Genomic DNA, 288,358 nt, shown 5'->3' with positions numbered 1-288,358 from the left:
ATGGGGAAACAAGAATTGTGTCTAAGGAACAACTAAAGAATAATTTTGAAGTAACCTAGGTCAGTCAATGAGTGAGTATGATTAAGACTAACCCTCACCCATCCCCATCATTTCCCTGACTTTAGCCACAAGGGAACTGGATTCCCTGGCTGGCTTGCTAGAACTCTGCTACCCCTCACCTGGAATCTCTCTCCCCCAATTTAGACAGCTAATTCAAGCCTCGGGTGACAGTCACTCACTGTTACTTTCCCATTACTCAGTTCAATTGAACTAAACTTGACATTCAGATAGGTCCTTTCTAGGTATGTCCCTGGTTTGTCCCCAGTTTCCCCAAGGCTTTCAGCTAGATCTTTTATGCTGCTGTCCTTCCTTGTTAGTTTGCACAGACTTTTACTTCCTCAATTTAGAACCAAAGCTCAGGAATCCCTGTGAAAACAGGATCCTTTCTGTCTGGCCCCTAAGGCCTGCTTTCCCCATGATCACCAAAATCACAACTCAGGAACTCTGTCCAAATGACTTTCCTGCACTTGGCCTCTCATAGACTTCTAGAGCTGGAAGGGATTTAAGAGATGCTCTAATGCATCCCCCTCCCCATTTTACACATGGGGAAACTGAGGCCCAGAATGAGGAGTGGAAGGGCTTTGTCCAAAGCCATGCAACAATTACTCAGTGATAATGCCAGGACTGGCATTAGGTCCCCTGTCTCTCAGTCTGGGCTTTTTCCTCACTATACCAACAGTTTCTATGTTCTAACCATGAGATGTTCTGCTCCTTCACTGGGGAATTGTTCAGACCTTTGTAGCTGAACCATTCTCTCCTACTTCCTTCTATAGGACTACTCTTCTAATTTGGGGGAATCTAGAACCCCAGGCCCATGACTTTGGGCCATGCCATTGGGTTGGCCTTACAGCTAATCTCATTCAGACCTAATTTCTTTCTTTTCAAAAAAATAAATTCTAGGAGGCAATTGGTCAGCTTGGTGGATTGAAAGCCAGGCCTAGAGAGGGGAGATCCTGGGTTAAAATCTGACCCAGACACTTCCTAGCTGTGTGACCCTGGGCAAGTCACTTGACCCCCATTGCCTAGCCCTTACTGCTCTTCTGCCTTGGAATAAACACATAGTATTGATTCTAAGTTGGAAGGTAAGGATTTTATTAAAAAGTAATAAGAAATAAATTCTACTGTTACCTTTTGTCTTTACACAAGTGAGATTTCCCTGTTATCCCTCCCCTACCCCCTCAAAGAGCCGTCCTATAGAACAAAACATTTTCTAGCTTTATTATATTATTATTATTATTAGTCACCATTTCTCTAGTATTTCCATGTTTTCAAAGCACTTTCCTCACAGCAGCTCTAACACATGACAAATAGTTCAGGTATTGCTATCCCCATTTGAGAGAGGAGGTGATTAGGGCTAAAAGATAATGACCGCTTCTAGAGCTAGAGGTGACCCTAGTGCAACCCCTTTATTTTACCCAACCCCCTTGTTATTTTGGACCTCTGAAGAGGAAAGTGAAGCCCATAGAGGGAACTAGGAAAATGATAGAAACAAATAATAAAAGCAACAACAATAAAAATGGACACTTACTATGCGTCAAGCACTTTACAATCATTATCTCATTTTGATCCGTACTGAGAGATATTTTGGTGAAGGGAAAAGAACGTTGATTCTAGAGTCAGAGGACATGGGTTCTAATCCTCTGTTTGACACTTACTGCTGTGTATCTCTAGGCAAGTCCCTTACCTCTTACTCTCTCAATCTACTTAACCTGGGCCTTACCTTCCTCATCCATAAAATGAGGGCACTGGAGGTCTTCCCACTTCCCACCTGACTGTCTTCCTATAGACTGATCTGGTTTCAGACCTACCTGCCCATTCGTGTTGGTGTCTTGCTTTGAACAGTCCTTAGACTTGCCACCAGAGGTACTGTGGAGTGGTGGAAAGAGCCAGATTGTAGCTGAGTGACCCTTAAAACTAGAACAACAACAACAAAAGTAGAACCAAAAAAGCTCGTTCCTATACATTGTGAAACAGGGATAATAGTGACACAAGAACATAATTATATGTAGGATAGTTCAAGTTTGAATACTATAACCACTCCATAGGATTCATTATTCATACCATTTGGGACCCAGTTGTCCTTGACTCACAGGATTATTGTAAGGATAGTACTTTTATCTTTATTATTAATATTATTTTTAATATAAAATAAAAATATAAAAAACAATAATAAAAAATAAAATATGTTTTCCTGATTAGAAATTTTGTGGAAGAGAACTTGAACAAAAAAGAAAAGAAAGTGAAATATAGTATATTTTGATAAAAGACAGTACTTTTAAAATCTTAAAATGCCATATAAATGCGAGTTTTATTATGCAGATATTCCTGACCTTCTGCCAGCTTTGGGAGTCTGTCTGGCGGTTCACTTCTGGCTTCCCCCTCTATTTCAACCTCTGCCTCTACTTCCTGACTCTCTTTTTGCCCCTCCAAAGTCCTAAGCTAGTTCACACCATTCTAGTCCACAGTACTCTGCAGGGAGGTGGTCTTCAGAGGAGGAGGCTGAGGCTAGGTGAGGATCTAGGTGTTATGTATTTATGGCCACTCTTTTTTTTTTAAACCCTTACTATATGTCTTAGAATCAATACTGTGTAAGGGCTAGGAATGGGGGTTAAGTAACTTGCCCAGGGTCACACAGCTAGGGAGTGGCTGAGGTCAGATTTGAACCCAGGACCTCCCATCTCTAGGCCTGGCTCTCAATCCACTGAGCTACCCAGCTGCCCCCCTTATGGCCACTCTTGACAGCCCAGGAGGCTCCCATTGGTGTCACAGAATCTGACAGTTGGATTGGCCCCCAGTTATCAGGGGACTACTCAGATTTTACTCTTAGCCACATTTGTCAGGGAGGTCTGGGGGGCTGAGGCTAATCATGTGGGTTCTAGGACCTGGCAGATGCAATCAAAAGACTCAATACAGGGAAGAACTTTGATAATGAGAGCTGACCAGTGATGGAGCAAGTTGTCTCCTGGCATAATGAGCTCCCTGGCATTAGAAGCATTCAAGCAGCCTCCTATAATCAAGGAGATTCTTGAGTGGGCTGAAAGGATCTTGGTATCATAGATTAGAACTGGAAAGGAATTTAGGCCAACCCCTTCCATTTAATGAGGACCAAACTGAGCTCCAGAGAGGTTGTTCAGACTCACAGGTTTGGATGAAGTATTTCTAAAGTCTCTTCCAACTTGGAGAATATATAATTCTGGGATGATTTATCTGGGTGAGGTAGATGAATCTAGAGAAGTCATGTTCGTTTATTCATTGGAGGGAATCATTTGATGGAATAGATCTCTTGGAATCATTCTGAAGCCCTCTCAGGATTCCACCACCCAAAGGTCAGAAACTAGCATACTCGGCCACATGGCCTGAGCCACATTCTCTGGGCCTAGTCCAGATCTCAGCGGACCCCTCCCCCTAAATCTCTTGGTCCTGAGTTGCCTCTAAGGTTCCCAGCATCTGGCACCAGCCTGGAGATGGGGTGGGGCTGAGATGGGAAGAGAAGGGAAGTTCTGGGGCCCCCACCCTGCTTTAACATCTGGCCTCAAGCCCTCTAATATTCTGGAGCCTTTAACCCATAGGTTGTGTTAGGAGCTTGGTGTGTGTTCAGGGAGCAGCTGACGGAGGACTCCAGATGGCATTTTTGGTTCTCTCCTTCTGTCCTGGTGCCATCTGTTTAGTGTGTCTGAGCCAGGTGACTTTCAGGTAAAGAGAAGAGACTCACCACTATAAGGAATTCAGTCAGGTCCAGATTCCTACAGGCTGCTGCACTAGGTATCATGACTTCTGTCACTCATTCCTTGATGAGCGCCAGGGTCAGCCTCAAGTTCTCTGTCATCACCTATGCCCTGGTCCAGTGGTTTTTTTGGATGAGAGTTCTAAAGTTGGAAGGGACCTCAAAGGACATCTATTCCAACCCCTACTTGGTTTGCCAAAGGGAAACGGAGACCCAAGGAGTATCAGAGGCTGGATTTGAACTCAGGTCTTCTGGATTCAGTCATGGATCTTTCCACTGCATCAGTCTCTCTCCAAGTGGAGGTTCTATTCATTCTTATGACCCATTTACCCTCTACTGTTTGGGTTTGTTTTTTTTGGTAGAATACCTAATGCCATTCTTCTCATCCTTCATTCTGTTCATCCTTCAATGTGGTTCTACAATTTTTGTAAAAGGGATTCTGTATTTCTTAGGTGGAGTATTGGATAGAGGGCTAACCCTGCAGTCAGGAAGATTTGAATTTAAATCCTGTCTTAGATCCTCACTAGTTGTGTGACCTAAGTAACTAATCCTGTCTGCCTCAGTTTCCTCAATTATGAATTGGGGCTAATAACAACACCTACCTTATTTGTAAAATGCCTGGAATAGAAGGAACTCCATAAAAGCTTACTCCCTTTCCCCCTTCATTGACCCTGAGTTTCTCTAAAGAGCCCCTCTGTGTCTCTTTTTTATGCTTAGCTGCCTCCTCAGAGCACTACACATCTGGATCTTTCTAGCTTCCAATCATTCTTCCCCTCCTCCCCATAGGAAGTAACACATACCAGGGGCATGCTTCCTGGTCTCCCGTCCATTCGGCAAGAACATTAGCATTGTAAAAGACTAATTTACATTTTGATTATTCCTACTCCAGCCAGCAAAGCGGCTCTCAAATACACAACCATTTTGGAAAGTTTTTGTTGAATTTGCATTTTTTTCTTCATGCCTTACCTATATGTCCTTCTTACCAGGATTCCCAGAGTGTATGGGGTGCTCAGGGAGGGGTAATATCTCTGGTATGGAGGGCTTGTCGTGCCCTCCTAGGGCAGCTCTCCAGCCTCTGACCCCCACCTGACACCCAGCTCTCACTTGTGGCTCCCAGTAGCTGCTAGCATGCGGCAGCGGCCACACCCCGGTCCGGTGGAACAAGCAGAAGAAACCAACAAGGTTCAAAAGTCCAAAGGCTGAGAAGGCGACACAGCATCAACTCTTCCAATTAAATCTCTTTCACCCACACGTATCTTTGTGCACACTCATCTAGGAGAGTACAACAGTAGATGAGAGTGCACAAAGACAATCATCATTCTCGGCTTCCGAGAGACTACTACTACCAGGATTCCCTCTTACTTAGGGCAACCTAGTGTCTAGGAGCCACCTTGCTATGTGGGAGAATTGTTCCTCCCTTGGCTGGGGGCCACAGCGGGACTGGACTGGAAGGAGGCCACTGTGGAATCCTCTGAGTGGAGGAGCTTTAGATCTCAAAAGGATTGACTTTCATCAGCCTTGGACTGTTTAGAAGCAACTTGAAAAGTGCACGAGAACAGATGGGACACTCCAAGTGGACACATGCAAACCAGATGCAAACATTATGCAAATAATATGTAAAATATCCCATCCATCCCCAAACTCTCCTCTCTTGCCCCCTTCCCCCAACTCTTGCCTACACCAGATGTGTCCCTTGAGAAAATCCTGGATGGGATTTGGCTTTAGATTCATTTTGCACGAAAGCTCTGAAATGGATTCAGTCCTTTGTTTCTGGAGTTCATTGATATCATTCAGGACCTAAGCTGCCTCCTGAGGCTGCAGTCTTGGGACTCAGATATCTCCCAGAGAAAGTCACTACAGCAGCTCTTTTGGGGCCCCACAACAGCTGTCCTGTCCTATAACGATGAAGTCAGGGCAGGATGGCACTGCTGGTCATGGATCAGAGCAGAGACCCCAAGGGTCCAACTGTAATAATTAAATTATGAGACTTATAGTAGCCTAATAACTTTATTAAATCAAAGTAATAGGAATAGTAAAGAGAGGGAAAGGTAGGAAAGAGGTAGAGAGATACTTAGCGTTCTAATCTATTGGCCGCCATGATGGGCCTGTGGCTAACTCCTACAACGGTTTCTTCAGCTCTCCTCGATCCAACCAGAAGACTCCTAGTCTGACCTTATAAATCTTTTTCTCCACTCATTAACTCTCACATGTCACATCTCTGGAACCAACCATAGTTTCTTAATTTGCCTGGGCCTGTGGAATCAGTTTCCCTTCTTGTTGGTTCCTTGGTTCTTTAATTTCCTTTCTCTGAGAGCTTATCTATACCTGAATTTACTCAGTGGTCTTTGAGCTCCAGGTCACTGAGAGATGACGTTAAAAAAGGTGACATAATGGAAAAAGAAATTTGCTTCCAACACAACTCAGGAGATTTATGTGGGTCCAATTTCTGGCTGGCCTCCCTTCTTTCTTCTCTCCTCCTGGTCTGAGTTGGCTAGATCCTTGCTGCCTTTTTGTCATCCCAATCTTCTCCAAAGTAAAACTCCTCTCTAGGCTAACTGATCTCTTTTTACTCCTCTCAGCTTGTGCACTGAGTTCTCCCCTGGTTTGACTATTGTCTACCCACAGAGCCATTTACTGCCCCTTGGAGACTGCCCTGTACCTGCTCTCAGCTCCCTGCTAGAGTAATTTACAGAGACATAGGAAGCAGAGGCTCAGTTGCTCCAGAAAGAAAGACCACACAGAATGCCGACCCTAGTGCAAGCTCATCTACTGTAATTCTCAGTAGCTGACCATCCTTTAGCCTCCTTTACCCTCCCTGCCTCAACAGTAGCTTCTTACACCTTATTTCCGTTAACGTTTTCTTTAATGCAATATTTGTCTTCCATAGAGCTTTGCATTTATTTCTGGGCTGGATAGGAATTACCTTATAACAGACCAATAACTAAGAATTCTAGGCTAAATCATTTGAATTGAAAAACAGGGCTCATAATGCAGATACAAATGTCCAAAATCTCACTTCATCTGGCATGTAAAGCAATCTCTCTTGAGACCTGGGAAAGACGTAGCATGGATTCCCAAGCCTGGAAGTGGTATAAAGTGGTCTGGCCACTGAAGACCACCCACTCCAACTGAGTGTAGTCACATAGGAAGTTTGACTTTCTCCCACACACATACACATATTATATGGCTAATTATCCCAACACCTGAGAAGAGGTAGAAAGGGGCATGAGCAGTATCAGCAAGTAGGAACCCTTGAGATGGTGGGTTCCAAGAGAGGAGTGTGTGATTATAGGACCTTGGAGGTGGTGGCAGGGGGAATAGTCCCAAGTGGAGTTGTACCAGGATTGCAAGGGAGACGTGGCTTGCCCCTAAATGCTGGTGTCCCCTTACAAAGCCTCAGTCATCTGACTTTATTTGTGTGAAAAATGTTTTGTAATTGTGTTCATATAATTCCTGTGTTTGTCTTGGAAAGTAGATTCTCAGGTATTTTGTATTGTTCAGAGTGATTGAAAATGAATTTCTCTTTCTAAGTCCTACTGTTGGACTTTGTTGGAGAAATGCTGATGATTTATGTGGATTTATTTTGTATCCTGCAACTTTACTAAAGTTATTAATATTTCAACTGGTTTTTTAGTTGTTCTCTAGGATTCTCAAAGTATACCATCATATGTTTGCAAAGAACAGTAGTTTAGTTTCCTCATTGTTTACTTTAATTCCTTCCATTTCTTTTTCTTCTTTAGTTGCTAAAACTAGCACATCTAGTACAATATTAAGTAATTCTGGTGATAATGGGCATCCTTGCTTCACTCCTGATCTTATTGGGAAGGCTTCTAACTTATCCTCATTGTAGATGATACTTGCTGAAGGTTTTAGGTGTATATTACTTATCATTTTAAGGAGTAAACCATTTATTCCTATGCTTTCTAGTGTTTTTAATAGGAATGGGTAATGTATTTTGTTAAAGACTTTTTCTGCATCTATTGAGATAAAATCATATGATTTCTGTTAGTTTGGTTATTGATATGGTTAATTATGCTGACAGTTTTCCTAATATTATACCAGCCTTGCATACCTGCTATAAATCCCACCTGGTAATAGTGAATGATCCTTGTGATATATTTTTGTGGTTTCCTTGCTAGTATCTTATTTAAAATGTTTGTATCTATATTCATTAATGAAATTGGCCTCTACTTTTCTTTCTCTGTTTTTGCTCTTCTTGGCTTATGTAACAGAACCATATTAGTTTCATAAAAAGAATTTCATAGGATTCCTTTTCTGACTATTTCTCCAAATAGTTTATTTAATGTTGAGATTGTTTGTTCTTTAAATGTTTGGGAGAGTTCTCTTGTGACTCCATCTGGCCCTGGGATTTTTTCTTGGGGAGTTCAATGATGGCTTGTTCAATTTCTTTTTCAGAGAAGGTTATTTAAGGTTTCTATTTCCTCTTTTGTATTTTGGGGTCAATTTGTATTTTTGTAAATATTCATCCATTTCACTTAGATTGTCAGATCTATTAGCATATAGTTGGGAAAAGTAACTCCTAATAATTGCTTTTATTTCCTCTTCACAAATGGTGAGTTCACCCTTTTCATTTTTGATACTGATTATTTGATTTTCTTATTTCCCTTTTTAAATCAAATTAACCAATGCTCTGTCTATTTTACTTGTTTCTTCATAAAACCAACTCCTAGTCTTATTTATTAGTTCAATGGTTCTCTTTCAATTTTATTAAGGAAGTGGGATTTAACCCAGGTCTTTGGATTCCAAATTCAGGGTTCATTAGTTCCTCACAACACTCTGCAAAGAAGACAGTTGCTATCTGATTCATAATGAAGGAAACCAAAGGCATGGAGAGGAAAAATGATTTGCCCAATGTCACTTGGCTAGTTTGTGGCAGAGCCAAGATTCCATTCCAAGTGCTCTAAATCCAATAGTATTCTGGTAGATGTTTAACAACCAGCTTTAGGAAAAAAAAATTGGAAGGAAGCTAGGCAGTCAGTAGATTGGGATCCAGGCCTGGCAATGGGAGGTCCTAGATTCATATCTGGTCTCAGACACTTCCTAGCTGTGTGACCCTGGGCAAGTCACTTGACCCCCATTTCCTAGCCTTTACCACTCTTCTGCCTTAGAATCAATCATAGTATTGATTCAAAGATAGAAAGTAAGGGATTAAAAAAATTATACCTATGATATACTTTTAAATTTAATCTGCATTAACATTTTCTCCATCTCTTTCGTAAGTCCAAACAACCAAAAACTCCTATATGATTTATCACGTGTTTATATGGCTATATGATGTGGGGTTTTGGTTTTAAAAGATGACTTTATTACAAAACGAATAATATGGGAATTGGTTCTGAGTGATAGATAATACATGTATGACCCAGTGGGATTGCTTGTCAACTCTGGGAGGGGGGAGGGAAGAGGGGAGGAAGACAACAAGAATCATGGAATCATGGAAAAATGGAAAAACAAAAGAAAATTTAAAAGAAAAAAAGTCTTAATTTGTAGCGTTTGCAGGTTTCTGAGATATAAATGCTCACGAAGAACATTTTAGTAGTTGGGTCTCTCGAGCTAATACAAGTTGACTCCAGTATGTCCTAGCCCAAGCCTCAGATGAAGTTGGAAGCAGTATGGTTCAATGAAAAGGATTTTTAGGTTTGGGGGAAAAAAAGTCTGTTTGAATCCTGACTCGGCTCTCACTCTCTGTGAGACCTTGGGCAAGTCCCTTAACTTCTTTGGGCCTCTGGTTCATCATCTACGAAATGAGGGACCTACAAGGTCCCTTTCAGCTCTAAATCTCTGGCCTTTCCCAACCCCAAGGCTGCCTCTTGGATCACAGCCTCCTTACCTTCCCTGTCCCCTACTGCACATCTGGCTTTGACTGTATCACTGTGACTGGAACAGAGAGGAGAGGGTCACGCATCTCCCCCTCTCCCCCATGTCGATCCCAGGACAAGAAGGGTTGGAGGGCCATAGGAAGCCTCTCAGCTACTTGCTTTGCCAGAAATGGAGCCAAGACTGGGAGCTGGCAGGAGGAAGGGAGGGAGGAAGGGGGGAGGCTTAGCCTAGAGAGCTCAGCTTGAACCCAAGCATCATACCCAGCCCAAGCAGCGTCCTGCAGTGATGCCCTGCCCATAGAATGGCACTAAAGTCTTTCGCTGAGAAGAAAAAACATGGTTGTCCCTCTCTGACCTCCCCCAGGGACGCCCCCACCCCACCGCTACAGTCTGGTTTCCTGCCTCCTTGGGGTTAGATGGGGACCAAGCAGCCCTCCTCCCGGTTCTGGATCTCAGTTGCCCCGATGAGCATCCTGGCCCCAGCCTGGCTCCAGACCTGCTGTCCCCAGCCCACTCTGGGGGTTCTGGAGAGGGAACTCTCCCACATCAGGCACGGAGGCCTGTCTGCTTCTCTGAGGAGGGCTCTGGGGTGACTCCCTCCCCTGCCACCCAGAGAGCTTCTGACCGCATGTATCGTGGTCCCTTTATAGCCCAGGCGTCCTCGCCTGCTCTCCAAAGCTAGCCTGGGCAGCGCTGTTGGGACCGGCACATCTAAGCAGTCGGAGACACTCAAAACTGCACACGGATCTTCAGAAACACATTTGTACAAACACATTTATCATCTCTCAGTCCTCCTATGCACTCCTTGGCACTCATGGCCCCCTAGGCATTTTTTTAAACTCTTACCTTATGTCTTAGAAGCAATATAAAGTATTGGTTCAATGGTAGAAGAGTGCTAAGGGCTGGGCAATGGGAGTTAAGTGACTTGCCCAGGGTCACACAGCTAGGAAGTGCCTGTGGTCCAATTTGAACCCAAGACCTCCTGTCTCCAGACCTCTTTCTATTCACCAAGCCACTTGACTTCCCCCCAGTTCTAGCATTGTTTTTTTATTTTAATTTTTGAAACCCTTACTTACTGTCTTAGAAACAATACTGTATTTTAGTTCTAAGACAGAAGCGGGGGTTCAATGACTTGCCCAGGGTCACACACAGTTAGGAAATATCGGAGGTAAAATTTGAACCCAGGAACAGTCTATCCACTATGCCACCTAATGCATCTTAAACTTAACATGTCCCAAAGAGAATTCATCTCTCCCCTCTCCCTTCACACCTACCCTACTCTACCTTCCACCGAACCTCCTCATTTCTCTTTTTCCAGAAACTCACATTTGCAGCCTCAAGAGTCATCTTCAACTTCTCTCCTTCCCTCACTCATAATACCCAATCAGGATCTTATCCTGATTCTATATTCAAAATATTTCCTGCCTCCATCCCCCTTCCCTCTACTCATACCCAACCACCCTTGTTCAGGCCCTCCTTTATCATCTCATGCCACAATTACAGAACCTCCTAACTGGTCTCTGCCTCTGGTTTCCTTTTTCCAATTGGTGCTACCCAGCTGCCATATTGCTAGTTCTAGCCTGGCAGCCCCAGTTCAGAAGCTCTGTTGGTTCTGGATTGTCCCCTGGATCAGGCACAAACTCCTCTGTTCAGCCCTCAGAGCCCTCCCAGTTTGGCTCCAGTCTTTCTTGCTAGGCTGGCTGAATATTATTCTCCTTTGCACATGGTATTTTCCAGCCAAACTGACCTGTTTTCTGCCCCTGTACATGACATTCCATCTCCCATCTTCGTGCCTTTCGTGCTTGTCTCTCCTGCCTGGAATATACCCTCTCCTCACCTCTGCTTCTTTCAAATCCCTGGCTCCTACAGACTCAACGAGAGATCCTGGCACCCCCAGCAGCTATCCCTTGCTTCTGGTGCCCTCCTCCCTGCAAAAATGATCAGGTGTCTATTTTCTGTTGACTTCTCTGTGTTCAGGTCGTTTTCCACTTGAGTATAGTAAAAAAAGTATCCACTTTTATTTTTTGTCTTTGTATCACCAGTGCTAGGTCAGTGCTTGACCCTTAGTAGGTACTTAATAAATGTTTGCTTAATGACTGGTCCTATTAATCACGTACTGCTTAGAAGTTGAGTTTTGTTTTGTTTTTAAACCCTTACCTTCCATCTTGGAATCAATACCATGTATTGGTTCTGAGGCAGAAGAGCAGTAAGGGCTAGGCAATGGGGGTCAAGTGACTTGCCCAGGGTCACAAAGCTGGGAAGTGTCTGAGGCTAGATGTGAACACAGAACCTCTTGTCTCTCAACCTGGCTTTCAATCCACTGAGCCACCCAGCTAACTCTGGAAGTGAGTTGTTTAATTTAATTTATTTATTTCCCTCAATTACATGAAAAAATAGTTTTTTATATTTATTTTGTTTGAGCCATATTCTTACTCTTCCTCCCCTCTTCCTTCCCTGAGATGGCAAACAATCTGCTATAGAGTCAAGATTAGCTATTTTAAAATGTAATCTAGTGTAAACAATATGTGTCTGGCTTCACAATATGAAGAACAGGGAAATAATTATTAATCTATGTGCAATCTATATCCATGTTGGTGAACTTATGACACACATGCCAAAAGGGGCTGCTCCCCTCCCCCTCTCCACTGTACCTGAGGACATTTCTCACATCACTCCACCTTCTGCCCAGCAGCCCAATGGGAGTCCTTTCTCCCTCTCCTGTCTGGAGTAAGGCAGGGGGCTCACATGTAGCTTGAGGGTTGCAGTTTGGGCACTTAGTCTCCAAAACGTTCACCATCACTGACTGATAGCATATTACTTATTTTCTTGGGGAAGAAGGGAGGATGAGAGAGAAGATTAAAAAAAAAAGATGACATCAATTTTCAGATAGAGCTAATATAAGAATTTGTTTCTCTCGGAAAAGCACATTTATTATAATTTATTACATATTGACAATAAATCACATACATAATACTATTATTATACTACATGTTATATTATACTATATATACAAATAAAAATCAATGGTAACTTAAAAATGTAGTGATGTGGAGCCACAACCATTCTGAATACTTGAGGATAAGCCAGCAGGGGCTACCCCATGGAGCATGCATAGTGCCCTGTGTATGTTCTGCTCACTTCAGTAGAGACCAGTTCTTTGCCTCTTGTGCATCCAGAGGTCTCTGGTTGATCCTTATGTACTTTTTCCACACTGCTCACCCCCATTTCCCTATAAGGAAGGTTTATGTCAAATGCTGGTCACTGAGCAGCAAGAGAAACCCACTCAGGAGACTTTAAAAGGAAAGACAGCTTCTGCTCTTGTTCTTTTCTGACAGATTTCCTCTGGACTTCGTATGGGGGAGCAGGGAGGGAATTTCTCCCTCTCTCTCCCCACTTCCAGCTCTGGTGGCCAGGAACACATGATCCCACCCAGTGAAACCAGGGAGTGCCAAGGGCCTCAAACCAACCTATTGGCTTTTGCTTTGTCCCTCTCCCAACTCCACTGTCCACACCCCATCAGGGCTACCAGTTGGAAGGAGGGACATGACTGCTTATGTTGCTTGGGTGTGAGAGAATCAATAACTAATTCTTTCAGTGTGTTGAAGAGCCACCAGACCTTGGCATTTGCTTTCCAACTGTATCCTAAAGTCCTCTAGGCCTAACTATTCTCCGGTACATCAGATCCCTTCTGCCCCTAACAGATACATGTACCATCATCTGAACCCCAAAGGAACCCTGCCATCCACCCTGCTGCGGCTCCCTCAGGCACTGCATTCACCCTGTTTTTATGTTATCCACTCCAGCTGAGAGCTCCTTGAGAACAAGGACTGTCTTGGTTTTTTCCCCTTGTATCTTGAGCACTTAGAGCAAGGCTTAGGGCATAGTAAATGCTTAATAAAGGTCGTTTCATATTTATTCATTTTGTCCATGGCAGCACATATAGGCTGTTTAGACAAGCCTGTGACTAGACTTCAAATCTCAGACTGTTTCTCCTGTTTTGTGTTGCTTTCCATGAGCAGGGGTGATCAGTCCCAAGACTGCTGTTGCTAACCTTGGAAGCCACCTTGTGGATATGAAAGGTCAGATGCTCCTGTTCAGGGGCTGGTTGCTCAGAAGAAGGAGCAGAAGGTAATCAGCAAGTCAATGCTGTGCTTACCAGAAGATATGGACATTAAGTGATTTGTTTGGAGAATGCAGAGTTGAGGTGAAAGTAGGGTCCTTGAAGACCTCAAGTGAATGGTAACCTGCCCCTTCCTGAAGAAGTCCCTTTCACATGGTCATCTCTCATTGTTGAGGAAGTTTTTTCTCATATCTGGTTGAAATCAGTTTCCTTGCATTTCTCCTTTGTTGTTGGTCTGTTGTTTCAATTGTGTCTGATTCTCTGGGACCCCATTTGGGGTTTTCTTGGCAGAGGAACTGGAGTGGTGTGCCATTCCTTCTCCAGCTCATTTTGCAGATGAGGAAACCAAAGCAAACAGGACTAAGTGACTTGCTCTGGTCTCACAACTAGGAGGTGCCTGAGGTCAGATTTTATCTCAGAAAGATGAATATTTCTGATTCCAGGGCATAGCATCCTACTTTACCACCTAGCTGCCCTCATTGTTCCTAGTTCTGCCCCCAAAGGAGAGGTTGGATGCTTCTTCCCCATGAAAAACATTCAAATTTAGAGATAGCTATCATGTTTCCTCCTTTCCCTCCCCACCCCCAAGTTTTATTTTCTCCAAGACAAATAAATGCCATCCTCATTTTTTCAGCCAATCCTTCAGGTCCCTTCACCTCTTTCGGAGACTTTCCAGCTTGTCAAAGTCCTTCATGAAATATGGTGTGAAGCATTAAAACAACAACTCCAATGTGGTCTGACTAGAGCAGAGTAGAGTGGGATTATCACCTCCCATGTTCTGGAACAGTGTCTCTCTTTATACAACCTAAGAGTGTGTTCATTTTTTAAATTTAGCAGCTAGACCATGTTGTGTATAACAGAGGAAGTCTATGTTAAAGCTAACACAATTCTGAGCTCATTGAAGGCTCAGTTTTCAAAGTATCCATCCACAACAGGAAAATAGCAAAAGAATTGAAAAAAATAGAACCTTATTATTAACAAAAGGAGACAAGAGAGAGAATATTAATAATGAACCAACCATATGTCTGCTTTCCCACTTGTGAAAAAAAAAATTTAAATGGAAACAGTCTATAAAAAATTTCAAACATCAATGATGAAAACACAAGAAGGAAATGGGCAAACTTTAGGAACAATATTCCAAAACAAAATTTCTAACTGTGCAATTGACTGAAAGATGTTGAGAATATAAGACTCTGTAGTGCTTGCCTGTAAACTATAGTAAAGCATTTGATTTCATAGAGAAAAAATGGTGCCTTAAGGGCCTTTTCCAACAGTGTCACCCATTTACACATTAAAAACTGTACGAGATTCTGTGCAAGTACCTCTTGATCCTGTAATTCCACTACTGGATCTGTATCCCAAAAAAATGATAAAAAAGGGGGAAAGGACCTACATGTACAAACATATTTATACTAGCTCTTTTTGCAGTGGCAAAGAATTAGAAAATGAGAGGATGTCCATCAATTGGGAATGGCTGAACAAATTGTGGTATATGTTAGTGATAGAATATTATTGTGCTGCAAGAAATTATAAGCAAGATGATTTCAGAAAAAGGTGGAAAGATCTGCAGGAATGAAATAAGCAGAACCCGGAGAACATTGTACACAGTAACAGCAATACTGTACAATGATCAACTGTGAAAACTTGGCTATTATCAGCAATGCGATGATCTGAGACAATTATGAGAGAGAATGCTATCCACTTCCAGAGAAAGAACTATTTGAGTCAGATGGATGTGGATCAAAGTAAACTTATCTTTAACATCAGTGCATTTGTGGTTTTATTTAGGGGTTTTGGTTTTATATGAGCATGCTCTTACAACAGTGATCATTATGGAAGTGTGTTTCACATGCTAATACATATATGGCCCAGATAAAATTGCTTATCATCTCCAAGTGGGGGGAGGGAAGGAAGGAAAGAAGATGGTTTGGATATTATAATTTTGGAAAACATATGTTGAAAACTATATTACATTTAATTGGGAAAATAAAATATCTTTACATTAAAAAGATTCCAGGAAAGATATAACCAGAGATAATTTATTCAAGGATTTCTTTATACTTAAAAAGATATTTTACTGATATAATTTGTTTTTTACATTACCAGGATTCCCTCTAGTATCTCTCCCCATCATTTCTTCCAGATAGTCAGTTGCTATAACAAAAAAAAAAACACTTTTTTTTTAAAGAAAGGAGGATACTCATTTCAGTAGCACATATACAAAAATTGGAATGATACGGAGAGGATTAGAACAGTTTCCATGCAATTGTGACACTTAAATTTGTGAAGTGTTTCATATTTTTAAAAGCAAGGAGGAGGAGAAAGAGAAAGAAGAAGAAGAAGAAGAAGAAGAAGAAGAAGAAGAAGAAGAAGAAGAAGAAGAAGAAGAAGAAGAAGAAGAAGAAGAAGAAGAAGAAGAAGAAGAAGAAGAAGAAGAAGAAGAAGAAGAAGAAGAAGAAGAAGAAGAAGAAGAAGAAGAAGAAGGAGGAGGAGGAGGAGGAGGAGGAGGAGGAGGAGGAGGAGGAGGAGGAGGAGGAGGAGGAGGAGGAGGAGGAGGAGGAGGAACGAATTAATTCTTTGAAAAAGTATCAACAAATATGCAAGGTACCACATCTGTGGCTCTCTTACCTCTGTGAAGGAGTATGATTTCTTCTTCTCTCTCTTCCTTGGGGCCATTTTTGGCCTTTATCATTTTTTTGACATTTATTTTTGAGTGTTTTGTTGTTATTCTTTCAATTTGCATTGCTTTAGTCATTGTATATATTACTTTCTTGATTCTGCTTACTCTATTTTGCTTCAGTTCATGCAGATCTTTCCCTACTTCTGTGTATTTATCACACACATCATTTCTTATAGCACTGTAGTATTCCATTACATTCATGTACTGCAGTTTGTTTAGTCATTCCAGAACTGATGAGTATCTACTTTAATTCCAGTTCTTTGCTATCCCAACAAGTACTGCTATCAATATTTTGATGGATATGGAGGTGAATCTCTCATTAATAACATAGAGCAGAGGATAAGACAGGGAGACATATTTGCTAAAGGTACTCTCCAATGTCATGGAGAAGGTCCAGCATAGAGACTAAATTGAAGGGGTATTCTCTATAGATGGTGAGGTCTTCTTGGTGTTCTTGTTTACAGTCAACATTATGCTGATTATTTAAAGATTTTCCTAGATGAGATCCATAATCACTGAAAAATTTGACAACTATCCACACAGGAAAAAACCAAATAGATGGAGAATTCCCAACTCTGTGTGTGTGTGTGTGTGTGTGTGTGTGTGTGTGTGTGTGTGTGTGTGTGTGTAAATGTGTGAGGAAAGAGACAGGTAGACAGAGAGAAAAACAAACAGAAAAGAGAGATAGAAAGAGAAGGAAAGAGAGAGGAAGAGGGAGGGGGAGAGAGAGAGAGAGAGAGAGAGAGAGAGAGAGAGAGAGAGAGAGAGAGAGAGAGAGAGAGAGAGAGAGAGAGAGAGAGAGAGGGAGGGAGAGAAGAATTAGAGACAGACAGAGAAGGAGATGGGGAGAGGAGAAAGACAGACACAGATACAGACAGACACAGAGGCAGGCAGCTATCACAAAATGTCTAGAGAGCTAACTTTGGGTCAGGAAGAACTGGATTGAGTCCCAAAAAAACATACTGTATATGTGACCCTAGGCAAGTCATTTAACCTCTAAGGATCCCAGGCAATTCTCTAAGATTATAAATTACTGGAAACAAGAATGTGCTGATGTGCATCAATGAAGGGAGCTTCCTTGTGGGAGTTCTCTAAACAGATGTAATGGCACATTTAGTCCAAATACTTATGCTTCTCTATATATATTTAACACAGACCCTGAAAATAGCTGGGTCTAGAGTTGAATAAGAATAGAATAGGTTTCATTGACTTTAGAAAGCTTTGTAGTTTGGGTTTTTTTTAAACCCTTACCTTCTGTCTTAGAATCAATATTGTGTATTGGTTCCAAGTCAGAAGAGCAGTAAGGGCTAGGCAATGGGAGTTAAGTGACTTGCCCAGGGTCACACAGCTGGGAAGTGTCTGAGGTCAAATGTGAACCCAGGATCTCTTGTCTCTAGGTCTGACTCTTCATCCATTGAGCCACCCAATTGCCCCCTCTGCAGTTTTTTTTTTAATAACTCCAAGCTTTTCCCTGAAGCAAAGGTTCATCTTTGAATACCTCTATTCTTCTGGTGAAGAGGGCTGCAAGTTCTGTTCTATCATAGTCTCCAGAGAATTTCGGTTTAGGATCACCTAAAGGCCAATGGAGAGGCACTTGGTGGGTGTGAGCAAGCTGTAACCCATCATAAACAAGGAATTAAGCAAGAGAACCAGAAAATCACAGGATCTGAGAGCTTAAAGGGACCTCAGAGGTCACACAGTTCAACTCATACCTAGACCTAAAAAGCAATCTCCACTCTTAACCTAACCAACAAGTGGTCATTTGGCTTCTACTAGAAGCCTCCTCTCTGCAATCTTCTTCACCTTTGGAGATTGCCAACAGGGCAGGGTGAGGGCAAGACTTTGAACAGGCAGATCTCCCAGAGGCTGAGTGGTGGGGTGAGAGGCAAATGGTAGGAAACAGGACTGGTTTGGGCGATGACCAACTCCTGGCACTTCCACTTAAGTGGAATGGCTCCCAGGCCAGCCATTTCTTCATTTCCTACCTGACTACCTGCTTTGAGCTTCATCATGTCCCCATGTTGGCTTCCCCTCCCTACCCCCTTTCCTTTTGTATTTTGTTTCCCCTCATTAGATTGGGGGCTCTTTGAGGGCAGGGAGTCCCTTTCTTTTCCATATTTGTATCTTCAGCACTTTGCACAATGCCTGACACATACATAGTAGCTGCTGAAAAAAATGTTGATCGATGTGATTTTTAAATTCTCTCCATCTTGCTTGGTCTAACACCAAGGAATGTGCACACCCACACTACACAGGCATGTGCTAGCTAATGACAAATCAGAAACAACTAACTGTTCCCCTGGGCTGTTCTAAGCCAAGCTTGAGCCACCATTGGCACATGTGAGACGCAGGAAGTGAGGTAGAGAACAGCCTCTGGAGTTCTTGTCACTTCCTGTGGAGAGGGCTAGATGCCAGTTTGATCCTGGAGCTTGGAGGAGCCCTGCAGACAGCTTTCCTTCAGGTCGGTCACATGAGTGATAAGGACTGACTCCCTTCTCTGCCTTGGCTCTCCAAGGCCTTAAACTCCGGCCTTGGCTCAGCCTGAGCCAGAGCAGTTTTAAGTTAAACTTCTTTCCTTCTCTCCCCCTCTCTCTCTCCCTCTAATAATTTCTTCCTCCTGTTGTAATTAAATCACCATAAAAACTCCATTCTGACTTGAGTGTTTCATTTAGGATTTTATAAAATCCTTGGCAACCAATAATTATTATATTCAGTCTCAACCCCTAAATTTAACAATAACATTGACCAATCCACCACAAATGCTGGGGCTTTGCTGGAGTTGACCACAGATAGAGGCCAACACTGTGCCATGGTAGCATTGGTAAACACACAAAGGATGTGACTAAAAAAGCTGCAGGACTAGAAAAAGACTGTCTGGACACATAGTAATGGGGAAGGATAACCACTGGACAGTCTATGTGCCCTAAGGATGTCTACCCCATGCCAAACTAGCACAAGGAAGACCAATGGCACTTTAGGCAAAGCTGCTTTAGAGGGATTATAGGAGGACATGGCCAAGAGTTACACCAGATAGGTAGGTACTGATAGGTCACAGTTGGCATCTATCCATGTTGATAAGATCACAGATCCATTAGAATATTAGCATATAAATGTCACCAAGAAAAATGATGTTGAGGGGTAGTTAACTGGAGGAACCATTCTCCTTCAGTAGTATCTGTATCCAGGCTCCACCTTGATTTCTTTAATAACTCTTAGGCTAGGGGGAGTGGACAGAGGAATCAGGTGGAGCCAAAAGATTTGAGTTCAAATCCTTAGTTGAGAAGAGATTGGCTATAGGTGAAGATTGAGGCATAAATAAGACAGGGCCAGTGTCTTAGGTTGTTTTGCTTAACTTTATTTCGTTGTTTTGGTGAAGGATTCTAGGAGAGGGAAGGGGTAATGGAGAAAATGTTGGAAAGTGAGAATGTTGTAAAAAAGAGGCAACAGTAAAATGTTTAATATAAAAAATGAAAAATGGCAAATTCCAACTTGGAAAACAAAAATGTGAAAGAACAGTCCTCTCTTCCTTTAAAGGAATGAAGACCTGCCAGGGCAGGGTAAGGGGATGTCTCTTCATCTAAACATTTCTTACTCTCAGACTGAGCATATCTAAAACTAAAACTAAAGCTCACCTTCCCTGCTAAGCTAGTTGCTAGAAGCTTCTAGAATTTCAGTTCTTATCCCCTGGTCTCCTCATTTTAGATGAAAAACAAACAAACAAACAAACAAACCCAAACACTGATACCAAATCAGGGAAATGACATTAAATCATATAGCAAGGTTTGGGCAGAATCAGGACTAGAAACCAGGTCACAAACTATCTTTAGACCACACATTTAGAGTTCATGTAATCCACTATCCTCATTTTACTGAAGATGAAACTGAGACTCATCATGGTGATCATAGATTTTGGGCTGGAAGAGATCAGATTTGGTTCTCCAAGCATCCTGGGGGATCCCTAGGTAGGGGAGGTCTCCAGACCCTTTCACCAGGGTCTTTGAGATCAAAACTATTTTTTTATAATAATACTAAGATGTCTTAGTATCTAATTATGGTAGATAAAATCTTCAGAAACAAAAGTTCAATAATTTTTAAGAGTGTAAAGGGGTCCTGAGACCAAAAGGTTTGAAAATTGATGACTGACCCTCATTTCACAGAGCAGGTAAGTGAAGTTCAAGAGTTGCCCAAGAATCACACAGGAAATAGCAGAGTTGAAATTTGAACCCAGATCCCGTGACTCAGAATCCCATGCCCTTTCTTCCATGCCTGCCTCATGAGTCTGAACTCTTTGCTCTGGCTGTTTTCATCTAATAGAATGTAAGTTCCTTAAGGGCACCAACTGCTTCATTTCTATTTTGTGTTCTAGGAACTTGGAACATTGCCTGAAACAAAGTAAGCACCTGATAAATGTTTGTTGATGGAATTATTGATAATTTTTATCATAGAGTCTCATCTATCTTACACTATCAAGTCCTACATCAAGTCAAACTGGTCAGCTCATTCTCTCCCAGAGGCATCTTGGTCTATCTCTCTCTCCAGCACCCCTTCCCCAAACAAGACTCTTTGCTTATCTCCCCTCCCCTCCCCTCCGCGCCCCAGGAAAGGGAAAAAGAGCACTGGGTTTTGAGTTGGAGGATCCGAGTTTGAATTCCGATGTGCTATTGTGTGACTGACCGTGAGCATATTTCTTAACCTCTCTGGGCCTTACTTTCCTCAGCTGTGGAATAAGGGGTTGAACTCAGTGATGTTTTCACCGTACCTGGGAGTCCCCGGAAGTCAGCCTGTGGGCTCTGCGTCTTGGCAGCCGCCTGGGTTGGGCTGGCCCGGCTGGCCCACTGTGGGTCTCAGTGGGCCTGGGAAGAGCTTGCTGTCGTCCCATTCATCCACCCACACTAACCTGTCTATTCAAGAGCACTGGAGTAAAAACCAGACGGGATTTCCCAGGCGATGGAGGAGTCAGGCGTGTAATTGGCCCGGAATGAAGCTGCCAGACGAAGTCCCCGGGATGGGGCCCCTGCCCAGAAGCCGTGTCGATGGCCAGGGCGGCGACAGCCAGCGGGGCATTCACTTCCCACCGAAGACGCTGATTGGGACGAGGACGCAGTGTCGTCCCTCTCTCCTGCCCTGTGTCGCGCCCTGGATTAGGCATCTGGACTTGTACGTTGTCCCTGTATTAAATTCTAAGATTGGGAAAGTCAGGCGCCTTGCCTCACCTACACTTAGTGCCCAGAACCCAGAGGCAATTAATAAAGCTGTCTGAGCAAATGAATGACCGTCCTCCCCTCGGCGCATCACGTCCCCCTCCTCGGGATCACACTCTGCCCCGCACCTGCCTCTCCACTCTCTCTTTTCCTCGCCCTATTCCCCGTCGCTGTCTCTGCCTCTTTTCCTGGCCCCTGTTCGGCTCGCTGACCTTCTCCGTCAATCTCACTCTCTCCATCTTTGTCACTCTCCCTGCGCCGTCCTACTGGCCGCAGTGTGTCTCCAGCCTGAACCGTGATGCACAAGAAGTAGCAGCCAATTCAAGACTCGAGGCTTGGAGAGGCCATGAGCCCCCTTTTCCTCTCCAGCTCCCCCCTCCCAGCACCAGTCCCTGGACGGCCAAGGTGAGGGCACGCTGCCACATTCTTAAGGAGAAATCACATCAAAAACAATTTCTTCTTCTAAAAATGTAGCGGTAACGGGTTCCAGATGTCAATTGTTATATAATGGGGTTTGTTTTAATAGTGTTGACTTCCAGATGTGCAGCCTGGAATCAAGGAGCCCATCCGTCTCCTGAGGGAACTGGCCAAAGCAGCCAAGTCAGGCAAGCCAGGAGCCCCCCTTGGGAGGGAAAGGCAGAACCAGAGGGCCACCCCCACCACACACACAGATGGACAGAGGGAGATTCAAGTCTGTAGCTCTCTTTGGATACAGGCTTCCCTTTTGCCTTGGTCATTTTTCCATGGCGGCATCTTATATCCAAAAGTAGATAGTAAGTTCCTGGAGGGCAAGGACCATTCTTTGACCCATCCTTCTGCATTCCCTACAGTGCAGAGTTATACCTTGCATTATAATAAGACTCGGCTGGGGATACATTAAGGCGGAAGGAGGAGAGGGAAGAGTCTAAGGTGATTCTGAATTGGGGAACATGGGTGACTGGAATGATGGTGGTACCCTTGACAAAGGGAAGTTAGGAATAGGGTGAAGTTGGGGGTGAGGGGAGGACAGAAAATGAGAAGGGATGAATATGGAACGGCAGATGTTCAGAGCTGGAAAGGATCTAACCTTCTTCCCAGTGTAGAAGTCTCTTTATAACATCTCTGACAGATAGCTTCTCTGACTCTGTTTGACCACCTCAAGGGACAGGGTGCTCACTATTCAGTAAGGCAGTTTATTGCTTCACCGGACAGTTCTGGCTATTAGAAAGTCTTTATATTAAGCTGAATCTTGAGCCTTAATAACTACCACCCACTGGTCTTAATCCTTTCCACAGAAGCTACACAGAACAAGTCTGATCCCTTTTTCACTTAAATAGCATTAAGTATTTGAAGACAAAGAGCACATTCTTCTCTCCATCTTTTCTTCTCTGGACTAAATATTCTCATTCTTTTAATTGAACCTCTCCATGGCAATATCTTTAGTCACCTCCTCATCTGAGTCTCCTCATGATCTGGCTCTCCCCTCTTTGAATACATTCAGTTTATAATTTTTTCCTTCTAAAATGTAACACTCAGAATTGGACCTTGTGGCTTGATTATGTGATCTGAACAAATAAGAGGACAGCAAGACAGTCATTTCTCTTTTTTTGGACACGAGGATTCTACTAATGCAGGCTAAGCTCCCATTAGCTTTAGGAACAGCTGCATTATCCTACTATTGGCTCATATCCTTAGCCTTCTAATCTCTTCTCTGTACTCTCCCTTGGTCAACTTGGCCCCAATAATGGTTTCAGTCTCTATGTGGATGACTCCCTAGTCAACTTGTCCAGCTCCATTCTTCCCCCAGACCTGCCGGCCTAGATTTTCAGATGGTTGCTGGTCAGCTGCATTTATTTCCCACAATGTTCTGAAACCAAACATTCAATTTATTCAAATTGTACCTAGTGCTCCCCTAAACATGTCTGTTCTTGCCTTTGTTCATACTAATCTCCTCACCTGGAGTGCTTGCCCCCCACTCTCTACACAAAGTCTACCCATCCATCCTTCAAACTCAAAGCCTTCTTAACTAGCCTGGCACACATTGATCTCTGAACATTTCAGCACTTATCAACTCTATTACACATTTTAGGACTTGATTATATATTTCATCTTCACCCAACTTCATTACCTCTCTTGTCATGGAGAATGTTTTTCTCAGGATCTGAACAAATTTAAAATTCCTTATCACTTCCACTAGTAGAATCTTAATGTCCAAAACAAAATAAATGACAATCTTGCTGTCCTGTTGGTTGTTCAGAGAATATATGTAGCACAAAGTTGAATTTCTCTAGGGGTTACTTTTTGCTGGTTATATTCTATTGATTGCATTCAACCCTGAATACTACAAGATCTTACCAATAAGGCCATAGGAAATCAAAAGAGGTAAGCCCAGTCAATCATACTAGAAAAACCAAGTGGATGAAAACCATCATTGCTCATGTCCCAATAACATGTAGTTGGATGGGCAGTCCATACTGAGCTGGACCAAGCACTGAAGAACGGAAGAGGCTGGAATGCATTGTGGCAACAAATAGATTGCTTGTATGCTTCGCAGGTATGTATAAAATATCAAAGGAACCAGAGGAAGACCCTGGCATGTTGGGTAGATCCTCCATGCATTGGTAAATCACTTATCTGTGGTATCCAGCTAGTAGCTGAGCATCAAAGACATCATTCAAAAATTCAGTTTTCCCGACTCTAGCAAGCTATTTACTACATAATAATGCCCCTCATTTAGGAACTGAGATATAGCACCTGGGCATAGCTTACTTAAAACTTTGTTTTCTGAAAATAAGAGGGGAGAGAGAGGGAGAGAGAGAGGGGGGGAGAGAGAGAGAGAGAGAGAGAGAGAGAGAGAGAGAGAGAGAGAGAGAGAGAGAGAGAGAGAGAGAGAGAGAGAGAGATGAGATAAGATGAGATGAAGCAATGAAGGAAGGAAAGAAGAGATAGAGGGAGGGAGAAGAAAGGAAAGAAGAAAAAGGAAAGAAAGAAAGATAACAGCTAGGTGACTCAGTAGGTTGAGAACTAGGCCTGGATATGGGAGTTCCTGTGTTCAAACCTGTACTCAGATACTTCCTAGCTGTGTGACTGCACAAGTCACCTAACCCCCATTGCCTAACCCTTTTTGCTCTTCTGCTTTGGAAACAATATTTAATATTGATTCCAAGAAGGAAGGCAAGGGCTTTTTTTTTTTAAAAGGAAGGAAGGAAGGATTATAAACCCATGATCCATCATTGTGTTCATTTTGCCTCTATTGTTAATGAACTACCCTTTATATGAAACCTCTGCACTCTTTCTGAAAATTACATTGTCTATCCCTTCATCTGATTTAGCCAAGACCCTTTGGTAAGCAGTTGGGCCATGCTGCCTCAGTGCTGTCGACATAGGCTTTCTTTAAGTTCTGCCTTACTGTTTTGCCCTCAGCTTTTACAAAGGGTCTACACTTGCTCTATTCTTCCTGAGTTGTGTCAGCATCTTGTATATCCTTACCCAAGGATCCATAGTAAATTCCTACTTGATTCAAGCTCCAGATAGAAAAGCTTGTCTGTGGAGGAGTTTTTTTTTCCACTCTTTTTTTTTGTCAGACAATGAAAACTTTTATTCCAATGATTCTTCCTGTAATTTGGGAAGTATATCATCAAATTTATAGCTAAAATGCTACTATCTCAAGAAGGGTCCCTGTAAATATCAACTCATTCTGTTTCATCTAGAAGACCTCTTTTCTGTTTTATGTCTTTAAATATCTTATGTTTCATTCCGCCTCGATTCTTTTTTTGTTTTTAACTGTTACCCTCTGTCTTGGAATCAATTCTAAGGGCTAGGTGATTAGGATTAAGTGACTTGTCCAGGGTCCCAGAGCTAGAAAGTATCTGAAGCCAAATTTGAAACCAGGTCCTTCTGACTCTAGACCTAGCTCTCTGTCCCCTGAGTCACCTAGATGTCCCCTAACTGCCTCAATTCTTTATAAGTATTTCTTTAAGCAGAGCTTAAATAAGAAGAAGAGGAGGAGGAGGAGGAGGAGGAGGAGGAAAAGAAGAAGAAAGAAAGACTACCCAAATTAATTTACTTATTTAGTGCCATACCCATTGAACTACCAAAAAACTTTTTTACTGAATTAGAAAAAAACATAACAAAATTCATTTGGAAGAACAAAAGATCAAGGATATCCAGGGAAATAATGAAAAAATGCAAAGGAAGGAGGACTTGCAGTCCCAGATCTCAAACTATATTATAAAGCAGTGGTTATCAAAACAATTTGGTACTGGCTAAGAGACAGAAAGGAGGTTCAGTGGAATAGACTTGGGGTAAATGACCTCAGCAAGACAGTCTATGATAAGCCCAATATTCCCAGTTTTGGGGACCAAAACCCACTATTTGATAAAAACTGCTGGGAAAATTGGAAGACAGTATGGGAGAGATTAGGTTTGGATCAACATCTCACACCCTACACCAAGATAAACTCAGAATGGGTGAATGACCTGAATATAAAGAAGGAAACTATAAGCAAATTAGATGAATATAGGATAGTATACTTGTTAGATCTTTGGGAAAGGAAAGACTAAAACCAAGCAAGAGCTAGGGAAAAAAAATCACAAAATGTAAAATCAATAATTTTGATTACATTGAATTAAAAAGGTTTTGTACAAACAAAACTAATGCATCCAAAATTAGAAGGGAAGCAACAAATTGGGAAACAATCTTCATAACAAAAACCTCTGACAAAAGTCTAATTACTCAAATTTACAAAGAGCTAAATCAATTGTACAAAAAAAATCAAGCCATTCTCTAATTGATAAATGGGCAAGGGACATGAATAGATAATTTTCAGTTAAAGAAATCAAAACTATTAATAAGCACATGAAAAAGTGTTCTAAATCTCTTATAATCAGAGAGATGCAAATCAAAACAACTCTGAGGTATTACCTCACACCTAGCAGATTGGCTAGCAAGACAGCAAAGGAAAATAATGAATGCTGGAGGGGATATGGCAAAGTTGGGGCTTTAATGCTTTGCTGGTGGAGTTGTAAATTGATCCAACCATTCTGGAGGGCAATTTGGAACTATGCCCAAAGGGTGCTAAAAGACTGTCTGCCCTTTGATCCAGCCAGAGCACTGCTGAGTTTATACCCCAAAGAGATAATAAGGAAAAAGACATGTTCAAAAATATTCATAGCTGCGCTCTTTGTGGTGGCTAAAAATTGGAAAATGAGGGGATGCCCTTCAATTGGGGAATGGCTGAACAAATTGTGATATATATTGGTGATGGAATATTATTGCATTCAAAGGAATAATAAAGTGTAGGAATTCCATTGGAACTGGAACAACCTCCAAGAAGTGATGCAGAGTGAAAGGAACAGAACCAGGAAAACATTGTACACAGAGACTGATACACTGTGGTACAATCGAATGTAATGGACTTCTTGAGTGATCAGGAACAACCTGGAGGGATCTATGAGACAGAACACTATCCACATTCAGAGGACGAACTGTGGTAGTAGAAACACAGAAGAAAAATAACTGCTTGATTACATGGGTCGAGGGGGATATGATTGGGGATGTAGATTCTAAATGATCAGTGCAAACATCAACAACATGGAAATAGGTTCTGATCAAGGAATACCCAATGAAATTGAGCTTGGCTGTGGGAAGGGTGGGTGGAGGGGAGGGAGGGAAACAATGTGATTATTGTAACCAAGGAACAATGTTCTAAATTGACTAAATAAACTAATTCAAATGAAAGAAAGAAAGAAAGAAAGAAAGAAAGAAAGAAAGAAAGAAAGAAAGAAAGAAAGAAAGAAAGAAAGAAAGAAAGAAAGAAAGAAAGAAAGAAAGAAAGAAAGAAAGAAAGAAAGAAAGAAAGAAAGAAAGAAAGAAAGAAAGAAAGAAAGAAAGAAAGGAAGGAAGGAAGGAAGGAAGGAAGGAAGGAAGAAAGGAAGAAAGAAAGGAAGAAAGAAAGGAAGAAAGAAAGAAAGAAAGAAAGAAAGAAAGAAAGGAAGGAAGAAAGAAAGAAAGAAAGAAAGAAAGAAAGAAAGAAAGAAAGAAAGAAAGAAAGAAAGAAAGAAAGAAAGAAAGAAAGAAAGAAAGAAAGAAAGAAAGAAAGAGAGAAAGAGAGAAAGAGAGAAAGAGAGAAAGAGAAATCAATAGACAATAGGTTTAGAGCTAGAAAGGATTTTAGAGGTTATGGAGTACAACTTCCTCTGTTTTCAGATGAAGACCCTGAGGCCCAGAAAGGTTGAGAGATTGCCTAAAGTCACATAGATAGTAAATTCCAGAGGTAAAGGGGTCCTCTTGGTAAACAGAAATAGTTCCTTGGCCAGTGAGCTTGGAGCTGTCTAAGCTTTCCCCAAGCATGACTAGTGGGATCTCAAAGCATTTTAGTACAGATCCCAGTTGTGTGGAATAGAGATAGCATGGACCTCTCTCAGGGAAGTACATCTGGTTCCCAAAATAAGCTAGAAACTGAAATTTAAGAGCAGTATATAACCTTCTCTACCTCTAATTGTTTGAAAAAAATTATTATGCAGATTGTGCTTTACTCTGATTGGCTAGGACCAAAAGAATATTTGGTATAATGAGGTATTGCTGGCTTACGTTCTGATTAGCTAATATTGGTTGTAACTCTTCAGTGACAGCCAATGGTGAATGAGGGGAGGGACCATCTTGGTTTCCAGGATCAGGATAAAAGGAAGGTTGTGTGCTCACACTCACTGACTGGAACTCTTGTAACACTGATTTGTTACATCGTTTGAGAGAATGAAATTTGTCTCCTTATTTGGGAGAATTGGTGCCTAAAAGAGCTTCTACTATACCGCAAGAGTGGCTGAAGATTGTGGTTGCCCCATTCACCGGTGATGATCATAAACTGGATCACAGGCTCATGGGTTGAGTCCAACCCCCCTCATTTTACATATGAGGAAACTGAGGCCCAAGAATTTAAGGGGCATGACCCACATCATCTAGGAGCAGTGTCAAGGGGTGAACCCAGAACCTTTGCCTCTAAAGTCCAAGGCTTTCCCACTGCAGCAGGCTGCTTTTTCTAGAAAACAATTTTGGGACTTATTAAGAAGTGCCATGAACATGACCCAAGAAAGCAGTGACGCCACCTTCTTGTGGGAGCTGTGCTCATGCTCTGGGAGAGGAGAGCTGAAGGAAGGGCAGGGAAGGTGGAGCCAGCCTGGGTGCACTGGCTAGTTAGTGCTGAAAGTGAGGGTAATTTATAAAGATGGGCCAGAGAATTCCTAGATATAGGCCAGCCATGGATTACCATTCAAGCAAAAGCAGGAATACTATTCGGCCTGGGCTCCCTCTGAGGCTGTAGCGAGCGAGTCCAGGTTGTGGCCAGGGTCGGGGCTCAGGCCTGACTGTCGGTGATCAGGTTGATGGAGTCAGTCTGATGCCCAGGACCAGGATCAGTCCGCCTCCCTGACACCTCCCCCTGGAGCCTCAAGCCAAGCAGTCCGGATGAGGAAGGGGAGTTGGGGCCTACCGGGGGGGCGGAAAGCAGCTTGGGTCTCATTCAGCTTGGTGGGGAGGGAACGAAGGAGGGGTGTGGGGGCCGCCCCGGGGCTGGCGCCTGTTGCGCCTCTCCTAGAGGCCGTCATCCTGGGAGAGAGGCTCCAGCTGCTCTGGGGCCTGGCACAGACAAAGGACCTTTCTTTCCCTGCACGTGGCCAGGTTCGATTTTTTCTTGGGATCCAAAACCTTTCATGAAAGGAGCCAGTTCTGGGCCAGGCTGGGCCTGGAGAAGCAGTGCTGAGACTGTTGAATTGTACTCCTGTGAGCTGGGGTGGGGTGGGGGTGGGGGTGGGGCATGGCATGGGGCACACTTCCTGCTTTTTGGATCCTTCCCAACGTTCCTTTGTATGTGTCTATGCGCATGCACGTGCTCCTGCAAAAGCATATATATCTACATATGTGTATATGCCAGTGTGGGCTGATCCTCACTCTCTCACCCTCAGATCCTGGGGAAGAGCTGGGGGGAAAGGTCGGGTCAGAGTGTGGCTTTGAGTACCAAAGTAAGGGACTCCCCATCTCCTCGGTAACTTGGGAGGAAAGGCCTGGTCCACTCTGATGTTAAATATATTCGACTGTAGCAAATGCTTCTCCTTCTCCTTCTTCTCTTTTCCCTGGTGTCCTGGATACCGGGGCAGCTCTGACCCTAGGATGGAGTGGGGGATTGAGTAAAGGAAAATCCTCCTGATTAACTATAAACTAAGAAGGATTCCACAGGTATCTGTTTGCCTCTGTTCTAACTTGTGTCTATATTCATTCATTATTTCAACAAATATTGATCGTCTTTATTAATTTTTTTCAAACACCAAGCATCTATTTTTTTCTCTCCCCACTGGAAAAAAACAAGTTTTATTTTTATTTTTTGAAGTGAAAATTTTTATTTAATTAATAAATTCCACTGGATTTTACTTAATAAACAAGTTTTAAAAAGGATAAAATCCTTGTACCAAATGAACACAATCAAGTGAAACAAATTCTCCCCTTGGCAATGCCCACTAACATATGCCTCCCTCAGTGTATTGGTCCATCCCCTTTCTGTCAAGGTGACTGCACCATTCTTCACTTTCCATTGCTCCTCTGGAATCACAGTCTCTGCACGGATCAGAGTCTTTAAGTCTTTTGAAACTGTTCATCTTTCCAATTCAGCAAACACTGATTAAGTACCATAGGCAGAGTGTAGCGCTGGGTGCTGGGGCAGAGGCAGGATTTCTATAAGACACAACCCCTTCCTCTGTGGTGCTGATTGTTTGGTAAGGAGAGGAGGGGACAGCTGGCTGACACAGTGGACAGGACGCCAAGCCTAGGGTCAGGAAGACTCAACTTTAAAAAAAAATTTTAATTAATTCAGAATATTTTTTCATGGTTACATGATTCATCTTCTTTCCCTCCCCTCCTTCCAGCCCCCTCCCATAGCCAATGTGCAGTTCCACTGGGTTTTACTTGTGTCAGTGATCAAGACCTGTTTTCATATTATTAATATTTGCAATAGAGTGATGGTTTAGAGTCTACATCCCCAAACATATCCCCATCAAATCATGTGATCAATCATAAGTTTTCTTCTGTGTTTCTACTCCCACACTTCTCTCTCTGGATGTGGATAGCGATCTTTCTTACACCTCTTAGAATTGTCCTGGATCATTGCATTGCTGCTAGTAGAGAAGTTCATTAAGACTCAACTTCTTAAGTTCAAATCTAGCCTTAGGCCCTTCCTAGCTGGGTGACCCGTGAAAAATCATTTAACCCTATTTGTCTCAGTTTCCTCATCTGTAAAATGAGCTAGAGAAGGAAATGGCCAACCACTCTAGCATCTTTGTTAAGAAAACCCCAACTGGGGTCACAGAGTTGAACACAACTGAAAAACGATGGAACAACACAGGGAGAAGGGACATTTTCAGATATAGCATTATATGATTAGAATGTTAGAGAGCTACAAAGCAGAAGCTATGGGACGCCTGAGCGGAAAGGCTATTATTGGCAGAGGGGGTTCAGGGAAAGCTCCCTAGAGGAAGTAGTCTTTGAAGTGAGCTTTAAAAGACAGGTAGGCATTCAACAAGAAAATGTTGTCCCTGGATCTGTGTATGGGTGTGCAAATCCTAGACTCTTGGGCTGTCAGTCAAGAGGAAGCCCAGAAGATCTCTAAAGCAAAACCTGTACCTAAGCAGGAATCCATCCTCCAATATCCCTAATAGGTGACCTTGTCTACATGAGTATCTGTGAACGTATTTATAAATACATACAGAGCACATTGTACACAAACGTCACCTAATGCTGAATGCATGTATGTGTGTATGAGCCTTGACCAGAGCCATAACTAGTTTACAAGAATCATCCCTTTATATCTGAGTCACTTCACTGACCACCCCAAAAGCTCCTGAGTCTTTCCCGTCCTGGACGTGGTCTCTCCCCAGCCTCCGAGAACCCCCCTCAGCAATGCTCTCCCAAGTCAGGGTTTTGAATATAATAAAAACTTTGTTTCTGATGGGAACAGTCCCAGAGAAAAACCCAGTGTATATAATAAAACTGTGTCATTTATGTTTTGTTCAAAGTACAGTTCAAGAGGGAAAAGGCCCAGACCTTGTAAGAAAACCCCTTTTAGATGCCCATCAATTGGGGAATGGCTGAACAAACTGTGGTATATGTTGGTGATGGAGTACTATTGTGCTAAAAGGAATAATAAAGTGGAGAAGTTCCATGGAGACTGGAACAACCTCCAGGAAGTGATGCAGAGCGAGAGGAGCAGAACCAGGAGAACATTGTACACAGAGACAAACACACTGTGGTATCATCGAACGTAATGGACTTCTCCATTAGTGGCGGTGTAATGTCCCTGAACAACTTGCAGGGATCCAGGAGAAAAAAACACCATTCATAAGCAAAGGATAAACTATGGGAGTGGAAACACCGAGAAAAAGCAACTGCCTGAATACAGAGGTTGAGGGGACATGACAGAGGAGAGACTCTAAATGAACACTCTAATGCAAATACTATCAACAAAGCAATGGGTTCAAATCAAGAAAACATCTAATGCCCAGTGGACTTACGCGTCGGCTATGGGGGGTGGGGGGGGGAGGAAAAGAAAATGATCTATGTCTTTAACGAATAATGCTTGGAAATGATCAAATAAAATATATTTAAAAAAAAAAAAAGAAAACCCCTTTTAGAGAAGCATCTGGAAAACTTAATTATTGAACAGAAAGGTTAATTTGGTCGAGCTTTTCATTATCCATTAACCAACAGTTGGGAAGGAAAAAGGGAAGAGATAAGCACGTCAAGGATGCAGGCAGGGCACTGTTCCTCTTGGGGGATGTTGCATATAGCTATGGCCTCGATGCTGTTCTTAGTAAGAACATTTATTCAGTTTCTGATTCAGAGAGTGTGGTACAATGACAAAACAAAGCAAAACAAAACAATAGCTTTAAAATAAGAGGACCTGAGTTTAAATCTCAGCTTGGCCACTTACTCTCTTTGTGAACTTGGGCAAGTCATATTCTTCCTCTTGGCCTCAGTTTTCTCATCTGTAAAATGAGATTAGACTAGATGTCTTTTTTTTTTTTTAGACTAAATGTCTTAAGTTCCCTTCCAGATCTAGATTCTACTGTTATTGGAGAATGGACTCAGTACTGAAGGATATTGGAGATTCCTCAGGAAACAGAATAGACAGATCAGCCCTTGGGCAGAATAAATCTATTCCTATTTCCACAAGACCACCTTTCAGATACTGAAAGATAATTATTGTGTCCATTTCTCAACAAAAATTTCAAAGCAAAAGACTCCCATTTTCTACAACGTGTCCTCATAATAGCAATAGAAAAATGATTCAAGGACCTATGATTTCATGGTACAGAGGTACTAATGAGGATCTTAGCCCTTTCTATTGAAAAAGAAATTGCTATAAATAATATCTAACCAGCCTCTGACCACTGAATCCACAAGTATGCTCTTTAGTGGACTGTCACATCTTTCCTTTTTGAAGCTGACATCTTTACCTCATCATCTATGGTTGTAAAAGACCTACACAGCTGACGGTCCTATTCACATGGAGCCCAGATCAGGGGCATCATTTTACCCAGGAATATGGCTATTGATGGTAGATGGCATAGTGGGAAGAGTCTCAGATTTAGAGTCAGAGCATAGAGGTTCAAAGCCCAGCTCAGCTACTTACCACCTATGTGACCTTGGGCAAGTGATTCTCTGGATCTTTCTGGACCTCTCCAGATCTCAGTTTCCTTATTTGTAAAACAGACTGACTACTATCTACTACCTATAAATCCTGTGACACTATTAAAATGTGAAGACGTACTCCCTTTAATTTGTTTGGTTTGTCTTAAATGTGATTGGGTATTTTCCCCTCCTCTCCTCGCCTTCTTCCCTCCCCTTCCTTTTCCTATCTGTCTGAACTCTTCTGACATAGCCTTTGAGAATCCAAAGTCATCTCTGGCTCACCATGAGCCATCTGAAAAGGACTTTGATGGAAACATAATAAGGATAATGGTGCTGGTGCTAGTGATATAAATGATGCTCTGATGATGCTCTTTTTCCTGGGGATGGTCCATTTGCTGAGAAAGTCACGGAAGTACTCACTTAGAGTTAATATGAAGTCAAAAAGTTGTTAGCACCATAGCCAAGAGTTATTGGAATTGTTCTTTGGAAGCGTTGCTTAACTTGATGGAACTTTTAAAAATAATTTAAAATTTAAATTATTTTTAAAAAATTCTTTTGGGTAACTGGGTGGCTCAGTGGTCTGAGAAGCCAGGCCTAGAGATGGGAGGTCTTAGGTTCAAATCTGACCTCAGGCACTTCCTAGCTATGTGACCCTGGGCAAGTCACTTAACACCCCTTGCCTAACTCTTACTGCTCTTCTGCCTTGGAGCCAATACACAGTATTGATTCTAAGACAGAAGGTAAAGGTTAAAAAAATAGCAATTTTTTATTAAACAAAATTGCATTTGCTTAACTGGGCCGTAGCATCTGGTGGAGCCACTGATCTCTAAGCTTAGGATGATTTCCTGCTATATTTTGTCCCTGTGGCATCAGGACTCGGGATCCAGCGGTACATTATAACCGGCATTCTTGGCTCCTTATACTTCTCCTCTATGGTGGAGATTTCTTGATGCATGCATTCTCCATGCTTAATACTGATTGCAATAGGTTTTCCGGGAAGAAGTCCAAATGCAAATCCCAGAAATGTATTTTGAATGAAATGTTAGTTCCCATAACGCTATAGGCTTTGAGGAGATCATTGACAATTTCTTGGTAATTTTCTGCTTTATAGTTTCACACACAAAAAAAGAGGTTCTGGTTACTCTTTAAGATGATTTCCATGCAGCTCCTTTAACTTCATTCAACTGTTTTTTCAAAATGTTCTTATTTCACAGACAAGTAGAGTAGAGTTGCAACACCAAGAGTCAGCTGTATGTGGGAGATGGAGTGCTGGGGTCAGGGAGCCCTGAGCTCCACTCTTCCTCTGACATTTATTGGCTGTGAGATCCTGGGTAAGTCATTTAACTTTTCTGAGACTTAATTTCCTCATATGCACAGTGAGGGAGCCAAACTCAATTATTCTCTAAGATCCCTTTTCAACTTGAAATTCATTCTTTTAAATGAATTTTAAGAGTAGTAAGGGGCTGGGCAATCAGGGTTAAGTGACTTGCTCAGGGTCACATAGCTAGGAAGTGCCTGAGGTCGGATTTGAACCCAGATCTTCCCAACTCCAAGCCTGGTTCTCTATCCATTGAGCCACTTAGCAGCCCCTTGGGATTAATTTTTTTACTTAAAAAAATTTTTTAGATTATTTTCCCATGCATGTAACCATAGAAAAATATTCTAAATTAGTTAAATAAAAAATTTAAAATAAAAAAGAATATTTTCCCATGCTTACATGATTCATTTTCGTCTCTCCTCCTTCCCAGAGCTGACAAGCAATTTCACTTGTTTATACATGTCTTATTATTGAGATTCATTTTTAAGAAAGCTATATGTTTGAGAAATTCAGGGCATCCTAGACAATCCTCTTTTCCTCCTAAGTTTTGTATAATGGAATAGTTACGTTTGGTGGTAATTCAAAGTAAAAATAAAATTGAAAACCCCCAATGTTGATCTTTTATAATTTCCCTTCTTCAAGGACCCACAAATATTCTATGATTTTAGCTTCACCATTTCTTAGAGATTTATTTTTCAGATAAAGAAAACCCACACGATTTTAATCCATTGCCTTGACAAAGATTTTCATTAAATTAAATTTAAGGAGCAAATGTGGCATGATTATCTTTTTTAGGATTAGTCAGTCAGTTGTTACCACATTTTTCTTTCTTAGATTCAGTTCTTTCTACTGAGGATGGCATTTTTAAAAAATGTAATATCTTTTTCTGTCTCTTGTCTTATTCACAACTAAAGCAGTATTTGGTTTATCAAAGTAATCTCCTAGTAAAAGAGCAGTCTCCCACTACCAATCTGCCAGGAATATTGTTTGCATTGAATTCTTCTTAAGAAGTTTCATGGTTTGAACATATTTTAGAGTCTTCTTGAAGAAGACTGCTTGCTTTTAGCCTAGAGATAGGTTACATGTTTAGCATGATTTTTTTTAACCCTTACCTCTCATTTGGAATCAATACTGTGTATTGGTTCTAAGGCAGAAGCACAGTAAAGGCTAGGCAATGGCAGTTAAGTGATTTGCGCAGGGTCATACAGCTAGGAAATGTCCGATATCAGATTTGAACCCAGGTCCTCCAAACTCTAGGCTGGGCTCTCAATCTACTGAGCCACCTCGATGCCCTCTAGTGAGATTTTTGTCAAGTCAAGTCAAGATCCAAGAGGTGATTTGGATCTGCTTGAGTTATTTTTATTTTTATTTATTTTTTCTATTTTCCTATATTTTTTCTATTTCATATTTCTATTTTTATTTCTTTTTCTTATTTTTTAATTCATTTTTCAATCCATTAAAGTCTGCCCTCTATCCCTTCCATCTACTACACCCCTTCCACATAGAAAGCAAGAAAAGCAAAACCTCTGTTATAAATATGTATAGTGGGTAGGTAGGTGGGTGGGTGGGATGGTTCCAAGTTGGTCATTTAAAGAAATTAAATCCCAATTCTTCGTCTGCTTTCTGAGTCTCTCATCTCTCTATTCAGAAGTGGGTAACAGGTTTCATCATGAGTCCTCTTGAATTGTGGTTGATCATTTCATTGGAACAGAGTTCCTAAGTCTTTCAAAGTTGTTTGTCTTTGTAATATTTTTGTTACTGTAGAAATTGTTCGGTTCTGCTCACTTCACTCTGCATTAATTCCTACAAGTCTCCTCAGGTTTCTATAAAAACCATTCCCTTCATAATTTTTTATAGTGAAATAGGATCCCAGCATATTCATGCCCCATCATTTGCAGTCATTCAGCAGATGATGGATGCCCTCTAGATGTCCAATTCTTTGCCATTGCCAAAAGAACTGCTCTATAAATGTTGGTACACACAAGATCCTTCTTATCTTTCTTTGATTTCTTCCAGATATAGACCAAGTAGCAGTGTCACTGGGTCAAAGAATATTCTTCTTGAGTGGTAAAATTAGGATTTGAGGATGGAGAGCCCACTTCAGGAAGAGAAATGATCTCTTTATTGTTCTCCTTCCTTGTTATGCCAGGTCTCATGAGTGCAATTTTAATCATCAGGTTCTTTTATTGTTATTATTATTTCAATCCTAAACCTATGTTTTTGGTAATTTCATTGGAGGTAGTTATTTACTGAATAAAACAGGTTTCATAGCTGATGTAGATTTGGATATTGTCCTTTAAGGTTACACTTTGTGGCAGCTAGGTGCCTCAGAGTATAGAGTGTTACAGCTGGAATCAGGAAGACCTGAGTTCAAATTCAGATTCAGATACTTTAGTAACTGTGGGATCCTGGGCAAATCACTTAATTTCTGTTTGCTTCAGTTTCCTCATCTTTAAATGGGGACAAAAAAATGGGGATAATCATAATGCTTATCCCCTAGAGTTGTTGGAAGGATTAAACAAAATAATATTTGTAAAGTGGGGTTGTGGGGGCAAGTGAAAAGTGTGACCCCTAGGTTCAGGGGGGGAAATGGAAATGGGGATCGCCAGACCCAGGAAGCAAGAGAAAAAGGGGATTGCCTGGCTCTGGTGGCCAAAATGGACAGTGTCAAGGAGGGAAGAGAAGGAAGTGATGATCTTTCCTCTCCAGTATGTGTTCAATGACTGAACAGTATAAGAGGTGGCTTCTTGTGCTCAGGACAGCAGTGGGGACAAAAATAAAAACATGATCCCCTGCCCTCATGAAGCTTGATGTTAAATAGCTCTGTGGTTCACAATTTAATTGCTTTGGACATTCATAAAGATGAATAGGGGACAAAGTAACCAAAGATTATTTTGTGGAAGAATTGGACTTACACTGCCCTTAAAATAGTTTTCTGGCTGCTGGGAAAATTGGAAGACAGTGTGGGAGAGATTAGGTTTGGATCAAGACCTCACACCCTACACCAAGATAAACTCAGAATGGGTGAATGACTTGAACATAAAGAAGGAAACTATAAGTAAATTAGGTGAACACAGAATAGTATACATGTCAGATCTTTGGGGAAGGAAAGACTTTAAAACCAAGCAAGAGCTAGAAAAAGTCACAAAATGTAAAATAAATAATTTTGATTACATCAAATTAAAAAGTTTTTGTACAAACAAAACCAATGGAACCAAAATTAGAAGGGAAGCAACCAATTGGGAAACAATCTTCATAACAAAAACCTCTGACAAAGGTCTAATTACTCAAATGTATAAAGAGCTAAGTCAATTGTACAAAAAAATCAGTTAATTCCCCAATTGATAAATGGGCAAGGGACATGAATAGGCAATTTTCAGTCAAAGAAATCAAAACTATTAATAAGCACATGAAAAAGTGCTCTAAATCTCTTATAATCAGAGAGATGCAAATCAAAACAACTCTGAGGTATCACCTCACACCTAGCAGATTGGCTAACATGACAGCAAAGGAAAGTAATGAATGCTGGAGGGGATGTGGCAAAGTAGGGACATTAATGCATTGCTGGTGGAGTTGTGAACTGATCCAGCCATTCTGGAGGGCAATTTGGAACTATGCCCAAAGGGCGATAAAAGACTGTCTGCCCTTTGATCCAGCCATAGCACTGCTGGGTTTGTACCCCAAAGAGATAATAGGGAAAAAGACTTGTACCAGAATATTCATAGCTGCGCTCTTTGTGGTGGCCAAAAATTGGAAAATGAGGGGATGCCCTTCAATTGGGGAATGGCTGAACAAATTGTGGTATCTGTTGGTGATGGAATACTATTGTGCTAAAAGGAATAATAAAGTGGAGGAATTCCATGGAGACTGGAACAACCTCCAGGAAGTGATGCAGAGCAAAAAGGGCAGAGCCAGGAGAACATTGTACACAGAGACAGATACACTGTGGTACAATCGAACGTAATGGACTTCTCCATTAGTGGCAATGCAGTGATCTTGAATAACCTGGAGGGATCTATGAGAAAGAACACTATCCACATCCAGAGAAAGAACTATGGGAGTAAAAACACAGAAGAAAAAAACAACTGCCTGATTACATGGGTTGAGGGGATATGATTGGGGATGTAGACTCTAAATGATCACTCTAGTGCAAATACCAACAACATGGAAATAGATTCTGATCAAGGACACATGTAATACCCAGTGGAATTGCTCATTGGCTACAGAAAGGGCCGGGGGGGGGGAGGGGAGGGAGGAATAGAATATGATTTTTGTAACCAAGGAATACTGTTTAAAATTGAACAAATAAAATTTTAAAAAATGTTACAGAGGACTGAACTAGGGACTTTATTTTCCCTAGAAGTAGTACAGTTAAACTACCAAAAAAAATTTTTTTAAACCCTTACTTACTGTGTATTGGCTCCAAGCAGAAGAGTGGTAAGGGCTAGGCAATGGGGGTCAAGTGACTTGCCCAGGGTCACACAGCTGGGAAGTGTCTGAGGTCAAATTTGAACCTAGGACCTCCCATCTCTAGGCCTGGCTCTCAATCCACTGAGCTACCCAGCTGCCCCCTAAACTATTAAAATTTAAACTACACTAAAAAAAAAAAAGAATTTGTCTGTGAGGGGAAAAAATAGTTTTATGGACTGCAAAACTTCTACTGCTTATGACTTTTGGAGGAGGGGGGATTGTTGAGGAAGGGATGAATATATTTCAGATTCTTAGTAAAAGTTTAATATTGGGAGTTCAGAATTGAGTTTAAAAGAAACCAGTTGGAAAGATGAATAAATGTTGAGTTCTTATTAAAAAGGTGTTTTTTTAAAGCAATAATATCCCCAGCGCAGCATTTATTTTGTCCACTGAGTTCCAAAATGTTTATTTTAGAAGTCTGCTATTTCACAATCATCTACCTCGATCGACATGGGCTGACACATGCACCCACTGTCAGAATACACAAGGACTACAGCCAAAGAGTTACCAAAAAATATACAATAACAATGAAAATCCATGATTCTGGAATAATCACAACCCCCCCAAAAGTTACAAGCATCAAAACGTTTAGTGGCAGAGCACTGAAAACAAGGTTTGTGATTGTAACTTAAGGAGGCAGAAACAAGGCATTACCGAAAGCTTACATCTGAGGCAGTTTGTTGTGAACTGATGGAGAGGATCAAGTTGTCTCTCAGTGTATCAGTAAAGCCCAGCTCCTGGCACATAATAAGAACTATGTAAATGTTAGCTATTATGGGAGCTATTATTAATTCCTGATATACTTGTTAAGCCAAAATAGCAATCTATTGAATTGCCTTTTTGTTCTCTCCAAAAACAGGGACTGCAAACAGCATGGCTGAGATCCATGAAGTCAACCAGTTAGTATTCCAACGCAAGCAATTCGGCAGAAGTGAGGGGCCCAAGTCTGATTCTGGACGTCCATTTTGCAACCAAAATCGAGTTCATATGTTTCTTTACTAGAAGAGTGAAATCTAATCTGTATGATTTAAAAGTTAGCTCATAGCGTACATAACAAAAACTATTCGGATGATTGACACCCTGATGAGATATACTGAAAATTTAAGTGATGTGCACCAACGTGTACAAAGTACAAACACTGGAGAAAACAGAATTTTGAAACAATAATGGTTTTTACCAAGCAAAGCCTGGCTCAAATTAATAGAGTAGCCCGAGAGTTTCATTCAGGACTAAGCGCATGCTAATATGTTCTGGCTGCCTTACCACATAACGCCTAAACCAGACTTCACACAACATAGAAGAAAAAAGTCAACTGCTGGCTTCTTACCACACCATCTCTCTGCCTCCCTCAACCATTACTGCCTTATTTCATATTATTTCTATTTTTAAAAAATCACACCATCAAAGAAAGATGGGTGGCAGAAAAATTGCATTTGCCTTTTTGAATTCACCATAAAAAACACATTAATATATGGCAGTTCCATGGGGAAAATGTGTATTTAACACTATAAGTAGTTAATAAATAATAATAATAATAAATAAATGAGTATAATAAATGAGAGTTAGAAACTACCCTCTGAAAGGATTGATCCCATCATGTATTTCTTTTGAAACTTGTTCTTTAAGTTATTTCTATGCTATTTATCTTTTATAGAGGTTTCACTAAAGTGTTAGTGGATTCCCCATCTCAGGGTAAAGGGAGCCATTGTTTCTTGGGTAGCTAAGTTTAGAGAAGGGGAGTGAGATAGCTCAGGGGATAGAGGGCTGGGCCTGGAGTCAGAAAGATTCATTTTCCAAGTTCAAATCTGGCCTCAGATACTTACTAGTGTAAAAATGGAGATTTGAACCCCAGACTTCAATCCCCAGAAGTCCTTGGTACTTCCCATAATTCCCTATAATCTCACCTGAGTGTGAGAACACAATTTTTATTTAAAGGGCTCTCTGCCTCCCAAGACTCTCTTCTTCCACTTCTAAGCACACGTGTCTCTCTACCTGGCAGGCAAGATGTAGTTGAGTAGGTTGTGAATGGGCTAATGTGCCCTAGGCACGTGCTTTTCTTATTTTGTATTTCTTTATCCTTGATTTCTAATAATCTTTAATAAACCTCATAAAAAATAATACTTTTTAGTAGAGAAACTAATGTAACTGTTACACTAGCTATTGGACAAGTTGCTTTACCCAATTTGCCTCAGTTTCCTTATTCCTAAAATGAGCCAGAGAAGGAAATGATAACTCACTCCAGTATTTTTGCCAAGAAAGCCAGAAACAGGGTCGTGAAGAGTCAGACACAACTGAGATGACTGAACAACAAGAGGTTTAGAGAAGCTTAATATCTCATTTGCCACAGGAACTCACAGAGACCTAGCAAATTATCGATGATTTGAGTCAATAGAAGTAGTTAACAGTGTGCCAGATGTTTGAAGTAAATATTTTTTGTTTGTTTATTATTTATTAAGATGAAAAATATACTTTTCATATGCTGCTATTTGTTCTTTGTTTTCAAAGAGGGTGATTTCTTGACTTGTGAATGAATTAGATTTAAGGGAGGCAGAGCTGCACAAAGCCATCAGTTTCACTCTCTCTTTCACAGTCATCCAAGTTCAGTGACAAGACACCAGTGAGGATGACTGGGGATGGCCCAGGATGCATTGGATGACCTTGATGTCCTTGACGTCTAACCAGGCTCTAAGGGCTCCATGGAGCTTGCTTCAGTGGCCTTCGTGGCCATTGGAACAAATGTTCTCATCTGCCCATTCTGCCAGGGGAAATCTTCACATGCATTCTCCTAATTCACAGATGGGTTTGAGGCCTGTTGGTTACCCTCAGCCCTTCTGCTAAGATGGTTTTATGGATGTGTCCACTGAGCATGCTGTAGCTTCTTGGAGCCACCGGTGAGAGTGGAGTGACAGGTAGACCCCAAAGGTGAATGAGCAGCCCCAAGAGGGTTCAACAAGCCTTCACAACAGAGGTGCTAGTCCTCCCTGAACACCCGGTATACCCTCGATTTTTCCATATAATTCAACCCATTGTTCATATAAACAACTTATTAAAGGATGAAAATCCATGACCATTTACCCATACCTGCAGTAAATTAATCCCCTGGATCTAAACTAGTCACCAACAACCTAGAGGGGAGCTACTGGAAATGTGGGCATAACCATCTTCTGGAGAATGAGGCTTGCAACCCCAGGCTAGTGTACCAGGTACTATGTCCAAGAATTGGTATGGCTTGGGAAATAGGTCTTACTTAACTGCCCCTCAGGTCTGGGCAACCCTATTAGGCTCAAGATCCCTGGTCCTCTCTGGTTCTCCTCTTATTTCTTGCTGAGTTTCTCTTTGCCTCAATGGAGTCCTAAAGAGGGGTGAAGTTAAGTTATGAGTCCAGAGTCTCTTGGTTACAAGGACCAAAGTAGGGATTTGAACTTGGGCCCTTTGACTCTGAGCTTAGGGCCCTATTCACTATACCCCAATGCCTCTCTTATTCACTATATGACTGAGTAAGTTACTCCCTTTTCTGAATCTGTATGTTCTGATCTGAAAGATGAAGGGATTGGGCTGCATGCTCTCCGAAGTCCCTTTGGACTCAAGACCCCAGATGTTACATCTAATCACCCTTTCCCCTCTGCAACAACATAACCTAGACCAGATGATTGTAGAGCTCAGTTAGAGGGGACCCCTGGCTGTAGGAAGGACACATGGAAGAGAAGAAAGATGGAGGGAAGAGTGTGGTACAGAAAGAACCCAGACTCTGGGACACAGCCAGATTCACATTCATTCAGTCAATATATACTTGTGAAGTAACTCCACATCCCTCATTATTGAACATCGTTTCTCCTTTTTGATATTTAGTGTGTGGTAAGATGAGCAAGCTGACCACCAAGATTCCTTCTACTTCTTAGTCTATGATCCTATGAACTTATAATTTAAAATAAAAGCTCTCAAGGAGCTCACAGGCCAGTAGAGGCATCAGATAGAAATGGAGCTAATTCTACAGAATAGATGAGCCTAAACATTGTTATTCTCTGCTAAACCTCTCCCCTATCTCCCTCACCCCCAACCAAACCCCATGCACTTGGTACTGAGTGGACATTGTTCTGATATTGGCCATGTTTCTTTAGCAAAGCTAAAATCCCTTGCACAAGGTGAACTCCTTGAGGTGTGAATTCCCGAGGGACCACTCTAAGGAAGATGAATGATTAATGGACAAGAGCAGAAAACGACAGACAGAAAACACCAAGAAATAGAGGTGGTGGATTCCCTCTGCAGGTGGACCAAACGGCAGAGCTCCTGGCCCAAGCAGAGTCAGTGGCAGGAGTCGTGGAGGGTCAGACTTTGCCCTTCTTTCTCCCTGTGGACTACAGGGTTTATACAGGTTCAAGGGAAGGGCCCCATTCTCAGGCAAGCCAAGTGTTTGTCTTCTTTGGGGAGCCTCTACCTCAGGGCAGAATATTAAGTCTGAAGGTTTCTGGGATGTGGAGGCCCATCCAAGAGGGAAGGCCAACTGCCCTGGCAGTTTATGGGCCCAAGAATAAGTCTTCCTACCTTAATTTTTCTCAGGTTCATTTGAGTCTCTCCTATATATGCATTGTTGGCCTGAGTGCTTATATGGGAATGGAGGACACTTTTCCTAGCCAGAGCCAATCCCGGGGTGGAGGTGGGGGTGGGTGGGTGGAGGGAGAATATATTAAAAAGGAGATCTTGAGTGAGAAACCCCATCTGTGTAAGTCCTTAGTTTTGGTTCTTGGCCATGGGTTTTTGGCCACAAATAATATACAATGCACCATTGTAAGTCCATTAGAAAGGTGCAATGTGAAATCCAAGGAGAAGGATCAAGGAAGGGTTCGAGGACGAGAAGGATCTTTGTGTCTGGGCTAGGTTCCTGCCAGAATCATGACCTCATGTCCTGCCAGGGCTGGGCAGGACAAACAGGACTCAGGGACAAGAAGAAGTCCCTAAGATCTGCTGGTGGAGAGATGCATTTGCCAAGAAGGTGTCAGAGTCCTAGGCAGACGCTGAGAGGTATTCCAAGTTCTCCATCAAAGCTTCCCACTCCTTTCCTGGGTTCTTTCCCTGCCCTCTGAGGTCTGGGTGTAAGCAGTGAAATTCCACAGCCGCCTCCGACCAGGAAACCAGGCAGCTGACTGCTCCTTGGAGCTGGCCCACTCTCTGGCTTTTTCCCTGGGGGTCTTCGCTTCTTCCTCCTTGTCTGCCTCCTGGGAAAATCTGGTGCTTAGAGGAGGGAGATTGGGAAGAACAGTCACAGAGTATCAGCTAATGGGACCTTAGAGATGAAGCTCCCATCTTTCATTTTATGATTGAAGAAACTGAAGGCCAGATAGGGGAAGGGACTGGCACAAGGGCACACAGCAATTAAATGCCAGAGCCAGAACAGAAGCCAACAGGCTCAGGCTCCTGAGGGAAGGTCCTTCCGAGAGTCACGTCAATGTATGTCCAACACGTGTTTTTCTTTGGAGGCCTCTTTATCCCACCAGGACATGGTGGAAGAGGGGGAGAGGGACAAGAGTGAAATCACCAGAGACATTCTCTGCCTCCTGTTCCGTGCCCGGGTCGGAGTCCACATTTCTTACAGGTGACACCATGAGTCATGACAAGCTTGTTTTTCCTACCTAAAATGACCACTCAGTTTGCCAAGTGGGATTGGTGGTAGGTAGTGTTTGGGCAAGTCATTATAGTCCTGGTCTCTGTTGGGAAATTGGACCTATGTGAATTCCAGCTGGTTCTACCCCTCTTTATCCACTTTGGTGGCTTATGTAGGAACTAAATCCACAAAGATAGCAGATGAGAGGGTCAAGTCAAGAAGAGAAGGCCAAGCTCAGACACCAGGGTCATGGGGATGATCAAAGGTGCATCGGGACAGACCTGGACACCAAAGCCATTGCTGTCTACAGGTAGAGTAGTCAAGTCAAATCAGCAAGCATACATTCAGGAAATGCTTACAAACCCTGGGCAAATGAAGAAAAGCAAAAAAGCAGCTTTTGTCCTTAAGGAGCTCCCATGGAAGGCCACGTGTAAATGGCTATGTACAGACAACATCTAGATGGAGTAAACTGGAGCCAATAGAGGGAAGGCACTAAAATGTAGGGGATTGGAAAAGGCTTCCTGGAGAAGGTGGGATTTGGCTGGAACTTGAAGGAAGCTAGGGAAGCCATGGGGTGCACATGAGAAGGGAAAACATTCCACAAATGGGGGACAGTCAGAGAAAATGACCAGAATCAGGAGAAGCAGTGTCTTGTGAGAGGTTAACAGTAAAGAGGTCAGTGTAGAATGTGTGGAGTCTAGAAGGGTGGAAGACTGGAAAGGTGGGAAGGAGCCAGGGTCAAAATGGCAAAGAGGAGAGCTAAGGCCATAAATGAGAGGTCCTGGGTTCAAATAAGACCTCAGACACTTCTCTAACTGTGTGATGCTGGGCAAGTCACTTAACCCCCATTGCCTAGGCCTCACCTCTCTTCTGCTTTGGAACCAATACACAATAATGATTCTAAGATTAAAAAAATTTAATCTAGAGCATACAGACTTGGAATTGGGAGGATCTAAGGTTCAAATCTAGCCTCAGACACTTTCTAGCTGTGTGACCCTGGGCAAGTCACTTAACCCAATTGTCTAGCCCTTGCCACTCTTCTGCATTGGAACCAATACACAGTAATGATTCTAAGACAGAAGGTAAGAGTTTTAAAAAAAAAGACAAACAGGATTTCTTGTATTTGATCCTGGAGATATTAGGAAAACATTAGAATTTATCGAGTTGAGGGGAGGGGAGAGATGATATGGTTAGTCCTGAGTTTGAATTCCAGAGTAATAAAAGACCTCTGGGGTCACTGAGTGCACCCTCCTGCCTGACACTGGGATCCTCTCTTCACTGTCTTAACCAACTGGACCTTTTTAAAAACTTTTTAAACTTAAAAATTTCAATGACATACAGAACCAATTTCTGACAATTGTTTTCTGACAGTTTCTGAGCTCTTGTTCCCTCATCTCCCTCCACAACCCTAAGCCTTAAGTAGTCTGATAGAGGTGAGACCAGTGCATGTAGCCTCTTCTTAAGCATTCCCGTTACCTCTGAAGCTCCTTCTATTGATGGGCAGCTCTCATTGCTAGGCTGGAGGGACAGTGGGGAAAGCCCTCTTCAGCCACTCACCACCTGGCTGGTCTTGGGCAACAATCTGAACTTCTCTGGGTCTGTTTCCTGGTTTAGAAAATTAAGGAGCTGGACTGAGTGGCCTTTTGGGTCCCTTTCTGGCTCTCAATCTATGATATCCTTCATATTGGGCTGACATCTGCACTTTTCACCATTGCTTTCCTAGTTCAGCCCTCTGGGGTAAAATTGAACCCCTCTTCCATGGAATAGACATTCAGACAATAAGTGGCACAGTATATAGAGTGCCAGGCCTGGAGTCAGGAAGACCTGGGTTCAAATCTGGAATCAGATACTTATTAGTTATGTGACCCTGGACATTTAGCCCTGTTTGCCTCAGTTTCCTCATCTGTCAAATAAACTGGAGAAGGAAATAATCCACTCCAGTATCTTTGCCAAGAAAACCCCCAATGGGCAATCCTGAGGGATTTATGAGAAAGAATGCTATCCACATCGAGAGAAAGAACTGTGGGAGTAGAAACACAGAAGAAAAATATAGGATCAGTGATGTGATTATCTGGGTATATGATCTGGGGTTTGGATTTTAAAGGATTGCTCTATTACAAAAATGAATAATATGGTAATAGGTATCCCTAGTTTTTTCACTAGAATCTGATGTGAAGGGGGCTTGCTTGAGGCCAACCACCCTTCCAGCCCTTTCCCCAGAGTTTCGGGGTCCTGGCATCCTTGCCTCCTCCTAGAGGCTGGTATTGAAGCCCTTCTGTCTATAGAGCTCCCAGGAAGTGGAGGGGGAGGCCCCCGGGGCCACAGGGTAGCAAGAGGATGCTCCTGAATCCGAGGGTCCCATTATTGCTTGCCAATAACCAGTCTGGTGTTGTCTGTTTTTCCTCAAGTCTCCAAGCAGCTGGGAAGGCTCATTAGCAGTGGTGTCAAATTCAGACAGAAAGGGGAGCCACAACTGTAGAGAAGGGCTTCTGCAGGTCTCATACTGACTTAGAGGATGACACATTAATTAATATCATCTATATTCTATTCTATTATTTTATTTTGTTAACTATTTCCCACTTATTTCTTTCTAAAAAAAAAAACAACCTCTTACTTTCTGTGTTAGAATCAATATTGTGTCCTGGTTTCAAGGCAGAAGAGTGGGAAGGGCTAGGCAATGGGGGTTAAGTGACTTGCTCAAAAGTGTCTGAGTTCAGATTTGAACCCAGAATCTCCCATCTCTAGGCCTGACTCTCTATCCACTGAGCAACCCAGCTCCCCCTGCTCATATTATCTTTGATCATGAGGCAGCTAGTGGTACAGTGGATAAAGTATTAGGTCAGGAGTTCAAATTCTACTCTTGACACTGAACAGCTCTGTGACCCTAGGCAAGTCACTCAATCTCTATTTGCCATGGTATTCTCAAATGTTAAATGGGGATAACAGTACCTGTCAGGTGTCATTCAAGTTATTGGTGGGTTGAGAATGGGGATAAGAGAAATGGAATTGGAATCAGGAGGGTCACAGACAGTCTGACAGACGGACTTCTTGCTGATCAGTAACAACATTTAATGATTTGGGGTACATTCTTATAGAGAAAGTGACATAGGCTAAGGGATCAGGTAAACCTTTTGTAGAGACAATGGTTAGCAATGATTTCCAAGATAGAGACAATGGATTTAGATTACCTCAGTAGCTCTAAACAGAGTTTTCTATAGGTGATAATTCAATTTGTCAATGTGTAACCATCTAACAGTTTTTCATAGAATTCCTGCATCAGTAATTTCTTAGAAGGACATTTAGTATTTGGGGAGGCATTGGATTGAGTTCTCATGATGAAGGGGCAAGCTATGTGTCTAAACTATGGACTATGGTTGTGTTTTTACTGGGGCCTGCTCTCACTACTGGGGGGCTACAAGCACCTACCTTTCAGGGTTATAATGAGGATCAAAAAAGAAAATATTTGTAAAGCACTTAGGACAAAGGTGCTAATAAATCATAATGGTAATAAATGTTTATTCTTGTTCTTTTCCTCCAACAAGCTGAGACTCTGGGAGAATGTAAGCTCTGCTTAGAACACTTCTGAGCACATCTAGAACAGGGGTTTAATAAATGATTACTGATTAACTGAGGAAACTGATCTACAGAGATAGAAGGACCATTCCAAGGCCATCCAGATGGTTAGAGGTAGAGGACACAGATACTCCTACTCAAGTTGGAGTGCCCCTACCCTGGTATTCTGCTGACTCTCTTTCCTCTGTCCTGGGGTGCTTTGAGGGATTCTGTCTTGATGCTACAGAGCCATGGGGATCCCTGGCTTGACCTAGATCAAGAACCAGACATAGATCTAGAGAAAATCAATCAACAAGCACTTGTGTGGGGCCAGGGCCAGATGCTGGAGACAGAAACACAAAAATGGAACAATCCCAGCTCTCAAGAAGCTTTCATTCTAGTAATGAAGGAAACACACCCAGACCTTTCACCAGCTGGTTTTTTTTTTGTTGTTGTTGTTTTATTTTTTAAGACTTTCTTCATCACCCTGTGAATGGGAAGTACATTTTTACTAGAAACATGGAGGAGTATGGACCAACCCTCAGTTGTAGCTTTGCCATAGAAAGATCTGGGTTTGTAGAATAAAACATGAGAGCTGAAAGGGACTTTGGGAGTTTAGGATTAAAGTCTGACTCTGCTCTAGATTTCTGGGCTTTTATTTCCTCTATGAAACAAAAAGAGCTTTTATTTCCTCCCCAAAACACACAAAAAACTATGTAATCTCAAAGATCACCCCACCTCCCTTCTAAAGCCAATGATTCCAGGGCTCAATGGATTGAGAGTCAGGTCTGGAGTCCAGAGAACCCGAGTTCCAATCTGATCTCAGACATTTCCTGACTGTGTGTCTCTGGGCAGGTCACTTAACCACAGTTACTTTACTGCTCCTCTGCCTTGGAACTGATACTTCCTATTGATTGGAAGACATATAGTAAGGGTTTTTGAAAATGAATAAAAATTAAGTTTGTGACTGGGGGCTTTATGATTTGTTCCAAATCACAAGGGCTTTCCAGCAGAAAGAAACCTGACATTCAATTTCACCCCCAAATCTGGTTCTCTCTTCATTGCATCCCACATGCTATCCTACTGAATCTCCTCCTTGAACTAGTGCCTGAAACACACTGAAGGGAGAGAACTATCTTTCCCAGAAGTCATGAGGTCTCTCACTGGAAGAGACCCTGCCATTCACTTCATTCAACTCCCACATTTTGCAGATATGAAAAATGAGATCCCAAAGAGATTAAGCTCTAGGTCAAAATTGTAAGTCTCAGAACAGAGACCAGTCCTCTGACTACAAATTTAATGCTCTCTCCACACTCTGCATTCCATATCTGAGCAGGGGACAAAATCTTGTGCCAAAGGAAAAAAGTTCTAATGGTGGAATTTGGGGCCTCAAAGAGATGGGTGAGGGAGGGAGGTATTTTGGGGTGACACGTTCAGTCTTTTCCCTTGGTTCCTAGGACCTTCGACCCTACTATTGATCTTATTTATTTATTAAAAATAACTTAAACCCTTACCTTCTGTCTTAGAATCAATAATGCATTGGTTCCAAGGCAGAAGAGCTGTAAGGACTAGACAATGGGGGTTAAGTGACTTGTTTAGGGTCACCCAGCTAGAAAGTGTCTGAGGTCAAATTTGAACTCAGGACTTCCTGTCTCCAGGTCGGACTCTCAACCCACCCAACCACCCAGCCACCCAGCTACCCCCTTTGCTATTTATTGTAAGACTAAAAAGCAGTCAGTTCTGCTGGATGGCTGGAGACTTGGACTCTTGACTAATCGCTCTGGGATCCAGGTGTCCTGGGGATTTAGGAAAGAGCCAAACATAGGAGGATGAAAATGTAATTCTCTCATTGCATAAGCTGGAGTGGAGGTCAGGAACGTCTGTGCCAGGCTGGGGTACCAGCATCAATCAAGGGCCCTTTTGGGCTGTGCCCAGGGTCGGTGATGGTTCGGTGGAAATAGCCAAGGAGATAGAATTTGGTTCCGGCTCTAGCACTGCGTGACCCTGGGCAAGTCTCTTCGCCCTCCGTCTCCCTTCCCATTAAGCCCGGAAGGCAGGGGACTTTCAGGGACTCCCGCCACAAGAACCACGCGGGGGGCAGGAGACTCGTGGTGTGGGGTGGAGAGCGTGGGGCGGGGTGGCAGAGAGCTCCTACTTCTATTGGCCACTTGACCGGTCACTCAGTAGTACCGCCTCCAACCAGAACGGCTGTCCCCTCCCCTTTTCCCTCTCTTCCCCGCCCCCTCCCCTCTTCCCGCCCATGGTGTGTGTCTGAGGCGGCCCCCGGGATTGGTTGCTTGGTGGTCGGACTCGGTCCGCTCCCTCTAGTTAGGGACAAGTGCCCCATTGTCCAGGCCGGTGCGGGCCTTAATTACATCCACATGCCGGGCAGGCGGGGCTGCTTCTTGGCTCTGGTTTGGTGACGGTGGGGTGGGGTAGGGGGTAGGAGGGAATGGGAAAACAGCTTGGCTGTTTTCATTGAGCCCCTTCCCCCCATCCCTCAGATCCTGTAGGTCCGCTGGCCTACTCTCGGGAGCTGATGGAGCGGGGAGCGTACAAATGCTTCCCTTGGTGGGGCGGAGGGAGCAGGGCTCCGCATACCCTCCGTGGGATGCTGGCCCAGCCAAACCCCACCCCCAACCCCGCCGCCAAGGAGGGGAGAATAATTGCTCGCGTTTATACGGCCTTCCACTTAAAGGCTTCTTCTGATGCCTCCAACAGGGCCCAAACTGTGGTAGGTTGAACCAAGCTGAAAAGCCTTCCCATGCCACTCTGGCAACTGACTGCACGTTTGGCCTGGAAGGCCCAGGTGAGCTTGAAGAGGCTTGTGAATGTTTCCGCTGTAGCAACCCTCGAACATCATCTACTAATTTAATTTTATTTAATTTTATTTTGCATTTTTTTCAATAACAAGCATTTATCTTCTCTCCCCACCTCCTCTCTGACTCATTTAAAAAAAAAAGAAAAGGAAAAACAAGCGCTTTGTAACAAGGTGCATAGTAAAGCAAGACAAATTCCTGCATTGGCCACGTGCAAAGGTAGAGGTCTCGAGTCCATCGCCTCTCTGTCAGAAGGATGGTAGCAGGCATCATCACGGCTCCCATCCAATACGAGTTCATCGGTCATTGCATTGATCTGTGTTACTACAAATTTCCAAGTTGTTTGGCCCCTTGCACTGTTGTTCTTCTAATTGTTCAGGTTCTGCTCCCTGCCCTCTGCATCAGTTCATACGCACATAGCCAGGTTTCTCTGAAGATTTCCCTTTTCTTCATCTCTTAGAGGCCATGTACTAAGGTATAGAAAGGTTGTGATTTGTCCTTCGAGGGACACATGCAAAGGATGTCTCAGATCCTTGAAGCCAGAAATCATATAGAAACCTTAAAGCACTTTTTTTTACAGCACATGAAGGTATCAGTGAAAGCATTGTTCTCTTCTTTCTTTACCTTTACAGGGGAAATGGAGTCCTAGAGAGGCAAGGTGACTAATACAAGGTCACAAAGTTAGTAACTATCAAGTCCATGAATCCAAAGTCCTTTTCCCACTCTCAACCTCCAAAGGGCTGGGGAAATCCCATATCAGAGATGATAAAAGGAGCTGAATATTAAAGTTATCAGTCTGCCCAGGATAGTGTTCTTCCATGAGGCTGACCCCTTGCTCCACTATGTGACTGCCAGAACAGTGGTTGTGATGGTAGAATAGGTCAATCAGCAACCTTAGGCATTGACCAGGCACCACGTCTAGGTCACGGTTAATGCTTCTCTCCTGACCACCCTTCTCCAAATTTTTGTATTTCAGTTTAGGTAAGGGAAGCTTAGGGGTGGGGGGTTTAGGACCATCATAGTCTAACAGGAACATATAGTAGAGGGAGACTGTAGGCAGGTTGACATTTCACTGGACTATTTCACTGGTTGGGGTGATTGCCACGGGGATGAAAAGGAAGGCAGGAGCCAGGAGAGAATAGGGGTATAGTGGAAGGAGCCTTGGGTTTGAACCACAGTTTTGCCACCTATTCCTTGGGGAATTCTCTGGGTCGGGCATACATACTGTCTGCGTCTAGAAAATGATGGTTGGATGGGATAGCTCTAAGATCTTCTCCAGCTTTACTATTCTGTAACACCATAAGACAGATATGGGGAAAAAAACCCAATAGGGCTTAATGACTCATGTTTCGTTGTGGGTGCCATGTTTAGCAAGGGCATTGATTGATAAGTTGGAGTGAGTATAGAAGAAGATAACCAAGCTGAGGAGGAGACTGGAAGGCATACCAGACAAGGATGGATGGAAGAAACTTTAGCCTGGAGAAAAAAGACTTGAGAGGGGCTGAGGATCATGGCTTTCTTCAAGTATTTGAAGGGCTGTTATGTAGAAGATGGATTATATTTGCTCTGCCTGGCCCCAGATGGCAGAACTAGGAGTAGTGGGTAGAAATTTTCAGAAAAGCAGATTTTGGCCTGATGGAAGGAAAACTTACATAAAATCAGAGCTGTCCCAAAGTAGAATAGGCTGAATCATTAGATAGGGAGTTTCCCATCACTGGACGTCTTCAAGTGGAGACTGCATGGTCACTGCTCAGGAATGTTGCAGAAAAGACTCCAGCAATGGAACAAGTTGGAAGAGATGGTCTCGGAGGTCTACGTATATATGTGTACACACATGTCCAACACATAAGCGTGTGTTGGGTAGGGGGAAAGAGTCAAATGTAAAACAGTAAAAAAGAATCTTGGCTCTATTAATAGAAAGAGCTAAGTGCGTACTGGAAGAAGAACCAGGAAATGATGTTTAGTTGAGTCTGTGCGCATGGTAGGACATTCCAATGGCAGTTTCTGGAAGCAGTGGGTGATTTGAGACCTGATAGAGATCAGTATATGTAGACGGGAGGTACGTGCACTGAAGTGTTCGGTGGAAGTTTTAAGACTGAAAAGCTATGAAGGAGATCTATGAAGGAGAGGGCTGAGAACTGGATTTTGTGGAATGCCCCCAGAAACAAGGTTGGAGAAGAAATGAAGTCAGTGAAGCTAAGAAAAAGGTCAGAATGGAGAACCTGGACCAGATTATAGAACAGGGCTGAGGGAAAAGCATTGGATTTAGAATGAGAAGACGTAGGGTTGTAATATGTAACCAGTAGTAGTTGTATGATCCAGGCCTGGACCTTTCTCCTTCCTGGCATGAGTTTCCTTTTCTAGAAAGTACAGTGATTGACCAGTTGAGAAGATTTAGTAAATAAAAGGAAAACAGCTCCAGAAAAGAAAAAGCCTTAGGGTGCTATGCTTTAATAAATATTGAGAATGAAGAAAGAAGCTAAAGTGGATACTTTCATTAAGCCTACGGCTGCAAAGGGGGATGCTCAGAAACTTGTAGGAGACTGATGGGGTGGGGATTGGCAAAGACAACAGAAAGGAAGAAAATAGTTGTTGAAGGAATTATGGCAAAACAAGATCACTGGTACACTATTGTTGGTGGAATTGTGCAATGGTCCAGCCATTCTGGAAAACATTTTGGAACTGAGCTCCAGAAGTCATTAAATAGTTCCTTCCCTTAGACCCAGAGATATGACTACTAGGCTTAAACCCTTAAAGAGATCAAAGAAAGAGGAAAAGAGCCCATAAATACAAAGATATTTATAGCACTTCTTTTTTTGTGATGGCAAAGAACTGGAAACCAAGGTGAATGGCTGAACAAATTTTGATATATTGTTATAATGGAATATTATTTCCCTTATAGGAAATCACAAAAGGAGTAGTTTCAGAGAAACTTGGAAAGACTTATATGACTTGATGATGTATGATGATGATGATGATATATGACTATGATGCAGAGAAGATGAAGGCTAATAATTTATAACTTTCTAATAGCCATATTATTACAGAGGAAAACAACTCTGAAAGGTTTAAGAAGTCTGATGGGGCAGCTGGGTAGCTCAGGGGAAAAAAATGTCAGGCTTACAGTTGGGAGGACCTGGGTTCAAATTTGATCTCAGACACTTCCTGGGCAAGTCACTTAACTCCAGTTGTCTAGCTCTTCCTGCTCTTCTGCCTTGGAATCAATGCACTGATTCTAAGATAGAAGGTAACAGTTAAAACAAACAAACTCTGATCAGTGCAATGCTTGACCATGATTGGAGATCGATGATGCATACTACTCACCTTCAGTCAGAGAGGTGATAACTCAAGGCACATAATTAGCCAAATGTTTTTGTATGTGTCAAATGTGTAGGTTTGTTTTGTTTTACTATGCTTATTTGATATAAGTATTGTTTTTCTTTTTTTTAATTTATTCTGGGAGGTATTTGGGGAGGCAGGTAGAAGCTAGGGCTGGTGTTTCCTCCCAAAAGAAGAAAAGAAAGTAGAAGGGTCACTGAAGCATTTTTAAAAATGCATAGGAGAGGGGGCAGCTAGGTGATTCAGTGGATAGAGAACCAGGCCTGGAGACAGGGGGTCCTGGGTTCAAATACAACCTCAGACACTTCTTAGCTGTGTGATTCTGGGCAAGTCACTTAACCCTCATTGCCTAGCTCTTACTGTTCTTCTGCCTTAGAATTGATACTTAGTGTTGATTCTAAGACCAAAGATAAGGGTTATAAAAAAATGCATAAAAGAGAACAAAGGGACAGAGAAGGAAACAGACAAGTAATATAGCTTTGAAAGTAACATGTTGAATTTATTATATACTTTTTAAAAAACAAGCTGTATTTAATAGAGATTCATAGTTTCAAATATAACACTTTCTGTCCTACTTTGCAAAAGAATATGTCCTTTTTGGGGTGTTTTAAAAATTCAAATAAAAAAATTAATGCATTGGGTTCAACTAGATGATGTTTTTCAATAGCATCCAATGCTACAAAGAGGTCAGAGATGATTAGGTTTGACAAAAGGCCATTGGATTTGGCCATGAGGGTCATTGATGACTGTAGTAAAAACCCACTCAATAGAATGGAGAAGGTGAAAACCAGATTTTAGTAAATTAAGGAGGAAGTGAATGGTGGGGAGGTATAGGCAGCATTTAGATAATTTGTTGGAGAAATGTGATTGAAGAAAAGAGTTAGTAACTATAAGGACTTTTGGGGGAGGACTTTATATTTGGAGAGATGGAGAGAGACTAAAATGCTAGAGAGGAGTCTTATTCAGAGATCACACTGACTGGCTAACGTGGTCATCACTTCCTGGCCAGCTCTACATTATATTGCCTCACCTCCACCTCTTGTGCTTCTCTAGTACTTGGCACAAAAGAAATGCTTAATAGCTACACATTCACTAACTATTGCTCAAGCAAGCGCTCTGTTTGTCCATCCATCCATCCATCCATCCATCCATCCATCCATCCATCCATCCATCCATCCACCTATCTCAATCTCACTTCTGATTATTACCAGCCAGAGCATCTTAGAGTTGGTGGCCTTGGTTGCTTCCCAAAAGGCCTTCTTTTTTTAACTTGGCTGTCCCCCATGCCTGGAACATGATGTCTCAGGCCAAGTCCCACCTTCTGCAGGAAACTCCTCCCAGTCTCCTTCATATTAGTGCCTTCCCTCTGAGACTGTCCCCAGTGGGTGCTGTCCTTCTCTTGCGTGTACATAGGTGTTGGCACGCTGGTTCCCTCTTGGACTGTCACCAGTGCTAGTCCATGGACCTGCTGACTAGGCCAGGGAAGCCCAGTCTCTGACGCCTCCTGGCCTGGGCTGATTCTGGCTTCTGAACGATGGAAGCAGGCTGTTTTTAGAAGGCCCCCGGGAGGCCAGTGGGTGTCTTCTGGCTGCCCAAATGAAGCTTCCCCAGCCAGACCATGGGAAGGGGGCAGATCTCACTTAGGCCAGTTCATACGGTTGAAGCCAAAAGGAGGCTGCAGGCAGGCCCCAGGCTCCTTACTACCTTGGACATAAAACCGAAATTCTGGGTGATGACTCAAACCCTATCTTTCAGGGATCCTTGACCTGTCTGTCCTCCCCACTTGCCCAAGACCCGGCGAGCATTTCCCTGGATAGAGGGAAGGATATAGGTCAGGTAAGAAGGTGAGAGCTCCCCTGGCCCCGAGCCCCAGGCTAGCTAGGCTGGTCTCCTGTCCCAAAGCTACTATACAGGCTGTGTCCTCGGTGTGCTTTCTATGCTGTGTTCTAGGATGAACCCTATGTAGCATTTTAAGTTAAATCAATCGGCATGCATTATTTCATTGCACCCTCACAACAAACCAAGGAAGGTAAGCGCTACTGGTATTACTATCGCCATTTTACAGATGAGGAAACCGAGTTTTCCCCTAACACAAGTCCAGCAACTGATTAGTGATACTCCTCAGACAGTCCTCTCTTATGGGCCTGATCAAATCCTCCCTGCTCAGCAGCCTCGTCTGCCAGGAAGCGATCCTTGACCACCACTGCAGTCTGTGAGGAGGGGCCTGGAACGTGTACCACAATTTAACATCAGACAGGCTGGTCACTAGATGGCGAGGGACTTTAGGGGCTGGGCACGGAGGTGAGCCGTCAGAGCCTTCTGAAAGTGCCTCTGGGAAACCAAAAGCTCCAGCTTCTGCTGCCCGAGACTGCTGGAGAGCTCTGGGCTGGCTCCGAGGCTCCCGTCCTGGATTTTCTGATGCTCCTTTCGCCTAAGGTCTCCATCCCCCTTGTACCTGTCCACCAGGGACTGCGCTGACCCCTGGACCTGACACAGCCCTTGGCCACCGAGTTCAGATTTAGTCTGGTCCTTTGAAGTCCAAAGACGTCTCTGCTAGGCTGGAGTGGAAAGCGTGGATCAGAGCTGACTGGGGAGGGGGAAGGCGCTGGGGCCCACACTGAGGGGCTTGGGGAGAGCCAGGAAAGAGGCTTAGCACCTCATCAGAGTGAGTCACAGCCCCCAACTCACACACTTAACCACTACGCTCCTCCCACCCCCTTCTACCACCTCCTACCCGCCCAGGGCTTACATAACCTCTGGGTCACTTCCCTTCCTCGGCTCACAGCCCTAAGCCCCCTGACCCTTGCACACCCACCTCACTTTGAGTCCAGGCCTTCCCTGTGGGGAGTGCAGTGGAAAGAGGAGGTGCCACTCTCCCTGGAGGGCAGCGGGGTGGCAGGGGGCCCCTCCCCTTCCCCCCCACAGGAGGCCCTCCCCGTGATCTGTCTCAGATTTCACTCAAAGCACGGCTTTCTTTCTGACCCCCCTGCATCTGCTTTGGGCACCTCGGCCAGCGGAAAGGCCCTGGTGTGGGAGCACCCAGGTTTAATCCTCCCTTGGCCACTTACTAACCCCGCTGTCTTTGGGCATCAGTTTCCTCATTTGCCAAATGGATTAGAAAACCCGTGAGCTCCTCTTCCAGCTTTGCATCTTCCTTCCATTGCCATCAAACCAGAAACTCCTTGAAGCCTGTTTTTAGGTTTTGCAGCGCCAGCTCCGAGCACAGGACTTTTGGGCATATTGGGTAGAATTGATCTGACGGTGGGGATAGGAAAGTAGGAAGCTTCTTGTCACGTGACCTCTTTTCCCATCGCCCTCACGGTATGTACCTGACGTCTCAGGTATGTTTGCCTGCTCGAGTGTAAACAAACCGCAAAGATTAATGACTGCAAATCATGAACCACCATCTTAGAAGAGTCAAACGCAGGAAATGGCTAGGAGCGGAATGAGTGTGAATTAGCTGAGCCTGAAAATATCGTTCCAGGCCTAGCTAGAGAGAAAAGGATGGTAGGATTAAGAGCTGAGGGACCTCAGAGGTCACCGGGGACAGCCTTGCCGTGTTATGGGAAAGGAAGCCCCAGCCAGGGAGAGTAAGGAGTCTGCCCCAAGCCAAAGGAGGAAGTGGTAGGACTGGAATTTGGACACAAGTCCTGACTTCACATCTGGCACTTTCCCTGCTATACCGCCACTCTTCTCCTGACAAAAGGTTTCTGGTCAAAGCAATGATCTTTTTCTCAACTCGACTAGACCCATAAGAAGCCTTTGCTTTCTCTGTATTCTCATTTCCCCCTTCAAGGCTAATTCTTTAACTCATCTTGTTTTGTATCTGTTAACCTCTGCTGTTGATTTTCTGTCTCCGAGTCATCCAAAAACCTAACTTTGTTCTCCCAGTTTTCTTCTTCCTTCCCCATTCCCATTTCAATATCTTCCCTTTAATCCAGCTGACATGTTCTCTATTCAGGAATTCACTGCATTTTTGTACATCTGACACGAAGGATGCTCATCAAACCCCGGAATCTTTCCTCATGGGGAGGGTGTGTGTGTAGAGGGCCCTCCATCTAGCTTGGACTTAGCAGGGTAGTTTTCCTGTGTTGGCTTGTTGGCTCTGGAGACAGAGCAGCTTTGTAGAGTGACTCTCGGTAGCAGGGGACAGTGAAGAGCTTTGGAGGAAGAACCCAGATCTTGTGAGGGGAAGTGCTTTGGCTTTCCTCTTCTCTCTCTGGTCAGGGAAGAACCTCGTGTAACCCGTATCCTACCTACAATTCACTATAACATCCTGGATAACAAGCAGTCTTCTAATCATCGCTTAAAGACCTCCGATAAGGGAGAATCCATGGTTTTCCCAAGCAGACCATTCTACTGACAGACAGCGTGGTGCTGTAGGGCTAAGCAAAACCAATCTAACCGGCTTCCACATAAAAGTCCTCCACGTATGTGAGAGCTCTCCTGCACTCCCCTCACCACGTACACTTCTGCAGGCTGACTATCCTCAGGTCCTCACCCGGCACCGTATTGAGGCCTTTCAATAATATGACCACCCTGTTCTTCTTGTCCTGGGATTTTCTCAGTATTTTAACTTCAACGGTTTTAAGTTAAACATTTTTTTTTTGTCCAGATTTGTTTCCACTCATGTAGGGAGCTTTCTCAACCAACGCAGACTGGCATCTGCTCTGCAATTCAGTCTTAGAAAGTTGCTGGGTACTGAGAGGTCATGTCCAGGGTCATGCAGCAAGTGTGTGGCAAAAGGCAGAACTTGAACCCAACTCTTCCAGACGCTAAGCTGGAGGCTGGCTTCCTATCTACGATTTTTGTTCCATCTATTTTGTTAACATGGTTTCTGTTCAAATGCTATCCGTACTGAGGCTGCTAGATGCTAAAAGCTGGGATCTAGAGTGAGTGAGTTCAAATCCTACCTTGTCTGCTTGCATTCTGGGTCACTTAGTCAATAAACATTTTAGTGCTAGGCATGTAACCTGTCTTAGTTTCCTCATCCGTAAAATGGATGGGTAATAGCTACCTGCCTCACAGGGTTGTTTTGAGGACCAAATACTGTTTAATCTCCTTTGCAAATTTTAAAGTGCTACATAGTTAGTTATTATTGCTCTTAGATTATCTTCTCTATCCCTGTTTTTTTAGGTGTGGTACTTTTGGATGGCATTATCCACCAATACTTGTTATTTCCTCCTTCTCATGTCTCTCTTTGTATCATTTCGCCCTCTTCCCTCATCCCCGAATTAGATGGAGCTTGGCCATATGCAGGACAGGCTGAGCAATACCAGAAGAGCCAGAGGAAGGTCTCTAACGTTAAAGTTGGTATTTTTTCCCTCTATCTTCATAGATTTATAGGGCGGCTCAGTGAGTGTAGAGGATAGTGTTGGGCCTGGAGATAAGAAGACCCATATTCAATTCTTGCTTCAGACACTTACTAGCTACAGGACTAGGCAAGCCAACCTCTCTCAGCCCAAGTTTTTCCAAATATCCAATGAGGATAATAATAGCAATAAAATATGTAAAGCACTTGGTAAATCTTCAAGCGCATATAAGCATAAGGTCTTATGATGTTAAGAAAACAATTGCACAGGACGAGAAGGTATGGTGGTCGTGCCATCCATCCTAGTGGAGGCAGCATCTGAACCAGTGAAATCAACTTTATTAAAGCATCGGAATTAAAGAGAGGGTTTGGCTCCCCCTGGGGAGACTAAATAATTCTGGATACCAGAGAACACTAGAACCAAGAGCTCTTAGGCAGAGAACTCAGGCTAACTAGAAGAGGAGACTCCCCAAGCCTCAGGTGGTGGTAAGAGACCTTGGCCTGTGAAGGCGCTGGTCTCTAAGGTTGAACACACTAGCCTGATTCAAGGAGCTTTACAGAGCCATGTCTCCTGAGTCTCCCAGAAGCCCGCTGGATGGGTCTCTGCTCCTTCCCTGCTCATGCTAGAAGGAAGCAGAAGCCCGTAAGACTTTTCAGTTCTATTTAGCACAAAAGGATGGCCCTTTCTATATCTATAGATATGCAGAGGCTTATATCTATAAGCTTCTTTCTCCATTTCCTGCCTCCAAAGGTTCAGGGTAGGGCAGTTTGAGCTCAGGGCCCCACTATTCCTTGGAAGAAAGAAGGCAGGATTTAAAAAATCATTATTACACATTCTGTCAGTCATGGATTTTCCAATTCAACCAAACTTCTTCCAATTCCCCTCTTCTTCAACCCCTTCAACCCCACCCCCACCCCCAATAAACTGTTAGCCTATGGCTGCAGGTTTTCACCTTTCTGATATCCACCAGGTAATAATTTGTTGGTGGGTGGCATAACCTTAATTCAACCATCTGTAAAATAAAGATCTTAATCTTTATGCTACTTAATAGGCAGTTAGGTAGGTCAGAAGATTAAGAACTGGATCTACACTCAAGAAAAGCTGAGTTAAAATCCAGCCTCAGATATATGATAGCTGTGTGACCCTGGGCAAGTCATTTAACTTGTCTGTCTCAATTTCCTTATCTGCAAAACTATCTGCCTCAAATAGTAAGTATTAACACTTCCTTACTATAAAACATATTGCATCATTACTTTTCTTTTGGAGAAAGTCATATGCAAATCCTAAAATTCTATACAAATATTATGCTGATGAGATGAGGCTGTGTAGTTCTAGGCAAGTCATTAACTTCTTGGGGCCTTCAGATAATTCTATAAGGCTATTTATTTTGGAGAAAGTGAAGTCTGCATTGATGGAAGCAATTCCTCAAGGGAAGATTCCCTACACTGATTAAAAACACAGATCCTTTAAAAAAGTGATCAAGTCAAAGAGGGCATGAGCCAGTAGTAGGAAGCAAAGATTCTTCCTTTTGGTTGTTACTGCTAATTATAGATTTGGGAAGGGGAAAAAAAGGGAGATGAAAAATGAGAGGAAGTGAGAAAAATAGGGACATTAAGAGAAAGGAAGGACAGAATAAAGTTAGAGGAAGAGGGAGCAAAGAGAAAGCTGCCAATTGTTCTTATTGGCCTGCTTCCATTTCCTGTTGGAAATGGCCCCAACCATTTCCTGTAATATTCTGGAAGAATACAGTACACTGTAATATGCGACTAGCTATATTGGCAAAGTTCTCTCTCATGTCTTATTTCTAATAAACTGCCCAGAGGTGGCGCCTGCTCCTCTCCTCCTATGGAGGCTTAGTACAAATATTGTATATTTTTGTTCTCCTTGGTTTTTCTTCAACTGAAGCTTTCTGTCTATGGCTCTCCTTCCTTCTTGGGCCTGGAAACATGCACATGTTCTTTGTCACTGGGTTATGAGGATAAAATGAGGTCATCCATATGAAGGCACTTTGAAAAGTTATACACTACATAAATATAACTTGTCATCTTCAGCCTAGTCCAGCTCAACATTTTTTATCAATGACTTGGATGAAAATACAAATGGCTCCTTGTCAAATCTGTGGATGACCCTAGGCTGGGAGGGAAAGCGAATATTCTGGATGTAATTGGATTTCATAAAAACATTTAAACTAGCTGAAACAATGGGCAAAGCCTAATAAGAATAGGAACTGGCCTGGGATTTCACTGGGTGTAGACTGGCATCTTCTCTTTAGGATCTGAAAGAACAGCCCACTGAATGGAGAGGTTAAATCAGAAGTGGGATTTGAACCAAAGTCTTTATGGATCTGAGGCCAGCTCTCTAGCCATTATACCACAATGCTTTTCTAATACAACTTACAAAGATATAATTTAACAGGGATAAATGTTAGGACTGCACTTAAGGGTCAAAGCATCAACTGTGCAAACACATTGGTGAAAAATATGACTAGATTGAAGTTGTATATGAAAAACCAAGTAGATTAGAAAAAACACAATAGTATGGCACAAGATTGGGCCTGGAGTCAGACTCATTTTCCTGAGTTCAAATCTGGCCTTAGACACTTACTATGTGACTCTGGGAAGGTCACTTAATCCTATTTGCTTCAGTGTGCTCATCTGTAAAATGAGTTGGAGAAGGAAATGGCAAGTTACTCCAGTATCTTTGCCAAGAAAATCCCCAAGGGGGCCAGGAAGAATTGGGTACAATTGAAAAATGATTGAAACAACAAACCAAAACACCTGCCATAATGTGGTGCCTTATGTGCCCCATTAATGTGAAGTTTCAGAATGAGGTAGGTGCTAGTTCCCCTCTACTTTGCTCTGATCAGCCCATTCTCCAGGAATATACTCAGTTCTGGGGCTGCATTTTAGGAAAGACATTGATAACTTGGGTTGGATGGTGAGGACACCTGTTATGTTATATAGAAGAGGCAAAGAATGCTTAGCCAGGGGAAGAGAGCTGAGAGATGCGATTGTTTCTTTAAATACCTGAAGGAGCAAACACTCTGCTTTATCAGAAAAGGAAATTGGTTCTCAAGGCTGGCAATTATTAGGGAGGCAGATTTTACTTCAATATAAAAGGATGGATTTTCTAATGATTTAAAGCTATCTGAAAATGGAATGGGCAGCTCTGAAGGCTTGGTCACTGGCAATACTCAGAGACTTAAGATGATCTGATGTTCAAGAGATCAATGCTTCAAGTAGGGGTTGGGTTATCAGATTTCTAAGATCTCTTCCAACTTTTAAGATTCTACAATTAAAAACTGGTGAGCTTATGGATTATAGCCAGATGATATAAGTACATGTAGACACATATAATTTGACTTTTGCTTTGTTTTCTCAACTCCATCTACTTCAAAACCTGGGCCAGTCTCCTCTGCATTTGGTATTATTGTCTCTATCTTTTATTCCCTTCACTCTTGATTAATTTAATCTTTTTTTTTTAATTAAAAATTTTTAAAAAAACCCTTACCTTCTGTCTTGGAGTCAATACTGTGTATTGGCTCCAAGGCAGAAGAGTGGTAAGGGCTAGGCAATGGGGGTCAAGTGACTTGCCCAGGGTCACACAGCTGGGAAGTGTCTGAGGCCAGATTTGAACCTAGGACCTCCTGTCTCTAGGCCTGGCTCTCAATCCACTGAGCTACCCAGCTGCCCCCGATTAATTTAATCTTTAAGAAAACCCACCAATTTTCCAAGAAGTGCTAGGTCACAGGAGCTGATCAGGGTTTGGCTGTTATTAAACATTAGAGAAGTCCTTTTAAAACTAGTGTTCTGTTCAAGAGCACATCATTCTCATTCAAATCTATCCTTCCTCTAGTTTTTCAACTTTATTATTCCTAGAAAGTAACTTCAGATTAGCTCAATAGCATGTTTGGAGGTACAGCAAAGGTCAGAGTTCAAGAAACTAAGATCCCCCTTTATTGAGCCAACATAACTGTTAGATAGCCTAGCAGAACAACTGTTTTCCCCACCTCTATTTTACCACACCATTAGTATTTCTAATTTCTAAAGGGGGTAATATAGCTTTCACTAAGCTAGGAATCCCTGAGAAACCCCTGATCCTAATCACTGCTAAAACACAGAAGATAAATTATCTGTCTTATGGAGTAGTCTTGCTCTTCAAATTCACATTGCTTATTTCATCTTAGTGATTCTTTTGGGAAGTTGAATTTTATAAAAAAGGGTTTGAGTCTCTTAAAACTTTAATCAATTATGGTTCAGAATCAAGGAGGGTCACTGACCCCTTCAATAACATGCTTTTTTTTTTTTTAAATATCACTTGGTTCAGCCTTCTCTTTATAGAAAAAATTTAGATCTGACACACCATGATAATTTTCATTTCATTCTAGGTCTAAATTCAATAGTTTGTTTTTTTTTTGAGGAAAAAAAGGTTTAAGGAGCTCTTATATGATAACTTTTGCAATGCAACACTTTAAAGAGTTAGAGGCAAATTAATTCAATACATGGAAGACATTTTCCTATGGATATTTATAACATGAGACCCAAAGACCTCTATTCCCCCCCCCCCCCCATATTTGAATTTCAAATTCACTGAAATGTTAGTTTCAACTTCTGACACTGGGAGTCTCCAAACCTAGTACTTCATTGATGTTTTCCTCAGTAATGTTAGAAACAAACAGGAATAATGTGCTGTCCCTACAAAAAAGTAATGGCAACCCTGGAATTGACCTGGTCCCTAACTTATGGCTCTAGTAGAAATTAGTCTTTACTGAGTAATTTCAGTCAAGTCAATGCTACCTACTTGCAATTAGATGGAAATGATGCCAACTTTTCTCTACTTCTCTCCCAAGGATACTGTGGGGACAGATTTGATCTTAATCATCACACATAAAAGGAATAGTTTCCCCCTCACCATTTTGTTCCCTTGGCTCAATGTAAGTTGTTTAAAAACAACAACAAAAAATTTCACATACCCCCCTCTGCTATCTTCAATGTAAATCATTACTTAGACATAGAACAATATGGAATCCTTATTGGAGTATAGAACATGCTAGGTTCTCACTAGCAAAAACTTCATTTAATTGATTTTTGCTAGTTATATGCTGAGAACCTTGAGGGAAAACAAGGATGATTAAGACCCCATCTCTTCCCTTCCTGTTTCACTTATCTTGTTCTGAAGTCACTTTGGAAAACACTGTTAGATTGAAGTCTAGTTTCACACAGTAATGATGTAATGTCAGAATTCCATGGTTCAATCTTACTATTCAGGTTATAAGGGGCTCTTAGATGATCTGGAACTTCTGATACCAGGGGGCTTGAAAGACTTCTCAAATTATAAACAATAAGAAAAACAACAACAAAACTTCTTAATAGTTTAGCCTGGCCTGGGATTTTATGGAGACAGAAGATGTGCTCTAACCTATCAAAGATGAAACCCATCTGAAACCCCAAATAAAGGGCAGCTTTCAAGGTTGGAGCTCCATGGGTTGGAGAAGACTGGTTCCCTTAGAGACACCAATCCTGAAAATGGCTAGTTTTCCGTCTTCCTCCATCTTTCATAAACTGTTTTAACCAAGTGACCTTGGAAGGCTGCTAAGTTAAAAAAAAAAAAGCATCTCTGTTTCATCACCAATGAATACATGAATACCCACAGGGTATATGGCACTAGACGCCAAATAAATCCACCAAATGGATTCCTGAGCCCATCTAGTATAACAGAAAGTGTGTCAAATCTGAAGGAGACAACAAAGTGTCACTAAACACTTAAAATAAAAACCTGAATTTTCAACTTTTTTTTTATCCAGGGTCAAGACCACAGACAATTTATTATGTAGTACGTTATGAGTGAAGAATGATCAAGAGAAAGTATGTTTATGAGTGACATGGATTTAAATGAAAAATCCAAGGTGTGGAAGGTAAGTTTAAATTTGGCTTTTGCTTTTGGAAATGGGTATCAAAATAGTTATAAGAAGTCACTAAAGCCTTACAGAGCAAATAATCCATAGTGTATCATTTTCATTTTGCAAACAGGGTCACAAGAGCAGTCAAATATAAGCCCAAATACCCAGAGAATTAGCATACATGTTTGATAGGGAAAAAAACAAGAAACTTAGCATGCTGTTGGCTATTTAAATAAAATCTATATTGAACCCTGTTTCCTACTGATGGTGCAACCTGGGAAAAGCAACTTTTCCATAGAAACTACCCCCTCCCCCCCAACTCTGCATAGATGTCTATAATATTCATTTTCAGTAAGGCTTTCAAAATATATGAAGTTTTATAGCATTTGTATTTTAAGGATTTAGGGCAAATACATTTTTTTCTTCTACTCGATAAAAAGAAAATTAGTACTTAAAGGTTCAAAAATATATCAATTGAATGTTTTTTTTTTACATAAATAAATTATATTGATTTTGGATTTAACAGCTGAAAAAACCCTTTCTGCTTCCACTGGAGGCAAAACTGAACAAAATGTTAGTTAAATAGAGAGAGCAGCATTTCTAAGAAATCTGTGGATAGAGAGCATTATACAGCAGCTATTGCTACAAGGGTGTTATTAAATACATGTTTAATTATTGGCTTCTTTTCTATATGATCAGTTACATAATTTTTCTGGTTTACTCCTCTGATCCATGAATCTGGGAATCTAGTTTCTGAAAAAACACTTGGTTGATTTTCAGTAATGGTTTAACAGACTTCTTTGAGATGCTAATTTTAACACGTACATAATTTATAATCCCAAATGTATAAAAGACAATGACAAGCATCATAAATAAATAATGCAAATTGAAAGTTATGTCAAACGTTTGGACCTTCTGATAAATTAGAAAAACTGTAACAGAAAAATGTAAAAAATACAGTAAATTGTGACAACAAAATGGACACTAGCAATACTTCCAACATTTCCAACTGTCCTGCTGCACTGTCCACTGCCCCCAGTGCACTCCACCACTGTGAGTTTATTTCAAGTCTCAGGTCATGAGTTCTACCTAAAAGCTAAGACTAAGGGGACTGAAAAATGGTAATGGGCAGGTGAAGAAGGATGGTGAAAACTGCCTAAGCAGGTTTCTGCTTAGGCTAAGCTTTTGAAGATTGAGAGTCTAAGGAAGAATCAAAAATAATATTAATTTGTAACATATTCTCAACTGTCTCAATAATTTGGTGTTTGGATCCAACTGTTCAATACAAAAACAACAGAGAGGATGTAAAGAAGTGGGGAGAAAAAAAAACCTTTCACAGTTTAACATTATAAAAGGCAGGGTCTTGGTGGTGCTGCTGGTGACAGAGGGGATACACTCAAATTTTGAAAAACTTCAGACCTTCCAAAATGTAAAAGCTGCCGTTCGATCGGACTAGTTCTTGTAGGTTTCAGCAGAGATGCCCTTCAGGGTAAGGAACAATGCAAAATAAAACCTATCGTGCTTCCACATGCCTTGGATGCAGAGAGCCAGGAATTCGTGGCCAGGAAAAACCCCCAAAATCCAACCCTCTGTAGAGTATTAATGCCATAGATAAGAAATAAAATGCCAGTATAACTGTAAAGCAACAGGCTTTAAGTAGTGTTGACTGTTCCTCCCCACTGCCCCTCTGCACATATCCTACCATGTATAAAGCTTCCCTCAAACTGAAAACATTTTTTTAAACTTTGGGGAAAAGGGGTACTGAAAATAAATCAAAATTGTCATTTAATAAAGTATAAAACAACATCTCCACTTGCTTCAGGTATCTGAAAAGCCAGGAAAGGGGGAAATTATATCACTACCAGTTATGTTTGTTTTTTAAAAAAAGAAATGAATATATGTTTTCAATCATTAGTTATATACCTCTGTCTATTCTACTCATCTAGTAATCATGATAACATAGGGAAACATTGTAAATCAAAAATACACAATAGCACGTATTATAGATGTGCTTCTGGTCCCCCAATACCGGTTTGTTTGTTTTCCATTTAGTAAAACTCACAGTAAAAGGTATTATTACCCTTGTCTCTGTTCTTCTGCATTTGAATTGTGGATCATTTAGACACATGCTTTCTTTTGCCTTTTTCTCCCTACCAAATAAGTAAAACATTTGGAAGGGACTGGGGTAGAGCATGTCACCAAGTACTGAATTTACTATTGTTTGCTGGAATGAACAACTGGATAACAGAATGAGGATTCTGTGCCTCCCAGACTAGCTAGACAACACTTTTATCTAATAAAGTGGCGAGACCCTGAAACTATTAATATCTGTTACCATAGTTCCTGGACAGGGAATTAGGTAGGTAATATCACTCATGGAAACACAGGTTTTTATGAAGGTGAAGTGAGGGCAATAACAAATCTTTATGGGATAAGAAACTTACAAGCCACAATAATTTTCTTAATGAAATAAAGTTCTAATTGGTGTCACTAAGAGTTCCTTTTAAATCACTTTGCTCAGCTTGTACACCATGTTCTTTATCTGTGGGCAAAAGTGGGGTGTGCTCTGAACAGTTCTGACCATTTCCAGATTCTTTTTCTGATACGGAGACAGTTTCTGGGTCGGGATTCAGGGTATCCCCTTTCGCTTTCTTTCTCTTCCTCTTCTGGCTTTCTAGGCTTGTGTTTTCAGAATGTCTGGTCTGCTGCATGCCTGGCAATGTCATGCCAATGCTGGGAGAGAGAAACATTGATGGGTAGATCAGTCCAGGAGACATTCCTGGTAGGAGAAAAGGGTTAAAAGCTACAGGACTACTGGTAGTTATTGCAGGTTCAGACTGATCTGAAAAGGAACTAGGAACAGGCTTGTCTTCAGCTAAAGTATCTTTTTTCACATCATGGCTATTCTGTTTGTCATCAGTAGCCTTTTCTGTGTTTGACGTACCACTTTTAGTTGTGCTTGTTAAAGACGTTGGAACTGTTGAAGTACAGGTAGTTGTCATGGGTGTATTCAGAAGTCCTCCAACACCAAACATCTGGGGTACAGCTGCCATGCCTGGTAGCATCATAGGCAACATACTGAGGGTGCTTTTGACATCCTCCCCAGCAGGCACTGCTGCAAAGCCAGCAGGAAACCCAACCAGCCCTGTAAGAGGGATGCCCTGCATATTCCTCATATTCTGAAGTCCGACTAGATCCATTCCAGCAATGAGTCCATTCATGAATAGTGGCCCCATTCCTGAGGGAGAGTCTGCTACAATGCCAGGAGTCTTGATGAGTTCACTTCGTGGGCGCCTTCCTCTCCTTCGAGGACCAGCATCTCGGAGAACTGGCTCAGTTAGGATTTGACTGAATTTGTTTTCTGGTAGAAACCCCTAAAAATTGGAACAAGAAACACAAAATCCCTCAGTTATTTCCCTTTAGGAAATCATCTAGGGTGACTATAATGTTCTCATATGGTCTTTTCCTTCCTTGGATAATGTACTTAATAAAACGGATTTTTCAGAAGAAGGCAACTAACCTATCGAGGGCTGGCAGGAATTAGACCCAATCATTTTGGAGGCCATTTTCTAGCTGGGCATTAGATAGATGCTGAGAGAATTTGTTATAATCTTATCCAGAATCAAAACCACAATTCTACTACAATACTCTGGACCATTAGGCAGACTATTTAAGATTCAAAGAAACTCATTCAACTGAAGCACTCTTTACCTTTTAGAAAACCCATGAAAGTTATTAGGAGTGAAAGATTTTTGTAGGAGCAATACTAAGACTTCCCTAGCAGATGCTAACAATCTGAAATGGCTTCTCTCATTTCATAAGATATAGTCTTAGTTTATCTAAATTCTATCTAGAGTCAGTGTCCTCATTTTGCCAAGTTGCTGGATAAAGAAATACCATTTAAGGAGCTGATGTTTGAGCTTGTCTTACAGATCTATTTTTCCTCCCCATAAACATCTGCTACTCGATTTTCTTGATATGAAAAAAAGCATTTGGGTGAAGCACTTATATCTGATAAATTATGTATTAAAGGATAGTAATCCTGACACTAAGGACTCACACCTATCAGCTATAAAACTTCATTAAGTACATGGGTCACCTGATGCAAGAAGTTTTAATATGTTACCATTACTATATTTTTGGATGACTAAGCCTTACAAAGTCACACCCAGTAAAGAATAATAATATCTCATGGAAATTTTTTTTAATCCTATCAAACAATATAGCAAGAGACACCTGGGTTCCCTTTCTGTATTTCCCACAAACTTACTCTGTACTCTTAGGTAAGTCACTTGTTTCCTCCTCTGTAAAATGAGAAGGTTGGACTAAATGATTTTCAACATTCTTTCCAACACTTACACTCTGTAGTTCTCTGACTTATAGGTTAGACACTGAAAGTTCCTACTGTAAGTTTCAAAATTATTTTAACCCATCATTTAATTTTAAAAAAAATTTTTCACTTAACAAGCATTGATTCCTCTCTTAACCCCTTCCCACTGAAACTCAAGAGTACGGTGTATACCTAAACCAAACCCTTGTAACTGACATGCACAGTTAATTAAGACAACTTACAGGCCACAACATATTTTTCTTGAAGACTACTGAAATGCTCTTCATCATGGCACTAAGTCACCTCAAGTTTCTTTAAGGTTATGGCAGTGGAGTGTGAGCTCTGGCACATTTTGTAAAACGGGCTTCACATACAGTCTTGGCAAGAGACTACAAGGTGATTCTAGAATAAGTTTTGTGGTTTAGTTGTTTCTTTTCTTTTTTTTAAAACCATTACCTTCTGCCTCAGAATTTATACTAAGTATTGGTTCCAAGGTAGAAGGGCACTAGGGGCTAGGTATTGGGTTTAAGTGTCACATCTGAACCCAAGACCTCCTGATTCTAGGCCTAGGACTCTATTCACTGAGCCACCTAGTTGCTTCAGTTGTGTGTATGAGGGTTCTCTATTACTGGAATGAAAACCTTCTTCCAAAGTTCTATCCTGTGTGAATACCCCTTATTTCCCAAAGAAGCAGAGAGATGGAAGGAGGGAGGCTACCTGGTCCATCCTGTCTGATATCTAGAGGTACTTTATGAGGTCTATAAGCAAAGATGTCAGGAGGAGGGAAATAGGAATAGATCCCTGGAAAAATATCAGGATATGCAAAAGAGAGGATGTTCTTGGCAATAACTGCCTCACATGGTAGTTTAAACTGTTTTATAGAATGCAAAACATAATAGAAATGTGGATGATCAGTTACAGGATCCTGTTTGGAGATGCTGCAAAACATAGTTTCAAATTGATATTTGTAAATGCATCAGACATAATGCCTATTGCTAGAAATAACTGAAATAATGCACCTCTTTGTTTTTTTTTGTTTGTTTTTTATTTTTCATCAAAGATGATTTTATTTTATGGGCAATGGAGAACTGTGATTTCTTCAGAGTTGGGAAACTCTAAATGTGAAAAATTCCTTAATTAGTACAGATCATCTGTAAGTACCTCTTTGTTTATAGGTACACTCTCTGGTTCCTAGGAGCTGTAATGAATAAACTGTTAAGAGAAGCACCCTGATCTGGCTACTGTTAGTCAAATGTAATTGCTGTTCAACTCCAGAACATTTCTAGCACTTCTTCATGGTGGGTCCACCTGTTAGGTGTTTCTTTTAACAAAAGCAAATTTAGTGTTCATAAAAGTAGTTGAGGCTGAGTTTTCATTCACCTACTAGCTGCTTCCTCCATTAAAAGGCAGAGTTCCATCTCTTACTCATTAAATCTTAGAATGGCTAATTGTGATCTTACACAACTTTCTATTTGGAAGAAAATGACCAGTGGCCTTCAGAACAGTATTCAATCATGCTTCATTCTACAGTTTGTTTCCTATTAATATTCTCCTAACAATGTCAGAGGTTAACATATTTATTTAGACTTCTAAAATCATAGAGAAAATAGAGAATTCTGGGCACTCTTGAGTGGTGTCAAATAGCTGGGTTAGTACAAGTTCGTTTTTATTCTCCCCTCCTAAGACCCAGCAATAGCAGAGGACCCTCTCTGGGGAGGGAAAGGGAAAGTGTTCAGTCTGTGGCTGTTGGCAAGTATTTTAACCACCTCCTTTATGGATGGGGAGAATCACCCAGTGACCCTCGGCTGTTATCCCTTCCTGAGGGCCTTTGCTTCCAGCACTGAGTGTTGCAGCTGGCCACACACAGCATCACATTCACTCCCTGGAAGCCTTGGCACTTATGCACTGGGAATGACAGAGGAGGGAAAAGGGGGAAGAATAAGATACAGTGACAATGCCTGGGGCTAGGAATAGTTTTCTATATGATTTTAAGTGCACTTTTGAGAAAAAGAGCTTGTCGTTATAATACATATATGGGAGTCTTGAGGAATACTAACTTCACATTTACATGTTAAAACATTATAAAAGGGAAGTAAGGTAGAAGATAGAGTGCCAAATCTGGAATCAGAAAGACCTGGGTTCAAATTCAGCTTTAGACACTTACAAGCTGTGGGGCCCTGGGGGCAAGTCATTTAACCTCAGTTTCTTTATCTGTAAAATGGAGATAAAAACAGCACTGATGTGCAATTATTGTGAGGCTCAAATGACATAATAATTACATAAGGTGCTTAAGCACAGCGAAGTGCCATATAAATATTAGCTATTATTATTCTCAAATGCTCACTAGAAATGAGTTAACATTTTAATAAATAATTATGAAATATTTAATGTATGCAATCCTAGGGAGGCTGGCCTTTTCTTAAGGTCTATACCTTCCAGAGAAATATGGCTTACTATATTAGACCCCTTGGCTCTTATACTAATGTGTGCAATCACTGAAATGAATAGATACTACCCAATCTGAAGTTAAGGGCAAAATACAGAAATGAATTTAGACCAAAGGAAACAGCCCTATGGGCATTCACATTATATATTTTAATCAGGAGAGGCCACAGAGCATGGCAGAGAAAAACATTGAGGATCTGGAGACGTGGGTCCTAGTTTTGACTATCTATTGACTGATGTGTGATATTGGCAATCATTTGCTTTTTCTGGGCTAAGTGTTCTTATTTATAAATAAAGGGTGAATTAGTGCTTCTTTAATGCCTCTTTTAACCTTCTATGGTCATATGGAAATATTTCCATAGTTAAAGGCAGTAGAACAGAGTAAAACAGCTCTTGAAAGTCCTGACACTTAGAATTCCATATACAGGGAATGAAGCTATGGCTCTGTAAGTAATGCTAACAGATGCTTTCATTTTTCTGATCATGGCAGGATGGTTCCAGAAAGTAGCGTTTAGAGCACAGGTGTCAAACTCAAAACAGAGACCACCAAACTGTACCTAAGGCCATGCCACGGAGGGGGGCTGCTCTATTCCTCCTCTCCACAGTGCCTGAGGACATTTTTTGCATGTCTTGTCCCTCTGTCCAGCCACCCAGTGTGAGCACTTTCTCCCTCTGCTGTTGGGATAACGTGGGGGGCTCACAGGAAGCTTGAAGTTGTACTTTGGGCACATAATCTTGAAGATGTTTGCCACTGTTAACTTAATGATTCCAGTAGGTAGCATATTGGTTTAATTTAAAATATAATTTTTATCTATGTTTTATTGTATTTTTGTTTATTTTGTTAAACATTTCCCAGTCACATTTTAATATGGTTCAGGCAGTACACTCTTGTGGTCTGCAGGTTGTGTGTTTGATACTTCTGCTTTTAGGACAAGAAGTTGGTTAATAAGGAAGGCTTTAAAAATGTAAGGAAAGAATTCCTTGGAGCTGATAAACCTTAACTTCTAGTATACCATGGAGGAGTAAAGTGGAAAAAAGCAGCAACAAAAATGCACAATTTTCTCAAATGTTCCTAAAATCAATACTTAGATCACAGAAAACAGACTGAAGGAATATATCACATAGTGTAACTTCATCTCTATAATGCCTTATGATTCTAAAAGCATTTTCCCTAAGTAACATCCATATGAAATAGACAATATCATTACAACTTAAAATTGCACCCAAACATTTTGGGATGCTCTATTATGTCCATTTTGCCAATGAGGTAGTGACCAGTGTATTAGGTGGTTTCTTTACTGGGGTTTTTATGGTAATTGGAGGTGCTGGGCAAACACACCGAGAAATAAGGTAATGGGAAGGCAGAATTCTTTAATCTCTTACACCTGTACGAGGTCATACAAGTGTTAAGTGGCAAAACCCAGAAATAGGTCTTCAATTCAATAAACATTATTGAATGATTCAATGCCATAAACACAGCATTCTTTTCTCTTGAACTTTGTAGAAAGAACTAGAAGTACGTGAGCATAGTGAGTCCAGATGGTTTAATCCTCTGATCCAAGCCCTGAAATTTACTGCCTGGTTGTACATGCACTTCAGTTCTTTCAGCTCCAAACCAGTTTCCTTGCTGTAAAACAGGAACAATAGTCCTCTTGCTATTTACTTTAGAGTTGTGAGGAAAGAAATATGAGCTACCATCATCATTACTGGTGGCCTTAACAACAAAAACCACCACTGGATAATTCCTCCTTTGCAGGGTTTCCACCATCCAGGAATTTTAGGTCTACTTAACCTAGGATGTTAAAGAAATAATGGGAGGTATAAAATGGGAGATGTTAACTTAATGGTGTTGAGTTGCAGATATAATTATGTGCTTCCAGACCTAAAAAAAGAAACTAGGATTTTAAAAAATAAAGCGAAAAGGGGACAAAACACATATACATCACATTTTTTAAAAAATAGGTGATATCTCTGAGATGGATGAATCTCCTCTTTCCTTACTGAAGTGGTTTTGGTAGAGGATGTGGGGATGAGAGAGAATTTTGTACCAACTTAAACATTTATAGAAATTTTGTAAAATATCATTTTTTTAATTGTCTTATGTGCTTAAAGAATATGCAATTATCAACTTTTGAAATTGCAAAAGAAAAATGAGATGACCTTGGTAGGTTCTATTTTTTGTTTTTAAAGCTGATGCCAACAGAGAAGAATTAGAGGGACTAAGAATGGGCAGAAATTATACAAAAATGATTATTTTACCACTTAATCACTGGATTTGATATATTGGATCTAATATTCTAAGGAAAGAAAAACCACTCCTTAATAAAGTAATTGAGCCAATTACATGTTTTTTTTAGAGAACCTGCCTTCAACAAGGTGATGGAGCCTGTGTGAAGGACACAGGGTAGTTTTCACAAAGGTCTAGGTGGTCTTATCCATGCATGACACTGTTAAGTGGTTACAGGTATATTTATGTATAATCGGTATATATCTAAAGAGAGTATGAAATCTAGTCTTAATCATTTTTCAAGTTGAAATGTTTTTGCCTTAACTCAAGAGTTTTATTTTTTATTTTTTGGCCTAGAACTATATATTATGCATAGTATGCATATGCAACTATGCATACATGTATTCTTTGATAGACAGATAGATAGACAGAGGGATAGGTTTTTGTGACACTGCTCTTCTGCTACTCCTACCTGTCTGATCTGACTACTCCTTCTTGGTCTCTTTTGCTAGATCCTCATCCAGGTCATACCTAAGACTCTGTCCTCTATACAGTGGTGAGCTCATTAGCTTCCATGGATTCAGTGACCATATCTATACAGAGGATTCTGAAATCAAGTTTTCTATTCCTGATCTCTCTTGACTTCCATTATGTATTACATATGCCACAAAATAGACATATCAACACAATACATATAAACATAGGTTTTAATATACACATGCATACACATATACACAAACATCTACACATATCTACATATATGCACACATACACAACACACAAGGTTGGGGACGAGTTGTGAAGGGCTTTCCAAGCTAAAATAAGATGTTTCTAGTGGTTTTAAAAGCAATGAGGAGACAATGGTTAGTCCAATCTTTTAGGAAAATCACTTTGACAGCTGTAGGGAGGACAGATTGGACAGAGGAGAGACTTGAGGCTGGGAGGCCAATTAGAAGGCTATTGCAACAGTCCAGGTGAGAGGGTTTAAACCAAAATTGGTGGTAGTGTGAGCAGAGGTAAGGTATAGATTCAAGAGCTGTAATGGAGGTAGGAAATGCAAAATTTGGCAACTGTTTAGATATGTGGGGTGAGGAAAAATGAGGAGATAAGAATAATATTGAAGTTTTAAACCAGGATGATGGGAGGGACTGCCCCTTCCAACAGAAAGGGGCAGAAGGATGGGCCTGAGGGGAAAAAAATGAGTCCAGCTTTGGATATATTGAATTTGAGAAGCTTAAGAGTGGAGAAAATCAGCAATATTTAATGTTTTTAGCTCTATGCCTTTACCAAATTATGTTACCTCTACTCTCAACTTTTCTGTAGATACCATTTGGTAAATCACTTAACAGACTTTCAGGTTAGGCTTTGATCAACAATGAGGCTTCTCTAAACAACTCAACACAATATTCTCTGCATCTCATATGTCTTCTCCCTTACCTGCCGTCCTGTTTCCTTAGGGACAGCAGGGACTCTTTCTTCTCCACTTAGGGAGCCCATGTCCAATTTTCCTGGTTCTTTACAACGCTGTCTTCTCTGCTTCGGTTTGTCTGAAAAATTCTATGAAGCAAAGAGAGCAAATATTAAAATGTTAAGCTACTCTCCTGCTGCTTTCTGAGGAGCTGACTGCTTATCTTATATAGCTGTCACTTTCATGACACTTCTTTCTAATAGCTCCACACCAAATGAAAGGGAATGAAACAAACAGCCCAGGTCGGGTCCTTCTCTTTGCTTTCGCATTCCTTTCTGTCCTTTAATTTGGGAAAAGTAGATCAAAATATCAATGTTTAGAAGTTGTAAGATTGTGTTTGACTGTGCAGTAGAAAGAACTTAGGTTGTTTTCTGTTCATTCCAGGCTCTAAGATAGCTAGAGAGAGAGCTTATCTCAGAAGAGTCTTTGTGGTACCAGGCATCCACTAACTTTTTTTTCCCTCTGCACAATTGCCTTGTTCTCCTATTATTCTTACTTACATATATATGCATCTATGTGCGTTTGTCCTTTTTTTAACCTTGGGAGTAAAGGGATGGGGTGAAAGTTGGAGGCACAGTGGCTTTCCTTCTCTGAACCTTCTCCCCTCCTTTAAAAAATTTTTATGAACTCCATCTTTACATGGCTTATTACTGTAGTGGATCTAAGCACAAGGGACTGATGTTAATGTGGAGAAGAGAAATTAAGAAAGGAGAAATTTGATGACAAATATATTCTTTAAAACCACTGTCCAAGGAATGATACTATCAAGATATAGGTAAAATAGAAGAAAGTCCCAAAAAGACAGCTTTAAGGACAGAAGTGTTAAAAAAAAAAAGCCCAAACACATACGACATATAAATCATAAAAACATAACTAGACTTCTTTTTTATAATTTGATTTCTTGTAAAACTACATCGCTTAATCATCACAATGTGAGTCAAGTGCTAAGTATTTGAGGTTTCAAAGAAGTGTTAGTGAGAACAGTTCAGCCACATCACTTCTTTATAGATGTTAAAATTGTAAAGGATAATTTAGCATTGTGACCTAAACTATGTTAATTATTTGGTCACCATGGATATCCCAAATATAAAAGAAATATAACCAAGTAAGATGGAAATTTATGGTGATTTAATTTATATAGTGGAAAGTAAGAAGAAGGAAGAAGGAAAAGGGTATAGGATTTCTCCAGCTTGGCTAGTGTCAGGAGGAAGACCAGAGGCTCTAGGAAGATAAGGCTTTAAAGGGCAAGGAGGAAAGAATCAGCCTGAACTCCAAAGGGCTCAGCCAAGATACCTGAACCTGAATCAGTTCAAGGGCAAACTTACTGCCAAACCCAGACAATAGCTGCCACCACACCAAGATGTCGGAATGTTTAGCATGCTCCCAGCCAGAGTCACCTCTCCAGGGAAAGAGGGAGAGAGAGCAAGTGACGTGCCTTATAGACGGTTTTACATCACTTTCCTGAGTCTCATCTGTACCAATGATAGCTTAGCTTGACTTAGGACAGCCCAGGGGTCTGTCTGCTTTTCCTGCACATGTTTGTTGAAGGCCATTTCCTCAGATAATTAAATCTTTGAGTATGGTGCAGACATCCTGACCTTGTTAAGCTAAGTAGGGTGGAGAAATGTATAGTTCCCAAGACTTGATTCTGTTAAACCAAGTATCTCCATTGTTACTAATCAGGAAATAGCTAAATCAGATCTTCTAAAGTATGGCCTGAGTTGAGTGGAGTAGTTTTAAAATTCACACAATAAGAGGGTTACTTGGTATTATCAAAGGTCTTGGAACCACAAATAAAAGGACTTTATTTTAGAGTAATGGACTCAAGTCTTCATATACGTCACTGAATCATATTCGAACTATACTCTCTGTAATAAGCTCTTGATCTTAAATTCAATCAAGGCACATGGAGTCATGTAGAAAGAAGACATATATCATATTTTCACTTACTGTCCCAAAGGTAGGAACTTCTAACGTATAATCAGATTGTTGCCTTAACCAGTCCAACAAACTCTTGTTGGGAATAGTCTTCTCAGCCTGGACACTGGTTGTTGTGACTGTATGAGGAGATGAGGTTGCCGAGATGGGCCCATCAGGGTGGGTGCTGCTTGGTGAGGGCTGTTCTTGATCTTCTTGGACCTCCTAATGAGAAGAGAGGGAAAATAAAAAATTATTTGGGAATATACACGGATGTGAATATATTGGGATGGTTACTGGACTTAAAGTAAGAAGACTTGGGTTCAGATATAGGACTTGATCTTTAATAGCTATGGGACTTTCCATGATCTGATATCCATTTCCATGTCTATAAAACACTACTTCTCTGGTAAAGTTGCTGTGCTGATAGCATTTTATAAAATGTAGAGGCCTATAAAAAGTGAATTATTATATGTTAATAATAAAATAAAGAGAATTCCTGGGAAAGAGGTGTCTCCTATTTTCTTTTAACTGTTTTCATCTTTTCTTTAGCTTTACAAATAGACAGTTTCAAAAACAATCCTACTATGCCCTGTTAAAATAAATGCAATGTTCTAAAATTCACATGGCTTTTTTTTAAATGAGGGAAGATTAAAAAATATGCTTCTGTCTAGCAAAGTCTCATTGATTAGACATGCTGATTGCTAAAGTAATTTTCTTGGAGAACTACAGAGAGCCAACAAATCATCTTAAGTGTTCTATGGATATAGAGGTGGGAGGAAGGAGGACACACAGTAGGCAGGAAGAAGCCTACTATTGACATCAATTATTCATTAAGCATCCAATGTAAGTACCATCTTGCTCTAGTTGCTTGGAAGTTACAAAGAAATTACAAAATGCAATCCCTGCACAGAGAAATGTAATGGTGTTTAGATTGTTCAGATGATATACAGGAATTACTTTTGGAAAAAGAGCCTCTGAGTCTTAAAAAAATTACTTTTTATAAAGAGGAAATCTTGAATGCTAAAAGGCTAAATGATATAGCTCAATATTCAAGGGCTAGTATTGCAGTGAAATCTTTAAATGCTGCATTCTTAATCTTTAAATCTCAAAGCTCCTCAGAAAACACTAAGGGATTTGGCATTCCTTCTAAGGGCATTATATACCTACCAAAATTCCTGTCTGAAGTGTTCTTTCCTTTAAAAAGATGAGATCCATTCCTCCTTCTACATTTTTTCTTCTCCCCCTTCGTCTTCTCATGGCAGCATCATCTCTTCTTAAGGTTCCATTGACAATCTGACCTGTAACAGGGTGAATTAACCCAGCTTGCAGAATTCCAGACAGATCCATGCCAAGGGATCCTTGGAGGGTGCTGACTGTCCCAATTTTGGGTGTGCTGGTGCTCAGTGGGAAAGGGGAAGTAGTTGCTGGGGACCCATCAGGTGCACAAGAGAGGTCTATGGCTGACTCCCCTCGCCAGCCATTGAGCACTATAGGTGAGTGTCCATGGGAAGCAGAGAACTGTTCTAGGTTCCGAGATTTCAAATCTCTCTCCATGTCAAACTCATAGGGTCGTCTGTGTTTTCGTTCATCCTTGGCAAAAACTGGAGCCAGGAAACTTTCCTATTAATATCAAATATGGAGTAACATTAATATTTCATTTTTAGAAAACTTAATTGCAAGGAATGTAATACAGGTAAGTGGTTGCTCTCATAAGGATACAGAAAAAAGATTTGTCTTAGAAGACAGCCAGAGGCTTCCCCCCACCCCACCCCCACCCTGGAAGAGATTATTTCCCTGGTCTTTTAAATCATCTTGCATCATGTCCAAACCAGGTTAAACAGAACTGACAGAATATTCATCATTGATTGTCACTGAGACCTGCCAAGATCTCAGGCACTTAAAAAATAGTAGCTTCTAAAATAAATTCAGTTTGGTTTCATGTCTTCATAGCTCTAATGCTTAACAGAATACCAAATTTGATTAAATAGAAAATAATGCTTTTCATTAAACTAACCCCTCTTCCACTGAGACAAAGCACTTTTGGTTCCTCTTAAAATTTGAAAGGAAGCCCTCTCCTGTTTTTGTGTGGGGAGAGGACTGCTGGAGATCTATTCTTTGAATAACTTGCCCTGATTCTATGTCATTGTAGATGCCTTTGGATCAACACACACACACACACACACACACACACACTCTCTCTCTCTCTCTCTCTCTCTCTCTCTCTCTCTCTCTCTCTCTCTCTCTCTCTCTCTCTCTCTCTCTCTCTCTCTCTCTCTCTCCCCCCAAACCACTGAATTCTTTGCTAAAAAACAAAACATAATTTTGATGCCTTTTGTCCTTCTCTCCCACCCCTATCCCATAGAATGAATCATTTAAAACAATTAAACAATACAGAAAATTTGATGGAAAATATGTATGAAGTTTTGGCAATCTCTCCTACCTCTTTGATGTGAGGGCAGAAGTAGATTTTGTTTCTTTCTAGGACCTTTACTTGTTTTCCTATTACTCACAGTTAAGTTTCCTTCTGGTGATCTTTGTATTTGCATTTAGACCCCTTGTCTACTGTGCTCTTGGTTCTGCTTATTTTATTCCGTATCAGTTCAAACAAATCTTCCCAATATTCTTCCTCATTCATAATTTTTACTGAACAATAACATCTCATCATATTTAACACATCATTTTTTTCAGCCATTCCTCATTTTGTTATTTAATTCTTTGCTACCAGAAAGAATGCAGCTATAAATATTTTGGTACATGATAGATCTTTCTGTGCCTGACTTCTTCAGGAAATATGCACAGAAGTGTGAACCACTGTCACTTTTCTTGCATAATTTCAAATGGTATTCCAGAATGGTAGGATAACTTCACAGCTCTCCTAGCAGTGAATCATCAGGATGACTGTGATCCTCTGCTCTTGGGGGGGAGGGGCAGGAGATGGCACACATCCATTGTTACTTCTTTTTAAAAAGGCATAAGGGTTTTAAAAAATAATAATTAATCTAACACAAACTCCAAATCTCTTCTGATTTTTGTCAATGTACATATAGATTTTTATAAAATCAGTGTTTCCATGAAAACCCGTTAGGTAAAACAACGTTACAGAGAAAGGTTAGGAACTTATAAATAAGAATAATATTATAAATGTATTAAACAGTCAAAATGTTTATTACATAAATATAAAAAAGATATCTACAGGGGCTACATAGTTTGTTTGTTTTTTAAACCCTTACCTTCTGTCTTGTAATCAATACTGTGTATTGGTTCCAAGGCAGAAAAGTGTTAAGGGTTAGGTAGTGGGGGTTAAGTGACTTGCCCAGGGTCACACAGCTAGGATGTGTCTGAGGCCTGATTTGAACCCAGGACCTACCATCTTTGGACCTGAGTTTCAATCCACTGAGCCTCCTAGATTTCCTGCTACATAGTTTTAATAATGGTAAAATATTAAACAAAAATAATAAAAGACTGAAACGCCACAAGGTTTCAGTGTTAGTTTATAGATACCAGTGATTCAAATTTGATTTCAAGTGATTAGACAATGGAAATAATACCCAGATTTCGTGATGTTGAAGTGAAATCTAGCTAGATGATATAAAAAAAATACTATTGTGAAATGATACTGGTCAGAACAAGGTAATTCTATATATTCTATTTTGTGTTCTGCCATTTTTCATTTAACATTATTTAGTTTTTGTGGGTATTTAATTAACAAATCAATAAATCTGATAACACCACATTTTTAGTATCCCAGAATCTCAAGAGAGACCCCATAAGGCCATTAAGTCCAAACTTTATTTGAACAAGAAGCTCCTTTACAATAAATCTGACAAATGGTCACCTTTTCTTCAAACCAGCCAATTCTATTTGTGAATTTTAAAATTATGCTACCCTAATTAGACATAGTTTAGGGGAAGATAAAGTTTTAAACTCCTGATTGAACAATGAAAGTACTTAACTCATACCTTATTGTGAAGCTAAAACTTAAGCTAAGTCTATTTTTAGATCTATACAAAAAGATGTTAAGTACCTATAAAGGTTAAATTAATCACAAAAAGGTCAAGTAACTCACAAAAGGTAAGCTTAACAAAGAAGTGTGAAGAACCTTAGAAGATATAATCTAACCAGAGAAGGTGAGAACTAAAGAGTGGATAGTCCTGGAGAAAATCTAATCAAAGAAGGTGAGAACTAAAGAATAGGCAGTCCTGGAAAAAGCATCTACTGATTGGTAGATGGGAAAATTTAGGAGAGGCGACATAAGAGAAAATTTCTTTAAAAGGAGGCTAAAAAAATCAGTTTAGGCAATTCAGTTTAGAGTGCAATTGGATTCAGAGTTCAGTTCAGGACTGGAACTCAGCCTGGAGGATCTCACTCAGACAGCTTCCTGAAGACAGTCTCGTGGTGAGTGATAAGACTGATTCCCTTTCCTTTAGGCTTAGGGAGGTCACTTTGGCCAAGGCCTTTAACTACTGCCTGGCTCAGCCTGAGCCAGAGCAGTCTAATTCTTTTTTTCTCTATATATTTTCCTTAATTCCTTCTCTCTCTATTAATTAAAATCACCATAATTACCAGCTGACTTGGGTATTTTTTTATTTGGGAATTTTCCCTGGAAGCCAATTATTTAGATTTTCAAGTCACAAAGCTAAAATTATCCTTACATATTTTTGAATAGTTTTAATATTTTAAGTTGTTCTTTTTATCAATCCTAAATCTGCCTCACTATAGCTTCTACCCAATGCTCCAGTTCTACTCTCTTGGGCCATCCAGAACAGTTTTATTGTCTTTCACATGACAGCTTTTCAGATATTTAGGAGTGGTGATAATGTTTTTCCCTAAGTCTTTTCTTCCCCAGGTTAAATATTAAGTTTCTTCAACCTTCTTGTATGAAATTAACGAGGTTATTTGTCATGTTTATTGTCCCTTCCAATTTCCCTCCCACCAAGATCTTCTTCAACCGACCAATGTTCTGCTTAAAATATGATGCCTGGGAAAATAATATTCAATATTCCAGATACTGTCTGATCTGGGCAGAGTACAGAGGGTTAGGATTTAGTGTTAGGGTTATGATGGCTTCATTAGCAGAAACTTCTTTCATTTAACTCTCTCAAAGTCTCAGTTCTGAGACTGTTTATTATCTTTAGGCAGAAGAAGGGAGAAGGTTGGAATTCCAGGTAAACATGGCTGCATTTTAGATGCAGGAATCTACCTCTCCTCAGCACCTACTGATAAAGACTATCTCAAAAGGCCAAAATAACTGAATTCATATGAACGAAGGGACTCCATAGTAGGGTGCAGCACTGAAGATACGTGGGAATTGGGCATTTTCACACTATAAGGGGGTGAAATAGCTTCTACCAAAATGCGAGCTGATCTACCCTCCCCCACCCCACCTGTGGAGCCAGTGCACTAGACTCAGCCAACCCATGCTAGAATCAGTGAGCGAGTGAGGGGCACCTCTAGGTCCTTGGCAGCTGACTAAGACCACCAAAGACCTACCCCTGAGAGCAGCTAGACTTGAACCCCAACAGGTGGAAGAGCGCAGATCTTGGGCGAGGAGATAGTGCAAACAGTAGAAGCTGCGGAGACTCCAGAGGTGGTCTCGGGCAAAAACCACGCTCCTTAGCTCCATACACAGAGAGCCTGCCCTCCTCACTCAGACTTCTGACTGGAAAGGGAAGGAAAAGCCACCATAGTAATGGCAAAAAATATCCAGGAGAAACAACTCCCAACACCAAGAAAAACAAGAAGAAGGCATTGACCCTGGATAATTTCTATGGAGGAAAAATCCAGCCTACAGAGGAAATAGCAGAAGAGGACATACAAATAAATGCATTCAACCCCCCCCCCCAAAAAAAAAGGAAATTGGCCACAAGCTCTTAAAGAATTTAAATTGGAGCTTATCAAAAAGATGGAAGGATTTTGGCAATAAAAGTAGGAAATAGTTCAAAAAGAAAATAACAACTTAAAAGACAGAACTCCCAATTGGAGAAAGAAGCCCAGAAATCAAATGAAATGATAAATAAATTAGAGACCAAAATGAAACAGCCGGAAGTCATGAAAAGCAGGATAAACAAAACCAAAAAGGAATATTAAAAGATTAGTGGAAAACCAATTTTTAAAGACCAGAATTGGGCAATTAGAAGCTAATGATCTCACAAAACAGCAAGAATTAATAAAGCAAAATCAAAAGATTGACAAAATAGAAGGAAACATGAAATATCTCACTGAGAAGAAGACTGACAAAGAAAATGGGTCTAGAAGAGACAATATGAGAATCACTGGTCTACCTGAAAACCTAGAAATAAATAGAAATCTTGACATCATACTATAAGAAATTATCCAAGAACACTGCCCTGATGTTATTGAACAAGAGGGAAAAATAGACATTAAAAGAGTTCATAGAACCCTCTACACTAAATCCTCAAAAGAAGGGAGGAAGGTTCACCTCTTATTGATCTCCTAAATTATTTCTAATAAACTTCTGATCTCATCTTGTCCATAAGAAGATATATATATATATATATATTTTTTAAATTGCAAATGACTTATTTCTATTTAATCTGAATGAACATTCCAGTCTAATTGAGGTCTCTTCCCCCTATCCCGCCCTGAATATTAACTTTGTTATCCTATATATTAGTTATACCTACTATTTTTTGTGCCATTTGTAAATTTGGTATGAGATTGACTTCTGATTGTATTAAATGGTGACACTTTTTTAAGTCTAACATTTCAATAATTCTGAGTCCATCCAACCATATAATCATCTAGCCTACCTCTATTGTGTCCACATGTTAAAATATTTTACTTAAATTTAGATAAACTATATTTATTCTACTTCATTCATCATGCAGACCCCAAGCTAACTATGCCTCCAGAGACCAGAGAACTAGTCTAGGATGGTTAAATAGGAATTCCAGGTAAAGACCATCAAAAAAACTATCAACCAGAAAATGAGTACCCAACTAACTACATGAATAATAGCCTTTAAATATTGATAAAAAGTTCCTTAAGGACAGAGTGTATACTCAGCGAGAGCATTCTACGGATGGTAGGCACTTTTGATATGTTTTTGTAGTTTTATAATTTTCTACTATATATACTATTTCTTCATGTAGGTCTTAGCACCTCACTAAATTAAGGTAAGCCCTTTAAAGGCTAAGGCCATACACTTAGTATCTTTGTATGTTCCTCATTATTAATTATATTTTGTATACATAGTAAATACTCAATAAATGTTTGTGGCCTAATGAGTGAAAATATTGACTCTTTTGGCTTGTTTTAAAAATAATCTTTCAGAGCACTTACTCTTGCATGGCCACATACCATTATTTTCTTAGCCACTTTCCTACTGTGGGAAGCTTGAGTTGTTACCAGAATAGGTATCTATAGATTACTCTTTTGTGGGGCTAAGGAAGAGGAGGCTGGAAATAAGAGGAAGAAGAGATGCTTATTTCTCTGGGGATATGTTCCCCGAGGTAAAAATACATGCTATCTGATCATTCCCCAGGCCTACATTAGTTTAGTCACAATCAATGAACCTAGTTGGACTGTAACACTTAATGATTTTGTCATTTAATAGGCTTTGAACATCATATTAGCATAGTATTTGGCAAATGTTATGTGCTTAAATGCTTTTTCATTCACTAAAAATTGTTTAGATTTGCATTTTTTATTGCTATATGATTCTGAATTTCAGTACAAACTTTTCTCCCTTGTTCTACTTACTGGGTCAAAATCAAATATAATGTTATGTATTTGTATTCTAATCTCTTTTTACTCTTTGGGAACATGAACAATATTTCACTGTACTGGTATATAGGGAAAACAACAATGGACCAGGAATCATGATGCATATCTTAGTCCAGCTTGGATCCTGGCCAATGTGACCCTGCTTCAGGGCCCACTTTTGTCTCCCAGCTTTCCCACTTCAAGACCTTCCAACAAAGGACAAATAAGATAGTATAAGTACACTGACAAAGTATCATGGAAATACACTCTGTCTGCCCTTAAGATGCAGAACTAACGACATTCCAAATCCTCTGAGGCTAAAATATCTCAAAATAGAATGAGAATTACCTGACTGAGAAGTGAGCAATATCTATGAATAGTTTTCAGAAGAAAAAATTGTAAATGATAAATGACCATGTGAAAAAATTACCCAAAGGGAAACAACTCTAAAGTTTCACCTTATACCCTATAAACTGGTAAAAATGACAAGTAGGAATAGTCGATGCTATATTCATAACAATTTGGAATCACATGCAAGAAAAGATCTAAAAACCATTTATTCTCTTTGACCTGTGATCCTTCTCAAAGATGTTACTTCTCAAAGATTCCAGACTCAAGTCTGAATTAAAAGACTAAATGTAAATCATACTATTCAATGTCAGAAAAAGTGATGAAACAATAATATAATGAAATATCACTATGGAATAAGAACTGATGAAGAATTTGAATTAATGCAAAGAGAAGTAAACAGGACCAAAGCAATACATGCAGTGAGTTCAGCAAGAGAAATGAAAAGGGTATTAAAGGAACTTAAACTGAGTTATTGAAAAGCCAATATTTGTCCCTGAGGATAAATAATCAAATATACTTCCCTTCTCATGGAAGATAAGTAGGGGACCAATGGGGCAGCATGCTGTACACACTCAGTATCAAATGTGGCCCATCACACTGACTAATTGTTTTTCTTTGTTATAAGAGATGGTTCAATTTGGAGGTAGGGGGAGAAGGTAGTAAAATTTCCAGAAATAACTAAAGATAAAAAGACATCACTAAAACTTATTTTAATAAAATTCAATGGATTATCCTACTGTGAGAACAACAAAATTGATTTTTCTCATCTGGCTGTACTATTTTGGGACTTCTCTGATTGATTTTTCTATTAAGCATACACATTCCCCCCAAACCCCCCAGTTTTTCAGGTTCCTTTTGTTTTGTTACCTCATTAGACTGTAAGGTCCTGGAGGGCAAGGATTATCTTTTTTTTTGTCTCTGCAGCCCTAGTATTTAGCACAGTGCCTGGTTTAATAGGCATTTAATAAATGTTTATTGAAATGCCTCTAAGATTTCAAAACCAGATGACTAAGAGAATTATTCTCTTAGAGAAACTCAGTATTCATATTTATAAAGAAAACATTCAACTCTATAGCCACACATCTTTCATTCTTTGCCTAGGATATTTCACTTGGATATTTATTATCTGTAAAGCATGAGGACAAAAAACTCGGTCCCTGACTTTGATAAGTTAACATTTTACTAAGACTAAACATATAGACCTAAAAAAGTATAAGATAATTTGAGGAGAAACAGAAAACTCTAAAGGAAAGAAATAGCCTTGTATCAGCATTTAACATAGTGCCTGGCACATGGTAAGAGTTTAATAAATGTTTGTTGACATTTAGGGAAATTCCCCAAAAGGCTACATACTTTGAACACTTCTCTGGGATTAATGAATGAAGCAAGTAAGCTGAAGCTCAATAGCTCCTCATTCTGGTTCCACATCATTCCATGCTCTCTCACCTTTGGGATCTGGGTGACTAATGCAGCTCCACTGCTGAAGTTGGGGCCTGGTGTTTCTTGCTCTGCAAGGTTGTTTCGTGAGCTAGGATTGCTGATTAACACTGGGGCAGGCAATGTGCTTGGTATTTCATACTGTTGGCTAGAAGGCCACTTGCCTTTTAAGACTGCATGGCAGATGTTATCGATGCGGTTAATTATCACTCGATCCTGCAAATAAGAATGGCAATAGCAATCTTACACCAGCAGCACTAGGTAGTAGAAACTTAAATATAGTAAAAATAAATTCTCCTTCAGACGTCTTTTGGGAGAATGAATAGATTATGCTCAGAATGGGGGAGGGAAAGACCTGGGGCCCCAAACCATTCCAAGCCACTGAAAAGGACCATTTAAAACCACACAAAAACTTCATAGGCAAAGGATGCAAAGATGAGAACTGTGTATGGTCAGTCACAGCCAGTATTTCCTAAAAATTGATGGTGCCCATTTTCAACTAAGTGTGATTAGAATACACCACTTTTGCTAAGCAGACTAACCAGACAACTGTGATATAGCTGGAAGAATTAATCAATTCTTATGAAGCGAAAACATTTAGCTATGAGTTATTAAAACTATGGAGATATTAAACACATGTGTATAGATATCTAGCTCTAGACAGATATTCCTGATCACTGTATTTATGTATGTATGTACCATCCTGTGCATAAAGTGACTTGGCCAGAGGACTTAGGTTTAAATCCCAGCTCCTACTACTGACTACTGTTATCACCTTGGATAAGTCCCTCAATTTCTCTGGCCTCAGTTTTCTTATCTCAGGCCCTAAGACTAAAAAAATCCTCTCAAAAGTTCATTACAGGGGCAGCTAGGTAGCTCAGTGGATAGAGCACCAATCCTCAAATGGGAAGCCCTGGGTTCAAATCTGGCTTCTGACACTTCAGCTATGTGACCCTGGACAAGTCACTTAACCCCAATTCCCTAATCCTTACCATTCTGCCTTGGAACAGATACTTAGTATCAATTCTAAGACAGAAGGTAAGGGTTTAAAAAATGTTCATTATAGGAGTATCCTATTAAAATTCAGGAAATATAGGCAGTTTAATAGGAAATTTTAAAGAATAACTTCCTGGTAACTGAAATAGGTTTATTAGGAATTTCTTAGGTAGAAAGTTTATTATGTAAATTTTTAACAATTCCATTTCCTTATTTTATTAAAAAAAAGTCACTAGTAGATGAAAAGAAAAACCCTTAACCTTTAAAATCTTTTAATATTAGAACTAAAAGAGTAAGTATTCAATATTATCTCTAAAATAAAAATGTTTACAAAATAATATTTTTCTCAATGTACTCCTGGCTCAACCAAAACTTACTAGTTAAAAAAAATAAATCAAATAGCATTTACTGCAATAGTTATGAATAACAACTATGGAACATATGAAACTAATGAGCCAGCAGAAAGTTGAACTAATGCAAAGATAGAAGGACAGGAGCGTCATTCTTAGGGAATACTTTCTGCCAATGGGTAAGAGGGTATGTGTATATTATCAAAGAATATCTTTTTGGGCTCCAAATTCTAAAATTCTGCAGACAAGCCCCTAATCTTGCTGAACACTATAGGGGCACCAAATATCCTGCTTTTGGCTGTGAGTGCTCTTGATGGGCATCATAATGTTTGGAAGGCACCTTTGGCCATTCGGAGAAAGAATAGAGCGTTTTTTCTTGCAGAAGTTGGGCAATGGTTGGAGCTCGGGTTTCCTGGAGTTCATCCCCTATGTCTCCTGCTATTCCAGATGTAGAACTCTTACTTTCTTCTTCAGAGTATTTTCCTGGATAATCTGAGAATATAAAAATGTGCAAATGAGTCATATATCATTAATTGAGATCATAATATTAAATTTATTATTTCCTTTTTGGGGGAGATGGAAGGGCAGGAGGAGACTGAGTATTCCTATTTCTCAAAGGCTAGAAGTACAGCAGACCATGATAGGCCCACACTCAATATTGATTACACTGAAGTTTTGACCTTTACTATTTTTCCAATTTGGCCTGGTTAGCCCCTCTCCTTATGCTACCTAGCGGCCTTTCATTCCCAGGGGCTCACCACACTGGTGTCACAGTTGGTATCTTTGGCATTCTCAAATGGCTCAACAAGAGTAGCTGTTATTTTTTTTGGTAGAAATACCATTAAAGAAAATGTATACTATCTCTTTTGCTCCTGGGCACTAAGGACCATGAGATTTTTTCATCTGGTTTGCAGTGAAACCTTCCATGTGTGTCCCACTAGCATGTGAGCTCCCTGAGAGCAGACTTGGACTTAGTTTTTCCTGGTCCTCCTGCTATATACTTGACAGCTCTTTTTCTATCTCCTATATATATATATGCCTTCAGATTGCAGACTCTAACCTAGAGGTCCCTCAAAGGTTTGTCCTGGGTCTTCTTCTCTTTTCCTTTTATAACTACTTTACTTAGCTGATATGTAAGTTATTGTGCAGAATCATTAAATTCCTGATGCTAAAGAGTAGGAAGTAGTAAATTGGTTCAAATTCATGTAAGTATTACAGAGAGAGCTATAACATTTATTAGTAGAAGCTGGCAGATTTGAAGGCAAAATAATTTGTGGACATTTTTTCTCTATGAAATGACATGTCATACATAGCCTTTCACATGTGAAACTATCATGCCAGCTGATCCAAAACCTTCATAATAAACATCAGAGGTACTGAAACCTATCAGACATCTTAATGTATTGGATCAAGGAAAATAAGCTGGACTGACCACTGTAGGACAAAAAAAAATGTGATGCATATGATTGGCACATCCTGTTAAAAAAATTTCCTATTTGGATATCTAACGGTATATTAGCATAGTGCCTTGCACATAGAAAATACTTTTTAAAATGTGTTATAAGTTGTTTTAATTTGTATTTTTTTGTAGCTATGTATTATGGTCCTATACTTTATTCTGTGAAAACTGTTTTACCTTGGACCATTTGCTGTATGGAAATAAATTGTCTCCTCTCCCAATTCCCAATTCTTGGATATCTTTGGATTTCAGCTAAGTAGAATAAAATTTAAAATTCAAGTGCCAATCCCTCTTTTCTGTGCTTTTAAAGAACTTTCTTATTTATACTTCATTAGTTCTCAGGCTCCACTACCTTTCTGGTACTTACCCTTCTCACAAGTCATAGCCAGCTCCCCCAGACTACTTACTCCCTTTGCCTCTGCTAATAAGTAATAACTGTTTTCAACTCACCTCACACTCCTTCTATTTCCTACTCCCAGAAAAACTAGCAGCATTATCAGTACCTTCTTTCCTGCAATTATGTTCATTAACAAGGATTTATGGAATACCTACTGTGTACAGACTACCATATTGGGAGTTCTGACTGGTTAGGAAAAAAATAAAATGAGATCTCAGTTAATCAGAAATCTCTCCATCCTTGCTGTATGCAACTTTTATAAGAAAGGAGCAATATCTTGCCAGATTTCTTTTTAAAACAGGACACTTTTTAAGGTTTGCCTTGCTTGGATAAGTATGGACTCAGTTCAGCAACTAACCCATTCTGCATTTATAGGACTAAATAGTAAGGATTCCTGGTTGGAAATGTCAGTACTCCAATATTCTGAAATCATGAACTGTCAAACAAGAGTATTTTTACAAGGGTTATAAAGAGCTGAAACAAAAAGGATTTTCTGTTTAATATTATATTAACCTACCTCCTACTTCTATTCTGTCTTTCTTCTCATATAGGTAAAAACACAACTGAAAACTCTGAACCAGGAGTTCTTAACTAGGTAGTCAGTGAATATCTTTTGAAAACATATTTTGCCAACTGTATTACAATATTATGCTTCTTTTGTCATCTTAGGTAATCTCTTCTATTCATTTTAAAACATTATGTGGAAGGGCAGCTAGGTGGCACAATGGATAGAGGACCAGGCCTAGAGTCAGGAGAAAGAGGGTTTAAATCTAGTCACAGATATTTCTTAGCTATGTGATCTGAGACAAATAACTTAACCCCCAGTGCTTAGTCCTTGCAGCTCTTTTGTCTTAGAATTGATACTAAAACAGAAGGTAAGGGTTTAAAAACAAATAAACATACATTATGTTGAGGTGTACATCCATAGGCTTCACTGGACTGAGCGGTCTATGACACAACCTCTGTCTTAAGCATTCTGGTCAATCAAAGTTTTATTATAGACATTATCACTACTAATTATGTAATAAGAAATTTACCTTTTATTTTTTTAATGCAATATTGCTGCATTGTTCCGGAGAATGAATTTATATATGGTATTTTACATTTCAAGGGTTATTCTTTTCAAAGGCTCAAGGCTCATAGAACACAAGTCATTGTCCTTATCTTCTACCATTCTACTTTCATAGATGTCTTGCTCTAGGTTTAATTTAAGTTGATTAGTTTAGGGAATTCAAGTCTTCATTAAAACCTTGTTTTTCAGTGGCATTCAACTTTTCCTTGAGGTCTGATGTAGGTACTGCTTTTGAATATTTCCCTTTCTAAGTTATACCTTTCACTTTGTGAATTAAGTCTTATGGGCAGTGTGGTACAATGGAAACATTATTGGATCTGGAATCATCTGAGCCCTATGTACTTCTGATATGACTGAGAAAAGTTCTATAAGCCCTTAGAGTCTGTTCCTCAACTGCAAAATGAGAGGGGTGAATGAGAATTTTTATGAGGTTCTCTTCCCACTTTATAGTTGGTATCCTATGAATAGTGGCTCACTACTTCTTTGTGTCTAGCCCCCATTTTCATGGCATTTCTATTTCCAACCTTCATGAATTCTTTGTTTAGCCAATTTTTTTTATACATTTCTCCTTATTCTCTTAAAGTATTGATTTGAGAAAGTTTCCCCAGACTTCTGGATTAGTTAATCAATTTTTCCTCCATTCATTTACTTTTCTCCTTTGCAAAATAAGATCAAATGAGTTAAGATTTGTAAAGTACTTAGCACGGTTCCTGGCAAAAAGGCATTTAATGATTGCTTATTTCCCTCTCTTTAAAAATGGCGATAATACTTAATATAATACTTAATACTTACTTAGAGTTCTTGTAATGGTTAGATGAGATAGGAGGTAAAAAGTACCCTGTATAAAGCCCTATATAATATCATAACTATTACCTGGATGTTTCTATGGAAAGAACCCTAGGTTTGGGGTCTGAAGGCCTGGGTTTGAATCCTGGCACTGATATTTACTTAGGCAAGTCATTTTCCATCTCTGAGGCTCAATTCCCTAATATGTAAAATGGGAATAATATGTGAATGACCTATCACATAGGACCATTGTTTAAACTTTGCCAGTGAAAATGATTCTATCTTCTTTTTTTATCTTTATGCCCTCAACAACAACTTCCTTATTTCTAAAGATTCATGATTTTGTCTGCTAAGGAAAAGGAAGGTGGCTATAAACCTTCATATTTCTAGGGCATAGCTCTCTAGAAGCTGCCCGAGCTCTCTACTGAAACAGGTGGATTAATTTCACCAGGCAGAAAGTGTCTACCCTGTTTCTTCATGAGTCTCAAATTTGACATCCATACCATACAAAAATTACAAGAGGTCTCAGAAAAACAGTGCTGGGGAGGCAATAGGGTTCTGGGCACTTAAGGGAAGGATCAAAAAATGGTCAATATCCTAGTCAGAAAAATACAATGTTCCCCATACTGTACCTTGACCCTGTAAGTTTCCATCTTTGTCATCATCATCTTCCTTACTCTCAAAGTCCACATCTTGTTTTAGATCACTCCTATTAAGGGGACATGTGGTATAACCTCTTTTCATTTCTGTTTTATCTTCCCAGGAATCTTCTTTTAATAATTCATGGTCCACTTTCAAGGGCTCTGATAAAAGAGTTTTGTTTCCACCTTCTAGAGTAATAGTGTTAACAGCTTTGCCTTTATACAAGTCTGGGTCAGAGAACTTAGTCTTTTCCATCTCAAATTCCACACTGTCACCCAGATTTTTCCACCTGTCTATAGGTTTGCAGTGACATTCACATATTGTATTATCTATACCCCTTAACTCTGCAGGATCACAGTTTTGTGTCTCTGGGCCCCCTTCCTTGGTTTTAGTTATAATGAAACCTCTGTCCATTTCACTGGGTATAATAATATTGAGGTCAGTTTGACCTATGCCCTCTGGCCTTTCCCTTATGTGTGCCCCTACTTCTGAGTTTTCCTCCTCCTCTTCTTCCTCTTCCTCCTCTTCTTCATCACTATGGTTCTGACTCAACATTAATTTACCTTCTAGATTTTTATTCCCTAACAAATCAATTAACTGTTGCTCTGAAGAAAATTTTCTTTCAGAATTACAAACACTAAGGCTACACATCTCCATTAATCTACTTACATTCCCTGGCTCTAAGGATTGGGGAATACTACATTTGGCTTCAGGATGTCTTACAGTTTCATGTCTTGGAGCAGGTGTGTACTTGTTAGAGTCCAGGTCCTTTATAGTCAGTAGAGACAAATGCTTTTCATTTTTATTGCTCATTTGTTCTATTTTTGTTTCTAAGTTACCCAGGGAACAGCGGTTTGTAGCCACTTCCACCTCAAGGCTACCTGGTTGGTTCTCTTGGTTTTTGCTTGCTAAGGCTACAGAAACATCTTTCCTAGATTCAATGCTGCTGGAGTTCTCTTGAATGAAAGAACTTGGCTCATTTTTGAAAACCTTTTCACCAAACATTATACACTCCAAAGAATCAGGTAATAAGGTTTCATCATGGTTAATAGAAATGATATCCTGAACTTTAGAAATAAAGTTTTCACACGTAACGTCGGGTAGATTGCTTTCAGTGTGGCTGAGATTATTATCACTCATGCTTTCCATTTTTATTTGATTCTCAGGTTCAGTATCTATGGACTCACAAGTCCTTCCCATTTGAGCATATGTAAGAGATTCATAAAGTCTGGAGTTAGTCTGGTAAAGACAACATGCATTTTCTGGACCTTGAGCTTCAGTTCTTCTGTGCTGAGCATAGTTTCTATAGGCATCCAGAAAAGACAGCTGCGGATCATTCATAATGTAGTAGTCAGTACGACTGAGCCCATGCTTAGCTGTGCCAATGAGTAAATCCCGGTCATGCTTTCCACACTCCCACCAGACAGGGAGATAGAGGCTAGGCCTACAGAGCTGGAGGCGCTCATGCAACTGAGGATATTTCAGGACTTGTTCTCGGACCTTCCGCAGAAGTTCAATGCGGTAAAGAGTTCTTGCAGCACGTTCCTCTGTGATTGGTTCAACGTAGAGTGTGGGATCTGGTGGACCTGAAGAGACAAATATGTAGAAATTTAATTAATGTAGTTTTTGGCAACAATAGTGTTTGAGATATACAATTCAAAACTCTCTAGAATCATGGTTTAATTCTGCAGAAATCATAAAGCAAAAACAATGTATTTATCTAAGATGAAATGAGTCTTGCTACTTCATGTCTTTGCTATTAATTAATTTTAAGGAAGAAGTATAGGCCCAGGGAGGCTGAAAGGACAATTTGAAAATCTAGGGTCCTAATATGCCTGGTGTGAAGCTGATGTGGAGGCAAAAACTTAGATGTTCTTGTACAATTAAGTCAGCGCTCTGTTCCCATGTCTGTCTGCTTCAACATTTATAAATGTAAAATCTTGTGAGGTATAGGAATGTTACTATAAGGTTTTTATCTGCAAGTGTATAGTTCAAAGGGCAAAACTACAAACCAACCATTATAATAATTATAAAATACCTGAGATTGGTTCAAAACGACAAATGAAGATGACCAAATGACAGAGGCACCAATTTTTTTTAAACCTCAGATAAAAATGGTATTTGCAATGTATTTTTAATACAAGCATTGTAAACCTCAAAATTCCTTAGACTTATAAATGTTGGAAATTTCACCATTGGGATATTTCATACTTGGAAAATTTCTTACTGATAGTCTATTGGAATGGGAACCCCATTGGCATGGGAGGTTCCTTCTCTTCCCTTCTTCAGATTACTTTAGGACAGAAACCTTTTGCTGAACAATGGAAGGGACTTTGACCTATGCTTAAGCATAGAACAGGAATTTCTTTGAGTCTTGATTGATTTTAGAATTGATACAATGGAGATACTTGGAATAAATCTCCACCCTATTCAGTCCTAATAGGATTGAGTAAGGGCTGCAGCCTAGATCAAAATTTAATTATTCCAATCTCTACCATACTCAAGTTAACAGGATTTAGAAAGGGCTGTAGCAAAGGAGTAAAGATTTAATCATTTGAAAATATGACCTTCAACAGACATGTGCAAAAGCCAGAAACCTCTGGGCGGTCCTGGGTTAAGCTAGAGCCTCCATTGACAGGGAAATTGATGAAGAGTGATTGGTAGATGTGAGGACTGAGGGGAGGCAACTTGGAGGGTTTCCTTAAAGATAGGGGGCTGAAGACTCGAGGGGGGTTGAGGTTTTGGTGGGTGTGGTTCCTGGGCTCTGAGAAGGTTTGCTCTGAAGGAAGCTGAAGGTGGGGGCCTCTGAGACTGTTTCTCCATTTTGGACACGTGAGTAATAGGGACTGATCTCTTTTCTTTGCCCCAGCTATCTAAGGGCTTGGGCCTTTTGGCCTAGCCTAAACAGAGGGGGTATTTAAGCCCTATTCCCTTCTCTCCCTTTTTTCTCTCTCTCTATCTCTAATTCCTTTCTTACTCCTATTGTAATTAAACTCCAAAAAAGGCTGACGGCTGACTTGAGTTTTTCATTTAGGAATTACATAGCTGATTCCTTGGCGACCTTAAATTAATATATATCAGTCTTTTAAAGTGATTCCCTTGTTACAGCATGGTGCAAAAGTACAGGTCAAAAATCATCTTAGAACAATGTAAATAGGCATGACTTTTATGAAAGAATAATTATACCAATGAGACAATTTTTCTTTAACTGTACTGTATTGTAAAGTTTTAACTTATGATGAATTCAACCTCCATAAATTAGCAAATGGTTTCTAGTTCTTTCTGGGGTTCCTTATACTGGAACATATACTGCTATAGTTATTAAACTAATTCCAAGACTCGCTTGTCTCATCCATGATATACTAAAAGTAGTATTTCTTACCATCATCTTTCCACATGGGGAGGCGACAAACATTTCTACACATTGCCACAAAACTGTAAAAATATTTTTCAAGGCTTTCATCTGTCTTCTTGTCTAAGCGAGAGATGACTCGAAATTGGGTCCAATCAAAGGATTTCTTTTCTTGGTCATAGACAACACCAAAGGAGGAGACTGTTCTATAGAAATCTGCTTGTTCTCTTCTTGTCCATCTTGATAATTTGCATAAAGAAAGGTTAAAAAAAAGAAGGTAAAATATTTTGGTACTCCTATACTTAAAATGTGCCAATCGAGTGCACACTGAACTTACATCACTAACCCATATCCCTAGAGACTGTCAATTTTAGAAAAGAAGCTACTACTCTAGCAGTTTAAGATAATTATCTAGAAGTTTGAACACAAGGACTTCTCAGCCTGTATCAGACTCCACACCATAAGAAATTTACCATTCTGAAAACTTAATAATTTTAAGGTTTTGTTCTGTTTTATTTCAAGGGTTTATTTTAAGCTTGAAAGGCAACATTTTCCCTTCATACCAACTTCTGGCTCAGCTACAAGGTCTAATTTTCCCATGGTTTTTACTAGTATAGACAATGACATCTTTTTTTTTTTGCTACTTTTACCTCTTTTGGATTTCCTTGTTGAGAGGGTCCATTTCCGTGGCTCTCCTAAACATGTCTTCCTGGACCCAATATCCCTGGTTACCTGGACATAAAATTTCAGCTCTAGTGGGTTCCTTACGATTACAACGTTGGTAAACAGTGACCAGACGTCTCAATCGAGCTGTAAGGGCGGAGGAAACAGGCCAGGGCGATCTATCTGGGTCGGAGCCATCCTGGGCTTCAAACATCAGTGAGGATATTAGTAGTTACAAACAACCAAAATAGAGGTGATATACTTTAACAAATGAAAACATTCACATTTTCAACAGCAACAAAACAGTTTTGCTACAAGTATAGATAGGGAAGTACCAAAGAGAAAAATGGCTTAATAATTCATTCAAAATTGCCATTAGTTTCCAAATGAACAGATTCCGGGCCTTAAGTAACAAACCCCAAAATAAGAACTCAACAAAAATGGTTTGAAACTTAGTGTTGTACAAAATCTTATGTATAAATTTCTGCATCTTTAAAGTGTAAATACTATAAAATCCTTTTTCTAGAGTGACTTGCTTTGTAGGGGGTGAAAACTGCTGAAAATTTTAGATATGTATATGATATAAAGCATGAGATAAGCAAGAACTCTGCTGCCTTCTTTATATATATATATAACTGTGATGTATATAGCTGGGCTTTTCTTCTTATTGCCATTCTAACCTAATATTTTCATTAATCGTAAATCTTCAATTCCCTGTTCTGCAGAGTTATAAACGCTGTTTTAGAATTTCAATGCCAACTACATGGAGATCAAAATCATTTTTGACTATTTATGACTGAACTACAACATAAAATCAATCTTTCTTAAAAAGGCTTCTAAAAGCAGAAGTTCTTTCCCTCTTTTTAAAGATATGAATTCTAGTATAATATAACCCGAGTACTTAATTTTCTTTGTCTTCTGAAGGGTATTGTCTCACCTGCCATGTTTTCATCCTTCTTCTCACTTTCACCAAAACTGGTATCCTCCTAGGGACAAAGAAAGCCACCACAATCATCAAAGACTGCTGCAAATTCTTCTTTATCATCATCACCATTAATATTTACTACATGCTCCTATATAATCTAGATAAGGTCTGTTTACTGCATGTCTTCCATGTGGTAATTTTCACATTAATAAAATGAGTAGAGAAGTTTATTAATGTTTGGCTTTGTAATTGTATCAAGTAATATTTTCTGTGGCAAAGCTTTAAAAATTATGGAATACCATATTCCTTTAGAAATCTTATTTTGCAAAAGTCCCATTTTCATGGTGAGTTTAACTCAAGGTTTTACCAACGGTATTTACAATTTAGTGTTGCCATTTTACCAAGGCTGTGTCTAACAGTCTAAAACTGATTGATCTGTATTTTTATTTTATCACTGTGTGATTCTGGTGTTCATTATTCCTACTTCAATTCATACGAATAGGAAACATTCATAAAATACCACTGCCCAATCAAAGAACCCAGTGGGACAAATTGTCAAGAAGTTCAAATTAAAATAATGAATCAAAGCTCTAAGTGGAATCTGAACTTATTATCACTGGCAGAGAAATGCTTCCAATGGTGGGCATTTTACCCAATCAGCATCAACAGAAATGCCTGTAGAAAAGGTTCCTTATTCTAATGAGATTTTTCAAAGTCTTTATTTCCAAAATAAACAAAACCTGAAATAGGAAGTATAGGTAATTTGGGGAGGGAAGAAGGGCGAATTTCCACTGAGCTGTTTTTTATGTGAATTAATACTGTTGCTTTTTCATGAACTTTTAGACTAAATGATCCCTTAGAGTAAGCAGACAAGCCTTTGATGGCATGCATTTGGACAAGCTGCACATAACAGATCTCATCTCAGATCTTATAGCTGGCAGCTGCGTCTAGAAAAAAAAGAAGTCATACCAGAGAAGGCTCAACTTATTTAAATAGTAGATAATTATCTTGGCATCTTGCTCCTTTGAAGAAAAGTCATGAAAATGCAAATCAGAGTAGGGACCCATTTAAACATCTGTGTTCTTTCCTTATGTGAGAGCAAGAGCAAAAGCAAAAGTTTGGGGGAGTGGAGGAATTTTTATAACTAGATCATATCAATATAATATGTATCCCTTCTCCAATTAAAATAAGCACCTCGCATTGGCTATTCAACTCTTTTTCAATATGTAATAGAGGATATAACCCTGAGACTGTCCTTACCTTATAAGCTTTGACTTGGCACAAACATATGCCACATTACCAATATGGCAGATTTTTATTTTTAAACCCATCATAAACATTTTCCTATTAGTCGGCACCTTTCCTATAGTATTAGTATCTGTCAGCAATAAAGGCCAACAAAGATATTTCTTAACTTAAAACAATGGTTAAAAAATGATTGAAGGCTGACCATGTACAATTTGTGGTCAACAGGACTAGCCTTTAGCTTGCTATCTGGGAGAAGGGTCTTATTCTGTTCTGCTACCAACTCACTGTGTGAACCTGGATAAATCATTTCAACTTTCTAGAATCATCTGTGGATGGTGGTTGTATTCACTGAGCTGTAAAGGTCCTCCCAGCTCTAAAATTCTGTGATTTCAGGACATTATTTCCAAGGGAAAATGTGTTCCGAGTTTCATATGAACTTCGGTAATGCAACTAATATGTAAGAAAGGCACTGCTTGTATTTGGTTTATGACCTTGATTTAAAGGCAATTCCTACCTGTCTTGAGGCTAATTATTTTTAGGTGTAAGTTTAAAGAATCAATGCTAGTTTACATAGCTACATTAACCATCTGGCTTAACCAGGAGTTCAAAGGCTTGTGAAAGCTTTTCTCAGAAAAATTCTTACTTCTTAAAGAGAAAATGAAAGTCTAATTTTAATACATAAACAGGAATATAGATATTATTCTGGGGAAAACACAAGGTCTGATGATCTCCAGGACAGAATTGGTCAATCAATAAACATTTATTAAATGCCTACTATATACAAGGCACTGAAGTAGAAATACAGAACTTTTTGGTTACAACTCAGCAGAAGGAATAAACAAAAGTATCCAGACTGGAATTTTAACTTGCTGGGCCTCCATATTAATAAGACACTAACATATCTATCTGATGTAATAGTAAGGAACAGTTTTGGGAACTGAGGCAGGAGAAAATCCACTCCATGTACTCAACCAATTTTGTATCCGTGGACCCCTTTGGCAGTCTGGGTAGTCTATGGACCCCTTCTCAAAACAATACTTGTTAACTACATTCATAATTGAAGGAAATGCTAAATTTAATTTAGTGGTTAGTGAAAATAAAGATGAAAAAATTTTTTGACATAAAGTCATACAACTTGAAAATCTATCCATAGATCTTTTTTGGATCAGTAGACCTAGGCTAAGAATCACTGACCTAGTCAAATAATAAATATGCCAAGTATTAGATTATTCTACTACAGAGACATGTATACTTTTTATCCCAGGAACCCATTTCTTTTGTGCAGTGCAATAGTCACTCAAGTTCTCTTCATCCCATGCTAAGCTGGGGAAGTCTAGTGACAATTAAAAAAAAAAAAACACCATGAATAAAAGCTGTTGCATACTTGACTTACCAACTGTTTCTGTAGACCATCTATTTTGTCTTCAGTATTATCTTCTTTATCCAGATTGCTTCTAAACAGAAGTCAAAGAAAAGATCACAAAATACTCAGGAGACTTTTGTTTACAGAACACCCAAGCTGGAAAGGACCTTAGAGAATATCTGGTTACATCTAACAGATTGTCATCCACCCTTTGCTTAAAGGCCTCGGTAAGGAAGAGCAAACTGTCTCCTGAGGCAGCACATACACTTTTGGATAGCTCTAATAATATTAGGAAGGTTATCCTCATATTGAATCTAAATCTGCTTCTTTGCAATGTCTACTTGTTACTCTTGAGTTCTTCCCTCTAGCCAAGGAGAATAAATTTAATCTTCCTCTGATGACAACCCTTTGAAGACTTGAAGGCATTGATTGTGTTTTCTCCTAAGTTTTAACTTTCTTGGGCTAACTGTTCCTGATTTTATTTTACCATATCCTGATACAGTATGAGGTCAAGGACTATCCCCATTCTGATCAGCCTCCTCTTGATGCTCACTACTTTTAAATATCTCTTCAAAATATGGCTGATACCCTATAATGGTCTGACCAGAACAGGGAATAGCAGATTGTCATCAACTTGCTCCTGGATACTATTCCTCTCTCAATATAGTCTAAGATCACATTAGTTTTCTTTGACTGTAGTATCACACGGTTTTGAGCCTGGAGTCCCTTAAAATCCCAAAATTCTTTGTGTTTTTAAGTCCCAAATTCAGTGAACAAAAGGAAAGAATGATTAATAAATTATGAAACACAATACTGTTAATGATACTGTTGCAACTTGTGGAGACCACCAAGTAATAGTGAAGATGAAATAAGAATACAATTCATCCTGTTCATCTTTGCTGTTAGCAGACATCCTCAAGATTCCTGCAGACAAGTTCAAAAGGAGTATTATATAACACAGGCAGTAGAAGGAAGTCAGTCACTGATAGGACAACCATACAGATCCTGTCTAAAGTGCTGTTTTCTAAATAAGCAATGTTGGTGTAAAAATAATTGTCAATAATGTCAGACAATGCACTTCTACAAGTAAGTCAGGAAAAGCACTACCACCTCTGCTAAGAGAGAAGAGGTCAGAGCTCATATTTACATCCTTTCTAAACTAGTAATATGGCTCTCTATTCATATCATTCATTTAGTTGTCACTATTTTGGCCATTGGTATGACACCCATTCAAAGGGAAATTTAAATTGATTTTACTCAAAATTTATCTCTACATTTTAAAAGCCCTTAAACATTACTATAGGAGGTCAACATAATTCCTCTCCTTGGTAAGGATTATATGATTGCAACTTCACTGAATTCTCCTTTTCTCAAATTGCCTTAGAGCAACTTATTTGGATCTGCCTGTTGTTCTTTCACATTCTACTTTGCAACATATTTATTTGTCAATATATACTCTGACAATTAGACTGTATAGTTCCTTAAGGGAGGAATTGTGTGTATGTGTTTTTAGACTCTGAATCACCACTACCTAAGAGAGTGTCTGGGGAAAAAAAAAAGAGAGAGAAGTAACTGTTTAATAAAAGCTAAATTGAATTTCTGAAGCTCCATCACATATTCATCAACCAGTTACATGCTTAAATATTGCTCCAAAGTAAAGCCAATTAAGGGCTTTATCTTCAAGATGACTAAATTTTCTTGGTCCTGGTTATTTGTGGAGGCATTACATATTTTTAAGTTACATACCTGCTATGGGTCTCTCAAATCTACAGTTGGAATGATTAAATTTCTCCCCTTCTAAGCAACTGGGATATGAACACTATAAATATTCAGGTGGCACTCTGAGTTAGAGCAGAGGTGGTAAACATATGGCCCACAACACTCCAGAGTGCAGCCTAAATCAGAATAAAATAGATTTTAAAATACAATAAAACACAGATAAAATTACATTTTAAAACTAAGTCAGTATGTGGTCTGCAAGGATCCTTATGCATGGCTTAGCGGACCCCTTCTCTATTAGAGTTTGATACCACCATGTTAGAATCACTAATTCTTTTGGAATTTGGTGAAGTCTCCTTGAATTTACTCTAAATAATTCTCTAAAATAGGCAGAGAAAAGGATAGAGAGGTAGGAGTTCTCACCTGGTGGCTGGGACAAGCACTTGAGAAGAAAATGTAACTGTCATTATACTACCATCTTGGCCATCTTCCCTGCCATTACTCACATTTTCTCTGCCAAAGTAATGGTGATGACAGTTGGCCGTGGTTTTCTTAAATTGCCTTAACTTACAGTCTTAAGTCTTCTTTTCTAGTTCAGTCACAAGTCTTAATGTTGATGATTCAACAAGTTTTATGGTTGAGAGGCAAGAACAGAACAGATTTTCTTCCCTTTCTATACTTTCAAGGCATCTACATTAAAGGATACATTATATTTTACCTTTAGCTGATAATTAAAAAAAATTGAAAGGTTTTGAATATTAATGAACTCTGCTTTAAACTTGTGTTGGGGAAAATAATAGATCCATGATTTCACTGACATCTATACTTCCTGTGTTGACAAAAGCATGCTTTTGTACTGAGTCATTTTTATCCATTTCTTCTATAAACCTTTCTAAGGATGGAACTCAAAAGGATGCCTTCTCTTTTGCCATAACGAATCAGTAAGTTCCCAGTCATCTCTTACTTTTACCAAATAAAATGACCTACCTCTTTTTATGGCCACAAATGACCTTGTGTGATAGAGACATGAGAGAGAGATTTTGCAGGACTTGTGGACCAAGATGCAAGAGAAGATTCCAATGGAATGTTTGAGCTGACTGGGGGGAGGGAGTTTTGGACTTTGTCTCTGACTGGGAGACACACTCTCTCTCCCTGGAGGTTTGAAACTGGCTGAAAGACTTTTGTGAGGCTGATTTGATTTTTTGTTTTCTCTGGCTCTGAGCAGTGGAAGCTAATCAGGGGAGAAGCTTTTGAGTTGGTGGTCTATAATAGAGTTGAGCTGGCCAGGAGAAAAGGAGAGATTTTGAACTTTGTTTCTATCTGGGTTTAAGCTGAGAGACCTTATTGATTTCTTGTGAAGAAGAAAGAAGATTTTGAACTCCTGTTGTCCTCCATCTTCCTAAATGTCTAAGAGTCACACTTGTGCCTCCCCAAACCCTCAATTTTATCTCATTCAGATTAGGGAAATTCCTCATCCCCCTTACCTCAGTTTCCCATCCTGTTATCCCAATAAACCCCCTGACTGAGAAAGCAACTGGAGTATCTTTATAGTTCACTCAGGAGGGAGGTAAGAAACAAAAGCTTCAAGAAGATTTGGGAGGTGAGGGAGGCAAAAGGTAGAGGTTGGTTAAGGGAGGGAGTGAGGGAGGAAGGGAGTTAGGAAATAGATTGATCCATCAGCAATCAGTAGGGAGCAATAGGCAGAAATCCCAGAGCAAATCACAGAACAGTGTCCCCTGTGTACCAGCATCCCTGTGTGTGGCATCCTTGTACCCAGCATTTCTGTTCTATCTCCATTACAAATAAGCAGCTTCAGGTCCCAGTAGCAGTCTCTCTAGTCAAAAGCCAGAGAACAGTTTACCTTCTCCATTTCAATCAGTAGTAATTTTCCTACAGCTTACTATTTTATTACAATTGGCACCCCAGTTACACTTGCCATGGTTCTTCTCCTGTCTCTCCTTGGTAATACTAGAAAATGCTTATATTTACCCCCCCCCCCCATTTCTTTTGGTAATCTGTATTTTATTTCTGAAATTGTTTTCTTTCAAGCTCTTTGTAGACATATAAAGTCATCTGTAGACTATCTGTTTTAAAGAGTCTTTTTGAAGTGCCAGACAGTAGGGGATAACCAAAAGTGATGCACAATTTTTCATATGCAATCCAATCCAGTCTTTTACTCAATTCCAAGGTCTAGTTTGCACTATCCATCATGCACACTTATTCAGAGCTATGTTAAAGACCAAGTAGAACTGATGTTCATTCAGTTGCATGTCATAATCTAGGCACCGTGTACTTTTCATATTTCATGCATTTCTTTTCTCATTGTGGATGGTTAAGCTGAACTCCAATTTGTAGTTTTCAGTAGATAAAGTTAGTAAATAGTACAAATGAAGGAAATGAGCATATGGAGAACTTCATGATCAATTGTAAATCCTTTTTTTGTTTGGGTTCTACAGAGGATATTCTCATATCCAAAATATCAAAGTGTTAGATGATCCTATAAAAAATGAAAGAGCCAACAAGAAGCCACAACATTTTTTTTTGTATGTGACCCTTATTAAAGGCAAGAAATCTATGTTGGGGGACACATAGGTGGCTCAGAAGATAAGAGTACCAGGCTTGGAGTTGAGAGGACCTGGGTTCCCATTTGGCCCCAGACACTTCCTAACTGTATGATCCTGGGCAAGTCACTTAACTCCCATTGCCTAACACTTATTGCCTTAGCAATAGCACTTTTCTGCCTTAGAGTTGGAACAACATTTCATTAAGTGCTGACTATGTGCCAGGCATTGTTAAGTGCTAGGATACAAAAAAGAGCAAGAGCACAGTTCCTGATCTCAGAAAGCATATTCCAAAGCAAAGACAACATGTAAAAAACTATCTACAAGGCCTGGGCAATGTAAACAGAATCTCAGAGGAAAGGCCCAGGAAGTGGATAGAGGAGGATAGACCCAGAAAGGCCTCTTGCAAAAGGTGGGATATAAGCAGAGCAAGGATGGTTAAGTTAGTCTAAAGATTGATATTAGGGGGCAAGACAACTGAGGCAAGAGGGACAGTCTGATAAAGCAGAGACTTAGGACATGGGAGAATAATGTGCAAAGGATAGTAGAAAGATAGTAGAAAGGACAGCCTGTATGTCCCCCATAAGGGAAATGGAATAAAAAACAAGAAATCTAAAAAGTTAGGAAGATGCCAGGCTGAGAAGGGTTTTTAAAACTCTTTAATGGTTCTAAGAAGTCAGAACTGTCTTTATCTAAAAAAAAGCTCTCCAGCACAGATGACCTGTGATCTCATTATATCTTTTCTGAGGGACCTATCCTCTGTTGGTCATTAGGTAGCAAGTGCAGCAGGAGATGAAGATAGTCAGGTACTGTGGCGTGGAATGTGATAGACCATCCTGATCAATTCTCCCACCACAAAAAATTGTATTTGAACCGGCAGTGTCCAAAGGCAACTAGATAAATCTGAGAGGCAGATTTCATTTAAGCAATGTACATGGTAGAAAACTGTATTGATAGCGTGAAGGATGATTTGAGAAGGGAGATTAGAGACTGAAACATTATGATAAAGAAATTAGGTAGAGTGCTGTATGAGGCAGGAAGAGGTTGTGTTTTCATAGCATAAAAAGTCACATTTTACTATTGTGAGAGGCCAATATGATTTCTCACCTCTCTGACATGTCTTGTGAACCATCAGTGACACCTTGTTCTGCAGAAAGGGACTTCTCATCTGGCATTCCAACTTTTTCCAGGAAGCAAAGAGCTGGGTCTGCTCTCATTGCATTGTATCTTTCATAACCTGTATGAAGATGGCAAGAAGCATTAGAAATAACATTGAACCTCAAAGCCTACTACTTTCATATTATACCAGAGGATCTCATTTTCTTAAACAGAACACAATTTTTAATCAAACACTTTAAAGGATCATAGACCTATAAATCACGATCACATTATTCTTCTTGCCAGGAAAATATTCCCAACAGAAAGTAGAAATCTAGGGCCTACAGACAAAAGAATGAAGACGTCTTCAAATATTCTGTGAGCAAACATTAGGCACATATATAAATTCACATGTTTTTGGCTAACTGGAATAATGGATGCTTCCCACCTGGCTGCCCAATTAGGATTTCTTTGACTTTTCCACCATACTCTGGGAACCTTATCAAAGGAAATTATCACCCTACAAGACTGAATCAGCCCTGATAGTCTATCCTCTTCTCTATCTTCTGCCCTTCTGATTGGAAGTCAAAGCCATTTCTAAGACCTCAATTGAAGGAGGAAGCTCAGGATAGACATCTCATTTTCTACCTTGTTGAAGTACTTTGGAGCTTCTCTGATTTCTCCATCATATACTCTATGCTGAGTATCCCCTTGCTTTTTAGTTTCTTTTTCTGTGTTGTCTTCCTTCATTAGATTGCAAGCTCCTTGAAATCAGGGAATGTTGTATTTGTACTCTCACTGCTTAGCATCATGCCTGGTTACATAAAAGCTGCTTCATAAATGCTTAATAACTATTGAAATATCAAATAATCTAGCTCTGGAATATCTCATTTGCATAACTTTTCATCTTATAGCTAACTATGTTCTAATTTAAGCCTGTTTCCTTCATTATTGCCATTTTAACCCACAGGACCATACATACTACAATGAAAACATCTAGTAATGTGATAAAAAATTGAAGGGCAAAAAGTTAACCATTGTGCCTACTTATGTGAATAATGTGACCAATTGAATAAGAAGTAGGAGGTGTTAACTGACCAGCATCAATTGTAGTAATTTTACATACTTTTTTCCTTTAAAAAGAAAAATAGGAACAAGATATCTTGCTAACATTAACTAGAGGATAATGGGGAGGTCAATTTTAATGAATACTTTTTTCCCCTAAGTAATGATAATGGAGAGATTCTCTTATTTTGCAAAAGAGTAGGAGAAAAATAGGAATATTTTAAAAAGAGATAGGCAAGGTCCTATATTAATTCCAGTAAGTTTGGGGTGGGCAAAAGTTAGTGAAAAGGTTTGATTTTAACCTCAATTTGGTTAGTGTTTGGATTCCAGTTATTCTTGGGAGTGGTTTGAGAAGGGAGAAAGAGGGCAACCATTTAGGAATGTAATTGAAAAATTCATAAGGAAAAAGAGGAGAGTCTAGTCTCTGGTCTAGGTATTTGATTCAAAGAGAGAGGGGTTGGTTGTTAAATAATATTTACCTAGTTGGTACTTATAATTAAGAGGAAGATTATAATAAATCATTAGCCATAAATCGAGAAAAATTATTTACAGTATAACCCTTAATGCCATTAAATAAAGCTGTGGAATGCAGACTGTCTGGCTAGAAAGCCTGTTTTTTAAAACACACATTTTTATAGGAGATCCTAGGCAGAAGGCAATGAGTTGGGCACCTGGGGCTTGATGGCTTTTAAAGGGCCCCTTTAAGGAAATCCTTAGCTTCATTTGGATTTTGCTGTAGGAATTCAGGTGAAGCATCAAGTCAGAGTCATGCACCTGTGGAACAACCTTGAAATAGTTTAATAGATTGCTTGAAGCCTTAAAAAAAAAAAAGTGATTCACTAACTAAATTCACTAGTACCAGAAGTAAATTTAATCTACTGGGTAAAGACTAAAACTTGCTCTATATCAAGCTCTGAAAATAGCTTATAGATTTCTTTCTCATTTGAAAGTAGTAGATTAGGCATGATGCCACACAGCAGCAAATATCCTAATTCTGTTTCCTAAAATACAAATCTGATATATATTATTTTTATCATTTATATAATCTGGTATAGCCTCACTTTAATGAAAGAAGATATACCAGTGAGATATTATTGGACAGAAATTTCCAGGGCACATGCAGATGTCTAGAAGCACTTCTTTTTGAACTACTGTCAGCACATAATCATGACTCCTAGTTATAAATGATGTGCAATTGATTGTGTAGAACCATTCCAGGTGTTAATAGGACTGATTTTAATTTGTTGTTCCTTAGTTTCCTCATTAGCTTTGGGAACCTTTGTTGGAACTATGCATTTGTTTTGGATGATGACAATTTCCTTTTGAGGGCTCTTTCACTCTTTATCTGAAGTAGCATTAGCATTACAAGTACTGCACATTGACAGTTAGTAACTTGTTAATCTTGCCATGAAACCCTTCATCAACAGCATAATATCACAGAAAGAATATTAGATTTGGTGTCTGAAGACCTATGATCAAATCTGACTCTGTCATGTTCCTTCTGTGTGACCTTGGGCAAGTTACTTGACCTCTATGGGCCTCAATTCCTCACTATAAAATGAGTAAGTTGGACTACATGAAAATTAAGGTCCCTCCCAGTTCTAAATCAATGATCCTGCTCCCAACCCTATAGTAATATAGCACTAATGACAAAGAAGAAGAAAAGGTAAAGTAAAGTTTAGAATGAAAAGTGAAAATGGCAAGAAAAAATGTCTGCAAGAATGACTTTCTCCTTTCATTTCTTTGTCCTTGTCAAGAGAATGGATAGAACTACTATAAATCCAATTCTCGACATCTCTGACTTTCATCTTCAGGACACCTAGCCTCCCTAAGGGTGAGGAGGTAGAGTAGTCACTCTACCCAAGCATAAGCAATCAAGAGCATTACGGAGATTAGAAAGTTCTGCTATGTAAACTTTTCTACTAATAAATGGAACTGTGTGCAGCCTGAATTATATAATGCACTAGTCTTGACCAGCTTTAAAACAAACCTTAAATATTCTGCATGAATTTAAGCAATATCTCAGTAGGTTCAGTTGCTTTAGATAATCATATCTATGTAACATCTAGCAATGTTCTGTGTTAGTTAATGCTGAAAACAACAGAAATAATAAAGCTGACTCATAACTAAGGCAGGAAACAGAATCTGAAGGACCCTTTAATTTTCAAATGTATTTGTATTCTAAATAATCAGTTTCCTTGGGTAAGGCTTCACTGGGGCACTACCAGTGAAAGGATAATATGATATCTTACTGTATATCTTAGACTTTCCAGCTTATCTACTTTTTATGGCTCAACACTACAAAATCACTGGGTCCCTGGGACATCACATGCTTCCTCTAAAATCAGGGTTAAGTGCCATTATTTCTGCCAAAAGCACAAGGTTCTAAAAATAGCTCTGGTGTAGGATTTTCCAAGGGTGAAAATCAAATACTTGAATTAAAAATTGCATTTGAAGAAATTTTTCAGAAAGCACTAATGCAGGTAGCATATGGGCCATAATGTGCACTCATTAACTGATACAGAAATGCTAGAGTTAACATCTTGGATTGTGGTTTATGTATCAAGTGCATTCATTCACTTGAGGATTAACAGAGGGGAGGAATGGCATCTCTTACATCTCAAGTTATTACAGTTTGATGATTATAGTTTAATCATCAATTAAATACCTCATTATGGATTAGCTGAAAATGGGACATGTAATGAGATCTTGAGAAGAGGAAAAGGTCTACATATTTCATACTTCTCCCACAAGTCAAAAATTATCTCATGTGTCCCAAGCTATTATTGAAAACTTATAAACATTCCTTGTAGACAGTAAACATGAAAATATTTATCAATCTATGGCCATATTTTAGATTTAGTCCAACAGGACTAAGAATGTCCAGTGTTTAATACAATGCATATGACAGGTACTTAATACATATTTATTAACTTAAGTAGATTGATTGAAGTAGTTTGGGAAAATGGAGATCATGTGGTTGATTTTGTATAACCTTCCACAACTGAATTTTTATTTCAGAGTATATTTGTGACAAACTTTCTTTAGCCTTTGAATCTCTAACCTATTGAAAACATTCACACTATAACATGTACATACATTTAGATTTAGAGGTGAAGTTTTTATGAAAGGGAAAAATGTAAATTGGAAAATGACCAAATGGCCAATAGTAACTATATGAAAAACTACAAAAGCCAGTGACCATGTGTATTTTATCTCCTTACTCTTTAACTGTCCAAGAGAAATATGTTTAACTCACGTAAAAGCCACTTTGATAGTAGGATTTCCTAAAGCAAACTTTTCACTGAGTTGATCATTTATTGGGAGAAAATTATCAAATCTCCTAGGAATACACACCATGTTTGACCACTCCAATAAGAAGAGACTTATCGGCCTCTGCATCCCACCAATCCACTGGGATCTCCACGTAGTCAATATCAGGCAGCAAAACATCCAACTCTCTGTGGAGGACACAGCATGGATAGACATTTTTCTGTATATAGACAAAAATGCAACATCCAACAATCCAATACCATAACCCAGGGTCTTGGTAGCATCATACTTAAGATGGAAGCGACAACAATAAAAAAGATAGTCTTCTTTGGACAGCTCCATTTTGTTTTTGATTATCCCAGAATGTTTTATATGCCGCTAAATTTATATATAATCAAATACATGGACAAAAGTGAGTTCAGAATTCAGTAAGCTCAAAGAGTAGAATTATAACAAGAACATCTGTACTAGTCTGGTCAGAAATTAGGAGAGGAATGATAAAGAAGGGAGGACTGGCTGATGAAAGGTCAAGAGATGTGATATAATTATAGGAAGAGTTCTCAAAACTCTGTCAAGCAAAATACCTTTGACTAAACTCAACATTAAAAAAACAAAAAATCCTATACAATAGGTTGTGCGCCCCTTACTCAGAAGACAAATTTTCAGCCTAATTTGAGGATCATGTTTCCGTTTGATTCTTATCACATAGAATCACAGAATTATAGGTTAAAGTACCTAAGAGTCTCTCCAAGTTCAATCTATATCCCCTTCCCAAAATGAATCCTCACTACAAACTATTCAAAGATGATTTAAAAAATTCTGCCAAAGCACAATGTACTTCTTGAATGATTCAAATTAATTTGAAAGTTTTTAGCTACAATAGAAGCTTTATCAAAAAAGCCATCATCTCTTCTTTATGTCTACTACATGAAAACATTATAACTACAAATCACTCAAAATACTAATTAGTTCAAGAGACAACCTAAATGATACTCTTACTCTCAAGATAAACAAAGATGCTTTAAGGCTGTGCTTTTCAGTTTTTTTCTTCAACCCTGTCTTTCCTTATGGCTCCCATGATCACTCCCATACAGAGGAGGAGAGAAGAGAGCTCAGTTAATTTTGTTGGTGTCACTACCACCAAGCTGCTAACCTAAGCTTTATTGATCCAGTCTCTTCTTAGTGTTGCAGTACTAAAAGGGGAAGAGAGGATGGAGTCCAAAGAGAAAGTCTAAGAGAGAGAAGTTGGTTTATCTTCTGATTCACTACCAACTAACTCCACCAAAAGTGACTATTATGTATTAATGCACCACCTATATACCTGTGACCCTAACAATACCACCATCCTGAGGGTCCACATTCTGAGAGATACCAGGAATAATAAGTTGTGCTATATCAAATAAGTCATAAAAGTATCAATAAGAATATCATCTGGATAACATTCTGTGTAAAAGGTATAGACTCTGAAGAAAATACACATAATTCTATGCTGATGTTGTATATAGTAAAAGCACCGGCCTGGCTATAGTGGTTATACCTGGCAGGAGTTCCTTCAAATGCTTTATCTGCTGCTTCTCCCAGCACTTCAGATTTCAGGTAATATAGCATCCGAACTCGAAGAAGGACCCTAAGAAAAACAGACTGATTAATTCAAATAAACTAGGATACTTGGTTTGACCCTGTAATCTTCTTTGACACTGTATGCCTTGGCATAGTCTGAATTCCCTCTTGTAAATGATAGAACATATTATGTGAATAGTGAAAATGTCTTTAAAAGAATAAGGTAGTCTACAAATACAAGTTATTATGAATACCTCTCTTACAAAAGGAAGAAAAATATCTGTTTAGTCACCTTAAGAGACAAGATTAGGACAAAAAAAAAAAAGAAAGAAAGGTTTCCTTAACTGCTAGAGAGTATATAGCTTGAAGTGATTTCCTGCATTCCCAGTTTACAAGAAATCATCTACTTGGTCAAAAATACCTATTAAATATTACTGGTTTCCAAGTAGCTGGTTATAGATTGACTAATTTGCTGAAGTGGTGGTACATCTGACATATGACATAAAGCAGTAATATGAATATCTGTGAGGTAAGAATAGAATCTAATTTTCATGAGAAAGCAATTCCTATAAGTGGAACAGATAGAGAGAAAAGGGTTGTTTTTCTGTTGCGATGAGAGTAAAAATGACCCTAAATGTATTCCAGGGAGTAGCTAGGTGGTTCAGTGGATCGAGAGTGAGGCCTAGAAATAAGAGATCCTGGGTTCAAAACTGGCCTCAGACACTCTCTAGCTGTGTGACCCAGGGCAAGTCACTTAACTCCCATTGCTGAGCCCTTACTACTCTTCTGCCTTAGAATCAATACACAATATTGATTCTAAAACAGAAGGTGAGTTTAAAAAAATGTCTTCCAATCTAATCCTTTCATTTTACAGAAGATGGAACTAAGGCCCAGAGAGGTGTAACTTGCCAAGAGCAACATAGCTAGAAAATGTTGAGGCCAGTATCATGGAGGAGCAAGGATTTGAACCCAAATTTCCTGATTCCAGATTCAGCATTGCCTACTGTATCATACCACTTCTATGGTCATGCACAGGTAGTACTGTTTCTTCCCTAAGGGTGGGCAGATAACCTTAAGCTAATCTAGTCCACCTCAGGAAGACAGTAATTGATAAGTGTTTCCTGGATGTGTCCAGCACTGTGCTGAGAATAGAAAACAAGTAGATGATTTGATATATGAAGGTATGGAATCGATCATTTAAAATGGAAGAACAATACAAGTCAATATGTTACAGATTTAAAGAAGAAAAGAAATGAGTGTGTTTTGAATTAGTAGGGAAAGAAGTAGTAGTTTTGATATGCACACAATTCTGAACCCAAGGCACAAAGCTCCTTGAGAGCAGGGATTTACTTCATTTGTATCTGTTTCCCACTCTGCCTAGAACAGTGTTTGGTACATAGGAGGCACTTAAAAAAAGATGTGTTGAGGGGCAGCTAGGTGAATAAAGCTAGGTCTGGAGATGGGAAGTCCTGGCTTCAAATCTGGTCACAGACTTTGAAGCTATGTGACCTTGGGCAAGTCACTTAACCCAGATTGTTGCTCTTCTGCCTTAGAACCACTATACAGTATCAATTCTAAGATAGAAGGTGAGGGTTGAAAAAAAAATACTTGTTAAATGACTGAAAGAAGCTGCCTTAACTCAGATCATTCTGTATTTTATTCTATATATGCTGCTTAAAATTGGTCACAATTATGACCCACACTAAATTCACTGTTTGTGGACTTCTTAGAAGATGTAATGGCCAGAAGTGCAGTTATCATAGTAAATGGAAATACTTCTTAAGGTTCTATTCACTGTAAATCAAACAACTAGAATAACTTTAAGAGTTTTGTTATAACTTTTACTTTCAAAAGGTACAAGAAACAAAAATTCTCCAAGGAACAAAGTAAGGCCAGCAGTAGCAGCAGCAGCCAAGAGCCTACAGTAAGAACTGAAGTTTCCTCTGGCCCAGGGATAGGACTTTATAGGACACTATCTCCTGGGATTCTAGCTTCACCATCACATCAGGATTTTCTATAGAAGCAAGATCATGGAAACCTGGGGTTAGAGAGCTGTTTCTACTTCAGCTAAAAGAAGGAGCAATACATTTGTTATAAAAGATCTGTGATTTATGTGAGAAGAAAGTTCAAATCAGTGGTACTGGTGTTCTTTAAATGACAAACTGGCTGGAAAATGACAGAAGATGAGTGCTGCTGGGATGGTGTTCCACATTAATCCTCTTCTCTGGGAGCAAGATGGTCTTCAAGATGCGTTCAGAGGACCTAGCAATCTTAGCTGAAGTCTGAACACAGGAAAAGCAAGTTTAAAAACCCAATATTTCCTTTAAAAAATCATTTTAGAGTTGATGCCTCTAATGTTCTCATCAGAAATTGCTGAGAACAGCTTTTCCATTATTCTCTAAAAATAAGATTTAGTCAAGATATCCAATTATACACTAGGTCTCTGAGCAATTGTCCCATCTACATTCTTTTAGCCATTCTCATTTACCTTCTATATTTCTCTCCAACACAGCTTTTCTGGAGTCAATCAGGCTAAGACTCTCATGCTATTTTTTCCTAGCAAGAAAATATAGTGCCTCCCTCTTTACTACTTTCTTTCAAGATCTAATTCAAGATTTAACTTCTTCAAGATGCCTAATTTATACTCGGCCTTCTTCATTCTTGGTTCCCATGCTTTCCTACTTAATTGATGTCACATAATTCTGTATTTATTCCTATGCTGCTCTGTCATCAATTCTCTATTTGTAGGTATTAAGTATCTAAGTAAATAACATGCCCCACAATGTTGGGGGAAAAGGGGGAAGAGGGTTAACAACTTTAGTTGTTTTTTTTTTTAATCCATCGCACCTAGTATATAGGACAATAAAATTACATTCTTTAATAACTGGAGGCATGGGGGTGGGAGCAGCTAGGTGGCTCACTGGATAGAGATCCAGGCCTGGAGTCCACAGGACTAGGGTTCAAATGTGTGGCCTTAGACACTTCCTAGCTATATGATCCTGGGCAAGTCACTTAACCTCCACTGCCCAAACCTCACCACTCTTTTGCCTTGGTACTGATATTTAGTATCAAATCTAAGACAGAAGGTAAAGATTAAAAAAAAAAAAGCTGTAGAGTTAGATTGGAGGTCAATGAACACTGGACTTGGGTTAGAATAGTGGGAAGACTGGGATTCTCTTTAGTATAACAGCACCGGACTATTTGCAGCTCTTGTCCTCTGGGGGTGGTTAGGTTGCCAGTGTAATGATGAGTTATAATGGGAACTAAACAACTTTTTTTTTTTAAAACCCATACCTTCCGTCTTGGAGTCAATACTGTGTATTGGCTCCAAGGCAGAAGAGTGGTAAGGGTAGGCAATGGGGGTCAAGTGACTTGCCCAGGGTTACATAGCTGGGAAGTGTCTGAGGCCAGATTTGAACCTAGGACCTCCCGTCTCTAGGGCTAGCTCTCAATTCACTGAGCTACCCAGCTGCCCCCCTAAACAACTTTTAAGAACAAGACTTCCAGGAACTTTAAGAGTATACAGGGCATATATGAATCAGGGGTCCAGGAAGAGGTGCTCAGAAGAATTATTCAATTAAAGCATTTTAACCCTTGAATTCCAAAGTAATATTCAGCACCCATCTCCAATGTTCTTGATCTTCTTTACTAGAATAACTACTAGTGCCACAGGGCCTTCTCTCCAGCTCAAAGCATTTCTGAGGTTGGAGAGATACTCTAGGGAGAAAAATAGATCAGATACACTTACTTGTTGCAATGTTGTTTAAGGTGCTTCTTGTAGCTGTCATCATGTAGGACAACTTCAGGGTTGCAGGTGGCCAACCAGTCTGCATTCTTTAACTCTGGAAGAAGCATCTGATTCTTTGTTTTCTTTCCTTTTCTCCCTCTGGGGACTGGGGCAGATAACCCTGAAACAGGCAGTGTAGGGCATGAGAATGAAAGAGGGCTCATAACTGGGAGAAGGCATAAGGAAACTGCCTAACAAAGACAGATATCATTCAAGTGGTGATTAGATAATACAATTGTTGGCCCAATAATCTTGGTTTATAATCCACATGGTGACTCCAGATGAATATGTACTAGTTTCAAGTTGATAGAGACAAAACACAAAACTTACAGGACTAAATAATCAATATTGTGCTTGGTGCTGATTAAATATGACACAATCCCAATCCTCATAGAGTTTTCAATCTAGTTTGGGAAGCAAAACACACACAAAGCAATTTAGAAAAGAAATACTAAAGTGTATGACAATGTCTTTATGTGCAAAAGGAGTTCTGATAGATTTTATGCTTTAGGAGTATGAAGAGCATCTATAGGGCAGGAGACCAGGGAGAGATGGTGCAAGGATAAAGGTTTCATCACAAATTTTGGGGGGGTAGTAGGCCTTGAGAATAGGTAGAATTTAGATAAGTAGAGAATGGGTATTGAAGAGGGAGGATGATGAGGGAAGAGAAGAAGAAAGAAGAGATGCCAGAGCAGAGGTGAGAATGATTCAGACCAAGCAAAGCCAAACTCAGAAACAGGAACCAAGCTGACCTTCCTGACTTTATTGTGCAAGTCTGGGAGACAGGCAAACTTTGGATGAAGAACTATATGAACTTGTACAAAATTCTACAGGTGACAGTTCACTAGTAAGTTCAAATTCTAGAGTAGCTCTATTAACTCCTCTCATGAGCTAATAATGAAAAAGTCAAGACCTAGCTTAACAAAGTAGGTCATTTGAAAAGACATACACAAAAAGGGAGCTTGTGAGCCAAATAGGAGTCTTGACTGTTCTTACCTGAGTGGTTCTGGAGAGCCTGGTTCTGCCCATCTTTTGTAGGTGTGATCAGATCCCATATGAAACTCTTAATCTTTTCATCTCCTTTGTAGTGTTTGACACAGTATACCAGAAGAGCCCGGCAGATCATTTCCATGTCCTTTTCATTAAGATGCCATTTGAATCTCCCATGAGTCAGGATGTCCTTCCACCTTCCCCACCTGTGAGACAGAAATATCATGGAACATGAGCTACGAAAAACCCAGGATCCCAGAACTATAACATGATGGGAAAAAGCCTCCAAAGACCATCAAAAACCAAGAATACTTCTATTTCTTAATGGGCCATGTAGCCTTCTTTTGTTGTTCTTTACTCCATGGGACTTGAGGGGTTCCAATTGTGCTTCCCTGTGATGTCCAACACATCAGGCATTGAGGGTTTTCACATCGGAACCATAAGACAGGAGGGGTTGGCAATGAAACCAGGTTCAAATGATTACAAAACCTTCCTAGTAGCTACTCTCTCTTTGCCTCTAGTCTCTCCAAAAGCCCCACACTGGCATTAGAAAGTATTGTGAGTTCAAAGAACCCAGATGAATAATGCAGTCGATGTTGAGTACCTAGAATGTGCAGTATTCTCACATGAAGACACATATGCCAAAGCTTTCTTTTGCCATCTTACCCAGAGGGACTGTATGAAGTTTTTTCTTTAACTTTAGTACTTGTTACATGGGGTGCTTTGTCCTTCTTGGGTGAAAAGAAGATAGAAAATAAAATAAAACAGACCCAAGCAGTAAGCTGGTTATGGAAGTGATAATGAAAGCAGAAGATAAAATTGTGAGCACAGTACTCTGAGAGAAGTTCACAGTTCACAGTCACCCATGGGAACTGCAGGCTAAAAGACACCTTTGTTCTGATCTAAAAGTTCCCTGAAAAGGAACAGAATCCCAATGAGACTTAGAGAAAAACCCAAAGACAGGGCTGACAGGATCTTTTAGGAATTCCCAACAAACCCTGAGGGATTGGCGTGACAGAGAGGAACAGGCAGGCATAACAGATACCCACCCGAAGATGAGCAGGTTCTTCTCTACCCGGAAGCATTCTGCCCGGAGGTAGCGCCGGGTTTTCTCGTTTAGCCGCCTCGATCGGGTGGGCCTTTCATCAGAGTCACTGTCTAACTCAGAAAATTCCATCAGCTCGTCCTCCTCAAAGGAGTTGTAGTGTTTGGTCTGCTTTCTCACACGGGGCCGGTCGATCACTAAGCTTTCCTAGAGACAGAGAGGGGGCTGTTGTGGGAGAAGCACCTCTTCTCTCTTTCTCATCCACACACAGTTATAATCCTTTGCCTGTCCTTTTCATATCTAAAAGAGTCACTCTCAGGCAAGAACCCTGGGCCCTGCCTGATTCCCAAAACATACATCTTGTCATAGTGAGAGGGGGAGGAATTCTCTCAAATATGCCTTCTACCCTATACCAAGAAAAACAGAGTAGATTTCTTTGGTTTTATATGAAATCAGTGAGCTCCCTAGTCTTCAGTGCTGTCCACAGCCTTCTGCTATTGTAACCAGTCTTACAGAGGTGGAGAAAGGTAAAGTCCCCATGGGGTTCAAAGTGGCAGACTTGGTAGTGATCTTGCTAAGGTAAACCACAGTGATGAGCCCCAGCTGCTGAGCTCAGAATAGAGACAAGCTGAACTCTGGAGATGCCATCAATTGCCCCTCTATCTCTTAAGCAACTTCCTGAAGGCAGTCAAATCCTGGATTTCATTATCCATTTTCCAATGATAATGCCTTATAGAGTTGAAATATAGAAAAGCCTTTCAAAGAAGAATCCTTCTTTGCTCTAAGATATCACTTCCTGATATAGCTTCAAAGGATATTTTCCTCAGTAACATTTCCTTTAGGGTAAGCCAGCATGACTTTCCTACCCCTACCACCTATAGCTTAGGTTTTCTCTATTGATTCTTATTATATCTTCCAAGCTGGCCTAACTGGCTAAAACCAAATTTAAAATGGACAACAAAACTGTTTACATTGTTCTAAGAGTCTTGCTTCATTACACTAAGGACATAAAGGTTATTTTCTTCCCCATGCCAATGAGAGAGGAACTTTGGCTATAAAACAATGGTTATAAGAAGGGAACACAGTGTAATGGAGGGAATGTTAGAATTGGAGCCAAAAGACCCTTACAAATTGTGTGACCCCACTTCCCCTTGCAGAGACTTAGTTTTATCTTCAGCAAAATGAGATTATATTTGCCCTGTTTCATGGTATTGTTATGAGGAAAGTGCTTTATAAATCTCAAAATAAATGTGAATTATTTTAAAGGCTCTACAATGGCCCTTGAAAATCCCTAAGAATAGATTAAAGTAAATTTATTTGGAGAAAAGAGACTAGAATAGAAGAATTCTGGAGGTCCTGTGACCAGGACCTGCTGGTGTTGGATACAGGGAGTGAGTTGGCTCATGTGTTCATAAAGGTTCAGATGGGCTCAACTGTAGATGTAGGGGGGTGGGAGGGATTTCAGGGCATAAGCAAGTGTGTCTCTGTATATACTGTATTTCTTTTAAAGGGACTTTATAATATGAGGGACAGCGATTCATAAAAATTAACATATAGAAAGACTTGGGGGGTGGGAGGGGAAAGGGCTGAGCTTCTCCTTTTTCATGCCTCATTCCTTGATGCCCTATCCTAATTTGAGCAGTAAACATTAGAGTAGGGGCTAGATGATCTTCTCTCAGGGTTTTAAGAAGGGAGTCCTAGATGGGAGAAGATTTGGACTAGTTGGCCTCTGAGGTCCTAAGTTTCATATCTTATGATGCCAAGACTTCCATATCATTATCAAGATAGTAGTATTCACTAAATTATGGCCCATGCAACAAAAAATCATTCTTGGTTCCCCTTGGTTAAGAAGCTGAAAGAATTTTCTGCATCATGAAAACACTAAATGACTTTGTCAACTAGCAATGAAGGGCAATTTACTAGGCCACCTAGGATAGGTAGCATAATTCCCAAGTTCCATCCAGTTCATTTTCTTTTCCAATGAACTCTATTCTGAAGCCCCTGTTCTACTTCCCTAGTGCTGCATGTCCCCTGACCAATATAAGGAATTTGGTTTGATGACAGTGATTGGGTGAGAAAAGAGAAAAAAAAAGAATAAGCTTGAAGCTATCAATAAAATGCCTCAACTAGAAAATTCCTTGAAAATAGAGAATCTATGTGAGTATAATAAAACTGCAGATTACAGAAATTATAATGAAAATATATCTTTGCTAACTATATCATATTTCTGAATAGCTCTTAGGAAACTTCTACTCTAAGTCTAAGCTATAAAGAAAATTTCATGATTTTTATATATACCCTTCCTCCTAAAAGTACTAGTTTTCAAATGGGTTCTAGTTATTGGATGTTTGACTGCTATTCTTCCACCGCTCCCCATTATTCAAAGGTAGTATAGCATAATGAAAAGTATGTAAGCTATGAGTTCAAATCCCAGCACTGCCATTTACTACTTCCCTAGGACTTGGCCAGGTCATGTAGTAGCTATAGGTCTTTGCTTCCTCATTTGCTAAATGAGGACATTGGTCTAGATAATCTCAAAGATCATTTCAAATGCTAAAGCTTCAATCTCATGACTTAAGAGAAGTGGTTTTCTTGCATTTCTTCCCATTAATATCTCTATTGGAAAAATGAACATTTAGAAAAATGAACTATAGGGGCAGCTAGGTAGTACAACTTTGCTTTTGCCACTCTTTTGGCTTAGAATTGATATCCTCAAAAAAGTAAGTGGTTAAATTAAAAAGAAAAGAAAGGAAAAGAAAGAAACAGGAACTATATTTTAAATCATTTGTGCAATCTTTTTCACTTTTCAGGAATTTGAAAAGGGAGGCAGGAGTATAGAGGGAAGATAGGCAGCCGTGATACCTTTTGGAATCTTGAGTGATATTTTAGTTGTACTTGTATCTAGGCAGAACATGTTGCGGGGTATAACATAAAGAATATTGAGCTGGAAAACAGATCTGGATTCAAGACCCGGCTCTCCAGCTAAGTCACTGTATGACCTAGGGAAAGTCATTTAGCTTTTCTGGGACTTAATTTCTTTATTCATAAACACAGGTTTTCAGAGCACATTTCGTTAGGGTGTACACACAGATGGATTTTTTTAAGGAGGACATTTGTTGAATATGCAAACGTAAAAGACATTTTCATTTATCATATAACCTAAGCTAATATTTAAGCTAAATTTAAAAAAAACCTAACAACTAAACTTTATTTTAAAAATGCTAACTTTAAAAAATTGAGACACAAAATACCAATGAAAAGGAAAGATATTAAGGTATGCCTGGGGGTGGGTAGGTGGATCACATGATCATCAAAGTCCTCTTTTGGCACTAAAAATATGATCTGAATTTTCCATAGTTGTCTGAGTTGTGGGTATACTTTTATCCTGATATCTTGTTCTGACAACAAAGAAATACACAAAGAGAAATCAAAATATACTTGACTCTCTACCTTCTCATTCTTTGCATCAGTGTCCAGTTCAGCTATTTTAGCCCATTTCTGCCAAAAGTTGGGGTCATCTAAGGAAATGTCAGTCCTATTGCCTGAAGCCACAAAACTAGCCTGTGAAGAAAACAATAAATCAGTGAACTACAGTCAAACAAAAGGAACTAATATCATACTGGAGTTATTTCACATGTATTTAAAACCAAAACTTTCAAGAGGAAAGATAAAGTATGTGATGCTTAAGCCTAATCATTTATTAATAGCTAGAATAAAAAGCTTCATTTTGAACCATAGACTCACTGAATTCATATTTGAAAGTTCTAACTCTACCCATCTCTGTTCAACTGAGAAGAAAAGAAATTTTTTGTTATTGTTCTGTTGTGTCCAATTCTTCATTATCCTATTTTGGGATTTTCTTGGCAAAGATTCTGGAATGGTTTGGCATTTCCTTCTCCAGTTCATTTTATAGTTCCCTGAGGACAACAGGGTTAAGTGACTTGCCCAGGGTCACACAGCTGGCAAGTGTCTAAGGCCAGATTTTGATTTGGTACTCTATCTACTATACCACCTAGCTGCCCCTCAAAAGAAAACAAAAGCACTGCTATCTAGGGGCAACAACCTTGCAATAGGGTTAATTTTAGTAACTTGGCCTTTATCTTCATTGAAAAGCATTACTATTGTTCTCTTTTGTAATTAAATACTATATGAAAAAAGGCCTTTTCCTTTCAGGCCACATAAAAAAGGAAATCTAGGCAACTATACAAAGTTGAGAAGTCATCTTGCCATGGTATAAAGAGCACCGAACTCCAAATCAGAAGCCCTGGGTTCAAGTCTGTTCTCTATCCCTTACCATGTAGATGACCATAAGCAGGCAAGCTAATTAACCCTGCTAAGTATATTTCCTTATCTGTGAAAAGGAGAACATAATACCTACCTCACCAGGGAAATAGCAATGATCAAATGAGACAATGTGTGAAAAGAGCTTTATAAATGTTATTATTGTGTCACTACTGTCATCATCTCAGAAGAAATCTCTATTTTCATGAAAAGAAAAATATATCCATAAACACACATATAAACTACAAAATGTCATTATTTTTAGAACTCAACTGTTCACAAGAATTCTTATTCCTAGCTATTAATAAAGGAATACTTATTTCTATGATATTTCATGATTAGATTTTATTAATAAGTTCTACCTGCTAAACCTATGCCTGTGGCCCACAACACCAAGATACTTGATATTTTGAACATGAAACTTCAGTTTGAAATGTTCTCTTTTCTGAGATACCACATTCTGCCAACACAGAAGGAACTGAACTCTGCATGTGTATAATCACACTTTCATATGGACTCCAATACTTTTTTGTGTTTGTTTACATTTAAAGCAGCAGAATCCTTGGGCTTGTAAAAGACAAAGAAAAAAATGTTCAAGCCAGAGAAGATTGGTGGTAATTGGGCAGGATAGGAAATAGGTGGTTAGCAAGAAAGTCTTGTACCTTGGCAAAGGTAGATCCTTTTCCTTCAGACTGGATGGTGATGGTGTGGGTTCTTCGTTGTAGGATCTGATCTATATCTTCTTCACAAAATTTGGAACCTTCATCTTCTTCATCCATTAAAGCTCCATAAGCTCCTTTCCGAAGCAAGTCCTCCACTTCCATCTTTGTGAGCTGCTGTACCTAAAAAAACCCCAAAAAACCTTTACTTTCAGTCCTAGTAATAACTCTAAGACAGATGGGCCAAGGTCTGGGCAAACAGGGTTTGCTATAGTAGTAATATAGTGCTTTTTAATTGTTTATTGTGAAATTTAATCCTATTACATCTACCTCCGATGTAATAGTACTCCTTAGCCTAAATTTCCTTATCTGCAAAATGCAGTCAGGTAAGGCTTAATTATCCTTTAAGCCAAGGGCCTCTTAACCTAGGATCCATAAATTAAAAAAAAAATCTTTTGATAACTGGATTACAATTAAATTATTTTCCTCTGCAATCTTATGCATGTAAAAATACAATTCTGAGAAGTTGTCTTTTTTAAAACATTAAAAACCCTTCATGCTTCAGCAGATGATCAAAGGGTCACATGCCAAATAATAACAATTAATATTTTATGTAGTATATTCTCTAGGTCAAGCACTATGCTGGTGCTTTATAATTCTTATTTCATTTGATCCTTACAACACCTTGGGAAGTAGATGCTATTATTATCCTCATTTTACAGATTAGGAAATTGAGGTAGGCAGGTTAAGTGATTTATCCAGGGCCACAGTTAATGGCTAAGGCAGGATTTGAACTCAAATCTTCCTGAGTCCAGACCCAAACTCTCTATCCATTGTACACCTAGCTGCCTCATAAAGAAGGTTAAGAACACCTGATCTAAATGAAGCTTGAGAATTAACCACTAGGCAAGGAATGACTATAATCTACTTCGAAATATAGAAGTCAAACCACATAGAACAAATAATGCTTTAAATGATGGAACCAAGGATCTGGGTTTACCTAAAATCCTGATCACAGTCAAAAAAAGCCCACATTATTATATAATACTAAGGGTTGTATGTCAGCCATTCAGAAAGCACAGGTGCTTATTATACTCACCCCATTTGTACTTCCCTTTCGGTTAATGTCCTGCAGAACAGCTTTGTCCAGCCCCAGCTTCAGGCTGGCTTTGTCAAACATTTCTCGTTCATAAGAATTCCGAGTAATGAGACGATAGACCTTCACAGCCTTGCTTTGACCTATTCGGTGACACCGAGCTTGAGCCTAGTGGAATTAAGAAGGCCAAAGAACATATTAATTTCCACATTTACTCGAGTACAGAGTCTTATAGCTCTTACCTCCACAGCACTTCTTTTAGCCCATTTTTTTCTACTCACATGATTACATTTCCTGGCTCTCACCCTCATCACATCTCACATGGTCTATAGCTTCATAACTGGTCTTTCTATATTGTCTCTTCCTTTTCCAATTAATCCTACACACATCTGCCAGTGTGATTCCTGAAGCCCAGGTATGATCCATGTAAATCACTTGCCCAAGATGCTTAAATATTGAGCCCCTCGTGCCTCTAGGACAAATACAAAAAAATCTCCTCTGACATTTAAAGTCTTTCATGGTCTAGGGTCAGCCTACCTTTCCAAACTTATTTCACACTCCTCCTATTCATGTACTCCAAGATCCAGCCAAATGGGGCCTTACTCTTTTTAACTATTGTAGTCTATGTTCCTCTATCTCTGTCTAAGCAGGCTCATGCCTGGAATATACTTCTTTCTCATCTCTGTCTCTTTAGAATCTCTAAATTCCTTCAAAGTTTAGCTCAGGTAACAACTTCCACATGAAGTTTTTCCTGATCTCTCTGAGCTGTTAGTGCCCTAGTCAATCCCATATTACATTATATTTTATCTTTATATATATATATATATATATACATATGTAAATATATATATATATATATAATTTATTTTATTTTATTTTCCCTGATAGACTGAAAGCTCCCTGAAGCCAGAGATGTTTCCATTTTTGGCATTCTATCCCCAGAAACTAGCATGCAATTGGTGCTTAATAAATGCTTGTTGATTTAATAGGCAGAAGCAATATTTTATACTACAGAGTTCTTTAATGCAGTAGAAGAATATACCTGAATAAAAAAGAAACCAACATAGGAAACTGAAAGCTCCAAGTAGTCATTACTCCAGAAGGCCACCTGCTTATTTTAACAATGATGCTATTGCTCAAAATATTTTAGATAATTCCTTTGTTGGCAATACTTACAGGGATTGAGGCTCAATCTCTGGAATTTAAGTGGTAGGCAAATCATCATCATTTGGAAATAATTTGATTTTTGGAAATAGTCAAGAGATAGATATGGTATATTAAAAAAAAGGTGAGTGATCAAATTGGGTAATATAATTTTTGGTCAAAAGCAAGATGTTTGCAAAGCAATGAAACTGATTACCTTGTGTTATTTACAAATCAGCCCTGTAACATAATTCATAAATATGAACTCCAGAAACATTCTGAACAAAAACTATAGAATACAGGAAGGGAAATCTTTATTTGGATACCTCAATTTTGGTATATTTGCTATTTGAGGAACAGCCTGAATAACATTTCTAATAAGTTATAGAAGGCTTCTATAGTCTTTGTTTTCTAAATCTATGAAATAAATATATCTATGAAATAAATAAATTCTAAATCTATGAAATAAATTAAAAAAATAAATCTATGAAAAGGAGATAAAAAATGAAATACTCAGGATCAGGAAAGCAAAAGAAATGAGTCTAAGAATAATTTCCTTGGGCCACATTTTCTTTATCAAAAAGAGAATTGAACTAGATAATTTCTAGTGTTCTTGTTAGTTCTAAGAATCTATGAGGTATACTGGCTTTGATTCAGTATATGAACCCCAAAACCCCAAAGAAGAAGAGAAACAAATACATATAGATTATCACTGAGGGTCTTTAGAACAGTTTTAAGATGCTAGTATGGATCTAATAATCTTGCCCATACTATTCACAGGTTCACAGTTTTTCTTTCTTTGTACAGTAAAGAGATCATTCACCAATTCTTTACTGAAGAAGACTAAGGGAAGGAGGCAATGATATTAAGAAAGTAAAAATTCAGACATAGTATTGGTGCAAAATAGGAAGAAAAGATGGTAGTTTGTTGTGTACCAAAGCACTGGAGCTTAATTCAGAATTTCTACTATTTGGTCCAATATTTGATTATGTTAAGAGTGGAGGTACTGTCTATATGGTATAATTTGATGGGAACTGTCCTAAAGTTGTCTTCCCCACTAAATTACCCCAATGCCTGAATTGTTTCTTTTTTAAAATCATTATTTTGGCCAATGACTTGACCCTTATAATTAATGTTAAGATAAAACAACCCAATATCCAAAGGTGCATTTGTTCATTAGATCATTTCCAAAGTGACAGATAACGAGAACAGTCTTGTGTAGGGGCAGGCAGATCCACAGGTTCCCAGTGGGCCTGAGTAAGGATTTCTGAGAAGGAAAGGAAAAGCCCAAAGAAAACAGACATCCAAAAAAGGAAAGGAGGGTCACAAAAGAGAAGGGCATCAATGAGAGGTAGGACTACTAAAAAGAAGCTTTTCTTTTCTCCATAACTACACAACAATGAGTTTGAACTTGTGGAGTTCCCAACTATTGTCTCTGCAATCCCAGTACCACCTGCAAGGCCCTACTGCAGGCAATGCTAGGTAAAGCCATAGCCATTATGAGAACTGGAAGGAGGCAAGTAAGTATAGCCTGTATAAAGCCAAAAAGGAGGAGAGAAGCTCCACTGCTAGATCAACCATTCCAATTTATTGTCATAAATTCCTCTGTAATGGAGACTGAGGTCAAAGAGTAAAGGGAATGAGACTGTGAACTTGAGATCACTCCTACTGCTAAAGCAACCAATTCCCCCTTGACACACAGACACAGACGTCATGGGGTTTATCCTTCTTACCACCTCCACAGCCTATTATGCTGTGATTCTTGTCCACCTTTCCATAAGTCCTCTATAGAGGACCCACCCAACAAGCTATATAGGGCTTTATCCAATTCTTTATTATTTTGTGAACATGAGTGCAAGGCTCCAGTTACCTATTACCTCCCATTCTTGCTATATGAAAATCCACTGTTTATTTCTGGTTATGTTTAGTCTTTATGATGTTTTCCTACCACTTCACATGTACAAATAGTAATTGGTAAAATGCTACAACTTATATCTACTATGTATCTTTCCATTGCTTTTAGACTGCAACTGTGATTCTTTGGAACTCATGACATTCTATTATTTTGCTAAGCAGCATCACTGAGAGGCTATTGTTAGTACAAAGGTGAACTTAAAAAAAAAATCTCCACTAGGGGCAGCTAGATGACTCAGTGGATTGAGAGCCAGCTAGAAATAGGAGGTCCTGGGTTCAAATTTGGCCCCAGATACTTCATAGATGTGTGACCTTGGAGAAGTCACTTAACCCCTAATTGCCTAGTTTTTACTGCTCTTCTGTCTTGGAACCAATACATAGTATTGATTCTAAGGTGGAAGGTAAAGGTTTAAAAAAACAAAAAAACCTCCTAACCTTCCATCTTAGTATTGATACTAAGAATGGGTTCCAAGGCAGAAGAGTGGTAAGGGCTAGACAATCAGAGTTAATGACTTAACCAGGATCACATAGTTAGGAAGTGTCTGATCCAGATTTGAACCCAAGATCTCCCATCTTCCAGCCTGGCACTCTATCTACTGTGTTACCTAACTGCCCACAAAGATGGACTTTTATGGCAATGAAACTACAAGAGATCACTGCAAGTGCTACACAATTTCCCAAATAATATCAGACCTTTAAGTCCTCTCTCTAGTTCTATTCTGGGCCAAGATAACACATAATATTATTATTCCCCCCCCCCTCCCCCAGAGAGTAGCAGTAAATACCAACCTCTAGTATACTTTCTCATCTCTATGAGAATGGCCTATGCTTGGTACTGAAGGTACACAATGGAAATATGGACAGGGAACAGGTGGACTAGTCTCTACAGCTTTTGTAGATGCTTTTTTACTGTAGAAGACATTATCAGTCACACAACAACAGAGAAGTATGAAGAATATAAGATCCCACTGAGTTTATTATATGTTAATTGCCAAAAAAAGATACATTTTTAAAGGCTCTCTTCAAAGAAGCTGTCTCCCATATATATGTAGAATCCATAACAGGTACAACTACAAATATTATTCAGTATTGGGGGAGATATAAAAAAGGTAGACATATGCTCATCAAAGGTGAAAGTGCCATAGGTGATATAATGAGCAAAGTTTTATATTGTATCATCCAAAAAATCTAATAAATATTACTTAGGCCCTTCAACACTGACTGTAACTTTATATGTATTTGATGCAAGTCAATTCCTAAGACTGGGTTCTAATACCCTTAATGACTTTGATGCCCTATAGAGCTACACTCCCAGTGGTAGTCATTGAAGGATGGCAGCTTAAGATGATGTAAGTATATTCTATGGAAGACAAACTCCTGAAGTAAGAACAAAACTGAATGCAGACAATTGCTTGACTACTGTTACTTTGAAATGGATAGCAGTCAACTTGTGAGATAGGACAGGAGACAACAAACTGGTTTAATCTCTTCTCAAGAAATCAACAGTTGACTAACAATTATGAAAAGTATTATAAAAGTGCTATGATTGCTACTGACCCTCATTTGATTTTCTAGCGAAGCATGCTTTCATACATATGTATATATGGGTATATATGAATATATATTGTGAACTTTAGATTACTCCACCCTACTTAGTCTAACAAAAACAGGAATGTCTACACCCATACTTAAGGATTACTTAAGGATGAAATATGCATGTTTGTGTGTATATATGTATATATATGGCTGGTTTATTTCTGGGCCAGCTCCACTGATGTAGAAAGAAGCAACAAGAGTTTATTAAGCCTTTGCTATGTGGCAGGCACTAAGAACTATGTATTAAGTACTGGGGATACAGATCCAAGCAAACAAAGACAGTCCCTGCCCTTAAGGTGGAAGTCAACACATTCTAGAGGTAGAAGTCAATACATAAAAGGAAGTGAAAAGCTGGGGAAGGGGCAAAAGGACAGGAGGGAAGCTATCCATGAAGGAGGGAATAGTGTCTCTTGGAGAGTTGGGTCTATTGGTCTAATTAATCCCTGACATCTCTGAGCCACTGCAAGTTCTGTGGTGAAGTGGATGAGAACCCCTGGCCAGCCCTGAGACTGCAATTCTCCAGACCTCCTGACCAGGAATAATGATGCATGATAACAAACACAGGCTAAATGTTATCAGGAATTAGGTTGGAAAGGCAGAATGATATAATAGAAATGGTAATCAATGCACAGCTAGCTGCCTTTCAGTTATTTGAAGACCTGGGAAAGACACTTGTAGAAAGCAACCCTGGCCTTATTCTATAACTAATGTCATATGGAACGGGATTAGACTTGTTCAGTTTGGCACCAGAGGACAGAATGAAGTCCTGTGGGTAGAAACAATGTCAGGAAAAACTTTCTAACAATTAGGGTCATATAAATATGTCCCTTGTCACTGGGCATCTCTAAGTAGATTCTATACCAACAATCACCAATCAAGTATGTTATAATGGGGACTCTTTTAATGCACAGGTTGGACTAGATTGCTGCAGGGGTCCTTGTTAATTCCAAAACTTGATGAAGACTTAATTTCATTATTTAGAAACTGCACAACATGGGACAAATTACTTAACCCTTTTGAGCTTTAGGTCTCTTTCTGTAAAATGAGAAAAATAATTTTTGGTTCTTTATCGTATATGGTTGACAGGACTGAATGGGCAAATATGTATACAAAGTGCTTTGTAAATTGGTATAGATTATTCTAAGATTTTCCAAGATTGCTCTTGAATAGAATAGTTTTAGAAACCATTTTGGTTTTATCAGAGTCCCTAAGTCTTTTTGATCCTAGAGGTATTTAGGAAGATCAATGTAATATTAGGAAAGGTTAGAGCACCTTAGGGAGCTGAAAACAAAGTTATTTCTGAGGTCATTAAGTCCCTATTTAATTTATTATTCTCATCTCTGTGTCACTGACAATATGATTCTCTCTCTCTGTCTCTGTCTCTATCTCTCCCCTTACCTTCTGTCTTGGAATCAATACTAGGTTATCAATTTTTAGGGCAGAAGAACAAATGCTAGGCATTTGGAGTTAAGTGACTCACCCAGGGTTATACAACTAGGAAATGTCTGAAGCCAGTTTTGAACCAAGGTCTTACTGACTCTAGGCCTGCCACTATATCCACTGAACTAACCTTTGAAAATGACAGATGACTGAATAGTAGGAGTAGCTCCAATGGGATAGTGTGTGGAAATGTTTTTGTAGTCTTTTGGCAAATGCTATGATATATGATTTCTAAGGCCTTGACTAACTCTGAAATTCTACTATTCTACTTAATTTGACAAAGAGCCTACTAGGCATATTAGACCCAATCTTCCCTACCTAAAATTATGACATTCTTCCAATTTTCAAGGCATAGAATCCCACACAACAACTATAGACTCAATTTTCTTTCCCCCCTTTTTTTGAGTCTAAGTAACTAGAATGACAACTGAAGCCTAAATCCCTAGCAGTGACCTTTCTACCTAACAGTAAGGGCTAGGCATTTGGTTAAGTGACTTGCCCAGGGTCACAGAGCTAGAAGTGTCTGAGACCAGATTTGAACCTAGATCATCCTGACTCTAGGCCTGGTGCTCTATCCACTTTACTACCTAACTGCTCAAAGGTTGTACTGTTCCATTTTGGCTCTGGAGAAAAGGAAGTTCCTCCTTCATATCAGGAGTTAGGGGACTATAGGTAAGGAATGCTGCAAAGATTTTTTTGTTGGGGGCAGCTGGGTGGCTCAGTGGATTGAGAACCAGGCCTAGAGACAGGAAGTCCTAGGTTCAAATCTGGCCTCAGACACCTCCCAACTGTGTGGCCCTGAGAAAGTCACTTAACCCCTATGGCCTAGCCCTTACCACTCTTCTGCCTTGGAACCAATACACAGTATTGATTCCAAAATGAAAGGTAAAAGTTGTATTAAAAAAAAAAAAGATGTTGTCAGAGCAATCACTTTGTTCTATAAAATTGTTTGTTATGAGAGAGGATTCATGAGGTAATTATGATGGGTTTGCTTTTTTGGATATGACTGTGATATAAAACTAAAATTTATTTTTAAAACAGCATCCAGAAGGCAGCAGTGATTGGTTCAACTAATTTACGTGGATTTTATAGGAAATAGAAGAACAGAAGGCTCTAGATATAAAATTAAAACTTTGATTGCTCATAAGAAAAACCTAGCTTTGATCCAATATTGACTGATTCTCAACAGAATTTGGGTGGTAAACTTCAGCCAACTCCTCCCAGAGTTCTACTCCAATGGCTCATTATGGCATGGAGATAAGCCTGGGTTTTCAGAAAAGCTCCCCCACAAGAGCTATAGTGTGTCTTTCTTAGGTGAGAATGGTTTGGGGCATGTACTTGATGAAACAATGATGTACTTGATGTCTCTTTTCAAGGATTCAAGTTTGGAAGGTTACCAGAAAGCTGCCAGCAAGTGATGAGGTTTTTTGATCACATTTATGAAATAGTCATCTACTGTTACTTGGACAATGATGACAATTACTGTATCTAGACAGTAATTCTATAGCAATTTAAGGTTCTTAAAAAGCACTTTATGTCATCTTATTTTATCTTCATAGCAACTATGAGGTGATACTACAATCAATTCTATTTTGGTACCTAAGGTAGAAAGAAGTGGCTTGCCCAGAGCCATACTACTACTGTCTGAAGCAGCATTCAAACTCAATTCATCTTGATTCCAACAGCAGCCCTCAGTGTATCATATATGGAAGTATTGGAATTTGCATTGTTGGAAGGAAAGCACATTAATGAGATTATGGATTTTTTTGAAATACAAGCCAATTTGAACTAATATTTCAATTCAAAGTAGAAAGCAGTGAATCCTTTTTAGTTGAAAGATTAATGTTTCTATCTTAAGTTTTCCTGACAGAAACTACTGACCTAGGCATCCTGGGCTCACTAAATACTAGGGATAAGTACCCTTTTACAACAGGAACTTGGACCTATCACCTTAACATTATGTACTTTAGGGGTGACAAGGGAAATATTTATCCACCTTACAGTTACCTGCAAGTCATTTTGTGGGTTCCAATCTGAATCAAAAATGATGCAGGTGTCAGCAGCAGTGAGATTGATACCAAGACCTCCTGCTCTGGTACACAGGAGAAAGACAAAGCGATCTGAATCTGGTTTACAGAAACGATCGATAGCAGCTTGGCGCAGATTTCCTCGTACTCGGCCATCAATCCGTTCATATGTGTACCTGGAGACACCAGAAAGAGTAAGAGTTTAAGCATCAAATAAGCACATTTTAAAGGGAGAATAACAAAGGAAATTTACTAGACTAAAAGTTTAAATTTATCCATCTATATGCACACACTGGTACAATGGCTAGAAAGGAATTTTTAAAAAAATATAATGATTATTTCCATTATTAAACTCAGAAATATTTTCCTCTTAAACATCAATTATTAATGAATGCTTATATCAATAACTGAAAAAGGGCAGGAAAAAGTAGAATCATATTAATCTCCTTTAAACAGGTTAAAAAACAAAGTCAACCCTAAATACATTCAATGATTTGATTTATTGTAACTCTCAGTTTGATTTTTCTTTCAAGGGAAAGTAAGGTGTGACTCAAATCTGATTAAGAGACTCAGGCAGCAAGCAAAAAGCCTCAGGAACTACCTTTAAAAAAAATCCCTTACCTTCTGTCTTAGAGGCAATAAATACCATGTATTGGTTCCAAAGCAGAAGAGTGGAAAGGACTAGGTAATGGAGATTAAGTAACTTGCCCAGGGTCACATAGCTAGAAGTGTCTGAGGCTAAATTTGAACCCAGGATCTCCTTTTTGGGGGGGCCTGGCTCTTAATCTATTGAGCCACCTAGCTGCCCCCAACTACTTTTAATATTAAGCAAAAAACTAAGGGTAAGTGTAAGTTAAATAATTAAAACAAAACCCAACCACCTTTTATGGAAGCTTGTAAATGATAGTTACTTTCCATGTGGACCTTACTCAGGATCTACTCAGATGCTCCATTGTATGACCACTGTGTGAATCAAGATGAGCCGGTTATTACCATGTTAGCCCTGGTTACCCAAGTACACTTCATAATTTGAAAAGAATACACTAAAGATTCTTTAGTTTTCAGATAATGATAAATCCTTTTAGTAAAAATAAGATTATGAAGCTATATTGGTAGATGATCTTCTAAGGCTATGTGGATAGGGATAAAAATGACATTTGAATATCAATGTGAAAAGGTATGTGTGTGGGAGGCAGGGGTGGAGGTTTCATTTAGCAAAAAATTATCTAAATCACATTTTGAAAATTAATGAGTTTGCTTAAAAAATAGGAAAAGATCCTTGAATCACTGTAAACTTATCAGACTAAACTCTAAAACTGTGTACCAGGAAGACATCAAGTATGATATAGAAAGATCAATAGTGGAAGGTAAGTTTCAATAATTCTTAGGAAAAAATATCAATGAAGACAGTCAGGATTACACATAGATGGCCTTCAAGATGTTTAGTTATGCCTAAAATATGGGTTATAGAAACAAAATAAATGTACAATTTTAACACAAAATGATTAATGAGAAAGAAACACAGGAATGGAAATGGTAATGGAAAGATTTAAGACACATTCTTCCAAATAAAATACATGTAACAGATCATGTGTGAAAATAGCACTGTTTGTCAGTAAAGCTTGCCTATATGAAAATCTATGAACCAGAGGGTACAAGCACAATAAAGAGCCATTAGGTGAGGAAAATCATAAGAGATACAAGTGTTATTGCTAAAGGAACATATTTTAAACTACTTAGTCATATTCATTTGCTCATTCCATTCTGTCAAAAACAGAAAATAAATTCTAGATTTGGTAGAATCCTGGATGGTTGAGCAACTATACTAAAGGGTATTGATTAATTTATGAATGCTAACATAAGGAATGTCTATAGTGTTGTATTTGAAGGCCACCTACTTTGCCTTGTTCAACATTACTTCAACAAGTTGGATAATGAAAAAGAAGGCACATATAAGATTTTGATGAAAACCCATGAGGCTGACAGGGACAAAAATATATATTCTTTCTCAAGGGTTCCCAACCTTTATTTATTTATTTATTTAGCCTGCAGCTTTCAGGAAATCTTTCCTAGTTTTAGAAGTAATATCTCCTCCTCTTCATTATGTAAGAAAATTAATTCTAGAGCTTACTATGTGCGCAAATGTAAAAATAAAAAAGATTAGCTTTTCATAAAGACAACTTTTATTTATCACATAACAATGCTGTTTGATATCAGAAGGTTGTTAAATGTTTACTGAATATAGTCAATTAGTAAGACTTGATTTTATTTGTCAAACGAGCTTTATTCTGGGTATGTGTACACACACACATACACACATTATATATATTTGCATATATAAATAAAACTTACCTTCTGTCTTTTGATAGTAAGTATAAATTCCAAGGTAGAAGAGCTGTAAGGACTAGGCAACTGAGATTAAGTGACTTGCCCAGGGTCACAAAGCTAGGGAAGTATCTGAAACCATATTTGAATACAGGACATCCTTGTTTCCAAGCCTAGCTCTCTATACACTGAGAAACCTTTTAAAATGATTCCTACGTGCTTTTCAACCTCCAGTTTATTTCTTACTTTGGGTTTTGTTAAAAACAGGACCGAGAATGCTTGTTCACAAAAGCAAGCTGTTATAAATGGAATTAAAGTTTCAAAAGCATGCTTAGTAAGAACAGGATATTTTGCCAGGGGAACACCAAAAATCACATTAACTTGACTGATGGAAAATTCTTTAGAATTCTGGCTATTACCAAGTTTAATTAGTTTCTCTCTCTTTTTTTCATACTAGGCTATTGTCTGATTTCTTTTGTTAACTCAATATGAATGGGGTTTCATATCAAAACCTCATTCATTGGTTTTGATTGATTGTAATTATTTCTTCAACTGTCTCTTTCAAATTTTTCAAAGGTAATAAAATGCTATTTTTCCATTCCATCCCAACCTCTTTACCATCCTTCATATTCTAATCCACAACTTTTTCCACGAACTGTTCCCTACTTTTGTAATATTTCAATAGGATAATACAGGATAATAGGAGAACCTATTAAATGTTCTCCATGCACATATGGTAAGTTTCTTGTATTTCCCTTGGGGGATACATACCTTGGTGAGGTTCATAATTCCTAGGATATTTGACAGAAATGATAACTAAAAAAATGATTACTTCAGGTTAGAAAGACAAACTGAAACTAACAAGGGGCTAAAGAGTTAAATGTAAATAAGACTAATACAATTCCAATTTTCACTAAAAAAGGGAAGTAAAAAATTTCTGCACAGGGAGGATACATATGGGCCATTCAGTAATAAGAATAATATTTTGAGAGATGAAAAATTTGTAGTACATTCAGAAAAGGAAAAACTAGATAACAAGGAGTTTGGAAATTGTCATAGGAGAAATTGCTGAAGGTACCTGAGATGTTTACCTTGAAGAAAAGATTACTTAGGGTGAAGATAATTACTATCTTCAAACACAGTGGACATGCTTTGAGGAGGTAAGGGTATTCTTATTCCAAGTGACTCCAAAGAGCAAAACTATGATGAATGGGCAGAACAAAGTCTAATTTGAGTTTAGCTTAAAGTAAAACTTACAGTTATACCTGTCCCAGAATAGAATAGGCTTGTTCTGTGAAACAGGGCTGTTATAGAACTACAACTAGAATTTTTTTCAGCTAAGGAAAAACAGTTGGGTGGGAAGAGCACAAGGTATTTCAGGGGTTCAGATAATAGAAGAGTGATTAAGAGGTGGGGTAAGAGACAGGTTGGGAAGAGGGGTACCAGAGTGACAGAACTAGATGAAAGGCTATGCCAAATGGAAGCATCAGGAGGTAGATGATTATGGATAGTGGTTGCCATAAGAAAGAAGAGCACAACTGTGACTGTCTCACCCCTTGTACCCCTGTAAGAGGTCCTGTGGCAAGACCCCATTTGCCTTATGCTAGTTCTGGCTTTATAAACTCTATCACTGAAATATTCAAAACTAGATGATATATGATCAAGGATTTTTTAAGGGATTCTTGCACTAAGTGAGCAATTAGAATAAATGACTTTTCAGAGCCCTTTTGATTATAATCTCTTATAATTTTATGTTGTCTTAAGATATATTTCTCATTTATTACTTTGGTCCAAAAGGCCAACACAAAGCTGAACATCCTAAGAAAAGATTTCAGAATCAAAACACAAATCACTCTTCCCTTCTTGTATTTCTGGTACAAAGTATAGATGTATTCATACCAGAATTTTGTGTGTAGTTCTGGCTGCTATATCTTAATAAAGCAAAAGAAGAGTTGGAAAAGATATAGGAAAAGGTTGCTAAAATTATTAAGTGATTGATGGGGTAGGGCAGATTCCATGTGAGGCCAGAATAAAAAGATTAAGTCTTCAAACTAGAAGGATAAAGGTAGATTGAGAATAAATTACAAAATTGTATGGGGTAAAATAAACAAATTTGTAACCAAATGGTAGTATATTAAAAACTAAAGGATATCCACTAAAATAAAAAAGACAATATGTAGAGGAAATAAATGTCACACATGGATACTAAACTTATAAAAACCATTATATGCCAAGAAACCTGAAAAGAATAAACTACCTTAAAATACTTAGATATGTTAGACAACAGTATGTTTATATGAATGATATCTTCCTAATCTTGCAATACTGAAGTCCTGGAATACAACCACAGACTTTGTAAAGTTCCTTGGTGTACTGTTAAGAGAGATTCCTGGGATACATAATATCATAGATGATGTTAAAATTTTACAGCAATCAATAGGCATCATAAAAGTGCCTTGTATCAAAAAATAGTCATCTAGAAAAGAAAGCCTCACCAATGTTAAGACAAAAAAAGTCAAAATGACTAACTTGCTATTCACGTACATTTTAAAAATTTCAAGTCAGATCCCTGATATAGCAGAAGCAACTTGAAGACAACAAATGCTTTACTTTTGTATTTGAATCCTCAGTGCCCAGGTCAGTGCCTGGCCCACAGTAGGAGGGCAATAAATTATTTGAATGATTGGCAGATCCGTTGGTTATTTCTTCCTACTTGCCTCAAGGCCTAGTGTAAAATTAAAGAGGAGTAAAGCTAAACAAATAACTAACTGTAAGGAATTCAAATCAAGAACAGAAAGAAAAAAAATGAGGCCCAATTCAGTATTAAAAAACAGCATTTAACACTTTATTACCAATATTGTGCAGACTTTTTTTTTTTTAAGTGCTGATATAGGGGCAGCTAGGTAACACAATGGGTAGAGTGTGTAGGAGTAAACATGAATAAATACTCCTAGTATTTAAAAATATATAGGATTTTTAATAATAAATCAAGAGAGGGAAAAGAAAAAAGGTTCTTTCAGTCAAGTGAGCAGAGCAAAGAGAGCCAGAGACTCACACCTGCAGCACTTTGCCAAAAGCACAAGCTCCCAAAAAAGAGTCCCGCAGTATGGGACTCAGTCAAATTTATCTCCCAAGCATCCTTATGTAAAAAGAGGACGTAACTTAAAAAGGATGCTGGGAATGCAGCTCAGGTGTGGCAAGTTTTCCATCTGCACAAGTGCAAGACCTAGCGTCAGGAGGACCTGGGTTCAAATATGAACTCAGGTATTTCCTAGTTTTGTGATCCTGGACATTTTACTTAACCCCAACTGACCAGTTCTTGTCCTTTTGTCTTAGAATTGTTACTAGGACAGAAGGTAAGAGTTAAAAAAAAAAACTAACCCCAAAATTGTTATAACCAATACTTTGGTAATTCAGGGTTAACAATTGTTAAATAATGAAGATCAATTAGTTCACTACACAAATTTTTATTTTTGAATAATGTGAGGAACAGAAAGTATACTAGACTTGGAGTCAGTAGATCAATAGCCTAGGGGCTACCATATAGCAGCTTATAACCTTGGAAAAAATTGGCAGGTTCTCTTAGCCTTAGTTTCTCTATTTATAAACAGGAGATAAAATCCCTTCTCTCTCTTTATCAAAGAGTTACTATGAAGATCAATGGACATTGTAAAAATGCCTTGTACCACAAAATAAATTTTAAATGGGATTTATTATTAGAGGTTCTTTAGAAAACTCAAATAGTATTAAGGACAGGAAATAATCTGCTTAGAGACCCACAAAAAATGATACTCTAAGGAAGAAAGCTTTTATTTGCCTTTTAACCCAAAGATAAATAAAATGTAGTAAATGTACTCAAGGAACTTTTACTCTATTAAAACATACATACACTTATTTGATAATAGTTCTGTGGATTAATCTATAATTGTTCCACATCCAAATAAGTTTATACAAGTCTTTCCAGGTTTCTCTGAATTGATCTCTTTAGAACTCATCCATATAAGAAGGGCATGCCATTAAGACAATAGCAATACCAAATGCTGATGGACTATCACCAAAGAGGTAGAGAAGCTAGTCTAGCTGAAGCAGCAAGGTATCCTGAGGGAGAAACAGGAGTTGGTATGTGCATGGTAGGTCAAACCACTGCTACTACCTAGACCACCATCTTTTCTCACACCCTACTGGAGGTAGTAGAGAATCCCAGAAATAGCACTGTTCCTCAGATCACTGATTCTATTTCCAACTTGGTCAGAAGAGCAACCCTGGTGGAGACTAGACCTGGCAAATGCTTCTATATATAAGTTGAAGATCTATGTACTCAATAGCTATTGAAGCTATTGAAGAGTAGGCAAGTAAAGCTCTCAACAATTGAGTCCTTTGGCACTTTCAGTCAGCATCAGAAATTGATACTGTTTTTTATCAATGAAAATGATACAAAAGAAGACATTACCACCTGACTTTACCACTATACCACTGGGGCTTCCCAAATGTCTTACAGTCAAATTCTCTTATATGTACTGATCCCTGTTAGAATATGAATATGAATTCATTGAGAACATTTCTACATGTAGCCCTGGTGCCTGGAACATAGAAAGTACTTAAAAGGATTTTTTCATTTTTTGTTTTCATTATTTTGATTCATTTATCTGTTCATTTATTCAATAGCTTAAAATACTATTAATCTCACTCCATAGTATATGTTATGCCCTTCTATGATAGTTCTTTAATGGCTAGGCAATCAGAGTTAAGTGACTTGCCTAGAGTCACATAGGCAGGAAGTGTCTGAAGCCACATTTGAATCCACGACCTCCCATCTCTAGGTCTGTCTCTCTATTTACTGAGTACCTAGCTCCCTTAATAGTTCTTTTTCTTTAAGCATTTATCTGGGTTTCTATTTATGAATAATGTACAAAACAAAGAGAGTAAATGATACCTGCCTATAGCTTTTTCAGTATAGTACTCACCGTCGCTGGATGAGATAATCTTCTAGTATGTCAAGACAACGCACCATCTGGGAGAAGATGAGCACTTTATGTCCACCAGCAATGAGTTTGGGGAGCAGTTTATCAATTAAAACCAATTTTCCTGCTGCCTGAATCATGGCCTGCAGCTGAAAGTCCAAAGAATCAGGACTATGTGTTTTACGGAAGTCTTCCAGAATTTTTTCTTCTGCCCCTAAAAGGAAAAGTACAAAACCATTCTTTGCACAAATCACCGGGACAAAAGAGATTGTTTAGTTTCTTGGAAAAGAACAGCTCAAAAGCCAAAGGGGAAAATAAAGCAATATCTGAAGAGTTAATTTCTAGGCATTAAATACCAAATCCCCTGGAGCTATGCATCTAAGTAAAATGAACAGATACAACCTAGGCAGCAGCAGGGTTAGCACCTTTCCCTACACAAAGACTCTTTTTAAGTCATTAAGAATTTTCTAGATGCCATGTTCTTAAGCTTTCCTGTGAGACTGAAAAATGCTTCACAGAAAGCTGAGAAATTCTATCACAACTTATTTTTTTGATATCAGAAATTCTAAACCAATTAAAGCACAAACTGAATATCATTTTAAACAAGTTCTCATAATTTTATGACATTCTCAATCTTCACTGACAATCTACTTATATAGGTGCTTTTAACATCTTTAGGACATTATCATCTCTTGTGTTTTTTCTTTTCAGTAACCTTTGTGACCAAAAACTTCTTTGCCAGGAAAGATAAGACAGTTTTGTACAGTAAAAAAGCACTGGGACCAGAGCTTTGCCACCTGGTCCAGTGGTCACATGATTAGACATAACTACTTCCTAATTTTTAAAATGAAGATACTAACATATGTACTACAAACTTTATTGAATTAAGAGAATCAAATGAGATAATGGATGAAAAGCACTTTGTAAACTAGAAGATACAATATAAACTTATTTCCATTGCTATGATAACAACAATAATCAGAACAATGGTGTTTAGTTGGAGAAGATAGCAATGCCAGCCATTTTTCTAGACCCTGCTGAGTTTGGTTTTTGCAGTGTAGCTTGATTCTTTAGTTTGAAGTGTCATGAATTCCAAAAAGAGACATACCCACATTCAAAGTATGAGGATGCATTCCAAAACCAAATAAAAAATGACTTCTGGATTATCCATACCTCTATTCCCCTCACCCCCCCTCCCCTTAACATAGACGATTGAGAGCCAACTGTTCAGCTTTCTTATTCAAACTTTCATGAACTGTGTATTGTGTAATCTCTCCATTAATATACCCATACATCTTGAAGAAATAAGCCACAGATACAACCAAACACCCTTTTGCTGTAATGCTATCTTGCCTAGAACGTCCTCATATCTTCCTCACTCTCTAGCAAAGATTTGCCCATTAATGCCAGAGTTCACTATGTCCCAGTTCAACTTCCCACATCTAATGAGAGCTGTAACTAAAAACTGACTTGTGTACATGTACACACACCCACCTGTGAACACACTGTATACCATACTGGATCTCTGAAGCACCATCTCCAATGAAGTTAATTCTCCCTCTTTCAGCTACTCCAGTCCCATATTCTGTGGTTTTTAGGAAATGTAAAATCATGCATTGATCTTGCATACTTGAAAGCAAAGGCACAACGTCCTAACCAAAGCCAGCCATGGCAGAACAATGCTGGAGATAAACAACTTACACATAACCGCCACTCTGACCCCAGACCTAGGCCACTGCTGTTTTTCCCCATTTCCACTCTGCTTCAAAGTCATCATCCACTTTCAGGGTTGTTTCTGATCCCAAACTCTCCTAGCTTCATTGTGTTTCCTATCTGCCAAGTATCTACTCTCTTCTGTTTTATTCTCTACTAGTTACTGATTCTTGGAGGCTGATACTGATAATCCATTCAGGTCTAGTTAAGTAAAAAAGAAAATGGGGCCCATCGAGTAGGGACAGAAACCATTTATTCCAAGGGAACAAGTCAGAAATACCCCAAATATTAAGAGAGCCAAAATGTCAAGCACTTGTCTCCACATGTACATATGCTCAAAAACAAAGGGCCTAAGAGGGTATACAAACAATACATTTGTCAGGCCTTGAATGATTTAATTCAGACTTGTTGCTCTCAGGGGGTCTATGACAAGACTTAACCCTACCTTGCTCCCCCCTGGCTCACCATTGATCAAATAGGGGTGATTGCAGCACTTTCTCAGCTCCATCATAGTGTTGATAAGATTGGGCATGTTATGCTGATTTGCCCCCTTGGCCAGGAAGGAAAAGTTCTTCTCTAAAATGGCTCGATAATACTTTTTCTGGATATTGGTCAACTCTACTTCAATGATTGTCTCTTGTTTGGGAGCTAGGTTCTTTTCCACATCATCTTTCAGGCGCCGCAGCATCATGGGCTTCAAAATGGACTGTAACTTCTTCACCTGCCCAGAAAAATAAAGTCTAGTTTACCTTTCTGAACTGGGATAAAAGTTAGCATCAAGATTTTTCAATCATTAATACATGTTTGTTGAACTGAGTCAGTAAAGGGAATAAATATGTATTGAACATTAGCTAGGGAAGGGAGAAAGGATGTGCCCCTTGCCCTCAGAGAATTTACCACCTACAAAAGAGAAACAGAATGGAGACTGATGAGAGAGAGCTGGAGAACACCATTAACTGAGCACCAAGATGGAGAGCACTGTCTTTAGGATGAGATATTTCTTCTCATCTCTGGTCAAATATACCATGTACTCAACAAAAATGCACCAGCTTATAATTAATTTAACACATACAAAGACATTCAAAGCACAGTGTTAGGCACTAGGGACAAAAAGCCAAAGCCAAAATAGTCCATGCTTTTCAAGGAGGCTTAAGCAAGAGGTTCTATTTCATGTTTCTCAAATGTGATTCCTGCTGCCAAGAAGTAACTAAACTATTTGAAGGCATACTGGGTACTTCTAGTCTTGGTCATTGAAGGGTCTCAGGAACTCTGGACCTGAGAAGGTGTTAAGAGGCAACTGTAAGACCCAGAATTAGACCACAATCTCATCCTGAGTGTGGGAGCAATTAAAAGCATTAAGTGGGAGAATGAGGAAAAATTAAAGCAGGTGGAAAGTACATTTTTATAACTCTCTACCTAGCTTCTGTGACCTACCATAGACAAAGAATCTTAAAATAAGAAGAGATTTTAGATAGTATCTATCTTAAGTGGAGAAGACTTGTAGACCATCAACGAAGGAGAGAAACCTCAGAAAACAATGTTAGTAGTAGTCTCTCAGTAACCGAGGATGATGATTGTCTTTGTGTGTTTTCATCTATGATAGATGAGTGTGCACAAAGACACTTGTGCGTAAAGGAGATTTAAGTGGAAAAGTCGATGCACAGAGACAGTCCCACTCTCTCGGCATTGGAAGCCTGGGTCCAGTGGCACGAAAAGTCATTACACCTGGAGACTTCCTCAGCTGCATTGGATGGCCGTGTTCTTTTGTGCTCCAACACGCCCTAAGCACTCCACAGTGCTTTGCTGCGTCACCATCTCAGCCGTTGAATCTTCTTATTGGTTTCGTCCGTCTGTTCTGCCGAAACAATCTTCACATGCTGGGTGAGCAAAGCCCTGGTTCACTAGGGGTCTATGACCCGATGGCTACTCTCACAAAGTTTAGCTGGTGATGGAATACTATTGTGCTGAAAGGAATAATAAACTGGAGGGATTCCATGTGAACCGGAACAACCTCCAGGAACTGATGCAGAGTGAGAGGAACAGAACCAGGAGAACATTGTACACAGAGACTGATACACTGTGGTACAATCGAAAATAATGGACTTCTCCATTAGTGTCTATGCAATGTCCCTGAACAATCTGCAGGGATCTAGGAGATGTTAAAAACACTATCCACAAGCAGAGGACAAATTGTGGGAGTAAAAACACCAAGGAAAAGCAACTGCTTGACTACAGGGGTGGAGGGGATATCACTGAGGAGAGACTCTAAATGAACACTCTAATGCAAATACCAACAACATGGAGATGGGTTCGAATCAAGAACACATGTGATACCCAGTGAAATCGTGTGGCGGCATGGGGGGGAGGGAGAAGAAAATGATCTTTGTCTCCACTGAATAATGTTTGGAAAGGACCAAATAAAATAATGTTAAAATATATATATATATATATATAAAATTCTTTTTTGCAGTATATCATTAAAGAGACTTAATAAAGTAAAAACAACACAGCACTGATTTCAAAAGCATTTACTCCAATGAAGTGGATTTTTTATACATAAAAGATATTGAAATATATAATAATCTTTATAATCTATATAATAGCTTATCTGCTAGTAGGAATCTCAAGCTCTACAACTTCTCCCACTAAAATGCAAGAGGAGATGGATCCATACCATTCATTTTAGTAATCTGTTTCCAATCCTCAAGCTTCAACTTCATCTAGATCTCTGCCATCATCTCCCATCAAAGATCCAATTTCTTATTTCTGGAAACTTCTTTTATTTTTGCAAACTAGCCATTGGATTTTCTTTTTAAACCACTGACTTCAAAGGAGAAAAATGAATGCACAATGAATGTGTTCACTTCCCTTTTTTCCTCTATATGACTATTCATAAAATCTCATTTTGTTTTCCCTCACTTTAAAAGTTTATTCATGAAACAGCTAGTTGGTTCAGTGGATAGAGAGAGTCAGGCCTGGAGACGGAAAGTCCTAGGTTCAAATGCGACCTCACTTTTTACAGAAGTCTGTCAAGCGGCCTCTCTGAGGATCCATGGTCTCTCTGCCCAGATGTGACGTCATGGTTGGAATAAGGAGATGAGACACACTATGCATTCAACCCATATATGCAGGCATCACACACAGTGCTCTGCCATAATATCGTGGTTCGTTTATTATATAGGTTTTTTGGTACATGCTTCTGACACACAATCAATCTTCTATGTATATGACATTCTAAAATTTGATTGGATAATATCAAATCACCTAAACAACATTCATATGATGCTACTACAACAAAGAATTCTGTGATCATTTAACTAGGTTTCTACAACACTCTGTGATAGATATGATTAATGTGAATAAAGCCATTTGTAGGTTAATACCCCTTGACCTGCTGAGAGGATCATTGTGCTTTTGGTCAGCTTTCACTATCAATCATAATTGCTTGGGAGATGAACATCTTCATATCTAGGTGTGAGGACCAGTTTTGGGGTTTTCCTCAATTTACAAGTTCTGTTTTTCTTGTGTTACTTTGAAGTTCCTAGCAATGCTGTTTGGCTTCTATTTCAATAAATTCATTGTTAGGACATTTATAGAAAGTAAACACAAAGTGAGAGATGACCACATATGCCTCAGTCACATAGTTACTATGGTATGAAATATTTGTTTTTAAATACTAAAATAAAATAGTCAATTGTTAAAACAATAACTGCAAGGAATAAAAAGTCTTCATCTTATTCATTTAGGAAGAACTAAATAGCTCTGGGTTCATAAGTGTCAGATCAAAAGGTCCAGGTATCCAGGAGGGAGGCAGAAAACCAAAAACAAACAAACAAACAAACAACAACACCACATTCCTTACTCCAGGAGTAAATATAGCAAGAGCTGGGAACTAGAGAAGACTTGTTGCTGAGTTACAGTAACTTAAGCCAGAAGTAGGTATCTCAATCATATTATCTGGGAATACAAGGACATCGCAACTAAAAAAATTCAACCCAGGCAACAACTGTGCTGATGTACCTAGAACTGGAGGTACTTAGCATAACTGGACAAAGGTAGACTAATTCTTCTCTGTACAATTAACTGCCTACCAGTACAATAATTTGTACCTTTAGAGTTCCTCACCATCTGCAATACTTTTTAAAAATCCTTACCCTCTGACTCAGTATCAATTTTAAGACTAAAACCTAGGTTAGGATTAGGACAAATACATTTAAGTGGCTTGCCTAGGGACACACAGCTACAAAGTGTCCAGGGTCACATTTGAACCCAGGTCCTCCTGGCTCATGCGTGGTGTTCTATCCATTTCACCACCTAGCTGCCCCTATCTTTTACTTTTTAGTAGCATTCATGAATACCAGCCTATGCAAGTTTAATACTAATTATTATAAGGATAGACAAAGGAATTAAGGGAGGGTTATATTCTCATTAAAGTAGTCATAAACAAGATCTTGGGGCCCAGGGTCAGCTGGGTTCAAATCTGGCCTCAGATACTTCCTAGCTGTGTGATCCTGGGCAAGGCACTTAACACTAACTGCCTAGCCCTTACCACTCTTCTGCTTTATTAATTCTAAGACAGAAAGTAAGATTTTGGGGGCAGAAAAAAAAACCCATGAAGTCCTTGGGTGGTAGTAATGAAGGCAAGAGCCTTCTGTGCTATCATTTATAATTTCAATTTAAAGTAAATAGTTTCCTCACTTAGAAAAAGTGAAAATAATTTCAGATGTAAAAATTAGTTTATCATTCATTCCAGAGAATTCTTTTGACTCCTTGAAGGAAAGGCAACTATAAGGGCCAATACTGTCTTACTTTCTTTGGGCCCTCACTTACCTGTTCCTCTGTTTTCAGATCTCCAAACTCCTCTAGGAAAGCTGTCTCTGAAGGAAATTGTGATGGCTCCAGGAAATTCAGTAAGCTAAAGAGCTCTTCCACAGAATTCTGCAAGGGGGTCCCAGTCAGTAACACTTTATGTTCCTATACAAATTAAAGCACATGAAGAAGAGCAATTTACCATCTGAGTGATGATTTATGGTGACAATATAATGCTGGGGCTATCTACATTCTTTATAAGCCCTTGAATTATATTTCTGTAAAAAGACATGGTATGACCAATAAGAAAATGGTGACAAAAAATATTGTACATGTGGGGCATTTTAAGTTATCCAAAGTACTTTCCACACAAATACTCAGTGAGGTAGGCAATCAAGTACTATAATTCCCAATTCTTGGGAGAGGAATAAAGGGCTAAAGTGACTTAGTCAAGGCCATAAGAATTGGTGGTAGAGTTGTGACTCAAACTTGGGTCTTCTGATTCCAAGTTCAGTTGTATTTCCACTATATACCATACTGACTATTCGAATGGCATTTTTTTCAGTGTAAAAAACATAAAACCAAAATAGAATTAAAATGGTATTCTTGGCTTAGTTCCTATCAGAAACCCCATTGTCACAGTTTCTCTTCTACTCCCACATTTCGTGGACTAGAGACCTCAAATAATCATTGAATGTTCTTAGACTTCTAAGCTGTAAATTCTTACCAATGCCATGAGCTTCAATCCCTCCAGAAGTTTGCAATTCCTGTTCTTCAGTCTGTGGGCTTCATCGATGATCACACAACTCCAGTGAATTTTCTTTAGTTCTGGGCAGTCAGCCAAAATCATTTCAAATGTTGTAATAACAACATGGAATTTGAAGACTCCAGAGAGAGGGTTGCCCTGAGAATGACATAAAGAAAAAACTGTTATAGGAACCTATCGATGGATACTGTTGAACTTCAGAGCAAAAGAAATTCTTATCTGAACCCTGGAAGAATCAATAGAACATTATTAATAAAGACCAGTCAAAATGTACTGTCGTATATATGTATATGGAGCTCGGTACCCTCACCATATGAAATACTTCAAAGATGCATTATTTTACTGCCAGCTCTCCAGTTACCTTCATAGCTATTAATAGTTCAATGAGTTGTGATGGCTCCAAAATTTTCACAAGGTGGCCAACCTTTTAAGGAAGAGTCTTTCTGGACTAAGACTGGTTACCGGAGAACAGACACCCAGACTATCCAATTGGCCTATAAATAAAGCTTCTTCCCCTTGGAAGAACTTGATAGACCTGTGTTCTAGTGGCATATCTCCTAAGAACCTGAGCTACCCACATACAATGACAAAGCACTGTAACAAAATTGTAGTTGAGGTTTCACTAAACTAATCACACAGAACCTAAAGCAAGAGTGCCAGAGAGACTTTTAATTTCTAGTGCTATAAAGATGAGAAGTACATTAGAGCAATTACTGAATTGCTACATTTGTAAGAGATGATCCATGCGTACTCATTCCCAAAACATTCCCAGATAAAAACTATTTCAAAGCATGCATAGAACGAATACTAATGGAAATCATAGTGATTCAAGGACCTCTATCATACCTGAAGAACACATTTTATACATAGTGCTTCACAATGATAAAAAGTGAAGATGTGAACTCACTCAGAGCAAGGACAGGACAGTTAATAGGGCCTTAGCCATTTAGGCAGTCCCAAATCTTGAGGAAACTATTAAAGAGGAAGAGTTGACCTAGTACAACCTTGATTCTATACTCCTTCCATGTGTCACTTCTTATCAGTTTCTGAACTCCTTAGAAAAACATTAGCCTTACTTTGGTTAAATAGTATAACCCTAAAGACAACTCAAATTGTAGAAGTCACAGGCATTCTAACTGGTAACACCCCTGTAAAGTAAAATGACTTGCCCTGGTATAGTATTTCTTTCCATTTATTTATTGTTTTTAAAATCATACCTTCTATCTTAGTATCAGTTCTAGGACAGAAAACTGCTAAGAGCTAGGCAATTGTAATTAAGTGATTTGCCCAGGGTCACATAGCTGGGTATTGTCTGAGGCTACATTTGAACACAGGACCTTTTGTCTCCAGGCCTGGCTCTCAATCTATTGAATCATTTGGTTGCCCCTTCTCCACTCAGCTCTTAAAAATAATTGATTTCCAGTTCTCTTTCTGGGATTTTAACTGTCTACCCAAAGACTAGTGTTTTGCTTATAGTCTACATAGCACAGACAAAAATTTAAATTAAAAAAATAATTTAAAAGTAGTTTCAAAAGTAAGCCTGGAAGTCAGGCATCTAGGTCTTTGAACTATCATGGAGTGTGGAAAGAATGCTCTAGAATAATATGACACCAGAAATGAAGATGAAAACAACTCTCTCTAAAAAAGAAGAAAAGTCAGTGACTGAAGACAAAGAAAAACTAGAATGAAAACTAAATGTCATTATGTTAGATGGGAAAACATTTGCTGGGAAGACTCTATCCTGTAGGTTATTACTAAACAGCTGCTCATGCCAACTTTACCTGGGCATCCCTGTAGAGCATCTCATATTGCTGGATCATCTGTCTGCTAATCTGGCTGCCATGATACACAATGGCATTCATCTCTGTCCATGTCCGGAATTCTCGCTCCCAGTTAGTAATAGTGGACAGGGGAGCAATGATGAGGAAGGGACCATGGATTCCCATCAGGAATATTTCTGAGAGAAATGTAATGGACTGAATGGTTTTCCCTAAGCCCATCTCATCAGCCAAAATACAGTTTTTTCTGAAGGAAAAAAACACATGTTTTATTACTAAGATAGCCAAGATAAAGTTATACATTATTTGAGGAGGTTGAAAGGCAATAATGTGCAAAGCTTTTGAAATGGGGTAAAACCCCCACTAACCATGAGAAATGTAAAACAGAACAGCACTATTCTAGCATTTACCCTTTGGAGGTAAATACTTCCTTAAAAAATGAAAACCTTTCCTAAGATTCTAAATAAGCAGCAAAAAAGTTTTTGTTATGAGTCTGAGGATTTGATCCTACCATACAAGAAATGGCTTTTGGAAGAGACTGTCAGGCCACAAAAGAGAATTTTTTCTACTTGGACGTCAGACCCCTTCTATAAATTAATAGTAGCTCATTAAGCTGAGAAAACTGTATGGTGTTTCACTGTTTATTAAGCAAATTTACATCTTGACACCTCTCTGTGAAGGAATTTACAAATAAGGATATGGACACAAAAAAAGGTTAACTTCAATTATCCAAGGTAATAATTCTAGTGGACCCTTTAATGTTATTCTACTTCTGGAGAAAGAGGGCCTAAACTGAGATCTAAGAAGAGGCAATCATTTTGGAGGATTTCAAGGATCATTCTCTACTGTGATTCTTTGAAAATGACCTTCAATCGTAAGCAATTCAGAAAATCAAAGTATAAAGGCAATGTGAATCCTCCATATCACCAAAATGCCATACGATAACTAAATTTGAATACATACCACAGAGACCCTAAAAATTATTTTTTGTTAGTTTTCTTCTTAAATTCATTTGACAACCATTTAATCAAATACTTACTATGTACAAAGGCCAGTGTGTTAAGTGTTCGAGAAGAAAACTTTTTGCTATTCATTTCCATCTAATACTTTCAATTCCAAGCTAGTCAGACTAATGATTCTAGGTCAGTTGTTCCTCTGATTATATATATATTTTGAAAAGGCATAGCTCAGGGAGATGGCACACGTGCTCTGGCTCCTCACCTATTATACCAGTTAAAAAGGAGCCAGTTCATCCCCTCAAGCTGGTACTCTCGAAGTTGGTTATTGTTCTTGTATTCCCGAGACTTCTCAAGTTTCTGCCATGAATCTGAAGCTGGACGTTCCTAATAAACAAAGCAGAGAGTAAAAATGTATGGAAAGATATTGCTTTATGGGAGTTTAATTTATAGGAATACAGATATAAGAAAAGATTAAGAGAAAACAAAATCTCAACATTTCTAGGGAGTTTGCAAATTAGTTAAGAAGTATTCTGGCCCACCCATAGCCCTGTTCTCAAAACAATGCTGAGATTATTTTAACATTGGATGTGTTTCACTATATTCATTTTTGTTGTTGTTGTTGAGTGTATGTATATAGGGAAGAAGGGCAGGTTTGATTTTATCAGGTCAGGAAATACTCTGTGAAATTTCATCTACCAATACAGATTGGTTCCCTCTTTGCAATTTATTATGACATGTGTTATGACATAAAGGCAGTACATATAAAAGGCAGGATTTGATTCCCAGAAGCCAGGTATTACTCACAAACCAAATCTCTAATACACCATGCTGCCTTTCTTTATGTATATAAACTTTTGAAATTAACTTGTTACTTTTCTAATTTTAATTTTTTTCCCCAGGGGCCAACGATGACTTTCTCCACTTGCTTCTATTTTCATAGTCTGTTCTGCCTACTTGGGGGTGGTTTCCTTCTTTGTGCACTGTATAGCAATTCAACAGCTTAGGAAAAAATGCTACATATGTTGAGTCTGCTTGACAACGAGTTTGCCAAAATAAATCCAAATGGAGTCCTTTTCTTAGTTTAAGCTAATATACTGAGTGCATATTATAGACTCCAGAGATAGATTCCCAATATGTAGTTAATTCAAGATAATCTGAAGTGCTGAATCTTAAGAGATTATGAACATTTTGTAGACTTGTTTAATGGAAATGAGATGTGATGTCAATAGAATTTCCTTAAATTAGAAAAGAAGAAATGATATTTAAAGAAGGAAACATTCTAAGTTAGACTCAAAAGGAAAATAAGTACAAAGCTTATAAGGAACTGTAAAGTAAGTAATGAGGGTATTACTTGATATTCATTATAAGAAAGATTGACCTTATTTCCTTTTTTTATGGCACAGTTAACTAAGTTTGCTACATAAAGAGGAATGCCACAGACGAAGAATATCACATAATGTCAGCAAAGTATTCAACAAAACTCTTAGATATTTTGTGGATTAAACTGTGAAACAGAAACTGAATGAGAGTATGATTAGGTGGTTTTCCAACTAGTTTAACAAACATACTCAAAGATATTGAACACTGGGCCAATGACAAAATGGAGGAAAGTGATTAGACTAGGTGGTAACCATGCCACACGGCCATGGACTTGGCTCTGTTCTGTCAATAAATTAGATGAAGACATTAAAAGGGGATTACTTGTTAGATTATAATAATGCAATAATTTAATGTATATATAATATGCTAGATCAAAGAATCAAAATGCAAAATGGCTTCAGTGGTCTAAAAAATTGAGCTTAAGCTCTTAAAAAAGAAATGTGGCAGGGATTAATGTAAAGTCTTACTTTACATTTTTTAAAAACTCAATTCTGCAAGATGGAAAAGATTAGAATCATTATGTTTTGAAATCAGAAGATTTTTCTCTCTCAATATTTCAAAGGCTGTCATAAGAAGAGGAATTATTCATTTAACATAGATCTACAGTACATTATGGGAACCAAAAGGTAGAATTTACAGTGAAGTAGATATTATCTTGAATAATTCAATGAGCTTTTATAAAGTATCCACTAAATGTCAGAATTTTAGTGCTGGTACAGCCTTAGAAATATCTTAGAAATAGAATTTTACTTCCTAATTTTAAAGAGGAGAAAATAAAAGCTTAAAAAGAGGTTAAATTATTGCTCCAAGTTTGCACAACTCCAAACACATACAACGCAAGCAGTTTACAATAACCATGATCATCTTGACACCTGGAGAGTTAGCTGCTGATAAAAAAAAATCCAAAACAAAACTGAGAAGGTATGGTAATGTTAACCCACCACTTTTTATAAAATACTTTTTACATGTGAAGTTCACAAAGAGATGCCAATTATGATTAAGCAACTAATTAGAACATTAAAACTTATTCTCTAGAAATTCCAAAGCCACATTTCAAAAACACTTATACACTGGGTTTGACTGAAGAGCCTCAGGGCAAACCCAGAGGAAAATATCTGACTGCAAGTAGAGCATATTGCAAAATATGAAACTTTTGCATGTTTGTTTCAGTTAAGGGTTCCTCACAAAAGATGAGCTGACTCTAAACTTCTATTTCATGTTTCTGAATCCCTGGCTTGAGGACAACTCCCCTTGTCTGAGAACAGCTCACATAAAAAAGATATGAGGGTTTTGGTTGACTAGAAATTCAATATGATCCAAATTAATTTAGCTATTAAAAAGGCTAACACAGTAGTAGGCTGAATTACTAGAAATAGTAAAGTAAGAACCAATAATAATAATAATTTATATTTATAAACTACTTTACTTTTTTAAAAAGCACTTTATATATACTATTAAAAAAAAAGTCCCAGTCCAATCATACTTCATGTAGATAAGTCTACCAAAAAACTGTTTAATTCTGGGTGCTCTATTTTAAGAAATACAAAAAAACTAGAGTGTACCCAAAAAGAAATGACTAGGTTGTGAAGGAACTAGAAACTAGGTCTTATAATGAACATTATAAGGAACTGGGAGATGCAGGCTTAGAAAGAATTTCTTGTGAGATAAGAATTCCTGTCTTGAAATTCTTAAAAGCCTCTCTCAAATAGATGGAGGATTACTCATTTTGTTTATGGTCTTCCAGAAAATAGAATTAGGTCTGAGAGTTAGAATTTACAGTACAGAAGATATTACCTTCTTGAAAATGGGAAAGATGGGAATAGATTAGAAGAAGAAATGGCAAATGAGATGAAAGAGAAGTCAAGGGGAATGTTTGGCATACTATATTTATCTATGGATATTTTTGTAATATATTATGGTATTTCTGAGATGGTTTCTAAAATTATAAACAGAAACCTGGTCTATTCTGATTTCCAAGGGCAGGGTGAAGGGGCAAGAGTATTAAGAGAAATAATAACAACAATAACAACAGTAATAATATCTAGCATTTATAAAGCCTCTACTATGTACTGAGTTAAGTAGTACAAATATCTCTTCATTTGATCCTCACAATAACTTTAGAAAGTTGGTGCTATTATTATCCTTATTTTACAGATGAAGAAACTGAGGCAAACAGAAATTATGTGATTTGTCCAAGGTTATCAGATAGTAAGTGTCTGAGGCCTAATTTGAGCTCAAGTCTTCCCGATTCCAAGAATAGCACACTACATAGTTGCCTAATGAAAAGTTTTTTGGATAGAGTAAGAAAAAATAATTCTAGAATATTGAGAGAGAACAGGAGGAAGTGAAGGAAATATCATTAGCCAAGGCAATTGGTAACTTGCTCATTTAACTTATTTATTTTGCCCTTTAAAAGTATCTTGACAACAATATTTAAAACTAGAAAAATTAGTAAAATACTGCTAAGATTGAATGCAAAAAAATACTGGACAAAAATTCCATTAGTAGAAATGGTAGATATAATAATGTTGTAAGAAAAGTACAAAAATGCAAGACTGTAAAAATGGCCATGGGGCTCAGACACAGGGTCCACCTGAAAAAGAAAAAAATACTTTGTGAATGCAACAGTAGGACCCAGCACCAAATGGCAAAACAGAATAAAACAAAAATTAAGAGGCAGGATAGAGAATTTTGCAGAAGTCAGTGGCACTTACAAGTATGTACTTCAGCAAATAAAGACAAAATAAGACCTGGGATGCTCTCAGGTTTGGGGAACAACTTAAAAGAGACCTATTTCCTGAGCACAGGCTTAGTCAGCAGGACAGAAGGATGGTGATAATGGGGATTGATCTAGGGTGGCACTAACAAGCAGACTTTTCAGAAATCTGAAGAAGGAAAATGGCTATGTTCAGGTACTTAGAAACAAAAATTTCCGAAGTTAAATTTATGCTAATTTGGAAATGAAGGGACCATATGTAGGCAACTGACTACTTGCATATAATTTGTGCTTTTCTAAATGTTCATGTCTGCAATAAAGCAACTTTGATGATACAAAAGAGAAACTATCAATGAACTCTTTTTAAGTGTCTAATGTGTCCATTAATAAGCCAAAGTCCTAGTCCTCACAGAGCTAATGACCTAGTATCATTTACAATCCATGTGTCAAATACTTCTGGGGAAGGGAATGTATGAGAAAGGAAGAATCATTAACTTATGGTGACTGCAGAAATGCCAATGAAAGAAAGCAGGGTGTGATCAATGTATTACATAGCACAGGATGCTTGTTTGATGGCAAGATATACATACATTTTATTGCCCTAATTTTTCCATATTTACCACATTATCTGACTTGTGCCAAAGCATTTGCCCTTTTCCCTTAATCAGGGGTTCTTAATTTGGAGGACACGAGCTTCTTTTTTAAAAAATATTTTCATAATTATTTCATATTTTCTTTGCAATCCCATGTATTGTATTTTATGTATTTAAAAAATGATTCTGGGGACTCCACAGGTCTCTTCAGTCTGCTTAAGGGGAGAGGGGTCCATGACGCAAATAAAGATTAAGAAGCACAGTTCTAAATGAATTCTTATTTGATTGTGCTCTATGAGATTCTAGATGTATGGAAATAAATTATGAAACAGACTCTGTCCTCTTTGGAAGGTAGAGATAACAGAAGAAACATTTTCACCACTAGCAAAGCGTATATATACTCCATGATTTTGAAATCATCTATTGCTCATTTCCTCATGTATTCAGGGGAAAAAAGACATGGATCATTTTTTAAATATTCAGAATCTCTTAACTTCTGAAGGTAGGAGGTAAAACAGAAAAACAGTTTTGGGTTGAGCAATAAATTATTTTTGTGAACAAATAATGGTTGAATGCCTATTTTCAATGATGTACTTTGACATGAAAACCAGAAGGAGTTAAGATTATTTAGTGCCATCCCGCAGACAGAGCTATTTTGCAGCAAATATATCTCTATTTTCCAAAAGGCCAATAGAGAAGGTTATGACTTTATGCTAGTCACATGACCTCTGTGAGCCTCAGTGTTTAATTTATTAAAATGGAGAGATAACAGTACCTACATTCACAGGATTGCTAGAAAAGACAAATAAATTAACATAAATTGAATGCCCTGCAAAACTTAACAGCGAACATATAACACTTTATTATTGATTCAATAAGTGATGATAATGATTACATCAGTGAAAAAAAATCTAACTTTTATTCAATCCAGGTAAGATGGAGTTTGTGGTGGGTGGGAGAGTATCTAAAAGTATGGCAATGTTAATTGTGTCACTTCATTTGAGAGCAAGACTTTGCCACATAAGTCCACAATCAATCTTAACATTTTTCTAAAGGCATAGTTATTCCTAAAAGTGTAAGTGAGAATATGTTGACTATGGCTTTGCTGAATAATGGACTTCACACAATCATGTATGCTTTTACTTCAGGTTTGGACCATTATTAAAAAAATTCTTTTTAACTAAAAATATATGGGGCAGAATTAAACTATTCAGTATAAATCTGTTATTAAGTAACATCCCAATTTTGGGCTTTCATACTGTAGCAAATAAAGTGTAATATAATACATAATTATTTACTCAGATGGCATGACAGAACTTAATACTAGAGAATACATAGTATGGCAAGGCACTTTCTAAAAGGATCTAGTAAAATTCATCATTAAGGCTATTTGGATTTAATGAGAAACAATATGTTCCACAAATTATGTCTTCAAAGAGAGGGCATTAAATTCTTCAGCTCAGCTCATAATAACTTTTCCATTTTGATCCTAGCAAAGATAAGATCCTTTAGTACACTTAAGATTCTCCCTTTCTAAGCTATGGATCAATTCAGCAAGCATTGGAAAAAAATAATACAGTCCCTACTTTTGGAAAGTTTACATTTTACTGAGGGGAACAAGATACATACAGATAAAGAAGTGTAAACTAAGCATAAAGTCAATTGGAGAGGGGTAGGTAAAGTGAAGCAGAAAACATTAACAACTGGGATGATGAGATAAGGCTTAGTGAATAAGGTGGAACTTGAACTGAACCTGGTGGGACCCAGTGATTCCAAAAAGCTTCCAAAAGAAGTGAGAAAGGAGAGTATTCTAGGTATGGGAAACAAAATGGGCAATGAGTTAAGAGTCAGAATGCCTTTTTTGGCCAAATTAGCTAGAATATAGAGTGCTTGAAGGAAACAATGTGAAATCAACATGGAAAAGAAGGGTGGAGTTAGAGTGTGAAAAGTATTAATGGTAACAAAAAGACTTATTTTAGACTATGAAAACTAGAGAACCACTAAGGCTTCTTGAGCAGAAGTGACAGGATCATAACAATACTTTAGGAATTTCCTTTCAAATTTGTGTTATCTGAGATTTTATGAAATGATCATTGATATATGTCTTAGGGAGCAGCCAACAAAAAGCAAGGCTAAGGGGATCCTGATGGGGAGGGAAAAATGATTACTGAGATATATATGTGCATATGTGTGTGCAAAAAAGACTTAGGAAGGAAGTAGCATTTGGATTTGGCTTTCAAATGGGTGAAGAGGCGAGTCAGGGCAGGGCAGGGCAGGGCAGGGCATGGCATGGCATGGAATGGCATGGCACTTGAGGCAAAGGAAAAATGAAAGCAAAAAATGATGGGGGAATGGAATGGAAAAGTGTGGGTCTTGACTACCAGACATACCAGACATTCTCTCCCAGTGCACTCTTATTACTGATATCACTTGTTTCCCCTCCTTATTGAAAGAAAAAAGCGCTTGTTTATTTCGTTTCCCACTCTTCCTCCTTTCTCTCCCTCTTTGTCTCCCTCTCTTTCTTCCTTTCTTTCTGGAGCCAATTTTTACAGGAAGACGTTAAACCACACTATTTATTGCCCATTAGTTTAATTTTTTCAAAAAGTTTCTTTTAGATTAAAGCATCATCCTTACTAGGATGGCAACTATTTTTTTAAACACCTGTTTTAACTGCTTTTATTTCCAGCTCCAACAGACATGTCTCACCTAATGTTACTGACTTGTGGAAGCAAAAAAGCAACCTTGACTGAGAACCTAGTAATGATATTATGAAAAAAAGCTGGATCCCAGGTGACCAAAATGTGGGCAATAAAAGCTTATACTGGACTTTACAGAGATATAAGACTAAGATAGTGCTAGATCTGGATGGGGTTACTGACAATGTAACAGATTTGAAACTTGACACTCAATCATCAGACAGACCCCTGAAGTTTATGGTCATAATAGGGTGGGGACAGAAAAAAGGAGTATCTGGTTATAGGAAGAACAGCAGAAAATCAAACAATATGTAGGAAAGGGGACTGAGAAGGAATAATTCCTTCCCCCATAGGAATACCCTTAACTCTAATTTATTATCTTATTAAATATAAAAACTATCACATGAATATGAATGTTTCTACCCTCAACAAAAATTCATTGTCTACAGCTGGGAAAGAATGATCTATTCTCCCCAAAGGCAAAGAGCAATGGAAAAGTACTGAGACCTAAGGCAAAGTTTGGCATGACCACAACTGATCAGAGATGGGCCCTAGGAATCCAAGAGCTAAGATTTCCTGATACCCTGCCTTCAAGTGATTAGAAAAATATAGAAACTAATAGAATAATGATCTCTAATTTGAAAGAAAAAATCTCAAAGAATAATTTTTTCTTGTACTTTTTAATCTTTATATTCCTGAAGTTACTAGGCATAGGAATTAATTATTAATTGCTTCCTTTGTAAATTGGTCTTCTAAGGCAAGACCAGGACCCTTAAAAGTGAACTGACTATAAAATCACTTAATATATCTGTGAAATTTAAACTCCCAAGCAAAAACAAAAATATTTAAACAGGACACCAGATCTTAAGAGTTTTTTGGTGAAATTCAGTTACAAAAATGCTGCTAGAGCAGTTTATGTGGATGTCTGTACTTTTATTTGGACTATTTCCTCTGAAATGAAATTCAAGAATTTCAGTAGAGTATTGCTACTTTTATATTAGGAAAAAAAATAAAAGGAAAGAATTAACTCATTTGATAGATGAGGGAAAGAGTAGCATGATTAATAGTAACATGAGAAGAAAAAAAGGCAATTTCCAAAAAATGGGGAGGAGTTTTACTTTTGCTAAATATGTTTGATGAAGAACTAGGCAAAGAGTTGGTTTGGTAGTCTGAGGCTAGATAGAAAAAAAAGAAGCTTTCCAGTTAAAGGGCTGCACATCCATCCATAGGTGTCCATACCCATTTGCACTGATAGATATAAATGATTACTTTTCTATATTTCATGATCAATAAGTCCAAATGCTTATTAAATATATTCATTAAAGGACTTAAGTGAAAAACAGATGCATATTACCACATGTTTAATTTCAGGAAGAATTTGAAGAGACTCAAATTCTTTCACTTTAGCTGGATCAACATCTTCTTCCAATTCCCAGGTGCTTTCTTCATATGGCAGGGAACACCACTTCACTAAATAATGAGTCACCTCCTGATTGGGAGCAAAGAGGAGAGAAGAGAAATTCGAGTCACTTACCACAAGAACACAGGGAATAGGACTGGTCCTACCTTGGCCAGGTATTTGAAAATCACTGCAATTAGATAACAGATGTGTGGAATTCAAAGAAGGGTTACAAAATTAACCTTGATGGAATAAGTACCACCCAAACACACAGCAGGAATGAAAGAGACTGCAGGGTGCAGAAGCACTTACTTCCCCTGTATCGGAGTCCTTAGTGTGGGCCACTTCTAAAATACGATCAACTTCTACATAGTCTGGATTGAACAAATCTTCATCAGGCTAATGCAAACAGAAGAAGGCAGTTAAAAAAAGAGTTCCCCTATACCCAATGTTTTTTTCAAAATGCCATTAGACCCTGGGTCCAAAAAAGCCTATCTATTTGTGTATATAAATCTATTCTCTTTTCTCAAGATCTACCACATTACAATTCAGGACTTTTCATCTTTAATAGTAAAAGTTTTCAAGTAAAAATAGTAAAAGTAAAAGTTTCAAGAAGGCAAAGGAAAATTGTGCTTAAGTTGCTTCATCTAGGACTCAGAATAGCACCATGTATATGTAAGAAGGAGTCCTTATATTTCCTCCTAAACCCCTATGATTCCCTCTATAGAATCCTCGACAGATCAACAGGACACAGATTTAGAGGTGGAAGGGCACTCAGGTGCCATCTTGTCTAATTTCTTCAGGTTTCAGATGAGATATTAAAGAGATGAAATGACTTGCCCAAGGGCACATAGGTAGTGTCAGAGGAACACCCAATTTCTGCCTAAACATTTTTAGTAGCTAAGAGATCACTACCCCAATGAGGAACAACAACAACAAAAAGATGATTATACTTAACTCAGCCAATATTTACAAACAAAAGCACTGTTACATACAAAAAAAACCAGAATGTGATCTGTATAAAACCAATTCTTCCACTTCTTTTAAAAATTAAGTCATAAATTCTACACAGTTTCAAAGTTGATCTGCTAGTCTAAGGTTCCTTAACTTCTTTCTGTTAACTTTTTTAAAAAATGTAAGAATGATCCACTTTTTTTTTCTTTTTGTTTTGGCACCACTATCATTGCTATTGCTGGTCTCCTCACACCAACTCCCACCCTCCCACCCAAACAAAACAAAGCAAAATCACCCTTGTACAAAATAAGCATAGTAAAACAAAACAAATCCACACACTGGCCACATCTAAAAATGTATGTCTCAACCTACTCCTTGAGTTTTCCACCTCTTTGTCAGTCCAGAGGTGGCAAGCCTCTGCACAAATCTTCTGAAGTCATGACTCTTCACTAGACTACTCAGAGATCTTAGTTTTTAAAATTTATTTTTCTTTACAATAGTTTAGTTAGTGTATAATTTTTTCTCCTGATTCTGCTCACTTCACTACATTAGAAACAAGGCTTTTCAATATTTCACCAAAACTCATCAAAACTGTATGTTTTATTTCCTTTGAAATTTAAAAAATCACAAAGTGAACTGAAGCATTTACATAAAAATTCTCCAAACTGACAGCAATAGACTTCATGATTAATTTAGGAATAATGTGACTCTTTAAATGAAGGAGTTTGCAAACTGTTCTTATTTTAGTTATCGATCTGCATGCTGTAAAATGCCTAAGAAATGCCCCATTGGGCTTTCACACTTTACTTAGCAATGTCCAATGCCATCTAACTTTATGTGGCTACTGATTCACTTAAAATACACTGCTGGATTATTGTTTTTCTTTAGCATTAATCTGGACTAATTATATGATAAAATAGCAGATTCAACAATTCAAGAGAAACAGTAGATTTACAGAGGACCTCAACTTTAATTAATAAAAATCACTCTTAAACCCATAAGCCAGATATTCAAAACTCAAAGAACTGAGGCCACAGTAATTATTAAATGTAATTTTACCTCAGTAAAAATGTGCTTCATTTGTGCTTGCTTATTTCTGAAGCGCTTTATCTTCTGAGAGATCCGAGGGTCTTTTTCTAGCTCTTCCATTGTTGCCCATTTACAGTGCAAGTAGGAGCTGCCCAAAGATATAAGAATGTTTAATCCAGGAATAGCTAAATTTGTTATTTAACTGTTTAAAAATCAAATGATTTAACATAAAAACAACTGATTAACGTTTTCTAAGATGAGAGTTTAGTTTCTGATGCAAAGATTTACTATTGACAATGCATCAATTTTGTGATTTATGACATTTGTACATGTGCCTCTAAGGGGTTTTTGCCCTTAAGGAGAGGGAAAAGTCAGGGACAGGTTATAAGTAGTTATATCCACATAAGAACTGACATTAACAGGCCAAAGGAAAGTATAGATTTTAATGTACATCACTGAGAGAAAGAGAAGTAGAAAAAAAGAAAGGAGAAGAGGAAGAGCAAGAAGGGAAGAAAGATTATTCTTCAGTAAAACTCAAGAGATAAAATCCTAAAAATCATCCTAGAATGACATGAAATCAGCCAACATAGGAAATTTGGTTAAAAGGGGGGGGGGGGGCGGGGAGCATTACTTTTTAATTTGAAAGAAATGCAATGGAAAAAATTAAAAACTATAAAGTGAATACATACAAGTTCCTGTACTTGACGTAGAATAGTTCCATGTCAAATGGAAGCTCCCCAGGGTGAACCTGTAGTCAACAAGCAAATCATCAGTTCTGTCCCTATGGAAGGTCTTACTCTGCATAAGTAACTCATGTGTCAAAGGAAAATACATATATTTCTGACAAGAAAACTTAAGAAAACTTTCATTTTCACAATCCTTTTACTTTTACTTTTGCTGACAACTAAAGACCAAATTTCACATCAGTGAAACACACCTAAAAACCACATGAATTAAGGCTTTGTATTTCTGTGGTCTTGCAAGGTTTAAGCTAGGATTGGTTTCATCTTATTCCTCTGATCATACAACTAGCACAATGTTTAGGATAAACCTTGAGTAAAAGGTAATACTTGTATAGCAACACCCCATATAACAACAGTCCAATCGATATTATTTTCCAACAGTATCATAAATAAGCCACAACTCCAAACTCATTCCATTTATATAAACTCTGACTTTGTCATAAGGCTGACTTCCCATTGTGCCAATGAACTAACATAGACCTAAGTAGATAGCCTTGTGCCTGATATCAAATAAAATATGCCTCCATTTATATTTTTCTTATGATAGCTCAATAAATCACCTCTGGCATTCAGGCTTAAAAAAATAAAATTTACTTCCTTCCCTCAATTTCCCTTCTCTACCACCTTCCTCCCTTTACCCTCAAATTTGAGCACATTTCAGATGGGTGAATAAGATGAAAATTACAGTTCATAAACAACTGACCTCCTTCTGCACCATCTTGGATGCCAGAATTTTCTCAATGATATTAGCATCATCTTCTGGAGGCTCCTAAAGATAAGGGTTAAAGTAATGGTAATTATTCCACTGATAACCAAGGAAGATTTTACAAGATGTACCATAACTGGAACTATCTGATCCACAAGTTTTCTGGTCCTCAGTAACCATCAACACATAGTGTGAACCATTATTATGAAATAACTTTTTATGACAGATGTTTATGATTTATAGTGGAGGAATTTTAGTACGGTGTAAGATGATAATGGAACCCAAAGGAGAATAGACAACACTAATGGGAAAATATCTAAATCACAAGGGACCACCATAAAGGAAAAAAAGTCCTAGTTAACAATACAAAATGTTAGAAAACTCCTCTGGTACTAATGAGAGCAGAGTACTCTAAAAACATGAGCAACAGCTCATATTTATATACTCTAGCACTTTACAGCTTTAAAAGTTTTCCTCATAGTAATCCCATGAGATAGGTAGTATAAGTAATATAAATCCCATTTTACGGTCAAAAAATGGAAGGCCTGAGTGGTTATATGGTCCATTCATTACCAGACAGGAAGTAGTAGGTAATAGCACTGAGACATGAACACACTCTTAACAGATTCCAAAAATCTTCTTTTTCTGTTAGAAATAGGATGAAAGAAACTGCAATTATCCTCAAGGAGAAGATTGTTTCCTTTTTAAAGTCTATGTTTGGGAGCAGCCGGGTAGCTCAGTGGATTGAGAGCCAGGCTAGCTCAGTGGATTGAGAGCCAGGCTCAGAGACGGTAGGTCCTAGGTTCAAATCTGGCCTCAGACACTTCCCAGGTGTGTGACCCTGGGAAAGTCACTTGACCGCCATTGCCTAGCCCTTACCACTCTTCTGCCTTGGAGCCAATACACAGTATTGACTCTAAGATGTAAGGTAAGGGCTTTTATTAAAAATAAAAATAATAATAAAAAATAAAGTCTATGTTTAATGGACTCAGTATATTACTTTTTTTAAACCCTTACCTTCCATTTTAGAATCAATATTGTGTATTGGTTCTGTGAAATTTAGATTTACTCCACCCTATTTAGATCTTACTTTATGGAGAAGATGAAGTTGTAATCTCCTGATTGAACAATGAAGGTACTTATTTCTTTCTTTATAGTGAATCTAGAACTTTAAGCTAAGTCTATTTTAAGATCTTAATACAAAAAGGGGTTAAGTAACTATGAAGGGTAAATTAATCACAAAAAGGTTAAGTAACTAACAAAAAGTATCTTAACAAAGTAGTGTTAAGTAACTCAAAAAGATATAATCTAATCAAAGAAGATGAGAACTAAAGAATGGGCAGTCCTAGAGAAAAGCCTCTGATGTGACTGGTAGACGTGAAAATTGAGAGGAGGGGATATAAGAGTAAAAGGTCTATATATTTTGTGTCACTTCCTCTCTCTGGTACCTTTTGGAGGTGGAGAGGTGGCTGGTGGCAGTGTGCTGGTCCTTTCAGCACTTTAGCATGGCTACAGCTATTGCCTGGTTCGGTGGTGAGTGTCTGGTTGAGTTTTCCTCCTTTACTTTCCAAATTTTATCCTCTTAGAAGCCTCTAATATCCTTCAGACCTAGTGGCAGAGATCTTGAACTCCCCCTGGCACAGGCCAGGTGGGAGAAATTCTATACCCTCTTCCCTCTCTCCTTAAAATCCTTCCCTCTATATTAATTAAAATTACCATAAATTTCCAGACTGACTTCGGTCTTTTATTTGGGATTTTCCCCTGGTGACCAATTAATTCAGATTTTAAGTCACAACCCTAAAATTATCTCCACAGTCCCAAGGCAGAAGAGTGGTAAGGGCTAGGCAATGGGGGTTAAGTAACTTGCCCAGGGTCACACAGCTAGGAAGTGTCTGAGGCCAGACTTGAGCCCAGGACATCCAGTCTCTGGGTCCAGCTCTCAAGCCACTTAGCCACCTCATTGTCTTCTCAGTATATTACTTTCAATGATGCCCTTTATCTCTCCCTCTGAACCTTGTTTTATTGTGTTCCTTCTTTTAAAAGTTTCATTGACTCTTTTCTTTCTTTTTGTTGGCATTGCTATACGAGGTCCCTGCTTCCCCATAATCCCTTCCTTCACAAAAGAATAAAAACCTCATCACTTGTTACAAGTAAGATGTAAAGCAAACAAAATTGCACATTAGTCATGTTCAAAATTATTCCTCATTCAGGTGGCGGTGGTTGTCCTTTGTACTCAACGAGGACCGAAATGTCATCACTATTTAAGGGTCAATGTGCAGTGGACACACTGTGGCTGAGCAGATCACTATGAACTCATAAAGTGCCACCACAGGTTGGGCAAATAGTTGGTATAAGCATTTGAGATGTAGATGTCCTTATATGTGTGCATCTTATGTTTCTTTTGAACTACTGCAATTCTGCTTTGCTCAAAGAGGACAGCACTTTTTTTTTTTTTAATGTGGACATGTCAGGCAATATGTACTCTGGTACTATTGTCTTTTGCCTCACTTAATATAATTCTACTGAGAGACCTTGAGAGTGTCCTTACAATGCTTCTACTGAATGTGAGCTCTTGCCTTGTGTGAATTCTTTGGAAAAGTCTTTTGGGGCAAATGTGCATTTGGCATTCAAAAAACATGGCACGGCCATCTTAAGTTGCAACAGTCTGAATGATTGGCTATCCAGCTTCAGAAAGGACTTTAGTGTCTGGTACCTCATCTTGCCAGGTGATCTTCAGAATCTTCCTAAGAAAATTCAAATGGAAATGATTCTGTTTCCTGGCATGGTGCTGATATGCTGTACAGATTTCACTTGCACATAACAATGAAGTCAGCACAATGCTTAGAAGGCCTTCAGTTTGATAGGCAGCTCTCTCCCACAGCCTCTTTTGGGAGGCTTCTTCAGAGCCTCCTAAATGACGAGCTAGTTCTAGCAAAACATGCATCCATCTCATCATCTATGTGGACAACCTTGGAAAGTATACTGCTGAGGCAAGTGAACTTATCCACAGCATTCAAAATTTCTCTATTTGTTATAACTGATGGTTCCACTTATGGTTGATGTGGACTGACTGGTGGAGAGCCTCTTTTCTTTGTGTTGATCATCAGGCCAAAATTCACATATGTGGCAGAGAACTGATATAGGCTGGGAACAGGAAATTGTGCACCAACTGTCCTTCCACTTTAGTCTCAGCTTGTGGCCTTTGCAAGTTAAATAATTTATCATCAGTAATTTACCTCATTTTGCAACTCTATCACCTCTTAAGAAGTAGTCAATATTCTTCATTTCTGGACCTTTGGAATTGTGACTGGTCATAATTTTAATAGTCAGAATTCTCAAGTCTTTCAAAGTTGCTTTTCTTTATAATGCTTTAGTCAATGTATAAATTACTCTCCTGGTTCTGCTCATTTCAATATTCAAGAGTTCCCAGGTTTCTCTGAACCATTCATTTTTTACTGTGCAATAGTAGTCCATTATATTCATAGTCTATCATGGTTAGCCATTTCTCTGATGGAAACCCCATTAGTTTCCAGTTATTCTTTGTTAAAACAAAAAATGCTGCTATTAATATTTTTGTGCATATGGGTTCTTTTTTGAACTTTTTGAAGTTTATATCTAGCAATAGTACCATATGGTCAAAGAGTACATGCACAGACAAAAAGAAAATGGTTTATTTGATCTCCTTTGATACCCTCTTTTCTGGTCAATTCATTTAATAACCAATTATAAAAGATAACTTCTTCCTCAATCCTCAAAATTTGATATGATTAACCTCTGACAAAGGTTTAATTACCAAATTTATAAAGAGCTAAATCAACTGTACAAAAATCCAAGCCATTCTCCAATTGATAAATGGGCAAGGGACATGGATAGGCAGTTTTCAGATAAAGAAATCAAAACTATTAATAAGCACATGAAGAAGTGTTCTAAATCTCTTATAATCAGAGAGATGCAAATCAAAACAACTCTGAGGTATCACCTCACACCTAGCAGATTGGTTAACATGATAGCAAAGGAAAGTAATGAATGCTGGAGGGGATGTGGCAAAGTAAGGACATTAATTCATTGCTGGTGGAGTTGTGAATTGATCCAACCATACTGGAGGGCAATTTGGAATTATGCCCAAAGGGCGATAAAAGACTGTCTGCCCTTTAATCCAGCCATAGCACTGCTGGGTTTGTACCCCAAAGAGATAATAAGGAAGAAGACTTGTACAAGAATATTCATAGCTGCGCTCTTTGTGGTGGCCAAAAATTGGAAAATGAGGGGATGCCCATCAATTGGGGAATGGCTGAACAAATTGTGGTATATGTTGGTAATGGAATACTATTGTGCAAAAAAGAATAATAAAGTGGAGGAATTCCATGGAGACTGGAACGACCTCCAGGAATTGATGCAGAGCGAGAGGAGCAGAACCAGGAGAACATTGTACACAGAGACTAATACCCTGTGGTATAATCGAACATAATGGACTTCTCCATTAGTAGCGGTGTAATGTCCCTGAACAATCTGCAGGGATCTAGGAGAAAAAAACACTATTCATAAGCAGAGCACAAACTGTGGGAGTAGAAACACAGAGGAAAAGCAACTACCTGACTACAGGGGCTGAGAGGAAATGACAGAGGAGAGACTCTAAACGAACACTCTAATGCAAATACTAACAACATGACAATGGGTTCGAATCAAGAACACATGTGATACCCAGTGGAATCACGCGTTGGCTATGGGGGGTGGGGGGGGGGGAAGGAAAAGAAAATTATCTTTGTCTTTAATGAATAATGCTTGGAAATGATCAAATAAAATATTATAAAACTTAAAAAAATTTGATATGATTTTTAAAAATATCTATGTCATATATCCACTTGGAGCAAATATCCATTTGCATATGATGTGAACTTTTGATCTAAAACTCATTTCTGTGAGGCTGCTTTCTAGTTTGTCCAGCAGTTTTTGCTAAACAGGGAATTTTTACTCCAGGAAGAAGTCTTGGATGTACTGGACCCTAAGCTACTCGTTGTTTGCTTCTGTATGATGGGTGAATGCCTAATCTGTTCCTCTAATCAACTTTTCTATTTTTTTTTAACCAGTACCAAATAGTTTTTATGATTACTGTTTCATAGTATTGCTTGAGATCTGGCTATAGGATTGGTCCCTTTCCTTTCCACTAGTTTTTCCCTTCAAATTCTCAATACTTTCTTCCTCTAGATTAATTTTGCTATTTCCTTTTATAAACATTACATAAAATAATACTTTGGCAGTTTGGTATGGTAGTAAAAGGTAAGATAATAGTAAATTAATTTAAAAAGTATCATCATTTTCATTACATTGGCACAAGTTGGTCATAAGTAATTAATATATCTTCAATATTTAGCTCCATTTCTATTACATCTATTTCTATAAAATACTTTCAGAGTCCCAAATGTTTATATTTTCTGTAGTTACTTAAATGAAATTTATATTTCTATTCCTTCTTGATAGGTTTGGTTGGTAATATTGCAGAAAAGTCTTATTATTTAAGTGGGTATATTTTCAGATATTGCTACTTTACTAAGGTAATTATTTCAATTGAGTTTTTAGTTGTTTTCAGTGTTTCCTAAGTAAAATATCACATCATCTGCAACAGAGAAAATCTTGTTCCCTTTCTCTCTAACCTTATTACTACAATTTCTTTTCCTTATATCTAAAGCTAGCATTTCTAGAATTATATCAAATAAAAGTATTGATTTAATCATGGATAGCACTGTTTGACTCCTGATCTTATTAGAATAATGCTGGTTCTTAATTTTAGACTGATACTATTCACCATACTAAGGAAAAGACCGACATATTCCTATGCCTTTTTTTTTTTTTAAAAACCCTTCCCTTCCCTCATGGAATCAATAGGCAGAAGGGTGGCAAGGGCTAGACAATGGGGGTTAAGTGACTTGCCCAGGGTCATACAGCTGGGAAGTATCTGAGGACAAATTTGATCCCAGGACCTCCTATCTCAAGGTCTGGCTCTCAATCCACTGAGCTATCCAGCTGCCCCCTTCCTATGCCTTTTAATGTATGTTTATGTTTTTTTAAACAGAAAAGGGTATTTTATTTTATCAAGTTTTTCTTTTCACCTGTCAAGATAAGTGTTTTACAATTATTGAGCTAATCACATGATTTTTCAAAACTGTTATTGATATAGTCTATAATATTTAGTTTTCCTAAAACTGAATCAACTTTAATTGCTGGTATAAATCTCAGATGCATAAAATATAAATTAGAACTGTAATATTTAGCATTAACATTCATTATGGACATGTCTAGTTTTCTCTGATTTGTAATTTCTTGCTGTAGGGATAAAATCATATTTATAATCATTTTAAAAATTGGTCTTTTCCTCACATTTTTGCCAATCATTTGTTGGCAAATACTGAATTGTTTTGTTAGAATGTCTGATAGGATTTATCAATCCATTTAGTTCTGGCTTTTCCCTCCTCTTTTTGGAGTTTATTTATGATTTTTTAGTTTTATGAGACTTATTTAAAATCTTGATTTCTTAATCTATTAATCTACATGTTTTAGATTTTAATTAATATTCATCTGTTTCATATCAGTTTTGTTGTGCAAAAGACTTCATAATGATTTCATTTACTGCCTTTTATTAGGAATTCTTCACTTTAACTTTTTTCTTTTTCATTAGGATTTTTCCTCCTTTCTTCTAAATCAGCTTCCAGTTTTACCTATCATTTCAATGTCTTCTTTGTTTTAAAGCTTGTTCTATATCTTGGGGTTGAGTTCTGACTTGATGCTTTTTCACTTTTTTTAGATGAATGATCTAAACACTGATCTAATCTTTATCTTTTTTGTTGATTAAAGTTTTGAATAGACATAAATTTTCTTCTCAAGACTTCTTAACCTGTATTCTAAAAGTTTTGATGCCTCGTCTTTCATTGATGAAATCATTTATTACTTCTACAATTTGCTTTTTCATCTAACATTTCTTCACGATTATTATTTAATATCCATTTAAATTGAAATAATTTATTTAAAGATCCTTTATTAAATATAACTTTTACTGAATTGTGGCAAGCATGTGTATTTAAGATTTGTTTTGGCATTTATGAGGTTTATCTGCCCAATCACATGGCTAATTTTTGTAAAGGTGCCATGAACAGAGAAACATTTCTATTTACTTGTTTCTGTTTATTATACGATATCTATTGTGTCTAATTTCATTAAAATTCTATTCAAGTCCTTACCTTGTTTCTTTATCTCCTTTGTTAGATTATCTGAAAGGAACCCATGAGATCCCTAATTTTAGTTTTGTTGTCAATTTTTCTCTGAAACTATAATTTTCCCTTTAAATACTTAAGATGCTAACATATTCAGTGCCTAAATATTAAGAACTGACATAATTTCATTATCTATGGTTCCTTTAAACTTAATGCCGTTTTCCATAAATGTAGTTACTTTATCTTATGTCTATTTTTATTGTAGCCTTTATCTTCACTTTTATTTGGGGGGGGGGGTTGATTGAAGCAAAATAAAAACTGTTTTGGTCACTATTTTAACCCTATGAAATCTTTATATTTCAATTATATTTCTTGTAAACAATGTTTTGTTGAATTTTGTTTTCTAATCAATTCTGATAGTTTTTTTTAGTGGCTGAATCTACTCTATTCACTGTCTTTACAAAAATATATATTTCCCTTCATCATATACCCCCTACACTGCCCCCTCACCTCCCACAACTTTTCCTCATAAAGGAAGTGAAAGAGAAGGAATGTAATCAAGACTAGTTATCTATACAAGTAATTTTCTTCTAATAAACTGCCTCACCTCCCTTCTTTTCAGCCAGATTCAGCTCACTGGCTCTTACATTTGATTTCTTTTAATTGCCCTTCTGAAATTTTTCTTTGTTATGCTTGTCAATGGACTATTCTAGTCCTTTTCCTAGTCTCGCTTCTGTTTCCCTGTATAGGTAAATGTTTTTCTATACTGACCTTTTTGTGCAAGTATGTATGTTCAACTATCACTTATCTATCTGACAAGTCTCTGTATTCCTACTCTTCCCACATTTGAGAAACGGAATGTCCCACAACTTTGTTCCTCAATTTGTCCCTGATGTATTACATTCTCTATTATTTTTTGTTTCTTATCTCAAAATGGAACGACTCAACCCCCCCCCTCCCCCCAACGGCCCTTTACTTTTCATATTCGGCTCCCTCTATGACATTTAAAGACAACAACATTCCTTTAGAAATCATTATTATTTAGTCCATTCTAAATAATCAAATGTCTTTACCTTTCTGGGTTTTTCCTGACTCCAGACTTTTAAAATCGACTTAGTTCTGGTCTTTTTTTTTTTTTTTTAATCAGGAATAGTTAAAAGTAATATTCTCCAGGGGCATTTAGGTGGCTTGGTGAATAGAGCCAGGCCTGGAGAAATGAGGTCCTAGGTTCAAATGGGTCCTTAGACACTTTCAAGTTATGACTAAACCTCAAATGTCTAGCCGTTGCCATTCTTCTGCCTTGGAATAGATAGTATCTATTCTAAGACAGAAGGCAAGGTTAAAAAAAAAAGTACTATATTACATTAAAAGACCACATAAAAAACCACATCTACTCTTCCAATAATCCCTAACTCAATTGGATTATACTGTCTTGCAAGATTATTCTTGGATGCTAGTCTTTATCTTTTGCCTTCTGGAGTGTCACACTGCAAGATTTTCTTAGTTTCATACTTAGTTGCTGCCAAGTTTTCTGAGATCCTGAGCTTTTGGTATTAGAACTCTTTAGGTCTACTTGGAATAATTTTTCTTTCACTAAAAAGCACTTTTGACCAACATTTTGGGGAGTTTCTTTCAGGAGGTGATGGTGATTCCTTCCTATTTTTATTCTGCCCGCCACTTCTACTAGCTCTGTATAGTTTTCGTTTATTATTTCTTAAAATGTATTATCCAGATTTTTTGCTTATATGTGTTTTTAGTGACTCATGATTTTTAAATTCTTCCCTCTTTCCAGTAAATACCTTACTTTTAATTCTATTTCTAAAATATTTTGAACTTGTTCTAACATTTATTTTTTCCACTATAATTTTCAGGGAATCTTCATTTCTTAGAAAAGGTTCTCTACCTTTTCTCATTTTAAAAAAATTATATTTTTAAAATTCTCATTTAACAAAAGCAAAAAATATGAGCATTTTCATATGGAAAAAAAGTATCATAGGTAAAACTATAATTCTCAATACTGCTTTATAAAAAATTACAAATTTAATACATTACTATTGAAGCTATCCTGCTATCTATGTTTCCTTCTAGGCATTTAAAAAATGCTTCAATGACCATATTTTCTTTTCTTTTTAGGGGCAATGGGAGATGGTCAAGAAAGGTAATACTATTGTTGGCTCCACTCTCTCTTTCTTGAATGCCAAACCCCTAATAAAGAAAAGAAAAACATAATCTTTGTAAAACACAAGCAATGTCAGGCAAAACAAACTAACACATTTTCCATGTACAAAAACAAATCTTATTTTGCACTGGGCATCCATCATCTCTAAGTCAAAGTGATCAACTTTACATTGTATCTCTCTATTCTACTTTTAGTTCTTTCCTCCAAATTCTAACTACTGTTTATCCTTTCTTCATTTTCTCAAAGACTATTTGTAGTTCTATCGGACAACTTACCCCCTCCCCCACCCCGACATTCTATTTCTAGTTGTAGCCTCACTTATAGAATTGGACTTTGTGCCAGGGCCAGTCTTTCACTCTTGGATGGAATGGTCAGGTCCTGCTTGATCCTGAACTCAATTTGGGGGCTTTTGCTATTGGTTTCTACCATTGTTACATCTGCCCACAAAGTGCTAGCAGGTTAGCTAGCTGAGGTCCACTTGGATTGTCTAGGTTTAGGGTACAATGGTCTTTAAGACCTTCAAGAGATTTTTCAATGCAAAGATGTCATGGACTTCTAGGTCCTTGTCAAGAGTTCTGTCAGCTCTTAACCCTGATCTGTGGTTGAAGTGGTGTAGGTTTCTAACCCTCTCTACTTCTCTTCTTCAGAGCATTGAAGCTCATTGACTATAGGAAGAGAATGCTCTGGATTTCTCCTCAGGGGTTGACCCAGTCTCACCACCACCTTGATCAACATCTTCCTTTAGATCCCAAAGTAGATATTCTAGGATCCTGGGCCCAAGAGCACAAAAAGCAATTTCTATGGAGATTTGGCCTGGCAATTTGTTCATGCAGTGCCACAGCTATTAAAGTTCTTACCATCAAATAGTTCACCAGAAACAGATAAAAGAATCAAATTAAAAGTTAAATCAGAGTAAATGACATTAAAGTGAAGCATGATACTCGACTTTGTCACTGTACATAAGGGTCATGGAATTTTTCCATCTAATTTGTAGCTGAGAATTTTCATATGTGTTGTCTTCTCCATTAGAATGTAAATTTGTTGAGAGCAGAAACTGTCTTGCATTTCTCTTTGAATCATCAATGCTTAGTGCAGTTAAGTGCTTAATAAATGCTTTATTTATTTATTCACTCTCCATCTTGTGTCTCCCCCGAGTATTTCCTACCCCTCCCACTCCATCTTTACCCATCCCACAAAGTTTCATCATCTAGGCACTCTAGGTTTCTTACCTCCTTGGAATAAATTATTACTGGTTTTAGGCATTACTATAGTACAAGTTAGAGTAGAGCAGACTGCTGCTAGCTCTTTCAAAAATTAATATTTGTGGTATCTTTTTTTGTAAATTGCCTAATACCTTTTATCTTTCTTTTCCATGAGCCATCTCTTTGTAAGATATACTGACTCTTTAAGGTTCCTTTCATAAGGAACAGATAAAATGAAAGGAAATAACAGAAAAGGTGCTTTTGTGTAAATTAAAAGATTTGTATCAATTTTTAAAGGAAGACTGCTGCTCTTGTAGATGAATATTTTGATACCTAATTAATTTAAAAAAAACTTTATTTTAACACAATTGCTAAAAATGGGTATGAAGAAATAATTTTGAGATAGGATTTGGACAGTTTGGGAAGGAAAATGATCTATACAGAAGTGAGCACTGATTTGGAACTTGTGAACATGTGGAATGATGCCATGTTTGTGTGGAAATGGCTGAATGTTATGAAGTAGAGAAATGTTTTCTTTTTGAAATTGATACTTTCTTAGTATCAATGCTAGGACAGAAGAGTGGTAAGGGCTAGGCAATTGGAATTAAGTGACTTGCCCAGGATCATACAGCTAGGAAATGCCTGAAGCCAAATTTGAAGCCTAGTCCTCTCAACTCTAGGCCTGGTGTTTCTGTTAAGAAGAGAAATATGATTGTGTAAAAAAAAAAACAATATTAAGGACACTGGAAAGGGGGAACCTTTTTAGAGACTGCAGAACTGAGCCATGATGGATACTTCAGCTAATTTGCAGTCACTTAAGTGAAATGGGTAAAACTTTAAAAATGAGAAATAAACCTGTGGACACAGATAAGGTGTGTTTTTTTTTTTAAGACTATTGACTTAATTTGGGGAGTTGTGACTTTTTAAAAGTCAAAAGTAAGTGACTGAGAATTAGGAGATTCTCAGAATATCATAGTAGAGAAGGCAGCAAAGGAGGGAGAAAAACCTTCAGAGAAGAAAGAGCTGAAGATGGCCAGAGGAGTGAAAAGAGGCTCCCTTGGGACAAAGCAGAGGCTACAAAGAGAAGTTTCAGCTGATGAGTCCTGATTGGCGAGAGACAAGTGAACTCACTGGCCCTAGAACCCAGCTACCAAGGATGGGAGAAAGGTGAAGCTTTTCATAAGGGCTGCTCTCTGCTGCCACTTTTATCTTCAGAAAGAAAAGCAGAGAGGCATCATAGCTACTTTGATAGCCTGGGTTGGAGTGAGGTGCTCTGAGCTCCATCCTGAATGGATGGTGAAATCTTTGGGAAGGGAGTGGGAAACCTCCAGTACTCTGATGGGGAGTGGGGAGGTGGGAAGCAAAGTAGGGAGTGAGGGAATGCATTCATTATTTAGCACTTACAATGTGTAGCATCCAAAAGAGTAATAAATAGTCTGGGTTGTTCTATAGAGCCCAGAGAATCAGTTTGTTGAGCTCTATCATTCTCTGGCTATAGACCTGTGAATGACTTAAGAGCTAACACTTTCTAAATGTCTTTTTTAAGTGTGATGATTACTGAAAAAGCTGCTAAAGACTATGCTCAAGAAAAGAAGATTTCCCTAGATTAAGAGTGGTAAAGATCAATAGTCAGATAGAAAAGAAGTGGTTTCATGTGGTCAAGATGTTCCTAAATGGACACTTGGCACTGAAGCTTGGAAGCTAGAACTGTGTTACCTGAAGCCCATGAGTTGGCACTTCTCACAAGTATTTATATGCTAAGTTTGTACCTACTCTTCATTAAAGCTTTCAGGAGTAAACTGGTGTAAGAGTATAATCCAGGTTTATTTGACTATTGTGATATTTCATGATTTATGTACTTGTTTTAATATATTAGTGTTTCTAATATTGGGGCAGTTAGGTGCCACAGTGGATAGTGTTGGCCCTGGAGTCAAGAAGAATCATCTTTCTGAATTCAAATCTGGCTCCAGACACTAGTAATGTAACTCTGGGAAAGTTACATCATTCTGTTTGCCTTAGTTTCCTCATCTGTAAAATGAACTGGAGAAGGAAATGGCTAATCACTCCAGTGTCTGTGCCAAATGGGATCACAAAGAGTTGGACATGATTAAAAAATGACTGAATATTTATGTCTTTAGTCTTACTATTATCTGAATCTTTCTAACCCAAAAGTCTTCATTAGCCAACAGAATTTCTAAATTCAAAAGTAATTATTTTGATTATGTTAGAAAGCACTGTTTTAGTGCTCTATTTCTGAGAACATAGTTCTGCTAGTGTGAGAGAAGGTTGGAGTAAGTCAAACCCAGAAAAAGAAGTAAGACTTCTTAGAGGCTTAAATAAAATGAATCACTGACAGTGCAGATAGTAAATGCAGGTGGTAGAATGTTATTCTTTACAATAAAGAATTTTTTAAAACAGAAAAAGTGAAAAAAAATATGCAAAACCTATAAACACATTTAGGGAACCTGAAAATATAAACATTCCAAACCTGAGAAAGTGGTAAAGGTATCTTCTCTTTTTTTTTAGAGCCAAGTTCGTTCTTTGCAATTTTTATTTTCAACTGTCTTGTGCTTCTTGTACTTTCCATTTAATAGTTGGGGTCACTCATTGTGCCTTCTGTTTTCGTGGCTCTGCTTACTTCACTCTCCATAGTTCATGAAGATTTTTCAATGTTTCATATTCATCATTTCTTATGATCCAGTAATATTCCCTTACATTCATATACCAAAATTTATTTAGACATTCCTCAATTGTTGAGTATTCATACTTCTACCAACAATGCATTAGTATGTCCATGTTTCTACAACTTCTCAACATTAACTATTCCATCTTTTGTTATCTTTGCCACTTTGCTGGATAAAAGGGAAAATTACAAGGTTGCTTTGATTTGCATTCCTTTTGTTAATAATGCTTTGGAACATCGTTCATATGACTTTTAATAGTTCAGAATTCTTTTCACTGTTTTTTAGCTTCACTGTTGTGCAGGCTTAAGCTAGATGAGAGGGTTTTCTACTGTTTCTCTTTGATGTTTTAATCATTATTCAATTGGTACTGTGTCATTTAAAAATTTTTGCTGGAGTACATGAGTAAGAATTGGGCTCCTCTAAAGGCTTTCCTTATAAACCTATTAACTAGAAAACTAATTATTCTTTCTACTCTAAATGCTGCCACCCAAAATTCCTATAAGACACCTAAATACCTAAGAGTCAACTTCCTCCTCCCTGTTTTTGTAATTATTTTTAGACTTATTTGGTCAATTTAACTCCTCCATCTTACTAAGTTTTTCACTTAATCAACAATATCTCCATATATCACTACTCCATACTCTTTTCCACTACTAAAAGTATAGGAGCCTTCCCTTCTGCATGCCCTCCTGTGGTAGCTTATGTAGTGCTCACTCTAAATTTCCTTATCATTTCAAATCTCTATTAAAAACTACTCTACTTTTTTCTTCCCTTGATACACATCATGACTCCTAAATTGCTATCCACTTACAACCTAGCTCTGCAAAATGTTTATGAGTATTTTTTTGGTAACAGAGGTGACAAACCCAAAGAAATTGCATTACATATGGATAGCTCTTCTTTTTTCTATATTCTTTCTAGCATTTTATTCTGACATCATTTTTTCAGTAGAAATTTTGTTTAAGTTACTATGGTGAATCTTAGATGCAGGATTAACTCATTTATGTCCATGATATTACCACAGAAAGTAAAAGAATGATTAATACAACGACACCATCACATTTATCATTCTACTTTGTTACTCTCAGAAATATTCATAATCCACACATCACTATCATTATTTCATCTATTTTTAACTGTAATGACTCCAAGCAATTGCTTGACATGTCATTCTAGACATATAGCATTTAATTTCCTAAATATAATAGTTTAAGTACTTGTTGCTGGAAAAAGACTGCAAAAAGGCTTAGAGGAATAAGACAGCATAAGTTACATGTGACCAACAGTCCAATAAGGGTGCTTACAAAAGTCAACCAATATTAAGTAATCTTTATGCACCTGATATGGAAGCAAGTGCTACTTTGGAATTGAGGCCTGGGATTTGTTTTTGTCTTTGTAACTTCAGTATTTAGCACAGGGCCTTGCATGTAGTACATGCTTAAAAGTTTCAAAATTGTTGAATTTGAACTCCAAAATTAATTCTAAGTGTCACAACAACCTGCCCACTAAAAGCTTAGAACTAAAAGATTGGGCCAAGGGTGGGAGTGGGCAGCTGGGTGGCTCAGTGTTAATGAACCAGGCCTAGAGATGGAAGGTCTTGGGTTCAAATATGACTTCAGACACTTCCTACTGTGTGACCCTGGGAAAGTCACTTAATCCCCCTTACCCAGCCCTTACCACTTTTCTGCCATGGAACCAATATACCACAGTGTATTAATTCTAAGACAGAAAGGAAGGATTTATTTAAAAAAGAAAGAAAAAGAACTCAGTGAGAAGACAGCAATGAGTTAAACACACATAGACCAATATTAATCACCCAAGTACATGGGGGCAGGATGAATTAAAAACATATTTGGCTTCAAATCTGGCCTCAGACACTTCCCAGCTGTATGACTCTGGGCAAGTCACTTCACCCCCCATTGCCTAGCCCTTACCACTCTTGTGCCTTGTAACCAATACATAGTATTAATTAAAAGACAGAAGGTAAGAGTTTAAAAAAAAATTATCTCTAAGACTCAAATGTTCATCCCTGCCAACGAGGAACATTTTCTTCTGGACTACCTTGACACTTCCTGTTCTTTTGGATTTTTCTAGTGTTTATACATATATGTTGCCAGTCAGGATTGTGGTTACTATTAAGAATACATCACAAGAATTTAAAGGACGATGCCAAATTTGGCTAAAGAAAACACAGAATATAATTCTCAATCAAAGTGATTATAATTAAATGTAAATCACATTTATTAAGAACATAATGTGTGCAGAACTGTGACACGCAGGAGGGGAGATATAGAGCCTGGATAAAGACAAGACCAATCAATGGGTGTATCTCTGAAATTAATATGAAGTAAGAGAATGAGAAAATATGAATAAATGCTAACTAAACTGACCTCCTATAGTTAAAAAAAAAAGCATAAATAAGTTATTAAAAGGGACAAAAATATACAACAGGAAGAACTGGTTTTGGAGTAAGAAAACCTGGGTTTCACCTTGAGAAAAGTCACTTAAGGAAACTGAGACACAGGAAATCTCTAAAATGAAGAGGTTGGACCAGATGATGACTAACGTTCCTATTGGCTCTAAATTCTAGGTTTGAAGTTTGGTAAAGTTTTTATCTTATTCTTTTAAAACAAGGGCATTAATGAATTATAATCTAACAGGGTTCCTCTAGAGCAGGCCAAAATGTCCTTGTGGGAAATGATGGACTATTTAAGGTTGCAGACAATTCTATCTATACAGTAGTAAGTTCAAATGGGTAGGAAGAAAAATTTGTCAGAAAGAATTGTAATGGAAATGGCAATTCACAATATGCTAGATAAAATGGGCCTCTCTTAACAGAGTAGCAGTTTGTATTTTAGGGATTCTAAGGAGGTAGATAAAAGGGTGATTACCAACATCTGCAAATATCCAGGTCCTAATGCCACACAAAGTAATATGTTAGGTTCTATCAAGAACTATAGGAAAGTGGAATAGGCTGTTTAGGAACACGGTGGGTTTCCTCTCTCAAGGGGCAGTTATAAAAACAAAACTGAGAGAAAGAAACCTGGAAGTGAGATACCCTATTTAGTCAGGTCTTATTTCTGGTGACAATACCTCTGCTTGCCAGGCCAAAGTGGAAGCTGAGAGTGCTGAGGTGCGACCAGCCCCCAGAACTGCAATTGTTTCCCCATCATCATCCACCACTTTGAAGTCCAAGTCTTCATTATACTTTCTTCTCTTCACTTGTCGTCCTGAACGCCGTTTCTGCAGAACAAAAAAACTTAATCAGGGAGGAAATTGTTCCTTCTGCCAAAGGCAAGTGTCAGGGGTTTGAGGTCCACAAGATTTAGAAGGAAAGTTCTTTTTCAGAATGGCACAAAACAGTCCAACAAGTTTTATCAGCATTTATCAAGGTGTGTGTGGACTCTTCCCTAGGAAAACCCCATACATGAAACTAAGACTTCACCAAATTGGTGTTTTCACACTTGGTCAAAGAATTCCTTACTGTCTAATGAGTACAGAATCTAACTGGAATCAAAAGCTAATGTACCCCTATCCCTTCCTTTGTGTTATCTTTAAACCTCCATAAAAACTTTCCTACTACAGGCTCAGATTAATTCTTTAACCCTTATTTCCTGTCTTAAAATTGGTTCCAAGGCAGAAGAGTGGTAAGGGCTAAGTAATTGGGGTTAAATGACTTGTCTAGGGTCACATAGCTAGGATGTCTGAGGCCAAATTTGAACGTAGGACCTCCCTCTAAGCCTGGTTCTCTTGCTCTTTATCCACTGAGTCATTTTAGGGTACTTCCAAGCAAGATAACTATAAAGTAATTTTAAGAACTCCCAGGGGGCAGCTGGGTAGCTCAATGGATTGAGAGCAAGGCCTAGAGATGGGAGGTCCTAGGTTCAAATCTGGCCTCAGATACTTCCCAGTTGTGTACACGACCTTGGGCAAGTCACTTAACCCCCATTGCCTAACCCTTACCACTTTTCTGGCGTGGAAAGAATACATAGTATTGATTCCAAGATGGAAGATAAGAGTTAAAAAAAAAAACAAAAACCTCCCAAAGCTACATCTGAAAACCACCTCATTATTCTGTTGTGCTACAACCTTTTAGATTCATGGAAACTACTAGTCTTACGGATCTTAAGCCTCACTGACCTCTACCAATCTCATATGTTCACATTTCTACTTCCTTAGCCTTGCCTTTCCTATTTGCTAAGCCTAAAATGTTTGCCATTTTCTTATTTCTCATCTAATATACAAATTATGAAACCATTACTGTGACTAAAAAATCCATGCATTCCTTTATTTACCAGCATGCTTTTATTAAGCATGCAAGAATATGGACTATCATTAGGTGCTGACTCAATCCTGCTCTCTAAGGTAATCCTTATGGCTATATATCTATAATTCTACGTTCCTATGAGTCACACAGTCTCAGAGACTTTTGAGATTTAGGAAAAATCCACAAAAGACTGGAATTGAATGATCATAACTAGTCCATTAAAAACAGAATAGCCAAATAAGATAGCTGGAGGCACTTCAAGAAATTTAGAACTTATAGGATTTTCAGAACAAACTGAAGATTAAGTTCCATTTGGGAAGGGCTGTTTTTTGTTTTTGTCTTTGTATTCCCAGATCCCACCACAGTACCCTACACATAAGATTGATTAAAGTTTGTTGAACCAAAGGAAAAATAAGACAACTCAATCTATAAGGTGGGGAAAGCCCTACCTAAAGAAATATTCACCAGGATATTGTATTTTAGTGGGCAATTAAATTGGTTTGGGTGAACTTCTCAACTGTTATGGAATAAGGAGCACATTCATATGCCTAGCCCAACATTTAAGGCATTCAGATTTTATAGTGATAGTAAACTTTAAAATTCTTAGAAGGATATAATTCTCTCTTCAAAGAACACTAAAAGGGCACTGAGAAAAGGCCTATTCACCACTTCCTGAATCTTTGACCAACCAGAAGCAGGAATAAATGAGAAAAAAAATGGCAAGAAGCTATCATCCAATGTAGTTCCTAGTCATAGCTATACCTGGCTGTCAGCAGACTCAGTGGATTCCTCTGTGTTCCGTAGAGATGGACTCAGTAGCCCTTGATCCAGCTCTAGGCTTTCCACTGATATATCATTTTTCCTTTTTCCTTTCTTCCTCTTCTCTACTGGAGTTGGTCCTTGCTCTTTGCTATAAGGAAAAAATTAAGAGTTAAACTTTATGACATAATGAATTAAATATCTTGGTCAGTTTTTAAAACTAATATCAAATATGAACATAGATTGTAAATACTGCTTACTCATAATGATACACAGGCTGGGAAGTGGTTAAGAAAATGTATATTGGGGGCAGCTGGGTGGCTCAGTGGACTGAGAGCCAGGCCTAGAGACGGGAGGTCCTAGGTTCAAATTTGGCCCCAGACAGGTCCTATCTGTCGTGTGACCCTAGGCAAGTCACTTAACCCCCATTGCCTAACCCTTACCATTCTTCTGCCTTGGAACCAATACACAATATTGATTCTAAGATGGAAGGTAAGGGTTTTTAAAAAAATGTATATTAAAGTCTGGCCAAAAAAATCCTGAAACAAAACAAACAGATTATTATGGTCACAAGGCCAAAAGGATATTAATAAGATTGTAGTTCTTCATCAAAATAGAAAAGTTTTGCTTATATTTAATATTGGCAAAAGTCTTTTCAAGATTTACTGGTCTATTTGGAAGACATAGGTATTCCTGGGTCAGATCCTTAAAATTAAAGCCATAGATACTTCAACTTCTTTTCATTTCATTTGGCCTACATGCAATCCTCATATGCCAAAGTAAGCCACAGTTTACATTTCCAGACTCACTGGAGAAAGAGATAAAGAATAATAATTACTAGAAAGGAAGATGCCAACCTGGCCTTCTTGGTTTTCATCTTCTGTGCAGAATCTGTGCTACCCCTTTTTTCTTTAGGATCCTTGGACATTTTGGGTTCTCTCGGTTTCCTAGATTTCTTAATAGCCTCCTTTTGTTTCGGCTCTTTCTGCTTTTTAGGCTCTTTGGCCTTTCTGGGTTCTTTTGGTTCTTTAGGTTCTCTCTTCCTCTTTGGTTTAGGTTCCTTATCCTTGACTCCTTTCTCCACAGCCTCTTGTTCACTAGGATCCTTTTTCTTCCGTTTCTTCTTCACCCCAGTGCCTCCACCTCCACTGTCCTCCATCCCATTATGGGATGTCATTTTCCTAGGAAAAAGGTTATCAACTTCTTCAGCTGAATAAAGGTCCTTCTCAATGATACAGTGACTGGCCAAATCTGTAATTTTCTCTTCTTGATCAGGGCTGCTAACAAATGAAGGCTGAGACTTGTACTCACAAGTGACAGAGGCATCAGACATTGGGGAGTGACTCAGAACTTTTAAATTTGACAACTGCTGGATATAAGACAAAAAGAAAAGATTAATCCCTCAAATACTTAAAGATTTTTTATAAGCATAAATTCATACAGAGAGTTTCTGTTAGCAAATTTTACAAGTGACAAGTTAAAATCAACAAAACCTGAGATTCTATGGGTTCTGGTAGGTATAGCTACAAAAGATAATGAGTCATATTCTTCTGAAGGGCACCTACCATTCTCTTCCACCAGAATGTCTCTTGTGCCAATGTCAAACACTTTAACAGGCTATGTTGTCCTAACCCAGTATGGCATCTGTTATCCTTATCTCTTATCTTAATTTGTAGGTAAAAAAGAAATAAATGTGGATATATTATCAGGAAGAGGGAAAATGACTGGATTCCATTTAGGCTCTATTATATTATTCTCTATGAAATTTACCCTCTTTACTTCCTTGTCCAAACATAAAAGAGGCAAAGAGAATATAGTAATATACTTATAAATGGAAAACAAGGTAAACAAAATTAATTTTGCTATTTTAAAATTATAGCGCATTTCTGAACAGAAAGAACATTACCTAGCTTCAATAATCCATCAATTAATAAGCATTTATTAAGTACCCACAATACACGAGGGAGCTGTGTTAAGTGGCTGGAACACAAACACAAAAATAAAAGGGTCCCTGACTCCGAGGAGCTTACACTATATTGGGGAAGATAATACATATATATAAGTAAGCAGAAAATAAATACAAAGTAATATTGGTGGAGGAGAAGAAATGAACAGGAAAGACAGATTGGGAAAGGCTTTCTCCAAACAATGGGAGTTGAACTGAAGAAGTAGTTACTCTAAGAGGAAGTGACAAAAGAGTGCATCATCAGTGTGAAGAATGGCTAGTGGCAAGGCATGGAGACAGGAAATGGAATGTTCTATGTGAGAAACAGGAAGGCACCAATTGAGCTAGAACATGGAAAGTGAGGAAGGGAGAAAAGCATAAAGGGATAATTGGGTTAGAAAGGTAGGTTGGAGTTGGGTTATGAGGGCTTTAAAAGACAAAGAGAGATAATAGATTAATCTGTAGAAAATAAGAAGACACTTAAATTTATCAAGTAAACCAGACCTGTGCTTTGGGAAAACCTCTAAAGGCATAGCATACAGCACTACATATGTAGTGTGCTTTTATACTTCATATTTTTGGACAAGGAAGTAAAGAAGAGAAATCTTGGGGGAATAAGACAATAAAGCCTGAGCAGGAACCAATCTTATTACCTCTGCAGAATATTTTATCCATGTTCAGTTCTCTTTAACTCTTCAAACTAAGAGATAAGCTTAAGAAATGCCATCCAGGATTAGGAAAGCATACCTAGTATTTTCTGTTTTGGATGGACTAGAAAGGGAAACAATGAATCAGGGAGATGAATTGGGAGTCTACTACAATGCATCAGGTAAAAAGATATGAAGGCCTGAACTAGATTGCTGACCACCTAAACAAGAGGGATAGGAGAGATGATATGGTGGTAGAAATTACAAGATTTGTTAATGATTACAAATGTGGAATGCGATACTACTGAGTTTGCAATCCTAGATAAATAGAAGTATGATAATACCTTTGACAGAAATAGAGAAGCTCAGAAAAGGGGTGGACTTTTTGGGAAACATAACGAATTTATTTTTGGACATAGTGATTTTGAATTGCCTATGGAACATCTAGATTGAAATCAGAACTGGCAATTAAGAAATCATTACTGCTTTTGGAGAATATAGCTTCAATCAATGAGTTCAAAAGCACAGGCTGCAAAGAACTGAAAAATGATAAGAGAAGACGAGGCAACAAGTACAGTTTTTTTCCTCTAAAAGTTTATTTTGAAATAAAGAAAAATTATAAGGTGAAATCTTGAGGAGTTGGTAGGGTTTTTTAAAAGGCTGGGGGAGATTTGGGAATTAGTCATAAGACTTAGCTCGAAATAATTTTTGATTGATTCCAAAACAAAATACGTATTTTAAAAAATGAAGATGTGTTAGCACTGAGGATATTTTAAAGACCATGCCAAAGGTCATGAAGGAAATTGAAAGCTATTATAAAAATGTTTTAATTTATTTTAAATTGAGACTGAAGATAACACTAATTTTATAAATCCACAGTCTGGCATGTTCAACAACAAAAAAAGGTTAAATCATACTTCATTATATATTTGTATTATATCAGAAGCTTGTTACACACACATAATTGCATAACTAGGACAAGATAATTGACTAGGTTTAAATTACGGATCACAGTGGAGAGGCTAAGTGGATGAAGAATCAGGCTTTGAGACAGGAGGTCCTGGATAAACCCATGTGAAAATGTGACCTCAGATACTTCCTAGCTGTATGACTCTGAACAACTCACTTAGCCCCATTGGTCTAAATACAGATGTCCGTTTCTACATTGCAGGAGTTAGAGTGGCATTCCTGAGGTCTGGAAAAATCACAAAAAATTTTTTTAGCTTTAATATTCTTTTCATAGACTTTGACTATTTTAACTTAAAAAAAGAAATTACATGTATTTATGATATTAAAAGAAAAAAGTTGATATTGTACAATACTATACAGGTATTTTGTGCATATCTGAATTTGTAAAATTTTTTTTGCTGGCCTCTGTTGGCCTTCATGTCGCAACTGTGGCTTCTGCAAAATTCCCCCCCAAACTCCCATTTAATTTCTTATGCTGATCCCTGATACGCATAAACCATGATGGGCAAAGTCACAATGTGGAAAGGATTCCAGTATTAAGGCAAAATGTGTATCTATGTAGATTATTTTTAATATATATGTAAAATATGCTATATGTGTATATCTATACACATGTACATATATGACACCTTAAGGATGAGGCAGAACAGCTACCTTTAAAAAAGTTTTTTTTAAACCTATAGGAGTGCCAAATGACTATGGTTCAACATCAGTTCTTCTGACTTCAAATCCTATTGCTTTTTCTACTTAAAACACACCCTCATCAATGAGATCTTAGAATGTAAGTTTACCAGTATGAAAGTGGCATTTATACAATTTGGTGTGTCTGTCTGTCTCCTGCTTCCTTCCCATCCCCCTTTACTATTGGAAGTTAATTCCTCAAAATAGAAAATAGTCCACATGGCAAAATATCATCAATTTTTAAAACCATGACTATTTGCTGCTCAGTTTTAAAGTTAAGAGAGCTATTAATAATCACTTATCACTCACTATTACTATAACCCTGTACCTTATATTGAGGAAAGATAAAGGGAGATAGTACAATAATCAAAATGCCAGTGGTTATCAACATAGAATTAGATAGTCATAACCCAATTCTTAGGGGAAAATAATGTTTCTTATTGTTTTGTTTTGTTTTTTTTTGCTTAACTATATTTCACAAGGAAGATTTCTGTGGGAGAATAATGGGGAAATGACAGCATTAAAAAAAGCATTTCAAAACAAAGAAACAATGAAAAAGAGTGGGGGTCTTCTAATAAAAGATACTAAAATGACCTGGAATGCCACATTTAGACAAAAACAACTCTGTGTGTTCATATTCTTTGACTCAAGAGATTATACAATTGGGACTATCTGTGAGAAGGTTATTGACAACAAGAAAAAGTATCTGTACATATTCCCAGTGATATTATTTGTGATAAAAAGTTAGAAACAAGATATGCACTCAGCAATAGGGGAATGGCTAACAAATTATGGTATAAAAATTTAATGGAATCATTACCTTCAGCAATAAATACTGAGCAACAACAAAACTGGTCAAATACAACAGTCAATATTAGTGCAATATTATCAAATTGTTGTTACTGTTCAGTCATTTCAGGAATGTCAGATTCTTTTTGACCTCACTTGGGATTTTTTTGGCAAAGATATTAGAGTAGCTTACCATTTCCTTCTCTAGCTCATTTTATAGGTGAGGAAATGGAGGCAAACAGAGTTAAGTGACTTACCTAGAGTCATACCACTAGTAAAAATGTCAGCTAGTAATGCTGAATTTGAACTCAGGAAGATGAGTCTTCCTGATTCCAAGGCCTGCATCAAATCAATCCACTGTACCACCTGCCTGCTCCACATCAAATTTAAAGGTCAAATTTTCCTGTTAACAACTGACAGACCTTTACAGAAATGTACTTTCTAAGTGGTATTGTTGAGAAGTATCAATTTGACAAAAATGTCAAAACAATTTTAAAAAATTTAAATTCTATGAAAATCAGAACAAAAAACCCCTGTCTGGTTACTGGGAGAAGACTGGGGAAATTGATCAATGCAACAAAAATGAGAACCCAGAAATAGAACTCAGTTAATATAAAAAGATTTATGCATTAGAAAAATTCAAATTAAAATAACACTGAGGTACCACCTATCAGATTGGCCAATGAGACAATAAAGGAAAGCAATAAAATGTTGGAGGGGATATAGCAAAATTGGGATACTAATGCATTGTTGGTGGAGTTGTGAAATGATCCAACCATTCTGGAGAGCAATTCAGAAATATGCCCAAAGGCCTATAAAACTTTGATCCAGCAATACCACTACTAGGTCTTTATCCCAAAGACATAAAAAAAGAAGAAGAAAAGGACTCACTTATACAAAAATATTTATAGCAGCTCTTTTTGTAGTGGCCAAGAATTGGAAATTGAGGGGACATCCATCAACTAGGAAATGACTGAACAAATTTTGGCATATGATGGTGATGGAAAACTATAGTGCTGGAAGAAATGATAAACAGGATGATTTCAGAAAAAGCTGGAAAGAGCTACATGAATTGATGCAGAGGGAAAATAAGCAGAATCTAGAGAACATTGTTACACAGTAATATTGTATGATCAACTGTGAAAAAATTTGCTAGCAAATTCTCAGTAATACAACAAAACAAGACAATTCTAAATGTCTTATGACAAAGAATGTTGTCCAGCTTCAGAGAAAGAACTGTTGGAGTCAAACTATAGATCAAAGCACACTATTTTTCACTTTGTTTATTTTGGTTTTTTTATTTGGTTGTTTTGGCTTTTATATGAGCATTGTCTTAAAACAATGAACAATATGGAAGTAAGTTTTATGATAATGCATGTATAACCCAGACTAAATTGCTCATCATTGCCAGGAGGGAGGAGGGAAGAAAGAAAGACAATTTGGATCTTGTAATTTTGGGAAGTGTATGTTGCAAATTGTTATTACAATTACAATTGGGGAAATATTTTTGAATAAAGCTATAATATATAACAGTTTATATATGATAATGCTTCCACTAAAAAAACTTGAAAAGAAATTAAATAAAGTATATCCTCCTACCCTGCCCCAAGGATCATATTGTCTTAGTAATATAAAAAAGGGGGGAGCAGGATATTTGTCTCAACTGTGGAGGGCCATTTTTAAATCACCATACATACAAACTGACAGATTTGCTTAAATAAAGATGATTTTTTTTAAAAAAAATTACCACTGTCATAGAAAACTATCAGGTTAAGGGAGGATTCCCTATAGATATAGTCTTTCTTTTCTTTTTGGTGATACTCGATTTCCAGTCTTCAGTTACATGACTCAGTTATAAAGCAAAAGAGATTCAAACTAATTTATAGGATAATAGTATAATAATATGATGACAGACAATAATAAGCATTTTATTGGCTACAAAATTAAATTCAAAATAAAAAATTCAAAAAACTTCTTTCTGAAGATCACAAAACATACATGCATCAAAAATGTATAACATCATTTTAAAGTACATAAATATGATACCTATCTCTAACACTAGAAATCATGTTTCCATAATTTTTTTGAATTTCCTATATTCTCTGCTCTGATGTGTTCTCTGTTATCTTCAGAGAAAGAAGAAAAAAATCCAAGGATATGGATATTATTTTGTTAATTCCACACAAGAAAGAAAAAAACTCTTACGTCATGTCTTTTAATAGGAATTATTCCAGATTTTTTTTTAAGTTGAGGAAGTACATAAAATGTCTATTGTTATTGGTGTATATATGGGACAGAAGGATAGGAAAAGAAAGATCATTATGCTATTGGAGGCAATAAAGTAGGATCACTGCTGGGGGCCGTCAAACCACAATTTCTTGACACAGTCACATATAGAGGCCAAGAGGTCACAAAGTGGCTCCTTGGCAGGATGAAGACACCCACTCAGCCCCCCTTCTGTGTGACTTCTCTCACCAACATTCCTTATTATTACAATTGCTATGATTATTGTTCTCTCCCCAGCTTCAGGAAAAATAATATAAGGGCAAAATGCTTGCACATTATTCCCTCAGAATACCACAAAAAGATCATACTCACAAAACCAAACCCCAAAAAACTATCATGGGTTAACTTCTGCTTATGCATATAACTTTTTTTTTAAAACCCGCACCTTCCATCTTGGAATCAATACTGTGTATTGGTTTCAAGGCAGAAGAGCGGTAATGGCTAGGCAATGGGGGTTAAGTGGCTTGCTCAGGGTCACACAGCTGGGAAGGGTCTGAGGCCAAATTTGAACCTAGGATCTCCCGTCTCTAGGCCTGGCTCTCAATCCACTGAGCTACCCAGCTGCCCCTATGCATATAATTCTTAACAAAGCTGAGCTCAGAAACTCCCCACTCCCATGCACAGAACAAATTCTTCTAAGCTAATCCATCAATCATTTTAGGGAGAGGCCTATATACCATGGCTCAGTGACTCGATTTACCAACTGAAATCAATCTTGGGAACTCCCCGTGAAGCTCTGAAAAAAAAGATTAGTTTAGTATTAAAACTGAGTTGTGTTTCTATTACCCCTTTGATCCCTCGACTTGGCTGCCATGTTTGTCGATTGTCTCTAGAACTTCTGATTATCTATTTTTATTAAAAGTAACAAATGATTTTCTTTGATTGTCCACAAGTTCAAGCACCTCACAAGTTAATGAGAAAACTAACCTCTAGCTATTCTACCTATGATGAAATCATTTATCCTTTGCAAAAGCTTTGCAAATCCTGTCAGAATCAATAGTAACAATATAGAATGATCACAGAATGTTAATCAAACGATTTGTTAAAAGTTAATATGTCACTTACCCAATTATCTGCATTTGAACACGTACGTTGAATAATGTAGCTGTATGCCAAAAAGTATGTAATCTTTGGGATACAAAAATAAACCAACCCTGGGCCTAGTGGAAGCAGTTCCATACAAAGCTTGGCCCCAGTCTGACACACATAGCTGTCTTCCATCACTCATTTATGTCTTTGCTGACACACCTAACTGAGAACCCTTGAAGCCATGAGCAAGGCTGGCCCTGAGCTCTTGGCAAATCACCATCTTAATTTTTCTTCATCTGTAGAATAATTTAAGAGTCGACATTTTCATTTCATTTCTTTAATGATTAGAGGGCTAAAATTTTGATCTTATTATTTTATCTGAGGCCAGAACAATTTTTATCTGTGCTGAAGTGTAACTGGTTCTTTAGATTATGAGCAACTAAGGAATAGGAAGGAATAGTTTTCTATTACATCAAGTCTAAATTTTCTTATTTCAAACTACTTCCTAATGTTGTTTGGCCCCAGATCATGCTTAATTAATCTCTTACTCATGACAGCCCTTCAGGGTTGTTATCATACAGTTATCATACCCTTCCCTACCACACAGTTTTCTCTTCTCCAGGGAATTCTATTTCCTTCAGTCCATTCTCATATGGCATGAACTTTACCACGCCAGTTGCTGCCTTCTGTACTATTTCTAGCTTATCAATGTCCTTCCTAAATGAAATATGTTATTCAAAACTGATCACAATATTTAAATAAATGGGATAAATTATCTTGTAATTGATGTTATTTTTCTATTAAATAAAATTAAACCTATGACTGTACCAGCATTTCTAGCTACTCTAACATTACTTTTCTAGCTACTACAGTACTTTCTGGAACTGCCACTCAGTAGTTTAACCTTTATAAGGATAGGCACTTTCTTTTCTTTCTTTTCATCTTCATATCCCCTAAAGTTAGCCCAGTAATTTGCACAAGAGGTGCTCAATAATAAATGCTTGTTGAATTGAGTTGCTCTGTAACTGTTTATTGACTCATAACCCCATAGTCTACTAAAACTACCTGGTCTTTTTTCAGAAAAATGTTCTGTATGCATATCTTCCCAATCTTCTACTTATAAGTTTGATCTTTTGAACCCAAATGTAAGACTTTACTTTATTCCTATTCAATTGTCTTATTTCATTTAGTCCAACATTCTAGGCCATTGAGATCCTTAGGAATCCTGCCATCCAACATGTTAGCTATCCATACTAGTTTTGATTTGTCTGTTAAGTGATATACATCCCACCTTTGCCTTTATCCAAGTCACTGATGAAATAAATAAGCCCAAGCTAGGGATACTCCAAGAGACCTCCTCTCAAACTGAAACCTAATCATTAACTACTCTTTGGATCTGGTCAGCTGAACAATTTGAATCCACCTAACATATACTATGAATTGCTACATAAAAAAAGCACCAGACTCATGTCAAAACCTTTGCTAAAATGTAGATAAATGAAATATACAACAAGCTGCCAATCTATTCTTCTTTTAACCCATCAAAAAAAGGAAATGAGAGTATTAGTCTAGCATGGTCTGTTCTTGATGAAACCATACTGGTTCTTTTGTGACAACTTCCTTTTTCAGATGTTCACTAACCATTCATCCCTTTAATTCAATTATCTAAAAACGTCCCAGGAATTAAGTTAAGCTCACTGGTCTAGAGTATGAAGAGTACATTTTCTTCTCATTTTGGAAATTTAGGTTTTTTGGCTTTCTTCCATCCTTCAGTACACTGTCTACTCTCTACATCTCTGTGATCTTTCAAAGATAACTGACAAATAGCTCAGCAAACACATATGAGTTATCTGAGTAGTCATCAGTGTAGTTCAACAGAGCCTAGTGCCCTGGATTTGAGCATCAAAGAATTTATTTAGTACTTAGTAGGAACACAGTAGGAACTGTACTAAGAATTAAGGATATAAAGTAAAAACCACCCCTGCAACCCAGAGAATGCAAATTCTTTTGGAAGAGGCAATATTCAAATAACTATATATACACAAATAATCTCAAGATGGAAGGTACTTAAGAGTAGGGAGAGCCAGAAAAGACCTCCAAAAGAAGGCAGGATTTGAGCTGAATCTTGAGGGAAGTCAAGAAGCGGGAGGTAGAGGGGAAATATTTATATTATAGGGCTAGATTGTACTTTTGTATTCATCCTCTGCTGCCTGGCCCAGCTTTTAATTTGGTGATTGAGATCATCTGTAAGCATGATCATCTCTTCATAACAGATGCCAATTTTTGAGCACTTTAAAGTTTATAAAAGGCTTTATTTATTATGTCATTGAAGACTCAAAACAACCTTCTAACATTGGTACTATAGCTATTACCATCCTTATTTTATTGATGAGAAAATGGAGGTCAGGGAAGGTAAATGATTTGCCCAGAATTACATAGGTAATAAGAGGGAGGATTCAAAAATTGGTCTTCCTAACTACAAGACCAAAAGTGCTAAATCCTTTTTCTCCTTCACAAATTATTTGTCTTTGTGGCTTCAGAACTTTACTCTTGATAGTTTCCCAAAAGGGCCAATATCCTTTGTAGAAAGAATGTGGTATGTGGAATCAGAAGACCTAGGTTAAAATCCTAATGTTGTCACTTGCTAACCTTGGGCTAGTTATTTCACTCGTGTTTTTTTTTTCCTCAACCGTATCATAAAGGGACTGGACAATATGATCTTTAAGATCATTTCCGGTTTAAAATCTATGATCCCATAAATTTCAGGCCATGAAAACCTATCTGTCCTTCCTCTGAAACCTTTAGAATTTGATCTCCCCAAAACCTAAGATATGTGTTAATCTATTCCTCGCTTCTATCACAAACTACCCCAATCAATCTATTTCAGGAAAACAAACCTGAGTAAAGAGAAATAGGCCTACTATGAGAAAGAATATCCAAAAGTTAGAGCCATTTATATCTTCAGGATAAATGAAGTGACTGAAGAATAAAGGAGGTAACTGCAGCATCAATGTTGTACAGCTTGTATCTTAGGAGAATCTCTGAACACCAGAGAAGGACTTTTAACATCCAAGGAAACAAGAGTTGAGGACAGGACTTCAATGAGATGCCCAGTCAGCCAACGAGCTTAAGAGCAAAGGAGATTCCTAAGCATGTGGCAGATAGGTCTCAGTAGGCAAAAGGGCAAAGTTGTTAATTCTTTAGGCTAGAGTTACCCACAGCCAAGGAAGTAGATTTTTAGATGGGCTAAAATAGCTAGCAGCTTTGTTCAGAGGAATCTACTTTGATTAGCACTCTAGAGTTTCATCAAGAATCCAACACAAGCAGGATTGGGTTAGCTGTCTCCAGGAAAAAAGATGAAATCATGAAGGAAGGTTGGGTCATGTTTTTGTTCCTTATTTCATATATTTATCTGATTGTTTATATTCTCTGTACCTTTGTAAGGAAGACGAGCAGCAAACAATCATTCAATTAACTGGGCTCTGAATACTTCACAATAATTCTTTTATTCTTCCCATATTCTTCCCATAATTAGGTCCCTATCTCACTCCTCACACAAGCTATTCTTATGTACTGGTTGCTTCCCCTAATGCCAAACATGGTGAAACCTCCCCTACCCTGAGAAAAAACTTTCACCCGTCCCACAAGCTGTATCTCTCCTTCTTTCCTGAGTCAAAATACTAGAAAAAGCTTCCAAGACTTGGTGCCTCAAAATCTTTCCTCCAAATTACTCCTCAATTCTTTAAAATATGTCTTCTGAACTCATCTCTCAACTGAAATTGTTAAAGTCCTCATCCTTTTGTATGTATCCTAATTACTGTATTTGATAGTTACCTACCTTTTCCTACTGAATTTCCTATTTTTTCTTTCCCTCTCTTTCTATTTCTCTCACTCCTCAGTGTCCTTTGAAGGCTCATTATACATGTCATGTCCCTAGCTATAGATGTTCTCCAAGGTTCTACCTCAAGCCTCCTTCTCTTTTCTTCCTCTATATTCTCTCTTGGTAATCTCATTCCATGAATTTAATTATTATCTCTATGCAGATGACTCAGATTTATATATTACATTCAAGTCTTTCCCGGGACTTCAGGTCCTATATCATCAATTGCCTATTGGACATTCTGAACGGACTGTTCCAGAAACATTTAAAACTCAGCATGTCCAAAACTAACCTCATTCTCTTCCTGCCTCCAATCCCCCAAACTGTCCCCATCTTCCAAACTTCCCCATTTCTAACAAAGGTAACACCATCCTTCCAATCTCCCAGTTTAGTAATATGTGGAATGGGATTCAGTGTATAATTCTCAGAGTAGTATTTGGCTTGTAACCCCTATTTTCAAGACCCCTTAGTATTTACTATTTCTACAACTAAAACTGCCCCCCAACCCCACCCCATAAAATTTTTAGTTTTCCTGATTTATTTTCAAAAACCTTGAGAAGAGTGTAGCCTGGGAAGAAAGTCAACTATGAGATAAGTTGAAGGAGTAAAAAACAATCTCTACTGTCCCAGGCTGAAAATCCTATGATAGTCCCAGGTTTTTTCATCAATGGGGATCTTTAGGGGTACATAATGTTGAAAATCACAGCTCAAGATTTGAAACATCATAGTCTCACACCTTCCCACACCCCATGGAAATGGACAGAGGGAAGGAGGAGAATCTTGCATCAGGATTATTATAAAAGTCTGTGGTTGTATGTAGGAGAGAGGGCATTTTTGCCCTGAAAAAGCAGCTGGTGTGGGCAGAATCCCTTTCCCTTCCCTTCCCCTCCTCTGCCCCACTGTCTTCTTCAAATAAAGCTACTTTTTCTCTGCCAACATCTTGTCAAGTCTCCTGTCTGCCCATTAGAATGATTTCTGGAGTGCAAGTTCCCCCCAAATTCTACTACACACAGTAACTTCAACTGTATCCTGAATTTCCAACCTTACCTCACATATCTGTTGTTCAACCTTCATTTTCCAACAAGGCCAGTGACATCACAGAGTGATGTCTTAACTGGTATGTGAACTGGATTTATGAGAGGCAGAGCTGCACAAAGTCATCGTTCTCACTTTCTTTTCCAGACTCATCCAAGTCCAATGGCAAGACAAAAGTCAGGAAAACTGGTGATGGCTTAGGATGCAGTTGATGACCTTGGCATCTCTGAAGTCTGACTAAACTCTAAGTGCTTCACAGTGTTTGCTTCAGTCACCTTCATGGCCACTGGAACAAATTGTTCTCATTCACTTATTCTGCTGAAAGTCTTCTTGTGCTTGGTGTAGATATCTCCCTAACTAGCTGATGTATTTGAGGTCTGTTACCCTCACCCTGGGTTAGCCGGCCTACTTGAAATGGTTTTACAGTTATGTGGCCATAGCACATATTACAGCTTCTTGGAGCCACAGGTGAAAATTGGGTGAGGGGGTCTACATTAAATATAGTTTAGCAGCCTTGAAAAGAGCTCAGCAAGCCTACATATCTAATCTACTGTTAGCTGCCCAATCTTGTTGTATCTACCACTACCTACATCTCTTGTATTTGAACCTCTACCTTATTAATTCAGGTCAACTCTATCCACTAGGTCATGCTGTCTCATTATTAGTAATCATAATAAAATACATCTTATACACAAAGGTAACAATATTTCAGGAGGTGGAAGTAGAAATGTGTCAAATAAAAAAAATTCCCCTAAAATCCTTTTGTAATTTGAAGCATAATCAGTTATTATTACCTTTCTATCTCTCTAAAGTTGTACTGAATAAGGGGGAAAATATCCAGTGTGTGAGACTCTCTAACCCATTGAGCTAAGTTTTAAGTTACTATGCAGACAGAGGAACCAAACAAGCAGATACCTTCAGAAATAAAAGAGTGAGGCTAATACTGCCAGTATCAATTCTCATTAATAGGTACCTAGATATTTTAGACACGAATTCAAGGGAGGTATAGTCACCAACCTGTTTTTCTTTCTTCTGTATCTTCATTATCATCAATTGGGAAGGAGGGGAATCTTTTTTTCTATAAAACAAAACAAACAACTCAAAGTGAAACTCAAAACACTTAACTTAAAATATAAAAATATTTTCCTCAAACTTGCCTATACCATAAAGAAAATATTATGAGGGATTATTATATAGTCTAACTTTTATCCAAGTTTTACATTTTAACTTACCAGAGAAAGTTTATAGCCATAGGTGTTAAGTGAACAATTAAAATTATATAATGAGTCTTACTAAATTTGTATGTAAGGTCCATTGGTGGGGACAGATGGGTATGGCTCCCTAGTCTCATGGAAACAGCAGACATACATGGGGAGATAAGGTAGGCACACAAAATCACTATAACAGCAAAATAAAATTTGAAAGTAGCACACTAGAGGTACAAAAGGCTAAAGGGAGTTCAAGGGATGGCTTGCTTCAGATCACTGAATCCGAATAGATTAGAAAGCCCAATGAGAAATTTTCCCTACTGTTAGGGTTACTGATGCTCATCAGTTAAGATATAAGCACTTGAAATTGATGCAAATTAGTGGCAAGAATTTTCATCTCCCAGACTTAACAAAATTCATTATTAGAAAGGACAGCCTCTACCTCACCTTCTCATATTTGATTATAACTTAAATATTATTAGCATAAAGTGCTAAGCATTGCACTAGATAGCAAAGAAAAACAACCTACAGAGCTTTCAAAGTAGTTTTGGGAAGAAAAATATTTTATCACATTTTGCAAAACTCGTAGAAGAGGAATAAATTAAAACTCCCTATTCCCAAAGACCCAAAGCTAAGAAATAGCCATATCTTTTTTTAGAGATCATTGACTGTAAAATGCCAGTTTAAGGATTATTAAAAATTCAGTTGCAAGAACCAGGAGAACCTTATACACAGAGAAAGATACACTATGGCACAATCAAATGTAATGGACTTCTTTACTAACAGCAACGCAATGATCCAGAACAATTCTGAGGGACTTATGAGAAAGAACACTATCCACATCTAAAGAAAGAACTGTGGGATAGAAATACAGAAGAAAAACAACTGCCTAATCACATGGTTCAATGGGGATATGATTGGGGATGTAGACTCTAAGCAATCACCCTAATGCAAATATTAATAATATGGAAATAGGTCTTGATCAATGACACATGTAAAACTCCATGGAGTTGCTTGTTGGCTACAGGAGGGGGGTGGGAGGAGGGGAGGGAAAGAACATGAATCATATAGCTATGGAAAACATTCTAAATTAATTAATTACATAAAAATTTTAAAATCAGAAAAAAAAGACATTTCCTTATCAGGATGTGGACTTTGATCCTGAGTTATGTTTACATTTTATCCAACTTAACTCTGATCTTAGTCCTAATTTGTGTCTAATTTAAATGTTACAGGAAAATTGACAAAGTACATACAAAAAAAAGACTAAATTTTATCAGGTAATATCAGAAATTTCTCATTTTTGAAAAAAAAATTCAGTTGCAAAATAAGTCAATCACAGCACAGTTGAAAAAGCAAGAGGTTCTGGGTTCAAATTCTACCTCTTATAATTTATAACTACCTATGCAACCTTGGTCAAGCAACAACTCCTCTGGGCCCCAGTTTCTTTATTTGTAAAATAAAGGGGGTGAACTAGATTATCTCCAAGGTCCCTTCCAGCTCTAGATTTATGATCCAATTACCTGTTACTTTTCCATATGATAAATACTTCCCTATCCCTCCATCAAAGATAATTGTAACTATATTTGATGAAATATTCCTTTTTTATATAATGGCTTCTATCATCAATAAAGAGTATATATTCTTAACCATAAACAAGTATTTATCATGAATGTTCCTAGTATAGAAGGTGTTGTGTACATATAGAGGTCTAAGACATATTCTTTAACCTCAAGAAGCTTCCACTCTAGATGGAAATAAACAACATATACAATAAAAGAGAAACATTTCTATAAAGATAGAGATTGTATATGGTGGGCTTCTAGTACTAGGCTAAAGAGTTAGGCCTTTTTATTCAGAAGTCCCTGAAGATCCTGAAGCAGACAAGTAGTGACTATATCGTTACAGCTGAAAGATTATTGTGACAGTACAGAAGATAAAAAGAATGTCTACAAAGATGTTTGGAAATGACTGCAATAAGGGGTAGGGAAAATGTATTTATTAAGCACTTACTATACGCCAGGCACTGCAAATATCTCCCTTGATCCTCACAACAACTCTGGGGATTGTCTATGAAAGGTTGGATTTCTCTTATAAAGAGTTGAAAGAGGAAAAAGTGAGGAAGTAGAGACATTTAGTGAAGATAACTTTTCCCCCCAGTATCAGGAGAGTAAAGCTCTGGGAAAGTAGCTAGGTGAAATAGATTCATCAAAGAAAGGCTTTTTTGTTGTTGTTGTTGTTAAAGCTCTAAAAACGTTATGATACACTGGAATCAAGAAGTTTATGGAGTGGAAGAAAAAAGAAAAACTCATTTGGAGAACAAGTAAACATGTGGAAATAGTCAAGGATGCTAATATTTAGTGTAAAAGACAGTACTCTTGAAAGGCAGTTAGGAAAAATAATATTTAGATAAAAAGCTTCATTTTTTTGTTTAGTATTTTTTCTTTCCCTTCTTTCTGCTTAATTCAATATCTATTTCCTGTACAAGGAACTGGAAGTTGGGGAGAAAAATACAAAGACAAATAAAATGGGATCTCTGACTATAAGGAGCTTATAATCTAGTTCGGGAGATAAGACAGGTATATAAACTATAATAAAAATAGAATGCAGAAGATAATTAAAAAATGTAAAGTGCTATGTAAATCCAACCTTGCATATGTGTGACAGAGAGAGAGAGAGAGAGAGAGAGAGAGAGAGAGAGAGAGAGGGGAAAGACTGCAAAGTAGGGTGGGGGCATAGAAAAATCTTACAAATAATTCACAATAATCTCTGGAAAAAATAGCATTCTAACTAGAGAACTGATTAAAAATGATGCGTTTGTGCAATAAACACCAAAGAATTACCAAAGAAACAGAAGAGTAATTTCTTCAGAAAAGAATAAAAAATAAACAAAAAACATCAGCATGCCAATCAGCAGTTTACATATTACTAATAAAAACTCAAAAACGAATTCAAAATCTCCTTCTCTCTCTCTGGAGAAAAAGTCCATGTTCTTGACTTAGCTGCACCCATACAATAAAAATGATGCTACTATCTAAATAAAATTAGTGCTATACCAAATCACAAATGATTATTACACAGAAATAGACAAAACAATTACAAAATTTACCTGAAAGAACAAAAATGTTAAAATCCCAGAGAAAGGACTAAATAAAATATATCAGTAAAATAAAGTTCCAAGATAACCCTAAGGTACTCATGATTAAAAACAAAACAAAACAAAACAAAAAACACTCTCCACAGCTAAAGAAGGAACTGCTAGAATATGATTGTAGGTTGAAACATGGCATCTTTTATGATTTTTTTAATTGAATATGTAAGATGTCTTCAGTCACAACATGGGGAAATATATATTGCATAAAAGTACTGATATAACCTCTATCAGACTACTGCCTCAGGAGGAAGAGAATGTGAATTGCAAAATGTCAGAAACCAATGGTTAAAAATTGTTTCTAATCCACATCCAGAGAAAGAACTGTAGGGGCAGAAATGCAGAAGAAAAACATGATCAATCATGTGGTTCGGTGGGGATATGATTAGGGTTTTGACATTAAAAGATCATTCTATTGGAAATATGAATAACATGGAAATAAGTTTTAAACAATGATACATATATAACCTAGTGGAATTGCTTGTCAACTATAGGAGGGAGGAGGGGAAGAGGGGAAGAATCATAAATCATGGAATCATGGAAAAATATTCTAAATAAAAAATAAAGGAAGATGATACAACTGCCAAAAGGTTCTTCAGCTTACCATTCCTGGTCTTTCCACCACACATGATTGACCAGTCCTTTAGAAATAGATCACATATAGACTTAGCTATTATAGGCAACACAATAATTCAGGACAATTCTGAGGGACTTATGACAAAAAATGTTATCTATCTCCAGAGAAAGAACTGTTGAAGTCAGAATGCAGATGAAAGCACATGATTTTTTAATTGTTTATTTGGTTTTATGTTTGGGGGTTTTGGTTTTATAAGATTACTCATAAAAATGAACAATATGGAACTACTTTGCATGATAACACACGTATAACCTGGATCAAATCACTTGTTAGTATCAGAAAGGGAAAGAGAGGGAAGGAAATAAGTTTGATCATATAACTTAGGAAAACATGTGTAAATTCATTGCACGTAATTGGCAATAAATAAATAAATAGCTTTATAAAGAAAAAAGATTGCTTCTACATGTAATTGGGGGAATTTTTCAAGAGAAAGAATAAAAAACCAAAACTAGGTCTCACATTATATAGCAGCAATCAAAAATATCTGAATTAGTTTTAAAAATTGGACAAATAAGTTACTAGCAGAGTAGTTAAGACAAGGTACAAATTAACATCTGAATATGAAAATTTTTAAAAAGGATCACAAAATACCAACCATATGGAAAATGATATATATAGATATCACATAAGAAATAGAAATCATCACTTTTTTGTCTCAAAATTAATCTTACTTTCTTATTTCTATGAAGAGAATCACCATCTATCCAGGCACTCATTTTCACTATTTCAGCATCTTTTCTGACTCGTTACTCTCCTTATTCCTTCCATATCCATCCAATTGTCAAGAATTTTAATTCTGCCACTTGTTCTCTTTCTTCCATTCATAGGCCACTATCCTGGTTCAAACCTTTATTGCTTACTCTCTATACTACTGTAAAAGCCTTTTAACTAGTCTACCTGCCTAGCCTCTCATACTCCCCCTCTTCACCCTCCCAAGTTGCCAAAAGAATATCCCTAATGTGTAAATCTGACCATGTCACACTCCTTGCTTAAGGAGTTTCAGTGGTTTTCTATCACCTCTAGGATCAAATACAAAGTCTACTAATATTTTAATCTCCACTTTCTGAACTTAACATACTTTTCCTTCCATAGTATACAGTTCAGTCTAATCAGATTGCTTCCTGTCCTTATATAATAGGCCATTCATTCTCTTCCTCTACACCTTTATACAGGCAGGCCTCTGTGCCTGGAAGACACATTCTTTCTCTCCTCTGCCTTTTTCCTTTAGCTTCCTCTACAGCTTAGCTCAAGCATCAAAATTCCCCACAAACACTAATATCTGATTACCAGAACTACTAAGTTCTTGGATCTACTAAGTCAATTTTTGAGTTCTTATCCCCAAAGCTGGGATCTTTGGATTTATGAACCCCTAGATTGCTAAGTTCATTTACCCCTAATCTATTCCATTGATCCGCCCTTCTATTTCTCAGCCAGAAACAGATTGTTTTGATTACTGCTTTATAATACAGTTTAAGGCTATCATCCTTCACATTTTTTTTCATTAGTTCCCTTAATATTCTTAACCTTTTGTTCTTCCAGATGAATTTCATTTATTATTTTTTCTAGTTCTACAAAATAGTTTTTTGGCAGTTTGATTGGTATGGTACTGAATACGTAAATTAGGGAGGATTGTCATTTTTATTATTAGCTCCAACTACACATGAGCAATTAATGTTTTTCTAATTGTTTAGATCTAACTTTATTTGTGTGAAAAATGTTTTGTAGTTGTGGTCATATAATTCCTGTTTGTCTTGGCAAATAGATTCCTAAATATTTTATATTGTCTAGGGTGACTTTAAATGGACTTTCTAACTCTTCCTGCTGAGTTTTGTTAGAAATAGACACGCAAATAATTTCTGAGGGTTTATTTTGTTTCCTCAACTTTGTTAAAGTTATTATTTCAACTAGTATTTTAGTTGAGTATACCATCAAAAAGTAATAGTTTAGTTTCCTTATTGCATATTTTAATCCTTCATTTTAATTGCTAAAGCTAGCATTTCTAATACAATATTAAATAATGGTAGTGACAATGGGCACCCTTGCTTCATTTCTGATCTTATTGGGAAGGCTTCTAACTTATCACCATTGCAGATGATACTTGCTGATGGTTTAAAATAAATACTACTTATTATTTTAAGAAAAGGTCCTTTTATTCCTATGTTTTCCAGTGTTCTCAATAGGAATGGGCATTGTATTTTGTCAAAGGCTTTTTCTGCATGCTTGAGATAATCACGTAATTTCTGTTAGTTTGATTACTGATAGGATCAATTATGTTGATAAGTTTTCCTAATATTAAATGAGCTTTGCATTCTTGGTATAAATCCCACCTGGTCATAGTGAATAATCCTTGTTATATATATATGTATAATATATAATAATCCTATTGCTGTAGTGTCTTTGCTAGTATTTTATTTAAGATTTTTTGCATCAATGTTCATTAAGGAAATTGGTCTGTAATTTTCTTTGTTTTTGGTCTCCCTGGCTCCTTCTTTGCTTATTTTGCCAAATAGGTTGTATAGTATTAGGTTTAATTGTTTTTCAAATGTTTGATAGAATTCACTTGTGAATTCATCTGGCCCTGGAGATTTTTTCTTGGGGAGTTCATTGATAGCTTGTCAATTTCTTTTTCTGAGATGGGGTTACTTAAGTATTCTATTTCCTCTAGGCAATTTATCTTTTTTGTAAATTTTCATCCATAAGATTTATTGTCATATAATTGGGTAAAATAGCTCCTAATTATTATTTTAATTTCCTCTTCATTAGATGTGAAAGTACCCTTTTCATTTTTAATACTGGTAATTTGATTCTTTTCTTTTTTTAAGTCAAATTAACCAATGCTTTATTTTATTTTTTCCCATAGGACTAGTTCCTAGTCTTATTTATTAGTTCAATAGTCCTTTTACTTTTTTTTAGGGTCTTTAATTGGGGGTTTTAATTTGTTCTTTTTTTAGTTTATTTAGTTGCAATGCCCAATTATTGATCTGCTTTTTCTATTTTATTGATATAAGTACTCAGAAATATAAGTTTTTCCAAGTACTATTTTGGCTGTATCCCATAAATTTTGATGTTTTCTCCTCATTGTTACTCCCTTCAATGATTGTTTCTATAATTTACTCTAACCCACCTGTTTTGAAGAATTGGATTATTTAGTTTACAATTAATTTGCCTTACCATGAACCATTCTTGATTATAATTTTTATTGCATTAGGATCTGAAAAAGTTGCAATTATTATTTCTGCTTTTTTGAATTTGGTTGTGAAGTTTTTAGGCCCCAGTGCATGATCATTTTTTGCATATATACTCTGTGCTGCTAAAAAGAAGATATATTTCTTTTTATCCTTATTCAATTTTCTCCAGAAAAATTTCATTCACGTCCTTTACTTCTTTCTTATTTATTTTTAGATTTATCTACTTCTGATAGGGGAAGGTTGAGGTTCCCCACGAGTATAGTTTTAGTCTATTTTCTTCTTAAGCTCCCTTAGTTTCTTCTTTAAAAATTGGGATGCTATACCATTTGGTGCATATATGTTAAGTACTGATATTACTTCATTGTCTATACTACGTTTTATTAAGATGTAATTACCCTCCTTATCTTTTTTAATCAGATCTATTTTCGCTTTTGACTGAGATCATGATTGCTACTCCTGCTTTTTTTGTCTCAGTTGAAGTCCAACAGATTTTGCTCCAGTCAGTTCCCTTTATTCTTGTGTGTCTACCTGTCTCAAATGTGTTTCTTGTAAATAACATATGGTAGTATTCTGGTTTTTAATTCACTCTGTTATCCACTTCCATTTTATGGGTGAGTTAATTCCATTTACATTTACAGTTATGATTACCATTTGTATATTCCCCTCCATCTTTATTTTCTTTTTTAATCCTGCCCTTTCTCCTTTCACTCATCCTCCATACCAGTGTTTTGCTTTTAATCACTCACCCCATTTCCTCTCTCTTATATTATTCCTCTTCCTATCACCATCCTTCTTATTTTTCTCCTACTTCTTTATAGGGTCTTTTAATCACTGACATCCCACCCCCCACTTGGATCTACTTAGAATGTCTTATACATGTTTATATGAGTGCATGTTTCCCACATAGAGCAGAAGTGCCTTGAGGTCAAAGGCTGTTTCAATTTGTCTTCTTTATCCCCAGAGCTTAGTATAGTGCTTGAATTAGGTACTTAATACTTATTTACTGATTAAGAGAAATACAAATTAAAACAATGTTCAGACATAACTTCATGTCCATCAAGTTGGAACAGAGAGAAATTGCACTGGATGGCCTGGAATCTAATGTACAACAGGTAAAGCTCTGAACTAATTGGCACAACCATGACAGAAAACAATTTGGAAATACTCCAGAAAAGTTATTAAGTAATTTTTTTAACTAGCAACCCTATTATTGGATATATCCTAATGAAACCAATGACAGAAAGAAAAGTCTCACATAATTATTATATTCAGAGTAATACTTTTTATAGCAGCAATAAGCTGGAAAACGAAGTATATGCCAAACACCTTAAAAAACAATGTTATATGAAGATAATGGAATATTATAGAGCCTTAAGGGAAAATATATATGAACAACTCAGAGATATGTCTAACAATCTGTATGAATAGATACGGAGCAAAGCAGAATCTGGAGGCAGTGTACACAATGACCTTTTTTTCCCCTAGCTTGGACCTGATTTCACTGATGCAAAAAATTCTCAGTGAGGAAATTCTACCATCAGCAAATTGGCCTCTGTTTGATAACAATGAAAGAGGTATGTGTAATTTATATGGAAGAAAAAAACTTGCTAAAAATTAAAATTGGTCTTGTTGTAGGTTTTTAAGCAGAGGGTGAATAATAACTGGTATGTGTGAATTTCAAAACTATTTCACCCTAATCAGACCATTCTTTAGAAGATCTGATTTAGCTATTTACTGATCAATAACAATAGAGATACTTGGAATAACAGAATCAGGTCTTGGAAACCCACATTCTCCACCCTACTCAGTGTAACAAGAATAGGAAGGGCTGATTCACAAGTGAATTCTATCAAACATTCAGAGAACAGTTAATCCCAATACTATACAAACTATTTGACATAATAAGCAAAGAGGGAATTCTACCAAACTCCTTTTATGACACAAACATGGTACTGATTCCAAAACCAGGCAGATCAAAAACAGAGAAAGAAAATTATAGACCAATCTCCCTGATGAATATAGATACAAAAATCTTAAATAGGATACTAGCAAAAAGACTCCAGCAAGAGATCAGAAGAGTCATCCACCATGATCAAGTAGGATTTATACCAGGGATGCAGGGCTGGTTCAATACTAGGAAAACCATCCACATAATTGACCACATCAACAAGCAAACCAACAAGAACCACATGATTATCTCAATAGACGCAGAAAAAGCATTTGATAAAATACAACACCCATTCCTATTAAAAACACTAGAAAGCATAGGAATAGAAGGGTCGTTCCTAAAAATAATAAACAGTATATATCTAAAACCATCAGCTAATATCATCAGCAATGGGGATAAACTAGACGCATTCCCAATAAGATCAGGAGTGAAACAAGGATGCCCATTATCACCTCTACTATTTGACATTGTACTAGAAACACTAGCAGTAGCAATTAGAGAAGATAAAGGAATTGAAGGCATCAAAATAGGCAAGGAGGAGACCAAGTTATCACTCTTTGCAGATGACATGATGGTCTACTTAAAGAATCCTAGAGATTCAACCAAAAAGCTAATTGAAATAATCAACAACTTTAGCAAAGTTGCAGGATACAAAATAAACCCGCATAAGTCATGAGCATTTCTATACATCTACAACATAGTTTAGCAGCAAAAACTAGAAAGAGAAATGCCATTCAAAATCACCTTAGACAAAATAAAATACCTAGGAATCTATCTCCCGAGACAAACACAGGAACTATATGAACACAACTAAAAAATACTCTCCACACAACTAAAACTAGACTTGAGCAATTGGAAAAACATTAACTGCTCATGGGTAGGATGAGCCAATATAGTAAAAATGACCATCCTACCCAAACTTATCTATCTATTTAGTGCCATACCGATAGAACTTCCAAAAAATTTCTTTACTGATTTAGAAAAAAACCATAACAAAGTTCATTTGGAATAACAAAGGATCAAGGATATCCAGGGAAATAATGAAAAAAAAATACAAAGGAAGGGGGCCTTGCAGTCCCAGATTGCAAACTATATTACAAAGCAGCAGTCATCAAAACAATTTGGTACTGGCTAAGAGACAGAAAGGAGGACCAGTGGAATAGACTTGGGGCAAGTGACCTCAGCAAGACAATATATGATAAACCCAAAGATCCCCAGCTTTTGTGTCAAAAATCCACTATTCGATAAAAACTGCTGGGAAAACTGGAAGACAGTGTGGGAGAGATTGGTATTAGATCAACACCTCACACCCTACACCAAGATAAATTCAAAATGGGTGACTAACATGAACATAAAGAAGGAAACTATAAGTAAATTAGGTAAACACAGAATAGTATACATGTCAGACCTTTGGGAAGGGAAAGACTTTAAAACCAAGCAAGACATAGAAAGAGTCACAAAATATAAAATAAATAATTTTGACTACATCAAATTAAAAAGCTTTTGTACAAACAAAACCAATATAACTAAAATCAGAAGGAAAGCAACAAATTGGGAAGCAATCTTCATAAAAACTTCTGACAAAGGTTTAATTACTCAAATTTGCAAAGAGCTAAATCAATTGTACAAAAAACCAAGCCATTCTCCAATTGATAAATGGGCAAGGGACATGAACAGGCAGTTCTCAGCCAAAGAAATCAAAATTATTAATAAGCACATGAAAAAGTGCTCTAAATCCCTTATAATCAGAGAGATGCAAATCAAAACAACTCTGAGGTATCATCTCACACCTAGCAGATTGGCTAACATGACAGCTATGGAAAGTAATGAATGCTGGAGGGGATGTGGCAAAGTAGGGACATTAATTCATTGCTGGTGGAGTTGTGAATTGATCCAACCATACTGGAGGGCAATTTGGAACTATGCCCAAAGGGCAATAAAAGACTGTCTGCCCTTTGATCCAGCCATAGCACTGCTGGGTTTGTACCCCAAAGAGATAATAAGGAAAAAGACTTGTACAAGAATATTCATAGCTGTGCTCTTTGTGGTGGCCAAAAATTGGAAAATGGGGGGATGCCCTTCAATTGGGGAATGGCTGAACAAATTGTGGTATATGTTGGTGATGGAATACTATTGTGCTAAAAGGAATAATAAAGTGGAGGAATTCCACGGAGACTGGAACAACCTCCACGAAGTGATGCAGAGCGAGAGGAGCAGAACCAGGAAAACATTGTACACAGAGACTTGATACACTGTGGTACAATCGAAGGTAATGGACTCCTCCACTAGGGACAATGCAATGTCTCTGAACAATCTGCAGGGATCTAAAAAACACTATCCACAAGCAGAGGATAAACTGTGGGAGTGAAAACACCGATGAAAAGCAACTGCTTGACTACAGGGGCTAAGAGGAAATGACTGAGGAGAGACTCTAAATAAACACTCTAGTGCAGATACCAACAAAATGGAAATGGGTTCGAACCAGTGGAATCGCGCGTCGGCTATGGGAGAAGGGGGTGGGGGGGGGGTAGGAAAAGATAATGATCATTGATTCCAATGAATAATGTTTATAAATAACCAAATAAAATAATGTTAAAAAAAAAGGAAAAGCTAGAAAGACCCAGATGAACTGATGCAAAGCAAAATAAGTAGAACCAGGAGAACATTGTACACAGTACAAGAAATTGTATGAGGATCAATTGTGAAAGACATAGATCCTTTCAGTAATACAATAATTCAGAACAATTCAGAAGGACTTATGACAAAGAATACTATCAACCTCCAAAGAATGAAATGTTGGAGCTGGAATGTATCAAAATGAATACTATTTTTCATATTAGTTTATTTATGTTTTTATTTTGGAGTTTTGTTTCTATATGTGTTCTTACAACACTGGCCAAAATGGAAGCACATTTTGTATGATAATATAGGCATAATAGAGATCAAATTGCTTATTATCTACTAAGTGGGGAAGGAAGAAAAGTAGGGAGATGATTTGGATCTTATAATTTCTGAATATATATGTTGAAAATTGTTATTACATGTAATTGGGAAAATAAAATATCTTAAAAAAGAGAAATGTAAAAAAAAATATTAGGAAGGGCTGCATCAAACTCAAGATTTAATTATTTGAGAAAATGGCCTTCAACAGACATGTGCAAAAAAGGGACAGACACCTGGGTGGTCCTAAGTCAACCTTGAGCCACCATTGGCACATGTGAGATGCAGGAAGTGAGGTAGAGAACAGCCTCTGGAGTTCTCGGGACTTCCTGTGAGGAGGGCTAGAGTTCAGTTCGATCCTGGAGCTTGAGGTTGGAGGAGCCCCGCAGATTGCTTTCCTTCAGATTGGTCATGTGAGTGATAAGGACCGACCCCTTTCCCTGCCTAGGCTCTCCAAGGCCTTAACACCCGCATTGGTTCAGCCTGAGCCAGAGTGGTTCTGAGTTAAACTCCTTTCCTTCTCTCCCTCTAATATTTTCTTCCTCCTCTTGTAATTAAATCACCATAAAAATTTGGCAGCTGACTTGGGTATTTTATTATTTGGGATTTCCCTAGGAGACCATTTAAAATTTAGATTTTTTCAGTCTCAACTATAATTTTAACTGTTACATAGGCTATGTTAAAGTGCACATTCTTTTGAGGGTATAGGTTGGCTAGATGGCTAATGAGAGATCTTTACAACTCTAAAGTTGTTTGACTCAGTGAAAATTCCATGACGGGTCTACTGAAAAAAAATGAGAGACATATAAAAACCTCCTTCCTTGAAAAATCTAAATAGATACCTATACACAGAAAAACTTATTCAAGAGGGGATCAGAAATGACATGCAGGGGAGTATATTTGTGTGTTCTTGATAACAGTAGATGAAGGGAAGGAAAGCAATTCCTAATGTAAACCCAGACAATATGAGATGCATTAAAACTATTTCTAATTCTAATGGATTAAGTTCAAATTCACTTTGTAACAAATAGTTCATACCCTCAAGGAGCTTACAATTTCATCAAAGAAATGAGACACAGACCATAGCCCAATATATGCACAAGTGTTCTAGACACTTGTTATTGGAAGCTGGAGGGGAGACATCACCATGATTATGGTAGTCAGGGAAGCCTTTATTTAGAAGGTAGGTACCTGAATTACACCTATAAGGAAAGGTAGGGTTTGTCAAGGAGTTAGACGGTTAGGATGAAAGACATTTTGATAATAAAGAGGAATAAAGAATGCATGTAATGATATAAGGATATTGAGCACAACACCTTGGTTTAAACACTTTAGTCTAGTTAAGAGAATATTAAAAAGATTTTAGGGCCATATCATCTAGGGCTTTAAAAGTATTGTGTTGTTCTGAGAGGGCATATAGGTTACAGAACTGGCCCTACAGTTAGAAAATGTGGATTCAAGTCTTCCACTTGTGACATGTAATAATTGTATAATTCTGGTCAAAACCTTTTAACTTCTCTGAGCTTCAGTTTCTTTATATATAAAACAATGATGACAACAGCAGAAAAAATAACATGACATAGTAGGTAGAGGGCCAGCCTCATAGACAGAAAGGCTTAGGTTTACATACTGCCTCTGACATGTATTAGCTGTGTTAACCACAGGCAGGTAAGTCATTTAAGGTCTCAGGGGTCCAGGCAACTCTCTAAGAAAAAAGTTTCAGGAGTTGCCATGTTTCATTGGAGAAATTTTTCTCCAAGTTTCTACTTTGGAAAGTCCTTACATGGATGAAATCACAAATTTAAATTAAAAAACAAACAAAAAACTACCTATATTGTCTACCTATTTCACAGGGTCTTTGTTAAGTTCAAAAGAGATAATGTATAAAAGGCATTATGTAAAGTTTCAAGTACTATCAATCACCTATTACTACCAAGTTGAAAATACCTACAGATAATAGCAGCTTTTGATGAAACTAGATCTAGTAGTAGTATGCAGTGAGCTTGGAGGAAAGGGGGAAGAAAAAGAGTCTGGAGACAGATTACAACAGGAAAGGAAAACAGATTGAAGATATTTCAAAGGAAGTTGAAGTCAAAATTAAAAGAGAATTTCATAAAAATCAATCAAAACAAATAATTATTGAATACCTACTTTGTACAAGGTGGATCCACAATCTCTAGCATGGTTAGAAGAATGGTGGTATGAAGGGAGAAAAAAAAAAGTTAGGAAGATGGTCATATTGAGAAAAAATTAAGAACTTGGTTCTGATTATGCTGAAGTACGTACAAAGGAAAACATCACAGAATCTTAAAAATTCAAAATTTTAGAGTTGGATGGGACCTTGAGGGATTAATCTGGTCCGTTCTTTTTATTTCATAAAAAAGGAAACTGGAGACCTGAGAGGGAAGTAATTTGCCCAATGTCAGTAGAAATGCCAACACTAAAACTCATATCTCCAGATTTATACTCTATATCTTTTTCTACTATACTGGGTTAAATTATTGACAGCTGAAAATGAGGAGAGTGGGCAAATGAGTGGGTCAGAGATACAGATAAAGATTTGGAACTCCTCTGTCATGGGAACAGACTGGACATCAAAAAGTATTTCTCTTATTAATCCACTAGATATTTTGGGTTTTTTTTGTGTTTTCCTCTGGCTCTATTTTCTAGCATTTTGGCTAGAGAGTAAAAGGTAGAGAGTAAGGAAACACACCCACAGGCATAGCTCCCAAAGTAGTAAGAGACTTATTAATCATTTCAGGGAAGATTGTCGGACTCTCTCAATAGGGCTGAAGATTAAGGATAATTTATAGGATAAACAGCTAAAAATCTTGAGAGAGAGAACTAAGATTAATTCTGCTTAATCTCTATATTCAAGAAGCATTTAATTTTGAATTGGTGAAATATACATAAAATGAGCTATTTTTTGAGTAACTCATGCAAGAGATACCTAGAAACTGATGGGGTTCCAGATGTCACAACCAGATTGTCTTCACATCCCTGGAGGGAGTATAGTATCTAACATATCATTAGATAAAGTACTGAGCTTTGAAACAGACACTAGGAATCAAATTCTGTGTCTGATTCTGGGCAAATCACTTATAACCTACCTCTATATATTGTATGGCAAATCCTTAGGACAGTAAGATCACAGAATAACAGCCAGAAGGAACCTTGGAGATCATCTAGCTCACTCCTTCAATTTAAAGATTAAGAAATTGAGGCCTCAAAATGAAGTTATTTATCTAAAGTGAAAGCAAAACTCATATCTGAACTAAAATCTCTGATTCCAAATCTGGGGTCCTTTAACTCTAATAAGTCATAGTCATAATGGGGAGGCAAATGCCACACCAAAAAGAAAACAATCACGTAGAAACAAAGAACACTGGCTCAAAACCAGCAATAAAAGTTTTTGCTTTTTGCCTTACCTTAAAAGATTATTTTTCAAAATGTTATTTAGAATGCCACAACTAAACTAGGGCTGATATATAAAAGAATTTAAGTACAGTCACTTTGAGAATGAAGAGAATTTGAGATCTTGGAATTCTACTCAAATAAAGCTATGAGATGATTTGTAGAGGGAAATAAAAAACATGGAATAGGAATTTTGCTATGCGTTTTCTCTATTTTAAAATCTAGATACATCACTCTCATGCAAGACCTCATGCTTCTGCAGGGAGATACTGCACTCTGTTGGCCTTCAAAATTATGCCCTTTCTTAATGCTGCATTCTACTTTGAACTCTACATATTTCCTCAAAATTTCCTGAGAATTTTTGCTTATAGTTTTTGTTTATGTTTTGCTCAAGATTTAGGGGGAGAAACAGAAAAATAAAAATAAAATAAAAGCTAGAAAGCATTGTAGTAGGTGCAAAAACAATCTAAGGAAGTTAAAAAAAAACCAACAGCAAGATGTTATGTAATTTGGGATGGTGGTAGTAGTAGCAAACTAAAAAGCAAAGACTGTTCTATATTAAAAAAAAAATAGGTCAAGTATTTATTAAGTGACTACTATGTGCCACACACTGTGCTATGCACAGAGGCTGTTAAATGGAGATAGCTTCTGCTCTCAAGTAGCTTCTGTTCTAACAGAGGAAACCAAATTGGTTGGTGGCTGTGGAAGGAAGTTTTGGTTTAGAAAATCACAGGGATTTTATGTGGAGTTATTTAGAAAATAATTTTTATGCTTCCTTCAGTACCGATGGCAGTACTGATTTTATTATTACTCCCCAAAAAAGAACAAGTTGTGGAAGATGTGTGTATGGGAGGGACTGATGGGTGGTAGAGGTAATATTTACACATTTGGCAGTAGAGCAGATGGCAAGATACACATGCTGGATAGAATCAGTGTCTCTGTAGATGATTGTATGGGATGAGAAAGATGGTTTAGGACTGGCTGGATAGAGGACTGAGGTGAGTAATATCAAACCATCCATCAAAGGTACCAAGAGTATCTTTTACATGAGGAGAGTTAGGAACAGAAAGCAGTTTTGTTTGCATTGGATTGGCTATAGGAATTAACACAAAGTAAAATAGTTGAAGTTCTAACAATCTGCCTACATCTGATTCAACAAATGTCACCTATTTCAATAAAGCAATGACAAGAAAGAAGCATAATAACTAGCAGAAACAAGGTAACACTTTCCCAGGGCCCTTCTAGAGGTTCCATGATACAAAATCACATAAAACAAAAAGCAGCTCCCTTTCCTAGACTGTCCTTACAAAGCTACAGCAACCAGACTCACAGAGTACTACCTTAGTGAATAATTGTATTTCTGATGCTCCAAGACCATTTTCATTATCCAAGAATACAAGAATTCATGGCAAAAATTTGTCCTCTATGTCACAGAATTTCCAAAGTATATACAATGTCATCTCTAAGAAGTAGATCTTGAACTTTCTCCATTAACAATATGAAACTGAAGAACTCACTCAGCATCCAAAAGTCTGTTCTCATGGGATCATAAAAATGGGAGAAATTCTCAAGGCTTTGGCTTAAAATCTAGTTGGGGAAATAAAACTAAACTCACAAAACATGGATAGTATATAATTGAATCAACAAGTACTTGTGGATACAAAGACAAAACCTGATCAGCTCCAGACTTCAAGGAGCACAACACATTCTATTTGGGCAAACAACATGTGTACACATAAGTGTATACAAAATAAATACAAGGTATTTGACAGGAAAGGTACTATCAGGTAAAGAGATCACGAAAGACTTCATATAGAAGGTGAAGGAAATGAATTATCCTAGGAAGGAAAGGTGAGAAAGAACATTCCAAACTAAGCAACAGCCTGAGATGGATAGATAGCAAGGAGACCAGTTTGACTGGAACATACGTTTGTGTGTGTGTGTGTGTGTAGGAGGTGGTACAGGTAAGGGTGTGTTGTTAATGTGAAATAAGTCGATTAATCAATATTTTGATTATCAAAATCAACCAGTTACTATGTGTCAGACACTGTGCCAAGTGCTAGGGATACTGAGGCAAGCCATCTTTGCCTTAGAGCAGCTCACAATCTATTGTGTATAGCACTTCCCACTTTTCAACTACTACCTTTCAAGTGAAAGTAGTCAAAGTATGTTTCGATTGGTAGTTTTCTACAATCAAAGATTTGACTGTTTCATTTTATAGATGGGACAACTGAGGCTCAGAAAGACACATGTAATAGCAAAGCTAGAAGTCAAATCAAGTCCCCTAATTCCAAGTCCAAGGCTTTCTCCATTAACTACAACATGATGTCTCAAGACTTCTTAGTATCCCTTCTGTGGTAGAAGGATACTATTTCTGGACAACTGGCCCTTTGCACAATCAGTTAACAACAAAAAACACATATGTGGTTAGAAAAACAAATACAAAGTTTAAGCTTTTACCCTCAAAGAGTTTATAATCTAGAAGGAAAATAAGCCATTAATATAGATAGCTATAATACATAATATGACAAGATAACTAGATTAGAAGGTTTATAAAACAAAATGCTATGTAAAATCTAAGGGAGGAGGAAGTCAGTTCAAAGTTGTGAGAGATTCTGTGGAAGCGGAGCATGTAAATTTAATTGTAATTCAATCAACTAATAAATATTTATTAAGAGCCTACTATGTGCCAGGCACTGGAAAAACACAGAGAAAAATGAAAACAGTACCTGCTCTCTAGAAGTTTACATCCTTTGGAGGGAGATGACATATACACGTTTAAGAATACAAAGAAAAAGAACAAAATAAATACATAGTTTAAGGAGGGAACTACTCAAGAAAAATGTTCATTATCCCCAGATTTATTCCACGTAGATTTTTATTCACTTTTATAATACTTTCTGGAATTCTAGTTTTACTATAACCTACATCTGAAAAACCTACCCCAATCTTGAAGTTACCTAGTAAATTCTAATTCTTATGATCTAAAGACAATGGGATGCTCTATTAGAGCAATGCAGGACATATCCTCACCAACCTGCTATCTCATTCCTGACACACAAATTAGATTTTTGAGTTGTTTCTGGTAGGGAAGGAGGGAGGACCAGGTGAATGAACACAAAGGAGAAACCATGTTTTCTCAAGCACTCAGAATTTGCTTAAGTTATCAGATTCCCAAAGATTGTCAGGAATTTGCTCAGTTAAATATATTAATATAACTCCTTACAGTGGTCTTCTAAACTAATCATCAACTAATTTTGATTCTCTAGACCATTCATAGTAATCTCTTGGGAAATTCCTCTTTTGACAGCTTCCATGAAGTAAAGCTATTATTATTGCAAATGTTCTCTTTTTGCTATCTTGCTCACCTGATCACCGACATGGAGTTAAAAAAAAAATGCATACTTCATTTTCACCAATAACTTGCTCATTCCTTCATTTCTAATAGCTAACTCAGGAAAAAAATTCATTTTACTAAAGACACAGGGGTGTCATCTAGTGGCAAAAAAGAGTAATAGCTGACTTCCTAATTTATGTAATAGAAATTCAACTCTATGGACAGAGGATGGAGAAATGGGTTGCTGAGCTTCACTCTATTACATAAGCATTGCATATATGGAGGGAATGGGAAAAGGAAGAATGAGAGTTCAGAAACTCACAGAATCTCAAAGGATCTTGGAGGCTACCTAGTCTTAAACCATACCCAAACAAGAATTAACTACTCAACATAATTATTAGAGATGCAGTTAGGTCAGATTTAGGGAAGATACATAGACTTGGGAGTCTAGAGACCTGGGATTGAATCTTGCCTCTAATACAGGCAAGTCATCTAACCTAAGTCTCAATCTCCTCATCTGTAAAATGGGAATAAATCATCTGCAGAACCTGCTAGTGCAAACGCACAGAGATGATAGAATGTCCTGTGTATAAAAAAGATAGGATGGTGGGTTTAGTTGGTCTCTTTACTTTTTCAGGCCAATCTACTATCTATCCATTCTAGTTCCTACTGCTATTTTCTCATCTTACTCTTCAGCACTTTACTCAGTGTTTTCTAATCCCATCATTCACTGAAACCCTCTTTCCAAAGTTACTGATGCCTTAACTGCTCAATTTGATGGTCTATTCTCATCCTGCTCGACCTATCTACTTCATCTCATACTGTTAACCACTCTGTCCTTCAGACTCTACTCTCCCCTCTTGAATTTTTATGATACTGCTCTTTTCTGGTTCTCCTCCTACCTACCTGACACCTACCCTCCTTCTTAGTCTCTTCCTAGGTCATCATTCACATCATATCCTAAAGTTGTGTTCTCCAAGGCTCTGGAACCTTTTCTCTCTTTTCTCTATCCTCATTGTATGATATTGTTCTTCTAATCTAATAAAAAACCTAATTTCTTAATGAATTCTGAATACATCTTTGCTCATTTCTGCTTTAATGTGTCTCTCATACTGTTTAGTCCCATCTAAAATGCTTTTCTACCACCTGTGACCAATCCACACACATCATTTCAATATTCAGTTCAATGTACCACCTCCTTGAAATGCTTTTTGTTACTAACTTCTATCCACATGATTCATCCTTTGCGTCAATTTTATTACTACAATAGTCACCATTTATTAAATGCTTTCTATATGGCAGGCCCCATACTAAGCATTGATAATATAAATGCAATAGGAAATTGCATATGTGGAGAGTGTGACAAGGGAATCACTTTAAAAGACTGATATATATATATTAATTTAAGGTCGCCAAGGAATTCAGCTATGCATTTCCTAAATGAAAAACTCAAGTCAGCCGTCAGCCTTTTTTGGAGTTTAATTACAATAGGAGCAAGAAAGGAATTAGAGATAGAGAGAGAGAAAAAGGGAGAGAAGGGAATAGGGCTTAAATACCCCTTCTGTTTAGGCTGGGCCAAAAGGCCCAAGCCCTTAGATAGCTGAGGCAAAGAAAAGAGATCAGTCCCTCACTCACGTGACCAAAATGGAGAAACCGTCTCAGAGGCCCCAACCTTCAGCTTCCTTCAGCGCCAGCTTCTCCGAGTCCACCGCAATCACCCCGACCAAACTCCTCTCCCCCCCTCAAGTCTCTAGACCCTCCTATCTTTAAGGAAACCCTCCAAGTTCCTCCTCTCAGTTCTCCCATCTACCAATCACTGTTCATCAATTTCCCTGTGCCAATGGAGGCTCTAGCTTAACCCAGGACCGCCCAGAGGTTTCTGGCTTTTTCACATGTCTGTTGAAGGTCATATTTTCAAATGATTAAATCTTTGATCTAGGCTGCAGCCCTTACTCAATCCTATTAGGACTGAATAGGGTGGAGATTTATTCCAAGTATCTCCATTGTATCAATTCTAAAATCAATCATGATTCAAAGAAATTCCTGTTCTATGCTTAAACATAGGTCAAAGTCCTTTCCATTGTTCAGCAAAGGGTTTCTGTCCTAAAGTAATCTGAAGAAGGGAAGAGAAGGAACCTCCCATGCCAATGGGGTTCCCATTCCAATAGACTATCAGTAAGAAATTTTCCAAGTATGAAATATCCCGATGGTGAAATTTCCAACATTTATAAGTCTAAGGAATTTTGAGGTTTACAAGGGTGAAAGAAGGAGTTTACTGTCTAATGGGTATAAAACAACACATTAAAGGAAGCTGGGAGAAGGAATAGAAAATGGACCTGTGTAATTGCTTGGTAGAGGAAGTCCAGAGAGTGAGGCATAGATAGAAATCAAGTACTCAGTATTTTCCTTAAAATGGAGTTACTAAGAGGAAAAAACCAATCAGAGGAAGGTAATTTATTATGCAAGGGCAGAGTTTACTTCCAGTGTAAGCTAGGAATCAAATGAACTTCCAGGGTGAGAAGGCACCATAAGAAGTCCAGAGTTAGGAGGGAAGCATAGAGAAGAATGTTAATATACAAAACTTTGAGTATTATTGTTAATCATTAACTTATTTACATTTGTGTTTCTTTCTTATATGTTTGCCTTATCTGTAGCTTAAGTATAAAAGGACAAAAGCCACAACTTCTTTCTGGGGCACTAAAAGATTAAATGACTTGCCTAGGACCATTCACACAATTTATGTCATCAGCAGGAAATGATCCTGAATCTTGGTTAAGGCCAGCTCTCTGTAGAGCTGCCTATATATTAGTAACAATGATAATGAAAATACATGTTATACAGGGTTAACTAATTTATGATATTATAGTGCATCACTTTTTGAAGCATAGTTTTCACAAAGCACCTAGTAACATATGATCAAAGATAACGTGTCAAGAAAATTGACTTGGTCAATAAAATGGGATTCAAGACTCATCCCTCAGAAATACACACACTGGCTGTATGACTGTAGGCTAACTACTTAACCTATCAGTGCTTTAGGCAACTCTATGAAGGAATTTAAGCCATAGAAAAGTTTCCCCTGCATTAAAAGAAGGAGCTGCCTTATCCAGGGAATTCCCAACACTGAAATAATAGCTCCAGTTTCTTTCTCACTATATAATTTTGTGATGATTCTGAATACTTTGATGCAAGTAGCTTAGCTCAACATAGCAAAAGGACCAACCAGGAAGAGTTGATGTATATTGACAACTGGTTTTAAAACATTTTTAAGGTTCTTACATGAAAAAATTTATAAATTCATATATACATATATAAAAATTATATATGTGGGGCAGCTGGGGTAACTCAGTAGAAAACCAAGCCCAGAGACAGAAGGTCCTGGGTTCAAACTTGACCTCAGAGGCTTCCCTAAATGTGTGACCCTGGACAAGTCAATTAACCCCCATTGCCTAGCTCTTACTGCTCTTCTGCCTCTAAACTAATACACAGTATTGATTTAAGATGAGAGGTAAGGGTATATATACATATATATACATATATATACACACATATATATATATAAGTCCTCCAACATAAGGCAAAAGTAGCCAAAATGTAGCAAGATGACAGGCAGTATGACACTATATAAGTCATTTTCCTTCTCTTCAGTTTCTCTTCCATTAAAATAGAAGTTGAGATTATATGATCTCTAAGATTCCTTCTGGTTCTGAAATTCTATGTTTTTCAGTATGGAGGTTTATTAGGCACTTCTATGACATGAAGAGGGAGATTGCTGTTTCTGTGGTATCAGGTACTAGCTACACTTCTAATTTAAATAAATGCCCTTAAACCACATAGCCATGATTTGGGTGGTTGTGAAAAAAGAACACAAATGTTTTATATATATATATATATATATATATATATATATATATTAGCCAAGACAAATGATAGCATACAAATCAGTGAGTAGCACTCAATATGATTTGGAGGAACTATCTGGGGATGGGGACTTTAAATTTTTCTCTTTGTATGCCCAATACTTTTCCCAATTGATAAATGCTTGATGATTTAACTGAAACTATATTCTTCTATGCACTATCTGTTGTGATGTCTAGTGTTCCTTTTGTTCTTCATAACTACAAGCAGAGAGGAATTAGATCTCTGGGGAGGTGTGGTTTTCCTGGAAAGGATAACTGAGGCAGCTGAAACTTTATTGGGAATGGATCCCCTGAAAGAGAACTCAATTGCACATATTAAGAATGTCCTGTGTATAAAAAAGATAGGATGGTGGGTTTAGTTGGTCTCTTTACTTTTTCAGGCCAACTTCTCTATCTACTATCTATCCATTCCAGTTCCTACTGCTATTTTCTCATCTTACTCTTCAGCACTTTACTCAGTGGTTTTTAATCCCATCATTCACTGAAACCCTCTTTCCAAAGTTACTGATGCCTTAACTGCTCAATTTGATGGTCCCAAAGATCAGGCAATTTTTTAAAACAAATTACCCTGACTGGGAGGAATTATAGTTGGATGATCTACAGAGGAAGGCCACATAATATTTGATTACAGACTCAGAGGAAAGGAATGAAGACAGAGATACTATTGTTGAGGACTTAAAGAGGAAATGGAAGGAAGCTGAATCAAAGGCTAGAGAGTGAAATCAAAGAAATAAAAGCTGTGGCTGCATTAAGATCTGTTCAACCAAGGTATACTAATAATACTTATGAATCAAATGAAAGGAGATCAGACCCCAGATGGTGTTTTCTGTGTGATCTCACTGGATACCTGTACAGAGCCTGCTGCTTTAGGAATCAGGTTAGGAGACAATTAAGTAATGGGTATAATAGAAACAATAACTGGAATAGTAATAATTGTAATAATAATAGATGGAATGTAAATAATAACAATAATCAAACTAGGTATACCTATCACTGTCAAAATGCCTGTTGCCAGGGACAACAAGCACCTGATTTAAATACTATGCAGTTTTGGGTAAATGTTGGAGCAAGGCCTAAATATAGTCATGTTGTAAAGGATGACCAGAGTAAGAATAGAGTCTTATGAAGGTTTCCCCAGGGAAGAGATGAGAATGAATCAAGGAATGAGTGTGATATAATTGCAAATGAGTTGAGTATAAATGAAACTGGGAGTAATGAAAATAAAATACATGGTGATACAAATGAATTAATTGAATCAAAGGAGGATATAGTTGGTGTAAATAATTCTACAGAGAAGGAACACTGTAATATAAATTTAATAGAAAATTGTAAACCTTAAAATTTCTTAGACTTATGAATGTTGGAAATTTCCCCATTGGGAAATTTCATACTTGAAAAAATTTCCTACTGATAGTAAGAACTCTATTGGAATATGAAACTCCTTGGCATGGGAGGATCCCTCTCCTCCCTACTTAAGACTACTTTAGGACAGAAACCTTTTGCTAAACAATGGAAAGGGCTTTGACCTATGCTTAAGCATAGAACAGGAAGTTCTTTGAGTCATGATTAATTTTAGAATTGATACAATAGAGATACTTGGAATGACAGAACCAGGTCTTGGAACTTACAATCTCCACCCTACTCAGAGTAACAGGATTTAGAAAGGGCTGCAGCAAAGATCAAGATTTAATTATTTGAGAATATGATCTTCAACAGACTTTCTCTCTCTCTCTCTCTCTCTCTCTCTCTCTCTCTCTCTCTCTCTCTCTCTCTCTCTCTCTCTCTCTTTCTCTCTCTCTCTCTAATACCGTTCTTCCTCCTGTTTGTAATTAAAAACTCCATATAAGGTTGACTGTGCGGTTTTCCTTAATGGACTTCCCTGAGCAGCAGGGTCCCACAAGGGAAGGGGCTCACCTTTGTGATGGGACCCGAGGAGAGGTAGGAACCGAGAACCGGGGTGGAAATGAAAGACACGAACAAGTCAGTGGTTGGATAGGGCAGGCAATCCCTATGATACTCCCTTTGATAGGAGAGTATGAGTACAAAGGAACACGAGGTGGAGGAGGAGATTAAGATAGGAAATGCAGGCCAAGATGGTTACAGCCTCGGGGAAGGAGAAGGTCAAGAGGAGAGAGAGAGACAGTCATTGAGGAGCCCAGTGGAGCTCCATGAAAGGGGAGAAAGGCCAAGAGCCAAGAGGAAGTTCATGGGTTTGCCTCTGAATTTAATCCTGTCCTGCTTGGGCGGTACTCCCAAGCACGTAGTAACCACATCACAAAGTATAGACAATTAAGATTGGGTGGCAAGGTAGAGGGAACACCTTTGGGTGTGTAGATTGCAAACCGCGCTTTCCCGGAGAATTGAGTCCGAGCATGTTAATGATTTGTCTTAGCCAAGGGCCGCATGGCCAGTTCAAGGTTACATTCAGAAGCCTCATTGGTATAACCTTATGCTTGGACACACAGTCGCCATACAGTCATTTATATTTCATAGATGTGAATATGCTTGGGATGCTACAGTTGACTGCTGACTTGAGTTTTCATTTAGGAATTACATAGCTGAATTCCTTGGTGACCTTAAATTAATATATATCAGTCTTTTAAAGTGATTTCCATATCACAAAATCCTAATGAATGTATGATAAGAGAAATTAATGAAGAATATAACCTAAATAATAATAATGAAATTGTAAATGGGAACAATGATACTAAGATGGAGAATTTAAGGACTGATGAGAGTAATATAAAAGCTGATGATGCAAAATATCATGTGCTGTATCATACCCAAAGTTCAGGAAAAGTTGAGTGTGTGAATAAGGAAATAAAGACTATGGTAGGGAAGCTCTGTGCTGAAACTCATCTCAAATGGCCAGAGATTCTTCCCATAGATTTGTTTTACTTACATACGAGGCTAAGAGCAGATTTGCATAGATCATCCTATGAAATGTTCTTTGGACATGCTCCACTACAAGCAAAAACTTGTAAGACAGTCTATACATCTCTCTTAGGAGGAGAATGTCAACTTGCTTCTTACTTAAGTGCTTTACAACAAAGACTAAAAGAATTACATGAAATGGGAGTATTAATTCAAACTGGTCCTTTGGATCATTCTCTTCATAATTATGAACCAGGGGATATGGTACATGTAAAATTTTTTGCTAAAACATCAGCAACACAGGAAAGTTGGCTAGGTCCTTACACTATTGTGTTGGTTTCTCCAGCTTCAGTAAAAGTTTTGGGTAGAGATTCTTGGTACCATTGTTCACATATAAAATTAGCACATGGTATAAATAATGAAAATATAAAAATCATTGAAGAAGGAAATGAATAAATTGCAGAAAGGTAGAACCATCAAATTGAGGCTGCAGTCAAAAAGATCAATAAGGAGAGGACCATTCCTGAGGAAGAGGATAGAAGAGGACAATGTAGATGAAGAGGAGAATTCAGGAATTAGTGGACATCGATGAAAGACTAAGAACTTAAAAATTTAAATGACATTCTGAAATTTGCAATGAAGAGGATTACAGGATAAATGGGCTAATGATTTTATACTTTGAGTAATGTATTATAGTAAATAATAACATAGCATTTATTCACATGCAAACACAAATATATTGCCTACTATGGAATTGCAAAAGGATATTCAAGAAGAAGTAGGGATAAGTGTGTTGCGTACAAAAGTAACATAACTCAACAGTAACACTGATGTTTAAATAGCAAAACAACATGACATAGAAAAAGTAACAACATAATAAAATAGAAACACAAAACATAAACATGGTTAGGTTACATTGAATCACTGCTTAAATGAGTGAAATAATGTATAGTTAGGATACTAACAGTGTTATGATTAACTACAGATATGTTATTTACTAACAAAATGTAGTTACATAATTAGATTTAGTTTAGGTATAGAAATTTAGTTAGGAGAAGTATTTTGAAGTTAGGTAAAATTAAGTAAGATAAGGTAAGAAAATTAGATACTGACTTGCACTGCATCATACATTACATAACACAAACAACATATGACATTTCATATCAAACAAGCTTGTAAAACTCATGCAATGTTGGGTTTATGGTGATTTTCAAATTTTTTTCTCCAAGTTTAATGTTAATGTACTGCACCTGCTAGTACACTGTTCTGTTTTAGTTGATAAAGAGTATTTTAAGTTTGATATTTGCATGGAAGTTATGTTCATCTTTTGTTTGATGTTATTTGCTGTTCTGATTTGGCTTCTGTTTGACTTTTATATGTGTTCATTATTTACTTTGTCTTCCTTTTCCTTTTTCTTTGTTACAATTCCTAGGAATAGGTTAGTGTAAGTTAGAGTAAGATAGTTGAGTATAGGTTGTTTGTTATTTTGAGTAGATTTCTTAGTTTAGGTAACTGGTATTTTAGATTGTGCACAAATTCAAAAATAGTGTTCCCAACATGATTTTTGATTTGTGCAATAGGGGGGAATTGTGATAAAGGATGGAAAGGCTTGCAATTTGCAAAACTGTGCAAGAACTGAAAAGTGCAAACCTAGGTATAATTGACAGTGGCATGTAACCAAGGGTCACATGGGAGCCTGAGCTGGGAGATCTGGGAAGACTTCATCTGGCCCCAACGGACTTTTCTTCTGGGCTCCTGAGGAAGTCAAGAGGAAGGTCTGAAGAGGATTTCCCGATGTTGAACTGAGGAAGGGTTCCTACATCAAGCTGCTGGCAGCATTCAGTCTCACTTGGACATCAGGACTTGCTTGGACATCTAACAACAACAGATCCTGGCTCTAACTAGTTTTTTGGACCCCTGCTGAGTAAGATTTGGAAAGTTGGTTAAGTTTTAGTTTAGTAACTTGGTTAGCATAGTTAGTTTTTTTAAAATAAGAATAAGCGTAAGTAAAGCCCTAAGCCCTTATTCCTTTCCCTTACAAAACAATAAAGTAGATTTTTATGTTTTATCCCCTCTTGTGTTTCCCTTATGCAAAATCTTATCCTAACAGGGTCAAAGGACAAGCAAAGAGAACAAAAATAGATTCTATAAGTCAGAAGGGGCTAATTAAAGGAAAAGCACTCTCAGACTATAAGTCAACAGTTATCTCAGTATTTTTCCAATATGTAATTATCTAGAGTAGAGGCACAGGATCCCACTGATTTTTATACCCTTCCTAGTGTAAGATTAAAAATTAATATCCATATTATCCCAGTATTATATTTTACAAAGCTTATTAATAATAACTTGAAGCAAAAGGAAATATAATAGCTTCAGTAAAGAAAAAAAAAAGCTTCCCAGGAAAGCACACACAGGGGCTACAAAAGCACAGAGCACCACAAGGAGAGAGAGAAGGAGAGAGAAAGGGAAGGAGGGAGGGAGGGAGAAAGAGGTGGCAAGCACCAGAAAAAGCTTCCATAAGAGGATGGAGTTACGGGAACTTATCCATACACGTAAGGACACAAATGTGGGGATGAAGGGAAATGGATGCTGGGAGATGAAGTCCAACGGTAAAAAATTTCTATTTACACATTTCCCCTGTGATCCTTTGGGAGACCAGTCTCCCCAAGGGATCATGAAAATATAACAAACTTAAAACTTTAAAGATTTTTAACTAAAGGTATATACAATATTGTAGATTCTAAAAGGAAATTACAATAATTTGGGGATAAGAGGGAAATAAAAGAGAAAAAGAACAAAACTAATGATTTTGACAAAAAGCCAATTTGGGGGCAGTCCCCTTTGGCATAAAAATATATATTCAAAATAAGTATTTTCACCCCCTCCCCCATCTACTTCAAATTCACCATATCTCAAAGTTCACTCTGGATCTTTTTATGCAGTGTATGATCTCTGCAGGCATTTTTGTGTCGCCTTCTTCAAAAAGTTCGCCTTCTCGAATCTGGGAGGTAGTCTCTTGTTCCAAAATAGGCTCAAACACAAATCAAAGTTCACAACAATAACATAGTACCCTACCCCAACCCCAGGATAATAATACATTCCCCCCGAGGAGGATCTAGGGATGCATACAGGAATCACAAAGGGATAGATGGCCAAGTCATAAGGCATATGAATCAATTATCAAAAATATCAAAGAATTCAAAGAAATTAAAAAATAACCTCTGAGTGAAATATAGAATATCAAAAATGTGGAAAATTTTCGGAAGGAAAAAAAAATTCACAAATCACAACAGGTTCTTGTAGTGATCCATGTCCCATAGACCCATGACAATTACTCAGCCCAATTCAGCAGTCTGAATGACATTAAGTTGTCACATCATGAAAGAAAACAGAAAAAGAGACTAGATCTCAAAACAAATGGGAAACAGCATTCTCTGGTTTGACCCTTTGCTTTCCAGGATAATGGAGCCAGAATAATCAATGTTAGGACTAGATAAGAGCATGTGGTACAAGGAAATCCTGCACTTAACACATGTTAAATAACTACAACCTTGAGTCTCACATATGATCAAGTCCTTGCGCTCTTTGTGCAGAATGTCATCAATTTCCGTAGGAATGGTTTGGTCTATTTTACCTTTTGTGCTCATGTGGTACTTTGCAGATCAATATCTGTACTCCTTTGTGGTCTGTTTTTTCTTGATTCAGACATATTCATCAAGCAAAAGTCCCATAATATTTAAATAACTAGTGGCAGGTTGCCATAGTCCAAAGCTTTTTGACTAGGCAAATTAACATCTTAGTTTATTCTATTGCAAAAATCGAAAGTTTATAAAATCTTTTCAATACTAGTGACATATGCTTAAAATACAAAAAAAGAGAAAAAAATCAAATACTGTATCACACATGTATGAAGAAAAACAAAAATATTAAAAATGTGTATATTTCACAATCACGGAGGTAAAGTATGGAAGCTACTTTCCTGAAAAATAAGATTCATTTCCTCTTTAACTTGCCATGGTCTGCAGTGTGAGTGCATATTAGGTAGATAAAGCAATGGAGGTATAGAATCAATAATACATTCAAGAAAATTAAAAAAAAAAACATTTACAGGAGGCACAAAATGTTACAAAAGGCATATCAAGTCAATATAGGTCACTAATACAGGTTTTCTTTTTCGAGTTAATATATGTATTATCCTACAAGGGCAATTTGTTCAAGTACAAGGATCAACCAAATACAGTGCAACAAAATAGTAGAGATCCAGCAATAGAGAAGTTTTCTCAAGCTCAATAGTCAAATACAATCAATACAGGAAATTATTCATTATCAATAGAAGGTACTTGTTTTACATGGCTACAATGAATCCATGTGTTCCTCTCCCCAATTTTAATGCCTATTGGTGTGGTCAATAGGACTTGGAATGGTCCATTATAAGCAGGTTCAGTCAATTCAGTGTAAATCACCTCTGGGTCAGCTTCTGAGACAAAATAGGGCAAGAGGTATAATTTCAGACCATTTTAAATGAGTCTCTATGCACAATTTGTCAGTCATAGTTTTAAGTTCTTTATTCATTCTTTCTACTTGGCCGGAGCTCTAGGAATGATATGGTGAATGATATTTAGAAGTTATCCCCAAACATGAATAAATGTGTGATAAGATCAAATCAGTAAAATGAGTTCCTCTATCTGAATCAATATGTGCCGGCAGGACAAAACAAGGAATAATTTCTTTCAAAAGGATTTTGGCAGCTAAAGCTGTTGTGGCCAGAGCTATAGGAAATGCTTCAGGCCACCTGGTCAGCTGATCGACTATGACTGGACAAAATTTATACTGTCCAGCTTTTGGCATGGAGATAAAAATGAATTTATAAATGCTCAAACGGTGTATAAGCGAGAGGATGTCCACCAAAGGCTTTTCCACGAAAAGCATGCTGATTAAAAGCCTGGCAGGTAGAACAAGCTGTACATACTTTGGAGTCAATTGTAGTTATTCCAGGTGCTAACTAGCCATACTCTTTTAACAGTCTACATTGCCTTGGGTGCCGAAATGACCACATTTATGGATAGAGTGATAAATTTGGTTATAGAAAGCTCTAGAGAGCAGGGGAGCAGAGCACCGTCTGATGATACCCATACTCCATTGATCTGTTTGGCTTTAAATTTTTTCGGCCATTGTCCTACTTCCTTGTAATTATAGGAAAAGGATAGATCCAAATCATCAGTAATTGATAGTGGCAAAATTAATTTGGATCCCTCTAAGGCTGCTAGATTGGCTGCAATATCTGCTTGGTTATTTCCTCTGGAGACAGGGTCAGTGCCACATGTGTGTGCAGAGCAGTGAATGACAGCTATGTGACTGGGGAACTGGAGGATAGAAAGAAGTTCAGTAATAAAATCTGCATTGGCAATACATTTTCAAACAGATGTTAAGAATCCCCTCTGAAGTCATAGCATGCAGACAGCGTGACATGCTGAATACGTAACAGGAATCCATGTAAATTGTGGCCCTCTTATCCTTTGCAATGATTCAGGGATGTTTCAAAGCTGTGAGAGTTCTGCATCTTGTGAGCTCACATTTGAGGGTAAGGAAGCTGACCAGAGTAGCAAATTTGGTAACTACCGCAGATCCTGTATAGCACACGCCACCCCTCATAAATGAAGAACCATCTGTAAATAATAGTAAATCCAAATTATTCAAAGGGGTGTACAGTAAATCATTACGAGGTTTATCAGCAATGGACACTAAAGATGTACAATCATGTACTCCGGAAGTTAGCAAATCAGGGAGCAAGGTTTTAGGATTAAGAACTCCACCTCATTTTAGTGTGATATGTTCATTATTCAATAGGGTTATCTCGTATTTTGTAATCCTTTAATTAGTAAATGTCTGTGTCCTACGTCTTAACAACAATGCCTCGACCTCATGTGGGCACATTATAGTCAGAGGGCATCCTAATACTAGATCAGCAGATTTGGTTACTAATAAGGCCATGGCAACTACTCCTCTAAGACATGGTGGTGTTGCTGAAGCTACTGGGTTGAGCTGGGCCAAATAATAGGCTACCAGACGTTGAGCAGGTCCCAAAAGTTGAGGTAGAAGACCCGAAGCTACCCCTCCCTGTTAATGGTTAAACGTAAATGGTTTATCATAATTTGGGATGCCTAGAGCAGGGGCAGACAGGATATCCTGTTTTAAATTTGAAAGAGCTGTCAGGTAGGTGTTCAATTTCCAATTTAGTGATTATGGGACCGAGTTTTTTGTCAGTGATACAAGGGACTTAAGATTTCCCCATAGCAAGGGATCCGCTGTTGACAAGATCCCATTGCTCCAAGAATCGCCTTCAATTGCTTTTTAATGGTAGGAGAGTTTAATTTTTGGATACTTTCAATACACTTAGGAGAAATAGAATGGGACCCAGCAGTTAAAAGAAAACCCAAATAGTAGAGACCTTGTAGCCACTCTTATGTAACTCCAAAAGGAGATCCTTGCTATCCTCTTGCATGCTATAGCATTTGATGAAGAAAGAGCAAATCATCCATATATTGGATTAAATTGCTGTATTTAAATTTAATGGCATCTTGTATCAGCAGTTAAGAATTGTGTAAATAACATAGGACTGCCCACAAACCCTTGGGGTAAATGAGTCCAGGTCCATAGAGAACCTTTCCCAGGTGAAAGCAAAGATATGCCTGGAATCCTTATGCATTGGTAAAGAAAAGAAAGCTGAGCACAAGTCTACTACATTAAAGTATGTAGCTGTATAGGTAGGAATAGAAGAAATAATAGTGTTTATGTTGGAAACTACGGGTGTCTCTTTATAATATGATTGTTCACAGCCCTCAAATCCTGAACAAATCGACAGAGATGCTTGCCATCAGGTCCCAATTTTGGCTTTTTAACCGGCAGAATGGGTGTATTGTATTCAGATTTACAGGGAATTATGATGCCTTGGTCAATTAGTGAATTTACTATTGGGATAATACCCTCAATTGCCTCCTTCAAAAGAGGTTACAAAGGAATAGAAGGAGGTGGGCTAGATTTTTTTTAAAAATTTGGACAGGAAAAGCTGATTTAAGTAGGCCAACATCATAAGATAATGTGGCCCAGAGAGACTCGGGTATATTAATTGGGATTTCTATCAGAAAAAAGTAGAGGGAGCAAAGTTAAGGATTCCTCAGGCAATTCCAGCGACATGGAACCATTTAAGAACAAGTTATTGTGGCTATAAGCTTGGATAAAAGATCTCTCCCCAGCAAATTTATAGGGAAGCCAGGCATCAAGAGGAAAGAGTGTTCCAAGGACAAAGGTCCTACAGACACCATCCTAGGGTAAAGCTTAGGAACCTTTAGGGGTGCCCCCAATACCCTCACTACATTTATTGAGTTGATGGGATTGCAATCTGAATCTGATGTGTTCCTCAATAAAGACCTGGAGGTGCCAGAGTCCAAAAGAAAATCATAATAGGCGTAACCAACGTTTAATGTTATGTGAAACTCATCAGTATGGGGAGGGGGGGCAGTGGATAGGGACAACGAGCAGTAAGACATCAAAGTCTGGAAAATCAAAGGTTATATCCACTGATTCCTGTGACTCCTTCCCCCCCTTTCCCCCATACACCTTCATAATCTTTGGGTAGTTCCTTGGGCTCCCCCCTGAGGGGCATTAGCACCCTGAATAGTTCGGGGCAACCTCGACTTAAGATATACTTTAGTGGGGTCATTTGGTTTATCGATTGCCTGATTTATATTCCTAGAATTATCAGTCCTAAAGTTGTGATTTCTAAAATCATTACTGTAATTATTATTCCTATAGTTGTTTCTATAGATATTATTTCTGATTGCCTAGAATAAATTCTTATAGTTCATCTTAATGTGGCTCTTCTTCTCACAGAAGTGACAGGTAAGGAATCAATAGTTAGATTCTTGGAAAGTGCCATTGGTTTAGTATCATGCCCTTTTTCTTGTTTATTCATTCTATCACTTAAAGATTTTAGTTCCTTCTGAATCATTTCCAGTAAATTGTTAGTTTCTGCCTCTCTTTATGGCCTTTAAAGACTTAAACAGAAATTCTCAACTCTTCAAGATCCATCTCAGGTCACCTTGGGCAATGCATTTTAAAGTAATCTTGGGCCATTCAGCAATAGTTGTCGACAAATTGTCACCTTATTTGCCTAATATCCCTTTCAAAAGAAAGGTCAAGATCTAGGTATCTACCTCCCAGCTCAACAAGCCTATCCATGAATTGGGAGGGTGTCTCATCATCAGATTGTATAAGGCGTTCAAATTTGGTCCCTTCACCTGGCCTTTTGGAGCATTCTCACATTGCTTTGAGAATGGCCTCCCTAGCACGATATAATTGCAAATATTCTTCAGGGTCATTATAGTCCCATTGAGGATCCTGAGATGGCCAGTGTGCTGCATTGCACCCTCAGACTTTATTAACATGAGAGGCCTTCATAGGAATTGGTCTGTGGTCGTGTTTTCTTAGGAGTTGTCTGTTTGAATACCGATGCAGTAAAGGTAGGAACCCTTATGGTAGGAGAACGAGGTTTTCTTGGGGCTGGGATTGGTCCTGGAGTGGGAGAAGGGACAGGAGAGGAAAGGGCACTGGGAGAAGTAGCAGGGGAGGTAGGGTTAGCCAGGAGTTACACAATATGAGAGAGGAGGATCTCCACCTGAGACAAAGGGGGGGGGGGTCTTCTGTCTGCATTTCAGGAAAAATAGGATTTTCCTCTCTCGGTAGTTCAGGAACAGGCTTGCAAAAATCAGACTTTTTTTTAATAGAAGCCTTCTTTGCCATAGAACTATGCAAGGAGTACTTGAAATTGTCCAGTTCAATTTGCACCTCGACTTGTACTTCAGCCTGCATTTTCCATAGGGAAGCCTGTTGAGTCTTAAAATTTAGGATCAGGAAAAGATAATTTCCTAGCAACATAAGGAGGAGGCATGCCAAAACCTTAAAGGTTCCCAAGTGGGTGAAAAACAGAAGGCTTTTTTGCAGAATAGAAATCATTCTGCTCAGTATTGTAATCATAAGTTTAGGAAAATAATTTTCAATGTACATTTATTTATTTTATCTATTTATTTTTATTGGTGCTGCCCTCTGGTGGTAGAAAAGCAGCACTGCAAAAGGATTGCCAGCTCAGCAGGGAAAAAAAATTGAGTGCTCAATACTGGCCTCTCCTGGCCAAGAGGCAGCACAACAACAGGGGTGGGGGTGGGAATCCTGGTGGGAGTAAGGGGGTGGGGTTGAGGTCCTTAAGTGTGCCAGAAACCAAATGAAGGATCTGGCTTCAAATGCAAGGTGGGCTTTTGGACTTGCATGTGTCCTCCCAAAAGCAAATTTGCTCCAGAGGGAGAGAAGAGAGCTGGGCAGGTAGGATCAGGGCAGGCAGGGAGTTTAGGAAGCAAGCTGGGCTGGATGGAAAAGACAGGTTGGGGCAGCTTACCAGTAGCAGCAACAGCAAGCAGCTGGGGAGTAGGTCAAGTGGCGGGAGCAGGAACAATCGCTTGGAGGGAGCTCTCTGCTTTGGTGGGGCAGAGCCCCACCACCGGGAAACTTAGTATCTTTACTGAGAGGCTGAGTAAAAAAAATTTTGAGAATTTGTTTCCCAAAGTGGTAGCCAAATATGTAAGATTAAAAACTAATATCCAAATACTCCAAGTATTGTATTGTATAAAGTTTATTATTGATAATAACTTGAAGCAAAAGGAAATATAATTAATAGCCTCAGCAAAGGAAAAACAAAAAGCTTCCCGGGACAGTACACATGGGGGCCACAAGAATACAGAGCACAGCAAGGGGGGTGGGGGTGGGGGGGGGGGAGAGAGAGAGAGAGAGAGAGAGAGAGAGAGAGAGAGAGAGAGAGAGAGAGAGAGAGAGAGAGAGAGAGAGAGAGAGAGAGAGAGAGAGAGAGAGAGAGAGAACTCACCAGGCAGAGATGGAAAAATTGTGTATGAGAGGGCAGTTACAGAAGTTATCCATATACGTAAGGATGCAAATGTGGGGATGAAGGGAAAGGGATGCTGGGAGATGAAGTCCAAGGGTACAAAATTTCTATTTACACACTAGAATCTTAACAGTCAGCGAATAAATTCTTATTAGACATCTGCCACATGGGAGGCACTATATTAAGTGCTGGGAATACAAAGAAAGTCAAAAAGCAGTCCCTGCTCTTAAGGAGCTCACAATCTAATGAAGGAGCCTACATGTAATCAACTATGAACAACGAAGCTATACAAATAGGAAATAATCAAAAGAAGATACTTGAATTAAGAGAGATTGGGAAAGGTTTCCTGTAGAAGGTGGGATTTAATCTGGGAGTGAAGAGGCAAAGCATTCCAGTGATAGGGACAACTAGTAAAAATGCCTGGAGTTGGGTGGTAAGGTCCTGTGCAAAAAACAGCAAAGGCTACTATCATTGAGTCAAAAGAGTATGAAACAGTGGCGTGAAATGCTATTAGACTGGAAAGGTAAGGGGATGGGAAGTCAGTTTATAAGGGCTCTCTACCCTAGAAAATTTTGTATTCTACCTTGAAGGTGAATAGTTATTAGAATTTATTTGGGGGATGTACAGGAAGATGTAGGGCATGGTTGGACCTTAAGAAAAATTAAATTAGAAGATGGGACTACAGAGAGGAGAAACTTGAGGCTGGCTGACATACCATAGGCTACTGTCCAGGTGTAAAAGAATGAAGGATTGTAGTAAGTGCTGTAGCAAGATAAGAGTAGGGAAGGGATGTTATAAAGGTAAAATTGACAGTCCTTTGCAATGCAGTCTGAATGAGGGGGGTGACCCTGAAGTTGTGAACCTGGATTGTGGTGCTCTCAATAGTAATAGGGAAATATGAAAGGGTTAAAGAATTTGGGAGGGAAGATAAAGAGTTTAGTTTTGGACATGTTAAGTTTAAGATGTCTATAGAACCTCCAGTTATCTAATGTCCTAGATACCTAATAAGCAATTAGAGATGCAAGATAGAGGTGAGCAAAGGTAGAGCTAGATAAGTAACTTGATTTGAGAATCATCAGTATAGAGATAATAACTGAATCCATGAGAGCTCAGATCACTAAGTAAAGTAATATAAAGGGAGAAGAAAACAATGGATAAGACCTACTTAAAAGGCCAGTCAAAAAGCTAGCAAAGAAGACACAGAAGCAGTAGGCAAATAGGTAGCAGAAGAACAAGGAGAGAGCAACGTCCCAAAAAACTCAGAGAAGAGAATATAGCAACTGGCAGTGTCAAAGGTTGCAGAGAGATTAAAAATGAGGAAATCTGAGGGCAACTGGGTAGCTCAGTGGATTGAGAGCCAGGCCTAGAGATGGGAGGTCCTAGGTTCAAATATGGCCTCAGACACTTCCCAGCTGTGTGATCCTGAGCAAGTCACTTGACCCCCATTGCCTAGCCCTTACCACTCTTCTGCCTTGGAGCCAATACACAATATTGACTCCAAGACAGAAGGTAAGGGTTAAAAAAAAAAAGAATGAGGAAACCTGAGTAAAGTCCACTGGAATTGGTAATTAAGAATTAACTGTGGAAGGAACAATTTTGGTTGAATGATGAGGTAGAAAACCAGATAACAGAGAGTTAGAATAATAGGTAAGGAGGCAGAGGCACCTTTCGTAAAGTCTTCTCAATAAGCCATACAATGGAGGAGAGAAATGGGATGATGGTTAGCAAGAACAGAAGGATAAAAGGGTTTTTGAAGATGGAGGCAATATGGGCATATTTATAGGCAGCAGGGAAGAAGCCAATGGACAGGGAGAGAATGAAGATAAGTAAAAGAATGGGGATGATAGTGAATAATCTGCTAGAAGACACAGGATATGATGTAGAAGAGCACACAGTGCTCATAAAATGTATGCTTAACTGAACTGCTAGAAAAACAGTGCATTTTTAGCTATTTTTCACCTAGTAGTAGAGATGGTTAGCATTAAATGATCTACACACATTTTCCCTTGTAATTAAATGGTCAGATAGAACAGCTAGCTAGGGTTACAAGGAAAGTACACGTCTAACAAAGCTAACTAATTTGTACTGAGATAAGCAAGTCACTAGCCTATAAACATGTTTTATGTGAACTTAACGATTACAGTACAACTTTATTATCCTGGGTAAAAAGAGAAACTGTTTTAGAACAACAGACTTTGAGCAGAAAGGAACTTTAGAGATCATCTAGTCCAAACTCCTTAGTTTACAGATGAAGAAACTGGAAGTTCAGAGGAGAGTGTCCAGAAGAAAAGGGTGATCAACAGAGTTAATGCAGAGAGGAGAGGCCAAGAATGATTAGGACTTAGAAAAGATCATCAAATTTGACAAGAAATTGTTAGTATGGTTGAAAAGAACAGCTTTAGTTAAGTGATGAGGTCAAAAGCCATCCTTCAGAGGGTTGAAGACAGTGAGAAGAAAAGAAGCCAAGGAAACAAGTTTGTTGGAGAAATACCTGATGACATGCCAATGTATCAGCATCTAAACATCAGCATATCCAGACATCTATCCTCAAATTCCCAGACAATTTGCAAACCACCAGATACTAAATTCAGTTAGCCAGATTTGACATATCAAAAGGTAGAGAGTAAGTCTCTTCTTTCCACAGATAATTCCCACTCTAACTTCCTCACATGACACATGCTATATACATACATCTGCTCAAAGTAGGGAGGTGTAGGTTTAAAAAAAAAATCACAACTGAACCCAACCTAGAAGCCAAATCAAGGATGCAAAGTTTTTTTTTTTTTTATCAGTAAGAACTTAACCAAATATAAACACACAAAAAAATACATAAAACTATGAACTTTTGTTATCTATGTTTTAAAAGTTCATATTAAAGTGAATATAATATGCCCCCCTTTTGAGTAATTCCTTCTGATGCTCTTATTAAAATATTCCACTCTTATTGGCCTTGGATTACACCTACTGTATTTCTCTAATGCTCATCATAAGAACATAGAGAGATGAAATTTTTATCTGTTTTTTTTTTTGCTTATATTCTGACTTTGAAAATTCAAGATCAGATTATTTACAACCTTTGGTCTTTGGAATTTACATAATTCCCTAATAATGCATGTTCAGTCTTTCAGACAAATAACTGTACAAATTATATTGAAATTGAAACTAAAAACAACACAAAACAACTGGGGATAAATAACATAAACAAGTTGGAATCACTCAATATAATAAATGGAATCAGTATTAAAAAATTTGGAACAAAACTGATAGTCACTGGAACCAATTAATTTTGACTCCTTCCCTTTTTTTCAGTAAGCATCCTTGTTCTAAATTCAGAGAAATAAGTTTTGTTGTTGCCCAGACAGTCATGATCCCAACTTCTCCTCTCTCCACTGCTGCCATAATAATTTTTATAGTAACCATGACATTCATACATTCAAAAATTATCAGTGGTTTGTAATTTCCTTTAAGATAAAATAAAAACTCTTCTGCCCAGCATTTAAATTCCTTCACAATTCTAACCTACTGTACTTACTCTCCTTCATTTATGCTAATAAACTGGTTTCCTGGTTGTTTTCCAAACTCTTTATTCCATTATTAGCATCCATTGCTTCATATAGCCTCTCTGTCCACTATGCCTAGAATGCATTTCCTTCCCCATCTCTGCCTCTTAGAATCTTTCAATCAAGACTCTAATAAGGTAACCTTTCCTAGAAGAAGTCTAAAGCTTCTTCTCTCAATTTACTTTATGAATCTGGATATATATATATACATATATATATATATATATATATATAATATTCCTCCACAAGAAGTAAGAGCTTTGAGGTGGAAAATGTTTTATTTTTTACTTCAATGATCTCATCAGAAAATGTACTGCCTTCTGATGATGTTGTTCATCTCCTCTCACATATGGTCCATAGAAGATATATCTAACATACTAATGGCCTTTAAAAAAAATCTTTTAATATTCCACAGGAACAGGATAAACCCTGGGCTGTTAATGCTTATCCATTTTAGACCACTTTTTGCAACAAATTTATTGTTGTTAATATGCTCCAAGTTACTTGTGTTCACCAAGTACCTTATATCTCTATTGCTCTTTGGGCTAAATCAATTTTAATTCTTTTTTTTTTTTTCAAATCCTTACCTTCTGTCTTGGAACCAATACTGTGTACTGTGTATTGATTCCAAGGCAAAAGAGAATTAAGGGTAAGGCAATGTGACTTGATCAAGGTCACAAAGCTAGGAAGTATCTGAGTTCATATTTGAATTAGTACCTCCCATCTCTAGGCCTGACTCTCAATCCACCAGACCACCCAGCTGGCCTCAGTCAATTTTAATTCTTTGGAGACTGTGGTGCTCTATATCTGGCTGACTTATAGGGAACCTGGAAGAACAATGGTATTAAAAAGGTGGATTTTGTAATAGATGATATTTAAGGCTATATTTTGATGAATACTGGATAACTAATGGATCAGGTAGTTATCTTCTTTTTGCCTAACCTCCTCCCTTTTGTTTTTTTATCTCCCTCTTCAGAAGCCTTTCAGCCTCCCCTCCCCCCTTCTTCAGTCTCCTTCAAAGTTACTCAGGGTGAAGTATGATGTTTCAGAGAAAATAACTCTTTTCTTTATCTCAAATAAGGATTTATTGGGGAAAACAGGAAAGATAGAGGATAAGGTAAGAGGGATAGGGTTTTCCCTATTATCTACAATGGAGTCTTATGTTGGAGGATATTGAGAGAAATGGCAATTCAGTCACTAGCATGAAACAGAGCCAGTCAGAGAGAGATATAAGAACTATTGTCCTTCTCCTTCTGCCTTCAAATCAGCCAGGTCACCTCCAACTTGATTATCCCAAGTCCCAGAGATAAAACAAGCTTCTTCTTTCACATCAGCTAGAAAACCCAAAGACTCTCAGCCAAGTTCAGTCCAGCAGTTGGCTCTTGCCTCCAACTGTTTCCCCATCACATTCCAAATGGAATCTTCATTTGACTGACAGATGATCAATCTCCAGCTTCTTGTCCTTTGCATGCATGCCTCTTCCACAATATCTCCCCTTTTTGTCTTAAAAAATTGCAACCCACAATTTTTAATGATACTTACCTTTCAGATATATTTTGTTATATAGCTATAACTTCTAATTCTTAACCCTGCACTTATCTTAAATATTCCTTTACCCTCCTAAAATAACAAATCCTAAACTTATCTTAGCTATTCTGTCTGTCTAGTTCTAAGTTTAGGTATAGGAAAATGGTTTAGATAATAGGGATTTACATGAACATGGTTCTGACACAATAACTCATGTAACAATTTTAAACAATTCCAACAATTTCAACAGTAAATTGAATATGTCTTATCTCCTAATGTCTATAAATTCAACTAAGTATAATCACTATCACTAATAATTGCTAATCTACAATTATAATATAATCTAACTTCTATATTTAAATAGTTTTTGTCTGTCCCTACTTCTCAAAGACTTTGAACAAATACTCTAAGCTGTCCCTATAGTTTAGTTATTAGAACATTAATATAAATTATTCTAATATATTAGTATTTGCATGTGTACATAGGTTGTATTTATACAGATCTACATACACACTGTTCTAGATTTCTGTGCAAACTCAAGAGAGTAATTTCCCAAATGCAATTTGGTTTGTTCTATGACCCTTACTATTAAGTTCTGGGTCCAGCAATTTTTCATCTATAGTGTTTGACCAAACTCTAAATGAGCAATGGTCTTCCCATCCAACTACATAATATAACTTGGTCAATAAGTATTCATGTATTTGGCTTTTCCTTCTTGGACTGTGAGGACTCTTTTTAGTAGTCACAGATCTTACTAACGTGGTTCTTTAACATTTAAGGACTGATTCAATCACAGTATATCATCCAGAAATAAATATATCTGGAAATCTTTCCAGCTATGGTGAATCTTTCCTCCATCTGGATTTAGTACAGGAAATGATCCAAAACAATGGCAAGCAGTACTGGTAAACATATCTTCCTGGTATATCCTTCAGATTTATATTGATAGTCTTGTGGTTTAAATAACAACTTGTGGTCACACCCTATTTCCTACTGTTTTGCTGCTTAAAACTCAAACAAAGGTTAATTTAACCATAAATTAATGTGCTAATTATATCAAACATTAAACATTTGCTTAATAGCAATTATGCTTCTTTCTTAGAATGTAAATAAAGGGAATGATCTGCATGGCCCAAATCTCCTCCAAAAGTTGTTTAGCACTGTTAAAGAACATGTCTATCACAAAAGTCAAAATGGAAAGGGATTTCTTATCAGTGGAAAGGTTTTCAAGATTGTCCTAACTGAATAAAGAAAGCCCTGGAACACAGCAGAGCCTTCTAAATCAGATCCAAGGTAATCAAAGGAGTTAAGACTGACCATCTCCACAGGGAAAAACAAAGTGATAAAGAATTTCTATTATATAGTCTATGAACACTGTTGGGTGGAAAGGGACAGAAGCAGTACTTTCAATCTGCAGAGGCATCGAATATGGACAATAAGCTGATTTCAGAATTGAATAAAAGGAAGTGAACCAGGTGGACTGCCTTTTTGATACTGCACAGTGCTTTAGAGACCTCTGACATATCCCTGAAACAAGTCTTATCTTTTGAATATCAATATTCTTCTAGTAAAGCTAAATGGCTGTGAGTCATAGAATATCACAGTCTCTGAAGAATAAAAATTGCCTAAAACTAATGGAGATGCACATGGTATGCTGTAAATGGCTACAACGTATTACCACAGAATTACACAGGAGAAATGTCATAGACAGTATCATCAGAGATTTTTAACTGAAAAAAGAAGTATGCTAGTCCTATGGCATGAAAGGAAAAACTTGTATCCACATGATATCAAGATAGCTAGTCCTAGTATTTGGGTGGATTCCCTGTAGATGATATAGACAAGAATAGTCCCATATGATGAGAAGGCACAGTTAAGTCATGTTCTACATAACTTAGACACTTACATCAAAAAGATCACAGATATACAGATAAATGAGCATTTATATAATACTTCAAGAGATATACAATCTCACTGACACTGCTGAACTGAACAGATTCCAATTCATTTACACATCAATGAGTTAAAGATCTTTTCTAAACCAGAACATTGTACACAGAAACTGAAACATTGTGGCACAATCAAATTTAACAAAATTTTCTACTAGCAGCAATGAGAGACTTATGAGAAAGGCTGCTATTCACATCCAGAGGAAGAACTGTGGGAGTAGAAATGCAGAAGAAAAAAACATGATTAATCACGTGCTTAATTGAGGATATGTTTGGGGTTTTGGCTTAAAAAAAAAAACACTATTACAAATACAATACGGAAATAGGTTTTGAACAACAACACGTTTAACTGAGTGGAATTGCTTGTCAGCTCTGGGAGGAGGGAGGAAAGAGGAGTGGGAAAGAACATGAATCTTGTAACTATGGGGAAATATTAAAAACAATTAAATGATTAAATAAATAAATTTTCTATATCAACCTTTTTTGAGAAATGGACCTCTTTGGCAATTTGGTGAAATCTACTGATCCGTTCCTAGAATATTTATGAAGGAAGGGATTAATAAATTTGCTAATTTAACTAAATTGCTAATATAAAGAAATGCTAAATTTCAGTTAGAGATAAAAAAATAATTAAAGATATCTTACTTGTTGTGAAAGGGAATTCTTTATTCTCTTTGTCTATTTTGAGTTAATCAATCAAGAAACCCCTACTTAACACTTTGTTAGCCAATCAAGTAAGAGAATTCACAAGTCACTTACTTAAGCTCCACTCTTTTAATTCTATCAGTCAGATACTTGTGAATACTTTGATAAGAGTTTACACCCTCAGAGGACAAGAGGTGGATCCCAGACACTGCCCCCACCCCCACCTTGGGCAGTGCTAGACAATTTGGAAGCTATGATTGGCCCCTGTGAAGAGGGGAAGGGACAGGAAGTGACAAGGTTTTTTTTTTTCCTATAAAGTCCGGAACTTCCTGTCCTCATCACTTCTCCTTTGGACTTCCTTTGGAGGACTGCTCCTTGGGACTTCTCCTTTGGAGGACTTCTCCTTTGAACTTCTGGCTTGGAGAGATTCCTGCCTTGATGGCTCTTTGATGAGGCCCTCTCTACTCATTGCTGCTTCGGTGGGATACTCCCTTCAGCCTGAATTTTGTGGACTCTTTTCTCTTGGATACTGCAGTGGCTTGCTGGTGAGTTGGACTTTCACATGGAGATTGGAACTTTGTGGGGAGCGAGCTGAATTTCATTGGATCAGCACTTAGAGTAGGCTAGGCAACTATTTCCCTCCTACATTTCATACTTCAACTCTTTCTCTTTCTCATTATAAATAAAAGCTTCTAACTTTTTTTTCCCCTGGCTTAGGGATATTTTTAATTAGGTGACTACAACATTGAATTTATAGCTCTTACCTAGTCAAAACCCCAATTTAACCCTTACACTGTCTAAGTTCATATATGCCAGAAATCTATCCACAGATCATTTGGTAGTTCATGGACAAGGAAAGAGAAAGGAACAAGATTTAAGTGCCTACTATGCACTAAGCACTTTAAAAATATTATAACATTTCATGCTCACAATAACCTGGGACATAGTTGCTGGTATTATATTTTGGGAACTGAAGAAAGTAAGGTTAAGTGATTTGCCCAGGATATCAAGTATTTGAACTTAAAAGTCTTCCTGACTCCAGATCCACAATTCAATTCACTGCATCACTTCACTGACTCTGGCTGGTGTTCAAAGACTCCAGGTTAAGAAGCCCTATTCCAGAGCTTCAACATTACTATTAGTTTAATACTTGGGGTGTCCATTTATTATTATCCCTTAATCTCACAATATACTTCGCTTGCCTACTCTTCTGAATATATGTTTCTTAGATAATATCTTAACTGACTTCTTGCTTGTAGTTTTATTTAAAGCAAGAATTATAACACTAATATACTTTGATAATTCCTATTATCTAAAAAAAAAAAAAACCTCACTAAACTAAAACTAAAGTGTAAGATTTTACTTAAAAAGACTTTCAAGAGTAACATTAATGTTTGTACATGGCCTGAAAATGGAGTGTCCCTGGCACATTCTACTCCACTTTTAGACTGTTCTTCCACTGTCACTAGAGAAGGGGGCCTACATAATACTCAAGGTTTATTTTGTAATTTTTCCTCAAAGAAAGTTTGACTCTGATACCTACTTATTTTCATGGTCATGGGCAATTCCTACAGTCTCAAAAGCTATACCAACAGGATATAAACTCCAATCATTACTACCAAGTTTGAAAGTATTCAAAGTATAATTTCATCAACATTATGCCCATGTCATTTGAGGACCAGTCTGGTTTAGCAAAAAAGGTTCATCAGTAAGTGGGTCTCTAGGTTATAAACAACTTAATCATTTACAAGCTATGAAATAAAGAAAATATATTCGTATATTTAGTAAAGTACTCCAAAGGATTAAATATAAAGATAGAGGATTTCAAAATTCCCACAGTTAAAAAAGAACTAATGATGGAAAGCTATGAGCAGAATGCAGATATTCCAGGCCAAAATTTTAAGGAACTTAAAAGGTCCAAAGTTAATAAGTTTTGATTAATGAAAAGATAAAGGTGGTAAGTACACAAAAATAGTATAATCATTCACCCAATATAATTCCTGCCTTTATTCTTTTGTTGGGGAATCAAGATCAATATACATGAAACAAAATACAAGACAGGGTTCTGATCAAGTGCTAAACTGTATAGACTAGAAATTACTTTGACCATCACCTTTGAATGTAGGTGAACAAGCAATCAATAGGCATTTTTAAGTGTCATGTGCCACTATAAGTGCTGGGACTAAAATGACAAATAAAACAACTCTTTCTCTCAGGGAGCTTCCATTCTATTGTTTCACATTGAAAGTAGCTCCAAGTCTACTGATATTCTTTTCTCTTCCCAACTTGTATGGTCTGTGGGTTTACTTAGTTTTGTTTGTTTGTTTACAGGTACTAAAACCATTAGGATGAAACCCTTATCCTTCACTAGAGCAAAAGAAGACTCACTGGCACACCTTATTTTAAAAGGTCTGTTTCTTGGAAAAGGATACTGCACCATTGAAAACCCCTGCTCCCTAGAAGTTTCTATCACCAAATTTACCAATGTATTCATAAGAATGTCACTTTGGAACCCAGGGCATCATGGACTCTATTAAAAGAGTATGGATGGCCCCTGGTATAACTACTATAGCCTCAGCCTGTTCTACGTGTCAAGCATATAACCAGCATGCATTTCATGGCAAAGCCTTTGGTGGACGTCCTCTGGCTTACACACCTTTTGAACATCTACAGATAGATTTCATAACAATGCCAAAGGCTGGATATTATAAATTTTGTCTAGTCATAGTAGATCAACTAACCAGATGGCCGGAAGCATTTCCTGTGACCCGAGCCACAGCAGATTTTGTTGCTAAGATACTTTTAAAAGAAATTATTCCTCGCTTTGGACTGCCAGCACGTATTGATTCAGATAGAGGAAGTCATTTTACTGATTCTGTCCTAAATCAGATATATTCTTGCTTGGGGATAACTCCCAAATTCCATGTTCCATATCATCCCCAGAGCTCAGGCCAATTTGAGAGGATGAACAAAGAACTTAAGACTATGATTGGAAAGCTATGCACTGAGACACATTTAAAATGGCCTGAAATTCTCCCTCTGGTCCTATTTTATCTTAGAAGCAGGCCTAGAGGAGACCTACTGTAAACCTCAAAATTTCTTATTCTTATAAATGTTGGAAATTTCACCATTGGGAAATTTCATACTTGAAAAATTTCCTATTGATAGTGGGTCTTGGCTATTGGAATGTGAACCCCATTGGCATGGGAGGTTCCTCTCCCTCCCTTCTTAAGATTACTTTAGGACAGAAACCTTTTGCTGAACAATGGAAAGGACTTTGACCTATGCTTAAGCATAGAACAGAAATTTCTTTGAGTCATGATTGATTTTAGAATTGATACAATGGAGATACTTGGAATCAATCTCCACCCTATTCAGTCCTAACAGGATTGAGTAAGGGCTGCAGCCTAGATCAAAATTTAATTATTCCAATCTCTACCCTACTCAGGTTAACAGGATTTAGAAAGGGCTGTAGCAAAGGAGCAAAGGTTTAATCATTTGAAAATATGACCTTCAACAGACATGTGCAAAGCCTCTGGGCGGTCCTGGGTTAAGCTAGAGCCTCCATTGGCACAGGGAAATTGATGGACAGTGATTGGTAGATGTGAGAACTGAGGGGAGGCAACTTGGATGGTTTCCTTAAAGATCAGGGGGGTCTGAAGACTCGGGGGGGTTGAGGAGTTGGTCGGAGTGGTGGCAGTGGACTCTGAGAAGCTTGCTCTGAAGGAAGCTGAAGGTGGGGGCCTCTGAGACGGTTTCTCCATTTTGGTCACGTGAGTAATAGGGACTGATCTCTTTTCTTTGCCCCAGCTATCTAAGGGCTTGGGCCTTTTGGCCCAGCCTAAACAGAAGGAGTATTTAAGCTCTATTCCCTTCTCTCCCTTTTCTCTCTCTCTCTCTCTAATTCCTTTCTTCCTCCTATTGTAATTAAACTCCATAAAAGATTTACTGCTGACTTGAGTTTTCATTTAGGAATTACATAGCTGAATTCCTTGGCGACCTTAAATTAATATATATCAGTCTTTTAAAGTGATTCCCTTGTCACACTACACATCTCACCATTTGAGATGCTTTTTGGACATCCGCCTATACAGGTTAAACCTTTTCCCCCTGCATATACGTCACTATTAGGGGGAGATACTTCTATTGCTTCCTATATACAGGAATTACAGAACAAACTGCGTGAACTTCATGAATCCAGAGCTGCAGTACAAGCTGGACCACTAGACTTTTCTCTTCATGACCTGAACCCAGGAGATAAAGTGGATATTAAGAATTTCAAGCGTACTAGAGTAACTCAGCCTTCGTGGGAAGGACCATTCCAAATATTGTTAACTACTCCAACATCTATAAAGATTGGAGAAAAGGACTCTTGGATTCATTGCTCACATGTGAAGAAAGCGTCTTCTATTGAGACTGATTGACTGTACCCTATCATATGCATTGGAGATAATAATCCATTGACAAGTGGATGCTGTTTTTTGAGAACACATTTAATTACTTATTTTTTCCCTTAATTTTATTATTGCCTTTCTTTTATTTTGATTAGAATATTTGATTTTTTCTCATTTCTTGTACTAAAGGTACATATAATTATCATCTTTTCTGCAGTAATATAAGTTTAATATATATATACTTACTATAATGTCAATGCATACCCAAAAGCTTTAAACTATGGGAAACTGCCATTAATTGATAAAATATTATGGGACTGTGATTAATGTTTGTATGTGATTCTAGAAAATGGGATAAAAACAAGGAGCACAGACTTAACCTGAATAGTGCCAAAAAGAGCACACAGGTCAAAATGAAACCAATCCATGTGGGATTGATGAACTTCTACGCCAATATGGAAGGAGTTGAAACTAATGTGGACTCGAGGTTGCGACGTTTGATATATGCTGTCGTAGGACTTCCTTATATCTATACTCTTTGAGAAGCACTTATACAAGTACAAAATTTGACTATCATGCTGGCTCCCTATATCCCTGAGAATGTCAAAAATCAGACGAGGGAATGATGCTTCCCTATCAAAATAGAATTCTAGTTATTTTTCTTTCTTATATTATGGCAACTTCCTGTAGTCTTGGCTGCAAATGGGTAAATGAAATATTGCTGTATTCTGTCCTATAGACTTATGGGTTAGAAATTACTTTAAATTGGACCTATACAAGGGCCTATTTTTGAATTTTTTTCCCCTTACTTTTTTTGTTGTGTTTTTCTCTTCTTTTGATAAATACACCCCCATAACTCAACATTGCATCCTAAGCTGAACTGAATGTTTTTTAACACTTACTTCAGGGGGGATTGTATTTTAATTTAAAATCCAAGAATTTTGATTTTTTGTTTGAGATTGTATTTTTATAAAAATCCAAGATTTTGATTTTGTTTGAGAAAAAGTCTTCAAGGAAGAAGCTTGCTAACTCCTAAATCCAGAGAATATCCAAAGAAAGAACTGTTGCAGAAAGATGCCAGAAAACCCACACTACATCAAGAAGAACAAGAATGAACTTTGGATATGGTTGATTGAACTGAAGTTTGATTGAACATTTATTGTAAATGTACACATTTATGCCAAAAAGGGACTGCCCCTAATTTGGCTTTCTGTCAATGTGTCTAGCAAAACATTGGTTTTGCTTTCTTTCTTTTCTATTCTTCCCTCACTACTGTAATTTCCTCTTAGAAAATTGAATATTGTATGCATGTGTAGTTAGAAATGCATTTAGGACTACAAGATGATTATGTTAAATGATCAATGGGGAGACTAGTCTCCCAATGATCACCAGGGGTGATTGTGAATCTTAAAAATTCTCAGACCTTACTTCAGAACACTTGGTTAAGAACATTCCCCATTTTAAACAATGAAGGGACTTGGTCAGGAATGTGAAAACTCTACTCCACCCATACTTAAGCATACTTTAGGGGAAGATAAAGTTGTAAACTCCTTAGTGAACAATGAAGAAGTACTTAACTCATACTTATAGTGAAGCAAAAGCCTTAAGCTAAGTCTATTTTTAGGAAGGTGCTAAGTACCTATAAAGGTCAGGCAACTTACAAACTTGTAAGGGACAAGCCTTAACAAAAGAGGTGTGAGGTTTTAGTCTACTCAGGTGTCAATTACTCAAAAGTTTAGTCTTCTCAGGTGTGAATTAAGAATGGTCTGTCCTTTGGAAAACGTCTACTGTGATTGGTAGATGTGAGAACTTAGGGGAGGTGACATAGGAGAAAATTCTCTTTAAAAGGAGGTCAGAAGCTGAGAGAAGAGAGCTCTCTCTGAGACCTCTCTCTGAGGAGGGCAGCTTGCCAAAGAGGGATGCAGCCTTGGAAGCTGAAGTGGAGCTCAGGAGCTGAACTGGTGGGTCTCTCTAAACACTAGAATCTTGCTTGGGACAAATCTTGTGGTGCGTGGATTAAAGACTGACTGATCTCTCTCTTAGGGCTTGGGCCTAGGCTGGCCTAGCCCTTTTCTCATTATTTCCTCTTACTCTCTCTTTCATTAATTCCTTAATTTGTATTAATTAAAATCTCCATAAAAAACCAGCTGACTTGGGTATATTTCATATTTGGGAATTTTTCCCTGGCGACCACTTTATATTTGATTTAACTCAAGACAATGTCTTGAAACCATTTTTCCTCAGTAACAGTTTATGCCAATCATTCTTTTAACTGTAACACCATCAATGTTATTTTGTTTTGTTGTTTTTTGAAAACTCTTACCTTCCATCTTAGAACAGATACTAAGTACTGGCACCAAGGCAGAAGAGTAGTAAGGGCTAAGCATCTGGGGTTAAATGTCTTGCTTAGGGTCACACAGCTAGGAAGTATCTATGGCCAAATTAGAACCCAGGTCCTCCTGACTGCATGCCACTGCATGGCACTCTATCCACTGAGTCTCCTAGCTGCCCCTCAGGCAGTCATTTTGTTTGAAAAAGCAAACAACAAGCAAAGAGTTCTACAGAGCAAAAAACAACTAACTTAGAAACTGAAAAGATGGAATTTTACCCGAGTCCCTAAAAAGCACATATCCTCATAAAACTTGGAGGGTAAAATCTTTTAGCAACCAGGGAACTAGTACTTAAAGTTCCACACACCCCCATATTAAGTATTATTTAAGTGATAAATAGAATATCTTAATTGAAATGTTTCTGTTTAAAATAAACAAAACTCCTAAGACAATGAAAAGAGATCTCTAGATTTGAAGATTTGAAAGTTTGTGAAATTATGATAGTAAATGTTCAAGGCCTGACCATGGATAAGTGCCGACCTAAAAGTAGAGACTATAATACATAAAACATTATGTTTGAATCCCTGAAAACCAAAAATGGCCATGGGTTGATTACATCTCAAACCTCTGAGCACTTCTGGAAATCCACACTGTGAAAATCAACTAGGCAGATGAGGAATAAATGCCTGTTGTTCAGTAACATATGCATTGGATGGACAATCCATTGATTTTGCTTTGTGTTAGTGAGGCCCTTCAGATAGATTAATACGGTAGATCCAAGATGAACTAGATAGGGAAAAAACCACAGGCTACTTTGCATCTAAGAAACTATACCTCATTTTCAATGATCTTTTGTTCCCTTACACAACAATGATCCATCTTTTTAATATCAATATTCTTTCAGTGGTTGTTAAGAACACAACAATCTCTTTAAAATTGAAAATGATTGTTACATAGAGGGCAATGGAAAGATATAAGGTAATTGTGAACAGGCTATAATATAAATCAAATAAAGAACTCTGAAGGACCAAGGGTAAAAGACATGTATGACCAAAAGAGAATTGGGGCTGGTCTTATGAGGGATAGAAGATGGACAGAAAATCCAAGGTTTCCACCAGAAGTTTTACAATGACAGGAGAAAGCAAGAAGGGATCCTGACACCCCTCCATTCAATTAGTCACCTTCACCCACTCACATAACCAGCCAACACCCAGTCTAGGTTCTTAAAATCTGTCCCCTGGACCACAGTAATAGCCTTTTTAATTGGTCTCTCTCCTACTCTCTTCTCTCCAGTCCATTCTCTGGACAAATGCCACAGCAATCTTCCTACTTATGATGACACTTGTTCTGCTCCAAAACCTCCAGTGATTCTCTATTACCTCTAGGATAAAATAAAAACTGAAATCTAAAATACTCCATAATTAAGCTATCTGTCTTCCCAGCCTATTTAAAAGTGTCCTTTCAATCTCAACATTCTAGCTATATTAAACATTTTTTGCAAATGTACTTTCTACTTCCCCTTCCCTCTTTACCCTTCAGTATTTTTGCATATCCTGGGGCTGGAATGTAATCTCAATGCATCTTTGCATCTCATAATCTTTGCTTTCCAGGCAAAGGTGGAAGGTGCTTTCACTTCCACAAAGCCTCAGCTGGTTCCCCTTATTATCAATGTTCTCTTCCATCTCAATTTTCTTTGTAACAAACTCTTGTTATAAACTTTACTACCATCCCCATTTTGTCTTTCTACCTTTAGCTTCCAGCACAAAGCCTCCCACACAGTAGGCATTCAAAGGTGTCTGTTGAATTAGTAAGATTACAAATTACACAGAAGTAAAGTTAAGATGCATAATACTCATGGCTCTTCACATACAAAATGAGAAAGCCAGATATTATTGATCAAATCAATGACATTCCCAATACCAATCACAACTAAAGGAATGGCATTACATTAACACTGATAGCAAAAATAAAGTAATGGTGGCTGCTTCAAAGTTTTCTAGTTCTTCCTTTATCAATTGCCAATATTAACATATACAGCAAAAGGAGTCTATTTTGGGTAGGTGATAAGACTAGTAAAAGTATTTATACTTATTTATGAAGGCCTCCTAAACTATATGAGAATTCCTGGTGGCTGAATGGTAGGAGTATGCTTTAAAGTCCCAATTCTGGAGGAAAGCTTCTGTAGGGAACAAGCCAATTTGATAATTATCATTAGAATTAAAATTCTCTGAATTAAAAAAAATTACTTTCCAACAGATGTTAATCTATTTTAAGCAATATCTGTTTTGACAAAATTCCAACTATAATAAAAGAATTAAGGAATCTCTCCACAAAAAATATATTTCTTTGAATCATCATTTACTTGAATTTCCAATGAAGTAGTATTAGGAAATTTAAAGACTGACTGAAGAATAGCATAAAACAGCAATTTTTAAAATTCTAAATAAAATAACATAAACAGTTTATTTTTTACCTATAAATAGAAGTGAAGTGACTTAAATAACCACTTACAGATATAACACTGGTCTTTTATAAGATAGAGATGAACTATTGTCAATTTCTCTCTTGTGAACATAATTTAACAGGAGAGTTTAAAACTGCACAAGAATAGTTTAGATTACATATAATGAAGAATTTTCAAATGATACGGGTTATTCAACAGAAGAGGTTATCAAGGGAAGTTAAAAATTATTCTCTAGGGGATCATTAGACAAATCGCTATTTGGCATGGTTTAGACTCTTCCTTTAGTCTTTTTTCTACATAGAGGCATAAAATTCTAGCTTTAGAGCTTAGTCATTATACAGTATCATTATTTTAAAGAATAAAAACAACTGAAAAGTTAAATGACTTTCCTAAAATCACAAAGACAGTAAGAAACAGAACCAGAATTTGAATTAAGTGCTCTGATTCCAAATAGTTTTCTATTCACTGGATGTTATACTGTATATCTGTTTATTGGGTCACATACAGGGTATAAAGTAGTACAAAATCATCATTCCCTTAAACTAGATCCTCCTCCTACCTTTCCTATTTCTATTAATTCTCAGGCACTTTCCCCTCAAATCTGATCAGTTGCCAAATTCTATCAATTCTTTTAAGTTAAAAAAATTTTCAAATACAACAAATGGATTTTTCTTTCCCTCTTACTCAACTACTGAAAGAAAAGAAAAACTTATAAGTAAATATGCAAACAAAACAAATTTCAGCATTAGCTACATTTAAAAAAAAAAACATTTGGGCACTGTGTTGTTAATAGTTCTTAAGTTTTTAAAGAAATTTCTCTGTTTTTATAGATTATTCTATTGTTCACCTGAATTCAGTTTATACAAGTTGTCTCAGAGTTCATTGAAATTGTCCCTTTCTTGAATTTCCAATGAAGTAGTATTAGGAAATTTAAAGACTAACTGAAGAATAGCATAAAACAGCAATTTTAGAAATTCTAAATAAAATAACATAAACAGTTTATTTTTTACCTCTAAATAGAGTAGTGAAGTGATTTAAATAACTACTTACAGATATAACATTATGGTTTCAGAAAAACCTGGAAAATCTTACATGAGCTGATAAAAAGTGAAGTGAGCAGAAACAAGGACCATTTTATACAGGAACAGCAATATTGTAAAGATAATCAAATGTGAAAGGCTTAGTAAAAACTCTGATCAACACAAAGATACACCACAATTCCAAGTCTCAGGATGAAAAATGTTAGCTACTACTCCCCCTCTTTCTTTTGGAAAAAGCTAATGCAGAAATTTGTTTTGCAGCACTTCTTATCTGTAGTAGACTTTGTATTTCTTGCCTTCTCAAAGTATTGGGGGGAGGGGGGAAGAGAAGGAAAAAGATCTGGTACTGAAAATTAAATTAAATGGGAAGAAAAAAAAATCTGTCTCCATAATTTCTTATGGCACAACAGTATTTCATTCCATTCGCATAACATAATTTGTTTAGCCATCCTCCAATTTTTGAGCACTCCCTGAGTTTCCAATTCTTTGCTCCTACCAAAAGAGTAGCTAAAAATATATTTTTACAAATAGGTCCATTCCCCTTTTTCTGATCTCTCTGGAGTATAGGTCTGCTAGTTGTATTGTTGGGTCAAAGGTATGCAGTTTAATGATATTGGGAGCATAATATCAAATTGCTTTCTTTTTTTTTAAATTTTATAATATTTTATTTGATCATTTCCAAGCATTATTCATTAAAGACAAAGATCATTTTCTTTTCCTCCCCCCAACCCCCATAGCCGACGTGTGATTCCACTGGGTATCACATGTGTTCTTGATTCGAACCCATTGCCGTGTTGTTAATATTTGCATTAGAGTGTTCGTTTAGAGTCTCTCCTCTGTCATGTCCCCTCAACTGCTGTAGTCAGGCAGTTGCTTTTCCTTAGTGTTTCTACTCCCACAGTTTGTGCTCTGCTTATGAATAGTGTTTTTTCTCCTAGATCCCTGCAGATTGTTCAGGGACATTACACTGCCACTAAGGGAGAAGTCCATTGCGTTCGATTATACCACAGCATATTAGTCTCTGTGTACAATGTTCTCCTGGTTCTGCTCCTCTCGCTCTGCATCACTTCCTGGAGGTCTTTCCAGTCTCCATGGAATTCCACCACTTTATTATTCCTTTTTGCACAATAGTATTCCATCACCAACATATACCACAATTTGTTCAGCCATTCCCCAATTGATGGGCACCCCTCGTTTTCCAATTTTTGGCCACCACAAAGAGCGCAGCTATGGATATTCTTGTACAAGTCTTTTTCTTTATTATCTCTTTGGGGTACAGACCCAACAGTGCTATGGCTGGATCAAACGGTAGACATTCTTTTATCGCCCTTTGGGGATTGCCCTCCAGAATGGTTGGATCAGTTCACAATTCCACCAGCAATGAATTAATGTCCCTACTTTGCCACATCCCCTCCAGCATTCATACCTCTGCTATCATGTTAGCTAATCTGCTAGGTGTGAGTCAGAGTTATTTTGATTTGCATCTCTCTGATTAGAAGATATTTAGAGCACTTTTCATGTGCTTATTAATAGTTTTGATTTCTTTATCTGAAAACTGCCTATCCATGTCCCTTGCCCATTTATCAATTGGAGAATGGTTTGGTTTTTTGTACAATTGATTTAGCTCTTTATAGATGACTTCTGTGGGTTTATTTTGTATCCTGCAACTTTGCTAAAATTGTTGATTATTTCAATTAGCTTTTTGGTTGAATCTCTAGGATTCTTTAAGTAGACCATCATGTCATCTGCAAAGAGTGATAACTTGGTCTCCTCCTTGCCTATTTTGATGCCTTCAATTTCTTTTTCTTCTCTAATTGCTACTGCTAGTGTTTCTAGTACAATGTCAAATAGTAGAGGTGATAATGGGCATCCTTGTTTCACTCCTGATCTTATTGGGAATGCATCTAGTTTATCCCCATTGCAGATGATATTAGCTGATGGTTTTAGATATATACTGTTTATTATTTTTAGGAACGACCCTTCCTTCTATTCCTATGCTTTCTAGTGTTTTTAATAGGAATGGGTGTTGTATTTTATCAAATGCTTTTTCTGCGTCTATTGAGATAATCATGTGGTTCTTGTTGGTTTGCTTGTTGATGTGGTCAATTATGTGGATGGTTTTCCTAATATTGAACCAGCCCTGCATCCCTGGTATAAATCCTACTTGATCATGGTGGATGACCTTTCTGATCACTTGCTGGAGTCTTTTTGCTAGTATCCTATTTAAGATTTTTGCATCTATATTCATTAGGGAGATTGGTCTATAGTTTTCTTTCTCTGTTTTTGACCTGCCTGGTTTTGGAATCAGTACCATGTTTGTGTCATAAAAGGAGTTTGGTAGAACTCCCTCTTTGCTTATTATGTCAAATAGTTTGTATAGTATTGGGATTAACTGTTCTCTGAATGTTTGATAGAATTCACTGGTGAATCCATCAGGCCCTGGGGATTTTTTCTTAGGAAGTTCTTTGATGGCCTGTTGGATTTCATTTTCTGATATGGGATTATTTAAGAATTCTATTTCTTCTTCTGTTAGTCTAGGCAGTTTGTATTTTTGTACATATTCATCCATATCACCTAAATTGGTGTATTTATTGCCATATAATTGGGCAAAGTAATTTTTAATGATTGCCTTAATTTCCTCTTCCTCAGAGGTGATGTCCCCCTTTTCATCTTTGATGCTGTTAATTTGCTTTTCTTCTTTCCTTTTTTTAATTAGATTGACCAGTACTTTGACTATTTTGTTTGTTTTTTTCAAAATACCAGCTTCTTGTCTTATTTATTAAATCAATAGTTCTATCACTTTCGATTTTATTAATTTCTCCCTTAATTTTTAGGATTTCTAGTTTGGTTTTCTGCTGGGGGTTTTTAATTTGGTCGCTTTCGAGTTTTTTGATTTGCATTTCCAATTGATTGATCTCTGCTCTCCCTAGTTTGTTAATATATGCACTCAGGTATATGAATTTACCTCTGATTACTGCTTTGGCTGCATCCCAAAAGGTTTGAAAGGATGTCTCACCATTGTCATTTTCCTCGATGAAATTATTAATTATTTCTATGATTTCTTCTCTAACTAAACGATTTTGGAGTATCATATTGTTTAATTTCCAATTAGTTTTTGATCTGGTTTTCCATGTACCATTACTGATCATTATTTTTATTGCCTTGTGGTCTGAAAAGGCTGCATTTATTATTTCTGCTTTTCTGCATTTGTGTGCCATGTTTCTGTGACCTAATGTATGGTCAATCTTTGTGAATGTGCCATGTGGTGCTGAGAAGAAGGTGTATTCCTTTTTATCCCTATTTATTTTTCTCCATATGTCTATTGATTCTAATTTTTCTAAGATTTCATTCACTTCTTTTACCTCTTTCTTATTTATTTTTTGATTTGATTTATCTAAATTTGACAACAGTTGGTTCAAGTCTCCCACTAATATGGTTTTACTGTCTATTTCTTCCTTCAATTCTCCTAGTTTCTCCATTAGAAATTTGGGTACTATATTATTTGGTGCATATGTGTTGATTAGTGATATTTCCTCATTATCTAAGGTCCCTTTTAACAAAATATAATTACCTTCCCTATCCCTTTTGATCCAGTCTATTTTTGCTTTAGCTTTATCAGATATCATGATTGCCACTCCTGCTTTCTTTCTGTCAGTTGAGGCCCAGAAGGTCTTACTCCATCCTTTAATTCTGACCTTGTGGGTGTCTACCTGCCTCATGTGTGTTTTTTGAAGACAACATATGGTAGGGTTTTGGATTCTAATCCATTCTGCTATTTGTCTAAGTTTTATGGGTGTGTTCATCCCATTCACGTTCAAAGTTATGACTGTCACTTGTGGCCTGGCATTTTGATATCCTTCCCTAATTCTAACCTTTCTTCTTCAGCTCTACCTTTTAGTCCAGTGATTAACTTTAAATCAGTCCCCCTTGTACTTCCCTTTCTACCCCCCTCCCTTTTTATCCCCTCCCTTATTTTCCCCTGTAGTCTTTTTAAAATATCCCCCCCACCCTCTCCCTCCCTTGTACTGCCCACCAGTCTGTTTTTTACCCTTCTACTCCCCTATAGGGCGCAAATCTATTCTCTTCCCCAGTGAATTGGATTGTTCTTCCCTCTTCGGGTCAGTTTCAAAGTACATAAGAGTTGAGTATTTCCTATCTCCAACCTCTTTACCCTTCCAGTGTATTGATGTTCTCCCCCCTCCCGCCATGAGCTTCTTTGTGACATATAAATTTACCCCCATTTGTTTCTTTTCCCATTTCTTTTGGTCATAACCTCTTTTCTTTTTTAGCTTTAGTCGTGTGTGTGTGTGTATATATATATATATATATGCATACACATGTATATGTATTTATGCATGCATATATCTATCTATATACCTATTTATGTCTTGTCCTTTCATCCTATACAGTTTGTTACTGTTCCCTCTGAGTGTAGTTCTTCTAGCTGCTCAGGTGATAGCAACAGTTTTTAAGAGTTGCCAATGACCTCTTTACTTATAGAGATACATATCATTTTAACTTATTGGGTCTCTTAAAAAAATTGTTGTTGTTGTTGTTGTTGTTTTTTCCCCTTTTTAAATTACCTTTTGATGATTTTCTTGAGTTCTGTGGTTGGACTTCAAATTTTCTGTTCAGGTCTGGTCTTTTATTTATGAATGCTTGGAACTCTTCCTTTGTGTTAAATGACCATACTTTCCCCTGTAAGAATATAGTCAGTTTTGATGGGTATTTTATTCTTGGCTGTAGACCTAGTTCCCTTGCTTTCCGGAATATCGTATTCCATGCCTTTCGGTCCTTCACTGTGGATGCAGACAGATCCTGTGTTATCCTCACCGTGTTTCCATGGTATCTGAATGGCTTCTTCTTGGCAGCTTGTAATATCTGTTCTTTCATCTGATTGTTTTTGAATTTGGCTATAACATTTCTTGGTGTTGTCAGTTGGGGATTAAATACAGGGGGTGATCTGTGGATTCTTTCAATCTCCACTTTCCCCTCTTGTTCTAGGATCTCGGGACAGTTTTCCTGGATAGTTTCCTCTAGTATTATGTCCAGGCTTTTTCTTTTGTCGTGGTCTTCTGGTAGTCCAATTATTCTTAAATTGTCTCTTCTTGAATGATTTTCTAAATCATCTGTTTTGTGAATGAGATGCTTCACATTTTCCTCAATTTTTTCATTCTTTTTGTTTTGTTTTATAGTGTCCTGCTGCCTTGTGAGGTCACTTGATTCTAGTTGTTTTAGATTCTTAAAGATTGGATTTCATCTCTGGCTTTTTGGTCATCTTTTTCCTTCTGGTCTGATTTTCTTTGAAGATCGTCTTTCATCCTCTTTACCTCGTCTTTCATCTCCTTTGCCTCATTTTCCAGCTGGATGATTTTGGCTTTCAGGACACTATTTTCTTGTTTTAGTTCCAGTGCCTCTGTTTCCAGATGACTTATCTTAATTTTTAAGTTCTTTTCCCAATTGTCTTCAGCCTCTCTTAGTTGTGTTTTGAGTTCTTCCACAGCCTGTATCCAATTTGCTGGGATTTCTGGTTTATCGCTGATCTCTCCCCCTCTGTTCCATTTGCTGAGTAGAAGCTGTGTATTGTAGTTTCTTTCTTCTGTTTGATCAAATTCACCCCTTCTTTACTCCCTGTATTTGTCTGTGCTCTTGTTCCTCTCATTTTTTTGTTTTTTGGGGACTTCTATCGGTCTCCCCTCTTGGAGCTTTAACAGAAGATCTCTTGGTGTAATCTCTGGGGGAGGGTTGTTGGGGGTTTGAGCTTTCCTGTCCTCTGGAGGCTTTTGATTGGCTTAAAGTCCAGCAGTCAATGAGGATGGATGGGGAGCCTGGGCTTCCCTGTGTTCTGGAGACTTTTGATGGGATTGAGTTCAGCTTAGTTAGGCTGGGTTTACTCTGAGTTTTAAACTTCCTGGATGGCTGGAGCATATATGGAGGATCTCCAAAGCTCTGGCCAGGCTGCCAGGTCTATGCTCCTTCTAGGCTGCCATCTTGAATTTGCCTCTAGGTTTCTGTTTTTTTCAGAAGACCCTGCTCCCTAAGGGGGGAGGTGAGTGGCCTCCCTGGGCTCTGAGGGCCCTTGATGGGATTAGGTTCAGCTGGTTCTTTCAGAAGACCCTGTTCTCTAAGGGGGGGAGGGGTTGTGGCTTGCCTGGGCTCTGAGGGCTCCTGATGGGATTAGGTTCACCTGGTTTGGGCAGTATGAACCCTGAAGCAAAAAGCCTCCTCCTCCACAATCTGTGTTGAATGCCTGGAGATTGGCCCAGGTTGTTTTCAAGGTAAGCCCTTCACTGGCACTGAGGTTTTTGTTCTTTCAGAAGCTCTGAGGGCTCCTGATGGGATTGGGTTCAGCTGGTGCCCTAAAGCTGGGACCTCCCTTGAGACTCAGATGAAAGGACCCAGCCAGGGGGCTACAGGCTTCCCCCTTCTCTCTATGTTTCCCTGCCTTATGTGTTGGGCGCCCCGGAGACTGGCTCAAGTTGCTTTCAAGGTGAGTCCTCCCGTTGCTGCCATGGGCTCAGCACTCTGGGTTGGGGGTGATGGGTCCTGGGACCTTCCTTCTGCCTACCCCTTAGATGCGAGTGATCTAGGGTTCTGGCTTTTGGGGTGCGGTACCTTTTGATCCAGGTCCAGGAGGAGGGTTCCCCAGGTCTATCCTGTTGTTCAGCTTGAATTTCGGTATCCTAGGAGCACTTTGTTTGCGATCGGTAAGGAAGGGTTTCCAAGGTCTGAACTTTCGCTGCTTCTACCCCGCCATCTTGACCGGAAGTTCTGATTCTCAAATTGCTTTCTATAATGTCTGGACCAATTTACAGCTCTGATAACTTTGCTGATCTGATAGGTCTGGAACCTCAGGACTGCTTTAAGTTGTACTTCTTTTTAGGGATTTGGGCTGTTTATTTCATATAGCTATTGAGAGTATTATAATTTTCAGGGCCTTCCCATTCTTCCTGAATTTTCATTTATGTGTAATCTTCCTCATTTAAAAAGTAAGTTACTTGAGAAATGGCGTGTCTCATTTTTCTATTTGTACTCTTTAAGTAGTTAGCACAGAGTTGCCACAGTAACAACTTGATAAATTCTTTTTTAGTCACTCATGTTGTACAACATGGACTAACAACAGCCTTTTGTTTGCTCTTCTCTGGATGCTATCCTAATTTTCAATGTCCTTAAAATGTAAAGTGCAGAATTAAACAAAATATTCCAGATCACAGGTATCAGAACTTGCAGATCTGAAGCCAAGAAGCAGATTAAAAAGGCAATTTGGAAATGTTTAATGAAATAAAAATGTAACATGAATAAAATAAAATTAATTTGTGGGAAAGTCATTATGTAGTCATCAGTGATTAGTTTCTGACATTACATCTCTAGATGAAGTATGACACCATGGAAGAGTAGAGTGGGACTACTACCTTCCTATCCTAAAGGATGCCTCATTTAATGTGGTCCAAGACCATATTAATTTATTTTGATTGTCACATTTGGCAATTGACTCACATTGGGCTTAGTATCCAAGAAAACCCCCAGAACATTTTCAAAACTATCTAAACAAACCTCTCCCATTTTGAAGTTGTAAAGTTGATTCCATCTTACTAGATTCAGCCCAATCCTCTAGTTTGTCATGGTCTTTCTGGATTCTGTCTCTGGCATCCAATATTAGCTATTCCTCATTATTTTATGTCAACTATAAATTTGATGAGCATGCAACCTATGCTTTTATTCAAATCATTCATAAAAAAAATTCAACAGCCTGGAGTCAAGCACAAATCCCTAGGGTACTTGACACTGGAAACCTCCTGCCATAATGACACTAAACTATTAAAAACCCTCTAATTCTGACTCTATGTAAGTGTATAATCATGGAATCCATATTTTTCCATCTTTTTCACAAGAATAGCATGGTTATCAAAAGCTTTATGAAAACCTAGTTAAACTATAATTGAAAGCATTACTTCATCTATTAGTTTGGTAATCTTTAAAAAGAAATGAAATTAGCCTGGTATAGCCTGTTCTTGATGGAGGCATATTGGCTTTTTTCCCCCAAACTCCACTTCTTTTTCTAAATGATCAGCAACTATCTTTTTAATAATATATTCTAGTTTCCCCAAAATAAAAGTCAAGCTTACTAGTCTAGTCTGCATATTCTGTTCTGTTCACTTGGAAAATCAGAACATTGGGTGGGTGGGTAGGGGGAACAGCTAGAGAGTGGATTGAGAGCCAGATTCAGAGATGGGAGGTCCTGGGTTAAAATCTGACCACAGCTATGTCCTACCTATGTGACCCTGGGCAAGTCATTTAACCCCCATTGCCTTGGAACCCAATACACAGAAAGTAAGAGTTAAAAAAAAAATCAGGTCATTTGCTCCTTGTCAATCTTGAGGTATCTCTCCTTTTCCAAGATCATTCAAATATTACCAATAGTAAACCAATAACCACATCTGTCGGGTCTTTCCAGACTTAATGAAGTAGTTTGTCTGGGCCAGGTGATTTGAATTCATGAGGCTAGGTCTTTCTTCATTCCTTTACTTATTTGGGGTATCAACTTCCTGTTGGTCATTTTTGTTGCCTTTTCCAGTGCAAAGGTCATTCTCCTTATCAAAGAAAACAGAAGCAAAATAAGATTTGAGCAGCTCAGCCCTCTTCTCTCTGGTGTTAGATATCAGTTCATTCACTGCAAACAGGGGTTCTGTCCCTTCTTTGAGTCTCCTTCCCTTGCCCACAATAAAGCTAAAACAACTAAAATCTTGTTCATTTTTTCTTTCTCTGACATCCATCCTAGACAATCATTTGCACTCATGTCCTCAGTATCTCTCATTGGATGAGTGAAATAACCTCCTGATCAGTCTTCCTGTTTTTAGCCATTCTAATCCATTCTATAAACTACTGCCAAAGTTCTTAAGACCTCTTTGAACCCCAGCTATCTTATTAAAAAAAAAAGCTAAAAAACAAATGAGAAACTAGAACACTAATACCTTCAATAGGGTGGTTTAGAGTTTAAATGAGAAAAATATAGGTAAAGCATTTTTGTAAACTTCAAGATATAAATGTTAGCTATTACAATTAAACCAACAAATTTTTAACTTTTTCTTTGGGATAAAAAAATAACCTACTTTTAAAAAATGACTACATAAAATACAAACTTTTGAAGGATGCTAAATTTTTAGTTATGGATGGACAACTAGGTGGTACAGTAGACATAATGCTGGGCCTGGAGTCAGAAAGACTCATCCTCCTGACTTCAAATCTAGCCTTAGACACTTGCTTGCTGGGTGACCCTGGGCAATTCACTTAATCATTTGCCTCAGTTTTCTTATCTGTAAAATGAGCTGGAGAAGAAAATAGAAACCATTCCACTCTCTTTGCCAAGAAAGTCCCAAATGGGGTCACAAAGATTCTGAAATGACTGAACTACAAATTTGTAGTCAGAGGATCTGGATTTGAATCCAGCTCAGAGGGAGAGACAACTCGCAAACAACTATGTACAAACAAGATATACAAAAAGAGAGGATAAACTGGAGATAATTAACTGGAAAAAGACAGCAGCACTAAGAGAGTTTGGGAAGGGCTTCTTGTAAGAATGGGATTTCACGTGGAATTTGAAGGAAGCCAGGGAAATCAAGAGACGGAGATGAAGAAGGAGAGAATTCCATGAATGGGGAAGTCAGTAAAAATACCTGGAGTTGGGAAGATAAGCCTTATGTAAGACACAGCAACATGTGAGGCAGCTAGGTAGCACTAATAGATAGAATGCCCAGTCTGGAGGCAGGAGGACCTGGGTTCAAATTTGGCCTCAAATATTTTCTAATTGTGGGATCCTGGCCAAGTTATTTAACCCTGATTGCCTAACCCTGGGCAATCTTCTGTCTTAGAACTGATACTAAGACAGACAGTGGGGGGGGGGGGGGGGGAGGGGGGAGGGAAGGAGGGAAGGAGGAAAGGAAGGAAGGAAGGAAGGAAGGAAGGAAGGAAGGAAGGAAGGAAGGAAGGAAGGAAGGAAGGAAGGAAGGAAGGAAGGAAGGAAGGAAGGAAGGAAGGAAGGAAGGAAGGAAGGAAGGAAGGAAGGAAGGAGAAAGGAAGAAGGAAGGAAGGCAGGAAGGAGAAAGGAAGGAAGGAAGGAGAAAGGAAGAAGAAAGGAAGAAAGGAAGAAAGGAAGGAAGGAAGGAAGGAAGGAAGGAAGGAAGGAAGGAAGGAAGGAAGGAAGGAAGGAAGGAAGGAAGGAAGGAAGGAAGGAAGGAAGGAAGGAAGGAAGGAAGGAAGGAAAGAAAGAAAGAAAGAAAGAAAGAAAGAAAGAAAGAAAGAAAGAAAGAAAGAAAAGAAAAGAAAAGAGCACGTAGGCTAGTATTACTGAACTGATTCAGAGTTCATAGAGAGAGGGGAAAGTGTAAGACAGAAAAGTAGAAAGGTCCAGGTTGTAAAAGAACTTTGAATGGCAAACAGAAAATTTTATATTTGACCCTGGAGGTAATAAGGAGACACTAGAATTTATTAAAGGAAAGGGGGAGGTGCTATGTGTCAAATCTGTGCTTTAAAAAGATTAATTTGATAGCCCAGTGGAGGAAGAACTAAAGTTGGGAGACTTAAAGTAGGGAGAACAACCAGTAGACAATTGTGATAGTCTATGTGTGAGGTAAACAAGGCCTGTACCAGTGTGGTGACTGTGTCAGAGAAGAGAAGTAGAACGAGAGATAATCTCTCATTCTCTCATGGATATGAAATCAACAGGTATTGGCAAGTGATTGGATTCAAAGGAGGGGTTGGAGGGTAGGGAGAGAGGAGGGAGGAATCAAAGGTAAGTCTCTGAGTTGTGAATTTTAAAATCACCCCACCCTAGTTAGACATACTTTAGGGGAAGATAAAGTTGTAAACTCCTGATTGAACAATGAACTCATACCTTAGAGTGAAGCTAGAACCTTAAGCTAAGTCTATTTTTAGATCTAATACAAAAGGGTGTTAAGTAACTATAAAGGTTAAATTAATCACAAAAATAATCACAAAAAGGTCAAGTAACTCACAAAAGGTAAGCTTAACAAAGAAGTGTGAAGTACCTCAGAAGATATAATCTAACCAGAGAAGGTAAGAACTAGAGTGGATAGTCCTGGAGAAAATCTAATCAAAGTGAGAACTAAAGAATGGGCAGTCCTGGAGAAAAGCATCTACTGTGATTGGTAGACATAAAAATTTAGGGGAGGTGACATAAGAGAAAATTTCTTTAAAAAGGTCAGTTCAATTGAGTCAGTTCAGGACTGAAACTCAGCCTGGAGGATCTCCCTCAGACAGCTTCCTGGAGACAGTCTCCTGGTGAGTGATAAGACTGACTCCCTTTCCCTTGGGCTCAGGGAGGCCACTTTGGCCAAGACCTTTAACTACTGCCTGGCTCAGCCTGAGCTGGAGCATTTTAAATTAACTCTTTTCTCTCTCTCTCTCTCTCTCTCTCTCTCTCTCTCTCTCTCTCTCTCTCTCTCTCTCTCTCTCTCTCTCTCTCTCTCTCTCTCTCTCTTTTCCTTAATTCCTTCTCTCTATATTAATTAAATCACCATAATTCCGGGTGACTTGAGTTTTTTGTTATTTTGGGATTTTCCCTGGCGACCAAATTAATTTAGATTTTTTTCAAGTCACAACGCTAAAATTATCCTTTATAGAGTCTGAGTGACTAGGTGCATTGGCAGGATCCTCAAAATGATTATAGGGAAGTTTGGAAGAGGAGGGGATGGGGGGAGAAGGACAAGTTCAGTTGTGGACATGCTGAGTTTAAGATGTCTACTAGACATCTAGTTCAGGATATCTAATAGGCAACTGAGATTAGAAGTCAGGAGGAAGGATAGGGCTAGATAAATAGATGTGAAGATAATCTGCATGAAACATAAAAGTAGTAGAGAGAAAAAAGAAGAGGACCCAGAAAAGAGTCTGGGATCACACCAGGAAGTACAAGCTGAACACTGTTAGTAGACATGATCTAGCCAAAGGGCCAGCAACGGAGAATCAGAAGGAATAGTCAGAAAGGTAGGATGCAGGAGAAAGTGATGTCTCAAAAACCTAGAGAGAAGACAGCATGAAGAAAAAACGGTGACTGACAGTGTCAAAAGTTGCAGGGATGTCAAGAAGGATAAGGCCATTAAATTTGGCAATAAGAGATCATTGGTAACTTTGGAGAGAAAATTTAGTTGAATGATGAGGTTGAAAGCAAAATTGTAGAGTTAACACAAGAGTGAAAGGGAAGGAAGTGGAGGCATTGATGGCATACTGCCTTCTAAGGAGTTTTCACCACAAATGAGATGTGGAACACTTACAAGGATAGATGGATCAAGTAAGAATTTTCATGAGGATGAGGGAGACATGGACAAATGTATAGGCAGTTGGGAAGTAGTCAGTAAACAAGGAAGGACTGAAGGTTAAGTAAAATACTGGGGATGATAGAGGGAATAATCTGCTGGAGAATATGCGATAGTATGGCATCACTTGTGCGTGTGGAGGAGTTTGCCTTGACAAGAAGGGCCATCTCTTCATATGAAACAGATGACGTTAGAGATAGTGAAATACTAGGAAAAAAATCAGAAACTAGAAAAAAAAGATCAGAAAACCAAGACCTTTCATTAACAATATCCCATTAAGCAATTAACAATTAAGATAAATGTTGTGATACTTGAGAATGTTGAACAGATTCCATATTTCAAAAGATAGCTTTCCTTAAAAAGGTCCATAATGTCTAACATTAATGTATCCTTTGGTCCTGAGAAAAAATTAATGAATTACATTAAATCAGAAACCAAGGCTAATAACATCAGGCAACAGTAATCTCTACATTCCTAAAAAGTACATATGCACAACATTTTTAAAAAGTTAAGTGTTGGGGGCAGCTGGGTGGCTCAGTGGATTGAGAGCCAGGCCTAGAGATGGGAGGTCCTAGGTTCAAATCTGGCCCCAGATACTTCCTAGCTGTGTGACTCTGGACAAGTCACTTGACCCCCATTGCCTAGCCCTTACCACTCTTCTGCCTTGGAACCAATACACAGTATTGATTCCAAGGAAAGGTTAAAAAAAAAAGTAAAGTGTTGAAAGAAGTTGTGAAGTCTACTGGGTAGGATGCTATGATGGAGTTAATTCATCTGAGTCAGGGTTCAGTATAGGGTCAAGTACAGCAAGTCAAATCATCAAGTATTCAATCAGGAATGAGGGTCATAATACCAAACAGGGTATAAAATCAGAGATGAGGAACTGAGGGGAAGCAACTACAGACAACCCAAAAAAGGCCACGAATGCTGGGTAACAATTAGGTTCTGGGTATGTGCTTCAATGGTATGAAGGGGGCATAGGAAGCCCCACAGCATTTAGGAGCACAAAATGCAGTAGCATAAGGCCAGACAAGCATGCCAGACAGCCTTAATTTCATGATGTATTTTGTGGTATATCTTCATCTACTATAATGGAGTTGAGCTGGAATCAGGAAGATATGGATTCATATTCTGCTTATGCCATGTTGTGTCATGTGTCATGCTAAGTCACTACACTCTCTGAACTTCAGTTTTTTCTTCTGTAAAATGAGGTTGATATTAAAATCCATAATACAGATCTGAAAGATAAGGTTGTTTTGAAGCTCAACTAAGATAATATACATAAAATACTAGCCAGGTCAGCTATCATCATTATCACTACTACAGACAATATTTCCTGCTGTCCTGTTATTCCACTAGCTCTTAAGAGTAGGCTTTTGAAAACACTAGGAAAAAAATATCAGCAATCACAATGATGAAACATCTTTCTAATACATTAAGATTATAGACAAACTGGCATTAGCTTCAGGTAGTTGTCACTCGACTTTTAAAGTGTGTCATATTTTCCAGTCAGGTATGGAGTATATTAATAAATGAGGTAGTGAAATCATTTTCAGACTCATGAAAAAGCATTTATTTTGTACTTACTATGTGCCAAGTACTAGGCTATGCATTAGGGACACAGAAGGGTTCAGCCTCAGGGCAGATGAAAAGGATGGATAGTATTTAGGATTCAAAGGCAGAGCAGATGGTAAGGCCCAGTGGTCCTTAAGGTGGAAGGGCAGGTCAAATACCAAGACCTAGGAGGTCCAGAAGGTATAGTTACAGGACAGATGGTAAGGCTTAATTGGCCTTCATCTTACTAGAATTGTAATTTGTCACTCCATGCTCATTCAAGCAGTTATGTGTGACCATGTCTACCTGCAGAGGAAATGAGGGAGAAGAGGAAGAGAGGAGACTGATAGGACCTGGCCCATAACCTTTGGATAGTGGTATAAGTTCAAGTGTCAGAATGGAGCAGGTGCTCAGGTCAGAGTATACAGCTAATAGAAAAGTATCATTGGCAGGAAGGTTGATGTTAAAGGGGTATCCACAATACTTGCCTTTGCCAGATCCTCTAGTACCAATATTCACAAATCAGAATTCTGTCTCACATCCTCTAAGGCTTATGTTTCATGGTACTAAGCTCAAATTTGTCCAACTCAAATAAATGCTTTAGGATCATCTATTAAATTTTTTTCATACCATTGGAAATTATATATTTCCAATATATATCAACTTTAAGGTCAGGTCTCAGAAGGTACAACTATATACAATATTGTAAGCACAGGAAGGCCTATATTTACTGTGGTTAAGAAAGTCTCATTTATTAGTATCACATATATAAAGTTTATCTTAGAAGCCCTTTGCACCCAGGGTCTTTATTATAGGTCTTGTATTGCATTCACTGATTTCTGGTACAAGGACTAACACTGAATAAAACTTGTCTTTGGTGGCCCTGCATCTACCGTTTGGTTTTTTGTTTTGTTTTTAAACCCCCACTTTCTGTCTTAGAATCCAAATTAAGTATTGGTTCCAAGGCAGAAGAACCTAAGAGCTGGGCAATTGGAGTTAAGGGACTTGTCCAGGTTCATGAACCTAGGCAGTGTCTTGAGACCAAATTTGAACCCAGGATCTCCAGTCTCTAGTCCTAGCTCTTTATCCATTGAAGCACCTAGTGAGAGGAATAAAAAGGTATCTTGCCAGAGTAGTGTTTATTAGTAAAATAAGAGATAGGAGAGAGATTTAGCCTTACTAACTAGTCCCAGCATGATCCCCTCTATGCTGAGTGCTAATCTCTACATACCAGCCCAGAGAGTCAGTCTAATTCAAGAGGGGGAAGTAAAGTGGCCTTCTCCTTCCCATGCTTGCCTTATAAATCCACCAAGTTTCTCCCTTCTTGGTTACATTGCACATTAACCCTCAAGCTGAGGCCAGGGGACACCAGGTCAGCAGGGCTATTAGATATAAGGTAACATCCACCATTGGGGTGCCTCAGGATAGAGATATTTTACTTCATACACCAGCTATCCCTGCATCTATGTTTGTGCCTTCTACTGACTTTTGGCTCTGTGTCCAAATACCTCCCCTAGTTCTCTGTCCTTATTTTGCCATGACTGACTCAATTATCACAGTATTAAGAACTCCTGTTAAGTGCTAAAAAAGACCTAAGAGTTCAACTAGACCAGTGATTGTGAACCTTTTAGAGATGGAGTGCTGGGTCCTGCCCCCACCCCACCAAACTGAGTGCCTTGCCTCTCCTCCTCACCGAGTGCAAACATACCCTGCTTACCCCCTTACCCCACACAGGGGAAGAAGAAAGTGTTCAAATTGGGCTGCTGGACAGAGGGGCAGATGAAATGAGGAATGTCCTCATCGAGTGTAGAGAGGAAAGGGAGTGGTCAGAACACTCTGCTCCCCTCTAGTTCTGCTGCCAGTGAGCATCCCACCTTACCCCCTGTGCACTCCTATGGCTGCTGGGCAGAGGGGCGGGGGATGTGAAAAAAATGTCATCAGGCAGGGTAGAGAGGGGGGAGGGGAGCAGCTCCACCTGAATCCCTCTGCCTTTCTAGTAAAGAATTGGAAGGGAAAGGGGGTTGTTGAAGGAGGCCATGTGCCCACAGAGAGTGCTCTGTGTGCCATCTTTGGCACATGACTTGTTCAAGGTCACATAGAATAGTAAGGAGCATAATCATAAATTCAAATTCGGGTTCACTGACTCCAATTCTAATGTTCTTTCTACATAGTTCTCTGTGCTAATCTCAGGCCCTCACCTAAAAGTCAGAAGGGACCTCTCAGAAGCCACTAACTCTTACCTCCTTATTTTGTATCTGAGGGAACTGAAAACCTAGAGAATTTAAGTGACTTGTTCAAGGTGACAGAGGCTAATCAGACAAATAAATTTCCTTCTTTTCTTTCTTTTTTTTAAACCCTTACCTTCCATCTTAGAATCAATACTGGTTCCAAGACAGAAGAGCAGTAAGGGCTAGGCAATGGGGGTTAAGTGGCTTGCCTAAGGTCAGTCACACCACTAGGAAGTGTCTAAGGTCACATTTGAACCTAGGACATCCTATTTCTAGGCCTGGCTCTCAATCCACTGAGCTACCCAACTGCCAACAAATAAATTTCTAATTTTCCTAAATACTTCAACATTTTAATCTAATGAAAATGTTGGGTTATACGAGCTCAAAACAAGCCAATGAAGGAGACCATCAAGAGGACTTTGGGGGCAACTACTAAAATAACATGATGAAGAAAAACCAAAAAAGCGGTACAGAGGACCACAGGAAAGAAAATGAACAATTTTGATTAAAAAAAAATTTTAAGTTTCTGCAATTAAAATCAGTACAATTAAAATCAAGAAGGAAACAGATAAGTGATTTTAAAAAAACAATGCAGCAAGTTTAGCTAAAAAAGATCTAAGTTCCAAGAGAGGTAGTATGATAATTATGAATAAAGAACTAAGTAGACATAGACTTAAGTACTACATTGGATCCATACTTTATGTGATCCTAGAAAATCCACTTAATTTCTCAATGGTCTAGGAAACACTTTAAGATTGTAAATTTGCAGGTGGTGCTTACCTTTGATGATAGAGGGATTATCCTGATCTGAAAGTTCCTTAAACCAATGAAATTACAGGTCCAGTTCCTATCTCCATCCTTATCCAAAACATATGGGAATCTGATTCAAATATATAAAAATAAAAGCAACATTCCTCAATAGCTAAATGGTCAAAGGATATAAACAAGTAATTGCCAAAATGCTAACATGCAGCAACACATTATCAATTATCAGCTATCAATATTATTATTATCAATGTCAATATTTTAAAATGTTCCAAATCACTAAAAAGAGAAATACAAATTAAAATAATTCTGATATTCCACCTCATGTTCACCCAGTTGACAAAGAGGACAAAAAAAACCCGGAAAATGGCAATTGCTCAGAATGACCATGGAACAGCAGGTATGTTAGTGAAAGTGCAAATGATTAGACTGGCCCTTCCCAAAAGGAATTTTAAAGTACCTTAAAAAAAAAAATCACCAAACTACAAATACCCATTGACCCAATGGTATTACTACCAATCATATAATCAAAAGAAATAACAGAAAAAGGAAAACAAATACAAAAATATTCATAGCAGCACTTTTGTCTGTCAAACTGAAATAGAAACAAGAGAGTATCCATCAGTTTGGGAATGGCTGAACAATCTATGCATATATAAATAAAATATGAGAAAAGGAACTGATTCAACAAAACTTGGGAATACTTGCATGAACTAATTTGGAATGAAATGAGCAACAAAATCAGAAGAACAATTTCTATAAATGACTACAATTTTGTAAAGAAAATTAACTTTGAAAGACTTAAATTCTAATCAATGCAATGAATAACCATGACTCTAGAAGACTAATAATGAAGCATGCTTTTTCCTACCACCGGACAGAAAGGTTAGGAGAAAGGATACAAACAGTAAATTCTCCAAAAAAAAGGCAGGCTAGCTATCATCAACCACGTGAAAAAATGTCCCAAATCACTAAGAGAAATGCAAATTAAAACTGTTCTGAAGTTGCACCTCATATCAAAATGACGAACTGACACAGACATTTTCAGACATGGCTAGATTTGTTTGCCTATCTATGCATATTTGTTGTAAGGTCTAGTAATACCAAAAAAAAGGGGGGGGAACAGGACGGGGACATCAGTGGATTTCAAACACACAAAAGAAAACAGGGAGACACAATCAAGCAAGATAGGTTTAGAATTAACATGTTAGATTGGTTATATACTTTAAAATAACTTGTATATGATAGTGATCTGAATTTTCATATAAAAAAGATAAAACAGTGGGATGTTGTTTTTTGCTTTTTTCTACTGGCCTTCATTGATGGAGAATAATCTATTACACCTTGGAAAATAGTTCTAAAAGACTAGGGCTAAGAAAACTTCATAGCATCATAGATTTTGAATTAGAAGGATTAACAGGGACTTAATTTTTTTTTTCTTTTTCAATGGGAGAGGAGAAAGGAAAGGTCAGAAGGAGAGGATCAAGTTATTAATCTGAAAATAAAATTAATTAAAATTTTAAAAAACTAGAAGGATCTTCAAAGGTTTATTAAGTTTTATGATAGATAAGGAAATTGAAGCCAAGAAAAGTGCATTGATCAAAGTCACTTAGGTGATAAACAACAGAAGTTAAATTTGAACCCAGGTACATGACTAAAGAATGCTTTAAAAAAAAATTATAGTTGTACATTTCCCATTATTTTCCTTCCCCCTCCCCAAAGGTCAGTCCTTAAAACAAAGATTTTTAAAAAGAGAAGGAAAGAAAATAATTTTAAAAATATGTCAACCAAGTTCAATGCTATATACAGATTTCCCTGCCCATAGTTTCTGCCCTCACCTTTCCAAAGAAGGAAAAGAGGCACATTCTCATATATCTTCTTTATAATCAAGCTTGGTAATTATAATTTCAAAGTATTTAGTTATCACTGGGTTTTTTTTTTGTTGTTGTTCCAGTTCTATTCATTTACAATCTAAGTCATTCTATATAGTTTCTCTAGTTCTGCTTATTTCACAATATATTAGTTTATATAAATCTGTTGATATGGGAAGTCCTGGGTTCAAATCTGACCTCAAACACTTCCTAGCTGTGTGACCCTGGGCAAGTCATTTAACCCCCATTGCCTAACCCTTACCACTCTTCTGCCTTAGAACCAATACCCAGTATAGATTCTAAGACAGAGGGGAAGGATTAAAAAACAACAACAAAAACCAAACAAATAAACAAAAAATTCATGATATCTTATAGCATAGGAATATTCCTTTAGTTTCATATGCCACAAGTTAGTTAGCCATTCCTCAATCATCTAAATCTACATTTCCAGTTCTTTGCTTCTACAAAAAACTGTTGCTATAAATATCTTTATGGACTTTGGGACCCTTTTTTAATATTCTTGACCTCCTTGGGGTACATGCCAACAATAGGATCTCTGGGTCAAGATGTGTGACTCTTTTACTCACCATCAGCATAATTCCAAATTGCTTTCCAGAATGGCTAACTCAATTAGTAGCTCCACTAAACATGCATTAAAGTGCCGGTCTACCCACAGCTCCTCCAACATCAACATGGCAAGTTTTGCCATCTTTCTCAATTTGTTAAAGGTAAAGTGGAAATTGCATTTCTCTTATTACAAGTGATCAGAAATAAACTTTCACATGGTTGTTAACAGAATTTTCAATTATGTAGAGAATTGCTTATTTAAATCCTTTGATTTATCCACTGAGAAATGGTTTTTGATCTTAAAATATCTGTGTTAATTCCCTATATATTTTGGATATAAAAACCTTATCAAAGACTACAGATGCAAAATGTTTCATTGCTAATTAGTCATTTCCCTTATTATCTGTCTCTTAAAGAAAATTTAGGCAAACTCAACCTAAGAAGAGCAGTCACAAGTAGTAGTATAGTAAATAGAATATTGGACTTAATCATTATTAGTCATCTTGGGTTCTATTTCCAGCTCTGCCATTTACTTATATGACCTTAGGCAGGTCACATGCACTTTACACTTCTGTTTCCTACTGTCAAATGAGAGAATTGGTACAGATTGGTCTCTAAGGTCCCTACTATTTCTACAACTCTAAAACCATGAGTTAGGAAAGAAGTTTTAATTTAAGAGAAACTAAAGTTATTACACTGAACTAAAACACTACTATACTTATTTTAAAATGCTCATTTTAAAAATGAAAGTAGCAGACACACCAATAACTACATAGGGCAAATGTCAATAGTAGTACCTCTGGGGACTATCTTCCAAATACTAGACCAGCTAAAATGAAATACTCCAATAGTAAAGAGGCAGCTGAAGTATAGCAGTTGTGAATATAAAGAAATAGAGACTAATTTATATGTGTGGCATTTGTTAGGAACTTTATAATCACATCCCATATGGATAACTCCTGGAACCAATAGCAGCTGTGGATAAAATAATACCATAAAACTTCTAATAAATCTGGAATCAAACCATTGTAAATATATTAAATTCTAAACTCCTAAATAAGGAATTATGCTTTCTTATCCCATGATACCACAATGTACCCAAGACCACAGTTTATAAAACCATTGGTATTTCTAATAAATGCTATTTATTGACTCACTGACATACAAGAAACCTACCCATTTGTTATTAATGAATGAGATGAAATGTTAGTGTAAAGAATTAAGATTTAATTAAAAAGAATTCATAAAATATCAAGTTTCTTGAAAAAACAAAATTCACCATTACAACAGATTTCTGGCCCAGAACTATTTCAGATAACAGAAAATCCCTCACTGACTCTCGGTGGCTAATAAAAAACCCCCAAAACTTTACCAGAATTTTTATGTAATATCAATGAACGAGAAGTATCAATTACAGTAAAAAAAAAACACAATAGGATAATTACAGTCATAGTATAAACATGTCTACAGAAGACCCATAGTGGTCATGATTTAATACTTTTGAATTATAGCCTGAAAACTTTTGTTTTTCTTCTCAAAAGCCTTGTGAGATATAAATTAAATTTATTGATATATTTGTTTTCTGGAGTTAAGGTTAAGAAAAAAGGAATCCATTTGTTTTAGACACACAGATGCACATGGAGATATTTCTAGAAACTGTTATATAAAATACTCAAAATCATACTTTGAGGTTATACACATGGCTCTTCTCCAAAATCCTGTCTTTTCCTTATTTCCAAATATGAAAAAAAAAAACCTAACTTCCTACCACTATGGGAAAAAATGGGGCAGGAGGGAGGGAGAAAGGGATGTTTTAAATCTCGTTTTAAATATTTTTCCCCTTTGAAGTAATTGTACAGGCATTTTTTCCACTTCCTCTGCTTTCACTTCATCTTAAGGAATAAATGTTGACATAAGTTCCATTAGCCAGAATATCTTATTCTTCTGCAATACTAGTCAATTCAGATGATCCCATATCAATTTTGCTTAAAAGAAGTTACATCCAAATGTTACTATGGATTCAATTTCTATGGATGGCTTCACTTAGTGAAGTAGGCTGACTGAAGGACTTACTTTAAAGCAACCTGGTTAGGTTTAAGGTAACCAATACTATAAAAAAGTGTTCCAACGAGAATGGTTTCCATTAATAAATCTGTTACGTGAAATATAATTTGTTAAATAAAACCTCTGTATACATTTATTCTATTAAAAGGAACTCATATACACATCTAGACATACTCTTAAGAGTATCTTCATTTAGCAGAATACAAATAATATGTCTGTAAAACTTTCTAATGACACTAAAGGAATAAAGAAAATGGAGGATTTCCTGTAGAATCATCTTAAACGTTACCACACACAAAAAATTTAATAAAATATTATCAAACTAATGCAGCTTTCAGTATAGAGAATTTAGTTTATCTCTTAGGAGAAGAGAAAGCTCAAAAAATTTCTTCTGCCATTCAAATATGGGGAGAAAGCAAAGACCCAGATCCACAGGAGACCACAGAGCCAAAGAAGCAGCAGCAACTCTAGGAACAGGAACTACCAACCTATACAAGACTATTAAAAGACCCCAGAGGCCTACCTCAAGTCACTACAAAGCTTTTTCTCTAAATAAAACACCAGAATTATGAAGAAATGACTTACTACTTTAATGGAGATGAAGGTCAATATAACCACAATAGTTGACAAAGACAGAGCATAAAGTTATAGCCTGTTCTTTTGTACATGAAGTACATGATAGTGATGAACTGCATATTATAAAAGTCAATAACTTGGGCAAATAATCAACAAGCATTTATTAAATGCCTACTCTGTGGCAAGCACGTATACTGCAAAACCAAAGAAATGACCAGAACCACTGTAAAAACAACAAATCTGATCCTATAAAAGTGACACATGCATGTTTCCAGTGAAAGCAATAGGATAGAAAGTTTCAAACTGTAGATATGTACATACAGCAGCATACATGTATGCCTTTGTCAAATGAGCATTAGAAAACAATGCAAATGTAAGGGAGTACAGTATAGTGGAAATAGTTGGTTTGAAGTCAGAAAGATGGGTTCTCATCTTAGTTCTGTTACTTATTCCCTATGTGACTTTAAAGTTGTCACTTTTTTCAAAAAGAGAGAAGAGGGCAGCTAGGCAATGAGGGTTAAGTGACTTAGAGGTGTCTTGAGGCCATATTTGAACCCAGGGCTTCCCATCTCTGGGCCTGGCTCTCAATCCAGTGAGCCACCTAGTTACCCCTGGAGTAGTCACTTATTCTCTGGATCTCAAATTCTTTGACTGAAAAATGAGGACACTGGGCTAGATCTCTAAGGTCTTTTTCTCCCTCTAAATCCTATGAGCATTATGAAATTAAAGGATTTTTTTGTATTAAGGTTTTTCTTAATGAAAGTCCTTTATAAACTAAAATAATTACCCATGAATACCTATTTCAGAAATCTAACTTTTTATTTATTGCATTATACCTATTCATATTTGCTTTAATAGATAAAAATTACTTAAACTATTGCTTGTATGACATCACATATATAACCTATATAATAAAATTGTTTACCATCTCAGGAAGGAGGAAGGAGAGAGAATTTGGAACTCAAAATTTTAGAAAATAATGTTGAAAATTTTCTTTACATGTATTGGGAAGAAAAAAAAATTGTCTGCTGGTTTTCCTAAATTTTTCAAATACTGTCTTTAGCATTTTCTTTCTTTTAAATAACTATTGGAGGGCAGCTGGGTAGCTCAGTGGATTGAGAACCAGGATTAGAGACAGGAGGTCCAAGGTTCAAATCTGGCCTCAGACACTTCCTAGCTGTGTGACTGACCCTGGGTAAGTCACTTAACCCCCATTGCCTAGCCCCTATCACTCACCTGCCTTGGAACCAAAACATAGTGATTCTAAGGTGGAAGATAAGGATTTAAAATAAAATTAATTAATTAAATTTAAAATAACTATCAGAAAACAAAAAGGCCAGCAGAAGGAAGTCTGATGGAAGTTACTCCAGTCTTCCTTCCTTACTAAAAAGGTTTCAAGTTCTTCAGAATGACTTTTTTTTCTTAAGATAGGTTAACTAAAAAAAGACTCAATCAACATGGGAGATAGCTGTATTGAAAAGGTCACAGGGCATTTTATTTTAGAATATGAAAGATACTACAAATGACATCTAAAATAAGTTTGAGAAAGGACCAAAGAATCTCAACTCGTGACAGCAAATATCTGTAGGCAAAACAGGAAAATTTCTCCTAGACTTTACTATATAATTGCTTTAGTTTATAAAAATAGAGGTAAGTTATTTAATAATTCAACTTACTACCTTTAGGACTTTCATAGAAATAAAAAAATTTTTTTTTCATGGCTTCTCCCATAGGAAATCAAAGTCTCCACAACTCAAACTAAATAAAAGAAAATTTCGGCAAGTAAAATCTGTTTTTTTTCTTTTTTATATGATTTTTACTGCCCCCCAGTCGTTCCAAAAATTCAAGAATAAGAGTCTCAGAATTTTAAATTTAGAAGGTACCTTAGTGGTGCCCATATGGGCCAATCAACACCCTAAAAAGAATACCAACTACAACCACAAAAGTGGTCATCCAGCCTGTGCTTGAAGAACTTTAATGAGAAGGAACTTGGCACAGTGAGAGGAAAATGGAAAAAGAGGAAGAGAAAGAACTGTGGTACCCAGTTTGACTCTTGAGGACTCTAATCTTTGAAAAATTTCCCCCCTTTATCAAGCCTAAAACTACTTCTTTGCAACTTCCACTGATAGTTCCCAATTCTACCCTCTGAGGCCAAAGAGTACAAGTCCCTTTCATGTGACATCCCTTCAAATACTTGAAGACAGTTATTATCAATATTATTATTCCCAAGACTTTTCCTTTCCAGGTAAACCATTCTCATTCTTTCAACAGAATCTCAGATGATCAGGGTAAAAAGTCCTTCCCTATCCTGGCTGCCCTCTCTGGTCACTCTCCAGATTATGAATGTCCTTAAACTAAGGCACTCAGAATTGAACACAATACTTTAGATTAGAACTGTTTCTTAATAAACTTGTATTTAAACATAAACTTGTATTTTTAATATTTTGAGAATCATATTTCAACAGTTTCCTTTATACTTATGTTTTTTATTTTACACATTTTAAAAAATTATTTATACTAGGTTTTACTAGACTACCAAAAAGACATACAAAAAACCTTAAGAACCCCTGCTCCAAATATAGTCAAACTGGGCCCATTACTTCCTAAATCTTGGAAATGATGATGATCTCAACACTGACAAAGACAGCATTTAGATTATTTTTTTTTTTGCAAACATATACTGTCAATTTATATTTAGCTTGTAGTATGCTAAAATTCCCATCCTGCTCCCCCATCCCCGCATGGGTGAAATAAAATTTTTGGACCCATATATAAGGTTTTAACATTTATTTCTATTATTTCATATCTGTTTAAATTTAGTCAAACTCTTATCTACTAAGATCTTTTAGTAACAAGTTATTAAACTTTACTGTCAAAGCTAGTCCACTGAAACTGTCTACCACAGGGCTAAGAAAAAAATGTGGCTGCTGTTAGGATATTATTATTTAGTCTACTATTAAACATACTATCATTAAATGGAAGCATGCCTTGACTTAGATACCTAAGAGATACAAATCAAATCTCATTAGAGTAAAAAATCTCTGAAATTTAAAAAAAGGCCCATACTCACTTATTCAATAATAATTCAATAGAACAAAAAAAAATGTAGACTATTGGAATTCAATATGCAAGTCAAAACATGTTAGTAAACTGAAGCTCTGTATGGAGGAATGGAATTACAGTGTCTTTAAGACTTCCCAAACCAATAGGAAATATAGATGGATCCCTTAAATTCTAAAACATTGTCAAACTGGTAGAGAACTTATCAATTTAATTTGTTTTGCCAAAAGGGAAATATTTTAAGTCCAGTAGCATCAAGGGAGTTGAACCCTACATCTACTCTTATAATCCTTACAGTGTTCTAAATCACTACACTTTAAAGCCTCAAGTGATTGTGGAACTTCTCCTTCAAAATTAATTTACCTAAATTCAAACCATATTAGCATTGATACAGGGTGATACTCTCTTAAAAAAACAAGAAATGCCTCATAAAAAAACCCTCCTTTATAAATCAGACAAGATCTGCAGAACATTGTCATATAGAAGCTTGTTATTTATCAATCATCTATAACAACATGGGAAAAATTCAAAATGTTTGGTTTCTACAAAGACATACTCTAATGTAGACTTTTAAAGACTAAAGTAGTTATAAGAAAAATGAATTAATAAATATTAGCTAAATGATGCTAACTTCCAAAGGATCTTCTGGAAATTCATAAGTATAGGTCAAGAGTTCTCTCTCTTTTACTACCTAGTCTTTTAACATCTTCCATGACTTACCTTATTATTTCTTAAAAAACAGAATACCAAAGAACAAGAGTTAAAGTTCATTAGATTGAAGCACCTTGCAGTTTCACTACTTAATAGCTCATTATGAAATAACTTCTTTGTATAAAATGTGATGGCAACCTACTGAGGCATAACTTCTAATTTCATAACATTTGTTTTGCCCACAACTAAAAAAACAAAGTGTAATAGGGGGAACTGGCACAGCAAAATAACAATTACTCAATTAGTTTTACTTTTAGAAAAAAAAAAACTTAGCATTTAATATATTACTAACAGAGAATAATATATTTTTTAAATGGAGGATTTGCAATCATCCTATGAGCTGCCCTAAGAAAGTATTCAACTACTTTTCTTAAACTTCTTTTGCTACTGTACATTTTATTCAGGTCTTAGATTATCAACAAGCATCAATTCTGACACATCTTAACAAACCAAATCACAAAAAAAGCAGCTTGAAGATTCAAGTCTAACTTCTACCATGCACTGATTAAATATATCCTCTCTTTGCCTCTCTCACATACAATACACATCTGTGGTATATATTTAGGTCTCGGTTTCCTCATCTGTAAAATGACAGAACTGAACTAGAATGACCATTAAGCTCTTTTCCATTTCTATATCTATTGAATATAATATGGCAAAAGAAGCTAATGCCACTGAACTGCATAATTCAGTGGTAATATAGTTGTGTCCATTATAAAAACTTTTGTATACATTACACATTACATTTGTAATATGAAAGTATCTCTCCAATTGGGGGATGTTAGGATGGTATCCATATAAAAAATAAAGAGTCTGGCATATTTAATCTGCCCTTGAAGCCAAGATTTGAGTTCAAGTACCTTCTCAGTCACATATTGGCTGTGTGATCCTGGACTGGCTTTGTCATTTAACACCTCAATGCTCTAAAAAAATTCTCTCCAACAGGGGTTCTTGACCTTTTTTTGTGTCGTGGACCCCTTTGGTAGTCTGGTAAAGCCTAAAGACATCCTACTCAGAATAACATTTGTTGCCTATATTCACAGTTGAAGAGAATGCTAAATTTTAGATAATGGAAATAAAAAGGAACGCTATTCTGAAACTAAAAATCATAGAAAAGATGATGATTTGTATTGGAAGGAGTTCCCTCAGCAGAGGGTTCCCCATAGCAAGGAAATCACAAGTCCAGTGCCTATTCTATATATAACTACATACAAAAGAAAAACTTCCAATAGCTTCTCAAATAATTTTAAAATTGCCTGGAAATTTCTAATTTCTTGATTTTTTTCTTTTCTTTTCCAACTAATATCAATGTCCTGGAGCTCCACGAATATGCAGGCGCGGAATACCCCCAAGATGCAGGTAAGGTAACACACACAGAACCCTCTGGGATAGGAAATTCGGAATGCCAAGCTTTCATCAGAAGCCTTAGCCAGGTCCACAGGCCCCAATTTAGAGAACAGAGGCCTACAAACTCACAATTGAATTATACAGCTTAATTAGATACTGCACTACACAAACACCAGTCACATTCATCATAACTGTGACGAGGGATACTTTATGCACACACATGTAAGTGCCAACTTATGTATTTCCGATTAGTTCAAATAAAATTGGGGCTGAAAACTCAAATGCGAAAAGATTTCTTTAACACCTTGAAAAATCCAAGGGCCTGCCAATCATTCACCATGCACCAAAGCATTGCCTGGAAAATTGGGAGATGACACCTTTAAAACTTCACCCCAAAGGAAAAGCCCAGAAGAGTTGATTTTCCCCATTCTCTTCCCCTCCCCCGCACCTCAAAAACCATGCAGCCCCATAGGACATGAAACTTGGCTCTGGGTTATCTCGGATGCTGGTTCCTAACCACTGCTCCACAACGCAGCAAGGAACCCTAGCCAAGGCGTGAGCGAGGGTGGGTGGGGGCAGCAGCTAGAGAACTTGGTCCTCTGGCTGCGGGACTGAGAGGATGACAATCTCGGTAAAGCTCCTGGGGATCCTGAAAGCGCAGAAGTGACCATCATTACCTGGGGCTCCCCCCTCCAACACTGCAGGGGGATGGAGCAACTTCTCCAGGGTCCCCAGGGTGCCCCCGCCCGCCAGCCCACGCGGAAGGGGGTCCTTCCGGGAGGTGTGGGGGGGAGGATTTTGTCCCCCAGCGCGGCCGCAGCGCAGCCGGGGCCCGCGCCAGCTCCCAAGGACAGCGGCACGCACCCTCCTGACGGACTCGGCGAGGCCCCCGACGGACGGACAGATGGACGAACGTGGGAGGGGGAGCACGGCGCGGCCTGGCCGGGCCCAGGGAGGCCCAGCCGGGCTCGCCCCCCTCCTCAACTTCCCCTCACCCCGGCCGCCTCCTCTCCCCTCCCCCTCCCGGTCGCCCGTTCCCTTCCTCCCTCCCTCGTTCGCTAGCTCGCCCCGCGGCCGGCCCAGCTCTCAGCCCCAGTTCTCAGCCCGGCCCCCGGCGACCGCGCAGTCCCACTCCTCCCGGCTTCATTCATAAGGACAGACCAGCTGGACCCAAGGGTTGCGATCCTGGACAGGAGGGCACGACCGGGCCGCCGAGACCGGTGCGGAAAATAAAAAGTTAAGAGAAGAACTTACCTAAAATGGCTCCTGCAGCAGCCAAAATACAAACAGCTATTATTTGGTGAAGTTTAGCTCAGACACCCTGCAAGGACACCCTAACCCGGATCGAGCCCGCCTCCCCGGCCACGCCATTGGAGTTCCCTGGCTCTCGGCATGAAATCATTGGTCGCAGTGGCCATCGCTCAGACGGCAGCCCGTTTCAAGCTTGCTTGCAGGGGCGAGTGATGGGCTCGCTCCATTGTGCTCATATTTGCATGGATGTGATAGCGGCGTTGATTGGCCCGTGAACGGGGCCGCACCGCCCCCCGCGCGCCTCTCCGGCGCCCCCGCGACAACGTAGGCCACCCTTCCCTCTCCTTTCCTACCCCCTCCCTTTTCCCTACCCCAGCGGGCTGCGTACCCCCTCTTCCCCCCGCCCCCGGCCCTGCGGGAGGAAGGGAGGGAGGAAGAACTGGAAAGAGAGAAGGAACGAGGAAAAGAGAGAGGGAGAGAGGGAGGGGGTAGTGTGACCAGCCCGACGGGGATCCAGCCCCTTAGCGGGGCGGGACTGAATTCTCCGCCCACAAACCTCGGAGCCAGAGCCTGGGGGAGGACCGGAGAGAGAAAGCACGAAATGGGATTCTGGGGGGAGGATGAAGAAAATGCACAAGAGAAGGAAAGGAAAAAGAGAAGAGAGAAAAGCAGGGGAAAGGGAAAGCAAGAGAATAGGGAGAGCGAAGCAGAGGAAGGAGGAGGATCAGAAAAACAAAAGAGGCAGAGGGTAAAAGAAGAGAAACGCAGAAAAGAAATGGGGGAGAGAAGGAAAAGGAAAAATTAAAAAAGGAGAGAGAGAGGAACAGGAGAAAGTAAAGAAGAGGAAGAAGGGCGAGAATGGAAAATGGTTAGATGGTGAGGGAAGGTAGTAGAGCTGAGCCACACACACAAATGAGCTTGTCAAATAGTTGACAGTGAAACTGATGCCAGCCATTCAATGCTGATGTCCAGGATAAAGCCCTCACTCACAAAATGCTTCAGTCCTTCACAGCTTTACAAGGTTGACTACTCTTAATGACATCTTTAATACTGGATGAGCCAGATGGCCTTTCTTCCTAGGTCCACTGGGCCCCCAAACCCTGCTGGGAATAAGGCACAGGCTCCACCGATTCTTCAATCATATAAGCAGAATTACACATTTTGGGTGGGGCTTCGAGAATCCACAGCATCATGCCAGTCCTAGAAGCTATAGTGGCCTGGCATCTTAGTAGTGTGCCCTGATTTGCTGGAGAGCTTTATCCTTTGTCTGCTTGCTCTTTTTTTGAGCAGGTGTTTACCTTTGATTTAAACTAGATATTTCCTAAATGTTGATAATAAAAAAGTTGTTTAACCCAATATGTTTACTTATAGTGGGATTTAATTTAAAACAACTGACTTGTCCTAACCTTCTAGATAACCTGTTTTTCTTCAATAAAAATAGAAGTAATCTGAATCCTGATCATTCACAGGCCATTTTCTCTCTGGTCCCATGCATTTCAAATTAGTTAAGTTTTATTTTATTAGTAACATCTGTTATTGTTAACAGCAACAACAAAAATAAAACTGTTCCATTCCAAATAACAAGGGATTTAACATTTTTGTATGAGACCCCTTTTTTCTATATTTTAAAATCTTTCAATCTCACTTTGCATATCAACTTTTCTCCTATCTGATGTTAAACTTTTCTCCAGCTTCATACATTTCAAATAACCCAATTCATGTACATTGGCTTGGCTCTTGCCACCTTTCTGCTCTATATTTGTAGATTTCTTATTGATCATACTTCAGAAATATCATAGATTTTCAGGTTGAAAGGACTTTGGAGTGTAGCTCTTATGTATATTTTAAACTCATATTGGGATCTTTCATTTTTAAATCTTCTATATTTCTCACTATTCCTTCCCCATATCCTTTTCCCTTCTGAAGGAGCCAATTCTAGGAAGGAAGGAAGGAAGGAAGGAAGGAAGGAAGGAAGGAAGGAAGGAAGGAAGGAAGGAAGGAAGGAAGGAAGGAAGGAAGGAAGGAAGGAAGAGAGAGAGAGAGAGAGAGAGAGAGAGAGAGAGAGAAGAAAGAAAGAAAGAAAGAAAGAAAGAAAGAAAGAAAGAAAGAAAGAAAGAAAGAAAGAAAGAAAGAAAGAAAGAAAGAAAGAAAGAAAGAAAGAAAGAAAGAGAAAGAGAGAAGGGAGTAAGGAAGGAAGAAAGGAAGACCATCTAAACTAACCAATTTGTCAGCTATTTTTAACATTATATGCAATATTCTTCATCTATAGTCCCCTAGCAACACTACCTCACATCTCTTCTTTGAGGTCACCATTGGTCATTATAATTTCCTAACATTCTGTTTAATTATTATTCTTTCTAGTTACATTATTGTAGCCATTGTGTACATTGTTTTCTTAATTTTATTTACTTCACTTTGCAATAGGCAACACGTCTTTCCATGCTTCTCCTGCAGTCATTTTATTCATTGTTTCTTACAGGAAAGTAATATTTCATTACATTTATGTGCCACAATTTGCAAAGTCATTCCCTAGTTGATGGACAGCTACATTGTTTCTAATTCTTTGCTACTACAAAAAGTTCTTCTATAAATATCTTGATGTTTATGGAATCTTTGTTTTTATCTTTGACCTCCTTGAAATCTATGTCTAATAGTGGAAGCTCCAGATCAAATGATATGGGCATTTTAGTCACTTTCTTAGTATAATTCTGAATTGCTTTCTATAATAGTTGGGCCATACACAGCTCTGCCAATGGTATATTAATGAACCTTTATTTTTATAACCCTTCTAATATTGACTACTGCCACTTTCAGCATCTTTGCCAGTTTTCTAGGTATCAGATAAAACCTCAGAGTTTTAATTTGCATTTTCATAATAATGGTTTGGAGTAATCTTTCATATGCCAAGTCTTACATTTTACAGATGAAAAAGCCAAGGTCCAGATTTAGGGACAACCAATTTGCCTGATGAAACATAGTAACTAGAAGAGCCAGGATTTGAACTTGAGCCTTCTGCCTCCAAACCACATTCTCTTTCCATTAGACATATATATAGCAAGACTTCTTTGCCATAAATCAAATAACCAAGTAAAACACAATTATGCACATATGAACAGCAGGCTCTAATGTACCATGTGAAGGACAAGGAAGGAATGATCATTTTTAATGGGAAGATCAGTGAGTCAACCAGCTCCTAGTAGGAGGAATTGTGCTGAGCCCCAAAAAATGAAACAGCTGATGCTCTTAAGGCAACTTATATTGTCATGACAGGAGACAACATTTAACATATAAAGAATAAAGGCAAAAATAGAAAGATAGTAGAGAGATAGTAGGAACAAACTAATTATGGAGGGATTTAGCAACAGAGTATGTCTTGTCTTTGAAGATGTAGCTGAAGCATCATTTTTTTTGCATAAAACCCTCCAAACCTTGGAGTCCCCTTTTCCAAACTACTTTGTATATAGCTGCTTTGTATATATTTGTATTTAATTGTATGTTTATGCTTTATATATTTTATGTATACTTATTTTCTCCTCAATTAGAATGTTAGCTTGGAAGGAATAATTGTATCACTCTTTGTATTTGTATCCTCAGCACCTAGCACAATACCTGGCAGATCACAGGCACCAAACAAATACTTGTTGATTAAATTGGGAGACTAGGAAAAGTTTCATGTAAGAAGTGATGCCTGAGCTACATGTTGTTTTTTAAATTAAGTTTTCTTCCCCTTTCCCTTCCATTCTACCCCCAAATTGAGAAAAATTATAAAACAAAACCCTTGTTAACAAGCAATGCATAATCAAACAAAGCAAATTTACTCACTGGCTATGTCTTATACATGTTATATATGCATAGATAGATATCATAAAGATATTATAGATCTATCTCTATACCTATTGATCTATCCATATGTCTCATTTTACACTCTGATTCTTCTTTCTTCTATAAGGAGGTGGGTTGCATGTTTTATCATTAGTCCTCTGGATCTTGATCAAAGTTCCTAAATTTTTTTCATAGTTGATTGTCATTATAATTTTGTCATAATTTCATAAATTGTTCTCTTGGGTTGTGTTCACTTTGTTTTGTATCATTTCATCCAAGTCATCCCCAGTTTCTCTAAAACCATGCCTTTCATTATTTCTTATAGCACAATAGCATTCTATCACATTTATGTATCCCTTTACATTCCCATTCTTTGCCACTTCAAAAAAAAAATCTATAAATGTTTTTGTACATCGCTGGAATTTGTTTTGCTTAGGACTAATCTTTTCCTTAATCTACTATCTCTCTAATTCCCTCTCACCGTTTTTCTCATTTCCTTCCTATTTCTATGCTGAGTAAAATGTATTTCTGTACCCAAATGAGTGTCTGTGTGTATGTATAGATGGATATGTTCTTTTCTTCTTTGACTAGTTCAGAAAAGATTGTGATTCTGAGGTGCATCTTGAAGGAATCGAAAGATTCTGTGAGGTAGAAGTAAGGAGTGAGTGTGTTCCATGTATTATGGGAGTCTTTAGGCTTGGAGACAAGAAATTGAATGTTGTGTGCAAGGAGCATAAAGGAGGCCTGCTTGGCCAGAAGAGAGGTAATATATAAGAAGGCAGGAAAGATAGGTTGGGATTAGGTTGTGAATGACTTTTAAAAGCCACAAAGAGGAATTTATATTTGATCCTGATAGATAGAGCCACTAAAGTGGAAGATGGTCTAATCTGCATTTTAGGAAAGTCATTTTGACAGTGGTTTGGAGGATAGATTGTAGTGGGGAGAGGCTTGAAGCAAAATTAGGAGGCAGTATACTGCAATAATACAGGTTAAATGTGATAAAGTCCTAACCTTAGATGGTGACTGTGTAAATGGTGAGGAGATGGATCCAAAAGATGTTGTAGAAGTAGAAATAGCAATATTTGGCAACAAATTAAACATAAGAGGTATAGAACAGTGCAGAGGGTGTGGCATTGGGAGACTAGAAGAGCAAAATGTCCTTAGAAGAAATAAAGAAGTTCAGTGTAAGGGAAAATCATGAATTCTGTTTTGGAAATATGGAACTGGAAGTGCCTATGGGAGATCCATTCTGAAATTTGCAAATAGCAGTTGATGTGTCTATAGTAGAACACAGGAGAAAGGTTAGGGCTGGTTATATAAATCCATAAAAAAGGTGATGATTAAACCCATGAGAGTTGATGGGGTCACCAAGAAATGTTAAACAGAGAAAAACAGAACTTTGGAGAACACCCACAGTTGGGGGATGGGGCATGATTTGGATGATGATTCACCAAAGAAGTGTTCAGATAGGTAGAAAAACCAAGAGAGAAGAACATCACAAAAATCCAGCAAAGAGAGTATCCTGGGTTGTTGTGAAGATTAAACATTTGTAAAGTGCTTAACATAGCACTTGGCACGTAGCTGGCACTATACAGAAGCTAACAATTATATGTGTGTAAAATATACATAGTTAACATTTATATGCATGTAAACACATATAATATATAAACATAATTAAATAAAAATTATGTACATAATCTTATATGACAATATGACAAGTTGACATTTCAATTAGTTCTTTAAAAATGAATAGGAACTCAGGAAGGGGAAGAGGTCATTCTGGGCATGGGTAATAAAGTGAGCAAAGTCATGACAAATGTTGTGGAAGATATTAGAAGGCTTTGAATGCCAGGGTAAAAGGAGTTTTTACTTTTAGGGTTCTGATCAGAAGAGTGGCATGATCACATTTGTACATTATTAATAAAAATCAATCTGTTGGTGGGAGGATAGATTAGAAGGAAAGGCTAGAGAGGGGGAAAACAGTTAAGGGACTGTTACAACAGTTCAAGTGAATATTGTCGAGGACCTCTAATAGATTCCTCTTTGAGGCTAGGATTATGGGCTTGAAGTTCTGTAGGAGAGGGAATTAAATTGTAAAATCATTTTGGAATGGATAGAAAGGGAAAAGAGCATTTCAGGACAAACTTTGGGAAATGCAATCAACAAAGGCCAAGACATGAGAATGTAAAGTAGATTAAGGGAAGGATGATGGATCCAATTCAACTAACACTGATTTGTGGTAGTATGTTCAACATAGTGTGTGTGTGTGTGTGTGTGTGTGTGTGTGTGTGTGTTGTCCTGTCCTAGGCACTAAAGATCCAAAGATAGACCCTGCTCTTGAGCAGCTTTATCTAATGAAGGAACTTGAAATACTTAATAGTTAACATTTATAGAAAGCCTACTAGGCGCCAAGACCTTGGCAAATACTATCATTTTATCTTCAAAACAACTCTGGGAGGAAGGTGCTATCATCCTCATTTTATAAATGAGGAAGCTGAAGTGAACAAATATTAAGTGACTTGTCTGGGTCACACAGCTAATTGTAAAAAGAAATTCTTTATTCTTTTTTTTTATTTAAGAGGGACTTGGAGGTCCTCTTACCATAGAGATGTGTAGGGATGAACCAGTCCATAGTAACAGGAAGTAGAAACCATAGAGATAGGAAAGAGAAACCATAGCTATAGGAAGGAGGAACCATAGAGACAGGAAGTAAGGTAGGAGAAGGTTATAAAAGGGGCCAAAGGGCAATGGGGGGGGGGGGGGGTTGGGTCAGTTACTGACAGTTGGGTCTGGCAGTTGTGGGGAAGTGGGGCATGAGTTGATTGTCGGGGGTTGGTTGCTGGTGGGTTGGTGATTAGTTGGTGGTTGGAGTTTAGGTGCTAGAATATAAAGGTGGGCCTGAGCTTACTGAGAGGGCTTTTTGGCTTTAGCCTTTAGAGGGCTTTTTGCCTTTTGGGTTTATGGCTTTTGGTTTGGGCTGTTAGGATTTTTTATTTCTTGAACTTTTTGGAAGGTGGCTGGTCTTCATTGACAAACCTATTTGGGGTTGGATTAAATACTGAATGGGCTGGTTTTGATTGGGTGGATTTAGTTGGAACTTTATGAGGTGGTTGTTATTAGCAGTAGTTATAGGCAGTTATAGGTAAATATAGGTTGTTTTAAATAGTAATTATAGGCAGTTATAGGATAGCTAGTTAGGTATTAGGAAATTTATTTCTCTACCTCTTTCCTATATTTCTCTCCTTTACTATATTCATTTTACTATCTCTATGTTAATTAAACTAAATTGTTAATTGTTTAAAACTGCTGGAAGTTTTCTTTGGCTTAAAAGGATAATATTGATTTACAACTCTAATATATTCTCATTAAAACTTAAATTATTAAAAGTTGCTCTCTTATTTTGTCTAAACTCTTATTTTAACTCTTATATAATACATATCAGAGGTTGTATTTAAATTCAAATCTTCCTGACTCTGATCTAGGATTCTATATACTGTTACCTAGTTTTTCCAGAGACAAGAGTTTGAGTAGAATGTAGTAGGAGGTAAGGTTGATAATGTCAGGAAATAAAAGGTAAGATCAGGGGTGGAATGAGGAGAGGTAAGTTAAGAAGTTGATAGAATGACCACTGTTTTCCACCCTCTTCTGAATTTCCCTATTTTTAGCCATCCTTCTAGGCACATAGGTTTGCAGCTCTGAAGTTATCCTTAGCTCCTCATTCTCCTTTACCCCACAGATCCCAACAGCTTCCAAGTCTCGTCAACTCTCTCTAACACATATCTCACATTTGTTTCCTTTCCACTCCCATGGTTATGAGCCTAGTTCAGGCCCTTATTACATCTTTTCCAGATAATTAGAGACTTATTGGTCTCTCTTTCTCAAGTCTATCTCTTTTCCAATCCATATTCCATGCAGCTGCCAAAGTAATATTCTTAAAGCACAGAGCTGGCCACATCACTCCCCTACTAAATAAACTCCAGGGGCTTGCTATTACCTCTGAGATAAAATATAAGACTCTGTTTGGTATTTAAATTACTAGATAACAACCTGATTCTAACTCACATGTCAATGCTTATTATATATTAATCTCCTTCATGCATGAATTGCCCTTCTGGCTGTTCCTCACACATGACATTCCATTTTCCATCTCTCTGACTCTTTTACATAGACTGGTCCCATTCCTAGAATGCACCCTTCTCACCACCACCTTTGAGATTCAATAGTGTCCATCAAAGCTAAATGCAAGAACTAGCTCCAACCTGAGACCTTATTTATACTGCATACCCCATCTTCTATTGCCTTCTCCACCAATGAATAATTCAGAGAGTCAGGAAGACCTGAATTCAAATCCAGCTTCAGATACTTACCCAGCTGTGTGACCCTGGGCAAGTCATTTAATATCTTTCTGTCTCAGTTTCTTTATCTGTAGAGTAGGGCTAATAATAGCATCTACTTTACTGGGTTGTTGTGAAAGTCAAATGAGATAACATTTGTAAAGTGCTTAATGTAGTGCTTGGCACTATATAAATATTAGCTACTATTATTCATATAGATTTTGTATTATTTTGTGGATATCATAAGGGTTAAAAATTGAAGGGTTGGATGAATAAATTTATAAGAGTAATGTCACCAGAAATTATTACTCAAGCCAGAATGACTTTATAACAATTTATTTATACAATAGAGGGAAAGAGGGAAAGTAAGGAAATGAGAGAGAGTAAATATTTACTCTAACCTGGTCTGAACCTGACAGGGATTCAGAGGCCCCAGAAAAGAGGGACCAAAGGTAAATTAAACAAGGGTTTTAGCCATGAGGCCCCCTCCAAGATAAGGGGCCTCTCTGGAGGCTAGAAAAGCCAGGAAAGGGAGTCAACCTTTTTCACTCACCCAATATCTCTAAGGGAAAATCAAAGAGCAGTTTGAGGTCCCCAAGATAGAGCTCCTTCAAGATCAAGTTTTCAGTGGAAAGAGCTGTTCACAGGAAGTTCGTGTCACTTTTAAAGACCATTCCTTTCATCACTTCCTGTGCCTTCCTTCCACTTTATGTGGACCAATTACAGTTATAGTTTTGCTTAGGACTGCCCAGGGGCAGTCAGTGGGTTTCTGATTCATCACTCACCATAGCACACGTGGGTCACAGACTTCCCCATACTTAAGAATAAGTGAAAGGGGGAAACTGAGTAGCTCAGTGGATTGAGAACCAGGCCTAGAGATGGGAGGTCCTAGGTTCAAATCTGGCTTCAGACACTTCCCAGCTGTGTGACCCTGGGCAAGTCACTTAATCCCCATTGCCCAGCCCTTACCTTTCTTCTGCCTTGGAACCAATACACGGTATTGATTCCAAGACAGAAAGTAAGGGTTTAAAAAAAAAAGAATAAGTGGAGTGTATATGCTTCTGGTGATGAAATCTAAAAATGGGCTGGGGAGAGTTAATACCATCTTCACAATATGTAGATAATAATAATAATAGTTAATATGTAAATATGTGTGTATATATAGTTAACATCTAAATTTGTATAAATATATTCATAATATAGAAATATAATAAATAAATAAAATATTATATATAAAGTATTATATGACAGTATGAAAGCTCCTAGAGGTTAGGGAAATTTTCATTTTTGGTTTTGTGTCCCCAGTGCCTAGCACATAAGGACTGGACCTGTGATTTCACTGGTATAAGGAACTACAGATATGGAAATTTTTTTTTACCAGTGCAGGTCAGCACCTTTTTTCTCTGAAAACTTCAAGCATGGCCCGGAGCATTAAGAGGGGAAGTGGTCCACATACCTAGAATGTGTCAAAGATGGAACTTGAACCTATGCCTTCCTGGCTCCTAGGCCAATTCTCTATTCAACATACTATGCTGCTTTCAAAGCAGCATGGTGATTGATTTATTCCATTTTCTGTCTGCTTGTATTTCTATAATCTAGGCTGGTTGATAACTTTTTTTTGCCAACCATAGAAGTCCCTTTTGGTCTTCCCTTTCTTAGACCTTTTAGAACACTTTGTCACTCTTGACATAGTCTGGCATATATCAGGTGCTTAATAAATGTTTAATAATTGATTGCTTTGTCTTCTAATTCACTTATTTAAATACTATTCTGTACTATTTTATATAAATATATATAGTACTACTGTGTGTATGCATATGAATATACATATATGGTTTATGCCCATTGTTAAATTGTAAGTTTTATGAAGGCGGAGATCATACCTTAAGTACTTTGTTTATCCCCTTTCCATAACCCAAGAGCATTTTGTATACAGATAGAACTTACTAAGTGGTTTTATGAATGAATTAATTTAAAGTCAATAAGAGTCAGTCAATAAGGATTTATTAAGCTTCTGCTATGTGTCAGGCACTATGCTAAATATCAGGGACACAAAAAGAAGCAAAAGACAGTCTCTGCTCTTGATATACAAACAAGCTATATGCAGGATAAATAGAAAATAATGAAAAGATTAAAAACATTGGAATTAAAGGGAATAATGAAGGGCTTCTTGTAGAAGATATGGTTTTAATTGGAATTTAAAGGAATGTGGGAGCTGGAAATGAGGAGACAGAACATTTTAGGCATGGAGGACAGCAAAAAAAAATATCTGAGACTAAGAGATTGGTAGATTGACATATTATATCAAGAATATTTATACAAAGTATCTTTCTATTTCATTTTTTTGTTCAAATTTTGAAAGTACTCCTTTATTTAGGTTTGTGTCTAAGCAATCCAGGCTGGTCTCAAATATAGTTATTTCTATTATATTCCATATATTCTTTCTCATTCAAGCATTAGCAGTTCTGCAAATTAAATTAATTAACTATGATTTTATTCAATATTTATTCAATATGAAGGAATATAAGTTAATGAAATTGGCAATGAAATAAGCAAATCATACCTTTAGATATTTCTGCCTTAAGTCTCTTTCCTCTCTATTTCTTTCTCTCAAATTGATAGTTCTAAAGCATTGGTCTTACCATTTCTCCTCCGCTCAAGAAGTATTAGTAGCTCCCCAGTGCCTCTAGACTAAAATACAAAGTCCTTCTCTTAGCATGTAAAGCCCTTTACAATCTGGCTTTCCTACCTTTCTGGTATAATAGGGGTCTGGCACAGGCAAAGAATGCTCAGCTTATATAATTCCCCCATATTGAAGAGTCTGAGAAGCCTACTTCCTATAGAGTTATAAAAGCATCTTTGAGAGACTTAGGAAATGCATAAACATTCTCTAGTTGTCAAATGAAGAGATATTGCTTTAAAAAGAGAAAGGTCTTGTAAGGAAGACCAATTTGGGGCCCCATAAATACAGGTCTACCCTGGTGTTTGTTCTTTCACTTTATATAAAGGAGAGCAACCTGGAGCTCCAGCTTTTCAAGGTTCTACAGGTCAGAAGAGTGAGCTTCTAAAGAGTCCAGGAGCCCAGAAGTCAAATCCCTGCTGAGTTTTGCAGCCAATATCAAAGAATAATATCACTATCAAAGAATGTGAGAATGAAGAGCAGCCTTTGGGAACGAGCCCAGAAATAGCTGAGACAGACCTCATCCAAGATTTTTGACAAGAACTTGATGGACTCATACTCTGCAGAAACCATACTAGATCTGAGCCTACTCTCCCTGTAGATAAGAGTGGAATTAGGAGAATATAATCTCAAGGCATTGTGGGGAAATGTGAACAGATTTTTATTGTCGTATCTTCAAAGTAAATATTTCTTTGTAAGAACTGATTGGTATTATTTCATTAAATGGAACTAGGATACTAGTCACTAGGCTAATGGTGGGTGGGCCGAGGATGGGAAGCATATGCAGAATGGGAGCTCAAGCTGAGGACATTAGAGAAAGACATTCCAACTACTCTTTTGTTGCTCTTGTGTTATTTCAGTCATGCCTGACTCTGTGACCCAACTAGGGATTTTCTTGGCAGAGATACTGGAGTGGTTTGCCATTTCCTCCTCTCGCTCATTAAATAGATGAAGATACTGAAGCAAGTAGGATTAAGTGACTTGCCCAGGGTCACAGAGTTGCTAAGTGTCTAAGGCTAGATTTGAACTCAAGAAGATGGATCTTCCTGACTCCAGAACTGGTACTCTATCCACTGGGCTACCTAGCTACCCCTCTCCAATTCCTCAGGGATACCATAAAATTAAAAAAGGAAGATACAGCAGGCTGTAGTCTTAAAAAGTGATATCAGGGCACACTCACTACCCCCACTTACTATACGCACAGTCTATGCTCAGCCAAATAGACCTCTTTAATACACCCCCTCACAAGCTTCTATCTCCCATAATTATGTCTTTATGTTTGAAATGTCCCTCATGTTTGAATTGTTCTGCTTCCTCAAGTTCTTAACTCCCTCCAAGGTTCAACTCAAGTGCCATCTTCTGCTTCATGCCTTTCTTGATTCTCCCTCCCACTATTAGTCTTTTTTTTATCCCTGAATTAATTTACATTTATGTATGTACTTTGTATTTACTTCTCAGTGTATGTGTTATGTCCACTGCATTAGTGTGTATGTTCATTGGGAGCAAGAACTGCTTTTTTTGTTTTTTTTTGAAGCCTCACCATCCAACATGGCATCTGGAATGCAGTAGATGCTTAGTAAATGACAACTTTTGAAGCTTTTTTGTGTCATGGACTCTATTGGTAGTCTGGAAAAAGCCTATGAAC

General features: G+C 37.9%; 1 protein-coding gene and 1 non-coding gene across 12 annotated transcripts; one reads left to right on the top strand and one right to left on the bottom strand.

Moving 5' to 3' along the window:
* Window positions 1–15,940: 15,940 nt before the first annotated feature.
* LOC130456682 (U6 spliceosomal RNA) lies at window positions 15,941–16,047 on the top strand. Its single transcript, XR_008915736.1, has one exon. It is a non-coding gene; the product is annotated as a U6 spliceosomal RNA (small nuclear RNA).
* Window positions 16,048–65,955: 49,908 nt separating this feature from the next.
* CHD6 (chromodomain helicase DNA binding protein 6) lies at window positions 65,956–276,398 on the bottom strand. 11 transcript variants are annotated; one of them, XM_007474324.3, is made up of 39 exons: window positions 275,881–276,183; window positions 264,446–264,545; window positions 229,145–229,275; window positions 194,097–194,157; window positions 180,676–181,187; window positions 179,822–179,969; window positions 177,886–178,035; window positions 161,520–161,585; window positions 160,763–160,821; window positions 160,104–160,221; window positions 158,403–158,489; window positions 158,046–158,180; window positions 149,569–149,690; window positions 148,351–148,594; window positions 146,531–146,707; window positions 145,825–145,968; window positions 141,460–141,715; window positions 139,285–139,495; window positions 131,976–132,171; window positions 123,879–124,043; window positions 122,783–122,962; window positions 121,290–121,400; window positions 117,844–118,046; window positions 116,801–117,000; window positions 115,766–115,925; window positions 111,995–112,084; window positions 110,542–110,645; window positions 106,129–106,258; window positions 100,772–100,832; window positions 98,143–98,191; window positions 97,193–97,409; window positions 96,573–96,781; window positions 93,181–94,776; window positions 89,175–89,326; window positions 87,498–87,704; window positions 79,143–79,595; window positions 78,006–78,197; window positions 76,025–76,144; window positions 65,956–68,959 (listed from the first exon to the last, which is right to left on the bottom strand). In XM_007474324.3, exons 4-39 carry the CDS (start codon window positions 194,127–194,129, stop codon window positions 68,063–68,065), a joined length of 8,154 nt encoding a protein of 2,717 aa, XP_007474386.2. In that variant the 5' UTR covers window positions 194,130–194,157; window positions 229,145–229,275; window positions 264,446–264,545; window positions 275,881–276,183; the 3' UTR covers window positions 65,956–68,062. The 11 variants fall into 11 exon arrangements, with proteins under 11 accessions (XP_007474386.2, XP_007474390.2, XP_007474389.2 ...); XM_007474328.3 differs by having other exon boundaries at window positions 180,676–181,184; XM_007474327.3 differs by lacking the exon at window positions 229,145–229,275 and having other exon boundaries at window positions 180,676–181,184; window positions 275,881–276,398.
* Between the last annotated feature and the right edge of the window lie 11,960 nt (window positions 276,399–288,358).

Source organism: Monodelphis domestica, chromosome 1 (genome assembly GCF_027887165.1).
Source record: "Monodelphis domestica isolate mMonDom1 chromosome 1, mMonDom1.pri, whole genome shotgun sequence".
In the NCBI taxonomy this organism is placed as follows: domain Eukaryota; kingdom Metazoa; phylum Chordata; class Mammalia; order Didelphimorphia; family Didelphidae; genus Monodelphis; species Monodelphis domestica.
This window is presented reverse-complemented; position numbering and strand designations above follow the sequence as displayed.

Excerpts from the sequence above, each read along its gene's own strand:
- CHD6 (XM_007474323.3), bottom strand. The coding sequence starts at position 194,129 with ATGATAATGAAGATACAGAAGAAAGAAAAACAG. Across the intron at positions 178,036-179,821 it reads CTGAGTCTGCTGACAGCCAG|AAACGGCGTTCAGGACGACA; the intron begins GTATAGCTATGA and ends TTTGTTCTGCAG. Across the intron at positions 97,410-98,142 it reads GAAGGATGAAAACATGGCAG|CCCAGGATGGCTCCGACCCA; the intron begins GTGAGACAATAC and ends TGATGTTTGAAG.